General features: G+C 47.3%; 3 protein-coding genes, 2 long non-coding RNA genes and 1 other non-coding gene across 6 annotated transcripts in view; 5 read left to right on the top strand and 1 right to left on the bottom strand.

Moving 5' to 3' along the window:
• Window positions 1–4,529, top strand: part of LOC119444235 (hemicentin-2-like) — a 133,096-nt gene extending 128,567 nt beyond the window's left edge. The window contains exon 11 of the mRNA XM_037708665.2: window positions 4,522–4,529. Coding sequence (XP_037564593.2) covers window positions 4,522–4,529 — 8 coding nt within the window. The remainder of the gene's footprint in view (window positions 1–4,521) is intronic.
• Window positions 4,530–57,943: 53,414 nt separating this feature from the next.
• On the top strand, window positions 57,944–59,533 carry LOC125942328 (uncharacterized). Its single transcript, XR_007465007.1, has 2 exons — window positions 57,944–58,392; window positions 59,400–59,533. It is a non-coding gene; the product is annotated as an uncharacterized LOC125942328 (long non-coding RNA).
• A 9,871-nt stretch (window positions 59,534–69,404) lies between these two features.
• LOC119444229 (hemicentin-2-like) lies at window positions 69,405–180,547 on the top strand. Its single transcript, XM_037708660.2, has 30 exons — window positions 69,405–69,613; window positions 71,367–71,449; window positions 77,510–77,697; window positions 79,970–80,093; window positions 80,814–80,946; window positions 81,582–81,733; window positions 82,249–82,394; window positions 90,447–90,579; window positions 92,389–92,561; window positions 109,389–109,494; window positions 114,097–114,224; window positions 117,099–117,252; window positions 120,577–120,906; window positions 121,451–121,630; window positions 123,141–123,254; window positions 125,423–125,725; window positions 127,479–127,606; window positions 130,930–131,053; window positions 138,698–138,976; window positions 144,606–144,878; window positions 146,487–146,822; window positions 148,140–148,436; window positions 153,761–154,021; window positions 154,462–154,737; window positions 160,081–160,224; window positions 160,995–161,120; window positions 172,000–172,147; window positions 177,369–177,508; window positions 179,726–179,910; window positions 180,323–180,547. Exons 1-30 carry the CDS (start codon window positions 69,411–69,413, stop codon window positions 180,545–180,547), a joined length of 5,592 nt encoding a protein of 1,863 aa, XP_037564588.2. The 5' UTR covers window positions 69,405–69,410.
• Window positions 180,548–182,608: 2,061 nt separating this feature from the next.
• Window positions 182,609–187,291, top strand: LOC119437375 (uncharacterized). The gene is made up of 3 exons (XR_005189345.2): window positions 182,609–182,817; window positions 183,977–184,080; window positions 186,197–187,291. It is a non-coding gene; the product is annotated as an uncharacterized LOC119437375 (long non-coding RNA).
• Window positions 187,292–193,406: 6,115 nt separating this feature from the next.
• Trnac-gca (transfer RNA cysteine (anticodon GCA)) lies at window positions 193,407–193,482 on the bottom strand. Its single transcript has one exon. It is a non-coding gene; the product is annotated as a tRNA-Cys (tRNA).
• A 4,312-nt stretch (window positions 193,483–197,794) lies between these two features.
• LOC125942325 (hemicentin-1-like) lies at window positions 197,795–252,799 on the top strand. The gene is made up of 11 exons (XM_049660482.1): window positions 197,795–198,185; window positions 201,817–202,007; window positions 212,051–212,393; window positions 215,901–216,065; window positions 218,856–219,044; window positions 224,694–224,864; window positions 226,198–226,374; window positions 229,428–229,574; window positions 230,707–230,826; window positions 249,329–249,455; window positions 251,577–252,799. The coding sequence occupies exons 2-11, from the start codon at window positions 201,915–201,917 to the stop codon at window positions 251,944–251,946; spliced, it is 1,902 nt and encodes a 633-aa protein (XP_049516439.1). The 5' UTR covers window positions 197,795–198,185; window positions 201,817–201,914; the 3' UTR covers window positions 251,947–252,799.
• Window positions 252,800–288,358: the final 35,559 nt, after the last annotated feature.

The following is a 288,358-nucleotide window of genomic DNA, read 5'->3' as shown; positions in this document are numbered from 1 at the left end:
AGTGGCGGCCGTAAAGGTATGGGCGAAATTTCTGAATCGACCAGACGATAGCCAGGCACTCTTGCTCTGTAATGGTGTAGTTCCGCTCAGCTGGAGAAAGTGTTCGGCTGGCATATGCGATGACTTGCTCTTTAGAGGCTGCATTACGTTGCAGAAGTACTGCCCCAATACCTTGTGCGCTTGCGTCAGTATGGAGTATGGTGGGGGCTCGATCATCGAAGTGGCGAAGCACTGGTCCGGAAGTAAGATGTTGCTTAAGAGCTTGAAAAGCTGATTCGCATTCGTTAGTCCATGTGAAAGAGGCACCGGTAACCAGTAGCTTGTGTAGAGGAGCTGCTATGGCAGCAAAGTTGCGTATAAATCGACGAAAATATGAAGCCAAGCCGAGGAAACTACGTAGATCTTTCTGCTGCTGGGGCCGAGGAAAGTGGAGAACAGCACTAATCTTTTCGGGGTCTGGCTGGATGCCATCTTTTGAGACGACGTGGCCCAATACTTTTATAGTCTTGCTTGCAAATTTGCATTTTTTTGTATTGATCTGGAGACCAGCATTTGCAAGGCACTTGAGAACTTCGTCTAATCGATGAAGATGTTGGCTGAAGTTAGACGAAAAGATGACAATATCGTCCAGATAACAGAGGCAGGTCTTCCATTTTAGTCCACGAAGTACGTTATCTATCATGCGCTCAAATGTGGCGGGAGCGTTACAAAGACCAAAAGGCATCACGTTAAATTCATAAAGTCCGTCTGGTGTAATGAATGCGGTCTTTTCTTTGTCAGTCTCGTTCATCGGAATTTGCCAATAGCCTGATCGAAGATCAAGGCTGGAGAAATATTCCGCCCCTTGCAGTGTGTCCAAAGCGTCGTCGATTCGAGGTATTGGATATACGTCCTTGCGTGTGATCTTATTGAGCGCTCGATAGTCGACGCAAAAGCGAACGGAGCCATCCTTTTTCTTTACCAGAACCACGGGAGAAGCCCAGGAACTAGATGAAGGTCTAATTATCTTCCGCGCAAGCATGTCAGCAACCTGTTGTTCAATGACCCTCCGTTCGGACGGCGAGACACGATAGGGGCGTCGTCGTATGATAGCGGAACCATCGGTTTCGATGCGGTGTGAAGCCACAGAAGTTTGGCTCAACACAGGGGAACAGCTATCGAAACAGGCTTTGTGCTTCGCTAAGACCGCCAGTAAGGCTTCGGACTGCGCGGCGGTTAGGTCAGAACCAAGAACGGCTGGGGGAGGGAAGGAATCATCCAAACCCGAGGTAGGTGCTGGCGATGAAGAAGGGCAAAGCGTGACTATAGAGATAGGTTGAGTGTCGGCGAGGGTAGCCACAGTCATCCCTTTGGGCAGCATCACAGGATCTGGGGTCGTGTTGCAGGCAGACAGAAGGGCGCGGCCACATGAAAACCGGACGAGACAGGCGGCAATGAGGATTCCACGAGAAGTACAGCGGGAAGAAGGGGCGACTAGAGCGTCTCCGTCGGCGATCTGCCGGGATGTTACGGATACAACGTCTTCGTGACCAGGACGCAGGACGTAGTCTTCATCAATGGCCAAGTTCACGCATGAAGGTGAAGAATCTGTAACAGGTGCAAGCGCTGTATCCGCGATGTGGACAACTTCCTCTCTACATGAAATGACGGCTGAAGCAGAATGTAGGAAGTCCCAACCCAAGATAAGTTCATGGATACACGTTGGAAGCACGATAAACTCAATGTGGTGGCGAATGCCGTCGATGAAAACACGAGCAGTACACTGTCCGTCGGGGTGTATGAATGCATTATTAGCACCACGCAAAATAGGTCCAAGATAAGGCGTTTTCACTTTCCGGAGCCGTGAACACAGATCACTACGAAGAACAGAAACGGCGGCACCGGTATCGATGAGAGCAGACGCGGGAACACCTTCAACAGTTACATAAAGCATGTTGGCCGGGCGAACAGGAGGAATTTTTGAAGACCGATAGGAAGCAGTTTCCCCTCCAAAAACTGCAACAGTTAGTTTTCCGAGTGCTGGTCGGCAAGATGGGAAGTGGGACGAAGCGGCGATGTAGAGCGCCGGTAAGGCGAAGGAGAACGACGTCTGGCCGAACGGGAACTATGAGGCAGATTGGGAGCAACTGGAGGAGACGGTGAACGCTGCTGAGGGAACGAGTACGGACCGGGATAGTAGGAGTCTGGTCGGCGAGTGCGGTCTCTCTCGTGCTCAGCATAGCCTCGTCTTTCATCCTGCTGGCGACGGCGGCAGAAGCGAGATATATGGCCGCGTATACCACAGTAAAAACAAACCGGACGAGGTGGACGCCACTGAGGGGTAGGATGGCGCAGCAAGTGCTCTGGTTCCCATCGAGGCCAAATGGTCATAGGTAACGTCAGGAGGCACGGAGGTCACGGTAGGGGTGGGGAGCGAAGCAACATCCGCGTAGGTAGGTGAGGGGCGCGCTACCGGAGCAAGATGCGTGGTGGGTGTAGTCATCGCTGTCAACTCCTGCTTTACGATCTCGCGCAAGTCGAAGGTGGGGGTTGGGGCACAGGCAGTAGGTGAACGCCTCAGGTCTAATACTTGAAGCTCCTCGCGGATGATGGTGCGGATGAGAGCACGGAGATCTGAAGAATGGGGAACCTGAGGATCGCGACTGTCATGCTGAAGACGAAGAGACTGCATCTCGTCCAGGCGCTGACACGTGGCAGTGATGTCTTGGACAGAAGCCGGATTTTGCACGATGAAGGCGTTGAACGCGACAGACCCAATGCCTTTTAATATGTGTCGCACGCGTTCGGCTTCCGTCATGCTAGGGTTCGCACGGCGGCACAGAGCCAAGACATCCTCTATGTATGAGGTGTACGACTCTTCCGGAAGTTGGAGGCGCGTGCCCAGCTTCTGCTTGGCGACTTCGGCACGGCTAGACGAGGAAGCGAAGACTTGCCGCAGCTTGGCGGTAAACGTGGACCAATCCGAGATGTCGGATTCATGATTGAAATACCACGTCTGTGCAACACCGGTCAAGTAGAATGCGACGTGCCGCAATTTCTGGGTATCGGTCCACTTATTGCAAGAACTCACGCGGTCGTAGTTGTCGATCCAATCGTCGACGTCATCACCGCGGCGTCCCGCAAAGACAGGGGGATCGCGTTGAGGGCACGTCACAGTCCAAGAGGGAACCGCAGGCGGAGTCGTTTGTGCGGTAGGGTTAGAGGCGCCGGAAGAGCCGGGGTTGGAAGTGTCCATCATAGTAGGGGTAACCGGGCGCAGGCGGCGACCGGAACGTAGCTCCAGGGAGGACGGGAACGCGAGAGGACGTCGGGGTCTTGACGTACCTCCACCACTTTATAAGACCGAGACCGACCGAGCTGTCAAGCGCTTTTTATTCCAAAAAGCAAACGCCCCAGCTCATGCGCGAAGAAGTAGAAGAACAGGGAAGGTGATGATGGCTATGTACAAATGAAAAGGACGAAGTACGTTAATAGTGCTTGCAATATATATATATATGTACGCCAAACGGCAAAGCCACCAACGAAACCGAAGTCATCGTCCGGGAAATCTACGCAATGGCGTGGGGGCAAAGGCTGAGACCTAGTGATGGCCGTCCATAAAGTCTCAACTTCACAAGAGAATGTATTTTGCACCGCTGTTGCAGCATTTTTCGTACATTGTGGCCGACGCCTAACCCAACGCGCGTGCCCGGCTGATCGCAATACACTCATTTTGCGGTACATGCACCGTCGCAATGAAGCTGTTTGAATTATCAATTTCACTGAAAAATTATGACAAAAGTCGTCAAACTTGGCAAGCTTGCACTTTCCGGAAGTTTTATTTCTAGAAGTCGGTCAGCCTGGATTTCTTACACTTCACAGCAAGCAAAGGCATTACACGAGTCTCACAATCTGTTAAAAGAGCCATCGCAATGTCATTGTCGTGGGCTCTGATTACTTTTATGATGAGGTCAAAAGGATCCATTACATTCAAAGCAGTCGTCGGAGTCAGTGTGTCTAGCGGGTTATCATTTTCTCCAGATGAGACGTTAGCATCTTGACAACAGCGGCTGCGGCTCGGCCGCTCGGGCGCTATCTTGAAAGCAATCTGCGACGTGCACAAAGTGAGCGCCCGCGTGGGCCTCATCTTCAAAGCGATCTGCGATGTGTGCAATGTGCAACTAGTGCCGGTAGAGTCGTGTGGGCTGTGCTTTTGACGTTTAGTTCGCGTTGAAGTGAGAGACGGCACGGAGGTCAATTCACTTGCTGCTATTGCTGCGCCTTCTCATTCCACGGTGTTGACAGAGAGTTTCTGCGATCGTCGAGCGAGATGTGTTCATGGTTACCTGTGCGCGCGCGACACCGTGCAAGGTAATTTAGTTAGTAAGCGATTGTTTACAAGTTTATATGGCTGATAAAGCTACTATCCTCAGTTTGTATAGCTGTCTACGAATCTGCTATCGCAATCTATGCTTCGTCTTCCGGACACGCAGCACGGAGAAAAAGGCAGTGATTGAGGTGATCCCGTGCTGTCTCGCGCAGGCGCATGATGGCCATGCGTGGCTATGGATTGCAGTGGCTCAAATCGGTACATTGAATTTAATTTCGTTCAAGAAAACCTCGTTCAAGCGGACGTACGATCGTCACAGCTTTGGAAGGGCCTTCTAATTTGACTACTCGGCAGTTCCAATTTCAATTGAGTCCCAGTTTAGTTCTTGACAAGTTTGTTGAAATGGAAATACCGAATAAAACGCCTTCGTTATGAAGGGACTTTTTTGTATTACTTTCTATGGGCAGCTGATGGGGAATCGGAAAATCTTCGTTGTGGCGGAAATTTCGTTGTAGGGGGATTCGACTGTATATTAATATTACCAGCTGTGTTGCAATGGCATTGTTTAGGCTACCACATATGCATTTTACTTGTTCTTGCTTTCCTTGTGAGCACTGCTGCTTGCTGTTGATAAACTGTTGCCACGATTGATGCCTCTCTCTCTCTCTGGGCTGGGCTGTGTGCAGACATCAACATGCTGTTGGAGCTGCAGCTGGCCCAGAAGATGTACTCAGCTGCCTTGATGGTGAGTGGTGTAAAGCACTGCAGATGAAGTTGCATGTGTGTGCAGTGGTAACGCTTTCCTTTATTGTACTGATTTGTGGCACCTTCCAGAAAACAACGAAATTTACCATTTTTGAAAGTTTTTAAGTGTTCTTCACTGCTTTCTACTACAGTTGCCGACTGATAATTCAGACTAGATGGGGACAGTCAAATAGTTGGAAGTCCGAAATAATGGATTCGCCAGAAAATAAGGGACACTATTCTACAAATCACCAAGAAAGGTGGGCCATATTCTCAGATCATCACTTGTGGGGATACCTTCTGTGGTGGACCTCTGGAGGTCTTCCTGCTAGCCGTAGGCCGTGAGAGAACCTTTTCTGGCTGCGAAGAAGATTTCATGGAACTTGGCAGTTGCTCGCATTACATGCAACGGCTCGTGAGACAGAGCAAAGCTCGTGACGATGATGTCTTCACAGTCTTTCACAAGTCGTTCATAATACCCTCCCCACCATGGAGCACCAGGGAAGGTGAACTTCCACTGAATGTTGGAAGGAGAGCAAGAGGCAAGGAAATCGGGGTGTTGTATTGTCGCCCAGAGTTTCAGAAGCTCTTTGAATGATCTAACGAAATTTCAAGCATTGTCACTGTAGATAGTTTGACAAACTCCTCAGCGGAACAAAATCTTTGTAAAACAAATAAAAACTCGAAGTGGACAGCTTTTGTGACGGACCACATAAATAGCGTGATGTACACTCGCTGTTGTGACGGAGCACATACAGTGGAATCTCGTTGATATGATCTTCACAGGAACCGGGAAATAATGTGTATCATCCAAAAATCGTATTATCCAACCAAGTCTTATTTTCGCGAAAAGAAAAAGAAACGGATTATCCGGAAAAACGTATTATGCAGAATCATATCAACGAGACTCTACTGTAAATATCCTGATGTACGCACACATCTGCCGTTCGTTTTCAACATAGGGAGGTCCCGCAAAGTCAACTCCGCTCGCAAAGAATGGAGACGCTTTGACTACTCTGTCTTCGGGCAGCGAAGGCATTTCTTTGTCAAATGCATGCAGTGCTGTCGCTGTCAGATTCCACATATTTGTATGGTTTTTCTTCATAACTTGACGAGGACTGAAGAATCCGAAACTTTTTGCAGACTTATGTTAGGGTGTCACGAACGCCTTCGTGAAGCATGTTCATATGAGCATGTCATGTGTAATAAGTGTGCTCAAGTGCAAGTTAAAGAACCGTTTTAGTTGTATCACAGGGATGTAGGAAAGAAGAGGCGTCCTTTTTTTTTCCTATGCAGTCATCTTCCGCTCTGAAGTGACAGTCCTGTTTCTTGAGGATCGGAAAACTTTCGGCTTCTCTAATTTCTGCCGTTGGAAGTGATCTGCTTAGTCGTATTGAGCCTTTCAGATTGCAATCAATTCCGGATATATGGAACTCGAAGGGAATCGCGATATATTTCAATATATTGTGAGCATTATTCATACGCTTCATATCCTCATCTGTACATACTCATCATCACCATTTTGGGCCTGGTGGTGGGGCTCTCGCTTGGGAGAGAAAAGAGTCTGACGGCCTAAACATTGTCTCACAAGTGGTGGAGTGTGCTGTCCGGTTCCTCGGTCCTCTTGCTCCCGGTCACTCTTCAGCTTCATGTACGCTACAACCCTGGAGCCCCGCTCGGGTCGCCACCTCTTCCAACTGCACTCGACCATGTCCCAAGACCAGCATGCCAGTACTGCGACATCAACCTTGCCTGCTCCGGCGGCAACCCCTTCTTGGTCACCACCCCTCAAAAGGGTCCACCGGTGTTTGCTGGATTTTGTGGTGACGACGTTGAAGACTGGTTGGAGAATACGAGCGCGTGAGTGACTTTAACCACTGGGACAAATAGGCAAAACTGCGGCACATCGCCTTCTATATTACCGGCGTCGCAACAACTTGGTTTTACAACCCTGAGCTCGATTTCGTCAACTGGAGCACGTTTAAGCACCACCTACGCAAGATTTTCGCAAACTCTTCTGTCCGCTCAGATATTGCCAAGAAGAAGCTTGCTGAGCGTGTTCAGCACTCGGGCGAATGATACACTTCGTATATAGAGGACGTCCTCGCCCTCTGCCGCCGTGTGATCACCTCGATGGCGGAAAGTGACCGTGTACGCCACCTGCTCAAGGGTATTGCGACTGTGGCATTCAATGCTCTTGTCGTGCTGAATCCCACTACCGTCACAGACATCATCAGTACGTGTCAGCACCTGGATAAGCTTATTATGATCCGCTTATACCCTGACACGTCTGATTTCAGGGCGTCCAACGATAGCAAGCTACGTGCTCTGATTCGCTCCATCATCCGAGAGGAACTTCACGCCCAAGCTTCGTTAACCCCTCCTGAAGTCCTTATGACGCCTCCTGGTGGCGGCTTACGCCATATCGTGAGGGAAAAAGATAGCTGCCGTGATGTGCCCGCAAACCCCGAGCCCGCACCCCATCCCTATGCCAACTTATGCTCAGGTTGCCTCTCTAGTGCCACCCTTGCAGCAGCCGCCGCAGCAGGCACCTCCAATTAACGGGTCCCTGAATCCCATCACTGCGCGACCACCTCCTCTTGAATCTTAAAGTGCATGGAACCCACCTCGACCTGTTTGCTACTACTGCGGCAACCGTGGCCACATTTCAAGGTTTTGCCAACGCCGTCAGCAAGATGAAGGACGTGGCTATGATGGTTTTGAAAGGGATGAGTTCTCTGGCCCTGTACCACAACGTCAGCATTCATACTACAATTATTATTTTCGACGTTCCCCATCTCCACAGGAATTCAATGCTGCCGGTTCATTGCATTTCCCGCGCCGTCCCTTTCCATCACCGATGCGGTGCTCCTCTTCCCCTCTTCGACCGGCTACTTCGTCCTCCGATCACCGCCCGGAAAACTAACTAGTGCAGCTTCAGGAGGGAAAGCTGCATCCTTTGGACAACTTGAAACTCCTCCGGAGCACCCATTAAATATACTTTTGGCATTTGTTGAAAGTTTACGGAGTAAAGCGTTGGTTGACACGGGTGCATCGCTTTCGGTTATTAGTACTGACTTGTGTTCTCGCTTGCGAAAAGTGAAGACTCCATATAATGGTCCTCCCCTGCGTTGTGGTAATGCAGTTCTTAATCAGCCCTCCGGTGTTTGCACTGCGCGTGTTTTCATTGATGGGGGGGCATCCTTCACCATATTCAATTTGCTGTGCTATCTTCGTGTACCTATGGAATGATTTTGGGATGGGAATTGCTGTCCTCAACGTCAGCTTTAGTATCTTGCCGACAGCGAACTATTCATATGACGGACACTGAATCTTCGTCCGTTGTCGATGCTCACAGCTTGCGCTTTGTCGCGTGTAGCGACTGTTTCATTCCCCCGGGCAGTGAGCATATTCTAACACTGGCCTCCGGCACGATTGTAAATGGTGATGCGTTCCTTGTACCGAGCGGTCGCTTCATATCTGGTGGGCTTAGCATTGCTCCTAGCCTGGTGTGGTTTCAGGATGGTAGAGCATTGATCGCTGTTCGTAACCCTACTTCTTCGCCAGTTGTGCTCTCCCAGGGCACCGCTGTGACTTGCTTAACTGACGGCGAACCTCTTTCGCTGGTACCCCTTCACACCGAATCACCACCTTTTTCTACCACAACTGACGATGATGCTGCGACCACTGCTTTAATGGCCGCAATAAATCTTGATCTGACTGCTACGCAGAAAGAAGACCTTATGGCCCTACTGCAAAAACACAGCGCTTCATTAGACGTTTATTCCAAGCTTCTGGGGTGCACTTCCACCGCAGTGCATCGCATCAAAACCGAAGGCAGTTCGATTCTCCTCCGCTGCCCATATCGCGTGTCTTCTGCAGAACGAAAAATCATTGCGGACAACGTTGATGACATGCTTAAAAAAGACATCATTCTGCCATCGTCCAGTTCTTGGTCGTCTCCTATTGTGTTGGTCCGCAAGAAAGACGGCTCTGTGCTATTTTGTGTCAATTATCGAGCACCTAATAAGATAACGCGCAAAGACATATATCAGATGCCAAGAATCAACGATGCCATTGGCTCCCTCCAGGGCGCTGAATATTTTTCAAGTCTCGACCTTCGATCCGGGTACTGGCAAATACCCATGCACGAAGCGGACAAGGACAAGACAGCCTTTGCAACACCCGATGGACTTTACGAGTTCAACGTAATTCCCTTCTGTTTATGTAATGCTCCTGTAACATTTGAATGTATGATCGACACAGTTTTACGCGGCCTTAAGTGGAAGACCTGTCTGTGGTATTTAGATGACATCGTTAATTTTTCTACAACCTTTCGTCAGCACCTTGAGCGTTTGCACGACGTTTTGACATTGTTGTTCGCGCTTTACGTTAAAGGTATAGAAAGATGACTGGAAAACAGCGAATTAGGTTTTGATTTATCCTACATGCCTAATGGACAAATGGTGCAACATTTGTCCTGGAAGGTGCCTGGACTGATGTACGCAGACGACATTGTGCTACTAGCGGACAATAAAAAAGATTTACAGATACTTGCGAATATCTGTGGGAATGCAGCGACACATCTAGGCCTTAAGTTTAGCACAGAGAAGTCAGGAATCATGATCTTTAATGAAGAGACGAGTAACTTCATGGTGTCAATTCAACAGCAAGTAATACCCATAGTGAAGCAATATAAGTACCTCGGCATACGAAGGAAAGAGTTACTCAAGCAACCACCAAGATAATCTCAAAATAAAGGGGAAGCGGAATGCATCAATAATGAAACACAGAGCACTGTGGGGCCACAATAAGTATGAGGTGGTGCGTGGAATCTGGAAAGGAGTAATGGTGCCAGTGCTAACATTTGCAAATGCCATTATATGCTTAAAATCGAATATCTTGTCGGGTTTGGAAGTTAACAAATATCAGTAGGCCGGTTGGCGTTGGGAGCCCACGGTAATACCACAAATGAGGCAGTGCAAGGGCACATGGGTTGGGCCTCTTTTGAAGTCAGAGAAGCACAGAGCAAAATTAGTTTTGAAAAAAGGCTCAGGAACATGGATGAAAATAAATGGGCGGCTAAAGTACACAAGTATCTCTACATGAAAAGCATGGACACAGAATGGAGGAAGAGGTCAAGGAAGTTGGCAACCAAGTACAGGGTAATCGAAACTGTAAATAGACAACCAGGAGTCATCAGAAAGAAAGTGAGAGAAATAGAGACCGTGAATCGGATGCAAAGAATGGAAACAAAAAGGACAATGGAGATTTACAAGAATGAGAAGAAAGAAATTAGAAGGGAAAATCTGTATGATAACAGAAAGGGCAGTGCCTTGCTATTTGAGGCTTGAGCCGGTTGCCTAAGGACCAAAACATACCAGAGCAAATATTCGGAACTAGATGAGGCAGGTGTATGCTGCAGTAAAGATCAAGAGACCACTCAGCACATCCTAATGGAATGCGACAGGATCCACCCAGCGAGAACCGTAGGTAACATGCAACTCCCAGAAGCACTTGGGTTTAAAGTGGAAGGAAACATCAACAGATCAGCCGTAGAGATAAGCAAGAGACGATTAGAGTACTGGTGGAAAAAAAGCAGGGAAAATATGGATACGACCTGATCTCTTAAAATCAAAGGTAGCGGAACAAGGTAAATTTTTGAAAAAGAAAAAGAATAATGAGAGGTATACAAAAATGCTAGATAAAGGACATGTATAGTATACCTGACGAAATCAAGCAGGCTAGGTGACCATTTGTCGCCGCCCCGTTTCAAAGGGGTGCCAATAAATCTCATTATCTTCATCATCAGCATGCATTTCTAACGCTGGACTCCAACTCAACACAAAGAAATGCCATTTCGCCCGAAAGAACATCGAAGTGTTGGGCCACCTTATCAGTAAAGATGGCGTTCGACCAGATCCCAACAAGGTTGCTGCCGTGATTCGCTTCCCTCACCCTGAAAATCAAAAACAATTAAAAATTTTCTTGGGCCTGGCCTCCTACTTCTGCCGCTTCATGAGTCATTTTGCTGCCATGGCGTCGCCGCTGCACAAGTTGCTAAAGTCAGGCTCACTTCCAAGTTGCTCACTTCTATCCAAGTCGTCTATCCAAGTTGCTCACTTGGATAGACGACTGTGAACATTCTTTTCAAGTCCTCAAGCAAGCCTTGACATCCGACCCCGTCCTCTGTCACTTTGATGAGAACGCACCAACATGTTTGCACACCGACGCTAGTGGCCATGGAATTGGTGCTGTCCTTCTACAGCGTGATATCACTGTACGAGAGAGAGTTGCGCGACTGGCATAGATTAACGGCTGCCGAACAGAATTACTCGATCACAGAGCAGGAATGCCTCGCAGTAGTTTGGGCCATACTAAAATTTCGACCCTATCTATATGGACGCCACTTCACTGTCATAACCGATCATCACACCTTACGCTGGTTGTTGTCACTGAAAAATTTGTCTGGCCACCTTGGTCGCTGGGTTTTGATGTTGTATACAAGTCAGGAAAAAAACATCAAGATGCCGATGCTCTGTCTCGCTGCTCCCTGCCACTATTATCTACCAGCACGTCTCTCCATTCCGCGCCACGTGATGATGAGACTATGTGTCCACTTACATTAGTACCGCTAGCGGTTACTCACATGCCATCTTCTAATCGCGCCACTCAGTTCGCCTTGTGTCGACATACTGATCCCTACTGCAGCAGCATTATCCAACGACTGTGCGGTACTATTTCTGCACCGAATGGCCCAATTACTTCGAGAACTGCAACTATTTAAGCTCGACAACGATGTGCTGCACCGCTACATTTACAACACCGACGGACACCGCTGGGTACCTGTTCTTCCACGTTCACTGTGCACACAAATCCTTGAAGCCTTTCACAACGACCCATCTGATGGCCACTTGGGTTTCCAAAAAACATACCACCGCGATCGGAGCCATTTCTTTTGGCCAGGCATGTCTATCTTTGTGGCCTAATACGTCGTTTCTTGAGTCCAGTGCCAACGGCGGAAACGACTGACTTGGCCTCCTGCTGGCCTTTTACAGCCCATCCCATGTCCCGAGACACGTTTTGCCATCGTTGGGACAGACCTAGTTGGCGTCTGCTCATAACGCCGGCAGGTCATCGATGGATCGTAACGGCTGTTGACCATCTCACACGTTACGCAGAGACTGCTCCTCTACGCTCTAGTTCGGCCTTAGACAGTTGTGGGGAGCACATGCCGCCACCTTCACCCGCGGGCGCTCGCCGTCGCTTGCGCACGTAGCGCACGCGGCGGGAGCCGGGCGGACATGGGAGAGATGCACTTTGCCCTCTCCCAGTTCTCGCTCGCCTCTCGTGACGCGCTTACCCGCACGAGAAGAGGGAAAGTATCCGATGGGCGAGGAGGACATTCCCCTCGCGAAAAGGTAAAAAGGTATAAAAGAGCATGACTGAGAGACCCCCGGGCCTCTCTGACCTCGCTACGCCTGACCTACCCCTACGGATACACCCGCTGCAACCCGTGAGTGACCTCGCGTGCGTGACTTCTACACGCAACAGGGCAAGCCTATTTATTACTTATGATACAGAGCGGACTTCCCTCTGCAAGTGTGTTTTATTGCCCGCAGCAATAAACGTTGAGTTGACTTGCTTGTTGCCTTATTCGCCCGAACCATACGTAGCTGCGATTATACACGCTACGGGTTGGGGAAGACCCCCACATTTGGCCCCACGTTGGGCGCCAGATGTGGGGTCTCACACGTGCTCTTGGGCTTGGGATTGGCGAGCAGCACGCTCGGACGTTTCGCGCGTACGCCGGCCCCCTTTGCGATACCGTCTCGCGACGCTAGGAGCGGTACACCGAAATGGACGAACACAGATCGTTCGAACTTGCCTCCGTTTGCGTGACCGTACACGTGAACGACTAGGCGATGGTGTCATAGCATGGGGCGAACATATTCGCTCGCTATCCGGTCTCGGTGAGTCGGACTTTCTTAGTTTGTCGCGCGCCCATGTGAATGTTCTATGGGTAGAACTTTGGCTAGCGTGCATTAGTGTATAAAAGGCGCAATAAATGCCCTTTTGTTTGTTTGCGCTACTGTGTTGTCGTTCCTTTGACCCAAGAGCACGTGTGAGACCCCACAACGTTGCCGAGTTCTTTCTGGATGCCATTGTGCTACATCATGGTGCACCTCGTGTACTGTTTAGTGATCGCAGCAAGACTTTCATGTCAACAATGATCGAAGAAGTACTTGGAGCTTGTGGCACAGTTTATAAGACGACATCCGCATACCACCCTCAAACATATGGCTAAACAGAGCGATTTCATCGCACGCTAACAGATGTGATATTAATGTATATCAGGCCAGGCCACGACAACTGGGACAGACTTCTACCGTTTGAGACGTTTGCTCACAACATGGCTATTCAGCGAACTGCAGGGTACTAACCTTTCTACCTCGTTTACGGCCGTTCGCCGACATTCACCATCAATGCTGCTTTCTTGACTGCCCCAACTAACTCCTTGGCCAGTATACCCGAACAGTTCATCTCGCGACTTGACGAATGTCGTGACCGCGCTTGCTTCAATGCTGAAGTCAGTCAACTAGACCGCAAGCAACGTTACGACATCTCTCGTCGAGACATCTCCTTTCGTCCTGGAGATGAAGTGCTCTTTTGGACGCCCGTTCGTACACCCGGCTTGTGTGAGAAGTTTTAATCGCGCTTCCTTGGCCCCTACATTATTAATGAACAAACATCCCCAGTGAACTATCGTGTTACTCCCGTCAAGGTTTCTTCAGACCATCGTTGTCGTGGTTCAGAGATCGTCCATGTTTCACGTCTCAAACGATTCGTTCGGCGTTTTCCTCCTGGCTAAGTCGCAGCCTGGCTGGCCGCATGTGCGCGTGGGGAAATTAGTGTGAGCATTATTCATACGCTTCATATTCTCATCTGTACATACTCATCATCACCATTTTGGGCCTGGTGGGGCTCTTTTTTGGGAGAATAAAGAAGAGTCTGATGGCCGAAATGTTGTCTCTCAATATCAATAATTCAAAGTCTAAAATATGACTATCTGAAGTTTATCTGACAGAATAAAGAAGAGTCTGATGGCCGAAATGTTGTCTCTCAATATCAATAATTCAAAGTCTAAAATATGACTATCTGAAGTTTATCTGAGATCTCCGCACATCTCGGTAACTTTCAGCAAGTTTCAGTCACGCGGAAGTGGATGTACTCGACCGGCTGATACGCAAAGCATATAAGCAAGCGCTCGAACTCCCACCCGGAACGGCTACTTTTTGCCTCGAGGAGACAGGGGTGTACAACAACGCACAGGAAACCATAGAGGCCCACCTGGTAAGCCAGAAGGAAAGGGTACTACACGCAATAGTGGGACGCTGCGTCTGGGAACCTCTTGGATATTCCGTACAAAAGACCAGAGCACTGACAAAAATCCCAACAGGAATACAAGAAACCATGCACGTCTCACCGATTCGGAGGAACATGCACCCAAACTTCCTCATCGGATGGCGACAAGCCCAAGCGCAGGCGCTCGCGAGAAAGTATGAAAACTACCCCAATGTCTTGTACGTAGATGTGGCCAGCACTGCAAGAAGCACCGCATTCGTCACCAGCGTAGTCGAAAATCACGGGACCGAAATAAATGCGTTGTCGGTTTCCAGAGCGAGTGCTGCGGAGGCAGAGGACTAGCGATAGCGTTAGCCATCACGACGACACTGCACTGGGATTGCGTCGTAGTTCTGATGGACTCTCAGACGGCATGCCGAAATTATTACCGGGCCAAAATTTCCAGGGCTGCACATCGCATTCTGAATGGAGTGTACCAGCTCCCACCATACATACAAATTGTGTGGACTCTGGGGCTTGAGTCCTTACGCGGCAATTGGCAGGCACATGCCTACGCCCGAGCGCATGCACACCGGGAGCTGCATGAGGGCCGCGCCGAGCAGTTTCATCCCGAACTCACCTACACACACATCCTACAACACTATCGCCTTTCACAAAGAACACTACCGCCACCTCATAATGCTCTGACGCAAGAGGAAGCCGCAATATGGTGAAAAATCCAAACAAACGCATATCCACATTCGAGTCTCTACCACGCCATACACCCTCCGCTGTATTCTTATATATGCCCCCACTGCAATCAATTCGCAACGCTTATGGTATTGGCTTGCAACTATGCTGCCGATCCCAGCATAGTGCAGGATGTAGAAGTGTTAGGTAGGATAAAGTGCAGTGACCATAGGTTAGTGAGGTCTAGGATTTCTCTCAATTTGAAGAGAGAAAGAATAAAATTAGTCAAGAAGAAACAGGCCAACCTAAACGCAGTACGGGTAAAAGCATACCAATTCAGGCTGGTGCTCGGAAACAAATATGCAGAACAGGAAGATGGACAACATAGAGGTAATGAATGAAACCCTAACTAGGGCTGATTTCGGAAGCAGCAATTGAAGTGGGAGGTAAGACACCAAGACAACCAGTAGGTAAGCCCTCCCAAGTAACAAAGGACCTAACAAAGAAACGGCAAAACATGAAGTGTCAACCCCGCAGGGGCACCTTGAGTCATCAAGGTGTTGGTGTGTGGCGTCACCACGGACCCCGAGCCCCCATACCAACGCTGTTATCCGTACCGTTGCTATAGGTTGTAAGGTGAAGGGTTAGAAACCGCAAACGGTGGCGTTCGGGATCTTGGTCAAGCCCAGGCCGGTGGGCTCTTGCCTGGCTATCAGGCTGGAAGCTCCGGGACCCTGCTGAGAGTATGAGGGTGAACCTCAGTCGACATATCGGGAACCCTCAGTCTATACATGACGTATGGCATTTTCAAACCCAAAGAAAAATGATCGGTCTCTGAAAAGAGGCCGCACCGAAGTCCTAAGCAAAGAAAATGTTTTCGAAACCTTTCCAAAGTTCCTAGTTATTCATTCAGATAATGACAAAGAACCCATTACATTGAAATCGGTCTTTAAGATCGCGAAGTCCCTAGAAAGATCAATTGGCAAGGAGTACCAGGCAAAAAATCTCGCGTCTGGTGACCTATTGATCGAAGTCCAAACAAAAGCGCAAAGCGAGGAACTTCAGAAACAAAAAGAAATTGCCGAGCAGAGCGTGACAATCACACCACACCATACTCTTAATTGCGTAGAAGGGGTGATCTCCGAAAAGCAATTGACGAACGAAACAGACGGAGACATCCTAGAAAATCTCCGAAGCCAAGGTGTCAGCGCTGTTCGAAAAATCACCATTCGAAGAGCAAACGAAGAGATAAAAACTAAGTACATAGTGATCACGTTCAACCGCAGCAGTCTACCAGAAAGAGTAAATGTGGCATACATCAGTTGTCCCATGCGAGCATATGTCCCGAATCCGAGAAGATGTTTCAAATGTCAGCGGTACGGGCATGGCTCACAGTCCTGCCGAGGAAAAGTTACGTGTGCAAAATGCGCAGAACATGATCATCCATCTGAGAACTGCGACAAAACAGTCATGAAATGTCCCAACTGTAGCGGTACCCACGCGGCGTACTCGCCATCCTGCGAAACTTTCAAAAAAGAGAAGGAAATAATTCAGCTTAAAGTAAACGAAAATCTAACTTTTCCGGAAGCGCGCCGGAAACATGCACTGTTTTCAGGCGCACGCTATGCGGACGCAGCTCGTCGGGGGGCGGAGCGGCGTCTGGTGTCTACAGGCTGTTAGTACAGCTTCGCTGATCTGGCCTTGCCCCTCGCCCCCCGCGAGCAGCCACCGGCCGCTCAAAAGGCCCCTGCTGTCGAAGCGAGGGCCCCAAAGCCGACCAAGGTGCCCCAAGTGGGTTCTATTGTAGAGTCCACTGTGGCACCTGCTGTCCCTGCGGTACGTGCCCCTACGGACAGTGTACCGCCAAAGAGTGCGGCACCTTCAGGCACCCAGCGTGAACGAGTGCCTTCTGTGTCCAGGCTTTCTGAGGAAGCAATGGACACAACACCCAGTACATCGGGGACCCCTACCCCGAAACACCCTCCTTTGTCCACTGGCAGAGGTAAGGCAGGTCTCCAGCCAGTCGCTGCCCCTGGAAAGGGCACGTGACTAAATATTTCCTACAGTAAAGACAGATTTTCCTTCACCTATCCCCTGTTTCTAACATATCAGAAAGTATTCGGATACTAACAGCTACTCGATAAAATGGCCTTTATTGTTCACTGGAACTGTCGTGGACTAATACGTAACTTAGGTTACGTAAAAGATATTTTAAATCGGTTCTGTCCCCTAGCCGTGTGCATTCAGGAGACAAATTTAGGCCCGAAAAACACGCACTTTTTGAAACAATACAAAGTGGTCCGCCGAGACCGTAACACCACTGGTTGCGTTTCAGGTGGCGTGGCCATTATTATGCACTGTAGCACTACTGTGCAAGAAATCCGGTTAAATACGTGCCTTGAAGCAGTAGCCGTTAGTGTAGTATCATTTAAAACATTAACTATCTGCCCCATATACATCCCTCCTCATACGCAGGTATCAGTTAGAGACTTGGAGGAACTCGTTGAACAACTTCCAGAACCTTTTATATTGGTGCACGATTTTAATGCGCACAGTCCCTTTTGGGGAAGTCCGACAACAGACGGTAGAGGACAAACCATAGAAGATTTTATCCTAACAAATAACATCTGCATTCTTAACACAAATAACCCAACGTACTGCATACAAGCACAGGAAGAATGAGTTGGCTTGATTTAGCTCTGTGTTCTCCTGATCTGTACGTCCACCTCAATTGGGAAGTACATGACAATCCATATGGAAGTGATCATCTCCCATTCCTTATACACCTCACGCAACCAACTCCAACACCTACTAAACCACGGCGGTGGAAACTACACCTAGCAAACTGGACACTCTACACGACACATGCCGCATTAGAAAAAGAATACGACGAAAGCTTTAGCGTAGAGGAAATAAATGAAAGATTTACTGTCTGCCTTCTTCAAGCGGCATCTGTGTCAATACCCCAAACATCAGGTTTGGCATGAGAAAACCGAAAACCGTGGTGGACAGAAGAGTGTCGTACTGCAAAAAAGAAGCAAAATAAGGCTTGGGGCACCTTCAGGAGGTACCCAACATATGCCAACCTAATAAACTTCAAACAAGCCCGAACTCAAGCACGTTACATCCGTAGAAGGGCAGAAAAAACCTCCTGGCAAAACTTTGTATCCTCTATCAATAGCTCGACACCAACTAAAAAAGTCTGAGAGGGTGTACGGAAAATGAACGGCGATTACACAGCCTACACAATCCCTCTGTTTACTCCTCCTGGTATTCAACAACACTTCAAGAGCAGGCGGACATTTTAGGGGAACATTTTTCCCAAGTGTCAAGCTCATCAAACTACAATACGACTTTCCTTTCTTACAAAAGCACAACAGAAAAACAGAAGCTACCTACCAGAGGTGGTACGAAGGAAGAGTATAATAGTCTATTTAGTGCAGACGAACTACGTAACGCACTTGCTACACGCAAGCAAACAGCACCAGGCCTAGATAACATTCATTACGTAATGCTTCAACACTTATCTGAAGACGCAACAACTGCTTTACTCAAGTTCTTTAACAAAGTGTGGGTTACGGGCACAATACCGCAAGCATGGAAGAAGGCTGTAATCATCCCTTTCTTGAAAACAGGAAAACCACATACTCTACCTAATAGCTACCGTCCAATAGCCCTGACAAGCTGTCTGGCCAAGTCATTTGAAAGTGTAGTAAATGTCAGACTAATGTTCACCCTAGAGCACCGTAACCTACTAGATACTAACCAGTGTGGCTTTCGAAAGACACAATCAACATTAGACCATTTAGTCCGGCTAGAAAACACAATACAAGAAGCATTTATACATAAACAACAGTGTCTAGCAGTCTTCTTCGATCTAGAAAAGGCCTATGACACTACCTGCAAGTTCGGAATTCTACGCGACTTGGCGGATATGGGAATAAAAGGTAGAATGTTGAACAGCTTAGCTGACTTTCTCTCAAACCGCACCTTTCAGGTATGCATTGGCACAACCCTCTCGCGCATTTTTATACAAGAAAATGGTGTACCACAGGGTTGCATCCGAAGTACAACCCTCTTTATAGTTAAAATGAATTCAATCGCAAAGATAATACCCAGCTTCGTCGAACATTCTATATACGTGGATGACCTACAAATAGCTTGCCACTCTTCCAACATTAGCACCTGCAAATGGCAGATACAGCTAACTATAACCAGACTGTGTGAATGGGCAGACAAAAATGGGTTCCGATTTTCAAACGAGAAAATGTTGGCTGTGTTGTTCTCACGCAAACGAAGACTCCAGCCAGACCCCAATCTACACCTCAATAAACATGTACTGCCCGTGAAAAAGGAACACAAATTCCTAGGTTTGGTGTTTGATAAATCACTAAGTTTCATCCCCCATATAAACTCATTAAAAACAAAGGCAAATAAGGCACTTAACATACTAAAGATTTTATCTTGAAAACGCTGGGGCTCGGACAGAACGTGCATCCTACACTTATACCGATCGTTAGTGCGTAGCATTCTTGACTATGACTCAGTTGTGTACGGATCAGCAAGGCCGTCATATCTTAGAAAACTAGATCCCATGCATAACCTTGCCCTCCGACTTGCCACAGGTGCGTATAGAACATCTCCAGTTGCTAGCCTATATGTAGAAGCTAATGAACCATCTCTAGATGACAGACGCTCTTTGCTTTTGGTTGCATATTCACTAAAAATCTGCACATTACCTTCACACCCGTGTTTTAACATTATTACGCAGTGTCAAACAAGAACCCTTTATACCAACAGACCCTGTACTATAAGACCGCTTTGCCTTAGATTTGAAAAAAATATGCAGAAAATTAAGTATCCCACAGGAATATTTGCATGTTTTAAAAAGACCCCAAGCACTACCTCCATGGAATAACCTGCGTACCACCTGCGATTTTTCGTTAACAAGCTTCAAGAAGAGCGAAGTACCACGGGAGCACCTGATCCAAGAGTTCTACGCCATCCAAGAAAAATACCGGGACTTCACAGAGTTTTACACCGATGGATCCAAAACACACGAACACGTTGGCTGCGGAGTTATTGGAATAGGGTGGGAAAAAAGCGTACGTCTACCAAGTCATGCCTCAATCTTCACTGCCGAACTTTTCACACTCTACCTAGCGGTAACCAAAACAATAGAAGACAACAACCATAACACAGTTATTTACAGCGATTCTCTGAGCGCACTTCAATCTTTAGCATCCAAAAAACACAGTTTACCAATTATAGGAGACATACTAAAAGCTATAGTAGAAGCAACTAATCATGGGAGACATATAATATTCTGCTGGGTACCAAGCCATGTCGGGATAAGCGGAAATGAAAAGGCAGATAAGTGTGCAGCTATAGCAAAACATAATCCCATCGAACACTTAGAAATACCGTCAACCAACTGGATAGCAGAATTTCGGCGAGCACTGAATCAAAAATGGCAATTAAGGTTGGACGAAAGCATAAATAACAAACTCCATGTCATCAAACCAACACTTGGTGAATGGCAATCTCGTAGACACCAAGAACGCTTCATGGAAGTAGTTTTATGCCGACTTCGAATCAGACATACATACTCACCTGACCCACAACTTCCTTCTACATAAAGAGCAGCAACAACCAACTTGTGAGAACTGTGGAGAATATTAATCCGTAAATAATTTTCTCATCTCTTGTCCGAAACTAGAACGAGAACGGAAGCAGATCTTTCATCACATATATGAAAAAAACATACCTTTTCATCCTGCACTATTAATTGGGGATGAACCTGAAGTTGAACTAAAACATGTCATCACATTTTTAAAAGCTGCACAGATACTACAGAAACTATAAGACACGTGTGCTTTAATACCCCACGTAAATAACATAAACATACTTAATAACATCTGAAGTTTGCGCTAACCGGCACCTTGTGTTTGGTGCAAGATAGCCGCAGTTGCTTTTGTGCCAAAAAACCCGACACACACACACACACACACACACACACACACATATGAAAGTGTCAAACTCTAGAGATCAGATAGAATTCACTGAACTCTCGAAACTGATGAACAAGAAGAAAGTAAGGGATATCCGAAGTTATAACGTGGGAAAGATTGAGGAAGCCGTAAAATATGGACGCAGCATTAAATCAGTAAGAAGAAAGATTGGCATAGGACAAGGGAAGATGTATGCACTGAAAGATAAGCATGGTAATATCATCAGCAATTTCGATGACATGGTAAAAGCAGCGGAAGAATTCTATACTGACCTGTACAGTGCCCAAAACTGCCAAGCTACTTTCATTCGAAATAGTGATGAACGGGATACAGAGGCTCATTTTGTAACTAGCGATGAAGTTAGAAGGGCCTTGAAAGACATGACCAGGGGGAAAGTCACCATTTGACAGACGTGGCGGGAACGGCAATAGCGAAAAATGTCACGCTTTATGCCAGGCCAGGTTACAGTTTGGCTTAGTTCCGCAAGAACTATAGAGACACTCAAATGACCGGCCAAGGGTTCGTCATGAGAACATTGCAACAGTGCGCTTCTCAGACTTTTGGGAATAACCACCTTAAACGGGTACACAGAGTCATCATCGATGGCTATGTATTTCAGCAGGAGCCCATCATGATCCAGCAAATATAAATCCGCGGGGGACCCAGCGACACTCGCTGGTTCCTGCCCCCCTGCGCCCGCCGCACTACCAACAGCGTCTCGGCGTTTCGTCTCCCTGAGACCGTCGCTCACTCTGCGACAAAACGGATCAATTTGCTGGGCCTTCAGAAGCTCTTGCCTGCTGAAAGCGATTTCAATTCTCTCAAAGGGGAGGCTGGTCTCGTCCGCACTCAGGACTGCAGCCATTGGCATCATGGGTTCACTTTTGAGAAGCTCCCCCGCTCGCACGCTTTGCGAGCGCACTGCTTGCCTGGAGAGCAGAATAACAGGTTTGCCCGCTTGCGGACTTGCCTCTCTCTCAGCTCATTTCGCCCCCGACGCTAGCTGGCGCAAAGGCACCAGCAGCAGCTGTCACACCTGGAGAAAAGCTCTGAGTGGACAATGGGGCACGAGATAGCGGCGTCAGCTACCACGTTGGCGCTCGGATGTAGTGCCTCTTCGTGCCATGTCGCTCTATCCCACTGGGGATTGTGAGTCAACCGCATAGCGCAGGGGCTTGCCCCCGAATTCTGCACACGACGCGATTCCGATGCCTCATCTGCACAGGCAGAATTGGATGCCGGCGGGCTAATGAACGGCTTTAGCAATGTGAACTGTCCGTCGCGATAGCTGCCATTCGCAATTTCTGCAATGAGAATCACAGGAACACTGAGCCCTGGGAGATGAACGAAACGCATGCGTCTCGTTCGCTCTCCCCACTTGACAGTCAGCCTGTCCACGCTCAGCTTGGCTCAAGGGCCTCGCTGGCGGGCGGCGGTGGGCAATAGGCGCGCGCGGCGATAATGTCACCTTAAATGCGCTTTGCCTCGGCGGCCAATTCTTCCAGATTTCGGAAGCGGCCGCCGCGCAGGTACGTCGAAAAGGTCGGATGTGCCTGCTTGATCACCCGTTCGACGCGTTCCTCATTCGAGGCCTTGGGCTCGGCGACTAAGAAAAGGTCTTCCATTGCCCGTACGTACTTCTGAAGTGACTCATCAGGAGCCTGTGTACGTAGCCCAAGCTTTCGCCGCATCCTACTCTCGTAGTCAGTGGGTAGGAATTCATGCGGGAATGCCGCGCTGAACTCCTCGAGGGTTGTTGCACGGAGTTCGGAAAGTCGATACCACCTAGCCGCCGTATCAGTGAGTGCAACAGGGACGACGCATCCGAGTACCTCCTGAACGTTCAAACCCAGAGCTCTCTGGTAGCATGCGAGGGAGTAACAGTAATCCCTGGCACTGAGCAGATCACCGTAACCGCTGTAGGTCGGGACTGCCAACCGTACAGCGGGGTGAGTGCATTTCGGAACAGCTGACAGTGTTGTAACTACCCGAGAGAGCGCCTGGATCATTTCAGCGGCGTTATGCAACAGCATCTGCGCCTGCTCTAAAGGGAGCCGTTGGCGCGTTAGCGGCGCAGTCGAGCAAGGATGAGCCGTCGTCCAGCTCGATCAGCGGTGTGGTTTTCACAGGGATACCGGCCGGCGCCCCACCGTCCCCAGAGCAAAAAGGGCTCCTAGCGGGGTGCGCCTGCTGTCGTTCACAGCCGCCACTTGAGGCAGTTATATGTAAATTTCTTAGGCCGCTTGCAGCCAGAGTCGACAGAACAGGTGTGTTCTCAGTCGGTGTGCCACTGGGCGCCACCGAATGTACTCCAAAGGGAGACGGATGAGCGAAATTCGTGGTCGCCGTGTTGTAATTCCCACAGGGGGCTGCAGCATTCCACTGGTTTTGGCTGTTCAATTCAGAAGCAGCCAGTGTCGACAAAACAGGTGCATGATCGATCGGTGTGTCACTGGGCGCCACCGAATGTACTCCAAAGGGAGATGGATGACCGAAATTCGTGGTCGGCGTGTTTTAGTCCCCACAGGGGGCCGCAGCATTCCACTGATTTTGGCTGTTCAATTGAGAAGCAGCCATCGGGCAAAAATTGGAGAGGCCTAAGGCCACGTTTCTGCGCTGTGCTCCGTTAAATCCTGAGGGAGCCGATGATCGGGAGCGCTGCGACATCGCACTGCCTGGCATTCCAAAGGGAGCCGTGGCAATGTGCATGTGTGCACTGTTTGGAGAGGGCTCTGGCCCCGTTTTCAAACAACGCTACTGCTCCAAAGGGTACATAGCGCCTCGCGTTGCCGTCCCCACGGGGGGGTCGTTACCAGTGAGGGTGCAGGAGTGCGCTGCTCAAGGCCCTGTTATTCAAGAACGCGGCGTCTGCTAGCACTAAGAAAGGTCACCATGCCTCGCAGCCATAACGTGGCGGGTCCAATTCACAAAGGCGTGCTGACTCGGCTAAGCACAAAGGCTTAATGAGCCTTTGAATCCGCGTTGGGTACCAGTGTGGGTTCTTGGTGTCCCACAGGAGACCAACCACCGCGAGTTCGAGCTTAGAGAGCCATAGGGCCGCATCAGCCGTCGCCTCCAGCACCGCTACGTGCGAGCTCAGGCCGCAAGGGGCTGCTACCGAGCGAAGCACGCAAAAATGCAGTAATGCCCTGAGGTAACGGGAACCATTTATTGATTCTGTCGGCACCAGCACTGCACAAATGCCCGCGCGGCGGGGAACTAAATGGGTCCCGCACCAAGGGCGAAAATACAGAAAATGGGTGCCTATAGCACGTCACAGCGAGAGCACAGGCTGGGACACGCTGCTAGGAAGTCCCGGCAGCTATGCTACCTGCTCTGGCGATAACCAATGGGTCAACTCGGGAGAGCTCGGGCAATATCCTTCGGCTTGGGCTTTCGGCAAGTGCGGCTCGGTGTGGTACAACCTCGCGTGAGCACTAGGCACCGCTCGTCGGCTTAGCCTCAGGAAAAAGGATCACCACAAAGTACGTGCACCTCGCACTGGCCAAGGCACCGTGCACGAGCTCAAGTCCTAGTCACTAAGGTGCTGGAAGACGACAGGAAAGCCTTTACGTACCGTGTGCTGATCCCGGAGATAAGAGAGCCGCGCTCAGTAACTAGCAGCCAACGCGGCCGCGTAGTGACATCAGCGCCACCCTCACTGCAAACCACCGCGTGTGGAGCGCCACCACTGGAACCGGTTGGGAGCAGGCGGGGTTGGCGAGGGACGGCAGAACAGGTGAAGCCTGCGCAATGGCGCCGGCGCCTCCCTCAATCCTCACATGCTCTATCATTTAGGAAGCACACAATTTCGCATACAGTGCTAAATTGTCTGCTTGCTCTTGCCATGGCATTTGGTGATTATTGCACTGTTGCTCTTAAAATGAATTTCATTTTAAGTATGCCACACAGAACATTGTGCTTGGCACTGGTGTAACTTTAATAGTGATAATCAACCAAGAAGCCCTAATTCTACAGCTGTCAATAATTATGTCTAATACTTTGGTTCCCTTTGCAGCAGCCTATGTTGTGACTGCTGAAGTCAAATTTATAGTTGATGCGCCTGCTTGTTTTTGTTGTCGTGCAGTTACACTTTCTTCTGTGGTGTTTTAAGCATTGTGTAGCCGTGTGATAGCTGAAGTATTGTAGCAGTGTTGAAGCTAGCTTGCACCCACTATTGCAGAGGGCATCGTCACGGTGCAGATTCACCTGCCATCGTTTTGGCCACAGAATCCTGCAGCCTGGTTTACTCACGTGTAGGCCATCTTCACCCTTCAGCGCATTACTTTGCAACAAACGAAGTTCTACCACGCTTTCTCCGCACTCTCAATGGAGGTGGTTGCGGAGCTCTACGACGTTGTGGACGCGCTCCACGAAGCCACCCTCTATGACCACTTTAAAACGACGGTGCTGCACCGCATGTCGGTGTCTGTGCGCAGGCGTCTTCAGCAGCTTCTCAACGAAGAGGAGCTCGGCGACCGGCGGAACTTCTACGTCGCCTGCGGCGGCTTCTCAGTGACAGTAGGTTAGACGCAAACAGCCTGCTGCTGCTAGAACTGTTCTTTCAGCGCCTGCCGCAGCATGGGGTTGTTGCCTTGGCTACCTCACCAGACGACCTGTCCCTCGACAAGCTGGGGGAGCTGGCCGATCGTGTCGTTGATTATTCAGCACGAGGTACTGTGGTGACGGCATCTATCTACCGTTCCGCTGTCACGACTCGAAGACTGGCAGTCTTGCCTTGAACAACTGATTGGTGACCTTGCCGAAACAGTTAATGCCCTACGGCTACCTTCCCACCCTTGTCGACGACACAACACACGAAATCGCCAGTTCACTCCTTTCGTCCACCCGACGCTCGGTTCAGTCACGTTCACATCGATATTGTTGGCCCACTCCCACTATCGAGAGGTGCTCGCTACATCCTCACTTGTATGGACCTAAGTGATTTAGCGTGGAAGCTTGGGCGTGTTTGTGATTCATTGGCAAAAACACAGCGCAAAAAAGACACGGAAACGAGAGAGCGACATGCACACAGCGCTGACTTGCAACAGTTTATTCATGAGGACATGAGGGAAGAAATATATATGGCACTGCCATGCGCAACATGTGAATAATTAACAAAACACTGCAGCATCATTTCGATTGATGATAATGATAGCCACGTGCTAACAATGCATACTGGCAGTTTGTCATTCAAATGTTGTTAAGATATGCGATTTCCCGACATGAAAGTGCATTAGAACGTGAACTGATGCACGAGCTATCAAATTTCCTTATGAAATCTGCCTCAATAATTTCACGTGTCAGCTGCGAATTATGCCTAGCCAGCACTTCGCTTTTGTCAAAATAGGGCTTACACCCGTGATCACGGCAATGAATGCCCAGATGACCCTGTATTGTGTTGTACACGTTATTATGGTGCTCTCTGAGACGATCGTTTATGCACCTGCTGGTCTGTCTCACGTACTTTTTTCCACAGGAGAGAGGCATTGGCGCAGGACACTAACCGATTCCTGTGTTTCACAGTACAATGCCCACGCCTGGTTTGCGAACCAAACCTACAAAGTTTCGATAGTTTCAAGGAATCATATACACCACTGGCGTGGTGTATGATTCCTCTCTCCTGTGGAAAATGGCAAAGCATTTAATGTGCTCGAGGTGCAGACCGAGATGGACCATTTGCACCTTTTTCAAGTTGAATTAAACAAGTAAATTCCGAGGCCCTATCTGGTAGAAGTGAAAATTGCAGGGCAACTTGTGAGCATGCATCTAGATGTTGGTGCCACCGTATCTTTTATCAATGAGCAGATCTACGCTTGACTGCCACTGAAGCCAGGCCTGACAAAATGCCTTCTCGAAGTGAAATGTTAGGGTGGCGCGCTGCTCGAGACGACGGTGAAGACACATGTAAGTGTAGAGTATGAAGGTCAAAAGAAAACTTTGCCAGTGATTTTCGTTCCTGGAATTCAACCATTCCTGCTAGGGCGCGATTCGCTTGCGCAGCTCAAATTGAACTGGAATCACATTTTCAACGTAGAAGCAGAGCAAAGAGTAAAACTCCTGCTGTAGAAGTATCCGGACACGTTCAGTCCACAAGTTGGTTTGATAAAGGGCTATGATGCGCAAATTGTTTTGAAAGAAGAGGCTCGTCCGGTCTTCTTCAAAACTCGTCCTGTTCCCTATGCACTGAAAAATGTTGTCGAGTAGGAATAACTTGTGCTCCAGGAAAGAGGGATATTGCAGCAAGTCATGCAGAGCGACTGGGCCACACCACTTTTTGTCATCCCAAAGCCTGAGCACAAGGAAGGGATACTTTGAGAAAGGGACCCTGTCACATTCCGTTCCAAGGTTCAACGCCAACTACAATGCCGAGGACCCCATCGAGAAGAGGGCGATGAGCTTCCACTGCTACCAGCGACACAAGCAGCTTCGGGCAAAGGCGGAAGCAGAAGGAACTCTCGAATCAAACTGTAACCTAGGCCCGCCAAAGGTCATTCTGGTCAAACTTCCAGTCAAACAAAGAATCGAGCAACGTTGTCACCGTCATCTCAGAAATGGGCCTTGGCAGACCTGTGCCGAGAATCTTGGCTAGAGCAAAGATGGAGAAGATGGCAATGCTCCAGACACTCACGACTGTTCACATGAGGCAGAAGAGGATTCCAGTAATGGAAAAGAGGGGGACAATGAAGGAAGGGACAATGGCGCTACCAGTGAGAAAGTTTGCAGTATCGACAAAGGAAGGAGGCTGCTGATGAGGGAACGGGCAACGTGGAAAGAGGTGAGGAAGGTCCAGACATTTTCGAGTGTGACTCTTCGTGTGAACGTATCACCAAGAGTGGAGAAGACTATGCAGAGTCATCCTCGGTTGAACCACAGAATAACGACTACGGCAGCAATGACATTATCGAAGTGGACAGCCAGACGGGTACAGAAGTTGTAGGGGAAGATGACAAGTTGACCGCCATGGAGGAGTTTCAAGACAGAAAGGCTGATGGAGACGAGGCTAATGGGCCTGAATAGGCATTCACCTCGGCCAACTAGGCATGGACCACGCAGAATCACCCAGGCCCATCCCTCTCCAGAGAAGCACAAGAGAGCGTTCGCAGCCAGATTGTTGGGGTTATAATTAAAAAGAAAAAAAGAAAAAAATGAGCGCAGCTTGCACTAGTGGTGCAAGGCTGGAGAAACAGCAGACCTTGTGATCGACTTAGCTTGTTCAGGCGCTAGTCAGGCACAGTCAATCATTAAGAGGTGCAGATTCTCGCTTGGCTGCACGACGCACCTCAAGATGAGCAGCTTCTTCGGGTGTTCGGATCATCTTTGGTCGTCCCATTGTCAAGACTACATGTACTCGGCACAGAGTTGACGAGAGTTCTGTCGACGTCGCAGCGGCTCCGAGCTTTATCTCCCCGGTGACGTCATGACTAAGCTCCACCTCCGCACGATCATCCAACTGTCAACGCGGCTGGGCAAACCTGTAACTATGCAATAGCAAAGCTTGGCAAAGCGACGATGCAGCCTGGCGAAGTGTTGACATGTCTGGGCGAAGCAAGGCACATGTGGTTGCTAGGCGAAGCGAAGTGACGTCATGGCTAGACGGAGCAGGTGCAGAGCGGCGACGAAGTGAGGCACAGCTGTGCCAAGTGGTTGCTAGGCAAAGCGCGGTGACGTCATCGCCAGGTGCAGTTTCTTGTCTACGCTATACCTCCTGCTTGTCAACAGCTGCAGAAACACCTCCAGCGTCTCGGAAGCACAGCCAGCGTTTCGGAGGCGCTGCCAGTGCCTCGGCGAGAGCTATATATAAGCCCGCACCTTCTGGAAAAAAGCAGTGTGTGTCTGCCTTGCTATATCACATATATGCGGGATCGACTGTATTCACGTCACGGAGCACCCACGCTGTAGTTTGCGCTAGTCTAACCCAGTTGCTGAAGCATTTTATATTTATAACAGGTACTTCGAGAGGCTCTGTGTATGTTGCTTTCACTGTTTCGGCCTTCTCTGGAATGTCTGTGATTGTTGCTTCTTTGTAGTCAAGCTGTGTCGAGGAAATTGGGTCCATAATCTATATTTCGTTCCACCAGTCTTGTGACTTCAGTAGCAGATAGGCTGGGATCCCTCCAGTAGGCAGATCAGGGTTTTCTTTACCTTGACAAAAGCATCAGCATAACAGATCCGAGATATCGAGAATTTCTTGTACTCTATTTGTACAAATGGTTTCCACGTGGACGGGTCCCTCTGTATCCAGCATAGAGTTATCTGATACCAAAATGGACTTCGCTGATCGCGAGGTCACAGTTCTTAGTGAGGAAACGGTGTCACTAGCAGAGCAGACATAAGCTCTAACCTAGCTTGAGTCGGTGGTTTCAGTAGTGCGACGCAGCTCTTCGCAATAAGCAACACAGATTGAACGCCGTCGTCAGCTCCGTGCCTGCTCATGTAGACTGCAGCCCCGTATGCGGACTGGCTTGCATCGGCAAAGGCAAAGACAGCGCCTTCTCGGCACATGTCATAGTCTCTTCGGAGGCTGTGGTTATGCCATGACCATTGCAGAGCCACTTGTGGATGTTCATTGCTGCTTCTCGAAATCTGGAGACTATTTCGTTGTACATTCTGTGATAGCTGTTTCTGTGGTCTCAACGCCAATTAGGAGATTGTCCATATACAGAGAGCCTTGGAGTAACCACTCTGCCTTCGGGTATCGCTCCTTCATTGATCGAAGGGAACACGAGTCATTCTCCATACTTATTGTACTGACAGTGAACAACCAGGTTCTGGTGGAGTCTTAAACCACAGGATACGTAGTGCATCCCTGTCTTTGTCCCATAGCGTTATCTGCAGAAACACCTCAACATCATGGGTACATTATAACGACGAAGGAGCAGGGCCACAACGTCTGTGTTCAGGCCAAGTTGTCAGTCACTCCTTTTTCATGTGATGACGCATCGAATACAATGCGTACTTCACTCGTCCTTTGTGTACCACTGCACACTGAGGCATTTTCTCCCCCGGGGAACGGTTTCAGACCGTACTTTCTCCGTGGAGCCTTCCTCGATGTTTGGTCATAGTGTTCCATGAGTCTGGCATTTGGCATTGAGCTTATCGACCCTTTCCAAAGCCTCTTGCAAGCTGTGCCTTTGTTGTCCAGTAGGTCGTCGTGCAGCTTCCGTGACACCACGACTTCATACCGCACGTCCTTCTTTGGATGGTCTTCTAGAATTGTTCTAATACCATGTCGATGTGGAATGACTCTTCGTCTTCAGTCTTGACCCCAGTGTTTTCAAGCACCCAGAAGCGAGTCGGGGCTTTTGATATTTCTTAAAGGGCCCCTAAACCACCTCAGATATTTTTTGAACATTTCAAGTAAACACGCGCATCGAGTTCAGAATGCAATCACGATCAACGATGCCAAACGCTGCAGCGCTACGCGCCGCGGGCGCGCCACAAAACCAAAAAAACAATGCCGTCCTCCTCCCCTCGCCTTTCCGGAACCCCAGCAGCCGTCATGATGTCAGCAGGGGGAATCTGGTGATGTCAACGGTGGAAACGATGTCCATTGGTCGAACAAGAACCTACGACTTCCGGTTTGTCTGCTAGCAGGTACGCGCGCTCCCTGCTCGTCCTCGCCGTGTTGCTCGCTTGTGCGCGCTTGCGCGTAGGTAATATTACAGCCCGCAACGCAAGTGCCAAATCGCTCGTGTTTCAACACAGTCATGCTTAGCGGTCTCATTAGCTGCGCGAATAGAGTGCGACAGTGTTGGCCTTTCCAGACGTGCGCGCAACACTGGGTCTATAGCGGTACGCTTCGCATAACACGTGCCGGCACCGCAGCAACATCGGGTAGCCGAGAAGTGCCGAGTCCACGTTACCGGCACGCTAACTCGCCGCACGCCGTTTGCCATTCGCGGGCCGCCGTTCGATAGCGGTTTTGCTCACGAGCGGCGAGATTTCCTCGCCGTACGTAGAGAGGATGAGACCGGGACTCATTTGTGCGGCAGCCTCACTGCCGCTGATCGCTCGACGGCGTCGATATCGTCGCTAGGCCTTTTCCGGTTCCCTTCAAAGCTAAAGCGGACGGCGCTTCGAAATGAATTACCGATGCTCATAAGCCACAGTATTTTCTTATCATTGTTATCGCTTTTCGCAATAATTGTACACAAAGAAGAAAAATACGCTGATATTAGCGGCGCCATCGGCTGCGATGCGAGCACAGCCGAGTCGGTCGTCTCCCGTCGGTAGCCGTGCACTCGGCTGCAGCCGATATTTTCGTTGCCGGTGGCGGAGGCGCGCAGCTCCGCAGTCGTCGATTGGCCCGCTGATGGTGCAGCGGGCGGGGCGCCGGCCGAACTGCCGTCTACTTTGGACACCTCTCGCGAGGGAGACAGTAGGCCGGTTCGTCGTCCGTATATGTGCCGCTAGGATGGCTAGCGTGGACATGCCTTAACCGGAAGTAGGCAGTGTTTTGAGAAGCGCGTTGGCGATGACGTATGTCACGTGACATTTCGAGCAGCACTCGGCAAGGAGGGGAGACCAGCCGACGAGGAGAGAAGCGAAGGAAAGAGAGAAACGAGGCAGGGCCGTTTTTCGATCATCAAACGCGCGTAACTCCGCTATTACGGCACCATTTCGAAAAATTCTCGCGGCTACGTGTTCATTGTAGACTCATGCATAACTGCAACACCACAACTAAATTTCGACCTCTGGGTGGTTTAGGGGCCCTTTAAGGCTCAACCGTTGTTCGCAGGACAAGACGCTTGAGCAGTGCATCACGTTGGAAAACTAAGGAAGTGGGCGTTGCACAGACCAACCAAGCTTTGTCTCAACGGCTTTCAACATCTTGACAACAGGCTTAACGTTGCCTGTCACTATGTCCCAGTAGTAATCGGATCCTATTAATAAGGTGGTGCTGTTTCCCTTGAGATTTTGGCTGGATAAAGGCTGAAAGTCGAGGTTCATTCTTTTCATTGTGTCGGGTATTTCAGGGCACGTTATGGCAATTGATTCACTGTATATCGTGTCTAATTGTAATGCCTCAATCTCTATTGGTGTCTCTTTATCTGCTATCAGGTGCAGATGGACATTTTTCATATTGCTTCAAGACTGGGTGCCTCCGAACACACCTACTGTTAAACGTTCTTCCTCCAAAAGTTTGCAGCCATGCCTCTGCGAAGCATATGCAGTAATAAAACTGCGCTGACTTCCGCCTTCTAATGATAGTCGATAACGTCCGGATTTAATCTTTCACTGAATTTAAGTGACAATGTTTAAAGCATGACCATGGATCCTTTCTCATTGGTCTCGGGTCTGTTCGAATATTGAGTTATCGAGCTTCTGTATTTGTGAATGTAGCACTTCTATCAGTCCAAGAAAAACTCCTTTGCAGCCGTGAGTCCCGGTTCATGTAGTGCGCTGTCCGTCTCACTCCTGGTGTTGTTCAATTGCAAGCAGAGGCATTGCCATCGTAGGAGTAGCTGTTCCATAGTGCTAGCTGGAGACCTCGTCACCAAGGTCGCCAAAATCGATGGTCTTCAAAAGTAGTACTCGGCTCCGCACGTCGGTAGAAGCTTGGCATGGTGATGAGAGAGGCCCCGGGTTTTATGTCCCGGACACCATGTGGTGGACCTCTGGGAGGTCTCCCTGCTAGCCATAGGCCGCGACGTACACTTCTGGCAGTGGATAAGATTTAATGGAACTCTGCAGCTGCACGTATGGCATGCAACAAACAGCTCGTGAAATAGAGGCGATCACGTCTGAAGAAGATGAGTACCTTCATTTTGCATGACTGCCGCAATCTAGTTGAGACAGACTTTGTGGCACATTGCCAAGCATGCTATCTTACCTCAGTGTAGAAGCACTGCCGCCCATTCACGCGTCCGGTGCTACTCGCCCATATGCTATTCTTTTTCACGTTTTTTGCACTTATCAGCGGTCAGAGCATCACTCCACTCGCTTTATCAACTGGATCAGCCGGTCATAAATGGTGGATGATAAGAGCAAAATCGAACTCTCAGAACAAATCACACAAATTGCAAATTCAGCCTTTACCCCTTTGTGACTTAGTGGCTTGGCTTGACTTGTTCTGCGGTTTGGGCACGGTCGGTGACTGATAAATCAACTGAGCTTTGCCCGTTTCTGCTTTGAGAGGGCACAGACGACATGGCCGACTACCATGATGGTGACATATCAAAATGAAAATATATCTATTTCTGCTTGACTCGCTGGGCCGAATTAGCACACAGCTGTGCAGCCGGAGTCTGGATTATCGTGTGACACACTGCAAGATGTCCAAAATTTCGGTCGTCGTTATACATTAAGCCTAGGGGGCCAGTGGCAGTGCCACGGAGCTGTCCAAATATAAGTATAAAGTTTAATCAACTTCTACTGCCTACGAGCGATATGTACGTTTTCATTCTTGGGCTCAACCATAGTCCAAAACACACCGGGCACTGTCTGAAGCCCTTCCAAAACTGGGTTGAAATAGGTATGACGTTAAAAATTTGCTGTAGGCCGTGTGGTTTCTCAAGCCGTGCTAAAAATATTGGAGGTCATTGCAGTATGAAGTTAAGAAATTTGCAGGCGCAAGTTGGAATCAGCTAGCGCAAGACAGGGGTAGTTGGAGATCCCAGGGAGAGGCCTTCATCCTGCAGTGGACATAAATATAGGCTGATGATGATTATTATTATTGTATAGTGCTGTTTTAATGCATATCTAATTGTTTTCTATTCACTATAACTTGTTCCCTACTAATTGTATTTCTTGACGCTTTATTTTTTTGTTTGCCCTGTTCTTGCTGTTGTAATACAGTCAAACCTCGATATAACGAACCTCAATTTAACGAAATTTGTGATGTAACGAACTATGTTTATTTCCCCATCATAGTTTTATTGAAATAACGAAACCTCGATATAACGAAATTCTTGATATAACGAAGTATTTAGCTGCATATACAACTTCGTTATATCGAGGTTTGACTACTCTTATGTACCCACTTATGATAGAAGGTCCCCATGGCAGTTTCTCACTCTAGGACCTCCTGATGCTGTATATAATATGTAAGCCCGTTTTTTGTACATGCAATAACAAATAATAAACTTGAACTTGTGTAATTGCTTTGATGGCACATTGTAGAACTAACAATGAGCACTGGAAACGTCATGCGGTTGAAAACATTGTTTAAAATGCTTCTTTTGATAGCTGCAAGAAGCTCTTGATTTCTGCTCGTATTTCAAGCGCAAACTACTACAATAGACTTCCGTTAATTTTACTCTGGTTAATTCAATTCCAAATGGAGGTCGCAGCCGGCGTGCATACATTTCTATGGCGCCAAATGTTATTTTGATGCTGAAATTGTCCTTCATTCAAACTTGGCTGGTCATCACTCATGCGCCCGACCTGAGTGGTGACCGCAGTGGTGACTCCAATCATGGTAGTGTCCGTTTTGTAACTCCATGTAATAAAAAGCCACAATGAAATAAATAAATAAATAGATAATTCGAACTGCGTGCCACCGGGGCCAGCTCCTGAGCTCGTGGAGGTGGTCACTTTCGCAGCTAAGCGACAGGTGGCGCGACATGCTCATCATCATTGATCCACGCCCCAGCGAGAGCTTCTTCAGATTTGAAAGGCTAAGCTTTTGCTGATGCATCATAAGAGATTAAAGGAGCCAAGGACATGTCATGGCCGCCATTTGCTTACGTTTATTTGTCCAAATGGTTAGTTACATCGACAGTGGGCCTCTTCGATTATCCGACAGTCCCGGACAATTTTATTCTTCTGTAAATTTCTTTCTTGTGATCAGGGTCCCCTGTGAGTAATTGACCTAGATAAACATACTCCTTTACAGACTCTAGAGGCTGACTAGCGATACTGAATTCTTGTTCCCTTGCCAGGCTATTGAACATTATCTTTGTCTTCTGCATATTAATCTTCAACCCCACTCTTACACTTTCCCAATTAAGGTCCTCAATCATTTGCTGTAATTCGTCTCCATTGTTGCTGAATAGGACAATGTCATCTGCAAACCGAAGGTTGCTGAGATATTCGCCATTGATCCTCACTCCTAAGCATTCCCAGTCTAAGGGCTTCAATACTTCTTCTAAGCATGCAGTGAATAGCATTGGAGAGATTGTGTTTCCTTGCCTGACCCCTTTCTTGATAGGTAACTTTCTACTTTTCTTGTCCGCTCTGTATATAAAATAATAAAATAGGCTTGCCTTGTCGCGTGGGATAGTCACGCAAACGAGGTCACTCAAGGGTTGCAGCGGGTATGTCCGTAGGGGCAGGTCAGGAGTAAGAGAGCCCTGGGGGTCTCTCGGTCGCGCTGTTTTATACCTTTTTACTGTTTCGTGAGGGGAATGTCCTGCTCGCCTGTCGGATACTTTCCCTCTTCCCGCGCGGGTACGCGCGTCGCGAGAGGCGAGCGAGAACCGGGAGAGGGCAAAGTGCATCTCTCCCGTGTCCACCAAGCTCCCGCTGCGCGCGCACGTGGGAGAAGATGCCCGCCCGGCTCCCGCCGCGTGCGCTACGTGTCCAAGCGACGGCGAGCTCCCGCGGTAGAAGGTGGCGGCGTGTGCTCCCCACACCATTTGAGGGCAGGGAAGCCAGCAGCAATATAGAATTTGAGGAGTGATTGAGAGAAATGGCAGAAAAGCAGTGGGCAAGGAGAGTTTTCAGTTATTTGTACATGAGGAATGTTGACACAAAATGGAGGAAGCTGACCAGAAAATTGGCAATCAAATATTTGTACTGCAGGAGGGGTGCAAATGAGGAAACTGTGGCTAAGAAAAAGGTTAAAGAAACAAAGAGGGGTCTGTGGAAAACAGGGATGCACACGAAACCAGCACTGGGAACATACAGAACTTTCAAGCAAGAAATTGCCAAAGAAAATATCTGTCATAATTCCAGGGGAAGCGCTTTGTTGTTTGAAGCCAGGACGGGAGTATTGCGGACTAAGATGTACCGAGTCAAGTACCAAGGTATAGACATGTTGTGCGGTGCGTGTGGAGAACAGGAAACGGCTGAACACCTCACACTTTTCTGTAAAGGGCTTTACCCTACAGTGCAAAGCAACGGAGCTGATTTTTTCAAAGCATTGGGGTTTAGGGACAGTGAAGGCAAAATAGAGTTTAAGTGGGTAGAAATAACCAAACGGAGGTTATCTGATTGGTGGCTAAAATCAAGACAGGGGTGAAATTTCACCCACCACAAAGTACAAAATATGTTAATTGTCATGGCTAGGTGGCGTATGCCAACGCCCGATTTAAAGGGTTCAGCCTCATGCATCCATCCATCCATCCATCCATCCATCCTCCTCCCCTTAAGAAGGCCCCCGTACGTTGAGGCTGGCACCGAGAATGCGTCGGGCTGGTGGTGATGTAGCCCTCAGCTGGCGGACACTTGATGCTGACTCGGAGGCGGCTGGTCAGCTGCACTACTCGGGCTTGCGAGGCGGGCTTGCGAGGCGGGATCGTTGTCGGTGCACTAAGGTGGCTCTCCATGCCGCGCCCTAGGTGTCGGCTGTGCTGGAGGGGGTGGTCGTCTGCCGGCCTCCGGCTAGCGGTTCGTGCGGCTGCAAGGCCGGCGTAGTGCCGTCAGTGCTGCAAGGGCGTCAGTTGTTCCAGTGCGTACTGCAAGCAATTCGCACGGCCGTATCTCGTCTTGCTCTGCTCCTGGAAATTATTATTAGCAAACTGCATGGAACGGCACTGTGATCAGCAGCCTAGTTGGCCGTATCCGGGAACCCCGTCGACGTCTGTTACGAAGGGAATGTTCGCAAGCATCATCACCAATTCGAGTCGCAGCACAAGATAATCACCGCACAGGCCCTCACAGCAGTCTTTGGTCAAACCGCACCTCACATACCCACGCGTCGAACGTTCACGCCGCATTCCCGTCATGGCCTAGACAACTCCTCGTCCATACTCGGCGCTCCGTGGTCACTAGACGTTCGCTTCCCCGGCAGGAACTACCGAGGTGCCAGCCCGGCGTGGCTGTATGCTCACGCGGTACGCAATGCCACCTGGACTTACGAATGTTCCTCGCAGTCGTCGGGTTACGCAACTAGCAGTCAGATTACTTTCGCCTGCTATGCAAATTGTAGCGCGGCTGTGGGCTCGCCGTTCGGTACTGACTGTTCTCTCTCACCGATCGCGGTTGAGGGAGGGCCTGATCGTCATCCCACTGCTCATCACGCGACACGTAGCTTTTCAAGTCGCATACGTGTACCGGTCTGCCGATCGGCTTTCATTTCTTGTTCTCGAGCCAGTAAACAAGCGAGCAAACCTTCTTTCGCACTTGATACGGCCGGTCCACTTCGGCGCCAGCGAGGCAGCGAACTGTTTGCTAGCATCGCTGAGAACGTGCTGGCGTCAAAGTACCAGATCGCCCACTTCGTAGTGAACGTTCCGATGCGAGCGGTCATACTGCGCCTTCTATTGTCCCCTAGCAGTGCGAAGATTACAGCGTGCTTTATGTAAAGCTTCCGTCATCTTGGCACGTAGATGCGTCGCGTATTCAGCTCGTGCTGACGGCGCGACTGGCATTCCGCTGCGATCCGCGAGAACCCTATCCATCGGATCCGGCAGCTCTCTCCCCAGGTTGAGAGAAAAATGCGCATAGCCAGTCGAGCGGTTAACTGTTGATCGCAGTTTAAACCCGATCTCTGGAAGGTAGGTATCCCAGTCCTTATGCCTATCAGAGAACGTGACAAGCATGTGTTTGATGTTATGATTGACTCGTTCAGTGGGCTTCGACTGAGCATGGTAGGTTGTGGTTTTCTTGTGCTTAATGCCAAGTGTGGCACATGAGTCAACGAACTTCTTTGCAGTGAAGTAGGACGCATTGTCTGTTATCAACTGCTCCGGAAAACCAAACCTGGTGAAAACCTCCATCAACTTATCCATTGTCGCTAGTGCCATCAGTTTTCGTAGCGGGAAAAGGTCTACCCATTTACTGTAGTGATCCGTGACCACCAGCAAGAATTTGTTCCTGCTTGGTGTTGTGGGATACGGTCCCATGACGTTACACGCCGCGATTTGCCAGGGAGTCTGGCTGTCGATGGGCTGCACGAAGCCGGGCAATCGTCCGCCTTGAGGGTTCACGCTTTGGCACACATGACACGAGCGGGCGTAACGAATCACGTCCCGTTTCATGCCAAGCCAGGTAGCGAAGCGACACAGCTTAACATAAGTCTTGGGGCCGTTCGCGTGCCCAGCAATGCACGAGTCATGAAAATAGCGTAGCAGTACTCCTCTCAACGCGCGCGGTATCACCACCTTAAACGCGTCACTTGTGTCGTTCTCGGTGGGAATGTACCTCAGCAGGATGCCGTCGGAATTCAGCAAATAGGAATCCAGCGCGCTCGCAGCATTACCAGCTGTTCCTGAGCGCTCCGCACCGACAGAAATACCAGCTGCCTCCATGTGCATGGCGGCCGCGCCGCCCGGCTCCCAGAGCCCGTCGACACTTTTTGACACAACGGATCCTTCTGCTGAGCCTTGAACAGCTCCTTTTTGCTGAAGACAACTCCTGCGGAACCGACAACATCTACATGGTTCACGCTCTCGCCCAGGATCAATGGTTGTTCCGCGTCCCTTACTCGGGCTATGGCCAGGGTATCTCCCTCGTCTCGGATTGGCGCTCGCGAAAGTGCGTCAGCTGAGGCATTGCTTTTTCCTTTGCGGTAGCGCACGGTGAAGTAGTAATGCTGCAGTAGCAGTGCCCAATGCGCCAGGCGGCCACTCGGCTTGCTCAAGCACCTCAACCAAGTCAGAGCCATGTGGTCAGTCTCAATCGTGAATGCCACTCCGTCGACATAATAGTCGAACTTTCGCAGAGCGAAAACTATCGCGAGACACTCCTTCTCTGTCACGGAGTAGTTCCTTTCTGCCGGCGTCAACGAACAGCTCGCGAACGCAACCGGTCGGAGAATGCCTCCGTGCTCCTGTAGCAAAATGGCACCTAGACTCAGGTCGCTTGCGTCTGTTTGAATCACAAACTCCCTATTCAAGTCGGGGCAGCTGCAACTCAGCCGTGTCAGGAAGCACCTTTGTGAGGCCGCGTAGTGCTTCCTCCTGCTCTTTACCCCAAGTCCAACGCTCATCTTTCCTCAAGAGCTTCGTTAAAGGCGCTTGCACTGCCGCGCAGTCTGGAATGAATTGGCGATAAAAGTTCACCAATCCCAAAGCGTCTCAGTTCGTCGATATCTTTCGGCGACAGGTACCTCAGTATAGCCTCGAGCTTATCCTCACTCGGCAGAATGCGGCCGATGTCCAGCGTGAATCCCAACAGTGCTATTCTGTTCGCAGCTATCTGAGCTTTACTCGGGTTCAGCATGATACCCGTGTACCTCAGCCTGTCTAGAACGTTTAGGACGTCTCTCAAGTGGCGCAAGTGCTCGTCGAATATTTTCAAATAAACCACTATGCATGTCGTCGAGATATGTGAGAGCATGTTGCCACTTCGCCTCTCCTAGAACTCGGTCCATCAACCTCTGATAAGTAGCGGTAGCTCCGACTAAGCCAAAAGACATTCTTTTGAACTGAAAGAGCCCGCGGTGACAAGTGAAAGCCGTTTTCTCTTTGTCAGGCTCGTCCATTTCGACCTGAACATATCCACGACTAGCATCAAGAGTCGTAAAGTACTTCGCCCCGCCTAGGTTAGATACCAGAGAGGAAATGGAGGGTAGAGGGTATGCATCCTTCTTCGTAACCTCGTTCAGCGTGCGGTAGTCTACACAAAGGCGATAAGTATCGTCCTTTTTCAGCACTAGAACTACCGGGAAGCCCCATAGGCTGTTGGACCTTTCCACAACGCCTGTGTCGATGAGTTCGTCTAAGGCGCTGTCAAGTGCTTTCCGCTTAGTCAAGCTTATTTGCCGAGGATTACATTTCCACGGCACAGCGTCACCCGTGTCTATCCTGTGCCTGACTAACGTAGTGCGGCCCGGACGGTCAGTGAAAAGCGCATCGTATTCGTACTACAGCGATGACAGTCGTGCCCTTTCTCTCTCCGGCAGGCTGATGACCTCTGACAAAAGTGGGTGCGCTGCCCCTTGCAACGTCGCTCCACAATGTTGTGCGACCGTCTCTCTAGCCACCATAGTCTCTCTGTTGCTTTCATCGCCTTCACCGATTACTGTTCGCTTGCTTGGCTGTGGCTGGGTGTGGCCCGCTCGTGCCGCGCCCAGAGACTGGCGTGTCTCCGTTGGCACAGGCGCTTTTGCGAAACGCTTCAAAGCACCCGTTCCGTTCTCTCGGTAACCTCCGCTGCCGATGTCTATCAAAATACCCGACTTGGCAAGAAAGTCTCGACCTGAAATAACAGGCACTGACAGACTGGGAAGATGTACGAGGCGTTGTCGCCTGACGCGTCTCTCCCAATGGATAACTAGCCTAGCTGCACTGCTCGATTGTGCTGTGCCGGAAGCAAGGCGGAAAGTGGTGTCTATATCTCTTAAGCACATATTGTTCTCGCGGAGTGGATGCAACACCTTGTCACCAAATAAAGAAGCGCTTGCCCCAGTATCCAATAATGCGGCAAACTTCTTTCGGGCTATCATTAGCTAGATGAACGGCGCCTGCGAGTCCGTGACATCTCCTACGCGACAAGCCAAAGGCGCAAGTAAATCGAAATCACTGGTTGTGTTCGAGATCGCCGCCCGGGACCTAGGTGGATCACCGGCGGCCTTGCCCGTTTCCCGAACCACGTGCTCGACCTCAGCCCGGCGTGCTTGCGCAATCACGGGCAATGTGCCCCAGTCCGCCGCACTGTAGCAACGGCCACCGAAGCCTCTGTGGCGTGGCCGCCCATCGCTCCAATCCGGCGGGCCGTAGCCAATACCAGGAATTAGGGACATTTCGTACAGTTTCCTTTTTTCGCCACCACGTGGCGTATCGACCTTAAAGAATTCGAAATTCCCGCTATGACGTATGCTATGACGCACAACTAAAGAAAGCGCAATAAAAAGAAACACACCCTGAAGCTGTGGCTTCACCTCGGTGCTTGGAAACGAGCGCGCTTGTGTATCAGCGTTATCTCGAAGACGGCCAGCTACTTGCTCTACTGACAATGAATCGACGGTTTTGCTAGACACCTCGCCAGAAAGCTCGTCCGCATTCTGGAGAGATGTCTGGCCGAGATAACGGCTCCCGCGAAGCTTCCGTTGAATATATATTTTTTCCTTGAGCAGACTTTTTATTTGTGCACCACTGTGGCCACGGTCTTGCGTATACGTCAGGGTTCTGTTTCATGGGTTTCCTATAAAACTGGCGTGATCCATTGTTTAAGAGGAAGCTTTAGCTCGGGCCTATCTTCGATGCCGGATTATCAAATACATGTAAAATGCAGGAATGCTTTTATGAGAAAACCGCTGAACCGATTTGAATGAAATGTGTTGCATTTAAGAGGGAAAGTTAAATTGCAGAGACTGCAGCAAATATAATTTTCGTTTAGATAGTGTAATGTTTTCAAAGAATTGCAGGATGTTCGTAAATTTGAAAAAAAAATAGAAGCATGAAGTTTACAAATCCGCAACTCAGCCATTAAAAACAAATATGGCATTTCTATAAACTGCACCCGTTGGAGCATCAAAAGCGAACAATTTTTTTTTGCTTTACCTTAAAACTTACGTGAATTTGTTATAATGTTTGGAAGGGTTTTGCAAATGCAACATTCACAACATAGTGGTATATTTCAGGATGGTGTATGATATATGATTGCTATCCGCTTTCGATGTATTATTAGGTGCAGTTTACAGAATTCCGATATCATTTTTAGCTGCTGAGCTACATAGCTCTATACGCCAAGTTTTCTTTTTCGAAATTTGGCAATTCTTTAAAATTTGACGTAAGAAAAGTAGACAGCCTATAATAAAATATCCCTTTCTGCAATCACTACACTTTAACTTTTTTTTTCTAAATTCAACATAACTCATCAAATTTGGTGCATTGGTTGCTCTGAGAAACTATTTCCGATTTCCCATGTATTTCGATAGGAGCCCCCAAGCTCAATGTTCCCCCTAAGTTCGAGCTTGAATAATATACTTGTTGGCAAGATACGTTTGTAAACGTGTGATCGTGGCCTAATGAGCTAGAGCACTGGCGTACTGAGCTCAACGGCAGAGGATATGTTTGCAAAGCGTCTTGGGAAGGAATAGGAGAAAAGAAAGGGAGAAGGCTGGTATGTTATTCAGAAGCGTGTCTGGTTGGCTAAAAATTACTAAATGCGTTGGTCGTCATACCACCTTCCGTTCCATCAGCATAATTTCTATTTCATTCCGCTAGTATTGTGCTATTATTGTCAATCAATCGAGATTAGAAAACCGGTGTCATGGCATTGTATTCCGTCGCAATTATTTATCGCCATCACTTCAGAATCATCTCATCGTCGTCATGCCGTCGTCCTTATATGCCTTCGTCGTTCTATCGACATCATTCCTACCTGGTAATTCCATCGTCGTCACTGCATGCACCGTCGGCCTGCGGTCCTTGTTCTACCATCGTGAGGTAACATTGGCGAGCGATGGTCATAACAGAGCGGGTCAATCAGGGAGACAATGTATGGCCGCATATAGCCGAATCACTTGAAACATCAGGAGAAACACTACGGGTTCTAAATAAAGGTGTCTTAGCTAACACAATGCGTCGCTTCTTGTTCGCTAGATTGTGTGAATGTTAATCGCATTAACTTCGATAGTCATCTTAACATCGGTTCTGCAGGAATTCCTTCGTCTTCGCGACACTAACGAACTCTTGTCCGCATTGTTCCCAGCCTATTAACACCTCGAATTCCTAGAGGTGATCGTGCTCAGGCATGTGACGGACGACCCGAAGTTTGATGAAGGTAGCGGTATGATTTCGACAGCGGCGCCGCCTATCGACCAGGAGAAACACATTTGGGCGGGTGGGAATAGCGGCGAAAGGCACACTTCGAGAGTTGCTAGACATCACAGATTTGAATCAACCTGACAAAGAGTTAGAAATATATATGCATTGCAGTCGCGCTAAAGAAATTGAAAACTATTGGATTTGTGCGAGACTCGCTGCAAAAACATTCATTAGACTGTCTCAGGTATCCGAGCTATCCTTAACCGGAATCAATGAGATGAGTTTCGATAGAGCTCGTTACATTTTTCAAGAGCGGAAGACGTGCCTAGAGGCAGAGTCGACTGCAATATTTTGTTGCTGCACAAAAATATCTAGATTTTCGGCGTGATCATTTTAACGGAAAAACAAAAATTAAATAAGTTTTCAAGAAGTACTTAGAGTACATTCGATAAAATTGTAGCAAATAAATTCTGAAAAGTTAATTTGCAACTTTTTTGTGTCCTAAGGCACAGGGCAACTTACTACTGGTTTCCATTAATTTTCTTCGTTATATTTTCAAGCGAGTTGAATATTCTGCCGTAGGTTAATTCACAATTAGCCCAACTAATTAAACTGAGACTTTCAAGTGTATATTGTTCTTAGGACAAATGCTTTAAGTCTACGCGGATGCTGCAAAATTTCTCAACGTTCGGGAGGGGAACGTGAAAAACAAAATAGAAATGCAGAGCACTTTATTGCCTCAGTAAATTTTTATTTTGAATGCTATTTCCACTCGTTAAGTGGCTCGACCCTCGTGTTCGCAGCCTTGTATATGTTTTTGTAGCACTAGGTGCGTTGTCTGCGAATTTACGTGAATAAGCAAGCAGATCATACTTTAATCTGGCGGAGAAAAAAAAACAAGGAAAGCCTACGTTGTAGATGCACTGTACTGAAACACAATTAGACATAGTCTAAATTTGCATATATTTCTAAATAAGGATGCCTAAATTGTCGATTGAAAAATTTACATCGTTATAATGAAGCCGAATAAAGCAATAAGAATGGCATGTTCCGCGTCAAAATATGATGAGCGTTAGCCTTGTGGGTCAACAATTTCTGTTTAATGAAAAAAAAAGCTTCTAGTGGCCGTGTATTATCGTATTTCTGAAAGCCAGTAACCAGCGTATCTAAATTTACATTCGCGCCAAAATTATTGTCTCCAGTTCTATCACCGTAGGTACATCCGAATGACTATATGAGATTCAAAAGTGAGATTAAATGGCGGGCGGCGGCGTGTATGGTAGTGTTCACCTATGCCTTCGCTATAGTATGTTGCCGCACACTTTAAAGCACGAGCATGGTGATCAACCCGATGTGCTTTTCTACAACTTCATCCCTAAATGTAAGCCGGGGTTCTGCCACTCCCGGTGGTTGTTGCCAGCCTCATCCCTCCCTATTTTCCTAACTGTCCATTGTATGGTTTGTTTTCATACCAAATATTCACATAATAATCTGTGGGTGTTCGGCTAGTAATGAAATGTTTATTTCTCTCACAGTTAAATTATCAAGTAACCAGAAAGAAGGGATGCAGGGCAAAAACCTGCTATGATGCAGCTTGAAGACCGCCCGGCGGCCGTTGATCACATGACAGTATCTTCACAATAATCGAGAACGCGAGCTAGCTTCGTAAAGGCAAAAGGGCTAATGAGTCGAACAGAACCGGGCCGGCCAAAGAATGGTACTTTCGGGCTCGGGCCAGGCCCGGACCTGAAAAACCGGCCCGTGCAGTGCTCTACTTCAGATAGTCTGATCAGCAGATTCCCATACTGTCACGTAGTAGTGACGCTGAAGTAAACAGTCGTAAAACTGTGTATGACGAAACTGATTCTTTATTGGGCGAACATGTGCCCACAAAAGCAAGCTACACTCGAAGCACAACGAAAGGGGTGAACACAGTCGGCGATCGTCGAAATCTGATCAGCGGCGAAACGCGTCGGCTTTTATACATGAGTCATCGAAGGCCCCAGAATAATCCATGGTACCCGCATCTCTTCCAGAAAGATCTAGATAATTCGCGTCACTCATACAATTAGATTACATGAGCGTCAGTGACAAAAGACAACGGATAGAAGCATCGATAACGTTCGAGAAACTTCCCATACCTACAGGCGCATCCTGTGCCTAGCGATAACGTTTAACATTTTTAGCCGGTGAAAAGCGGTCACCGGTGAAAGATAAACATATTGTATATACGTGTCAATACCCTCCCCTTAAAGAGCATCGTCCCGATGCTACAAACAAGAAAGCGAAAACAAAACCACGCGTACAGAGAAAAAAAAAAACAAACAATAACAAAGTAACAAAGTACCGAAGTTCGTCAGCGGGCGTAGAAAGGGCTAAGACGCACCACGTGGATGACTTCACGGCGTGCCCGGCGCCGCTGTGATTGCGAAATGCCGTCTGGCACGACCTCATAGTCCAGTGTGCCAATACGTTGGATGAACTTATATGGTCCGAAATAGCGACGTAACAGTTGCTCACTAAGTCCTCGTCGGCGTATCGGAGTCCAGACCCAAACACGGTCTCCGGGCTGGTACTCGACGTAGCGTCGTCGAAGATTGTAGTGTCGGCTGTCGGTCCTCTGCTGGTTCTTGGTGCGCAGGCGGGCGAGCTGTCGGCCTTCTTCGGCACGCTGCAAATAGCTGGCAACGTCGAGATTTTCTTCGTCGGTGACGTCCGGTAGCATGGCATCAAGCGTCGTTGCCGGGTTCCTTCCGTAGACCAGGTTGAACGGCGCCACGTGCGTCGTTTCTTGCACGGCCATGTTGTATGCGAAGGTCACGTGCGGAAAGATGGCATCCCACGTCTTGTGTTCGACGTCGACGTACATTGCCAGCATGTCGGCGATGGTCTTATTTAGGCGCTTGGTGAGGCCATTCGTCTGCGGGTGGTAGGCGGTGGTTCGGCGATGGCTTCTGTGGCTGTATCGCAGGATGGCTTGCGTTAGTTCTGCCGTAAAGGCTGTACCTCTGTCGGTGATGAGGACTTCTGCGGCGCCGTGACGCAGGAGGGTGTTCTCGACGAAAAATCGGGCTACCTCGGCGGCACTGCCTTTGGGCAAGGCTTTTGTTTCGGCGTAGCTCGTGAGGTAGTCCGTAGCTACGACGATCCATTTATTCCCGGACGTCGACGTCGGGAAAGGCCCCAGTATGACCATCCCGATCATGTGGAACAGTCGGCGAGGTGGCTCGATCGGCTGTAGAAGTCCGGCTGGCCTTGTCGGCGGTGTTTTGCGTCGCTGACAGTCTCGGCATGTCCTTACGTAATGGGCGACGTCGGCAGAGTGGCTAGGCCAGTAGTATTTTTCTTGGATCCTCGAGAGCGTGCGGGAAAAACTGAGGTGTCCAGCCGTTGGGTCATCATGGAGAGCTTGCAGAACCTCTGGACGCAATGCTGAGGGTACCACGAGGAGGTAGTTGGCTCGAACAGTCGAGAAGTTCGTCTTTAAGAGAATGTCGTTTTGCAAGAAAAACGACGCCAATCCTCGCCTGAACACCTTGGGCACAATGACGGTCTTGCCTTCCAGGCAGTCTACAAGGCTCCTTAGTTCCGGGTCAGCTCGCTGTTGTTGGGTCCCAAGAAAGTGTCGTCATCCTGGTCGTCCTGTGGTGGCGGTTCGACGGAGGCGCGAGACAAGCAGGCAAGGACTGATGGGTCCCGACAAAGTGTCGTCATCCTGGTCGTCCTGTGGCGGCGGTTCAACGGGGGCGCGAGACAAGCAGTCGGCGTCAGAGTGCTTTCGCCCGGACTTGTAAACGACGGTGATGTCGAATGCTTGAAGTCTCAGACTCCATTGTGCGAGGCGACCTGAAGGATCCTTCAAGTTAGCTAGCCAACACAAGGCGTGGTGGTCGCTCACAACTTTGAAGGACCTGCCATAGAGGTAGGGGCGAAACTTTGATGTAGCCCAAATGATGGCGAGGCATTCCTTTTCGGTTGTGGAATAATTTGTTTCCGCCTTCGACAGCGACCGGCTAGCGTAACTTACAACCCTTTCTAGTCCGTCAGTCCTCTGCACAAGCACAGCGCTGAGTCCTACACTGATTGCGTCGGTGTGCACTTCGCTATCGGCTTTTTCGTCGAAATGTGCAAGTATTGGCGGCGATTGCAGGCGTCGCTTCAGTTCTTCAAATGCTTCGACTTGCGGCGTCTCCCACTTGAACTCGACGTCGGCCTTCGTGAGGTACGTCAGTGGCTCAGCGATCCGTGAAAAGTCCTTCACGAAGCGCCTGTAATAGGCGCGCAGTCCAAGAAATCTACGGACTGCCTTCTTGTCGGCGGGCGGAGGAAAGTCAGCGATGGCCGCAGTTTTCTGAGGGTCAGGGGCAAACTCCAGACTTGTTGATGACGTGGCCCAAAAACAAGAGCTCCTCGTATGCGAAGCGGCACTTTTCTGGCTTTAACGTGAGTCCGGAGGTCTTGATACTTGAAGAACTGTTTGAAGGCGCCGGCAGGTGTTCTTCGAAGCTTGAGGCAAACAACTACGTCGCCCAAATAGACGAGGCAAGTCTGCCACTTCAAGCCTGCCAGTACATTATCCATGACGCGTTGGAAAGTCGCAGGTGCCCAGCAAAGACCAAACGACATGACCTTGAACTCGAACAGTCCGTCTGGTGTTATAAAGGCAGTCTTCTCCCGGTCCCTCTCGTCGACTTCGACTTGCCAGTAGCCGGTTTTGAGGTCCATTGACGAAAAGTACTTTGCGTTGTAGAGTCGATCCAAGGCGTCGTCAATACGTGGGAGAGGGTATACGTCCTTCTTCGTGATTTTATTGAGGCGACGATAATCGACGCAGAAACGTAGCGTTCCATCCTTCTTCTTTACTAACACCACGGGGGACGCCCACGGACTCTTAGATGGCTGGATGATGTCGTCGCGTAGCATTTCGTCGACTTGTTGCCTTATGGCCTCGCGTTCGCGCGCCGAAACTCGGTACGGGCTCTGACCGAGTGGGCGGACATATTCGTCGGTTATGATGCGGTGCTTGGCGACAGGGGTTTGTCGAACTTTTGACGACGACGAGAAGCAGTCCTTGTATTGCAGGAGCAGAGCTTTTAGCTATTCTTTCTTATGATTGGGAAGGTTCTGATTGACGTCGAAAGTTGGTTCAGGTACTACAGTCATCGTTGCAGGTGCACTAGAATCCGTGAAGGCGAAAGCACCGCTGGATTGTACTATTTCGTCGATGTAGGCGACCGTGGTGCCGTTGTTAATGTGCTTGTATTCGTGGCTGAAGTTCGTGAGCATCACTCTTGCTTTCCCTTGATGTAACTCAGCTATGCCTCTAGCAACGCAAATTTCACGATCGTGCAGTAAGTGATGATCGCCCTCGATGACACCCTCCATGTCTGTAGGCACTTCGGTACCGACGGAAATCCTTACGCTGGAGCGAGGCGGAACGGTGACTTGTTCTTCTAGCACATTCAAGGCATGGTAACTGGTGTTTGTATCCGGTGGTATCGCGTTGTGCGTTGAAAGCGTTATCGACTTGGACCTTAAGTCGATGACTGCACCGTGTTGGTTTAGAAAGTCCATGCCTAGGATAACATCCCTGGAGCCGTGCTGCAGGATTACGAAGCTCGCCGGGTAAGTGCGGTTGTTTACCGTGACTCGCGCTGTGCAGATTCCAGCCGGCGTTATTAGGTGGCCTCCCGCTGTCCGGATATCGGGTCCTTGCCAGGCCGTTTTCACCTTCTTCAACTTGGCGGCGAACTCGCCACTGCAGACGGAATAGTCGGCTTCAGTGTCGACGAGAGCGGTGACGTTATGACCATCGAATAGCACGTCTAGATCGGTAGACCATCGTCTGGCGTTACGGTTAAGTCGTGGCGTCGGATCACGGCTGCGTCGGCTTGCTCGCTGCTGCTACGTCGCGTTGGTAGGTCTACTTTCGGCGGCGAAGTGTTGTCGTCAAGGCTCTTGCCAGGCGCTATGCTGATACCTCGTCATGATGATTCGCGAATTTAGTTCGTCGGCGGCGGAGTATCTTCAGCATTGCGTCGTACAGCACCCGCACCTCCATCGGTTGCTGCCTTTAGTTTCCCGGGTAAGGGCTAGGAGATCGGCCCCGGGTTGGGCCGGCATACAGCCGGCGATGCGGCGAGATGTAGCGGCCTGGTGACGGCGAGCGTGAGGGTCGTCGTGATTGCCACTGGGCTCTGGCGAGGTAGTCGGCGATGTCACGTGGCCGCTCGCCAAGCTGTGGACGTGGCGCGTTGACGGCGAACCCTTGCAGGCCCACAAAAGCAAGCTACACTCGAAGCACAACGAATAGCGGCGAACACAGACGGCGATCGTCGAAATCTGATCAGCGGCGAAACGCGTCGGCTTTTATACATGAGTCATCGAAGGTCCCAGAATAATCCCTGGTACCCGCGTGTCTTCCAGAAAGTTCTAGATAATTCGCGTTGCTCATACAATCAGATGACATGAGCGTCGGTGACAAGAGACAACGGATAGAAGCATCGATAACGTTCCAGAAACTTCCGATACCTGCAGGCGCGTCCTGTGCCTAGCGATTACGTTTAACATTGTTAGCCGGTGAAAAGCGGTCACCGGTGAAAGATAAACATGTATACGTGGCAATATGATTATGAAATATTGAGTAAAACAATTTAAGACGTAACCTGCTTCCCTGTTCAAGCAAAAGGATCCAGTCAAGTTATTTTTCCTCTTACACTTACAAAGTGGTTGTATATCCCCAGGTCGAACAGTGTCGCGAGGGATTGGACTTTTTCTAGAGCATTAATATGCAAAAAATTTATTGTTGGGCTTTACGTGCCAAAACCACGATCTGATTATGAGGCACGCCGTGGTGGGGAACTCCGGATTACTTTAGTCCACCTGGGGTTCTTTAACCTTCACCCAATGCTGCATTGATATGCACATCAGAAACCGCATTCAACACAGGGCATGCCTACGCCAACATTGGTAAAATTTGTTTTTTACGCTGCTCTTTTACGTTAATACTTATGTGTTTTAAACTTTGTTGCAAGAAGTGAAGGGCATGCCCGGCATTTCTAACTACGGTATTAACATGTTATGACCAAGAGCCATCCTCTGACAGCATAAGACCTAAATATTTCACTGGTGAATTATTTTTTTATTTCAACTGGCCACTTAACAAATACTTATATCTGATTTTGTAACATTTTTGTAGTGAAGCTAATGTCTACATAATTATTTATGTTTAGGGCCGTGCTATTAGTGACAAACTATATTTATACGCGCTTCAAGTCGGCCGCCAATAAAAACAATGACTCATTAGATGCCCTTGCACACAGTACACAATCATCCACAAAAATTGTATCCCGGTTCAATAATATCACACATATTGCTAATAAAAAACCTTGCACTCGGCCGCGCAACGCTTGAAACAGCGAAGCTGTGTGATCGTAGCCCAGCATTTTCCGGAAGTGCGCGCGAACTTTTCATCTCATTACTCATGTAGACGATAATTTCTTTTCGTGCGTCTCGGACTTACGGCCGACACTGCGCGTTGCACAGCGCAGCTTGCAACACCGACACCGCGTTCCAGGAGACCCGCTCCGTGAATGCGGCGCTCTCTCTCACGCTCTCATAGCACGCAAACCTCTTCACCTCGCAGAGCACGGGCGTACAAACGCGCCAGCTGTGGAGGAATACGACGACGCTCGAACGCAATCATATGGTTAGCATAAATGCATGCTCTGGCAGCGTGGCTGTATAGCCTAGTGGTTCCGACGCTCGCTTTGGGACCGGAGGTACGCGGGCTCGAAACCCACCTCGGCAAGAAAGTTTATTTATTTCCTTTTTTTTGTAGTTTCTTGATACGCACCACAAATTACGGCTGGCTTAAACAGCTTCGCTGTTAAAAAAAGAAATTCGGCAGAGACATTTCAAACTGCTTACGTGTGGGTATGCGAAAGCGATATATTCCCTTTGGTGCAGTTTTGTACGGAACGGCATTCCAGGAACTAGTTCCTTTTGGGAGGAACAGAGGTATGCCACCATTCCTTTAAGGCTCGGTGGAACTGTAAAGGTAACTCGTTATTTTTACGAAGGAACGGCAGAGGGAACGGCGTTCCTTCTGTAAACGTTCCATGGCACTAAACAGGCGCACCGACGCACGCACGTATGCAGCACATCATGTAGGGCGCAAAGAACTACCGCTTGTCTGTCACGTGACTATGGTGCATTTTTTTCGCGAGTTCTGCATTTTATTTTTTTTATGACTAGACTTCAAGATTGTCACGTGACGCTCCCTTCTGTAGTTTCTTTCCGCCATGGCGGCCTGTCGGACACTAACATCGAGATGTAACTCTTGCGAGTTCAAACAAGGGTCTTACTAAATTAAGAATATCTATTCTGGACATTTCTTTTTCGACTCATACTGCAATATTGGATCAGCATTCATTAAACGCCTAAGTATTGTTCCTTTCGATGCGGTTTCTTGTGCAACATTCAATTATATCCTCCTGAGACCCCTTGTACAATACATTGCACATTGCCTTCCACTTTTTTTTTCGAAATTCACTCGGAAGTGATACGCAAAATATTCACTCTGGGTGTGAAGACGGTGCATGTGTAACTACTTGTAAGAAGTGGTTTACTCATATTCTTGTCATCCGCTTTCGAGAAATTTGACAATAAATTGGTCTAGCCTCTGTGTCGTCCCACACGGCCGAAAGACTTCGAGGCGTATTTCGAAGTCACCGAGATTTCGTGAAAATACCGGACGCGGCAGCAATATGGCAATGTACTACACGTAGTTCCATCTTCATCTCAGCGTTCAAACAATGAAATGCAGTTTTTACCACAGCTTACATGAGGAGATGATGGAGATAGTCATTTTTTTCACGTACATGGAGGCGGAGCTTTTGGCATCTATCCGTGGTATTATAGCGCCCACCGACGCCGCAACGCGGGGCCCTTTGGTCGGCGCTCTCAGCCGGTGCCTTAGCGCCGGCTGTCAAAGAAGTGAAAAATTAAGAAGCACAGCGCGTGCTCGAGGCGCAAGCTCGGCACGCCCAGTGTCGTTCTAGAAGCTAGCCACGCTGGTCGTCGCAGCCGCCGCTCGGCTCACCACCTTCGCCATTTTGAGTAGGGACGACGGCACGGCTCGTACGGCCGCTGTCACGTCATCCTACAGTGGTGCTACACTATTGAAATTTTAAAAATTGTTTTTCAAGTTCATGACATAACAGTAGGCAATAAAAACTACCGTGAAGAGCGATTATGTCCCGTTGTTGTGTCCGGGTCTCAGGAGGCTATTGGTGCATGCGAGTAACTTTCTATTTGCAGATCTGAAGCGCAGTATCCTGACTGCGCATTTGAAGACCGAAGTGGAAAGCGCCGTATGTGTTGCACTTGTAATAGACGAGCACCAAAGTTGCAGTTAAACATGTCTGGAGTATGTCCGGTGCTGCTTGAAAAAAATTCGTCTAGGAGCGTTTCTTTGGATTCTTTTTATCTCCAGATAATGTGCCGCCGGCAATGTTCAAATTCTTATAATATACTTAGTTTGATGTGAGATTTAAATTGCACACTTTATTTCGTCGCAGGATTATCCGACACCATATTTTAATTTTAAAAAATCAAATGTAACGTTAATGTAACGACACGTTCCAATGTTAGAAATGTAACTGGAACGCGTTCCATTCGCATTAAAGTAACTTGTAACGGGAACTCGTTCCAAGATTGGGAAGGAACGAGGAACGAGCTTTCGTTCCTGTTTTAGAGGAACGTGTACAACGCTGCTTTGGTGAAATGTTTTTTCCGCACGTTCCGCCTCCGTGCAAGTTCACCCCTGCGTTCTAACGGCGCTTCGGCGAGGCCAAATGAAAACGCGCTAAACGTCTGAACGCACTCGCTTGCCCACGAGTTCGATAACTCGAAGGAGCGCTCCGCGGCGTTCAATTGGACATAAATACAAGGGGTCAGGCAAGGAGACACCCGAAAGGCGAAGCATCAATGGCGATAGCAACTTAGTAGAGAGCTATACGGAGTAAGGATAGTAGTTTTATCAGCTGTATAAACTTGGAGATGCAGCAGCACCCGCAACGCGCAGAACTGTTGTCGACGCCGTCGCTGTTTTGTTCGCGTTCGCACCGAACGCGCGCGGCGTTGGTGACTGTTGCCAGGGCCTCTGGGGGCGGCTCGGAGGTTTTCGACGAGGTCAGAACGGGAAACTCGTCGAGCAGCGTCGGAGGTCTTTACCACCTTCTCGCCTTGCAACGCTTTTATATAAATAGACATTTGGTGCCACAGCTAAAGGGTCTAGTTTACAGCGGAGAAGTGGAGAGGGTGTGGAGCTTGGCCTTCTTTTTAGGCCGCGCGGCAGCACAGGCTGTCGCGTGGAGGGCATCTTGCTCCTTAAATCGCTCGTCAATTTGGCGAGCAAATTCGTCTAGACGGATAGTGAGGTTGGAGAATTGTTGGGTGAAGGCTTGGATGGCCGTCTGCACCACGGCCTGAATTTTGGCCTCCACGAGTTGTTCGAATTGTGGGGATAGGGCCGGGGTTGCCGCGGCCGATGTTGGTGTGGCCGAGGAGGTAGTGGGAGTTGCAGCCCTCTTCTTGGCCGGCTGTTCGCGAGTAGGAGGAGAAGGTAGTAGGGGAGGGAGTTTATGAGCGGCCGAGATCATTGTCGCCGGGGTAGGGGTGAGGACCTGCAGGAAGGCATGCAGCTGCGACTGAAGGCGTTGGTTGGTGTTGTGGAGGGAGGCGAGCTGTGCGCGGACATGCAACATTTTCTAGAGGGGGTTGGCGGAGTCCTGGCAGACTACGTCTGCCCAGCTCACCTCACTGGTGTGGCGGCCGGGTTCCTGTGCAGGTGGTTTTGGGGGGACTGGAACTGGGGGTTGCCTGAGTCCGGTCCAGGAGTGGGATCAGGCCATAGGCTTGGTACGGTTGGAGGGCTCTTTCAGGAGATGGCTACGGTTTCAGGCTGTTTCAGATGTAGCACCTATATAGTACAGAGGAGTAGTAGATGTGCTTGGGCACCCAGTCTTGTTCGAAAAGTCTTGTTCGAGGTAGTGGTGTCGGCGTTGTGGGTCGGGAGTGTTGATGAGGACGACGTGTTGGAGGGTGTTGATGATTACGGTGTCTGGCTTGGCCTCTTGGTGTCCGAGGCGGGCTGCTTGCAGAATCCCATCGCGAAGCGCAACGCCGTTCACGGTCCGAAGGTTGAGGCCGCCACGGGGACGGAGGATGATTTTATGATCGTCGATGGGTAGCTTGGGGTGGCGTAGGGCAGAGAGTTGGGGCGGCCGGGGCCGGTGCCTCGCCAGAGCTTGAGGCGTAGATGGCTGCATACATTTCTCGGCAGCGGCGGAATTCGGAGTAGTGGTGGGGCGGGAGTTGCGAGTCGAGCTAGGATGAGTTGGCTAGTATGAGTTTATCCGGTCGTAGGGGACAAAGTCGGGTCTCCTCCGCGCCCCGCAGGCCCTGTTTCGATTCCCGCCCAGATCAAAATTTACCTATTTTTCTTTTCAAAGGGATTAGTTTACTTTGTTTACATGAACCTGCCTGCTAAATTTGTCATCAATTCGAGCATTTTTTACGCGTTTTTACTCTTTGCCGTCGGCCATTTTTGGTAGCGTCATTCGGTCACGCCGCCGACTACAACTACGGGTTTTCGCGTAATGGGGCATATAATGCTTTCGCATTAAAAAAGTGGAAAGGAATCGGCCCCAACATGGAGCCTTGCGGCACACCAGACGTAGCAGCAACATCATCTGAGCAACTCCCATTCAAAACAACTCTTCGACTTATACCTGTGTCACACGGGTACATTTGGAAGGCCTTCCAGTCGACGGCCTTCGAAACGCCACAACTCTATCGACTCGAAGGAGTTGTCGCGCTGCTACACGGCACTTTTGAAAGGCCGTTGAGTGGTTCAGGCGTTTCTCGCAAAATTGTGTGGCACTGCGGATCTTTATTTTCGTTTTCATGTAACCAAATGTTAAAGAACATTAAAACCACTTAAAAACGCTATAATTTATTTTATGTTGCGAAATGGCGGCGATATGACGGAATCCGGCAACACATGGAGTAGAGGGAGAGTGTACTAGACAACATGGAGGAAGGAATGAACACAAGCACGTCGCTGTTGTCGAGAGTATGTGCAGTTCGCACATATGAAGTGGCGAAAATAGTTTATTGAATAATTAATAACACTCATGTATAGTATTTTTAGAGCATTTTGGTTGGATTTGTTCTTTCTAACCGTGAGTACGAGCACACTGTGAACGAGACGGCATGTTCGCGCTGTTTCCGCTTCCGTTGCTCAAAGGCCATCCAGATTTCAATAGAGTTGTAGGGTGCTCCGTTGACTCGATAGACTATTGACTCGGCGGCCTTCGAAACCGCACGTGTAGCAGCTCGAACTTGACCTTTGAGTCAACTGACTATCTGTTGGAAGGTCTTCCAAATGCCCGTGTGACACGGGTATTTCTTACTTAACAACACGGAGTTACAGCCTGTATATTCATAAAAGTATTCACGTGTTCATAGTACCCCTAATCTTACCTGGTCAACCTATTACCGCTAATCTTACCTGGCATATCGACATTAGTAACACTGCGGATCGAACGTTGGGTTATTGGCTCCTGTACACTTATAATGCCACCATCCTCTCTCATGCTTACTATAGAAAACACTAATAGGAACAAAATTTGAGTATACATCCAATGTGTGAAATTCCATTGTATTTATTACCTAATTAGAACTCAAATTTACTCCACTCGTTTTATATGTTCAACTTATGATCGAATAGCTACTCTAACCCCAAATAAAGCTAAAGTTGAATTTGTAACCCGTAAACTGATACAGTCGAACCCGGATATATCGAATCTGAAGGGGATCACAAGAAGTTCGTTATATAGGTAATTCGGTATATAAAATAATAGGCCCTCAGGTAAGCGGTGGCTTACCGGTTAGTGCATCGGATAGCCGCTAACTTACTGCACGCAACATGGGGGAAAAAAGCAAGCACACTTTATTTACCCGCAAAAAAAATGCTGGTTCACTTTCAACTTGATTGAAAAGTCCAAGCTGATTCTTTCTTTACACTTGTAGCGGCCATCTCTTGCGGAAAATAAACTCGTGAATAGGCACTCAACCCACACTACGACGCCTCCAAAATCGGATAGAAGGAATGTTGACGTCCGAGGTAGCATGAGGGCTAGCTGAACAGCCTGACGGGGCTCAACTGACTGCACTATCTCTTCTCCACCTCCAGGTGCCAGAATACCTCAAAGTGTACAAAGGAGTGCACTATGAGGTCTTCTGCGTGGCGCCGCGTTCGATATATCGAATGTGCTGGTGAACGAACGTTCTTTATACGCGTGCACCAGCACGATACATTTGCACGGAATTTTCAAGGGGATTCTACAGCTGTTCGACATACAGAATAATTCGTTGTAAGTTGGCTTGATATATCCGCGTACGACTGTATCTCCCTCACCATATCTATAGCATCGTATTTATCAGCTGTAGAAAATACGTATCAGATTTAGTCACATTAACTTCCTTCAGCTCTTTCTGGCCTCACACAGCCCTTGAATGGTATCGCCTCCCCAAAGAAATCATAAAGAGTACAAATAAACGCAAGTTTCATGCAACATCAACTACCGTACGTTGTGTAATCTGAATTTGTTAATTACTTACTATGTTCCTTTTAAATTCTTTGTAAGGTCAGGTAATATGGTATAATTGTAAAGCTGCCTTCGTCGTGCGCACTGAACTTTTTTTCACGTACCACCAGCTAAAATTACATGATTAGAAAGTTACTTTTTAATCATTGTATTATTTGTTTTTTCTGCTCAACCCACTTCCTTCCGTAATGCCTTCGAGTGCTGACGGCGCAAATAAATAAATTATTAAACTGTAAAAAATATTTCTTGGATGAGAGGTGGTCACCTCCGGCAATGTTTCATCATCATCATCAGACTATATTTACGTCCATGGCAGGACGAAGGCCTCGCCCAGCGATCTCCAATGACCCCTATCCGGCGATGTATAAAATATGCGCATTATTTAAAGCTACATAGTTTAACACTACGTAGCGAAACTCAGTTATTCTTCTGAAATAGCTAGTCAGTTGTTCCTCTTAGCCGCTTATTTTGTCTGTGCATGAAAGTCTCTCGTATTATTTGCTCAGATGACAACCTAATTAACAAGCTTTTGAAACTTATATCGCTTTGGTAAATAAGTTGCTATGTGTTTTTGGACTCACGCGCTAAAATAAAAAAAAACCTACATTGCTTTATAAATGCAGTGAATGAAATTGCTGCGAAAAGACAAAGCCGTGTAATACATTTGAGATCTTCATTACATGCCTATAGCCAGGAAGTCTATGCAACCAAATGATTGTGTATTATTACATTCTCAAACTCCTACGGCATTTCCCCTATGTGGAGAAGCCAGTTTAACTTTTAAATGATTCACAATTCGACTTTGTAATGTTTCGACCATATATTTGATAGATAGAAATGTGCATGACCAATAGGAACATATGTTGGAGGCAAAAATTCTTAGCAAATTTTGCAAAATAATCTGTGTTTACCAACTGAACAGCATATTTCTACCCTGGAACAGATAGGAAATTGAAATGAATCACATGCATAAAAGTTTGCAGTGCGAGTATTACGAAGTACAGTTTCAGTTTTATTTCTTTCAATTTATGATATATGATAGTTGATGTGATGACTTCAATTTCCTGTTTTATGTTTAGGCTACTGACACTGCGCAAACTATATTTTTTGTCATAACACGGAATACAGGCCCAGAGTGCGGCTCATAAACACATCGGGATAATGAGGCGTAATTTGTGGATACATTTCTCGCTATGGGTAATATAGGAGCCCCTTTCTCGCAAATATGTCTTGGTTGAGAGCGCATGTGCTGAAAGTAGACTGATTGTCCGCGCTTTCCGTGCAGCTACCGAAGCGACTGTGACAGTCTTTCGCTGTTTAAAGGTTTAAGCATAGAGAAAGAAATTCAACAAGAGGGGACACTCGGCAAAAACTGGCAACAGTAAACACGTCACCATACGTCACGCTATACTTTTGACACCGAACGTTAGCTGCCGCGAGCATCGAAAAAAAAGAAAGTGAACTTAAGTTAACAGGCATTTATTTATTTTTTTAATTCTTTCCCGCGAAAACTAAAACGTTTTGCGTATAAATGAACTTAAGCTTTGCGACTTATTTTCCTTGCCTTACCTAGCCACAGGTCAGTGACGCGCCAGTTACATGCGTCGTCCGCCAGACACTCCCCCGAAGCCAGCGAGGATGGCTGCGCACGCGTTTGAGCGCTCGTGCGCGGCGACCCGTCTGTCTCCTTCTTTTTTTCTTTTTTAAATGTAACCTGGTTTATTGGGCTCTCGGCGTATTCTTGCGTTCCTTCTGCACTGGGACAAGACACCACTGCACTATTGGACTACGGCAAGGTGAGAAATCTTGTTTCACAGTCTACGACGCAATTAGGCTTACGGCACGGGACCGAGACTTAAGACGCAGTTAGCGAAAAACAGCTCGGCCATCCTGGCGCAGTTAATTTGAGTTAATGAATCGTGCTGAGACATGTTTCCGACGCTTCCTATGGGACTATTGTAACTTATTTCGGTTTTTGAGCCACACTGGCCGCACAGGGCGCCGTGTCGCAGTTAGCGAGAACTCAGCCGTGGTGTGTAGTCTAGTTCATCTTGCTAGGAGAAGTTTGTGCCGCTTTCTCTGACGCCAGACATTACTGAAAAGTAATTTCGTTACTTTCTGGGGTACTTTTGAGGCACGCTGGCCGCACAGCGCGCTGTGACGCAGTTAGCGATAAGCAGCTCGGCCGTGGTGATAAAGTTTGGCGTGTAATGAATCTTAGAGGGACAAGCCTGTGACGTTTTTTGTGGCTCCGCAACAACATATACCTTCTTTCGGTACTCACGCCTGTTGAAAACGCGATGGCCGATTGCCAAGAGTGATAACATGGCGTGTTCTGCTGGCGCCGGCAGAACGCGCGAACGACGAACATATCAGAAACTTGTAATTCGAAAATTACGTCTTCTAAAGGACTGAAAAAAGGCATTGCACCCACGCATTTGTCTTGAGAGCCTGTTGCGTCCGTCTCTATGTATGTAGCGTACCGTCGCGTCGCCCGAGGCCAAGTTTTGGAAACGCGAAGTCGCTCGTGTATTTGTGCTGCCAAAGTGCAGGAAATAATTCCCAAAAATGGGGGAACGCTTGGAAATCAGATGTTTTCATAATGTTTGGGATGAGTCGGGTATTTTCTACGCCATGTATGTAAAAGCGAATTGCTTTTTGTAAGGCCGCCCATTCACCGCTTTCGCACGTTTCGCCTCTACACGCCGTATTCCTATGTCTAAATACCAAAATGACTCATGCTTGTAACATGCTGTTACTTGCTTGCAAATGTAACATGCTTGTAATTTACTTTATTTTTCAGCTGGTGCAGTCCGGTGGAGCTTCATACAGGAACTACTGCCTTATCTGCTGGTGTCACAACGTTGGATGAACGCACAAAAAGCGCGGAACGAGCTTTTATATAGAGCAAAATAAATATTTCCTCAGTGCACAAAAGGTCTTGCGTCTACTTTGTGAAATTGCACGTGGCACAGATTCGATGGGACTTTACGAGATCGTTCGCAATCATTTTTACTAAATAATAAACCGATTCTGCACGAAGAGCAAAAAAAAAGGAAAGGGGGGGGGGCGCAGCCGGCGTGCTAGCTTGCGTTCAAAATACGCGCGCCCAAAACCGAAACCGGAAGTGATGTAAGTGATCGACACCGACCGCTTGGCACGCTGCAGTCAATTCGGCCGCTGGGCCCTATGGGAGTGTCCCCTCTTGTTGAATTCCTTTCTCTATGGTTTAAGCCTTTCGATGCCAAGCGCCTGAAATATACACAAACAACGCGCTTGTCCAGAACCAGAAAGGTCGCAAGCATCATGCGAAGGGAGGGATTACCCTTGTACGGGTTAGTTGCATCCTTGAGCAAAAAAGAAAAACCGGGGAGTGACAAGTCATTTTTAACGACGGGCTGTCGCTCTTGTCGTTATCACAAATGACGACTTGCGGCAACGTACTGCGCTTTGTCGGGAAGCTGTTATGGTTCATTCTTTAGAAAGGGTATTTATTTTTTTCCCGCAACGTAACTTACGTCATCGGGGCAGATTTTAAAACATAAAGGTCTTGGGTCAGGCGGTGGTACCTAGGTGACATGAACGCCCGAGAAAAATGGACTTGTGCAGTCATTTTCTTTTGGAAGCTCTGATAACGTTGTAATTTTAACCACAATAGCACTTCGTACATGGTATTTTTCCTAACAGCTTAACAGAAGGCTAATCAGTCCTCATATTAATAAACTGTTAACTTTTTACCAGAGACACTCTCAGATGACTTGAATATATTTACAATAAAGGGCTCCGTAATTTCCACCATGGCATTACGTAGGTACGTTGGCGCACTTCATGTAATAATCCCAGTCAGCCTACTCACATATAGCGCATTACTAATCACATCTACCATGGCCTCGGCTACATCCCAAGAAGCAATTTCCTACCTATTTTGATTACTTAAGACTCGGTAGGCTTAAGACAGGCCAAAATTCGAATAGGAATGCGTAGTATGGAATTAGTATGGAACCTACAGTGATCTAGAACGTATGCATTACACTCGAGTCTGTTCAGAATTAGACAGTAACATTCATTTACTCTGACTATTCATTTATCATCAGTGTTAATAAACTAAACGCATGCTGTGCCGATCTTTCCCCCCACCTCACCCCAAATTCAGCTGGGCGCAGGCTACCACCCTGCGTCTGCTACAAATACGTACCCTTCACTCGCCCGCCTCCACCTTATATTCCCTGATGTCTACAGTACACCCAACTGCCGGTGCTGTGGCACTCACCCGGCTATGCTTCCGCATGTGCTGTGGGAGTGCCCAGCACTGTACACACACATTAACACCACGACCCCCTCGTCGAGGTTGCGTGAGGCTCTGCGGAGCTCCGCCCTCGACGACCAAACCTGGGCGACCCAGCACGCCCGTGAGGCGGCGGCGAGGCAAGCCCTCGACGTCCCCTCATGGGAGGCTTAGGCCCGGCCATCATAAAGTGCTGGCTCTACAATAAATGTTTATTCCTCCTTCTGAGCTTCTATCGCTAGGTTTGCGCCGTGAAGTCGCCTGAGCTTGCACAAGTTCTACAATTCTACGCTCCAATATCCCATCACCAAGAACTCGGCGCTCGTCATCACGAATAAGCTAAAAAGCAACCTCGCCTTCAGAACGTATAGTCAGCGTCACAAGCTTTCGTACCCCGGAAGGTGAAAAAATATTTATATTTCTACGCCTTAGTCACGCATCGTAGTATTCGGATTTACAGCGTATACTGGTCTAGAGTAAACAAAACAAAAGTTTTGCATAGTTTTACTGGCTGCGGGGTAGCTGCGTTGAAAATGAACTTATTCGCAGAACCTCGGCCCCGTAAACTTTTGGCGGCGACTGTGCGATTGAGCACCTGCATTTTATTTATTCTGCACACAATATTTTTTTAATGAATGGCCTTCCAGCCAACGTCATGCAGTGCTTACACCTGGTTAATTTTCAGGACAGCAGACTCAGACATGACTTATTAAGTAGAAGACCTGAACTATTATGTAGCACGTCATTACTATGACCAATCAGGTGTAATAAATATGTTAACAAATAAAGGATAATAACATATTGCCTATGAAATTTTACTAAAATCTCAGGACTACTTCAAAACTTTGCCTGTTCTTCTTGTGTACGTCCCTATACTTTCTAGCAAACTGAAAGGGAGAAATTCAAGGGTGAAATTGACATCTCTTGTGGCACCATGGCAGAAAAGGGAAGGTGTAGCTTAGTGGGCCCATATGAAAGGATCAGCTGCGATTGTGCTACTCACGCACAAGGAACGACACTTTTGTATTTTTTTACAGGCAGTAAAGTGATAAATGGTGTCCGTGGACGCTGGAGTGATCGTGACAATACCACCGTACCGATATGGGTGATAAACGATACTAATAAGGGAACATTTCTGCAAACCTCACGGTCCTTTCTTATGTTTCTTCAATTGTCCAAACACGTTAAATTTAGCATAGGAGAAAATTCTTACAGAATTACTGAAGAATTGTACCAGTAATTATATCATGGTGCTGTGATCTGATTCAGCAATAGAGTTAGTTAAGAACAGAACAGCAGAATGCCATAGTAACTTTGGTGATTGCAGCCGAAAAAAATGTCTTCTTGCAACGCTTTGTGGGCATAACTCAAAAAGGGTGTGGTCTGCGATTGGAATAGTTCTCTATTTTTACACGACAAACTACATTAACACGCCCCGGTGTCTTTTCGCATTATTTCCAATACTCCTCTGCGTACGTCGTGGTAAAAGGATATGAAGACCTTTAGTATTTCGGGAATTTTGTGAAGGTATATGGGAATGGTTCAAATGATAAGACACGTGCGCTGCATATTGAGGATAGAATGTTTATGTTTCGAGGTATTGGTTTGTACTAAGCAAAAAAGCTTGTGAAATAATTTGGACCGCCTTCATTTGCACCGAAGATCCGGTACGGAAAAATTCTGCTTTGATATAATGCAAATATACTCAGTCAAATAGCTTCTGTATTCCTTTGTAAGAATACTACGTCTGGGGCTGCAGCCAAGTTTTCTACTTCTGCGTCTTTTAATTGCACACACGGGAAGCTATTTATTTTTGTGGTACGTTTCAGGCTGCACAAAAGTCGCATAAACACGCCTTTCCATGACATAGCTGAATAGGCAAAAATATTTCTTAGTAATGTCTTCATAAATGTTTGCCTTAAGAAAGAAATCAACTTGTAAAACACAAAGTTGGGTTTATTGTCTCAAATACATTACACCTAAAGCGCAAAAGAAGTTTGGAAGCACGTTCGCATGTTCACGAAACCAGCCAGCTATTTTTTTTAGGAAGACGTTGGTACAGTAGAAAGAAACGAAACAAGAACCGCAAATAAATGACCTGCGTTTCGGAATATGCCATCTGGCGGAAAACCGCCAAACTAAGCAGCGACAAAGTGATAAAAAAAAATAGCGGCGCCGCTGGCTTCGAACCTGCGAACTGCCAATCGTGGTATCAGTGATCCTAATCGGTGGTCGCGCAGAACGCTCGGCTATCGGTTTGCGTGCTGCCGGAGGCAAAAACTAGGTTTATATACGTACCACAAAATATTCTGCGACCTTGCTATGAAAACTGCGATTTTGGAACGACTTTTTTGCCATTTCAAGAGTTGCTGCTGCAACTAGCTGAAAGCCGAGTCATTGAAGTTGATAAATCCCCAATAATACGTCGATCTATGCAATAGGCTCATCGCAAATTGCTTTTTACTGGCCAAAAAAGCCTCCAAAATTTGGCCTTTTCCATAGACTCCAATACTTCGAACTTCGCCCGAAATTTGGAACGGGTTTTCTGTCGTAAGTAATGGTACCGCTTGCATGAGATGTCGGGCTAAGCTCCTAGAGCCTATTTCCACGGTAATATTTTGAAAGATGGCTTCTATGATTAGTTATTTGGGAAAAACGACGCTCTCTCATAGAAAATGCGCATGTTTTCAGAGGCGGCCGCTAGAGGCGCTGTTCGGCGATGCCCCAGATTCCTGGTATTGCACGGAGCGAACTTCCCCGACGATGTTCGCGCGTCAAATGTAGCGAGACGCGCTTCCGTGTTTTCGCCTCACTGCCTCTCATGCGACGATCCAGCGGCGAACGCCGCCGAGCCGCTATCAATGTGGCCAGCCGTGAAGCAGGAGATAACTGTTTTTTAAATGTAACCCACAGTAAGGTTTAGCATGTTGCGACTCTTAGTAACGTCATAACTTAGTGTTTTATAATTTTTCTTGAGTTATTTCACCTACATTTTGAGCTTGGCTATTGGCAACCTCCGGAAAGCGCAGAAAACAACTTGGCTCTGCCAACATTGTGTCCATGCGGATACAGTGCGTAGTGTCATTAGACAGTTTTAGTTTAACGTAAGCGTAATAGCGGGGTTAAGGGAAATAGCGTTACCGTTCCGCAAACGAACTTTGCAGAGAGGTTTAGTATAGCGTGATAGCGTAGTTTACGTGTGGGACGCTATTTTATGACGCTTTCAATTCCGCATACATAGGGCACCTAAGTAATTCTATGTGTGTGTGCGTCCCGGAAAGTGCGAGAGGCAGCGCAATGGAAGCCAGGAGCGCGTTGTATTTTTACTTCCCATGTCCGCCGATCTGCAGCGAAACAGGCAAGCAGTACAAGCTGTCTACCATAGTCTCCGAAATCTTCCCGTCTTAGAGGCCATATGCCGTCGTCGCGCCTATCTCCCAACTTTACCGACAGGTGGCGCTGGCATCTCAAAGAAAATAGGGTGCCTCGATGCCCAGCGCCGCCGTCCAGGGTGGAGACAACCCCGCTGGCGCCGCCATATTGAGTCACACGAGCTGAGACTCAGCTACGCTTGCGTTCATAAATAGTGTTACTCGCGGCGCACTTCCAAGTGCTTTGCCTTGATGAGGATTGTTTTATCGGTATCGCATCTGCACATCTTTAAAATCAATAGCCGTTAACTCGTCGAAGGTCCAAGACGTAAATGTCTTCGACCTTCGGGAACATGCCCCAAGTTGCCTAATTCAATCACATTTAATATGCCGTGTGTATGTTTGAAATACGCACTATTTTTTGCGCTTCGATGCTTGGTATATAAGGTTTGCGACCCCCTGTGTGTGGAAGTTTTTCTTTTGCGCTGTTGTATTTTGGTTTACACGTCACGCCTCCTTTACCGTAGCCAGCCACTCGCGCACGGCGGTTAGTTTCCCTTGCGTTGCGCATGCTCTTCGCGTTCGTTGCAATTATTTGACGATATCTACGCGCAATTTTGCTTTTTTTGCCCACAAAACTGTGTGCTGACAGGATTAAGCTGGTGTAAAAATAACTGCGATGTGAAATTAAGGTTTAGTTAGTGCTGTAGAGAAACATGTAACGTAACTTGTCTGTGTCAATCTTGCGTAGTACACACAAGAAACCAAACGATGCACAAAATATATTTACTTAGTAATGTCTAGTACAATCAATCATGAAAAAGATATGTACATGAAAAATTATATGTACTGTGTGGCGCCTGAAGGTTATGTTGAAAGACGATATAAAAAAAATTCGCAAGTTAGGCTCGACACACAATTCGGGATAGGGAGAGTTTTTTTTAAATTTATTCATTACATGGGGGGGGGGGTTCAAGTGAGTACATCAACCTTATTACACACAATATAAATCGAAAACAAGAATGCAAACAAAAAAATGCAACCGCGGGTAATATTAATCAAGATATCCAGCCAGAATACATCAGCTACCATCGAATACGTCGCATCAGCCAAACACATCGATGGCGAGTACAGAACATTTTATAAATAACCATTAGAACAGTGACAACTACATTGAAAAAATAAACAACACTGCATACATATCGCGTACAAAAACCGTAAATGAAACTAAGACAGTCAAATACAGATTAGCAATGTTTTCACTTCGAAAATATAGTCCATGATGATGTAGGGCTGTTGACTTTAACAGACGGCGCCCATCCTGTCGATTTCCCTCGTACTGGTCCTCTTCAAAGTGTTTCTAAGTACAAGTAAAACAACAAAAGTGATTATTGATAAGAAAAGTTGCCTTGTAAATACAGAGAATCCATTACAGTGCTTAACAATAAATTTTCGCAGAAGTAATGCTGTATTACCTCGCTTCACACTTTTTGAAGAAATGCACAGGCTACAACGGATACCATGCCAGAAAGCGCCGAAACATTTTGGTCCCATGATGCCCCTTAACTATACTACACCTGGGCATACCGTGCACTGGCATTTAAAGACCGTCACAGTACCCACTACGATCGGGAATGAGCACGAATGACCATCGGCTTACGAGCACCACGCTACAAATATATTCGTCTAAAAAATCAGCTATATAACGTAACAACCTGAGATCCGCAAGATATCTGCTGAGAATAGAGAAAATCACGATACTTCGCTTGCCACGTACACAACAGCCGCTCTCCCCAGAAGAAGCACTGCGTTCTTTAGTCCCAAATAACCAGTAGCGAAAAAAGAAACTGAGGGGGAAAAAAAAAGAAACAAGAGACACACGATGTGAGCTTCCCGTGAAAAAGTAAAATAGGTGGTTTACATGACGATTTGTAGCTAATGTAAGGCTATTTCGTGGCGAAGCATTTTCGTCAGTTCTTAAAATAAGGGTACTACTCGCATAGACTGCGCCGATAAAAACGGCAAAAGCCTATGCGACGCGCGCTCGCAAACCATAGGCTACTCAGCATCGGTGCAGTGCTTAGTTCGTGAGCGAACGTAGGTATGTGAGCGAGGATCAGAGAATACTTTCTTATTTAAATGAAAAACACGATGCGACAGTCTAAACTTTCTTGACACTTACCTCCCAAATGTAGGAGCTATCCGTTGCCTTCCAGTGATACCGCTTTACTTGGGCTTCCCATCTCTTCCTTCGCTCTGGGTCCCGGGGGAAGCGTAAACAACGAAGCCCTTTACGCGTCGATCCGGTGCACTTGGGAACACAACAGCCCGTCCTGTCGACTCGATGCACTTGACAAGCTTGTCATTCATGCGGCTGAACACTGTCCAGCAAGTAGAAGCGTCAGCGAAGCATCCGCGCGCACTGTGTCTCGAACTAAGCACCGGCACCAAGCACTCGCAACAGCTCGCTGTGACTCAAGATGGCGTCACAGCGAGAAAGCGGCCGCGCGGGTGCGGTCAAAGGATGGCACCACCCTGAACGGCGGCGCTGGCATCGAGGCACCCTAAAAGAAAATTTCTCTCGTTAGGCTTAGGCGCGTTCGAAACGAGAAGCGATCTCGAAAATTCCTCAAGATTAGCCATAACACTCTCTCGTCCAAGCGGCATGATACTAAGCAACAGCCGTTTGGGCAGTCATTTGCTACGAACGAAGTGACTTTTACAAAAACATCGCCAAATTCAGTTCGAAGCGGGTGAGCGGGACCGCCGCCATCAATCCCATGATTCAACGGCCGGAAGTGCTGCTTCCTGTGCTTCCTGATTGGATCGGGCTTGTCGCCGCGCGCTGAACGCTTCCGGCGGCGGGCGAAAATAAGTATCTATCCCCTCCAAGTCGGTGGCGCGCGTCTTGATTTTTGACGCCAGCCGCCGAGCGGCCGCCGTCGGACAAAGTTCGCTGCTTGGACGCCGGAAATTTGTTCTGTGAGGGTCTGGCTTTATTCCGTTAGTCGTCCACAAAACATGGGGGCCGATCCTGGCGGTAGTGCAGAAAGGGTCGAAGCGCAATGGCACATAACCCCGGTGAACTAGCGAAGCTGAGCCTGGCTAAGTCTAGCTAAGCATGGTTGGGAATACTTAAGCTTAGTCAGTCATCGATAGCCGATCAATAGCTAATCGATAATCGATCAATAACCAATAAATTACGGAAAATGCTGGGGATGACTTGGTAGTGCTTAGCCTAGCCCAATACGTAGCCAATATGATAGCCAATCGATAGCCAATCAATAGCTAATTATTTAATAATCAATAAATTCCGGAAAATGCTGGGGATGATTTGCTAGTGCTTAGCCTAATCTAAATACGTAGCCAATACATTGCGATACCCAATCGATAGCCAATGAATAGCTAATCGATAATCAATTAATAATAAATAAATTCTGGAAAATGCTGGGGATGATTTGCTAGTGCTTAGCATAGCCCAAAAGTCTGGACTAGCTAGGTGCCCATCAGCTCCGCTGTCTCTTTAGCATTGCGCCTCCAGTCCAAGCTACGCTTCTTTTTTTATAGTATTTTATTTGCTAAGCCGCTTGGCTAACTTTAGCTGGGGCATACTATATAGACTCAAGGGAGAGACAGCAGCAATGCCTCGAAGTCTCATATATTTGGTGTTAAAAAAACTGTCAGCCCTTCCACTGGGGTGGAGATGGAAGACCCGCGAAGCTGTACTATGGTGGGAATTATCTATTTCCAATTATGACTATTAAGATGTGATGGTGTAATTGGTTATTTGAACTATTAAAGAATTAGAAATATATATGATCTGGTGGGTTTCATCTATTTAGTGACCACCGGGACCATGGCCTTGTGGTCGCTACGGTACACCCCGCTTAGGGTGTACGGCAAAGGTTGGCACGTTCCTCGTAAACACGTCACCAACGCCGAGCGCGTGCGGTGCAAGTGCGGGCAAAACGCCGCCGCCGTCGACAACAGTTCTGCGCGTTGTTTGTGTGACCGCACACAACCGTTGTCAAAACGCTGGCGTGAGCAAGCGCGCCAACAGCAGTGAGCGAAGGTTCATGCGGTCTATCGCTTCAACGGAAACTTAGCGGCGAAAGCACAGCGCATACAAAGGTAGGAGCCCTGTTGCAGATCGCTTTCAAGATACGGTGCGCGCGACCGCCCGGCGCCACTCAAAGTACAAGTTGCTCGCAGAGCACAAGCCGCAACCCCTCCCTCCCGCGCTACCTTTTGCGTGGGATTGAATCGCCAGTTCCCCTTGCGCCCGATCGCAAGATACGCATTTGGTGCCGCAGCTAAACGTCGCCTCCCCTCCCTCCCTCCCGTCCTCCCATTTCCTTTCGCGCGACGGAAGAAGTGGCGTTTGCGCTCCGCCGTGCTCTCGCTCCCAGTGAAAGCGCGCGAGGGACGCGCGCTTTCACTCGCACATACAGCATACGGCCAATGAGAGTTTGTTTTATACATCCGGACGCGACCATCGAAGAGTGAGCTTTTAACAGCTTCGCTGTAAAAATAATGTTTAGCAACTTTCGCGTAGGAACAGAATTGAATACCTTTCTCCTACACTTCTTTATCTGGCTCAATTTTGAGTCAAATGGGACTTGTTGATCGCTTCGTTTTTATTGTGGCACAAGGACATTGTTGCTAAGGCGAAACACAGCAGAATATATTGGGGCTATAATTTTGGCTCGACCAACACGAAGACCTGCATTGAAATGGCATAATATTTTCCTACTCACCTGAGAAATGACCTGGTTCTCTCGCTCTCTTTTTTAAAGTTTTACTAGTACAGGGTCAACGATTATATGCTATATTTTTTTGCTATGTTCCCGTTTTTATTTTGATTTATGCAAATTACTGCTCCGCATGAAATCAATCGCTGGAAAGAGTTCACGCTGATAACCAGTCGCTGGATTACATTTCACGCTGTCCTTTCGCTCACTCAACAATTTCGCGTTGTGGAGGAGCTGAAGGTGATATGCTTGTTACCTGCATTTCCAATAGTATAACGAGTCAATGACGTCAGCTGCATTATGACTGCTGACAGAAAGTCGGTTGCAGATCTAACCAAGAATCGTGCTCTCGGGGCAAAAATAAAGGTGACCAATGCTGTCCTGCCACCTGCGCAGTGCACCCAAAGATGGAGCCCGGAGAAGAGAAGGGCCCAGGCAGCGAGCTGGTGCTGGCGGTTCTCAACCGTCCCGCCTGGCTTCGCTGTACCGCGGTGGGCGTGCCTCCACCATCGGTGCGCTGGCTGCGGGCGGGCCGCCTGCTCAGTCCACGAGGGGACCCGTTCGTGCAGCCATCCGCCGACGGACGCCGGCTGCAGCTGCGGCGCGCAAGGTGCTCTGAACGCGTACACCCCACAAACGGACAACGAAAGCACACGCACACAACCGCCGCCGCGGCTTAATAGCCACGGCGTTCATCACCTGAGCGCGAATCCGCAGGTTCGGGTCCCGGCCTCCGCGGGCGCATTTCGCTGAGGGTGCAATGCAAAGGCGCTAGTGACTTCTCTTTGTGCGCAAGTGAAGAAACCCAAAACGCCGAGCGATTAAAATTAATCTACATACCTACACCAATCGATCAAGCACCTAGCCGCGCACGCATACAGACGCGCCACGTGCACACACACATACAGAGAGAGACATACGAGTATCAAAAGCGGTGCCGTATAATGTATGCGCACGCGATAGATAAAAAATGGGCATCGAAACAAGTACTGATACGTGAGATTTTGGAACGGATATTCCCTCTTCAGGAACGGCACACATGAATAAAGCGTTTTCATGCTGCACCGATTAGCTAAACCGGTGGACGCGGTGAACAAACCTTGTGGACGCGGTCTCTATTCCACTAAATTTAATAATGTATTGCCTCAGAATCGTATCCTGCACTTTTCTGCATCGTTAATCCATAATGCTCATAACATAGATCGTTGTCTTACTCGGGAGTCATTCTTTCGCATCCGCTATCACGTCTGTCGTAATTCGGTGAACTGTTATCATACCTAAAGACACTAACGCTGTCTTAGATGACATTTTTGATGAACTTATGAACGAAGTCATCGATATCTTAACTGATCCCTCCGCGTGCATTTTTAACAAAATATTTAAACGTTATAGGCTTCCTAGTGGCAAACCTTCTTAAAAACTGACGTACTTAATGTCCTTAAAAATTCAGTTTAGAGTTTTTTCCTCGTAATTTTAGTTTTCCATCGTGACTTCCACTAATACTGCGCAATTTGCAAATAGGTAGTAGAAAAACTAGTGTCGACAAGGCAGCGTTGTTGGCTCTGCCCGTGTTTCGCGTTTCTTCTAAAGATTTTATTTTATACATCTCAATACTTTTCGTAAAACATCACTCATAAATCACTATCCCCCTTCCCTCCCTTGACAACTCATCCAAATTTGTCTAAATAACCGCGACAGCTTTCAGTCTGACAGTCAAGCTGTCCCTCCTGCATTTCCTAACAAAGCAGTACCACGGGCCTCCTATTCTGCAGCCTCTAAAATTCTTGCTTTTCAACAATTATCCGTCTAGGCGCTTCTACTTCGTCAAACGTGTTCTATACGTTGACGATGTAGCCATCTTCAAATGGTGAAAAAGTAATTTACTCATTACTCAGCTACGTCATGACTTCGAAACTGTTATCGCATGTTGTAAGTAGAAAGTAGGCATATTCCTTCTGAAGCAAAATTTCCGTGGACGCAAGCCTACAAGTACTTATACCTCTGTACTATCTCAAACATCCTTTGTCGTATGAAGTCACGTTCTGTTTTATTAATCGCAACCGAAAAACCACTCTGTTACTGTTCCTATGATGATCTGTCATTGAGCTATTCGTTGCAGAAAGTAATGTCATTTACTGCAGAATCTCTCTCAACGCACTTGCGTTATACACTCTCTGTAGCATGTTTGTCCATAACTACGTAGAATTTAATTATTTTCTTGTAAGTTTATGTATGTGTCGAATTGTTTGCAATAACAAACTCCCAGAAACTCAGATTCATGGCGACAGTCGAGGTGCAATTGAGCACTGCTGTTCGATCCCCTCTCTCCAGGTGGCGTTATTACACTCGTTCGTTATTTGCAGACTGCGTGACGCTGGCAACTACAGTTGCATTGCAACCAACGAGGCTGGGAAACTGGAGAAGAATTTCACAGTCGAAGTCCAAGGTAAGCTAGAATCGGCTTTGTTTTTTCGTCTTCATTCGATACCGTTATTATCTTCGACCTAATTATGATTTGATATGTGACGTCAGGAATCTTGCTCATTGAAAATTCATAATTAGCAGGCACGATTCCACTAGGCAGAATTATAGAGAGTAAATGAGTAAGTGAATCGTAAGTCCTAAAATATGTCGCTAATTCAACAAACGTTAAGTCAATCTAGCGTCTAGCATAAAGCGGCAAGCACTTTGGGCATTTGCATTGAGTCGCTGATTTCAGTTCTATGGCTAGCAGTGCTTTAGAGCACCTGTACAAGCACGTCCAGATGTCATGTCACGTGAACTAAGGCCACTCAAGAAATAGCTCAACTGGCCCGCTATCCATGTTAAAACAAGAAAAAAAGGAAAAAAAAGCAGCTGTGCGGCTCTTTTTGGTGGAATCGATTGAGAGGACACCACTTAAATTTAGGAATGATGAATTTCCGAAAGCTTCGTGGTCGGTATACTGCGGAGATGGCAGGTGAAGTAGAACAACAAGTGTCGTGACAAATGCAAGACACTACCCTATCACGAGCCGCGTAAGAGCTGGAGTCTTTCACGAAAAACTGCGTGCACTTTGCGAGTTTTTTTTTCTTCTTTTTCTTTCTTTCTTTTTTTAAGAAGCCCTGACGCATGGCACGCACCATAACAGTGTCGCTCATTATGCGGCATAGTAAAGATTGCACCACGTAGGAGGAGGAAAGAGGTAAAGAGCACACCACAATGAAGGGGTGGGTGCGTCTTTCCTTGTTCTTATCCTCGTTCCATTTGCTTCTCTTGTCTTTCTCTGTGTCCTCGTCCTCAGAGCTGCAATGGTTTCCATGTTTCAGTACTAGCTTGCCCAACATTTATTCTTCGCGTTATGGGGAGGCATGTGCGTTTGGTCCACTTTATAAAACGCTACGAGTTTTTTAGAATCTGGGGCGCTCCTCATTTATAAGGACGCATATCGTTGTGACGTTACGTTGTGCCGCAGCTTGACAATGGATGCAGAATGGAGCTCCGGTCCCTACTAGTGATGGAAATAAACAGTTCGTAATGCAGATTAGTTCTTAAAATTGAAATAACAACTTTGTGTCCATGATGAATGCACGTTGACACGTAATTAGGAGTCAATAAAAGTGGTAGTTTCAAAATTTTATTAGTGTAATATAATTTGTGATACATACATAAAAAAACACTCGGTGGCGCGGAGACAGGTCTGGAAGACTTACCATATTTCTCATTTGTAAAACGCTAGCTATTCTGGAGTAATTAAATGCAATATGCTTAGCAGAGCGGTTTTGGATGTACTGCAACTGGAAAGCAAGGTATTTCGTCTAGGGATTCCATGTGGATTACGTGTCATGAAGATGAGGCGCGCAAAAGTCCTCTAATGTAGCAGTCTTAATTACATTGGACGATCAAGAAGACGAGGAGTGCGGTTAGCTATATATATACTATGATTGATATGTGTTTGCCAGGTGCCCCATTCGGTGGACATACCGACCAAAGGCCGCATTTGTTCCCCATTGAGTCACAGCATGTGCGTGTACGCGATGTGTTGACTTCAATATTCTAAACACATTCTGGCACGCAGCGGAAAAGACTACATCGACGAAAACACCACTTTGTTAATATTCTAACCCGTTTGGAGAAGCTGGCCAGAATTCTGTTCAGACAATTTTTTTTTTGCATAGTGATGAAATGCCACAGTCCTCGAATTTATTTTTTCAATGTTCTTCGAAGATTTAGTTTGGAACAATTTCACTATCTTAGGAAATCTTGTTGAAGGGTTGGGGTGAAAGCCGGCTTTATTACTGTGCTTCCTGTACCGTGGCCATCTTGCAGCTCATTCGTTCTCATATGCATGCAAATTTCTGTAAACTATGGTTATTTTGCTGCCTTTTCTTTTCGCCACGTTTTGTATCGCTATAGGTGTCCCTCTTTTAGGGGCGAAGCTCCTTAGGGTGTGGGTCTGTCCCTCCTCTGTAGTATGTAGTAGTAGTCGTCGTCGTAGTAGGTAGCCACGTCTACTTTTATGAAAAAAAAGTACGAAAGTTTTGTCCATAGCGCGGAATCGAACCAGGGACCCCTCGCTTCCGAACGCGCGGCGCTAACCACTACGCCACGAAGCGCACATGGACACACGCACCACGATGACAATAAATACCCAACATTAACGAAAGACTGCGCGTTTCGAACGCGTTTGTGCTAGCGGGTTTTGGTCCGTGCAAGAAGCTGGTGTAAGACGCTGTGGCCTCTCCGCCTTACCCCCGTATTCATAAACGCTCCTCGACTTGAACTTGACTTGCCACCGCCTTGGGCAGCGCGTTCGAAACGCGTTGAAGGCGGTGGCAAGTCAAGTTCAAGTCGAGGAGCGTTTATGAATACGGGGGTTATACTCTCTCAGCAGTCATGTGATGGCGTCGGCAAACGCGGTGCACGTTCCGGCATGTGTAAACGGCTGCGTAAGACGCTGTGGCCTGTCTCCCTTACTAGAGAGTACTGCACGTTTCTAACGCATTTGTGCTAGCATCCCCTTAAGCGGGAGATGGTGCAATTATAATGAAGGGCGCTGTTATAAATAGCAATGACGTCACATATGGCGCGTGTCATTGGTGGAAGTCAATCGTTCTATTTAGTGCGGCGAGACTGGGCGAATTACACGGAAAATTCACGGTTTACCGATGATTCCCTCCGGAGCTTCGCCCACTCATCATCATTCACCCCGTGGATTTGCGGTGTTTTTTTCTGTTGGAAGTGCGCGTTCATTTGTACTTTTTTGCCTTCCTTTATGTATCCCACGGGGTTACATTAAGCTTAAGTGCCAACTCACCCAGCTATCTCTCATCACAAACAATTCATTCCAACATGATCTGCCCCTGCTAAAGTTTACGGCACGCTAGCATGGTGGTTCTCAAGATCACTGGTGCGTCTTTCAAATCTTGGTCTCAGTGAGAAATCCAGAACACGGTGATGAGGTCTGATGCAACTCGTACTATCGCACATCTTTGAAGCGTGTCCCCCTACAGTGCATCTCTGCACTAATTGATCGACGTCCTCAGCTGCCTCCGCGGTTGCTTTCGTTGTTCCAGCCTTGTGGATTCGTCAAAGTGTCAGCCTCGATGATAAAACAAAACAATGTCGATGGCTGCGAAGGTTGCTGTCATTAGTGAAGCAGTTGATTACATATCTCAGTAAGCGCCTGAGATGTGGACCCTGTTTTGTGAGGCTAAACCAGCACTACATATTATTTACTATTCGCTTATAAACAAGAGCCAATCGCTTATACTTGCTCATTTACGGCTGTGCCTTGCGACATGGGCACCGTATAACATTTTAGTGGGTTCCAGGACACTGTCATGATGGTGGAATTGAGCTCGCCGACGCGCAGGCTCTCGGCAAATTCATATTACATTTCCATCCCACTAACGAGGAGAGATGCTAACGCTATATCATAGTATATCGTGCGCGTCACAAGCGAAAGCTACTGGTCTCTGCCAGACCACCGTCATCGCCGCCTTAACTTACTTGATCCTGAGCTTCAATTCAGGATAGCGTGCCGCACCCAAAGAAGCCACGCAAGCCTACTACAAAGACTGAGATTTGGTTTGGCCTTCACCCAACACTACTACCACCATCTTATTCGCCATACGGACAGCCTAGACTGTGAGAACTGTGCCATGCCGAACGCTATAAACCATGCGATTTGTCTGCGCCCGCTGGGTTAGTGAGAAAGACAATGTATGGATCATTGGCGCGCATCAACAACCAGCAACTACCTGAAAGCTTTCTTTTAGGTTCACGGCCGGGTCATGAAGGGCATTGTGGCCTTTCTGAGAGACAGTGAGGTGTATATACGACTGCAATAAGTGTTCTAGGTAGTTTTTTTTTCATGCCTCTTCTCTTCGAATCATCATCATCTTCGTTTTCTACTTCGCCTTTTATTCCCTTTCCCCCTGTCCCAACGCTGAACAGCAGGCTAGAACACAGTAGTTCTGACTGAGATCTCAGCTTTTCTCTTATAACAAATCTCTCTCTAGCCGCCGCGGTAGCCCACTGGCTATGGCGTAGGTAGAGGTCGATACCGGCCACGGCGGCCACATTTCTATGGGACGAAATAAAAGAAAACGCCCTTGTACTTAGATTTAGGCACACGTTAAAGAACTCCAGGTGGTCAAAAATGTCACAGTTTCGCCCTAAGGGCGAAGCAATGCAGGCGATAGCAACACAGCAATGTCATACAAAGTAAGGTGAGCGGCTTTGGTAGCAATATGAATTGTAGTAAACATGAGCTCATTAAGTAAGCAGGTGTGCTGCGGCGTAAGTAGACCGACATGAAGAGAGACTCGATCACCACGAGAAGGCGCGTGTGAAACGGTGGTGTTGATGAGAAGCGCTTCCCGTGGGTAGCGCGTGCGAAGGGATACACCTGTAGCGCTGCACTGCCGATCCGATCAGCATTGCATGTGTAGCGTGCGTTGGAAAATGTGTCCCGACTATTACTAACTGAATGAACAAGCGTGGTGTGAGCGCGCACAAGCAAACATGAATAGATCACACTGAATGACTGCAGACGACTGTCAAAACGCTGGCAGCAAGCGCATACGCCGCAGCTGGAGAAGGTACTACGTGCGGTCTATCGCTTCAACGGAAACTGAGCGGCGAATGCAGCGCGCATACAAAGATCAGAGCCGTGTGGAGATAAGAGACGGTGCGGGCGAGCGACGAGCGCGGTTGTTGGCAGAGTAGAAGTGCGCCCCCCCCCCCCGCTTCCTCCGGCGCTGGCTTCCCGCTTCCTTGCGTGCGCGTGGGAGATTGAGTGGAAAGTTCCCCTTCGCCCGGTTGCAAGATAGGCCTTTGGTGCCGGAGCGCAGCGTCGCCCCGCCTCCCTCCGCGTCCCCCGCACGCTTCCGCTCGGGCATACGGCGCGCGGCGAAGATTTTATCTATACGGAACCTCACGGCGACGGCGACGCCGACGGCAGAAATCCTGTTGAAGTGTCCATATAATTGCTATTGCAATAAAATTAATCCAGAGTCCCCCGCTACGTGCCTCCTAATAAGATCGTTGTTTTGGAACGAAAACCACATAATTTACGTATCTTTCTTTCTTAAATCTTTCCATCAGAGCTAACGCATACGGTGATCCCACTTTACAACCCTTACAGTACGTTTGAATGTGGGCTCTTGTGCGCCAGTGGAAGTGAAAGATATGGGCAGACAGTCATACAAGTGGTGTCAGTGAAAGCGGTCCAGGCTAAGACAGCACGGTGAGATGCCTAGGTTGGAGACCAGGCATGGGGTCACTTGGTATCTGCTCCAGTAATACTTTCTCGGTACGTCAGGGTCATTAGAAAGCTGCCGCAGACAAGAGTGCTCATCTGCGAAGGAAAGTGCACCGCCAGGCTCCTTCTGTTATAGCCATGGAAGGTTGGGAGATGGCAACGTAATTTGATAAACAAGCAATTTTTTATATTCGTAGTAGTGGTGGTGGCGTTTTATACAGCGCCTTAATACGTCGTGTACGTTGTGTACAACAATACAAAAGGGCCACAAGAAGCGCCACTTGAATCGATAAACAGTGGCCGAACCAGTCAAGCCTCAGTCCTGTGCCAACGTTTCGATGAGGTGACTTGTCCTCGTCCGGGTAACAAGTACTTCCGATAACAACGTCGAACAGCTGACTCAAGTAGCTGTTCCCGTACGAAACTGTGGCTCGTTCCTTCTTCGCCCGGTGTTGATCAAGCTTTTTGCATGCACGAAGAGAGCACTAAAGTTGTCCCATTGCTGGTTTTGGAGCATTCCATGCTGCTAAAGAAAATATCAAAATGTTACAGCTGGAAACTCGCAACAGCAGCATCGCAAAAGCAGCGCTGGCAGGGTCAAAGTGCATGGTGCGCAACCACTGTAACACGCTTTCCGTTCATACATGCATGTGGGCCGTCAGCCTACGTCAGCTGACGCGAGAGACACGGCTGTCATCTCTGGCGGCGAACTTAGGGCCGCGGGTGCCCCACATGTTAACAATGTCTGCTTCCCCACAGTGCCTCCCCAGATCAGCTCGCTGCCGACGTCCGGCGGCGAGGAATCCGCGCATGACGCATCCGAGAGCGTGCACGTGGTGGCAAACGAGACGCTAACCCTCCAGTGCCAGGTCACGGCACAGCCGGTAGCCACCATAGTATGGATGAAGGAGAGCACACCTCTCAAGGCCGACGGGCTCCGCCGTCAGGTAAGCAAGCGCAATTTAGTCGACCCACATTCCCGTTTGTTTTTTCCCGTTTCCATGTCTCGTACTTTGCATTTTTCTACGGAAGAGTCTCACAAAGGCTTAGAGACCAATATCACAAGAAAGACGCGCTTCTGTTGAGCAAGCCTCAGCAAAACGTTATGCAGACCCAATGCACGTGTTGGAATCAATGCGATGTGAACCATGGCGATGCGTACAGTTGTCTTTATTTTCATCCTATGCAACACCGTAACTATCGGCCATTTACAGAAGCAAAGGTATTGGGAGCTTGGCCTAACAGCTCATCATCCCAGAAAGCCACTCGAGCTGTTCTGGACGAAGTCTGCTTAACCTCCCTGCTTTTCCTACCTCCCTTCTCTTTCTCTCATGCAATGCTTATTTTTATGTACAGCACAGGTTAGAACTAGAACTCATAGAATGTTTACGTTTGTCTTTATGCTGTAAACTGCTCACAAGCTATGCCGCAATGCAAACACCGATTCAGGAGGTGTCACTGTGAGACGTCTACGCAGCGATGTCACGACGGCGATGTCGGATGCTCGCCGAATGAATATTTGTGAGGAAAGGTGTGTGAATGTAGAAGTACGACAAATATCTAAATGCATTTAGAACTGCTATACACTTTGTGTCAGTGTCGCACATATCCATGATGGAGGATTCGTGAAGAATAGGCACAGTTGACCGAGATTTGGATAGCCCAAATATAATAAATTTGAGAAAATCACAGTAACAGTACAATATTATGCACTCCAGCTATTTTGTCCTTTAGCGATATCTATGAGCCTAAATTACGTACGTACATGTCGTATGCACAGTTTTTATGTAGTGATTTTTGGTGAAAGGTGCGCTCACTGACAGTACCTTACCATTAAAATGTTGTGCTATAAAAGTCGGAGCATTCAGTGGTCCATACCCAGTTAACCAAGAATGCGGTAACCCGAATAGAAGAAAATGCAGAAAAATCAAAGCCGGTGAATATCATGCACTATTCCATTCAGAGGGATTCTACTTTAGAGCCAACTATGAACCGGCAATCGGGAGTTTTAGCTTAGCGCTTAGAACGGGGGGAGTGTATACAACGAAAGCGTCGCTTTAAAGTTTATCGCCCCTCACGCTATCTTACGCTCAGCGGACGATGTTAGGAATGCAATGCGAGTGCGAGAGAACGCGGGCAAGTCCATTCAGGAAATTCTCTGTGCGAAAACTTCAGATACATACTTTACATAACACGTGCAACTTTTGCCTCAGAAGAGTATAATTATGTTGCTTTATGAAAGATTAACTGATTTCACAATCTTGAAGTGGGATGTATTAACGCGTGAGCCTTGGTGCCAAGCAGACGTGTGTATTTATGCACAGACCAAAAATCGCCGCTCAGTCTTACAAAGCCTCGCAAGAGGAAGTGTGTACATTCGTAGTCATATGCGAGCCTTTCTTTTTTTTTCTTGAAGTTAACACTTGTTCCCTGAAGGAGCTTTGTAAATGACGCCTACAAAAAAAAAAAGAAAGAAAGCCTTACTTCGATCAAACCCGTTAGTTACTGAAATTTTCCGTCAACTGATCAGTCTGAATAACATTAATTCTAAATAAAACACGTTACGTAACATCTCGTATGTGTATTTAAGACCAAAATAAAGTCATTGTGGGTGTCCTCATTTCTAGAATTTCTTTCTGTAAATGTTACAAAATGATCGACATAGCTGTCACGAAATATAGCTGAAAGTACCTTAAACCGAAATTACTGACAAAAAGATAGAGCTCTTATCTTTAGGTGCCAGGTATGGAGATGCTACTCAGGGCTCCATAGCGGTCGAGGTCACTGTGTGCGTTTCATAGAAGTATATGCCACATTGCACCACACTCTACACAGAATGTGTAAGCGAAAACGTGAACGTTGTTTTTTTATTATTATTTGCTTATCACAGAATATGAGAGATAGATACAAGCTTTAATGATATGCTGGAATCATGAGGGGCCGCCGCGGTGCTGTTTTCTTGTCATATAGAGGGGGAAAGGGAGGGAGAGGCGTCCATTTGAATGCAGCACGTAGGAATTCTTTTCTCTTCTACTGTAGATCTTTCTCTACGAGAACTCAATATGGCTTCGCTTTGTAGCTCTGTTGTATACGTTCATGGGATGCTAAGCTTTCCTTTCAGGTACCAGAAAACACATATATACGTGTTTACACTTCGTGTCTGAGCATAATGAATCTTCACATGCGGAATCCCAATGATCAACCTGTTGCCTCCGCCAGGTTTCGTCAGACTCGGAGACGCTGACAATCGACAACGTTGAAGTATCTGACCGCGGGAAGTACACCTGCGTCGCCACTAACGACGCTGGAACAGACGAGAAAGACTTTCACGTGAGCGTTCTCGGTAAGTTTGGGTACCGGCTTCGGCGTCTCGACGTTCCACTTGACAAGAAAATGCAGCCATCACACGACGTCAAATGATGCGAACAACTGCTGCGCACTCGCTGTTTCCAGTGTAGCCATTTACTTTCTAGGAACACAGAGCACACTCTTGGGCTCCTTGTTGAGTGAGCATATTTGTTAGTTTTTACTCATGGCCGTCTTGCTTTGCGGTTAATTCTCCTGCTGGATCCACAGCTTCCAATCTCTAAGATTGGTGATAGGCAACCTTTTCATTTTCATTTGACTGGCCTTTTAGAACGCCATACGTAGAGGTTTTTCGTTTTGTTTATTTTATTCCAGAATAATTACTGTTCAAGTCTTTCAATTGCAGAATTCCACTGTAGAAAAACATTGAGCCTTTCGCATTGTAAGCTACTTAATACGATTACACTCATCTCGCCGTCCACAATTCAGCGATTGCATTTGGCTTATTAGGAGAAAAAATGTTACTGAATTTCAAAATAATATTTCAGAACAGATATTTAGACTATCTTGATTACCGCATAGCCTTATGTATCAGAGAAAAAAGGTGGGGAGGGGGTGGCATTTAGGTAGATTGACTTAGCGAAGCTTTTTTTTTAGTTCTCCAGAAAACCATGTGTATTTCAACGTAGATCGGCTTAGTTACAGGTTCAAATGTAAGGAGGCACACTTAATGAGATTTTCTTGGTCTCTGTGACAGTGCCGCCAACGATAGCAGGCCCCGCATCTGTGGACGTCGACACTGTGGAGAACCGGCACGTCTCGCTTGAGTGCAGCGTTGAATCTCTGCCGTGGGCCACGGTGTACTGGACTAAAAATAGCCTGCCTTACCTGTGAGTTCATGCCTTCCCGCGTTTATTCAGCGTGAATGGTGCAGTCCTCGGTGCTGTGAGGGTGCGTGTTTTCATGCCGGAATAGAGGCAGTTCAGTCCACCGGCTTGGAACATATTCTATATCACGCAAGCCTACCTCTCCAAAATCTGCTTAAAATTTTATAACCTTTGAAACTCAGCTCGCAGGTGGTACGGCACTCCTGTATGAAGCATCCTATCGTCAAATGAAATTCGCAGCGGTTTTGTTGTGACCAATGAAGAAGTCCGCTTCTGTTCATATGAGCGCGCTATCGCATCAGGAATCGTGTCGCATAAGCGACCATACTCAGCTGAATTTACCGTTACCGTGCAGCTCAAATGGTAGCATAACGTGAAGAAGCCCAACAGTAAATTTTGGTGATCCCCTCTGTAGTCGTCACACGTCCGAAATTCGATGACCGAGACAGCGGCCATAGTTGCAGCGTCGCGTGGATGAAAAGTCGCCAGAACAATGAGATTACGTAAAGTGTACATGCTGCATGTCGCCGACTTGTCCGTTAGCGCTTTTTTTTTCGACTCTCATCACAGTCTGTGTCTGTGCATACGGAAATTAGTGTAAGCGCACGTTACGAGCTTTCACGTGCATTTCTTTTCAGCGTACAAAACGCGGACAGCGAAGTTACCGCGAAATATGGACCTCGGGTGCTCTCGTTTCCAGCGATCCAATCATCGGATCGCGGCACCTACTCCTGCATCGCTGAAAACGAAGCCGGCCTGGCGGAGAAGGCGTTCCGCATTGAGGTTCAAGGTAATTCTCTCTAGGTGTTGCCAAGAAAACGTTAAGAAATAAACTTCTTTTGAATGGCAGCAGAACTCGTGGCACAGCGTCGCTTTAAGGAGTCGTTAAACGTCGGTTAAGTAGTTGAAGCGTTGTAATGGTACACTAAGAAAATTAGTCGATAACTTTATATAGCTGTACGATATATAAGATAGCTAGAAAAAATACCTAGCATAAAGAAAGCTTACAAATGTTGCCAACAAAAATACAATAAAAAAGAACATTGAGATACGCGAGGCTCGCATGCATCAAAGAAACATAAAAACGAAAATGAAGAAATGATTAACGTAGTAAGAAAATGTAAGAAAATTAGGTGGAGTGATGAAATTAGGAAATTCGCAGGCGCAAGTTGGAATCAGCCAGCGCAAGACAGGGGTAATTGGAGAGCGCTGGGAGATGCCTTCGTCCTGCATTGGACATAAAATAGGCTTATGATGATATTGGTGATGATGATAATGATGATATCTTGTGCGCTAAAATTGCAGTGCCTCCGAGGATTCAGGTGCCCGAGGCGACTGTTTCCGTCGTCGAGCATTCGCCCATCAAGCTGCGGTGCATTGCGTCAGGCGAGCCACAGCCATCGGTCGTTTGGATGCGCGACGACATCCCACTGGACAAGAGGGACAGCAAGGTGCGTTCCTGGCGCATGGAGGCTATGAGCGCAACAAGACGGGTGAATATCGGCAACGAACTTGTTTCCCAGCGATGGCTGGTAATAATATTATTAATAATGTATGGCTTCGTGTGGCAGACACATGTGGCAGATAGCATGCTTTTCATATACAATTTTATCATGATCCTGTTTCCTTTGGTAAAAGAAGTCAACAGCAAACAAAACTCTCTTTGCTCGCCACGAGGACTACCCCGAGCCCTTTAGTGTGAGTCTTAGCGGCATCATCGCCGTCATGCGGGTCATCCATCATTACCGTCGTTTTACCGTTGCCGTTGTCGTATCGCTACCATCATTCATGACAGGGTCAAGGTGTCGTATTCATTGGCACCTTCGTCTTCGCGTCATCATCCTGCCATTCATCATTGTTATCGTCGTCGCCGTTGTAGTCGATGTCCTCCAGCCAGCCATCTGTGATAATTTGTTAGTACTTCAGGCTTTCTTTTTAGTGTTCTTCTGTGTTTTCTTTTGTAGTAATGTAACTCACTTTGAAAAGATAAGTGACGTAATGGAAACGTAAAACGTCACAGGCCTGCGCGGCACACGCAGCACAGTCACAGCGTAAGCTAGTTCAGCGGCGCAAGAGTAGCTCTAATTTCGGCACCACGCACAACAGGGTCTTCGCGGCAAAGTGTTTTCGCCTCGATTTAAACGAGAACGATCTGAACTGTCCGCCCGGCGTCGACAGCGAGCTGCGGCTTGTAATGCTCTCTGCCCAGCAGTCTGCTGAGCCTGATGATGCCTGGTTGTAGCCGCGCACGTAGCTCTACGATTCGCTTCTTCAGCAGCGGTTCGTACCTTGCGAGGAGACGTCATAACGTCTACCAAAGAGCTACCCAGAATACGTACCGTACATCTAACATCGGGATAGCGTTGATTGCGCGCCTCGTCTGAATCGCATCTCGTTGTCTGTGCCTGCGCGCGCGGCGGTTGCAGGCACTTTAACTAGATGGCGCCACCATACTGGCGGAGGCTCGGGTCGTCTGCGCCTGCGCGCCTGCGCGCCTGCCGATAGGGCGCGTTTATAGGGAATATTTCTGCTGCCTCATAGCAAGCGCTTGCGTGGCTCCCACGCAGCGGGCCTGGGCTCGATCCCGGCGGCAAGCGGGTACTTTTTTCGCATTTGCAACGATAGCGGTTACGGCCAAACGCCGGCGGCGGCATCATCGCGAACCGAAACGGCTATTGGAACGAGCCCGTAAAAGCTTAGCTGCAAAAAAAATTGTTGTAACACTAGAAGTTCATCATCGGAATGTTCGGAGCCCACATTTAAAAATGCTCTTGCGCTAGAATTCTCCGTAACAGCAAATCCCAGCCAGACCTGATGCTGGTCACGATTAGCAAAGACGGCTGGCCAATGGGAACGATCGCTTAGGAGCGAAAAGCTTGGTGAATTCTGCCCCATGTCTCTAGAAAACACTCGGGAAAAAGTAAACAGTGGGGGTGGAGAAGGTATACGACCTCCTACAAATGCCATTTCGGTAATTAACAGGAAATCACACATAAATTTCGTGATTGAGGCCTTTATGGCTCACTTTTATGCAGCGGAAGGGAAGCACAAAATTCAGTGGCCAAGCTATCTTGTGTGTGATTGTGGGCTAATATTCGAGTCTGTTTGTGAAAGTTAGTGACATACGATATTATTTTGCGCTGAAAGGGTCACGCTTGTGTCGATGCCCCTCTACTTTTTTAACGCCCGGAGTAGATCTAGGAAGAATACTACTTCCTACGCCTTCCCCAACAAAGCAACGTCAAGCTTCAAATTTAATTTCAGTCGCCTAAGCTGTCTTATAGTTTGGGCCACTAGGTTTAGACTCATGGTCGTGATGCCGTGGTGGCATCACGACCATGATAGGTAGATGACCACGACCGGTCGCCGTCATTCCAACTTTGTCATCCGACACTCGCCATGCCATCGTCGTCCTACAGTCTTCACGCATTTGTTATCACACCACCATAGTGATGTCGTCGCGGTCGTTCAATCGTAGTCATTCCAGCTTCCTGATCTGGTACTCGTCATAAAGTCGTCGTCATGCCTTCTACCCCAACCTAGAGGACAAGGCTGTCTAGTAGTGGTGTCTTTCTTCACTAACTGCCAGCATGGATTCAGGAAAATGTTTTCCTTTGAAACGCAGCTATTATCCTGTACTAATGATCTCTTTACACATGACATTGGCTCTGACATAGATTGCATATTCTTGGATTTCGCTAAAGCATTTTATGGGGTGGCGCATGACTTACTTCTTAAATTAAGCAAACTTAACATAGACATCCACGTATTCCACTGGAATAAAGACTTTCTTTCTGACCGCACCCAGTTTGTCACTGCTAACAACTGTTCTTCTACACTTTCTCCTGTCGCATCCAGCGTTCCACAAGCATCTGTGTTGGGCCCCTTGCTCTTTCTCATTTACGTTAACGACCTCCCTGACTGTATCACGTTTTCATCAATAAAGCTTTTTGCCGACGATTTTTGCCGGATGAGACAGAAGGAGGAGGAGGAAGAAACTAAAATAAAGTTTATTCCTCCTCCTCCTCCTCCTGTCTCTGCCGGCGCTCCACAAGAATCTGTTTTGGGACCCTTGCTCTTTCTTATTTACATTACCGACCTCACTGCCTATATCACGTTTTCAACAGTAAAGCTTTTTGCTGACGATTGCGTCCTTTATAAAAAAAAACTAGCCCAACCATCTGATCAGCAGAAACTTCAAGAAGATCCTAACCATTTATCCTCATGCTGCAATAAATGGATGATGCGTCTAAACATCAAGAATGCAAAAGCATGCGAACATCTCGACGGGGCCACACTATTAGCAGCACGTATTTTCTTGGCGGTATCCTACTAGATCCTGTGACCTCTTACAAGTACCTTGGTATTCAGATGAGTTGCGGTCTTTGTTGGCGCACACATGTTGCCTATGTTACTAACAAAGCAAACCGCATGCTGGGTTACTTACGCCGTAATTTTTCCCGATCACCTTCGTCAATAAAACTACATCTATATAAAACCCTTGCCCGCCCTAAATTAGATTACGCATGCTCTATCTGGGACTCCAAAAACACTGCACTTTCAGCAACTATTGAATCCGTCCAGAATCGCGCAACTCGTTTCATTCTATCAAATCACTCTCTGCATGCCAATGTATCACCAATGAAAGCGACACTTTCTTTACCTGAACTATCTTTGCGCCGTAAATGCGTTCTCCTTTCATTGTTCCACAAAATGTATCATTATAATCCGATTCTAAAAGACATTCTTTTTTCCGCTCCCGTCTACGTATCATCGCGTTCAGACCATTACTACAAAGTTGGTGTTCCATCCTGCCAGACTAATACCTACAGCGAATATTTCATTCCGAAGACTAGCCAAAAATAGAACCACCTTCCCGCTTCCGGCCATCGCCACCATCACCGACACCGACAGCTTCAAGACTGCCATTTATGAAGCCTTTTGTTAACATGTTTTCTTTTCTCTTTTTTTACTTCTTATAACTATTTTCTTTTTTCTTTTACTGTGCAAACATTTGTTATTTACCACTGCTTCCTGTAAGGCCCTCGGGTCTTGGAAGTATGCTAAATAATTAAATAAATAAATAGTATTAAATATTATAAAAGAGGACGACGACGGGGGACTAGCGCGTTCAGCGCAAACGGCGCGCTCTTGTTCACGCTCTTATTGACTGATTCCAATGGCCAGTATGGACGCATTGCTACACTTCTCCGGGCAATAAACTCCCCCTTTCCGCCCTTCTACTGCGAAGAATCCTTTGTTTCACAAATAGCTTAGGCCTCTGGGTATGCGTCGTCGGAGTCGTTGCACCGTCGTCAATCCAGCTTTGTTATCCGACTCTCGTCATGCCGTCCTCATCACACCGTTGTCGTCATGCCACTGCGTCACGCTGTCGTAATGGTGCTGACGTCATGCAATCGTTATGCCACCGTCGTCATGACATCGCCGTCATTACGTCGTTGTTTTCATGCGCATTCTCACGGGTGACCTTGGCAAGCGAGTGCCACAGGAAAGTAAGGCGATATCGGAGTATGTGGCATATAGACCCTTTTCACGGCAATCCCGGGGCGCCATAATGTTTGATCACGTGGCGACGCGTTCATTCCTTGCTTCAGCTGCCTCCGTTGACTCGGTGTTCACAATCGCGCCGGTGCAGCTCATAAAAAAGCTCGGTTCCGGCGGATATTGTACACAGTGACTGGGTGGACGACATAAATATTTGACCATAGCTTCAGAGAAGATGTAAGCGCTTTCAGAGCTCATTACACGTGGTTCAAACAGCACAAGCTGCGTTGGTGCTTGTAACTAAAAGCGGGGCCACAAATGTATTCCAAGCTGTCCAAACTTTCCGCTTATGAATTAAATGAGGATCAGTGCGTTTTGCTCTTCGTTCTTTATTTGGCAAATACTTTGAAGTACCAGCTTGTCATGTTTCTGACTCAGTAACATTCCTCGATGCGGTCACTATCGGATTGTTTATTTTCCACGCAATAGCCCACGGGCGTGCTCCGTTGTGATAGACTTGTTCTTGTGCGCATAAGGTTTGGAACGTAGATGTTCTGTACCCTTTAATAGCTTGTAGCAAAGACTTATTATCGCTAGTCACTCGCTTACTGTGAGGACCGTCACTAAACTTTTCAGATTCGAATATTCGTGTCCTGTCGCTGTAGTCGCCGTCATCCATGCTTCGGCGCATTGATTCAAGAGTGCGCCCATTTCGTTATTCTTGATACGTTGGTAATAGAGTGGGCGTAGGTTTGCGCGTTAGTCGGGGTGGATGTGTGTAAATAATGCGCGAGAAAATTACTATGTTAGGAAGCGGCGCAACTTCTTTTGTCACTGTGTTACGAGTGGTACTCACACTTGCTGACGTACGTTCCGGAATCGAAGACCTTTCTTTGGAGGTTATCGATATAGCGCTGACTGAGCAGTAAATTTTTTTATTGTCGAGGAAAGACGTGCATCGCGAAGGTCCGCCAAAGCAGGCAGACCTTATGTAGCAGCGCTCCATAAACGTGGCCACACAAATTCATTCCTTTTACTTTATTTGCCAGTCAGTATTTTTGCAGCTAACTACTGCCCATATCTTCCGTCTACCGTTCTACATTTTGCAGCTTGAATAGAGCGAACACCCAATTGCATTTCCGACAACTGGGCGCACTGCAGCAGCACAGAAGCGATAATGGTTTCGTATTCGTGGGCTTTCGCTGAGGCAGCGCCTCCTCTATTTTTTCAATGCCAGCCAGATGCGGCCGATCCGACTTTTCAGCATCATCTCCGATCGCCCTTTCCTACTCTCCCCCGTCGGCTAGCGTTCGCGCCTGCTTTACGGTCATGGGGAAGAGTACCCTCTGGGTGGCGCCTCACGACGGAAGTCAGAGGAAGTAATTCTGACAGACGCGTGAAGCGCCTACTGCCTCCCCTCCGGAACGGCAGCGGCGCGCACTCAGTGACTCAGATGCACGCGTGACGCAAGCAGTCGTACATGGATGGATGGATGGATGGATGGATGGATGGATGGATGGATGGATGGATGGATGGACGGACGGACGGACGGACGGACGGACGGACGGACGGACGGACGGGCGGGCGGACGGACGGACGGATGGACGGATGGATGGATGGATGGATCATCCCCTTTGAAACGGGGTGGTGGGTTGCACCATCAAGCTCTTGTTATTATTTTGCCTAATGTCCTACCTTTATTTTTGAGAAACACACAAATACAATGAATTCCAGGCATCAACCTTTTTGAACCATTACTGAGAACTCTGTTACGGTGAGTCTCCGTTGTTTGTGGTCTCCCTACTTTTCTGCCACCAAACCTCCAACCGCCTCTTACTAATCTCTACAGCGGACATGTTTACTTTGCCCGTGCTATCCCGGAACCCTAGGACTTCAAGGAGGTCAGAGGATCCTAGACTTTGAGCTGTGTAGATTTCTTCACATTCCAATAAAATAAGTTCCACCTTTTGTCTAGCTTTACCACAGCAAGCACATGAGGCTTCGTCCTTGGTGTACTTCGCTTTATAACTCCGCGTTCTAAGGCATCCTGATCTCGCTTCGAAAAGTAAGGAGCTTCCCTTTGAGTTTTCATAAATTGTTTCTTTCCTGATTTCCTTTTTTCCTTTGAGGTAGTTAGTCATAGCAGGTTCCTGTTCCATTGCAGCCACCCATAACCTTCTCTCAGCCTCCCTCACTTTGCGTTTGACGTTCTTTGTTGCCGTGTTGCTGGCCATACCGGTCGCATACTTGCTGGTAAGCTTCCTAGTTCCTTTTCTCCCCTGTGAGTCAATGTTTTGGCTGTACAAATACCTGAACACTTGCACCCCTTCTACTTTCTTCCATTTTCCTCAGTCGTTCTTCAGAATCAATTTTACTCTGAGCATCCCTTACTTCAAAATTTCTCCATCCCATATCACCCTGCACAGCTTCTTAGTAGTCTTCCCGTGGGCGCCCAACGCGAGGCGTCCCATTGACCTTTGGTTGCCGTCGAGTCCTGATTGTACCCCTGACTTCAAGACTGATGAGGAGGCGCTGGCTGAGGCAACTTACTGATGATGACAGTGATATGTGGCTAATGAACCCTTTGTAACGGGTGGACTCAATATTCGTGTCCTAGCCAAGAGAAAAAAAGAAAAGGAATTCAATGAAGAAAAATGGTAGGTGACCGTAATCTTTGACTTAGGTGTCTCTTAGTGGCTCTCGCACCTCGGCGTTGGTGTTCTGTGCTTTGGTGTGCGGTAATAGTGCTTTCTAATTAATTCTAATTATTGCAGACAGTAGCTCAACTTGTAGCTAAACGTATGCTCTGATATCAGATCTATAATGAAACTCATGAATTTTGTACGGTACTATTGTTTTTCTATATTTTTCTGATTAATTTTGAATTTCGTCCCCGGTCATCTGAGGAGGTGAACCGGAAGTGCTGCGCAAGAAACAAGAGTGCCACTCGATGCTCGTGCCACTAAAAAAACACATATATTCAAGAGCTACACTACACCCGACACATGTTCGCGGCTGTTTTCTGGCGCTCCACCACAGTCCCAGGCGAGCTTTAGTAGTGGCTACGTCTCCGAAGCAGCGCCCACCCTCCGCGTCGAGAAATCCTAGGGCCTGCAGCTTAGTGAGGCCCTCTTTTAGAGTGGCAGACAACGGCGCGCCGCCGAAAGCACCACCTCGTTCCTCTAGAGCAAACTGCTCCCCGAAAAGGGTCTCTTGCCGAAGCAAGAAAGGTATCCTACTCAACACTGCACGTGTTAAATAAACGTGATGTCAGGGATGTGGTCTATCGCTACACAGCTCGATTGCTGTTCACATTACCGTCGACAATAATCGTGAGACGAGTGCTGCCGTAATATTTCTTGCTCCTTTTTTTTCCTTTCCCGCTTCCCTCCTACGAGGACCTTTCTGTCCATCATCCCCTTCCCTACGCTGAGTCACATGTAAGTGCCTCCGCATACACAGGCAGAATTATCTGCATATAAATAAAGAGCTTTCACTCTCTCTCTCTCGATTGACTAAAGCGTCACTGCACACAGATTCAACGTGTGCGTTATATCGGCGTGAGTTCTTTTTTTTTTCTTGATTATTATCCAATCTGTCCTTGAGATTGTCGTGTCAGTTACGTGCACCTGCCATATAACCCTGTAATGAAAGCCGAATCGCCCTTCCAAGCAAAGACGTTTTTTTATCTTCCAAGAAAAAAAATCCTCTATATCAAATGATTGTAGTAGGTAAAAATTGAGGGTGGTTTCTTGTGCACCAATCTTTCTATATGCAAGCTCTCCACAAGGATTTATATTACGTACAATCTACTATTTTCCAAGCTTCATAATAAGCAAATCTTTCCTAAATATATGTACCTAACAGCTCTAAAGTCAACAGTGTACAAATGTCTTCCTTTTCTGCCTCAGTTTTTTTTTTGTTTTTATTCGAGCTCTGACTTTGGGCTAACTTTTTTGTGCGCAATGTTTTGTGTGCGCAATGTTATTGTTGCGCAGGATGTAGCCTTCGCGGAGAACGGCCAGATTCTGCAGATTCCGAACGCGACCCTCGCTCATTCGGGAAGGTACAGCTGCGTGGCCAGAAACGCAGCCGGCATGGCCGAAGAACAACTGATGCTCACGGTTCTCGGTGAGTTGACTAAATTTTCGATCCCCTTTCTTCTCCTCTGAGCACAACGGTTAGACGGCCTGCTTTTACTATAAATTATAGGTAACAAAATCAAATTTCAAAACAAACCGTAAAACTTGATGCTCAGAGGTGATGAGTTGCTCAAGATCAATGATAGCCGGTAATAAATCATTTGGTGTAGAGATAAATAAAAAATAAGTTTTCTAATGATGAAAATATTAGCAAAGTAACTCACTCCCTGCATTACTGAATTTATCAGTCTCCATGTTCGGCGTACACATCATTCTTTGTTGTACCCCGCTTTGGTTACGCTCCTGTCCTTATAGGTGCCCTGAAACACTTTTTGAACAGAATAAGGAAACATCGCCGATGTGTTAACGTGACTTCTTTGAACATGTGAGCCAAATAATGTTGAACTTCATGCAGCAGAGAATTTACAATCTCGTGTCAAGAGCATTGAGATATCGCTTGCTCTCGTTTTCGCAATGTCATCACGCAGCGTCATCGCAAGCAGCTGGACTCACAACTGCTGATGGCTAATTTCGTGATCGTAAGAACATTCTCAGTAATACAATTATTGTTCATTTTAGTTAAATAAATGAAAAATATATATGTGGGCATAAGACGAATAATTGTAACAGATGGTAGCAAACGTTCACGTTCCTTGAAAAGGTGGCCAAATCTGTAATGTTATTTAATTTAATGCTGCACATTATTCAGCTCTAGAAATACTGTTCGTGTGTTACAATCACAAAAATAGGTGTATATGAGTCAGGTCATACCAAGCAGATAGAAACATATTAGTTTATTCGTAAAAAAATTGTCTATATCAGAGAAGTCATTTACTGCACTAAGCGAAGAAGAATTCAGCAGGAGTTCTAAGCGCCAGTGAAGGCCACCTATAAGAGCTTCCACCATTGAGGTAGACAAATTTTATTTTAAAAGAAAGGCTCAGAGGTCGAACTTCCAAGAGAAGTGTGCAAGTCTGCAACCCTGCCATGTTCAGGTGATTCAGACAGGATGCTGACTGTGGAACGGAGGTAACGCACGTACATGTTTTCATCCCTTTGGACTCTGTAGTTACCGCCAAATTTAAATGCTCAAAGATTCGTGGCCTGTCCGTGCTGATTTCGTCAAAAATGTTATTGGTTACATGTATTTGGTTACTGAAAAAAGTAATTGAATTACAGCGAGCGTTATCGAGAAAACAAAGTAATTGGTAAATTACAGCAATAATAAAGAACGTATTTGATTACAAGTAATTAATTACATGTAATTCGTTACGTAAACATCTGACGTAGACAAAGCAAAATCAACAAAGATTCGAAACGAGTTTGCCCTTTAATGTCATATTTATAAATTTGTCTAAACGCTTGCATCCTCAATGGCAAGTTCATTCCTCTTCGTCTAATCATGCTTTTGCACGCCGTATGCGGCGAAAATAAAAAATGATGCTGTAAACCGATCTTCACACAACCTTTATAGAGAGCCCCAAATTATTTACGATTTGATTGAATGTTTAAGAAAGAAGTGTCGCAACAGTGCTCCTCAACAGAGAAGTGGAGAGGGCACATCTTCAATATTCCTTAGCATACTTTTTCATGTAGCGATCGTGCGTGGAGTACTTTTTTTCACGCGCGTCTGTGGTCTTGGTTATAAGTCTGGCCCCTCGGACGTACCATTTTCTGCGCCCCTGAGATGTGGACCGCTGTCAACGCCACACTCGGCGTATACAGCCTCTGTCGGGGGGAGATTCGGAAGAAGAAACGCACACAAAAGTTCTTGCACATGTTTGTCACACGATCGCAGCGCCACCACGCATCGCGAAGCTGCCTTCCCCCGCACCCGTGGTGCTCGGTCGGCCGGCTCGCCTCGAGTGCCGCGTGGAGCAGGGAAATCCCCGATCGACCGTCGAGTGGACCAAGGACGGTGAGCTGCTGGACGAGCGCCAGCCGCTGCTGCAGATCGCCGACGGCGGAGAGGTGCGCGCTAACCGCATTACGCAGGGATCGTCCCTATATACGAGTCATTCTATCACTGTTTTACCATTTCCGTTGCTCCTACGTTGCACATAGTGAAATAGGCGGTCGTCGTCGAGCTGTTGTTGCAATATTAAGTTTGCTCTGCGATTACTTTTGCAGTTGTGTCGGAGTGGGGGCTACACCCAAGCAGGGCGGCCAAAGATAATTTGCAAGTGTATCATGATATGGTACACGATACTCGGGCAACAGTATTTGAGATGCAGACACAAGGTACTACCGGAGTTGTTGTCCCGGTACGATACTTTCCAGTTGTATCTTAAGATGTACTTCGATACATTCGCAAATTTCTTAGTATAGATCTATATAATGTAGCAGCAAACGTATGAACAAGGGCTAAGTCCGTGCGCAATGTACAGCTTACTTAGCTTATTCATATGTCGCTGAATTCTCATCATGTAACGTAGTCCAATCAACTGCTGAGTACAATCAACCTCTGTATATGGCGTTCGTAGATTATGAAAAAGCATTTGATTCAGTAGAGATACCAGCAGTCACAGAGGCATTGCGTAATCAAGGAGTACACGAGACATACGTGAATATCTTGGCAAATATCTACAAGGATTGCACAGCCACACTGGCAGTCCACAAGAAAGGTAGAAAGATATATATCAAGAAAGGGGTCAGGCAAGGAGACACAATCTCTCCAATGCTATTCACTGCATGCTTAGAAGAAGTATTCAAGCTCTTAGACTGGGAAGGCTTAGAAGTGAGGATCAACGACGAATACCTCACCAACCTTCGATTTGCAGATGACATTGTCCTATTCAGGAACAATGGGGATGAATTACAGCTAATGATTGAGGACCTTAACCGAGAAAGTGTAAGAGTGGGCTTTAAGATAAATATATAAATATGCAGAAGACAAACATAATGTTCAATAGCCTGGCAAGAGAACAAGAATTCAGGATCGCCAGTCAGCCTCTAGAGTCTGTAAAGGAGTATGTTTATCTAGATCAATTACTCACAAGGGACCCCGATCATGAGAAAGAAATTTACAGAAGAATAAAATTGGGTTGGAGTGCATACCGCAGACATTGCCAAATCCTGAGCGGGAGCTTACCATTGTCGTTGAAAAAAAAATTTACAATCATTGCATTCTACCAGTGCTAACATATCGGGCAGAAACTTGGAGGTTAAGAAAGAAGCTCGAGAACATGTTAAGGAGCGCACAAAGAGCGATGGAACGAAAAATTAGGAGACGTTAGGAGACAGGAAGAGAGCGGTGTGGATCAGAGAACAAACGGGGATAGCTGATATTCTAGTTGACATTAGGAGAGAAAAATGGAGCTGCGCAGGCCATGTAATGCGTAGGATCGATAACCGGTGGACCATTAGAGTTACAGAATTGATACCAAGAGAAGGGAAGCGCAGTCGCAGACGGCAGAAAACTGGGTGGGATGATGAAGTTAGGAAATTTGTAGGCGCAAGTTGGAATCAACTAGCGCAAGACAGGGGTAATTGGAGATCACAGGAAGAAGGCTTCGTCCTGAAGTGGACATAAAATATGGGCTGATGATGATGATGAACGTAGTAAAAAATGATTTTGGGGCACTGTGAGCAACAATCACGTACACAGAATAGCCACCTTATGCACAAGCGTCCCCGAAGGAGCGCCATCCACGCTTTGGTTAATTCACAACAGTCAAACTTACATCCACAATATTTTTCAAATCGCTGATGTGTGAAAGCCACTAGACGCAAGGCAATCCCGTTCTTGCATTCCTCAGACTTCGTAACAAAGCACCACGCGAGAGAAACTTCGCTAACGATCGACATTATACCGGTATCAGGATTTGCGTGGAAGATACCGCATGCATTGGCGAACGGAGCACAGTACGGGGGCCACGAACAAGTTTCAGGGCAGCGACGCAACTAAAAACGAAAAAAAACCCATAGCCATTCCACTCCTGTTAAGGTGGTTGGTCAGCGAAGCTGTAGATATGTTGCGCCTGATGTTGGCCTAAAGACCAATCCCATGATATGAAACCATTACGCACATTGCTCTTCAGTGTGATATATTACACAAACCTACGTTGAATGCAGTTGCAAAACCTTTATTTTATTTATTACCTTGTGATGACTGCTATAACTGCTTTGTGGTCGCTATGATATAAACTGTTGTTTTCCGTTATAATTTGAGAAATGTTTTTGGCCAAAGTAAAATGGATGCAAGACCCGTTTGCGGTAGTTGGTTGACTCGGATCGTTGAAGTAACTGAGGCCAAATTTTTCCACGAAGTGGGAAAGTTTCCGGTTTTGCAATGTCTAGATAAATTCCCGGACAACGACCAGCGGCGAGGGATTGGCCGCAACGTACGCCTCGTCATCAATCACACGGCTTGACGGCTTTTTTATTCGTGCGTCTCGTATTGAAACGAAAGCTGTGCTGTATGTTCGCTTCACGCATTTGCCTTACTCAGGTATGAGCCATTGCTGCGGGCCCTGCATTGCCGCCGGGATCGGCCAACCTGGTTGGATTTTTTCTCGTACACACTAAGAAAAAAAAAGAGTATCCCTTACTCTTTTCGCGGAGTCTGGGTTCGCCACATATATGACACACTTTGGGGGAGACACCCGAACTCTCTTTTGCCAGAGAGTCCAAAGACTATCTGTAATGTATACAAGGCGGTTACTTAACTCCTCACGCAATAGTCATGCACACTCTTTTCTAGTAGTCTCCTGGACCCTTTCAAGAGGGTTGCAAGACTACCGCTGAGGGAGTCTGTTAACTCTTCTAGATGAGTCAGACGACTGAAGATAAAGGGTCACATGACTACTGTTGAGGGAGTCTGTTAACTATTCTAGATGAGTCAGACGAGTCAAGATAAAGGGTCACATGACTACTGCTGAAGGAGTCGGGTAACTATTCTTGACGAGTCTGACGACTCCATTAGTGTGTGTCGCGTTACACATGGTGCACGACTCTTGCAAATAGAGTAAACTAACTAATCCATTTAAGTCATTTGACTCTTGGCTGGCAGTGTCGAGCCGCTTTTCAAAATGAGTCAAAAAGTTTTGCTGACAGAGCAAAGTTACTATTGTGAAAAAACAACATAGAATAATAATGAATCCATAGCTAATCTGCTAAGAAGCATGTGGCAGGTTAGCAACAAAAACTGAATATTTCAAGACTTTGTTATTGTCTTCTGAAAGTGTCAAATGTATCAGTCATCAGAGAATCACCGTGTACACAAGACAGTTCTCTTTACTATTAAACTGGAATCAATGGCCAACCAAGCAAAACAGTTTTAAAGAAACACCCAATATGCACCTTGCAGCTGCATGTGTATGACATGCAATGTCACTCTGAGCCATAATGGCACCCCAAAATAGTATCTCACTCCAGAAAAAGTTCAATTCACCCCAACACAAGTCATTAAGTTATAATATGTCAATAGGTTCTTAAGCTAAACCTATTTCACTGTTCTCACATGCGTATTTTTATTTAGAACTTAATTTAACCTCCTATGCAAATAAAGTACACATAAATATAACGAAGGGCTACACTGGTGCAAAAAAGGAGAACCAGATAATGAAGTGCAATAAGAACAATATTCCAACTTAGATTACATAATCTATGCATTACAAATTGCAGACAGTAACTGGTTGGCAATCGATAATCCAATTTAACAGTAAAAACAGCTGTCTTACTGTATGGTACTCTTGTTGGCACTTTTCCCACACAACTCATGTATGTTTCTTAGCTTGAGTTGAAAATTGATCTGAAAAACACCATATTAAAAAGTTGTGCATCAATTTTATTCTTTCATACAATCTGCAACAGTGCATAAAAACTTAATAACTGACAATATTAGAGAAACCATACAGCAACATTTCAGCTAAACATTTTATTTACGTTGACATAAACACATTTTTTAAGACTATGTTTTTAAGACACCAACAATTTCACTGATTGCAATAAGCACTAATACAAGATTTGCCATAAAGCAAACACGCTGGTAGCTGCATTTTGTTACGACAAAGCTAGCGCATGAATGACGAGGACAAGGAAGGAAGCAGACCAGGTGTTAACTAAATTGTACCCAGCTACACACATGCAGCTGTAACAATACAATACACATGGTGCATGAAGAGCCAAAAGACACACACAGAAAGTAGAGACATGAGGAAGGCTCCTTCTACTCATCACAAGTCACCCTGTAAGAGCAGATTAGGTACCGGCTGTAATCTACCATCAGTAAATGCATGAAGTTACATCAGGTGCCACCCTTTGCATGTCACTCATATAAAGTTCTTGTGAGTTTTTCTTGTTCTGATTTTTAACTTAGCAAGCATGACTGAGTTTCGTAAAGCCTACCTATGGCTTGGCACATACAGAGAAAATGGGTTTCCATGAACACTGGAGGTCACAGAAGGTTGACTGAAACATAACACTAATTTTTAATTCTTTTGTCTGTGTAATTACCTAGTACAGTAGTCTTTTGTACAGTGAAAACATCCACACAATGCACAGTAGGCAGCCAAGTGTGAATATCTGTTTTTGATTTCTACCTTTCTCTGGTGTCCCCTTAATGTAACATTGGTGCAAAGGCTAGTCTACTCAACATAAGCGTTCCCACACAATAGGAGCAGCTGATAAGCCCCATTGATGGTGCGTGAAATAAAACATTTTCTGTGCTGAACTTTCCACTGCCGCTCCTATCTAGAGTGACTTTTTGCTTTGTTGTGTACTCTAGCAAATAGGCTACCCAGTTCATTTGATGCCAAAAGCAACTCTCACACTATAGGGGGATGTCACATTTTTTTGAATTGTATACAAACTTTTGAATATACGGCTTGGTATCTTTATCTTTTCGTCGACCTTTAACTTTAGCCACTTTGCTACTTTTTGCATGCGCAGACAGGCCATTACACCAATGCTAAGCTAAGAAAACACCAGAGCAAGGTAGAAAGAAAGAACAGATATTCATAATTTGGGTGCCCACTGTGCAATGGGTGAATATGTTTCAATGTACGACAGAACGACTTGCTAGATAAACATAACATCAAACATAAGAAAATTAAACGTGAAGCCTGCGATATTAGTAACTGGGAAAGTTATGTGTAAATTAACTTTCATGAATCGCAGTGATGAGGAAACAGTTTTTAGAATATGCGTCGAGGCAACCTACATCACTCATGCTCACAAAGGAAACAAAATAAAAACAAGCAAGATCACAAGAACTTCTCACTTGCAACATACAAATAAGACACCTCACATAACTGATTTATGTATTTACTTAGGATAAATTACATCTGGCAAATAATCTGCTCTTAAAAGGTGACACTCAACGAGTAAAAGCCTTGGGTGGCCATTACTTTTTATCTGTGGTGTTCAGCTCTTCTGAGCACATACACATTGTATGGTACAGCTGCTTGGATGTAGCAAGGCACAGTTGTGAGTAAACGCCAATACTATTATGGTCCTACACTACTATTGTTATAATTTTTAATAACAAATAGCCTATCTGGTCTATCAACAGTATTTTAAACAAGACATACTGACAGATTTCACTGTACATTGCTAAGGAGGCGAGTACATCATTTCAGATTTCAAAAAAAAACAGTTGTGGGGCAAAACAAATGTTGAAGACAAAAAAATCTACGAATGAATAGTATCTGTATAATTAAATACAATGTACTTGCTCTTTCTGCAATGAATTTCTCGATTACCAAGACTCACAGGCTGAAAAAATAACTGGCAAGTATTTACAAAACTGACAGAGATTACAAGTGCGTGATAATTGCCAATGTCTTCTTAAACAAGATCACAATAATTAAAGTAGAATAACTTCAGCAAATAAACAACTTCAGCAGAATGCTGACATTGCACTATTGAGGCTAGTCAGTGCTGAATGTATAGCTAGTTGGTAAGAGAACTCAGACTGGCAGCCCTGAAATATTTGTTACCATACTTGGTGGAGCATGCTTTGCTATTTCAGATATTACTTAGCCACAAAGCCTTTTGTAAGCCCTGTAGCACGATTCTGTGTGAAACAGAAATCTATTCTCTCATTGCTTTTGGGGATGTGTTTCTCAGAACCGGTGCTAGTCTACTTCTTACAAAGCAAAAATTCTTGAGTACTGCAATTCTAATGCCTGTCACTGCTATAAATTTTTGTTAGCAAAAATTGCCACGCTGTCTTGAAGCAGTTATGTTCAATAATTAGACGCAGTCACCACTGAAACACTCAGTACGAAACAAAGATATGGACTCAACATGTAAATGTCGAACAAAGTGATATTCTTATCTGCCTTTCAGGGAACTTTTTTCCCCTTGTTAGGGCACATTCACAAAATATTTAGTATTGTACTTCTGGAGAATGCAGGACAACTCAGTGCTTAACAGCAGCCCATGGGAAGACAACCCAGAGGCAAGTCCTCTTGTCTAAGCGACTCTGGGCTGTCTTTCCAGTTATGTTATAGGTGAATATAGCAAGGTACACGTTTTGTTTTTTAAATCTTGTGTTAAAGGGAGATGCTACTCTAAATGATTTTAATTTTTTTTGTACTAGAGGTTTGAAAATTAAGCCAATTAGAGTTCTTCAAGCCGATTTCGTATATGTTATTTTTGTTTAGCTGCTACATTTATTCAGTTATGTCTTAAACAATGGCACAATATGTAGCGATATTTGCGGGCACTTTCTTCTGTATTAAATTTGCATAAAAGCATTGTGCTGTAGCTAATTTAGCTCGTTGTAGGTGCAAAGTGCCGATATCTACCCAAATAACATGTAAACTTAGTGGGACTAGGCAAGTAAAGCTCAGTACACTTCAATTTTTTCACAGTCCCATGAGAATAACCTCGTGCACTTACAATTGTGCGATACTAACTAAATTTGGCATACATACTCTTCAAGATATGTACAATGCTAATATCTACTTGAAATTACAATGTAATGCATAGAATGGATCACCAGTGGACCATTAGAGTTACAGAATGGATACCAAGAGAAGGGAAGCGCAGTCGAGGACGGCCAAAAACTAGGTGGGGCGATGAAGTTAGAAAATTTGCAGGCGCAAGTTGGAATCAGCTAGCACAAGACAGGGGTAATTGGAGATCACATGGAGAGGCCTTCATCCTGCAGTGGACATAAATATAGGCTGATGACGATGAATTTTTTTGCATAGTTTCAGTAATTTTACATGCTGTTTGGGTAGATATCAGAACATTGCGGTCTACAATGAGCTGGATAAGATACAACACGATGATTCTTGTGAAACTGTTATATACAATAAAGCGCCCGCAGATACTTTGCCACTGTGTAGGACATAACTAAAAAAATATAGCGGCTACACAAAAACCACTGACATACCTAAAATCTAGCAAAACTCTATGCAACAAGTTTTTTTTTTCAAATCTCTCGCAGAAATAATTTTAACAATTTATTTCGAGGAGCATTTACCCTTAATATGTGGCTGCCAATGTATTCAGCCGAAGTGTCAGGCAATGCCTTCAGGCACACCGTAGGGAGTTTTAGAAATGCACACCAAAGCGTCTGCCTACAAAGCCCCATACCCTACTTGAATTCCTTTGTTCTTTCTTGCATTCTGTTCTATGCAACCATTCGGATCCCTTAACATTGAGTGTGCAAAACCTGAAACACCCCATTAATACATAGAATTTTTAGCCTGTAAAGGTATGGTGTGGAAATGAGTGCCATCAACTGTGTTGACAATAAACAAATATTTGTTCTCACATTAATGAAGCCAGTCATAAAATATATCACAAATTTCGAAATGAATGCAGAAAGAACCTTGCTAATTGTCAAATTGGTGCCATGAACAAGATACTTTCATATTTATGATTCTTAGTTTAATTCACTTCTCTCTAGTGCAGGGACTCTGGCCTAGAATCCTCAATGTAGTAGACTAACCCAGGCCTGGAAGGCAATAATTAAATCTGAAATAAAGGCATACATCCCGCTACCCCCTGTCGTTGCTCAGAAGAAGTGTGTATCTCATCAGAAGAAGTGTGTATCTATGGGCATATAGTCTGTACAATAATTTTTACATGAGCGTACATGTACCATTACTCTTGCATTCATAACATCTGAAAATTAGGAAATATATGTGTCATTCAAAGCACTGCTGTAAACCTTCATGTTCGAGAAATGCAATACTCATAAGGTTTAACACACCCAATGTCTGCATGAAACCTACAATACCGTTGGCATTCTTAAGTGTGGCAAGCCCATTTGCCACGCTGACGAATGCCAAGGGTATCATGGGTTTCATGCTTAAAACATCCCCCAGTGCCACTGGTATCATTGCAGTGAAAGGAAGTCACATCACTTATGGTGGGCAGCCAAGTTTCCATACTTTAATACTGTTTTCTTTTTCACCCCCCCCCCCGCTCCTATGTTCTTTCCTTTTTTTTCAAAAATAATAGGTGCTTGAAATAAGTGCCGTATGTTCCTCTTGAATTTATGTTGCCATAGAGCCCTAGTTAAGTAAAATGTTTTAACATTCTACAGCGCTGCAAATTAATAAATGAACAAAACATGACGTAAGTCAGCATTTTAGCCTTATGCATTACAAAAGTTAAGAACCTATCAATTACATACACAAGTACAAAAGAACTACGAGAAACTGGGCATAAATACAGATATAATAGGAGATGATGCTAACAATTCCAAGAGAAAGGAAATATTAAAAATTGGGTACCAAACACACATAAATTATAAGAGGAGTATTTGCTAGGAGTCTTAAGGAGCAAATAGAATGTCAAGCCCAGCGAACACTTCACGCCAATATTTGCTCATGGTTCGATAAGTGGTCACAGCTGGCGATGCTGTTTGGATAGATTGCAGCCGAGGTACAGCTGCGAAATAGGTGAAACATGTAGAGGGTCACCAAGTGTTGAATGCTGGAGCAAAACAGGTTGCCTTGATCCCTGGCATCATCTGACATCAACGCATGGAGTCTGGTTATGCGTCCTTTCCAAGAGGCCTGGCTCAAGTGTGTGGCACAGCTTGGGTAGAATTTCGCAGAAACCTGAGAAACAGAAACCCCCATCTATAAGCACCATATTATTCTTCACCATAGGACAAATCTGAAGCTTACCATCTATGATGGTAAGCTAATAATGAAAGCAGACACAGGTCACCAGACTGAAGGTAAATAAACGTGCAAAAAGTATAAATAAATTTGAGGAACTACTTATAGGATGGAATGCTTGTCATTTTGTCTTGCGTGTATCAATAATTGAACCTTAACGTAACGTCAAGGGTACGTTACTTGGCCCTCCACACTAGCGTAAGTTCTATGCGAGTCTAGTTCTAAGGCACCAAAAGGCATAGCCAAGATACCGGTTCCTTCAATATGAGACGAGAACAAATTTTTCTCAGGAGAATGAAGAGGACTTGCACCTAAAATTGTATCCCTTGAGCATTGGACATTGTCCAGTTTATTATGGGCCGTTGAAATGGCCAAAATGGCCCATATTTTATTTTCAGAGAAATGGCCTTCTAGCAAAAGCTGTCAACTAACTTGATCCAAGTGCTCAGGACATGTGCTGAGTACATAAAATGGTTTCAGAATTATATATCTCATGGAGAAGTGCACAAAGATGAGGATGAACTTACAGAAAACTCAGTTTTGGCATATATTTATCCGCAGGTTTAACAATGTGGCGGTCCTAGGAAAAATATGCCAAATACCAGATCTGAGAGCACATTGTAATACTTTCAAATTGGCAAAGCTTTACCAACATAGTTTTTGTGTTAAGCAAGAAAAAAATTGCATAAGTGGTCCCCACTAGCATCAAAATGTGCATTGTGGTTCGTCTAATCCACATTGCCTTTTGGTGGCTAAAACAAATTGCGTGGGCTTGAAAATTGCTGCACCAATAGTGGGGCGTCTAAACTACTTGCAAATTAATTCATTGCCAAGTGGCTACAAGCTGCTTCAGTCAAGATGACGGTGCTGGATTACATGTATTTACCTGCATCTTAGAGCACTGCACGGGCTCGGGCTTACCCGAAAGCCCGGGCCCGGCCCGGCCCGTGGGCCGGGCCGGCTAGAGGAGTTTTTGCACGGGCTCGGGCCGGGCTCGGGCACGGCGTGTGCTTTTTGACCCGGGCCCGGGCCGGGCTTTCTGTGAGTTATTCTCGGGCTTCTCAACTCTGAAAAACATGTATTTTTCGGTCTCGGGCCGGGTTCGGGCCGGTTTCGAGTCGGGCTCGGGCCGGGCTCGGGCTTAAGGTAAAGGGGTGGCGGGCCGGGCCGGGCGGGTAACGTAGATTATTTCCAGGCCCGGGCCGGGCCCGGGTCTCGCCATAAAAGTTTTGATCGGGCTCGGGCGGGCCACCCAATGTGAAAACGGGCCCGGGCCGGGCCCGGGCCGCAAAAATCGGCCCGTGCAGTGCTCTACTGCATCTTGCTGCTTGCCGTCGGCCTGCTTGGCATCATCACTAAGGCTGCCAACTCTCTAGTGGACGCAGTCGGGACAGGGTGGTGGCAGAAGGCAGGAGCCGCCAAGTTGCACCTGCAACAAATTTGCACAAATGTTTGAAGTTCTACCATGTCATAATTTACAAAAATGCAGCAGTTGTTTTTGTAACATGGTTACCAATACAAATAAATGTAAACAGTTAGGTCCTACAACACAACTAGAACCCCGACAAAAAGAAAGCAGCAGTTATGTATATGAAAATGCCAGCAAAGACAAAAAGAGTGCGCAAGCCGAATCTGTGCTCACGCCATGAAGTGATGTGCCTGTCAACTGCAAGCCGGCCATCTTAAAATGTCATTGTATATTTTTAACCTGCATTAATCCAAGTTGGTCTCTTGACATAAGTAAATTATCAAGCTACTTCAATTAACGATTTTCTATGGTCATTAATGCAATAAAGTGCAAGCTGCAAATGAAGCTGGCCAACCGGGTAGTGAAGAATAATATTGCGCTTCTCTAAATTTTATTCGTGTTTTTCAGCCTGTGTCTTGGCTCTAGCATTAGAATACAGAAAAACTTTCACATTCTTGACATTTCATCCTGCTAATTTTCATTCCATAATGCATAATACTTCAGCATGAGCAATAATGGTTCCTTTTAACGGTAATAGTGGTAGAACAAGGAATGTCGCTCGAGCCAACGCGTCAACAAGAGGACTTGTCTCCTACTCCTTCTCAAAACATTGGCTCCAGCAATGCTTCTTGTTCTATGGCTCTTCATCATTTGAAGTTTCCGTCTTCCTGTGTGTGTACATATGTCTTTTCAGTGTTTCGTTGATGCAATTGGACTAACATAGAATTGGTAAACGTACCTGACGAGAAATTTTCGCTTGTTGGTAGATAATGACAGAGTAACTGCGCAACATTGAGACATCGACAAAGGAGGCTTGTGTGTCTTGTCTCCTCTAGCCATGTCTCGCTCTTGAGCGATTACTCTATCTCTATGTAAACGTATTACCATTTGCACAATAATACTAAAATGAATAAGACAGGAATGAGGACAGAAAAATAACAACATATAGCATCATACTGCTAATGAGAAATTCCAAAGTGCCTGTGCGATTTCTCACCCATAACATGCTGGATAAGATGGCTACTTCCTGTGGCTGTTGCCGCTTCTTCAATACCTAAAATAAAATACATTTCAAAATTACAAAAATATGCACAAAACAGCAGTAGAGTAGGAGATAACACAGCATTCTTTCTACAAGAAGGTAAACTAATCTCTGATACATGACAGATGATTTTTAAAAAAATTAAGTTAGTAAATTTATACACCACACCTCATTATATTTTATTCAATGCTGTCAGAGTAAAATAATACCAAGAATTCCACTTTTACAATAAAATATCCTACAGCGATTAAGCCAACAACAGCTGTACTTGAAATTTTTACACATACATTACAATAGCCAAGACAGGTTTAACTTGGGTGGATTCATATGCAGCTCACTGGGAGGTAAAACTTTGCAATGAACTCATTTCTGCTTGCCAAATATACAAATACAAATGTACTAACATAAAAATACAAATGAAAGGACCCTTTTAACATAAAACACACGACACAAAATAGACAATCTAGTAATAATATTACAAATTCACCACAGAACACACCTCGCTTTTGAAACACTAGTAGGTTTCACTATATAAAGGTTGCAGCAAATTCATGCTTTTAAATAGTAACAGTGAAAATAAAGATTACTTGAGAAATAATACATTATACATCGGTTTAGGTTGTTAGCTAATGTGTTTCTGACCTGCAGCCAAAAAGACATCAAATTTATTTTGTTTCAACGCCTATACAGCATTGTAGTGAGTTTATTATTATCGGTAACCTCAAGCGCTAGCGAATGTTCAAGATACACAAGCTGTCTTCAACGTTTTCGACTTGTCTTCGGCAGCGAATGTCACATTGGTGCTACTATTTTTTTCTACACTTCAAGCTATGCAGTACTTGTTATTCTGCGGATTTTTCAATGCGACAGGCTGCTCATTACTACGATCGATAAAAACGGTGTTTCTCCTAGCAGTACAGCTTTGTTATAATATCCGATGCTCTCATGAAGCCTCCGGCTGCCACTATTATTTTCGCATGCATCCGCGCGCATGTCTGTAACTGCCAAGAGAAACGCCGCGCAAAATGTAACCAAACCGGAAGGGCCGAGCACGCGCCGTTTGTAAACTCGAACAAAAGCTGATATACTCACCTGAGACGTTAAGAGAAAAATGACACAGTCCCTCCATGCTGGCAGGCTTTCATATGCATCTGGCCGTCTCTGGGCGTTACTATCTGCACATCACAATGAAAGACAACGCAGTGCAGACCGCAACACTTCGGTTGCTTGCCATGGTCCGGGGTGCTGCACTTGTTCGATGTCGGCAAAGACGAAATCGGCGACACGCTGCTGCTGGCCGTCCTTGTCGTCGCAATCACGTAGCACGGAAAGAAGCTCCGACTGTAACTTGCGGTAACGTTCGGATGCAGTCACCCCATAACGCAGTGCTTTCAGAGCCATTCAACGACAGCGTGCTCGCACACGAGCTGCTCGCACATAATGCAACACAACTACAAAATGGCGACCGGCTTTTGATGGCTTCGGCTAGAGTCACTCTATTTCGGCTTTGGATCACTTTGGGGCCGCACAGCACATGAACTAGTTTCGGTTTTCCTTCCTCGCGTTGAAAAAAAATTGTTTTGCTCACTGATAATTTTGCTTCACGTAAATAATGTTCACGAATGAAAGAGCCATGAATTTAAACGACGTAGAACTATTCCCGTTTATTGGTGATAACGATTATATGGACACAACCGGTGAAATTTATCTGTTGGCGTTGCCGTGAGCTTACGTATGAAGTCCAAGTGCGATAACATGCTATCCCGCGCCGTTGACTGCGCGCGTGAGAGCAAGTGTTCGAGGGTGAGCCGCGATGGATAGTGGCTTGATGGGCGCGCAATGAAACGTGATAACACGCGCGAAAGCCGGGGCAAGGGAGGCGTTGGTTTAGCGCGCGTCTCCTCTTGCCGTTGCTCTGAAACCGGTATTGCGCCACACTCGCCCTGTTAAAGGTAATCTCCGATGAGTGCAAAAGCGGGGTGAGCCGAGGTAGCGTAAAGTTTCGGAGACGCGTTGAAGGAAAGAGGCAGCAGAAGCGTTCGGTCCCCTTTCTTTGCGCTCATCACGCCATCGCTGTGACAGCAAGCGTTCGCAATCAATTGAGTGAGATCTGTTTATGTTAGCACGTGCGCGTGTGACCTCATGCTTGCTAATGTAATTAGTAAACGAATTTTTACTGCAATTTACACAGCCGATGAAACTACGACCCTTGCTTCGTGCAGTTGCGTAATACATTGCTATAGCTCTCAAAGTTTCATCTTTCGGGGAAACTGCGACTTTTTGTTATTATATTTCTAAGGGGGCTCAAAAGCTGTGTAGTGTACGCTGATGTTTCTTTCTGGTCGCGGAACGCAACGAACCGCGGTAGCGCAGTGGCTGTGGCATTGTGCTTCTGAACTCGAGGTCACGGGCATGATTACAACCGCGGCGGCCGCATTCCAATGGGGGCAGAATGCAAAACCGCTCGTGCACCGTGAATTCCGGGCACGTTAAACAACCCGAGCTGCTGAAAATTAAACTGCAGTTTCCCATTACCGTGTATCTCATAATAAGATCTCGGTTTTGGCACATAAACCCTCAAAATAAAATTTTACGTCACAGAACTACATTTACAATCGGCACTGTTGAGTGCATCCACGGAACTTGTTAACTCGTTGATGTGCTCTGTTTAGTCGCCAATGTTTTTTTGAGATTTACTAATGGTCATAATCCAGTGTGACAAATCCTGGTATTCCTTAAAACAGAAAACCAGCTATCCTTTAAACATGCGAGCTGTCAACAGACATGGTCAAGGGAAATCCAATTTTCAGAACATGGGACGAGAACAAGTCGAGGTTTTGACGGAAGCCCGTCTGGTCGGGAGGCATCATGAAGAAGGGTAAAAAAGGACACCGACCACTGAAAGAATGCAAGACGTTTCAGATCCCCTGACGGGAGCCTTGTTCACAATCTGTTGTTCATATTGTGAACAAGGCTCCCGTCAGGGGAGCCGAAACGTCTTTTCTTGCATTCTTTCAATGGTCGGTGTCCTTTTTTTACCCTTCTTCATGGGACGAAAGAGTGAGACATTGCATTACAACCAGGGCATAAACCCTGAGGGTCTGCCTAAACCAGAAGCATGCATAAAGCCAGAAGAAATTATCTGGTATTTCTTTCCTGCATTAAAATATTTCGTCAATTGCTACACACAAAGAAGTCGCGATCTTTCACGACGACTCTTCGCAAGCCATTGGGAGTCAATTGACTCATGCACAAAGGTTGACTCTTATTTTGTGACTCTACTCACGCAAAAGGGGGTCTTAGCCCAGAAAAAGAGTCACGTTGCTGTGACTCACTTTTGACCCTTTTTTTTCTTAGAGTGTAGGACGCAAAATTTTTCCGAGATCCTAGCCATGCACCCGCAACACAATTTAGGCAGACGCAGGGCCCGGGCGGCCGCACTTCTCAGATCCGTCGCTGGCGATCCACGATTGGTAGCGTTCGTCGACGCCGCCCAATACGGTTAATCCCACCGATTCGTGGTGGCCGTGGTAGATCACAGGGGCAACCTCCTTAACGCCGCGTTGGTGCGGGGCTCGTCTCCGGCACTGGCGGAGCAGGTCGCGGTGGCCCTCGCCCTCCAGGACGGGAGCAGACCGCAGACATACGGATTCCCGGGTGGCGGTGAGGGCCTTCGACACGGGTTCGGTCTCGAGGGAGGCGGCCTCCCTGCTTTGCGGCAGGCGCGTCTCCCCCCTCGTCATCACTTGATTCCCGGCCCACATGAGGCCTCAGGTCTCCACCGTCGTTCCCAACGTCAACGAGCTGGCACGCGCCCGCGCGCGCGAACTCACCCACCGCACCGGGAAAACGCCGCTCGAGGGCGCGGACGCGGGGTTCCACAAGGACTCGCTCCACACGTTTAACGAGATTTCAAAGCACTATCAGCTCGACAGGAGGGTCTGTCCCCCGCCCCACGCCAAGCTCTCCAGGCCTCAGTCTTCCACTCTTCGCATTCTGCAGACCGGGTCCTATCCCAGTCTAGCCAGGTTCAGCAGGTAAGCGGACTCGTTCGAGCCCGATTGTCCGGATTGCGGCGATCCCTTCTGCACTTTAGAACACATGCTCTGGCGGTGTCCCTCGTTACGGGGCCACGATAATCTCACTGCGGAAGAAGAGTGGGTGGAGGCGCTCAAGAGCTCCGACCTCATCGCTCAGCTACGGGCCCTCCAGAGGGCCCGCGACGCGGCGGTCAGGCACGGCCTGCCCGTCCCAACGTGGGAGCAGCCCGCGGCGGCTCCTCCCCCGTAAGGGGGTCTCGGAGTCGCTCCTCAGGACCTAAAATAAAGTTCATTGCCTGCCTGCCTGCCTGCCTAGCCATAGACAGCTTCGCTGTAAAAATCGAGAAAACAAGATGTCGGCTGTGAGCAGATGTTCGCGCGCTTGTTTTTGTCGAGGCCACGCCGCGCCACCATGTGACTCTGCTCTACATGTGACTTCTCATCGCCTGCCCTCGCTGGAGGGCCCTGCGGAATAAGAAAAAAAATGTCGCTGCCTTTAATTTTGTTCAAGTGGTTTAGTGGTAGCAGTATCAGCTCGAAAAGCGGAGTTCAGCCAACATTTATAGTTTCGCACTGTGATATTGCGATAGCAGTATCTTGTAGCTTAAAATACACGATACATTCATGTATCAGAAATGCAGATACTAATACACGTCTTGCCAGACGTATCATGATACAGATACAAGATACCCAATGAGTATCTAAGATAGTTTAAAAGATACATGTATATTCGATACTGCCCAGCACTGCAAGCAAGCCGCCCACCTGACAAGCATCTGTGGATCTATGGTCCGCACCACAAATCCTTGTTAGATTTTATCGGACGTAACCAACTATTCATGCATATATAAACGCACCAAACGTTTCATTCCGCAGGGCAAACTTCCGATTAAAAACAAAGTGTGCGTTCAGAGGAGCGGGGTGAGTGGAGCGGGGAGGGGAGTGCAGCGGGTGTATGGGAGAGGGTGGGAGTGTTTTCAGAAGTGTATTTATATTGACTGTGGTGGTCAGTGCAGTACCGACATGGGTGATCGTACCTCGTTTAAGTTTCGGTGTAAGGCTATAAAATTGAGCACCTGTGACAACGGGGGGAGGATGCATGGTCTTCCATTTTTTTTTATAGTTGCGCCTTTTCTTTTCGCTCCGCAACCGTTGCAGGTGGTGCACGTTGTACGCGCCACGGAGGACACGGAAGGCGCTTATGCCTGCCGCGCCACGAACGCTGCCGGGTCTGACGAGCACACGCTCTTCCTCAGCGTGCTCGGTGAGCAGCGTCCATCCAACCGAACAACTCGCTACAGGATTGCTCCTAACGTGCTACCTTCAAATTATTTTCTAAACTTCGCCAAATAGAACATTTCAGTCTGTGTCTAGATGGTCAAATAATAGTTGTACGGCTTAAAAATATCGGTGCAACGAGACCATTTCATTACCTGAGTAATTTTAACGACGTTATCATAAAGGTTCAAAATATGGGTGGTTCTTAAGGTTCTCAATGAAATAGGACACATTTATTATTATTATTATTATTTTTATTATTATTATTATTAATATTATTATTATTATTATTATCTTTTTTTACGTTTCACTTTCAAGCAGAGCTTTCGAAACCATTTCCATGCTGCCGTAATGTTTCTATTAACGCACTATTGAATGAGCTTTCCTGTTCATCCGTGCAGTTAGTAACGGCCTCGTGGCATCATTACAGTGGCCATATGCCTTCTGCACTATCTACAAGCCTACAGTGTGCAGGATTTTTGTGATGAATATTGTTTTTTCTAACATGGCAGGCGTAACTAACCCAGTAATATCACAATATTTTATAGAGCCATCACTGACATTGTGTCATATTGCTGTCGCATGAGCGATAAGTTGTACATGTAGAGGGCGGCACTGGATGCTGGCGCGTGGAGTGCTCATTTAAGCATACACTAAAATGGCTAATGGGTGACTAAATGGGTAGGGTGACTTATGCAGTGGTGTTCGAGTGAATGAAACATTCTTGGGAAGTGTCGGGATATCCACATATCATTGCTGGCTTTTCTAAGACCAGCCTGTAACACACCTTCGAACATTTGCCGTGAAATAACACAAGTACAGCGAGGAATGCAACGACGAGTCTTCCATCGATCCGGCAACGAACTTTCATTTTTCTTCTGTGATGGGCTGCGTGATATTTCATCAATTGTGACGCAGACGAAATGGCAACGATAGCGGTTATTTCAAAAAGCAGCATTCACGAAGCTGCCGCTAAATGATGAGCACACTTCTGTTGAAAACTTGTTAATTTTTTCTCGTTATGAAGCTAGTCACGGGGACGTGCATGAGCACGTAATTTTACTAGAACAGCGGTTATAATCAAGTAAACTAACCAGTCATGTTCTTTCGTAACAGTTTGGCACAAGCAGGACGTTACGTAGGAGACAGAAAAAGGCATCCGACCTGGGAGACCAAACTACGCACCCTACGTCATCAAACCGAGCATTCTACCTGCTATAAGGCGCAAGCGAAGAGATAACACCTGTACTGGGTGCTGTCAAATGCCATTCGTTCTCCGCCGTGTTCGTCTCGTGCACCGCACTGCACGTTGATAGACACGTGAAGGTTAATATAGGTAGGGTGACTTACGCAGTGGTGTTCGAGTGAGGAGGGATGGATGATTGGATGCTGTAAGCATCCCCTGTGAAACTGGGTGAGGAGTTCTTCTTATTTTGCCTAATGTTCTACCTTTCCTTCTTGAAAAAAACAGAAAGAAAGACAGAAAACACACACACACACGAAGAATTCCCAGCATCAAACTTTCTGAACCACTACAGGAAACTAATTTTGTTCTTGTACGCCTCCGTTGTTTGCGCTCTCCCTGCTTTTCTGCCACCAAACCTCCAATCACCTCTTACTAATCTCTATTGCGAACATGTTTACTTTCCGACTGCTATCCCTGAATCCAAGGGCTTCAAGGACGCCAGAGGAGCCTAAATTGATAGCTGGATAGGTATCTTCACATTCTAATAAATTATGTGCCACCGTTTCTTTAGCTTTACCGCAGCAAGAACATGCTGCTTCTTCCCTGGTGTACCTTGCTTTACAACTACGCGTTCTAAGGCATCCTGATCTCGCCTCTAAAAGTAAGGAGCATCCCTATGAGTTATCATAAATTGTTTCTTTCCTTATTTTGTTTTTTCCCTCTTAGACAGTTACTCATAGCAGGCTTCTTTTTCATTACCACCACCCATGAGATTGTCTCAGCCTCTCTGACTTTGCGTTTGAGAGAGAGAGTAAACTTTATAGAAAAGAGCACACGAGCGAAGGTGGCTCTTCCACTGTGCAGTGTGGGGTCCCCTCAGTCCAGGAGTCCAGCGGCGTTAGCGGCCCTTCTCGCTCGGTTGATCAGGTTGAGCTGGTCCGTCGAGTCGGAGCTGGACAGCGCTGCCTCCCATTGCCGTGTGGTGGGGTGTGTTATGGGTGTGAGCTGGGGTGTTCTTGCGCAAGCCCATGTCATGTGGTAAAGCGTTGCACATTGACCGCAGTGTGGGCATTTATAGGAATACATCGCAGGGTGTATGGTGTGCTAGAGACTAAAATGTGGATATGTGTTTGTTTGTAGTTTTCGCCATATTACGGCTTCCTCTCGTGTCAGGGCATTATGACGTTCTTTGTTGCCATGTTGCTTACTATACTGGTTGCATACTTGCTGGGAAGCTTCCTAGTTATTTTCCTCCACTGTGAGTCAATGTTATTCCTATAAATACCTGAACGCTCTCGCAACCCATTTACTTTCTTTCATATTCTTCAGTCGGTCTTCAAAATCATTTTCACTCTTAGCTTCCATCACTTCAAAATTTGTCCAGCCCATATCAACCTGCACGGCTTCATTTATAGTCTTGCCGGGTGCGCTCAACCAAAGGCGGTCCACTGACCTTTGGTTGCCATAGAGTCCTGATTGTAGCCCTGACTTCAAGCAAACAACCACATTTTCAAATGTAAGTCCTGGATCCATTACACCTTCCCACATACCCTGGAGCACTTGGTATCTATTGTAACCCCATAGCACTCTGTGTTTAATTATGTTTGCATTTCTCTTCCCCTTTGCTGTTCTCGTTTTTTCCTGTGTTTCCAAACGTGATGCCTGCGACTTCAGCGCTCATCAGCATTTGTTTCCCCTTGTTTTCTGCCAGATTCGCAACTTGGCGAATCAAACGCGTAAACGAAAATATCAGGGAAGAGTGATTGAGAATTTATTTATTTATTTATTTATTTATTTATTTATTTATTTATTTATTTCAGTTCAACGTGCATCGCGACATCTCTCGCAATCAAACAAACGATTAAACTGCAGAAACATCTTCTTTCTGAACAAGTTGAATTCAAAGGCCGGATCGCGACAGGCGGCGCTTCTTTGACCAATCAGACAACGTTTCTTTATCACGACTTTATCGTAATGAACGAAAACGATGAACACCCATAACCCTGTGTCGCCAATACACTTGTCGAGTTTATTCACAAAATTCTCTCAAGACATTAACGTTTTCTCGTGGTTTTCAGCTCATACGTGTGCAGCTTTAGTGAGTCCAATAACATTTGAGATCTGCAGGCGGTACTGTCCTTGTCAAGCAAATAATTTCTGCAGAAATCCGGCCACCAACCCACTTTGTGGTTCTGACCGCGGTGGAAGGTACAAAATATATACAAAGCATTAGGGCGAATATAAATTGAAACAAAGCAAACCTAAATACATATCTAAGTATATTTTCAAAGTAGAAGATAGTCAACATAGATGTGCACTTAATAATGGTAGCAATTTAAATATAACCCTTAAAAATTGAATTGCCGAGAGGAATTTATATATGGCACGCAATTCTTTTTAGCTTGATACACGTGGTTGCTCTAATCCATGGGAGTATATTTAGGATGACGATTGCTGAAATGCAGCAGGGCCTAAAAGAAGCAGGAGGAAATGGCATTCATTAGTCTCAAAACAACCCACGCCTCCTTTGTGGCCCACCACATTATTCGTGTGTTGCGCAAAAGCGGCAGCAATAATTTTTCGAGGAACACTCCTCCCATCTGCTGTTTTGGATTGTAACTTTGACAGAAGTAATATAGTTTTGCGAGTGGGGAAGGCGGTGTTTATTCGACGGATAGGCGGCGTGCCCTAATGTATACAGCCTTAGGGGCCTAGGTTAATGCAACCTGTATGTCGTGGTGTCAATAATGCGTGTATTTGTGCTTTCCGCATAAATGAAACTCCCTGTTTACAATTAAGGGAGATTGTCTAAGAGTCGGCTGTCGCAGGCAAAATGCATTATTGGAATATACCGTCAAACATAAATAAATTAAAGCAAAAAAGAAAAGAAAATAACGAGCGTGACTGAGGAGTCACAAGCGTATTAATTCGTACGTTTGAGTGTAAAGCAAGAAAGCTTCGTTCACATGAACTCGGCGTGAGCGGGTCGTGAGCCGGTAGTTGTGCTGGCCCTACCGCGTTTACATGAATTTTGCCAAGCGGGTTGGCCTTGTCAACTTACCAGCGGATTGACAACACTCGCATCGGTTGGTGCGACCCGTTATCTTTTACATGAGCCCGACGACCAGACCTCGACCCGACTAGACCAGACTTCTTTGGATTCGCATGTACATTTCCTGCGGCAATGCACGCAATCCTGTAAGTACGACCAAGCATGTCTGCCCCGCAATAAAACGGCACATGGATTTTCAAGCGGAGGCGAAGCTGACGCAGAGTAATCTGCAGAACCCTTCACTCTTCTGATCCTCGTCTCTTCCTTTCTCCTACGTGAGGGGAAGGGAGCAAGTCGGTAAACACCTCATCGTAAGCGTTTAGCACACACGGCGTGTCGTATCAACGCAGTGCCGCCGCGCCTAGTGGCCGACAAGAAGCAGCGCGTCTGGCGCCTGTCCCAGGGAAGCGACGTTCAGATGGAGTGCTTCGTGTTCGGGCGCCCAACTCCTCGCATCATCTGGTACAAGGACAACCAGGTAGGTAGGGGGGGGGGGGCATTGTCTTCTTTCATTGGTATTTTACTGTGTGTGTGGGAAGCTGGTCTGTGTGGTCTACACACACACACACACACACACACACACACACACACACACACACACACACATGCACATGCACACACACACACACACACACACACACACACACACACGCACGCACGCACGCACGCACGCACACACACACACACACACACACACACACACACACACACACACACACACACACACACACTATAAACAGGGTGTCCCAGCTATCATGCAGCACGATTTTTAAAAAAATAGAGGAACGGCGTTACGCAAAGCAAACCTAGTGAGTATTGTTTCCAGTACAGTGGAGTAGCCGCCAGTATTTTTTTCGTTACTGAGATTTAATTAAATATTTGTAATTAATAATCTAACTCGAGAAGTACTGTCCTAATTATCAAAGTGTCAATGAGTAAGTTGTAGAGCAACATGAAAAACTCCCGATGCAGCTTTCTGTTTCTCTGTACGTGCTACATAAAAGTGTTTTTCCGAGCATGAAAGAAGCCCGCGAATACACGCAAAGTGCTTCGAGCGGCCAGTCGTGCGGCAATTCTGCGTGTATTCGCGGGCTGCTTTCATGCTCAGAAAAACACTTTTATGTAGCACGCATTGAGCAACAGAAAGCTGTATCGGGAGTTTTTCATGTTGCTGTACTACTTTCTCATTGACGCTTTGATAATTAGGACAGTACTCGAATTCAAAGGAAATTAAGTAAGGAACGTAAGGAAAGTAAGTAAAGTAAGTAAGTCATTAAGTAAGGAAATCTATAGCATTTTTTTAACTGAGTTAGGCAAAACTGTCTTCGAGGTTTGGCAGCACTGTGGGACAGTAAACTGAGCACAGAACGAAGACGGAAAGAACACAATCCACAAAGAACACTGTGAGCTCTTTCTGCATAAATGTGTGCATAAATGTGTGCAAAATTCACTCTGTGTGCTGTTTGCCATCAGTTAATTTGTGTCCTACAAACCTTTTTTATTTCGAAACGAGTCACCAATCGGCACTTTCGTATAAGGGATACACTTCTGCTTTTGTTCAATTGAAATCGATACTGTTTTTTTAAAGGTAAGTGTTGCTAGATTTTTTCACACTGCACTAATGGTCGATGATTGAGCGTGAACGCAAAGCGAGAGCACAGATAGAGAAAAGTTTTCTGCTCAGTGATTTCATCGATTGGCAATATACCCATTTTTGCAAACTGTTTCATACCTTCCCTTTGTGCATTTTATGTCACTGAATTGTAACTGACTGGCCTTTGTTTATTCTTGCTCAGTCGCTGTAAACATAGCTCGCTTTTGTTATCCTGTCAGACTCTATGTTGCTCAACTAGACGGCATGGATATACCTCTGTTCCCTCAATGCAACATTCTTTTCAGAGCGCCTCTATCCATTGTTTGTTTTTTGTATTTGTTTTTTCTTAGCCTACTAGTGCACACATACGTACTGAAACGGAAAGATGAAATGACGAAAGACAGTTGTAGTGCTATTTGAACAAAAGTTTATTACAAAATAGGCATAACACTCAAAAGCAGGCTAGCAAATACTCACAAGAGTAGAATGAAAAGGACCTCATAAACGCTGATTTGACTGTTTTGCTTTTTGTTTTACTTGTGTCCGTGTCTGCGTGCCTGCCTTTTAGTACCAGAATCCTTGCCAACTTGTCCAACTTTCAGTCGTTCTAATGATGCACACACACACACACACATTTAGAGAGAGAATCTGCGCAAAGCAGCAACCGCATAGTCATCTTCGTTGTCTGCAGCAGAGTTTTTCTTAAGGCTTTGTAGCGGTTCACAATAACGGTTGAAATAACGGTTCACAACTACACACCTCGGCGTGCGGAATAAAATGTCCTGTTGCGCATATTCTAACATTGTTACAGTATTCTCTATGTCTGTCGTTCTTGAAGACAATGTCTTCCTTGCTGACTACATGCGGGTTTTTCATATCTGTGATATGGCTATCTTAACCTCTTACAAAAGCAGGTATTTTAGTTACTTTCGAATCTCGCAGCGATTAACAAAAGTTATCACAATGAAAGTCTCAAATAAAGAATAAGCGCTAATTAGTCGCAGAGTCGGTAAAGTTTAACGGTACGGGCGTAATTAGAGCCAATATTAGAGCCAAATTAACCACATTGCATCACAGACTGCATGATCTCCCTCCGGGATCGGCCCACCAAGCCTCTTGGTAAAAAAAAAACGCGTTGCAACCGAAGTCGGCCCGAAAGAAGACAATTCGAAATACACCCTTGCAATTTTTAATATCGCGTGAGCGTCGACGGCTCGGTATGTCAGATGTCAGCGGCCTTGTAGCGGTAAGGAGCACTTTTGAAGGAAATATAGGCGCAGAATACATTGAAACTGGAAGGCGCCGACCCCCCCCCCCCCCCCCTCACCGCTACAATGTCGCTGACACGCCGCGCAGTCGACGCTTGCATGATATTATTAAAAGATGGCAAGGGTGTACGTGCGCGTAAAAAAAGAAATAGAAACGAATGAAAAAAACGCGGCTTGAGTAAAAGAAATGGAGGATCCGCAAAAAAATGTATGATCTCATAATGCTACGAAAACAGTAATGCAAATAATACAAAATAAATCACTCAAATAATGCAAGATTGCATCATCTTTAATGCCCCCAATTTCAGTAGATATAGATGGATATACCCTGTACGGCGACCTTGCTTTCTTTCACGTCGACTTTGGTCGACACGCTTTCCTGTGTTTTTCTTTCTGTGTTTAGCATTATTTCGATGTAGTGCAGAGTGCGCACGAAGCTTTTGCTCCCGATCCAAAGCACCCCTGCTTTTTAATTCGCACATTTTTGCAGGAAGTGACGGAGAAGCCGGGCCGCGTGAGCCTGCTGCAGGATGGCCAGACTCTGTACGTGACGCGGGTCTCGAGGCACGAGGCTGGCCGCTACGCATGTGCGGCAGAGAACGTCGCCGGAAACGTCACCGCACAGTTCGAGGTGCACGTCCACAGTGAGAGAGCCCTTCTCTGATATGCGCGCAATCCTGCACGAGGGTCCAGGCCCGAGGCCCACCCACATGCTCTGCCACCGCTGAAAAACGGCACTTGTTTGGTCACTTGTTTTGTCGAACGGCACTTCTCGATGTCATTCCAAGATCTATATAGACCTTTCTATCGAGGGCTCTCCGGGCCCCTCCAAAATACCTTCTGGTGTGCTGTGAACCGGCGCCAGACCCTGCTCAACATGACTGCAGAAGCGACAGCAAGTTCGCTTTTTATGCTGAAGTGCAGCCGCCTAGAGAGGAGGTGCTGTCTCCCTTCGAGAGACACTGAATTGTTGAACCTTTCCCGAGACACCCGTGCTAATAGCTTAACGGGCGATGTGGCTTTGAAAATAACTTCCTTATTTCTTCATGTTTTTTGACGAAAATTGGCGCACATGTTTAGAATGTCTCCCTGGTGTTTCCATAAAAGTTTCAGATACCTTGAGCACATTTTATTGAGCACATTTTCTCCCTCGAGCTTTCTGGAGGTCCGGGAGAGCTTGAAAAACGCCATGGAAGGCTCGTTGAATATTGACTGCACATCTAAATGCGTGCTAAAGGTCGTGACAGTCTTGCTTTTTATTTTTTTTACAACACAAATTTTTGGGAGTGAAATTTTTTAGGTTAAAAACCTTCACATCAAGCAAACTTTCGGGGTGAACGAATAGCAACATCATAAATTTATAAAAAATCAAGATAAAAGTGAGGCAAGCCTGCACTCGGTCGCGCAAAGCTTAGGCACAGCGATGCTTACTGGCTGCTACTGCTAGGTATGAACTTGGTTGCTGCTAGGTCTTAACTTGGTTTAACTTAACTACGCATGTAGGAAGATATTCTCGAGCGATCATTTTCAGAGGTACCTTCCCTTTCGCGACATTTCGCGTGACTAGTGCTGGACGCGTGGGCGCCTACGAGCGACAGCGCTCCTGGCATGCCACAAACGCAGGCAGGCTAGCCAAGTTTGGTACAGTACCAAGAACGCTGTCGCTTGCCGACGCCGAACGCGTTGGCTAGATTTCGTGTGACTAGCGCTGGACGCGTCGGCGCCGATACGAGCGATGGCGTTCCTGGCATGTCACAAACGCAGGCAAGCTAACCAAGGTTGGTACAGTGCCAAGAACGCTGCTGCTTGCCGACGCCGAACACGTTGGAGGCTAGCCGCTGGGTATCAATCGGCCAGCTTCGCTGTCTCTTGAGCTTTGCGCGGCCTAGTGCAAGCTTTCGCCCTTTTTTTTCCTGGCTCAGCGCGCCGCGGAGAGAAGAGAGGCAGGGGTCGGGAAAGCAGGGAGCTGGCGAGGAAGCGGTCTCCTCCTCCTCCGGGTTGCCATGGCTACCACGGCTACGCACCACAAATTACGGCTGGCTTAAACAGCGTCGCTGTTAAAAGCGAGGTTGTCATGACTTGCACTGTAGCCCAAGGAACGTGACAAACAAAAACAGTCAAAATACGCTAAACGGTAACAAAGACATCAGCTCCACAACCTGAGCAGAAAGGCAAAAAAACTGTTTTGAGAAAATCGCTCTCAAAGTTTCACCTTCTCTTTAGTTCTTTAAAAGGCACCAACCAAATTTGTAGTCTTTGTTGCGTTTTGTGAAGTGAGGCTTCTTGGTCATGTGGCCTCTGGCTTGGTGTGCCTTCATCCCCCACCCCTTTCTTTGTAGGGAATTTTTTGCTGCTGCTCTACAAAGAGCGTGGTGCCTGGGTTTCAAACCAAGTAAGGTGCTGAACTCTGTTAGGGCATGAATATAGTTACAGTGTTGTACCTGCAAACTGCATCATTGATAGCAGTCTCCAGTGCAATCAGTGAGGCATTTTTATGTTTTGGTAGAATCGACGATTTTACTGAATGAACGCTCTCAGCAGCCTTCACAGTCAAATTCTCTTGACAATGGCTGTGGCACTTAGGATGAGATAGCTACTCATAGATATGCCACTGCTAGGTGCTTTCCAGCTTGTACTTTTGTATGATGCCTCACCTATGCAGCCAGGTGTCTCTGCCAGCCCAAAGGGCCTAGTGAACAGAGCTCATGATGAGGTTCTCTTTATGAAGGGGTTGTATGATAGATATTGTTACAATATATCGTGACAATATGATATTAGAATCGATGCGCCATGTACTTGGTCGCGGGTCCGATGTGCGTAATGGCTTTCCGTGGGTACGAAAAGTCGATGCTCAATGTGCTTAGTCGTGCAGTCCGAGGTGCCGACGAGCGAAATGCCTAGCCGCGGGCTCGAAGAGTCGACGATCGATGTGCTTAGTCACGCAGTCGGAGGCGCCGATGCACGAAATGTTTAGGCGAGGGTCCGAGAAGTCCGCGCGCGATGTGCTTGATCGCCGAGTCGGAGACGGCTACGCGCGAAATGCTTAGCCGCCGGTCCGAGGATCGCGTGCGCGAAGTCCACGTCGCCGATGCTCGGAATGCTTAGTCGAGGGTCTGGGACGTCCACAAACGGAAGCATCTGTGACAATACTGTGGTGTCCGCGTAGCACCCGTTTTGACACTCGTAGAGATTACGGAAAGGGGAGACTGGAGACTGTCCAGAGCTCACGAGGTGCAAAGAGCCTAGCAGACGACGCAAGCGCCGGACCAATGGCGAACCGCGCTTGTGTCACGTGGCGGGCGGGGTCAATCGGAGATTCCGGCACGACCTTCAATCATTTGCTTTTTGTGTGCTTGTTTCTGTATGGAGAAGCCAGCTGAAGCGGCCGACTTGAAGACGGAGAAATGCTGTTTCCGACGAGACCAAGATGGCGGTCCTCGGTTGTCTGTAGATATCGTGACTTGAAAAACGCTGATTTTTCGTGATTGCCGCGAAATGTTTCGCCACCTTGACAGATAGAATACATTTTTAGAGCACTTCTGTGTGGTTTTCAGTGATGATATTTCAGAATCAGATAGAAAAAGAGTTATAGAAACTGAAAATGTGATTTAAAAAATTTATTTCTTTGGTCATTTTTGCGATGCGAAAGCCGCGTCCCCCCTTAGATGCTGAGGCCGAACAATTGCCATACGAGCATGCTGGCTTTTTGTCGCCGTTGTGGATTCCTCCTATACTCGCAAAACACGAAGCTGCAAGTGTGTACGCACCTTCACTGTAGCATTCTTCTTTCTGCTCGTGTACTTTCATTTAGGTGTGTGTTAAATAATCCCGCGCGGGCAAAACTACTTCGGAGCCCTGTCCTTCGGCGTCCCTCAAAGCGTTGAGACTTGAAGCCTTGTTAAATTAGTTTCTTTTTTTACACCACTGTGTTGGCACGCAGCTTGCAGTGACAGCCTCGCTCTCTGCAGGTCCCCCCGAGATTGAAGGAGACTCGGCTGAGACCGAGTCGTTGAGCGCCCAACTGGGAGTGTCGCTGGAGTTGACCTGCGTTTCCACGGGAGATCCTGAGCCAGTGGTCGCTTGGGTCCGTGAGGGTGTCGCGTCACAGCAGCTTTTCTTGACAGCCCCGTCTTCCGGTGTTCCCACTGCCTCAGATCCCTTGATCAGGGTCCACGGTCATGGACCGCGCACCACGCTCGAATTTAAGCGCGTGCGAGCCTCAGACGCCGGCAATTACACGTGCGTTGCCACCAGTTCAGCAGGAGTTGCGCAGAAGCGCTTCCTCATCGACGTGTCCGGTAAGTGACCGACATTATGTTCTACGCGATAAGTAAATTACATAGCACATATTTTGCATTTCTATGAGCGCAAAGAGCTGGAAGCTAGTTTGTTTCCTATATTTGCACTTCAAGGCTATTCCAGATGACCGTGACTGGGGAATAGCGTTTCCGGCATCTTAAAAATGAAAGCAACATTTTTGCGAGGAAAGTAAACTACAAATGTCCCTTCACCTAGAAAATTGATGGGAATAAACATGCCAGTACGTGCAATACCAACGCCATCCATAGCAGTGAGCAGCGTTGGAGTGTATGGTATAAAATTTAATTTTCATATTCACACCAGCTGTAAGTAGGCTCTCCGTTTAATGCTTTTAAGCATGCCAACGAAATATGAGATCAGTGGAGTACACTTCCTGATACTCTGTCATTGTCTGCGGTCTATTGCTGTTCGTTTTGTTAAGAAGTTCACGTGCTCGCTCATGTTTAGGTGTTTCTACCTGGAAGCTGTGGTATGCGTATATACGTCGATTCATTCGTTCATTCATTTTCGGCTTCGTTACAGTGCCAGCATCCATAACGAAGCCCAGCGAAAAAGGCCGCGAACTGAGCGTCGCCCTAGGAGAGAGTACGACGCTCGAGTGCCGAGTCACCGGTTCCCCTGAGCCCTCGCTTCGCTGGATGAAAGATGGCGCACCGCTCTTCGCCAACGATCTCCAAGAGTCGCGCTTTACTTTCCTCTCAGGTAAGGCGATGGACTGTGGATGCCACCCAAGGGACCGACCCGAGTCTTGAAGCCGAATAGCTTTGATCGAGGGTATCGACGAATTCGAAACATATACCTTCGTATACGTTTTTGTAGTGTGCTATTAGAACAAATTCAAAAGCGAATAATTCTAAAACGACTGGTTTGCGTCATTTCGCTTCCAGGTTCGCCGACATTCGTAACACTGGCTTGATGTATTCTACAAAGTGCACATTTAGACCAACACTGCGCTTAGGAACCGGCTGCATGGAGCGATGAAGCGTCGCACTTCCGTGTAATTACGCGTAGGAGGCGTAATGACCAGCTTTTTTTGTGCACATTTCGATTTTTGCTAACGACACGTTAGTAGGTCACATTCACACGACCAGCACTAAAGCTTTTTCCGGTCACCTGTCTCATCTGGACTGTGCGCAGGTTCTGTTTCTTTTGTGAAGCACTAATTAGGCTAACCTGAAAGCTGTTGGTCTTAGTTGCGATAACTTTGTCCGTTTGGACTTTGGTATAGAGAACTTCTCAGTACAAGAACTGGTCAATTGCAACGATGACATCATTTTTGAACACTACACTGAAGCCATTTTCTGATTATTATTCTTGACGCCTTCTTATAGTCCATGCATGTGTGCCTCAATTTCACTGTTTTGTTTCGAGATAAGATGCTGGGGGTTATCATAGCAACAGAAAAACTCAAACGCATCTGTATGTGATCTCGCACCTGTAAATTGAAGGACCGTCTCTGGCACTTTTGTGTAGGGTCATATTTGTGATAAAGCTGTGTCAGAATAACTTTCCCGGTGATAACAAAGTGGCAGAACAGTGTTCGCTCAAGCGTCTGTTTCGAGCTCTGGCAAGTGCCAAAATTCTGCGGTCCATTGTGTCGAAGTCATCGTTCGGCTGCTAGTCCTCTGATAGGAGGACATCGCAATAACCATGGAGGAGTGAATATTCCGGTCAAGCAGCCTTAAGAAATACGTGTAGCCCCAGTGTGGTGTTGAATTCAGCGGTGACTTTAACAGACCCGACATCTTTATGTTTAGAAATACCATTACATACGCACATGGAAATTCATGCCGTTCACGGTGTTTCTGCCGAGGAAATAGGTCCTGTCAAGTGTGTCTGCCAGAGGTCAATAAACTTTGCCAAGTGTTTGCGTTCACGGCAAGCTGCCTGCTCCTAGATACTGGACATCCCTCGGTAACGCAGGGTTTGGCTGTCTTCACTACGAGCGAGCTGGTCGGCTTGCACCGATACTGCTATACCTTGTTTTACCTGCAACGATGCGAAGCTTATCTGATTGCTTAATAATGCTGAAAATATAGTTATTTGTAGTATTTCGAAGCTGGTGTACACCGATGATTTCATCTTGCTGAATAAATGTGAAGCAAAGCATCGCGCTTATCATGTTGCACGCTCTTTAAAGCGTATTTCCAGGTGATACATTGTAAGCTTGTGTGTCTAATATGGCATGATGAACATTTTCTTGTGGTTCAAGGCGGACAAAGTTTACTGGTACAAGTTGCTACGGCTTCCGACGCTGGCGTCTACGAGTGTGAAGCGTCTAATCCTGGAGGCAGCGACGAGCTTCAATATGTTCTGTCTGTCATTGGTAAGCATGGGCATGCACACATGTATAATAAATTTGATTACTACCTTCGGATCTGGTTCTGGCATTGGCACATCTCGTTTACATGAGTATTTAGCGTTACAAATTTATGTGTGTCCTTATGTGTGAAACAAAGTGAGCAGTCAGAGACGTGTTGGACCTGCTGTATATACATATAATATCTAAATTTCAGCCATTATATTTTCTATTACATACAGCTTGACGTCTGGTTCCTGCCACATGTCCTTTAGTTCGTCCTTAGAATGGATGCCCATGTATGACATATGACTCTGCAGGATGCGCAACCCATGATACACTTCAAGAAGAAGAAAAAGAAATTCCTATAAATGGTGTAATACCGCGTCGTCTTTCATTGTCCCGCGTTCACATTGAAGCACTAAAATTACTCCTATACGTTGATGCTCTTGAATAGATATGCTGTACACCTAAGCCTTCATCCAATCGTATTGGTTAAAGGTTGTGCTTGTAACAGGCCGATGTTCACTGCACTAAAATGAAAGTAGACGGGTACAGTACATGTATCTTTCGGAGCAACCTGCCAGCTAACCATTCCAAACTTTGCGGAAAGGCTTATTTTATTTTTGGATTGTTCCCGCTAGACGCGTTGCATTGGGTAATTCACGAAAGTTTACTTGCTGCAATTTTTTTTGCTTACTTGTCAAGATCACACCTCTCTGAACAAAATTTCAAGGTACAAAACTCACGAAGGAGCCCGATTTTCTTATCCGTCACTTGAGCTCAGGAATTGAAGGGCTCAGTGAATAGACAGTAGGCGCTGATTAGATTAAATTTTGCAAGGGGACTAATTGGAGAGATTCAATCCATCTGTTTTCTGCTACTCCATTTCACTTCTATGTGAGCTAAGAAGCTATGAGTGTTGAAAATTGCTTCAATAAAATGTTTATCGACATGGAAAGGATTTAAACAGGAATAAATAGTGAAGGCTGTGTGTCACACTTCAAGACACGAGGTTGTGAAAAACAAGTTCAAATCCATCCGCACTATCATTTCTATAGGTTGAACGATACAAAGAAGTTTCGCACAATTTACCACGTCCTCCTTGTAGTATCTGAACAAGGCCATAGTCCGAGAAGTGGCCCTAAAGAAAGCGCATTATTCCGCATTGCCCTCACCTGGCTCTATTTGCGTCGCAGGCTCGGTCGGCGTTTTATCAGTACCAGCGCCCCGGTCGGCGCGAACGCTCAGTGTGCTTAACGATAGGAGCACGCAAAGGAGGTGCATGCAATTCAGACACCGTCGAGTTCCGCCATACTGTCGAATTCGCCGTCTTGTCCGCTATGATCGGCCCACACAGGGTACAGCCGTACGCGCTTCCATCGCGGGAACGCTGATCTGTGTGCGTGCATAGCGTCTTGGAAGCATGCACACATGTAATGCGCGAGCCAGCCGCATACACGACGCAGCCGCCCAGTGTAAACCATTTATACGTGCAAACTACGTAACATTCATACTTGATTGTTTCTCGGACTAAATGTACGCTTGATTCCGAAAGGTACGGAAAGCTCTATCCGTTGCGGTAGCAACTGTGTGCTGTGCTATTACCAGTTGTCTGCTGCAACCTTCGATATGCTTAGTAGAATGGTTCAATTACTTATTATTGAGCGTATTTATGAAAGAAAATCTTCATTAAACATCGTAAGGTTCGTTGCAAAGTACCTGAAACAATAGTCCTATATCAGTTCAATTTCTGTCGCACGCGGAGCCTTTGAGCCTCTCTTGTTATTCGATCATCTGGCTTTCAGCGATTCTGAACAAAAAAGGAAATACATGAAAGTAACTTCTTTACAAGACAGCTGATTCAATGTTCCTCAACGCGCGAAACGTCATCGTAATGAAAAGCGTTGTCTTTAGGTATACATAGTTGAGAAATGGTTAGCTCTGTAATTCATTTTGAAGTGACGCCCAGGGGAAAGATACTAACGTCTATACAGGATACATTGCTGGGGACGGAAGAGTTGCCTTCAAGTGCAGGCGTGCAGTGTTTCTAAATTTCCCTGCCCGTACATAGTAATTCTAGGCGTATACTGTACGGCGCGAAAACAGGCGTCTGGCGTTCAGTCGAGGTGTCCTTCTCCAGACAATCAAGAACGCTCAACGCGCCACTCATTTCTTCCTTTTGCTGCGGCCAGAGCCACCGGACTTCGGTGCCAAGACGGGTACCACCGACGTGCTGATGGCGAGACAGGGCGACGACGTGGTCGTCCGCTGTCCGTTCCTCACCAAGGACGGGCAGCAGCGTTCGGCGGTGTCCACCACCTGGCGCCTGGATGGCCGCTCCCTGGCGCCGGACAGGCTTCCCGCAAACCTGGCTCTGGCTGCGTCAGACGAGCTACGGGTGAGCCACGTCCAGCCCGAGGACGCTGGCTACTACACGTGCACGGCCACCAACGCGGCGGGGGAAGCCAGCTTCACCACTTTCCTGGACGTCCTGGGTGAGCGAGGCTTTGCAGTGTGTATATATATATATATATATATATATATATATATATAATATACGGTGTGTTTGTATGAAGAATTTACGCAATATCTAAAAATAGCTGTTCTGAAATAAAAGGATGGTTCCTTTGGAGACGGCCGTCCATGGTAGCGACCACGCGGTGACAGGTGATACGTGAAAATTAGTCACTCATTAACAAAAATCACGTCACTCAGCAGCGGGCAGCCATCACGCTGCGACGCGCTGGCTACCCGTAATACTAGTACACTGTACCCCTAAGCAGAACGTCGCTGACGTTCTGCGAAAAAGGGCAAGTAAGCAGAACGTTGCCTTGAGGGGCGCGGGTTTACGCTCGCTGCAGCCTCCCCGTTTTGGTTTCGGGCTCTCTGATAGCCGAAATTTGTCGTGCCACAATTCTGCGGGTAATCGCATTTTTGCAAATCCAAAAGTTAATATGGCTTGTACGGAAAGCTCGCGTCAATTTCCCGATTACGATAGCCCTACTGCCATTAAACTTTTAAAATATAATTAAAGGATTTTTGTTATTTGTGACTCATTACCTGATATTACCCGTCACCCTGTGGTCGCCACCACTGCGGGCCTGTCTCCAAAGGCCGTTCTTTTGCACGAAAGCGGAACGGCATAGACAACGTCATGAATGCATGTTACATAATGTTTGCGAGGTTGATTAGAAGATGCGTTCGTCTTCTTGTTCTCCTAATAAACCTGTTTGCATAGCTTCTAGACGCTGAGGGCACTTTCGTGCAAAAGAATGTACTTTGATCAAACTGGCAGATGCATCAATGAAAGACTAAAGGAGCATCAGTATAACGTCACTAGAGTAATCTCGGCCCTTTCGGGCATTAATTGCCTAGATTCGGGCTGCAATCCCGTGCTTGAAAGTTATTCTATTTTGTATAGGACTCATGGCAGGAAAACAAGGGAGATTGTGGAGGCCTATGAAATTGAAAAATTAGAAACAAGGTGCGTAAGCAAGCCTTCAGTGTCGCTATTTGAAGAAGAGATATGATTCTCCTCGGTTTATCGCTGTAAATATTGCAGCGTGTTTTAATCATGTCTTAAACACGTGCCCGGTTCTTCGATGTGCACCACTGAACGTCCTTTTCTGTCGGTTTTGTTCCCCTGGTTCGGTATATATTTATTGGTTCGTGCGAAAATAAACATCTAGAGTTGAAAGTAGCGCTGTCTCCGTGTGTCTGTTTTATTCTGCGCCCTCGTTCAGTCGCGCTTGCACATTCTATCACGAAAGTTGCTGTTGCATGTTTAGTCTACAAATCTGCTGAAGCAAAGATGGCAGAGGCGCCTTTCCTGGTCAAATATTCGCGCCATCACCCAGCCCCAGCCATCCAGCAAGGCAGATTGATGCCCGATTATTATTATTATTATTATTATTATTATTATTATTATTATTATTATTATTATTATTATTATAAACATCGCTAGTGGCGATGCGATTATGTCCCTATATTGAAACTTTCGAGGAAGTTTCGTGATCAGAAGAGAAGTATTGAAAGACCCTCGTATTAGTTTTGTCTGTAATGTAGCATACAAGTATTATGAGCTAACATTGTTCCCTATTATTGGCGAGGAGATTCATTATTGCACAGTTTGACTGTGTAATGGCTTATTCGTGGTAAGGCTGTTACAGGAGTCACAGTGACGCAAGGAAATGCTCCGGGATAGCGTCGAATCAGCTGTCGACCTTAACCGCTTCTTCCGATTTTCAGTGCCGCCTTATTTTGAGGAGCCAGACGCCGAGGAGATCTACGTCGTTGAAAGCGGCAGCGTGACGCTGGAGTGTTTTCCCCGCGGAATTCCCGAACCAGTCCTCTCCTGGTCGCTGTACGAGAACAAGGCGAGTGCCGGGCTCACCATACGCTGGTGTCTCCTGACTAGCTAAAATACGACTCCATCACTGCGTTTGCGCGCATTTCTGTGCGCGATTCCACAACTGTGAAAACCTTTCAATTGCGTAGCTTGCTCAATCGTTCGTGGGAGTTGCAACCAGTGCTTAAAGTCAGGGTGGCCCCGGTTGGTGTCCCCTCCCTCCATTTTTTAAGGAGGGGCTCGCCCCCCTTTCGGCAGGTCAACTGTGGCACTGCGGCACCCATTGGACAAGTGCTGGAGGTGATTTTATTACCAGTAGTGCCTTGTGCGAGGCAATTCTAACTCTCCATTTTTTCGATTGATGTTTTAATCGCAATTAATAGGTTGATGTGGCATGAGCAAATACACGAAAGCAGGTATTGTCGTACTGCTCCACGCATTTCCCCGAGGCACTGCACGTGACGGTCACCACCCTTGTTTGACCAAGATTCTTGGAACAGCATAGTGTTTCATGAGCCACCTAAGCGCGAAGCTTCGTGCTCGTGGATTAGTGTAGGTTCGCCATGGTTTCTTTAGCTAGGTTATCAGTTCGTTTGCATTCGTTTAGTTGTGCATTGTGAGTGCTGTGCTGTACCAAAGACGCATGCATTTGTTCCACTCCTGTAGGCAAGTAGGTGTGAAACCATAAAATGCATTGTACTGTCCGAGGTGGTCAATGAAGCAAGTCAGCTTACCTGTGTTTTGTGTTGCAGCGAGACTTATCTGCTTTAAGTTCACATATCTTTAACCCTTTACCTCTTGAGTATTTTTGAAAAATCATTTCCAAAATTCCAATTTTTTTCTAAGTGTTTGATTGAATCGACACATTAAATAAAAGCCCGAAATCCGCTCAGAATAATAAATTTATTGACAGAATACCCATAAATGTTTGTTTAATTCTAGAGAAAGTTGACTTACTACACCGCTTGAAGTTGGATTTTTCAGCGTGGATAAAGTGAACAAAGTGAAGGTGAATATATATATATATATATATATATATTGTGAGCGCTAACTGTGCAGTTAATCATCGTCTTCATGTGTATATACCCATCCTCATAATCATCATCATTTTGTCGGGGTGGTGTTCGTGGGCTGTCTCGCGCTGTGTGTCAATATAAGAGTTCTGCCTTCGTCCCGGGCGTCGTCTCACAAGTGGTGGAGCTTGCGTTGATATCCCCGTCCTCTTGCTCTACCGGTCACCCCTGGAGCTCCGCTCTGGTCGACGGTTGTGCTCGCCAACACCAGTCATGGCACAAACCAACGCATCCACTGCTGCTACCACCTCAGCTCCTCCTGCTGGGCCAATTTGGTCCGTCACCGCACCGCAACGCGACCCTCAGGTTTTTTTCTGGCCTTCGCATCGAAGACGTGGAAGCCTCGCTTGACCAGTACGACAGGGTGAGCGCTTGCAACCATTGGGACGAGTCAAACAAGCTCCGCAACGTTGCCTTCTACCTCAGGCAGGTCGCGCAAACTTGGTTTTTCAACCATGAGCGCGACTTCCCTGATTGGCCGGCATTTACTGCGCAGCTGCGACAGATATTTGGCACATCTGCTGGGCGCTCCGAAGTAGCGTAAAAGAACCTCGCTACCCGCATACAGGGAGCCGAGGAGTCCTATACCTCTTACATTGAAGACGTTCTGGCTCTCTGCCGTCGCGCTCAGAGTGACATGCCCGAAGGGGAACGTATCCGCCATATCCTGAAGGGCATCAACTCCGTTGCCTTTAACACTCTTGTAGTCCAGAGCCCCACTTCGGTTACTGAGATCATCTCGACATGCCAACGCCTTGTCACGATCTGCGCCTTTCGTCTTCCACGCGCCTCTTGCGACGCTCACCTTACCGACAACGAAGAGTTGCGAGCGCTCATCGGCATCATTGTGCGAGAGGAGCTTCACGGCCATGGCCCAGCCAACACCGCCATTGCGCCTCTGCGCGCTCCTCCGCCCAATTTGCGCGAGATCATCAAAGAAGAACCGGCATCCATGCCGAGTGTCACACATGCCCGGTCTCCTGCGCCTGTTTGTGCACCTACTTACGCCGAGATTGCTTCGCGGCCTGCGGTCCCAGTTCCATCTGCACCTGCCACCGTTGTCTGCGACCCGTCGTGTCATTTCGTTCCGCCCAGGCGACGAAGTGCTCCTGTGGACACCTGTTCGAGTGCCAGGGCTTTGTGAAAAATTTCTTCACAGGTATCACGGCCCATATACCATGCTTGAAAGAACATCTGCCGTGAACTATCGCGTAGCTCCTGTTACCTCGGTTACTGACCGCCGTTGCCGCAGCACTGAAATTGTTCACGTCTCTCGCCTGAAGCCGTATCTTCGGCGTTCCGACCATTTCTGACTCGCTGCCTTACCGGCCGCTTTCGTGGGGGGGGGGGGGGGGGAGTTAGTGTGAGCGCTAACTGTGCAGTTAATCATCGTCTTCATGTGTATATACCCATCCTCATAATCATCATAATTTTGTCGGGTTGGTGTTAGTGGGCTGTCTCGCGCTGTGTGTCAATATAAGAGCTCTGCCTTCGTCCCGGGCATCGTCTCACAATATATATATATATATATATATATATATATATATATATATATATATAATGACTGGATGGTTCAATTGCATAAGCGTATTTAGAAAGATGAGAAGCACAACTTCGTGGATAGCCGCGAGGTTGTGCTTCTAATCTTTTTCTATACTTATATATGAGCGTGCGTGAGTGTGCGCGCATTATACTGGTCGCCGCCCTAATTGGACCCCCCTTCCACTGAAGGGAAACTTTAAGCCCTGGTCGTAGCCAAACATATGTAAACGTGCTCACTGTAGAATCAGGATGCTGCGCAATGTGCCACTCGGAGAGGAGCCCACAAGAGGTCCCCAGGAGCATGGTATATGGTATTGAACAAGTTGGTTCGTAAAACACGCAGCCTTCTTTAAAGCGCGCTTGTGTCGTCGTCTTTCATGTGTTCTTTGTTAAAGCGCATGTCGCAAATTGCAGAGGCCTCAAGTCGGGGGAGTGAACATGGACAAAACATTAAAAAAAATATTATTATTGTTATTATTTTCTGTTAATCATGTTGTTCACCCGACACGGGGTAGGAAGCTGTCTTTTCCATTTCTCACCCTTTTCTAAGCAGAAATTTTCCGTGTTTAAAACGTTCAAGGCATGCCACTGCAGTCGATTTACAACATTACAGAAACGCTGCTTTTCACATGGGTATTGAAGCTTGTGAAAAGCCGCCGCTGTTAGAGATGATAGCGACAATCTAGTGTGGTGCATGGCGCTCCTTATAGGCGAGCCTAACACTTGCTTCCTGCAGCTCCCCGGTGAAGGTTCTTTCTTCAAGCTGCCGAATGCGAGCGCAGAGGACGCGGGCCATTACGTGTGTCAGGCATCCAATGACGCCGGAGTGGCCGAGAAGGACTTCATCCTAGTTGTCCTCGGTACGTTACTTTCATTTCTACGACAGTATACACATGCTAAAAGCCTGCTGCACTGATTCTTATGCAAAAATAGAAGAAAAATATAATAAAGAGAAAGGAGAAAAAGGATTTCCTGGTTCTAAGGGGCAACGACGCGAAGACCTAGCGCGATGACCCTCTCCCCGTAACACAATTGATTTGATACGGGACCAGATTCACAGAGCATATCATTCTTAAGAACGGTTTGTCATTGGCCTGTAGCCTTCAACAGCGTTACGTTCATTCACGTGATTGGCTACAGCCACTTCTTACGAACTGCTCCTTAGAATAGCTCTATATTGTTCAAATTGATGAAAGGGAAATGCTGAATCTTCCTCCACCTGGCAGATTTCCGTGGAACTTATTCGCGATATTCAGCGTACAAATTTTTTTCTAATTCTGTCCAATTTTTTTTGGCTTCCCATAACAAGTTTGCGTGCAGAAATAGTGCGCACAAGTTCATATGCTTTCTAATTACCTTGCAAGCTCACCCTGCTGGAGTTTGAAGTTGGCTTTTTCTGCGCCAATAAAGCGAACGTGAAAATGAATATACAGGATGTCCAAACTATAATGCACCATGATTTAAAAATATGCAAATGCCACATGGCTGGACAAGAACCAAGGTAACGTTGTTTGCCGTCGCTTCGATATACTCAGATTATTTTTTGCATTCCGCCTAACTGGATAAATATATTAAATTAATCAACTTCTCAAATATTATAATTAGTATAAAAGTGTCAATGAAAAAATTACAGAGCAACATGAAAAACTCCCGATACAGTTTTCTGTTGCTCAATACGTGCTTCATAAAAGTGTTTTTCCTAGCGCGAAAGAAGCCCGCGAATACACGCAAAGTGACTCGAGTAGCCAGTCGCGCTGTAGTTTTGCGTGTATTCACGGGTATTCTCATTCGACATACACATTCGCCACATTCTCACATTATTGCTTAATTCGGATCAGTAGTTCAAGGGCGCTATAACATAATATGACTCCAAACTGTTTTGATTCCAAACTATGGACGTCAAATTTACGTAACCACCGACGCAAGCATCGGGCGGTGACCCGCAGCGTTGTCTGAACAACCCAATCAAACACTCTCCTCGTTTATAGGAGGTCACCTTTCTTCGCTTTCAAAACGAATAACATTGTCTACACTCAGCGGTTTTTCTTATCTAATTGGCTGACAAGAGGCGAGGAGCACGCTCTAGTGGAGAGGGTTTTAATGGGGCCGAGCCAGCACAGTGAAAATAGATGACCGCATGAAGAGGGTGGTGCCGACTTCTCCGATTGGTCCGCTTCGCCTTACTTGTGGCTGGTCGAAAATCGCGGCGGCGTGCAACGGAAGGATAACAATGCCGCTAAAACGGATCCTCAGCAAGTAAGAGTTGGCAGAGCGATGTCGTATGCATGCCGAAAGGGCTCGATAACGTTTTACTGCCACGCAAAAAGGTTTATCATGCGCAAATAAATACATGGTCACCGGCAGGTGCGAGTAGAGAGGGCCTGAGTGATCGGCGGGCAGCCATTTTCTATTCCTTTCGGAACGGGGCAGTCTGTAGCTATTCGGAAAATTTTTCAGTTTTGTTCGGCATATTAATGCATTTTTTCGCCTATACGTCACTTTGACGTGGTGAGTAATTTTCGCGGTACTGTGAGGTCGCGTGACAGACAGGTGAAGTGGGCGCAGCCAGAAAACATTTGACCAATAGCAGTGGGCTAATGGTGAAAAGGCGTCGAATCAAGAATGATTATTTTTCTTTTGTGCGGTTTAATCATGCATAATCAGTGTGTACATGTTATATCATATGGGGAGCTGTCGTGGTTGTCGTGACGTCGCGTGACAGACAGGCGAAGTTGGGGGTGGCCCGAAAATGTTTTCACCAATCGTGGAGGCTGATTGCAGATATTGTAATCAAAACAGTTTGGAATCATTTTACGTTATAGCGCCCCAAGTATGGGTGATTCGTAACACGAGTCTTCTTCGGCTGTTTACGTTTTTAGTAAAATAGCAATTATATGGACGCTCCAAGCGCATTTCTGCCGTTGTCGTCGCCGTGAGGTTCTGTATAAAGTGCACGGGCGATAAAATCGTCGCCGTACGCTGTATGTGCGAGTGAAAACATGCGACGGTGAGCCGGTAATCGTGGCTCGCGCACGCAAGGGCTGGAAGCGGGAAGAAAGTGCGCAGTCTTCCAGTCGTGCACAACGCTCCGGAGGGAGGGTAGAAATGTGAAGGGACCTTTACTGCGGCCGCGCGCTACCTCCGGGCCGAAAGGCTCCGGGGAGGGTTGGCAGGTGGAGGGGCCGCGCGCGGTCGCCGGGCCAAAAGGCTTTGGCGCGGGAGCGTGGTGCGCGTTTGGCGCCGCGAGCGCCCGCCCGCGCGGCTGTGTCTTGAAAGCCAAGGAGGGCAGATTTCGCCCACACAGGGAGGGCAGAATCTGCCCTACCGGTGTTTTCGCGGCAATGATCGCGTTGATGCGAGCACCGGCACGAAGCTCAATTCGCTCGCAGCTACTGGCGCGCTGACTCCAGCGATCTGACATCGAGTTTCCGCGCTCATCGAGTGAGATGCATTCATGTTTGCTTGTGCGCGCTTGACACCATGCTTATTAATTTAGCTACTGTGCCTGTGTTTACAAGTTTATACGGCCGATAAAACTACCATCCTTACTAGAAGAGAAACTTGGGCGAGTTGGTCGGAATTCATCTTTAGCAAAAAATAAAAGTGCTGGGTCGTACAGCGCCTGTGTCGTGTTCTTCTTTGTGTCCTTGTCTACCCAGCGCTATTATTTTTTCCTACTATCCTTACTCTGTATAGCTGTCCACTAATTTGCTATCGCAATCAATGCTTCGCCTTTCGGGCGAAACTGCAACTTGTTTAACATGTGATGTGTTCAGCACAGTTCATCTACAGCGTAGACAACGCACTTCTTTTTGTACCAAGGTGACACAGCGAGCCTGCGTAGTGCCAGAAAGAACAAATACAAGGCAGTGAATAGACGTGGGCCACGCCATTTAACATGCCAAACCTTCGTTAAAACTGCATTGAGAGATTAATTTTCTCGGTGTTCTCTTTTAGTTACCGTGTGCACTTCACCGACATTGCAAGATTTGGCGTCGTCCGTGTTGGTTTCAAGCATTTATCTAAGAACACGTGAGACTGAATTCAATTACGTTGGACTGACATATTCTAGAAACACAGTCTCTTATTCAACTCACTTGAACAACGAGTGAAACTAAATAGAAACCAGTAGCGACACTAGCTGCGCTATGCCTTGGAACTCAACATAATTTGTGAACGTATATGACAGAATTTATCTGCTGCTACCTTAATGAATTATTTCATTTCTCCAAGAAAGAATGCAAAATTTGTATTATTTTTGTTCTTGCATTAAAATGACCACAGGTAAGGCAACACAAGGCGGTACATTATTCATTGTCGTCCAGTCTTAATACATTCGCGCAAAAGCTAAATTGTAAAATGTTTAAACTGCGTGAAGACGGGATTCGCCCAGAAACATAGTAGCACACACACTGCGCTTTGTGTGTGCGTCTTTGTTTCTGTTCCCGTCTCGTCTTCTTCGCACAGTTTAAAAATTTTGCAGAATGTATGAACCGACTAGCCCAACAACATGCCTTGCTACACTAAATTGTACAAAGAATCTGCTTCAAGCAAGTCTTCTCTTCAAGACTGCAACCAAATGCACCAAAATGTCTTGGACTGCTTCCACACGTGGCGGTTATACGAATACTTTAGGCAACTCAAGACAGTGTACGGATTTTTTTTTTCTCTGAGCCTACTATAATTCAAGCAGATGTTCCATCTGATCAGTGTCATCGCAGTGCAAATGTCTGTCTCACTCCGTACTGTCTGGCAAATACCTGTATAGCGCCATTGTTTGTTCCCTTATGTGTTTTATTTGGTGCCCATGACACCACGATAAATATGTCTAACTCGTCGTCATTTGGTTACGATTCTGTGATGTCTCGCAATTCTTGAAATTATTTCTTCGCCGTCACTCCCCGCCCGTCCAATACACTTCTTCCTTGTTGTTCTGCAGTGCGCTGTCACTCGTCTTGCTACTTGTACTAGAACATAGGGTGGCCCACCTCTCATCTGAGAACAAAACTGACCCCAAGGAATCCGAGGTCATGATAACCTGCAAACTACGTTGACCAGAGTTTTCCAGTGTCGCGAAGACAGAAAAAAGTGGAACGTAGGTGGACGCAGGTAGCCACTGGTACCTTTTTGCAAGAGAGCGAGGCGCGGCGCTAACGCATAACCAGCGGAGTGTACCGCTGCTGTTTTGTGACTTGCTTGCCCGTGCTTTCTCATAGGCCGTTAAGCCCCACTGACAAAAAACTCTGTAAGCGTGGCCATTTTTATAGTCGACAGTTTTGCGAAATTACAAATACCATAACCGGGCCTATTACGGTCCGACTGAAGCCCAAGCCCGACCCGAACCCGAATATCCTAGGCCAGAGACACCGTCAAGGCCGTTGCTTACCCGGTTCGAGCCCGGCCTGAGAGTTGGGCCGGTTCCATGATTTTGGGTAAACCCGAGCCCGTGCAGTGCTCTAGCTACGAGATGAAAGCTAAGTGGCCGTATGTACTGGCTGTCTCAAGTAAATTTAGCAGAGCGCTTTATGCGAACTTTAATCACTGACTGTTCCTGGCATTGTTTACGCTAGTCATGACTTCCTTTTTTTAGTGCGTTTAGCATTCTGCTTAAAGCATTTTTAATATGTCTGTCTGGCTGTCTGTCTGTCTGTCTGTCTGTCTGTCTGTCTGTCTGTCTGTCTGTCTATCTATCTATCTATCTATCTATCTATCTATCGTCTTAGCCGATCCAGTGGCCAAAGTTGTCTAGCAGCTTGGGCCGCTAGATAGGTGCTATAGTAGCTGTGAGGACGTCGTGCTCAATCTATCGTCGTCATTCCAGGTTCGTCATCTGATTCTCTTCATGCCGTCGTCGTCCCACCTTTTACACAGACCCAGTGGACCACGTTGCCTAATAGCTTGGGCCACTAGGTGCTCATGGTTGTGATGCCGTCGTGGTCGTTGCATCGTCGTCATACAGTCGTCATGCATTCTTTCTCGAGCTGTCGTCTTGAGGCGGTCGTGTTCAATCCATTGTCGTCACTCCTGCTTCATCACCTGAGTTTTGTCATACCGCCGTCGTCATGCTTTTCACGCCGACCAAGTGAACCAAATTGTATAATAGACGGGGTCACTAGTTGCGTGATCGTGATTCTGACGCCGCCGGTACATTGACCACAATGACCCAACTTCGTCATTCCGTCGACGTCGCACTTGTCTTCGTTATAAGTCGTCATGTATTCGTTGTCATACCATCGTCGTGATGCCCTCGTGGTCATTCCGTTGTTGTCATTCTAGCTTCGTCGTCTGACTTCCTAAATGCCATCGTTGTCACGCCTTTCACACCGACCCAGTGAACCAAGCTATCTAATAGCTTGGGTCACTATCTGTGTGCTTCTATCTGTGTGCTTGTGGTTGTGAGGCCATCGTGTTCGTCAATTCTTCGTCATTCACGTTTCATCATCCGACCGTTTTCATTACGTCGACGTCACACTATCATCATCTTAAAGTCGTCATGCATTCGTTTTCATACCGTCGTAGTGATGGTGTCGTGGTTGTTCCATCGTCATCACTCCAGCTTCGTCTTCCGATACTCGTTATGCCGTTGTCCTCACACCATCGTCGATACAGTTGTCGTAACTCCATTGGCATCATACGCTCGTATAGTCATCCCATTGTCATCATACCGTTGTCATGCCATCCTCGTAATTGCGTCTCCACCCGCCATGGTTGCTTAGTGGCTATGGTGTTGGGCTGCTACGCATGAAGTCGCGGGATCGAATCCCGGCCACGGCGGCTGCATTTCGCCCCCATCGAAATGCCAAAACACCCGTGTACTTAGATTTAAGTGCCCATTAAAGAACCCCATGTGGTTTAATTTCCGGAGTCCCCCACTACGGCGTGCCTCATAATCAGATCGTGGTTTTGGCACGTAAAACCCCATAATATATTTTTTTAATTGCGTCTCCGTCATAGAGTCGTTGGTATGCATTGATTGTCGTACTGTCGTCGTCACTGTGTCGTCGTCACAGAGTTGTCTTCATGACGTCATGCTCATGGCCGACCTTGTCAAGCGAATATGTCATAGCAACGGGACCCGATGCCTCAGAACAGTGTATGCGCATCTACCCGTGGCAACACAAGTATCAAAATGACCACGACATATTCTAAAACGCGTTTTCAGCAACAAGTTGTCTTGCTACTATGCTTGAAGGCGAATCGCACTACCGTCGACAGTCATCGAGACATGGCTCCTATCGTAATTTAAAAACAATTTGCGAGCTGTTATGTTAGAAGACAGGACACTCACTCTCAAGGTTGCTTTAAAGGTTGTTATCAATTTCTCCACATCTACCACAACTTTTGCATGAACGCCTTATCGATGAGGCAAGTTAATAAAAGTTTGCTAATTAAAGCCAAATGTACTCATGATTAGCACGTACAACGCCCATGAACATACAATGATTGCCATTCTTGCAAAGTCGTACATTTTTTTTCATTCTTGTGGACATTAGGTTCACATTTAGTTTCTTTTTCTTTTAATCGAGCAGAATTTTGCAGACCTCCTCCAGAATGATAGCGCCATTTATCTTCTGCAGCTGTAATACTTGTAGAAGCACAACGTGCAAATTACAACTTAAGAAGATTTAATTCATCAATACATTTTTCATTGATCACGTTAGTGTACATGTAAGTGTGAACGTGCAGCTTCACTGAGTGCTCAAGGCATGTCGATCAGTATCCGTGTTCAGCATCTGTCTCAAAGAATCCCTCTGAAACATCTGCGCCGAAATATACTGGCGTTCCGCGAATGGAAATATTCTCCTAAAAACGTTCCTTGGGAAGTACTAAGACAAACCTACAATGAGCTCCAATATATTTCGTAGCACACGTCTCAAAGCTTCTCCGCACAACTATCAGCAATCAAAGTACACATCCCTTGACGCATTAATCGGCTTCAGTATCAAAACTATAGCAGTGCATTTAGTTAAAACAATACTCATACTTCGTGAATTGACTAACTGCTCTTTCCGAACTGTCACGCAGTTACTGTCTGTGTCCCAGAGAAACACGGCTGAAAGAGGCAAAATTATTCTGCCTGCTAAATAAATGTTCGGTTCAAAAGAAAAATAATAAAAACACCGGATGGCTTTTTGAAGAAGGCGCACGGGCCACAACCGGTTGTATCAGATACTTCCTTTCATTTTTCTTAAAACTAATAAAACCTTATGAGAAACTATGAGTCGCAACAGAGTTTACTTTTTTCCTACTCAACCGATAAGAAGACTGCACAGTTTCTGCAAGTGTCTGACAGCGATGCTGTAGATATTAATCAGTGTTTTGCTCTCCCACATTACGCAATTGGAGTGCAAGAACGTATTTTCCAAGCCACAATAATTCCGACGGGCTTGAAAGTCCACTGCATCGCTTTCACGATAAGGGAAATACAGTACATTCAGAAGATTACTGCTTCCAACATTACAGTTAACAGCACTTAGCAGAAATGAACCCCACCTGTACCGCAGTGCGCCCTGGTTTCAACCTTACGGAGTTGCGCACTGACATCAGTGTTTTGGAAGGCGAAGAGGTGCAGCTGCCGTGCCCGGCGACCGGCCTTCCCGAGCCCCGACGCATCTGGTACCGAGAAGGACGGCGCCGCGTCTACCCGGGCCCCTCGATGCAACTCTCGAGCGACGGCACGCTGACCATCACTCCTGCACGGCTTCACGACGCGGGGAGCTTCACCTGCGTGGCACTCAGCGAAGCGGGAACCGCAGAAATCAACGTCACGCTCACTGTCTACGGTGAGTTTAGGAAGTAGCTCGAGAGGCTGATTCAATTCAGGAGCGCTGCCGTTACTGATCATTTGCCTGCAAACACATTCAGGCAGTTACTTCTGGCATTTCAAAGGTTCCTTTCTTTTCCTTTGTGCACCTTTTTTTTCTCCTCCTTGAGAGCTCGTAGCAGTTCCATGGGTCGCCTGACGAAACGCAGTCGGAGCAAAAGAGGTCCAAAATTAAAATGAGGCAGTGTGAAGACCACGTAGTACAAGTAGCATGCCTGATCTCGGAACACTAGCTTTCAAAAAAGGCACAGAGAGTACGCCGTACTGCTATAATTAGGATGCACTAGAAATCAGCAACTCAAGTGCACTAACCCATCTGTTCGCGAGATTAAGAATGGTCACGGATCTACATGGACCCGCCTAGATCGCTTTACTTGGCAGGGCGTACAATATAGACTGTGGACGCACCTCTGCTATATATCAAGGAAAACAGTGAGTTAGTTTGACTTTGGCATTCGGTGCACTGTACCTAGATCCGCGGCTGTCGGCTGCACCACAAATATGTGCGCACGTGATTCGCATTGGCAGACATGGTCCAAATTTACAAAGCTTGTTTGTAGGTGCTGTTTGCCATTGGCATGAGGACTTTCGCTAGTAATATGTGTGGCATCAGGATTGGCTGGAATGAGCTCTTACAAAGAGATTTAGCATGTGAAAATTTTTTCGTATACAGGCCCATGGTTCTGGGCGTGGTGTCCTCGCATAACTTCTCTTACGTAGTGCCGTCCATGATGTATCTCTGGCAATCACGTGGTTATCATGCCGATCTCCATCAAGTTGCTGCGGATACACGGGCGCTGGTCAGTGAGGAAGCGCTTTTACGTATAGAGAAGTTTTGAGAATACGTGTCCTGAGGCCGTGTGATTTGTCGTCAAGTTGAAAGCTATTTTTATTAGTTATATGATTCATAGCCGCCGTTTAATGGTGTACCGAATCATGGGAAGCATGCCTTTATTGTCGTCTGCCGCCTGCATGTCGAGCATGCCCTTCGCATTGGCCAGGTGCCGTACTGCTACAGAAGCTTCCACTATTTTCGAACTTGGCCCGGACAGCAGCAGCTGCGGCGCAGAACAAGTTTCTGAGGCTTTTGCGGCTAGAATCGCTGATTGTTCGCAGCACGGGAAACAGGTTTCAGAATGGAAGCAGTGTGTTGATCAATGTCTTGATAACAACTTAAGGGTACAAGAAAACATGCATTCACATACTCAAGAAACGACACCTTCTTTGCGTGTTTATGTAATTGTATGCATGCAATGCGTGCGCCCTGAAGTTACCAAAATGAATTACGAACTATCCCAGCTCAAGGCATGTTCTTCTTGGTTCTTCTATGTAGATCACTGAGCGGTGCGAAAAGGTGTCAGCGCTGGCGGAGGCAGTGATAGGACAGGAAGAGAACGGCTTGCAGGTGCTGCATAACGAGTGACCCCGTCACGTGTAAAAGCACACCGAGGGGTCGGTTTCACAGCACGCCACTCATTGAAAATGAACTGCGGACTTCGAAAGTTTCACCTTCGCAATATGTTAGCGCGTTATCATGCCGCCGAACGTTCCAGAGGGCAGTAAGTCGCATTTTAAGTGGGTGCAAATATAGCCCGATGCAAAGCTACCTGAAGCCCTGAGCACTGGCTACATCTACTCAGTAACCTTACCGCTAACCAAGCGATGTTGAAAGTAATGATAAAAATAAAAAAGATGTACCTAGCTACTTGTTATGATGCAGTCTCATAAGGCAGAGCGAAAGAGCCGAAGCACTTAAAGCGTCTCTCACCAGGTTTGGTCACTGCAAGCGATCGAACACGCTCTGTGCGTTAGTCACGAAGTGATGATCGTGTCTGCGAAATATTACACCTATACATACGCCGCTAAGATAGCTGAACACAGAAGCGGGAGCCCTCGCGCCATTGTTCTCAGAGTAGCAATAGTGTCCTCACCAGAATCACGACCTCACTGGTCACGCCTCTCACATCATAGGTAATTCTCGCCAACAGGGAGACGAGGTTTCCCGTAAAACGTAGACGGCGCAAAACTGCCACCGAAACTGTGCGAAACCTTTGATCGACTGGTTCATTGATTTTACCGTCCCAAAGCAACACGGGCTATATGACAAACGCCGTATAAAGGGCTCATTATTATTTTCGTCCACCTTGGTTTCTTAAGCGTACACCAAAAGTTCGATACAAGCACGTGATTGAAGCCGCAATGTAGCCGCCATGACAGGGAATCAAACCACGACTTCGTTCTGAGCAGCAGAACGCCAAGCCCATCGTGGCGGATCAGTAACCACCGTTGAAGTCCCTTTGCAGGGTATGGCAGGGCGGCGTGTTTCTTTTGGCGCCGAAGCCCAGCGCTCGACCGCTGGCGCCGCCATGCGGCGCTCGCGCGTACCATGTTTCTAGCCGCCGCCGTTGGAACGGAGAACACGCTGGGCTGGTCGTGACTAGGTACAACTGTGGCTGCTGTTAAGGGGTCGATGGTATTCCTAAATAAACGCATCACTGTTTTGATGATCCAAATCTAATCTCACTATCAGGGAGGGAGCAGTCTACCTGACTGGAGCAGTATTTATTATTTGGGATGTTGCTACGCTGCTCTTCGCAACACCCTAACGGCCGCCGCTTCGTGTCGGCGCGCGACACCGCGGCTTCCGCCGCGGCACCGGGGCTCTACCGACCGCACAGCCGAACAGAGAGGGAAAAAACAGAGTGTAGGGGTACCAAGAAACGAAATAAAGTTTCTATCTAAGACGGGATTCGAAACCCGCGTATCCCCGGTCTCTAAGCGAGCGTCGTAACCACTAAACCATATAGCCACACTTCCAGAGCATGCATTCATGCGAACCATATGATTGCGTTCGAGCGCCCTCGGCGAAGGAAACCACCTAGAAATATGGTACGCGCGAGTGGCGCATGGCGGCGCCAGCGGTTGAGCTCTGATCTTGGGCGCGAATAGAAACACACGGCAGGGCGCCTGCGTTTTTTTACACCGTTAGCCCGTTAAGGTAATTCATTGGCTCCAGTTTTGTCGTCTGCAGGTATGGTGACGTTTGTCGTCGTCGTGTTTACTGGCAAAATTTACCAAAAATTTTAGAAAAGACTGATTGTCCCTTAAATTTTCTATCCCGTTAACACACACACGAAACTTCTTTGTTATGAAAACTATGCCAGAGATTACCACCACTAACTTATCGCATACTTAGATTGTGATGTTTCGGCAGCTACGTGTGTCTGCTTCATGGGTAACCTTTAATACTCTTATTTACAAAGTGACGTTTCTGGACCGTCACGAAACGTTCAGCTTCGAACATTCGAGTGTGTCGATGTAGTCAATGTCACTCATGCATCGGCGCAGTGATTCAAATGTGCGGCCATTCATTTATTCTTGATACATTGACAATATAGTGGGCGTAATTTTGCGTGTGAGTAGCGTTGCATGCATGTAGATAACATGCGTGAAACTTACTATGCCAGCAAGTGGCAATACTCCCTTTTTGTAACGAGCGGTACTCACTCTTAATTGCCCACGTTACGGGGTTCAATCCTTTCTTTGGAGATTAGCGATACAGCGCTGGTCGATTAACGGATTCTTTTATCCTCTAGGAAAGCCGTGTATCACGAAGGACCGGCTACACAGGCAGTCCGTATGTAGCAGGACAGATTTATTCTATTCTTTAATATGCCAGTCACTATTTCTGCAGTGAACTACCGCACAAGTCTTCCCTCTATCGATACACACTTTACAGAATGAATGGAGCACATTGCGTTAGTTAACACCCAGTTGCATTTCTGACAGCTGATGGTACCGTAGCAAGGCAGAAGCAGTAATGGTTTCGTATTCGTGCTCTTTCGATGAAGCAATGTGCTGCGCGCTGCCGAAAGCGCCATCTAGTTCCTCTAGAGCAAACTGCTGCGAGGAAAGGGTCAATAAAAGACAGTCCACTAAGGTGCCCCTAGAGTGTGACACTTCACACAAAGAGTTGCAGAATTGCCTGAGCCTCGCGAAGCCCGCCTTTGTTACTTGTGTTAAATCAACAAAGACGTGTGTGTCAGAAGAAAATTTGTTTTGGCGTTTCGAGGAAAAGAAGAATGTCACGGGATGCCAAACCTTGGCTGCTGGGCGTCTTACTTTGTGTCGTTATTGCTATCTCTGTTAGCCGATGGACAAGCACCTTCCTTAACCTCAACGTTAAAGTAATAAGCCGTAAGTTAGTAAGTAAAGTATTTCTGCAGTGAACATTTCCTGGAAGTCTTTGCAACTTTCACGCTATAAGTATTGCAGGGTTCGTACACCCCCTTGAAATCACTGAAAACTCTTGAATTTGGAAAAAGAGATTTAAGAGTCCTTAAAGCTCCTGGAAAATAAATGTGCTCCCTGAATTCCTTGAAAACAGTGCTTTGCGGCGACTTTTGGACATTCATGAGAGAGAGAAGAAAGGCAGGGAGGTTAAACAGAGTCATCTGCCGTGGTTGCTTAGTGGCTATGGTGTTGGGCTGCTAAGCACGAGGTCATGGGATCGAATCCGAGCCACGGCGGCAGCATTTCGATGGGGACGCAATGCGAAAACACCCGTGTACATAGATTTAGATGCACGTTAAAGAACCCAGGTGGTCCAAATTATTTCGGCGTCACTCATACGGAGTGCCACATAATCAGATCGTGGTTTTTTACATATAACACCTTATGAATTTTTTAACTAGAGGCGAATTTCCTGTTTGCTACCCTGCACTGGGGGGGGATATGGGGGTTTGAAAGAGGACAAAAGAAGAGCTAAAGTAATAAGCTCTGCATAGGGACACTTCAATCGGGAAACAATCCTGATACTTCGTCTTTTGACAGTGTCATTAAACGATTGCAATGTGGCGTGTCTACAGCCACCACCAACAGGCTTGTTTAAATCACCGTTGCCATCGTGGAGATAGACAAAATCACATCAAGCCACCAAGCTGTGCCACCATTTTGTCGTTTTGCTGGTTGGTTTACACCGTAGCCATCATGGCTCCATTTTCGGGCCCTGGGTTCTGGAAATGCCTGGCAGAAAGTAAGTTTCAGCCATGTGGCTTTAACACGACAACTATTTTTGGCTAAAGTCTGACACTACTAGCCATGATTCCAGAAAGTGATTTACATGATTAAAATGACTAAGTTAACTTAGAAAATCTACCTGAAGGGCTTGAAGCCTGTGTCCAACTCAGCCGCTGCTTAGCTGCAAGAAATTGCAACTGAGAGAAAGAGCTTTCAGTATTTCTCAGTGTGTATCTACGAATAAACTGCTTCCCCCTCCTTGAATTTAGGCCTTTGGCATCCTCGAAATCCGTGAATTGTCTTTGAATTTTGCGTCACATGTTGTGTAGTAACCCTGGTATTGCCTTAAGTTTAAGACTTGCGAACATTATTGTTTATTCTATCTTGACTATGGGTCTAGACAGAAGATAAAAAATGGTGTGTCGTTCTACATAAAATGGTCAACAACCTGGTAGAATTCCCGTCCCAATATAGTGCTCCGTCGTATTTTTAAGCCTTCGCTAAAGTTAGCTGGGATGCCTTGTGCAGACTCCATAACAGCTATCTTTCGTGACCACTTTTTCTTTCAGTCCCTCCAAGCATCCGGCCCACAGCCGATCCCGGTCCAGTGGTGGTGGTAAGCGGTCACCCAGCCAGGCTAGTGTGCGAGGCGAGCGGTGTGCCAGCGCCCACGGTGTCATGGTTCAAGACGGATGCCCACGGGCTCGCTAGGCTCCGCGTCGGAACTGGACCGTTCCTGGACTTCACCGGTGGCGTCTCGTCCGAGCACGAGGGCTGCTACGTGTGCCTCGCTGAAAATGAGGCCGGCAGCCAGGAACGATCAGTTGTTCTCAATGTCATAGGTAAATGTTGCGTGATGTGGTTAACCAGTTCGCTTTTGGCCCAACCACAAGCTTCTGCGTGCACCCGAGCGTATCACTACAGCACAATGGCAATGTTTTAATGTGTGCAGAAATGACGTGAGCTGAGGGCCTAGCATCATTCAGATTTTCATGAATACATTGCGATTGGTTCAACCGTTTTAGAGCGCAGCTCTTAGGCACCCCTTCCTGCGGCAAGCGTCGGTTCTGCCCCGCGTAACTGAGCGAATGAGCGCAGCGAAAGATGAAAGCGAACACGGAGCGCAGCGAGAGATGAACGACGGCGATAGCGAAGAGAGCGCGAGGAGGAATGCGGAGGAGGAGGGTTTGGCGAAAGCGTGAGTAGAAAAACACAGTGCCGCGCAAGACGGCTGTGCAGCGACGATGACTATGAGATGCCGCCAGAGTTGCGCGCGTCGTTTGTATGAAAACAAAGTGCTGCATTAGGGAAGGTCTGTCGGCGGTGGATGCTGCGAATCGCGCACACGCGTCACCCGCGCGCTGCCTCTCGCGATCTCCCAAATAGTGAGGCAGTAGCGCCACACTTCGCTCCATTTACAACGTGGCACATGAGACAGATTGTCCGCGCCAGCCAATATACCGTTAAAATAAAAATAGAGCTGCGCTCATATTTCGCATTAGGGAGCATCGTAATCATCGGTGAATTTTTTATATAGCACTATCGTTAGGTAAGTTCCGACATGGCAGTTACGGTGCATGTTCAGGCAGATCTTCCTGCATGGGGTATCACAATGTGCCGGCAGACATCTTGATATACACCAGTATCTGCGGTCATTTAAAGGAATTAACAAGTCGTTGTTTTTATGCCTCCTTATTTTTATTTATTTGTTTATATTTTGCAGCAGCCGTAAACGACATTGCAAATGACACCCATTGAAGGTCACCGACTAATCAGGTTCTTCGTGCCTTCTTCGGCACGCTCGACGCCGGCAGCCCAAGATCGAAAAGCTGTGCTGGCACCCGAGAACGTCGGACACCTTCCAAAACAGAATGCATTCTCAGTTGATGCATTCTGGCCAAAACGTTTTCGAAATTTGTATAATCTATAGAAATTCGTATTAGCCATCTAGTATTATAAAAAGAAAACTAGGGTATTACGTGCCAAAACCACGATCTCATTATGAGGACGCCGGATTAAGTTTGACCATCTGGGGTTCTGTATCGTGCACCCAATGCTCGGTACAAAAGCCGCTTTGCATTCCGCCCTCTTCGATCGGAATACAGCCGCCGCGGCTAGTGTGGAATCCGACCTCGAGCTCAGCAGCCCAACGCCATAGCCATTGGGCTACCACGGAGGGTTAGTGTTATTGAGATTGGAGAGTATAACGCAGCTTCGGAGTTTTGTACCCGTGATTATTTTATGTTTTTGTTGTTGTTGTTCTTGATGTCTTGACGTTTTTTCTTCTTTTTTATCGTGTTTTTACTATCCTCTCCACTTTGCGACCAGCGGGCATTGTGCCCTTTCCGAGGACAGTCGCCAGCCCATCTCTGATTATTTTGTTTATATTTGTTTGGCTTCTCGTCATAACAGTCTATAATAATTCATTCGCGGCCCACGATTCTCCGCAGCGCCACCGACCGTGGAGCGTACCGATCCCGTTGGGGTCACCGTACAGGTGGTGGCCGGCCACAACGCGTCGCTGAGCTGCTCGGCGTCAGGCAGCCCGCGGCCGGAGATCAAGTGGCTAAGGAACGGCGCCCCAGTACCGAATGTTCCAGCAGAAGGTGCGCTTCGTACTCCCTACCCCGAGGCTGACCGCACGCCCAGGGTGTTTGCGTCCGGAGAAGGCGGAGGGAGCACGCTCACCATAGTCGCAGTGGAAGTGGGCGACGCAGGACCATATCTGTGCGCGGCGACAAACAAGGGCGGCACGGCGGTCGTCGAGTACCACGTGGACGTGGTCGGTCAGTAATCGAAGCCGGAGGGGAGGCTTCTTACGAAACTACCGCGAGAACTACGAAAGGGAATTCCTCTCTGCAGCGAGATTGTTGACGCAGGAAATAACTAAATACCATACTCTTCGTTACAATATGCTCTCCAAGCAGATGGGTCTGACTTGTTTTAGTATTAGGGATGTTTGAATAGCAAAATTTTTGGATAGAATCAAATACGACGAGTATTCCAGGAAAACGACTACGGAATATCAAATCGAATATCGAATATTTCTAATCTTTTAAACTTGCGCGAAGTCCATGTTGCAAAAAAAATGTCAGGCTATATGCGTTATTTGACACGTGCATATAATACTATTAGCAACTCGACGTCCGGAAAGCTGACGAGGTGGCGAATGAGGGAATAAAAACTGTTTTCAGTTATACAAGGGCATCATTTGTCATCGTTCAAAAAGAGAAGTGCAAAACTGTATATATATATATATATATATATATATGGCACGCCAAATGGTTTTAAAGCGACGAAGGCAGGTGAAACTGGTGAAATAATAAACCAAAAATACATTTCTATATAGGTTGCCTGCATTCTTATTGAATGACCATAAATTATTAAGCATCTACCGCGTGCAATCCTTCGGGATCGCCTCTGCGCAATAATCGCAGCTGAATCATTCAAAACAGTCCCTTGTTTCGTCTCTATGGACACTCCAGTACGTGTTGTTAAACCTTCTTACATTCCAAAGCAACGAATTTTCGTCCATTTCGAATAGCGAATTCTCGTATCAAAGTCCAGTCGAATAGCAGGGAATACTTGTCTCGCTTCGAAATGTCGAATATTCGCACACCCCGAACAAGTTCGTTTAAAGGGTACAAATAACAGCGTGACTTATACTCTCAGCACATCCGCACTGCGTCTGTGGATGCTGTACAGCCCCGGCGGAGTGTTGTCTTTTCTTCCACTTTCGTTTCCCCCCTCCCTTTTTTTTCCTCATTAGCAATGTTACGCTTATCGCGAATGTAACCTCCATTCATAATTCATTGTGTGTTTCAAAACAGTAAAAAAGAAACCATTATATTCCCATAGCATTCTTTCACTTTACTGTATGTTGACTTTATTTGGTTGTTACTTAATACTGAGCCCCTCGGTGAAACTGATTTTCTTCGCTGATTGCAAATACCTTTATTGCGGTGTAGTAGGATACTGCGTCATGATTCGCAGCAAGTTGCACAGTGGGCAGTACCTTAAGGACAGAAGCGGAACTCAGCGTCTGCACCCTGTGTAGCGACTCGTTCCTTCGCCCCTACACCTCCTCCTTTCTCACTGTACAGTGCCTCCGTACGTCGTGAACGGCACTTCCGAGGCAGCCAGAGACGAGGACGTTCCCGCTCACAAAGTGGTGCTCGCCCAACACCCTTTCTCTCTGACCTGCGACGCCCACGGTGTCCCGCTTCCTACCTTCACGTGGAACCGCGACGGGCTTCCGCTACCTCGAGAATCGCTCACGTCAGTGCGGGGCAACTGGCTGCACGTCAGCTCAGCGCAGCCGCACCACGCGGGACACTACCTCTGCGAAGCCAGCAACGTCGGTGGTGTAGTGCGGATCGCGTATAACGTTACCGTCTGGGGTACGTATGAGAGGATCGTTAATAATTCAGTGCGCCTAGCCTAACAAGAACTGTCGTGTCTATAGCCGGTCATAAATGCCGACATATCAGAAACGTGCCTCGACAACAAAGTGACCAATTATGAGCGCTTGTCCCATCGCGGGCGTGTTTCCTTTCGTTACCTTCTTGCGTCATAGTTCACCAACGTCAGAAGACCGAGGTACACCTAGTATTTTAACGTGAGAGAATTCCCATGACGCTTGTAGCGCCATGTACTTTTTTTTTCGCTCCTTGCGTCACGGTTCACTAACGTCAGAAAACCGAGATATACATGAATCTGGGACATTCGTTAGTTCGCATGCTGCACCACTACGTGTCGGTCAAGTGTACTTCTTTTTCACCTTGGTAATAGCCATACCGTGCCTTCGATCTCTATTGCCTGAGGATTGGTTTCTTCATTGTTTCGTAATTTCCCCGTTGAAACACATTTCACTTTGTTAATTCTCAGGTCAATCCTGTTTATAACCTTCACTGCATTGTATGAATAATTAGCGCTCCTATCGCAAGGCAGGTACCAAAAGTCAAGAAAAAGATGTTTATTTAATCTGGACACCCGCTCACACCTCCACCTCGCCAGGAGACAGCAATAATAATAAGACGGCGCAGGACGTGGCTCGAGGGCTTACGGCCGGCACCTTAGCGTGTCCTGAGAACGAGGATGGAGAGGAGTGGGAATGGAAGGATCGTATGACCAGATTTAATGACATCACACAACACTACAAATTACAAAGGTGCATTTTCCCACCACCTCACCAAAAGCTCAGCAAAAAGCAGTCTGTCGAATGGCGGCAATTACAGACCAGAACTTATCCGAACCCGGCGATCTCACATCTCATTTACCCAGACATGTGCAAGACAGATAAATGCAAAAACTGTGGTTCTAGAGCCAATCTGGAACATATGCTATGGGAATGTCGAGGCATAACAAACAATAATGGGGATGCAGCCTCTCGCGATCGCCCCTGCGTGCGCTGCGAGACTGTGATGCTCAGCTCTGCCCTTGACGATCAACTTTGGGCTGTCCAGCGGGCCGAGGAAGCCGCCAGGGCTCAAGAGCTCCTGGCCGTCACCTAGGCGGGACCATTTGCCCGTCCCACAAACGCAGGGCCTTTAAATAAAGTTATTTTACTGACTGACTATCGCAAGTTTGTGCATCGGTTGGACCTTGGGTTCATTTTTTCACGGAATATAACTATATTTCAGAGTAAAGTAGTATCTCACAAAGGATTCTACACATAAACGAGATAAGCGCTGTCTCGGGACAACGCCTGTCCCGTGTTTGTTTAATATTTTTATTTACAATACATCTATTTACAATACTCCTGCTGGAGGGGTTTTACACGAGGGGTGGGCGGGTACACAAATTAATAGAAGCTCAATGCCACTGCGATACGCACTGAATTGAGTTACAAAAGCTGCAAGGAAAAAACTCTACAACTGGTAAATCTGCACTTACATAGGTTAAAAAGAAAAAAAGAGAAATTGCAAAACTTATCTAATATAACAATCGAAAAATATTGAATGTAATGTATACAAAAAGTGGCAGCAACAAATTTTTAGGTACGACACACGGTAAGTAAAAGGCATACAACTAGATAAACACAGTAAGAAGTCGGCAGAAACATGGTAAAGAGAATGCTACAGAGACTACGAGCAGATAATGTAATCAGGCAAGTGATTCAATGTAAGACCTAAAACACGCAGAATCAGCATGAACAATGACGGTGACTGGAAGATTATTCCAATAGATGGCAGTTTGAGTAAAGAATGAATGTAGAATTCATGGCACCATAGACTCCTTTATCTCCTTTAGTGTTTCAGTCCTGGTGTTGTGGCGGATCAATTTGCATTTCTACGTGCCGTGAATGACTGCGTGGTCGCTGATGTTATCGAAGTAAGTAAACGGGGACAAACTGTCAGGTTCTGATGTTAGCACAAGGTCAAGAATGTTAGAAGACTGCGCTGTTCACCTCGTTGCCGCGCTGATTAGTTACGATAGGTCCAATTATAGTGTCACACGCCCCGTACACCCCGTGAATGAGGCGCCAACGCCGCGCCAAATTCCAAAGCCGACTTATCAGCTTCCGAAAATAACCCCACGAAAGCAAAGATAATTAATAAGGGGCCCTTTGGTGCGCCAGTGAACGCCGGCTGTGGTCCAAAGACCAAGTCAGAGCCTAGAGTTGTCAAAACACAACCAAACATATTCTTCAAATAAGGCAGTTACATACACACACGCTCACTTCGGCTAGGCACATCACAATGTAATTCTGATGGGTATTAAAAAAACTCTTGAAAATAATTAACGATGAGCACTAAGATTTCAACACGTACAGTACAGAATGAATAGGAACACAAACTGCCCACTCGAATTCACCCATGCTGATCTTGAGCCGGACAATCTCGGCGTAGCTCGAGGCAAATCTCGAAGGAGGAACTTCTTCCAGGAATGCAGACGCTCGAGGAACTCATCGACTAGCTTGCCGATGAATCTCCTTCTTCCACAGACGGTCAGTCTTCACGTCACATCTCTTCACCGGCGCGGTCTGAACCCCATGCTGATTCTCGCACGGCGCTTTTATCGCCTTCGCCCGCGCTTCTCCAACTTTCTCACGGGGTCGTGTTCCCATAGCATGAACAAAGAATCTTCTAGACATTTGTCGCGTTTTCGGCCGCCGCGGCGGAAACGTCTTCGAGGAGGGTGGTGACTCATCCGTTGGCGCACGCTCGGGCTGTCGCCCTCCATCTATCGCTCGGTTCGCTGTGTGTCGGTGTCTGAGAGGGTGTTTCGGCGCCCGCTTTCTCTCTCTTCTCTCTCGATACCGTAGCCTTCGCGTATCTTGTCAAATCTTGTAGTCTCCGTTGATCGCGTCGGCTGTCTGTGGCGTGTGCGCTCTCTAACTTCGTCGAAGCCTGGATGGGGCCGACTTGCTCCGTTGCTGGCACGGCGCGCGCATTCATTATGCGCACTTTTGTGACAGTAAGGCACGTGTTTACAAAGTCAATTTCTTGATTTTGTTCTTATATTGTGAAAGCTAGGTCAGAACAGGTCATGGATGGAAAGTTATTATCGCCAAAGATAGTGATAACAGCCTTGGGATACAGAGAAGTTACGTTGTGTAATGCATCATGACACAGTGATGTAAGAGTACTGTAAATGTCTCAGGGACGGCAGCAAGCACCGATTATTAGGGGTCGGCTCACGGCCTTGCAGAAAACGAAAAGGATTTCTAAAGGGGAAGGAACAATTACACGGACGCACTGCCGGGATTGGTGAGCACCTGTAAGAACACCGCCCCATTGTTTGTTCACCCAGTCATGTCGAAATAGATCACTCAGGAAGAATAGAATTAAGCTCCTGGACACCAATAGACCTCTTCTGGGGTACGTCACACCACGGCGGCGACGTCACAGTGTGACGTCACCGGCGCACGTGCAGTGACCCTGGTTGGCAAAACAAAGCCACCACTGGGTTTCTGTGTGGTGCAGTCTCACAGCGCTTAGTGTAGGTGGTCGCCACGTGCACGCGTGTTTTCTTGTTTTTTTCTCCTTTTTTTCACGCGAAGCTCCACAATTCGTTTGTCAGCCAGATTAGCAGTATTGTGTTTTGGACAATATCAGTGTGTGTTAAACTGCGAGTGAGCCACGCAGTGAACTGTGATGGATTGTGCGATTTAGAATATCAGCTTTCCATGGAAGTGTGCCATGTTTGTTGAGGTACAGTGTGCGGCGAAATACAGCGACGGGGGGGGGGGGGGGATTTGGTAGCAGCAAAGGAAGGCAGCAGAAGCCGCAAAGTTACCGCGCAACGGATTATGTACTTATGCACGCTTTTTCTTTGCACATTCTCATGACCATGACATAATATATAAAATTAAATGGTACATAAATTAAGTGGTTAAGATCCCTAAGCTGCACAGCAGCTTAGGGGGAACACTGCAAGGAAAGGCTCCGGATTATTTTGACCACATGGGGTATCTTACCGTGCTCTTAAAGCAGGGTAACAAATGTTTCTGCATTCCTCCCTCATCTGAATTTAGGCGTCGCCACTTGGTATACGGCTCGAGTGAGCCACTGTGATGGGTATGGCTGATAGTTGCAGACGAAGTTCATCTTGTATATCGTTTAAAGCTACAGTGTAAATGGGGCGCAAATGAGTACCATCACGACAATGCAATACACATTTTTGTTTTAAGACCAGTGATTTTAGCGAACTCTCATTCTGGCACCGTGAAAATGTGCGTCATCTGTGATAAAATGTTCGCTTTCGAAGTGTGATAAATTTTTGTCTCTGCTTGATCTAAGGAAGAGGCACCCTCTTACGAAAGCACTACATGCTGAATTAAGGAAACCATGCGCACGGCAACATCGCTACGTTTCCTGTGTGGATAAAACGAGGACGATTATACTTTCGAAGCAGAGTTCGTAAATTCTGTCACTTCAAAAAATAGCACTATGCTGGAATTACGATCGCAGTAGTTGATTACAAGCAGCGCTGTTATGCAGAGAAAACAGGTCGCACGAACGTTTTTTTGCCAACCAGCGCCCGCTTCGGAGATGTGGCAGATGGGAGGGGCTGCCGCAGTGACGTCACGCTGTTTTCAAACAGGTAAAGGTCTATAGATGAACTTGGCTAGGTTTCAGTAAGTATTTAGTAAGGCACGAGTCCTTTCAGTAAGTAACGAGGTTAGATAAGGACGACTCGGTGAGACTGCCTAGAGCATCGTTTTTGGGTGAAACAACTTCTGATGATAGTAAAATGAAACAACAGATCAGTTTGTTGGTTAAGCTCGAGGGCAGAGTGCAAATTCTACCAGAAAATATACTGGAGAATGGCGCCACAGTAGCCTAGTGGCAGAGCTCACGTCAGTCGGACACATCGGACACGTGCATGCGGAAGGTGTGGGTTCGGCGGCCATTTGCGGCAAGTTACCTTCTCATTGAGTTTCATTTTCCTTGTCCTTAGTTTTTTTTCTACGTTTAAACTTAAAGAAAAAAGTTAATTTTCTCGTGTTTCCATGAATTTATTTTCGATTGGCTTCATGTTGTTGTAATTAACAAAAAATCAAGAGGCCCCCGGTTTTCCTTATTCTTGTTGCATAAATAAAGAAGAACAAATCACGTGATTTATCATTGGGACAAGTCGGTGCATTCGAAATTGAACTTGACATCTGTGTCCATTTTGCGAATTAAACTTGCGTTACTCGGTGAACATTTAATCATGCCAAGACTACAGACATACCATCTCATCAGCATGCCTGTATTCCATGTGTTCCTTCATGCAGAGGCGCCTAAGATATCTGGCACCCAGACTCCAGTTCGTCTGTCCGCGGTCCTGGGTGAAGCGGCCACCCTTGAATGTCCGGCCGTGGGAACGCCGGCTCCGGTGTTGTCCTGGACCAAAGACGGACACCCCTTGGAGGCCTTCAACTCCAGCGAATCACTGACGCTGGACGTGACTCGAGAGGAAGACGCCGGTATTTACGCCTGCACAGCGGTCAACAGTGCAGGAGTGGCGACGCGGGAGATTTCGCTCACCGTACTTGGTAAGGGACTGATGAGCTGGACACGTGGTGGTAGTTTAGTGGCTGTGGCGTCGTGCTGCTGAGCAGGAGGTCGAGTGTTCGATCAGGGGGCGAAATGCAAAAACGATCGTGTGCTTATATTTAGCTGCATGTTAAAGAACACAGAGTGGTCAAAATGAATCCTGAGTCTCCCACTACGGCGTGCCTCATAACCAGATCGTCATTTTGGCACGTAAAGCCCCCCATTTCTTTAAAGTTTGATTTGATATTCAACGCACTCAGCCGGTATACAGTAACGATTCCTTTCGCGTCTATTCTCTTATACTCAACTGCTCACGGCACTGCTCTGGTGTTCACTTAGGCGGTGTGCTTCTCTGATCACTGACGATCCACGAAGAGGCAAAGATTTGGATTAGAATTGTTGGATGATCCCGGCCCTTGTGTTTTAAACATCGGTCCAGTGGCGCCCAGGATACGCATCCGCGGGGGCAGCAGCGACGGCTTGGTCGAGGTGGTGGCCGGGAGACCAGCGCTGCTTGAGTGCATCGCGGACGGCTTCCCTCGGCCCCGAGTCTCTTGGTCGGGACCGCCGTTCGTGGATTTGGTGGCCTCCTCGGGCCACGAACACGGCACCTTGAGGATTGCAAGGATTGGGAAAGAGCACGCCGGCAATTACAATTGCACGGCGACGAATGAGGCCGGCTCTGACACCTTGTCCGTGACGCTCACTGTACTCAGTACGTCTGTTTATCTATTTATTTATTTATTTATTTATTTATTTATTTATTTATTTATTTATTTATTTATTTATTTATTTATTTATTCGTGCCCGTTTGCAAGCGAGTGCGTACATGTCATCATCATTGCGTTGAATCACTGCAGCTGAGGTCTGCCCTATTCCGGAGCACACATCTTGTAGCCCCAAATCGGCAAATGCATTGCACGAGCTGGCGCCCAATACCTCATGGCAAAGCAACAGCCCAAAATATTGGCGTCGAGTGTCTGGTTGATGCCCCTTGCACACGAATGTGATATGCACCCTCTCGACCACGCCTTTATATAGAAGTACGAACTGAAACCCTGAGGTAGGAAATGAATCGATCGTGTGTAGACCCTATGCACGGCGATCTCACAGGCGCCCCCATGTTTGATCACGTGGTGACGTGTCCATTGCTTGCCTCAGCTGCCTCCGTGTTTACAATACGGATGTGCACGACGCTGATGCAGATCAACAAACTTCTGTTTCGGTGGATATCGTAGGTGGTGACTAGGCGGACAACACAAAGCTTTGGCTACAGCGTCAGAGGATTCATTACGCCTTGCCCAAACAGCGCGAGCAGCATATACGGTGCTTGTACTAAAAGCGGGCTATACAAACAGCGTATTTCAAGCCGTCCAACTTTCCGCTTATGAATTGAATCAGTATCAGTTTATTTTGCGCTTCGTTATTTATTTGACTAACCCTTTGAACTAGCGGCTTTTCACATGTTTTTGACTCGGTAATCTTTCTCGGTGCGGTCATTATCTCATTGTTTATCTTCTGCCCAATCGCTCACAGGTGTGCTCGGTTGCAATAGATGTGCTCTTCCTGGTAGAACGCCCGCCCTGGCTGCGGGAGGCTGTGGGTTCGATTCCCACCGCCGCCGGGCACCCACTGGTTCAAAAGGGTACAAGCGTACCCCGGCCTGGCGTTCGGCTTCCTTTAGGGGTGATACGCTTGGAAAAGGAGCCTGCGGCCTGAATTCCCGTCGAAACCAACGTGAGCACGGAAAAAAGTGGTGTCTGGGCCGCTCCCATGGCGGTCATTTCCCATGTGGCGCCCCAACCACCTATTGAGGTGGGGGCACCTTCGGGTTGAGGTCAAACACGCCTTTCCAAGCGTTCAGGTCCCATAATGGCCGAGCACCAGGCCCGGAGCGCGCTTGTACCTATTTTACCGGTAGGTACCCGGCGGCCGCACTTGCCTCCCACAGCCGCGGCGGATGCTCGTCTACAAGGCCGTCTGTGGTTGGACAAGAGGCGCCCATATACAACAGCTGAAATCTCTATTGGGCCCTCTTTCGAGATGTGGACCCCCACGACAGCCGAGCACCAGGCCAGGGGACATCTCTACCCATGAGAAAAACCAGTGGGTTCCCGGCGGCACCGGGGTTTGAACTCGGTACCTACCGCATACGAGGCGGATGCTCTACCGCTAGGCCATCGCTGTGGTAATGGGACAAGTTAATGGGACACGGCCTTGTAGACGAGCATCCGCCGCGGCTGTGGGAGGCAAGTGCGGCCGCCGGGTACCTACCGGTAAAATAGGTACAAGCGCGCTCCCGGCCTGGTGCTCGGCCATTATGGGACCTGAACGCTTGGAAAGGGGTGTTTGACCTCAACCCGAAGGTGCCCCCACCTCAATAGGTGCTTGGGGCGCCACATGGGAAATGACCGCCATGGGAGCGGCCCAGACACCATTTTTTTTCGTGTTCACGTTGGTTTCGACGGGAATTCAGGGCGCAGGCTCCTTTCCCAAGCGTATCACCCCTGAAGGAAGCCGAACGCCAGGCCGGGGTACACTTGTACCCTTTGGAACCAGTGGGTGCCCGGCGGCGGTGGGAATCGAACCCACAGCCTCCCGCAGCCGAGGCGGGCGTTCTACCACTAGGCCACGGCTAATCTTTCTCGGTGCGGTCATTATCTCGTTGTTTATCTTCTGCCCAATCGCTCACAGGTGTGCTCGGTTGCAATAGATGTGCTCTTCCTGCGCACAAAGGACCGCAACGTTGATGTTCTTTACTTTGTACTAGCTTTTAGCACAGACGTATTATTGTTAGTAACTCGCTTACTCTGCGGACCGTCACCAAACGTACAGCTTGGAACAATCCTGTGCTATTGGTGTAGTCCGCCACCCATGCTTCCTCGCACTAATTCAAGAGTGGGCCCATCCGCATATTCTCGATACGTTGGCGATATAGTGGGCGTACGTTTGCGTGTGAGTTGGAGTGGATGTGTGTAGATAACGTGTGGAATACTTTCTATGCCAGGAAGTGGTGATACTCCCTTTGTCACTGTGTAACGAGCTGCACTCACTCTTGCCGGCGTTCCGGGGCGGAAGTCCTTTCTTTGGTGCTTAGTGATATGACACTGGTGTATGAGTGAATTTTCTTATCCTCGAAGAAAGCCGTGCATCGCGAAGGACTGGCAACATAGGCAGTCTTTATTTAGCAGCGGCCGCACAGATTCATCCCGTTCCTTAATATGCTAGTCACTGTTTTTCCAGCCACCTACCACACACGTCTTCCGTCTGTCGTTCCACATTTTGCAGAATGAATGGAGCACAGTGCATTTGCCAGCACAGTTGACAAGTTGCTCCCACTTTTCCGTATCGGGCGTGTCTGTTCCTAGCCTTTTTCGTGGGTCGATTCCGAAGTCAGTGCAGATTAAAACTGTGGGCCGGTCTCAGGGGCATGTGCAGCCGGCGGGGGTATGTACAGTCGGGCGGCCGCGCGCGTCCGCCGGTACTGCTGTATCTTGAAAGCCATCGGCGACGGGGCACAGTCCGCCGTGCGCCGTGTTTTGGCGGCTTAGTTCGCGTTTATGTGAGCCGCAGCATGAAGGTCAATTCACTCACTGCTACCGCCACGCTCCCTCTCATAGTGTTTTGACAGCCAGTTCCCGCGGTCATCGAATGAGATGTGTTCATGTTCACTTGCGCGCGCGTGACACCAGGCTAGTTAATGTCAAGAGAACCGCAGCGGCGGACGCGCTTTCGCGCGCTCCCTTCATTGCGTCATTCTGCCAGCGCCCGCGCGAGGAATGCTGTAATCCGTGGCCGGCGCTGCTCACCTTGGTGGGCAAGAAATAGGAACGGGGCTATTCACGCGCCAGCAACGTTGGAACGCGCCCGACGGTGCCAGACACGCCGGTTGGGTCGTGTCATTTGAGCATAGACGCCGGTTGTTCGCCACCGCGACGCGCACGCGTTACGTCGGAGTAAATTTGCGGCTTGAGGGGAGCGTTTGCCGTCTTGGTTGACTGCCCAACTTCCAGGCAGCCGCACTCTCACCGGTGTTTCATCTCCCGCAACTGCACTATAAGCAATACGCTTATACATAGATTGCTATGAGAAAATAACAGGAGTCTGAAATGACCGTATTATTTCCGCTTCTGCACTATGAGCGGTTACGCTAGAAGTGGTCTATATTATATATATTGTGAGGGTAGCGGGCCGACGCCAGGCGGCATAGTCGCAGGCACGGGACGGTAGCCAACCGTGTTGAGTAGCAGGACGCGACGGTAGGCAACCGTGTGTGGCGCGCAGGGAGAAGACGGATGGTGTGTGTGCGCGGTTGGCATGGCGGGAGTACGCGACGACGAATTGAGTGAGTGAAGTGGTGGGCGGAACAGCCGCGTGCGGTGCGGCTGAACTGAACAGAGACTCTGTGCGTGTATGCGTGCACCGAGGATTTCCCGAAATACCGTACTTGACACTATATATATATATATATATATATATATATATATATATATGTGTGTGTGTGTGTGTGTGTGTTTGTGTGTCTACAGTGAAGTCTGGTTGATACGATCTTCACGGGAACCAGAAAATAAAGCGTATCATCCAAAAATCTTATTATGCAGAATCGTATGAACAAGATTCCACTTTATATATATATATATATATATATATATATATATATAGAGAGAGAGAGAGAGAGAGAGAGAGCTATTGATAGTGGTCTGCTGCGGACCACTGTCAGTGGCACTTCGGTCCTCGAAGATGCAGCACGTGTGTCGAGTGAGCTCGTGAACACATTGCAATGTGGTGAACGTTGTTTCAATCATTGATCCGGGGCCGCAATTAAAAACGGTGCTACGAAATGCTACGGCATTTCTCTCGCATTTACCGCTAAATTGCCACTGCATTTTTTTGCTTCCCACTCTTTCTCACAGTCAACCGTCTCAGCTCGCCATGATATAGATTTTATGTTGTTTTCTTATATACGCTATCCTTCTTTCTTTCAGGAGATACTTTTTCTTTTTGCCTGTGCCATGGAAAACGCGACTGAGCGTTTGTGTGGGTGATTCTACTGCCGTTAAGGCTGTGACCTGCATACACATAATTTTTGCTCTTAGGCAAATGTATGCCCAACAGAGGGCATAGTTATGCATATTTTCTATACTAGGCCTCGATAATGTAAAGCTATATCAGACTGATTCTATTCCATTTCTACAGTCAGTGCTCCACGATTGGTCAAAACTTTTTCGGGCTACCCCCGCATCACCTCTGTTTCGCGACGTCAGGAAAATGGCGGAACCTCCCCATCTGATATGAAGTGTGCACACTGATTATGCATGATAGACCGAACAAAAGAAAAATAAGTGCTCGTATATAGGCTGGTGCATCCAAAAAAAGAAACGAAAGAACTGGCGGATGCTCAGGGAAAGACGTACACGCGCCTACTCAATTGAGGACTGCCGATAGAGCACCGCGCAGAACGTTCCGGTGTGTCAAATAGAGCGCCGCCTGCTCGTATTATCTGCCCAATGATTATTTACCGGTGTCGCCGGAACCTAGGAAGTCCCGAGTTTCACCGAACTTCGGTTTTCCTACATAGCGCCCCCATGGTTTCGCCGCAAATCTAGTTCGTATACGAGTCAAGTGATCTTCGCAAGGGGAGCAGATTGAGGAGATGCTTCGTATAACATCGATTCCCGAAGTTCGAAAGACTTGTAGGTTACTTATATTTTTATTTATTTATTTTTGCAATAGTTTGTGGCGCGGTCTTATTGCGTTGTTGTATTACAACATAAACACACTGACATTAATGCAAATAAACAAAACGGCAATTTTTGCTGCTAACTTGCTTGCAAACTTGTCTGCTGCCTTCGGCGGAAGCTACCTTCGTAAATGGGTGTGTCTGTGATATTGCACTGCCCACACTGGTGTCGTCATCAATAACAGCAACACGCATAAGCCATCCGGGAACCGGTTTTATAGGTTTCCATGGCTAATGCTTACCAAACAACACAAAGTCCAGAGCTGCGTCTGCTTTCACGAGTGCCTGAATACGGGGGCTTTTCTTCCCTCTACGCAGGCGCCCCGTCGGTAGTGAAGAGCGCGGACGCCATTGTTGTTGTGGCTGGCCAGCCGGCCATCTTGTGGTGCAACAACACTGGCGACCCCGAGCCCCAGGTCACGTGGCACAAGGGCGACCAGAAGCTGGAAGACAATGACCAAGGTGTGTGTCGGGTCAAACCAAGTCAGTGGATCTTTCCGCGCGGCCAAATCGAACGCGGCAGCGGGCGAACAGTGAGGCACGCAGGGCTGTGTGATTGGTCGGCAAGTGAGGCAATGTGATTTCTATGTGCAGTCTCATGACTGTCGCAGAAACGAAGCATAATGCATAATATGGAGGCCGTATGTCAATGACGCATTTAATTCGAGCGCATCTTCTTCTATCCTTTCAATATCGTAAGACGAAATTCGAGTGTTTCGTTTGAATGTGGCGCCCTTTGCCTGCCATTTGCGGGCTCAAGTATCTGCAGACGTTACTAGAGTGCAGCAGCGGCCCTCTCGTGCCGCCTTCCCACTTCTCACCTACATTTCTTTTCACTATAACAACGCTAACATTGAGCAGTGATTTTGTCGGGAAACATCACAACTGTTCTTTGCACTCACAGAAAAAAAAGATGACGTGCTGTAGTTTGGTAAGAGGGCACTTTGAACCTGTTTGCGTTGAGCTGCCGCGGACTGTTAAGAATTTGTAGCACTTCACTACCACCCAGTAGTGTTCCATGCACTTCATATTGTGTGCCACTGAAAGTAAAAAGAAATTACTTCAAGAGCAATTATTGTTCCTTACCGAAATACTCCTAAGTCAGAAAAAATTGCGTGCCCATCGAGTCGGCACGAAGCTAGGTGGAATCTGCCAGCGCAAGCTGCTCGAAAGACAGGACGGGGTCTCAACAAACCTTGCTGCTTTCTATCTGGCACTTTTTTCTTTTTCAGCGTTCGAAATCTTGCCTGGTGCCCTGTACATCTACAGCGCCAACGTGACTGACAGTGGCCGCTACGTGTGCACTGTCCAGAATCACGCCGGATCAAGCCAGGCAGTGAGGAACCTCGACGTTTTGGGTTGGCACATTTTCACAGAAACATACAACTACCAGCATCGTAAAAGGCAGCTTATGTGTCACTTTATTGCAAATAAGTTGTTATTGAGTGATTTTTTGCGATATGTGAAGCTACCATAAGAGAATAACTATTGCAATTAGGTCACAATGACGATCTGTATTTCATTTACTATATGTTTCGCAATCGGTTTCATCCGGACCTGCATTTTTTCAAGTATATCTTCAGTTTATTACACCTCTTTCTGTGATTCGTGTGTAGCCTTTATTGTTTTCGTATTTACTTTTCAGCTCTGGCCTAATCGTACTCTTTGTTCGCGTAGTGGGCTCGTGTGATGTCGCATCAAGGTGAAATTTTTATCGGCCTCTTCAATATCTTTCGTTCAGTTTCGTTTCAGTTGAGTTTTAGCTTGTATCTGTCACCATCATAATTTTGGCATTATAGTAGTTTCGGGTGAGAATAATGCAGTCTACACATTTCTGAAGTTACTAAAGTTGGTTACGTCTTCAAGACGCACAACCCCAAGAATGTGGTACCATGGCATTAAAAATTAACCTACGATTACGATACTCCCTAATGCGAATTTTGAGCACAGCTGTTTAGGTGTTTTGAATTCGCGATGTATTGTTACGGTGGCTAGATGGGTAGGCGTGCTGTCCGCCGGGCCTGAAGAGTAGTTGAGCGCTTCTTCGCATCATGACGACAATATTGGCGCTGCGGTCAGAGGTTTGGCGCAGGCGGAGCGCGACGTCTGCTGCTGCGGCCCAATTACATTGCAACTGCGGCATATTTACCATCGTATTTACACTGAAAACCATCTTCACAGTGGCGTCATAGATAGTTACAAATTTCTGAACGCAGGAGATGTCTGTCACTTGCAAAGGTAACGTACTTGCCTTTTCCGTCACTTGTTTGTTTCCCCGTTTGAGGTCCAAGAATAGAACAACTATTAACGCTGCTTAGTTCGGTAAACAAGTTACACTTGAGTATAGGAGGAGAAGCACAAGTTCTGCATGGACGAAATAGCTCTTCCTCGGTGAAAGGCGAAAGTTTGCTCTGCAGAACAGATATGCTATGTAGGGGCTGTATGCCAATGGCAACTCGTACAGGCTATAATGGGCATGAAAAATAATAGTTTGGCCTCGTGATGACTGTATACGCGTATATTTGAATGCACTAATTATTTAGGTAATTATTCGGTCGCACACGTAAACCAACAACACCCAGCTTTTTTTCTGCAATTATAGCTTTGAATGAAACACTGCACTGTATCACAGCGCTCACAATACATGTAGCGTATAGCGTGAGTGATTTTTTATTCTATTTGAGTACGCTCAAGAGCCAATTTAAGTTCTTGGTCGTCACAAGGAAGTGAAAGCGAGCAATATATTAGCTTGATGATGCTGTTCATAATTTCGATTTTATGCTGCTCACAACCAATGAATGACTCCTGCACGCTTGAGCGGGCGAAAGGGGGGGGGGGAAATGTCGCAGTTTCGCCCGAAAGGCGAAGCATCAATTGCAATAGCAAATTAGTAGATAGTTATAAGGGGTAGGGATAGTAGTTTTATCGGCTGCATAAACTTGATACATTCGCTTACTAACTGAATTAACAAGTGTAGTGTCAGCGCTCTCAAGCAAAGATGAATCGATAACACTCGATGACCGCAGACAACCACTGTCGCAACGTGGGTGTAGGGAAGCGCGGCCGCCGCAGCGACCGAAGGTTCGTGCGGTCTATCGCTTCAACGGCAACTGAGCGGCGTAAGCACAGCGCATACAAATGTCAGAGCCGTGTGGAGATCGCTTTCAAGATACGGTGCGCGCGACAACATCGACAGCCGGCACAGGCGCCAAGTACAAGAACGCATTTGTTGGCAGAGTAGAAGCCGCACCCCCCCCCCCTCTCTCTCTCCCTCCCGCGCTGCCTTCCCACTTTGCTCCTTTCGCGTGGGAGATTGCGTCGCCAGTTACCCTTGCGCCCGTTTGCAAGATACGCATTTGGTGCCGCAGCACAGCGTCGCCCCCCCTCCCTCCCTCCTATACCCCCACGGGCTTTCGCGCGACGGAAGTTGCGTTTGCTCTCCCCTGTGCATTCGCTCTCCGTGAAGGCACGCGTACCCGGCGCGCTTTCACTCGCACATAGGGCGCCCGGCGACAGTTTTATCGCCCTTGGACTTTATACGGAACCTCACCAATGTTACGAGATTACCTCTTTCAGTTTGCAAACTCCGGCACCATGGATGTCGCCCTTCGCTGTACCGCCGAGCGGGGGCGCGCTCGTCGCCGTTTGACGGGTTTGACGGAAGTAACGGAGGTGTCGGCGGTGTCTACGGCTTCTTGGCTGCCACGCTGGCGAAGTCACCGCAGGTGTGGTCTTGTGCCGGGTGTTTTTTGTTGCCTTCAACAAATCTAGTAACATGGCGTTCAAGCTTGTTGCGTAGTGATCGCAATCCCTGTGAGTCCCAGCGAGATCTATCGACGCAGCTCGTGCGGCGTGTGCTCCCGCTGCAACTTGTGACAAGAATGCACATTTTCTGCCGAGATTTTAACCATCGATTAGAAAGCAAAGGTGGCTGTAGCAAACAAAAAGGCGTGTCTTTTGTAACTTTGGCTTTTGAACTCTGATTCCCAATTGATGTTGCATTGTTCAAAAAGTTGACAGTCACTTTAGCATACGCCAAAGAGAATGAATGCGAAAGCGTGCGCGCTCACGAGAAATTCATTATATTACTTGACATTCTCATTCGAATGCGTTGTGAGTTTAAAAAATCTAATTAAATTCTGGTGTTTTATGTTCCAAAACCAGGATGAGGCACGCCGTAGTCGGGGACTCGGGGTTAATTTTGACCACATTTAACGTGCAATTACTTCCTATTACTTGTTCTTTCCCACCAAAGGTCATGGGTACTAGTACCTAATTAATTGTGCCTTAATGAACTTATCCCTAATTAAACCAAAGGTCGTGGGTTCGAGTGTCTTAATTCACTATACCTTGATTAAATGCGCCTTATTAACTTCGCCTTAATTAACACCAATGGTTGAGGATTCGACTCCCACCAACGGTCATGTGTCCGCGTGTCATGATTAACTATATCTTAATTACCTGTCTTAATTAACTTTGCCTTAAGTAACACCAAATGTCGTGGGTTCGAGTGCCTTAATGAACTCTATGTTAATTAAGGTAGCGTTAACTAAGGGACTCGAAACCATGACCTTTGTTGGTGGCACCATGAATTTAAGTGCTATAACACCAGACGTCGGATTTTTCGGCCCATTAGCCATCTACGGTTTTCGCCTTAATAAATTGTTTTCAATTTGACTTATGTTGTTCTCGTCGTCTTTCGCGTTTTATAGTCTTAAAAACGGCGAGCTTTCACTGAAGTATTTCGGTATCTTGCCTTTAAAAAACGTGTATCCTGGCATTGAGTGTTCTCGAACAAACGAGTGGTTCTAGGCTTTAGGTTTAAATATTTTCGGCGGCATCAGATACTTATGTTCCGTGACCCACCATAAACACGTAATCTTATATAGAACTCAATTAAAAAGAACAGGAACCCGATTAATCTTCACAGCTGAATGGATAAGAGTCCCGCATAGCATTAGCTAGATTGAGGCGTCTCAGTCACATCTCTGCCGCGTGGAATCGCTCTAGTGGCTGAAACGATACTCTAGTTGCTCAATCGAAATAACGTTTGCTCACAACCTCGGAAATAACTCGCCTTACACATAATTAACTGCATAAATTGCGTTTAACGCAGCGCGCACGCTCCGTAACAATGATGCGGCCAATGGCGTCGGAAGCGCCACCTCGCGAGTGGGAGCCGAATGGGGCCACATTTTGTCGCTGCATCCCGGCGGAGTTTGCAAACTGACAAAGTAATCTACTAACGGTGGAACCTAACGGCGACGGTCACGACGATGGGGAGGCCGACGGCAGAAATCCGCTTGAAGTGTCCATATAATTGCTATCGCAATAACATGCCAGTGGCAGGGCATCTGCCAGTAGTTTTCTTGTAAACCGCGGCTGCTGCGCTTCAAGCTGAATTTTTCGCACACAAAATAATTTTGTCGGCCGTCGTTGAGCAGGTTCATCTCTTCACTTGTCTGCAAATACTAATTGTTCATCTGTAGAACATGCGACATTTTCATTCGCACCCTTGTCGCTTGAAGCATGTGTAAGTTGGCTCGCTGTCTCTTCAGGATTATTAGAACCGCCGACATCCAGTCGGTGCCTTGATTGTTCTTTTTCTAGGAATTTTCTTCTGTATGTAAGCCGCAGGGTCGGCTAGCATCGAAGGAACAGTGTCACTTATTAGCCGCACATACGCCATCGGAATCTGCACAATCTTTGTGCCGGTCATACGCTCGATGACATGCTCCTTGAAGTGGCGCTGGCACATGACTAATGCGGTTGAAACATTTTGTCAGCACGGCGAAGAGCAAGCTCACGTCTCGGAAAGTTCTGGTCACAGTGCATCGAAACCAATGATATTTTCTACCTTGGCTGGCATGTTTGTAGCCGGACTTACAATTCAGCGCAAAGCAAATTGCGCCTTCCGGCTTCTTTTCTTCTTCGCAGGAACACTTTCACTCTGTCCCAGAGTCTCACGAGCTTGGTATTCACGTACATCAACCGCCGTCTTCACTTCGCTCATAAAACGTTTAAGGAAATTAAAGGAACTCTGAGAACTATCGTGACTGCGAGCGCAGCGCTCCGTGCCGTTAGCGTGTCAACAGACGATATAATTGACCGCTTTTGAAAATTACTCATTGCAACAAGAAACATCGTACTGTTATGTGCTCTCTCAACCTAATTTATTTATTTATTTATTTATTTATTTATTTATTTATTAATACTGTCAACCCTCATAGAGGGTCATAACAGAGAGGACAATACAATTACATGCATGAAATATGGACAATGTCAGTGTATACAAAGTTTCTTAACACTTGTCAATTCACAGTGAATAAGATGGTCACTTGAATACTGTTCAGCACACTTATGTGATTTATCAAAATACGTACAATGAACATCAAGTCGCACATATCACTTGGCACTTCAAACTAAATTGATAACTCCCGTAAATACGCCTCAGCAGCATTTTCAAAGTCGGTGACATCTTTTAGGCTAACAATAGCGTTTGGAAATTGGTTCCACAATTCTATCGCATCCGGGAAAAATTAGTATCGAAATGTATCATTGTTAGTTTGGTAGGGCTTTATGACGTAGTCGTGGTTAGTTCGCGGGGTTTTTTTTTTTGCCTGGGGCATGTAGATATTTGAGCTTATCAATCTTAAGTTGATCCTGCATTATTTGATAAAGTACCTTCAGCCTAAATTTCTTTCACGTAGCTCAAGAAGATCCAAGTTGCAACGCTGTAACATCAGCGTGACCGACTCCTTCCTTCGGCACGTCGAACAAATAAAACGTGCCGCCACTCTCTGTATCCTTTCTAACTTCCTCTTAAGCGTCACTTGATGGGGGCTCCAAACAACGGCTAGTATTCTAGTATCGTCCCAATGAAGGTGGTGTATGCAATAAGTTTTACATTACGCGATGCATGTTCTAGTTCTTTTCTCAGAAAGTATAACTTTTCATAGGCTGTCATGCAGACGTTATCTATGTGTTGGTTCCATGTCAAATTTCGTGTTATTGTTACCCCTAAATACTTGAACTGGTGCGCATTCTCCAACAAGTGTCCTGCAATGCTGTAAGAAAAGGAATGGATAGTTTTCTTTTTACTGATGTGTGTATATGTAGATTTGGGATAATTAATTTCCATTTTCCATTTCCTACACCAATCATCTAAATTCTGCAAACATTTCTGAATTTTAAGCTGGTCATCTAGTTTAGTAATTGTGGTGTAAATTAAGCAGTCGTCTGCGAAGAGCTTAACCTGAACACCCTCTTCGGCCACGCTACTGATGTCATTGATATAAAGGAGAAACAGTAGTGGTCCCAATACTGAGCCTTGGAGCACTCCTGAGAGTACAGCTAATGAATCTGATACATAGTCATCCAGTTTAACTACCTGCGTACGGTTTGTTAAATATGCTTCAATCCATTTTATTACAAATTCATTTATTCCTGCATTATGTAATTTGAAGATTAATTGGACATGAGGCACATTATCAAAACCTTTCGCAAAATCCACGCAAACCACATCAACCTGTTTTCTTATATCTACTGCACCTGCAAAGTCTTGAATTGTTTCTATTAACTGTGTAACAGTTGATAACCCGGTCCTGAAGCCATGTTGATAAGGACATAGTAAGTTGTTTTGATCTAGAAACCCGAGTATGTGTTTTGCTATTATATGTTCGAAGACTTTGCAAGTAACTGAAGTAAGTGACACTGGACGGTAATTTGTTGCCTGTCTTCGGTTACCTCCTTTAAATACAGCTATCACGAACGCGGTGCGCCAGTTTAAGCATTTTTTCAGGTTTTACTGTGAAAACCAATTATTTTAAATATAACAGGAACGCAATAACACGCTCTCCGTAGCAGACGACGCGCGCTTCGCGACAAGGCTCCGACCGCAGCGCCACTCCGGCTGTCATGATGCGGAGAAGCACTGAACTCCGCCGGTCGGCACACCTACCCATCCAGCCACCGTAGTATTGTGGCAAAGAATTTCATTCTGACCGACAGGGTCCTCTCGGCGGCGGCGCTGAGCCTCTGCTCGAGCAGCTCGTTTAGCACCAGCGGCAGACTAAGCATTTCCACCGGCTGCGTCACTCGTTGGTCAGAAAGAAAGCGTGAACACTATAGTCGGGTACAACTTAAGAAGACAGGAGAGGCCCCGCCCATATGACCGAAGCGCAGCAGCCGATTTCCTCCGCGACTAAATAAATAGTCCCGCTGACGCGACTCGCCCCGGCTTGACGCGCGGGCTGCATGCTCTCCGTCGGCGGGGACACCGGCCGTCCGGCTCATGACGCAAGTCTTTAGTGCGCGCCCATTGGTGGAGACTCGTATGCATCCGCCTTTGAGGGGGCAAATGCCGCTGGCTTCTAAAGTTGTACCCGACTATAGAACGGTTGACTCGCTTGGAGCACATTCTCTAGCGGCGGTGGCGCAGGCGAAGTAGCGCCTGCGCAGTGGGTCCGAAGCCCACGCCAGTGCTCTGTTACCATATATGGTGTCGGTGGACACGTTCGCCGCATGCCTGGTCGCCGCGGCGAAGTACGTCTCGCGTGGCACTCCGGTTTCCTCCTCCCCCTTTCGCCATACTCTGCTTCCTCCTCATGCTTCCGCTGCACCCTCCTTCTCCGCTTTCCTCCTCGCGCCCTCTCCGCCCTCGCCATCTTTCATGCCCCGTTGCGCACCGCGTTCGCTCGGTAACGCCGAGAGACGCAGACGCTCGACGCAGCAACGGGCGCCTGAGGGCTGCGCTCTAAAAAAGAATAACATGAATAATGAAGGGAGTGATTGGCTTTTCTCTGTAAAATGTAGTGTTCCGATAGCGTTGAAAACAGCTAGGGCCCATATCAACAACGTAGTTCGTGTGCCGCCGTGGAATGTGAGAGTAGGCGCCACTCAGCCGACATCTATGTTATTAGTGATGCAAATGGCAATCAATGAAAAACAGTTCTTGCGACCCAAATATTGGTGAATTGCGCCCCAGAGCCGTTCTTTCTTAAATGCCAATATTGTAAAGGCTTTTGTGACCATATTTAGAAGAAACTACCGCATTTACTGCATTGCGGCTTGCTCTGTAGCTTTAGGACATATTTATTTCCTAGACGCAGGAAAATAACTTCGAATTTTTACTGTTTGGATAATTTGTTCTTGAAGATTGCCAGATATCGCAAGCTTCTTTTGTAAACAGCCCAGCAACTACACGCTCAAGGAAGCTAAATTTTGCATTCCACCGCCACTTTAAGCTTAGGTTAAATTGAACATTCTCCTACCTAAATTACTTCCACTTCACTTCTGAGTGATATGTATCATTACAGAGTACCGCTTTCGTGAAGGCACTCCTGTGTTTTACGTGACGTTTGACGTGGGGCATGTTTGTAGCAACCTCAAAAATATTTTATTTTTTTCTTTCTTGAAATGCTTGCCGCTAATAATAACTTATGCATGAAATTCAAGCGGGTGATTCAATCCTTTTAATGAAAAACGTAGCATGACTGACTTCACAATACTCAAATATTTAGATACTCTATAATTATAATGACTCGTCATAAAATGCACAATGAGTCATTCTACCACCTTGACTTGCTTTCAGTGGAGGCTCAAGCACCCTTGCATAAAATTTTGTATGTTTCAAACATGTCTCAAACACTCGTTTTGCCCCCGTGTTTTATTTATGCCGTTGCTGTATTGCACGGTTTCACAGTTTTAGTATTGTAACAAGATATTGAGCTGATGGCATAGTTTTACAAACTGTTTATTTCTCACCGTTGCGTAAGTTGGTTGAATCATGCACACATATAATTGGTGTCGTCCGGTGTGATAATTCGTCGTGTTTTTCTATGTATCTATTTTTTAACTGTATACTTGTCAGGATGGGTCTAAGCCCACTCGTCTCAAGGCCAACTCGTCACCTCTTATTCCCTTTACCCCTTTCTCCAGCACAAGGTAGCCAGCCGGTACTTACACTGGCTAACATCCCTGTCCGTCCCTCTCTTTTTTTCTCCGTTCCGTCGTAGTTAAACTTGCCGGGAAGGCCAACTTATCGTAGGGCATGTCGTACGAGGATTTCTCGTACCAACAGACAGTTCGTCAAACGGAAAACTGGACTTCACTGAGTTTATCAAGTGTGACAAGCAATTTGGTTAGCCTGCCACACACCAGAACGGCCCACACATGGGTCCGCTCCACGCTTGCGGCGCCTAGCCATGAACATGAACTTCAGTATAACGTGCAAATGGAAATTTTACAATAAAACAAATTCGCAGCAAGGACGGGCCATTCTTCATTGGCTGGGGCCGCTAAAGCGGCACCTACCTAACCCTCTGCCTGCGCTGCGCACCGGGTCGCTCCGCTCCTCTTGGCAGGAACCATCCGTGTGAGACGTGCTGCTGAAGCATAGTAAAAAGGAACACGTACTGCAAAAGTCAAAGAGGGAAATGATATAATCATGCAGCAATATTTCAAAGAAAAAGTTACAATGACGTTTTACTTGGTGAACGCGGGTGATGCGCAAGCGTATGGGTGCTATAGCACACACGGAACTGTCGGTCCTCGGTGCGCCTAGACGCCTACACTCTGTCCGCATCCGAGATCGCTTTCAAGATGGGCTGGTCGCGCCATACGCAGCAACACCAGGAGTAGAATGTCGCCCCCCCCCCCGCCCCCCAGTGCCTTGCGTGCGACATAAGACGGCGCGCTTGCTCCTCGTTTTCTTGTCTCGCGCGCGAGAGATTGCGCCGCCATCGTCGGCTCACCATCGCACGCTTTCATTCGCATATGCGGCGTACGGCGCCCGGGCACGATGTTATCAAGAGGCGAACCCGGTATGTCCTTAGCACACACACAACCCGCAGCAACTGCCTGAGGAGGTCAAACCAGCGTAATTCGGCCCACCATCCTCCTCCGCGGCGTATCGCCTCCTTTCTTCTTGCCCGCTTCGCTCAACGCCACCTAAACTTTGCTCTGGGTGGCGTTGATTTGCCGCGCGCTCTGCGCGCTCCTTTGTCCTTTCCCCGGCGCGCCATTCTCTTCTCCGCCTGCAGGTGCATTCCTCCTGCGGCGCTCGCTTCCCTCGCGGTGACAAACATAATTTGGCTGATTTGATAGGTGGGGCATGTACACTTGCGAGTGAAAGTACTCCAATTACATCAGTTCTCGTCCCTTCACGATTTGTGGTGCGTGCGCTCAACTTTATATGTGCCCCACCCTTCCTGCATAGACAAGAGTAGGAAACAACAAAGAAGAAAGAAAGTAGCTCCCATTTCTAACACCAGATCCCCATACCCGCTCCCAATGCCGCTATACGCTCAGCGCTTTCGTTCGCAAGGTCGCGATGAAACGAAATCCATGTGGCGAAAAGGCATCCTCCGCGAGAATTCCTATCTCGTGAAGGCATCGAACCAGATTTCTCGATCGATGGCATTGAGAGCAGCTTCCCTATGACAATCTTTTTCGTTGACTAGTGGGATCGTGAAAAGTGGGCTCGTTCCCTGTCAGGATCACTGGATTATCAACAGTCTCTTCTTCGGTACACTACACTCGTGCACCACACGAAGCGCCCGTTCGTCTCGCGGGCGTCGGTTCAACTCTTCGGCCCGGCGCGCGTCTCAGCTCTCGTTCCTCTCTCTCGGACGCGGGGTGTAACCTGAGACATGTATGCAGGCGCCAGAGCTGCTCCGACTGCGTGGTTGTGCGGCGCGTTTCCTGGAGATCCTCTATTTTCTCTCTTATGCTGTTCTTGCGGCCTGGGCCGCGATTTTCTAGCGATTCCTTCTCCGATGATGTTCCTTTTCGCACTTTTCGCGCATTGTCAGTGGTCAGAGCGACGCCCAATCCGCGTTATCAAAGCGATCAGCCGGCCGTGAACGGTGGATGATAAGAGTGGCATAGAATCGAGCGGAAGGCATCGCTACAAAATCGCGGCCCCGGCCACTGTCAACAACATAATCGTCTGTTGTATGCTTGAAGCTATAGGAAAACTGATTGCATCATCTTGTAATGTGCTTCCGGTATACTCTTGGTGATGGAGACAGCTGAGCTAGTGTTTGCTGTTTCTTTTTTTGTGCCATCCAGGTGGTGCTATGCGAGTGTGATAAAGCTTTTCCATGTGCTGAAACCGAAGAAAAGCTAAACAACCCTGCAATTAAAATTATACAGATTATGCACGCTGTACAATCATGATGGTATACTTTTGTCCAAAGGCACAGCAATCAGAATTTAAAAATGCTGTTCTTTCAGATCCTCCAGTGATCACGATATTCTATCCGGAGCAAAAGGTAGTGGTCGTTGGCGATGAAATTTCGCTCATCTGTCAAGCGGAAGGGCACCCCAAGCCAGCGATTTACTGGGAGCACAACGACGTTCTCATCAGTGATCGAAATACCAGGTGAGCGGAGAAGTTGATGTCTATAAGTACCTCCTACTTAGACCCTGCCTGATTTTCTTTCCGTGCTCTGCTTTGGTTTAGTCATGCTAAACGCTTAACGCTTAGTAGTGTGCAAAACGCTTAGTAATGTGCCTGTGAACGGCCAGTTTTCGATGTCAATGACGGAGAAGATACCTGCACCCGTATCGATGAACGAACGTGCGACACCTTTATCGCTTGGGTAATCAAAAAGCAGAATTATACTTTCTCGTGGTCGTGTGGACTTGAATATTCTGGCTGGGATCATTGAGAACAAACTCTTTAATAAAAAAATCGGGCAGCACTCACCTACGATTACTATCCAACCTTGCGAACAGCCGACACGCGTCATGCATGAGGAGTGCCGGGCTCCCCTCTCGCGCTTCCCTCGGGACCCGCTGTGCGTTGTGACGGCGCCGCCGTCACAATCCGCGCATGCCCAGTGGCACATGCGCACAGCGACCCGCGTTGTCGCCAAAGAGATCCACCGAAGAGCGGCACGTACCCACTGTGTCACACGCCCACTGTCACATATTCCCGGATCGGCCCAAGTTTTTTGGTGGCATAGCTATAGAGAGCCGGAAGGAAAACTGGTCTGACAGTTCCAAGAATGCTGTTCACATTCGAAACAATGCCACTGCCCGCTGTGTCTCCGCTCTCCGAAACACGCAGTGCGCGAGTGAGGTGAAGTCATCGCTTGCCCCGACTACACCGGCCGCGCCCTGCAGCTGGAGTCCGCTCAAGTGCTATTGCTCTGCTAACGGGCATGTGACGCTAATTCAAAAATAAAAGTTCCTTGATTCTCCCTAAAATGTTAATTTCCTTTATCTAAGTACTGATATCGTCAATAGCGAACCACTTCTCACTGCTAGGACAGTCATCGCGTCTTTAGCCGAAGTATACACACTGCAAGTGATATTTTCAAGCTATTCGTAGCGTAGCCTCCCTCGGAGGTTATGACTGCGATGTTACGCCATTAGAATGGCTCTTACCTTCGTCGCCTTTTTTAGGAAGGTTACTCGAGAGACCGTAGAATTAAAAAGAAAATTATGTCCAAACAGTGTTTTAATTTATTTATACCCTACTAACAGTAAGCCATATACATCACCATGTCCATGGATTAAATATATCAAACTGCAGGACACGACCCCCGAATGAGTCATGAGCCCTTTTCTGGGGTTCACGGTAGAGCACTGCACGGGCTCGGGCTTACTCGAAAGCCCGAGCCCGGCCTGGCCCGTGGGCCGGGCCGGGCCGGGTAGAGCAGTTTTTTCACGGGCTCGGGCCGGGCTCGGGCACGGCGTGTGCTTTTTGACCCGGGCCCGAGCTGGGCTCGGGCTTTCTGGTGGTGTGCATGTAACGTGCAGCGAGTTATTCTCGGGCGTCTCAACTCTGAAAAACATGTATTTTTTGGTCTCGAGCCGGGTTCGTGCCGGTTTCGAGTCGGGCTGGTGCCAGGCTCGGGCCTAAGGTAACGGGTTGGCGGGCCGGGCGGGTAACGTACATTATTTCCGGGCCCGGGCCGGGCCCGGGTCTCGCCATAAAAATTTGATCGGGCTCGGGTGGGCAGCCCTACGTAAAAACAGCCCAACGAAAAAATCGGCCCGTGCAGTGCTCTAGGTCATGGAGAGTCCAACGATGTGTATACACTCTGCTTGCCGGAACAGAGATGAATTTTCAGTCTGGGTGCCCATGCTCTTTCTGAACTATTTTCTTTAGGAGTGATATAAGCAAATAACTCGCCCCTGAAATTATGTTTATTACGCAGAGAGCAATATGAGTTTTCGCCACAAGACGGACGGCGAAATGGCTAGACAAACGGCGATATAAACCTTCGGCCGCCACAAAGAAAACTTTACCGAACACTGAATATCACCACCACAGCCAGTTTTGACTCACCGAAAGGGTAGTATTGGGGTTCAGCAGTCATAGTTGTATCAAGAAAGGTAATACATTCTTTTCGTTAAAATACACGATTAAATAAATCCTTGTTAGTAAACATTAACAAGTATTTTGGTAGCTCTCTGCTTTGCTGTGTTGTACACGTTCCTCTAAAACAGGAAGGAAAGCTCGTTCCTCGTTCCTTCCCAATCTTGGAACGAGTTCCTGTTACAAGTTCCTTTATTTTGAAAGGAACACGTTCCAGTTTCACTTCGAACATTGGCACGTGTCGTTACATTAAGGTTACATTTGATTTTTTTAATTAAAATATTGTGCCGGATAATCCTGAGGCGAAATAAAGTGAGAAATTTAGAACTCACATCGAACTACGTATATTATATGAATTTGCACATTGCCAGCCGCAGATTATCTGGAGATACAAAGAATCCAAAGAAATGCTCCTAATGAATTTTTTTCAGTGAGTACCGGACATACTCCACCATGTGTAACTGCAACTTTGGTGCTCGTATATTACAAGTGCAACACATATGGCACTTTCCACTTCCGTCTTCAAATGCGCAATCAGGATACTGCAGATGTGCGAATAGAAAGTTACTCACACGCACCAATATAATTAAATTTCTTGCACAAGAAACCGCATCGAAAGGAACAATACATAGACGTTTAAAGAATTCACATTCAATGTTGCAGTATGAGTGGAGAAAAAATGCCCAAAATACATATTTTCAACTTAGCAAAGCCCCGTGTTTGAACTTAGCAAGAGTTGAATCTCGATGTTGATGTCCGACAGACGAATCCGTTTTTCCGTCAGCACTTATTCGTTGGCAATGTTGAAGAGCTGTTACACCGAAGAGCTTGAGGGTACTGCTGTGTTGTATTTAAGGTAACGTTGGTTCAGTCGCTCGAAGTTCTTAATATGCGACAGCGGGTAGGTCAACTGGTACCAGCAGGTACCGCGGCAGCTCGTCCTGTGCCTCGGCTGGAAGGGTTTGGTTCTCGAACGAGAATAATTCTTCGGTCGCGGACGAGGTGGCAACATCTTCGCTGGTTGGTTTGGTTACCGCAGCCAGCTCTGTTTTTATTTTGATCGTCGCCTAGTCTCGCATAGAACTGTCTGGGATCCACGATAGCTTAAATTTTGGGATTAAGCAACTGGCGACAACGAGCTCGCGCTTTCTTTTAAGAAAAAAACTCACGAAAAAAATGCGCCGTAATCACGTGACAGGCAAGCGGTCATCGTCATCATCATCAACCTATATGTATGTCTATTGCAGGACGAAGGCCTCTCCCTGTGATGTTCAATTGCCCCTGCCTTGCGCTAGCTGATTCCAACTTGCACCTGCAAACTTCCTGACTTCATCACCCTACCTAGTTTTCTGCAGTCCTTGACTGCGCTTCAGAAGAAGCGCAGTTCAGAAGAAGCGCAGACTGCAGCAGAAGACAAAGATAATGTTAAGTAGCCTGGCAAGGGAGCAAGAATTCAGGATCGCCAGTAAGCCTCTAGAGTCGGTAAAGTTTATCTAGGTCAGTCAATTGCTCACAGGGGACCCTGATCATGAGAAAGATATTTACAGAAGAATAAAATTGGTTTGGAGAGCATACGGCAGACATTGCCACATCCTGAGTGGGAGCTTACCACTATCGTTGAAAAGAAAGGTACCCGCCGTGGTTGCTCAGTGGCTATGGTGTTGGGCTGCTGAGCACGAGGTCACGGGATCGAATCCCGGCCACGGCGGCCGCATTTCGGTAGGCCCGAAATGCGAAAATACCCGTGTACTTAGATTTAGGTGCACGTGAAGGAACCCCCCCCCCCCCCCAGGTGGTTCAAACTTCCGGAGTCCCCCACTACGGCGTGCCTCATAATCAGAACGGGTTCTAGCACGTAAAACCCTCTTATTTAATTTTAATTAAAAGAAAAGTGCACAATCATTGCGTTCTACCAGTACTAACATATGGGGCGGAAATTTGGAGGTTAACAAAGAAGCTCGAGAACAAGTTAAGGACCGCACAAGGAGCGATGGAACGAAAAATGTTAGGCCTAACGTTAAGAGACAGGAAGAAAAAGCGGTGTGGCTCAGAGAACAAACGGGGATAGTCGATATTCTAGTTGACATTAAGCGGAAAAAGTGGAGCTGGCAGGCCATGTAATGCGTAGGAAGGATAACCGGTGGACCATTAGAGTTACAGAATGGATATCAATAGAAGGGAGGCAAGCGGTAGTTCTTTGCAATTAACGCGGTCGCCCGTCGGCACTGGATGATGTGCTGCGTACGTGCGTGCGCCTGTTTAGTGCCGTGGAACGTTTACAAAAGGAACGTTGTTCCCTCTGCCGTTCCTTCGTAAACATAACGAGTTACCGTTACAGTTCCGCCAACCCTTAATGGAACGGTGGCGTTCCTCTGTTGCTCCCAAAAGGAACTAGTTCCAGGAACGCCGTTCCGTACGACACGGCTGCTGTGGTTAATGTCCTTTAAATAAGTTAAAGTGTAAATGTATCTCCGTCATTGAAACAAGTAAATTTAGCTGAAACATAGCTGTGTGTGGGGAGAGGAGGGGGGGGGAGGGCGGAGTCATAGTGGGTGTGGCATTACTAAAGGGGGTCACGTATTGGAAAAGTTCGACAAACACTGTTCTCGGCGTTACTGCGGCTGAAATATACACTGTTCTCGGCATTACTGCTGAAATAAAGGAGAGCCAAAAAGAAACGAAAGGGAGGAGCATCATCGCGCAGTGCGGTCAAACCGATGTGCGCTCCTGTCAATGGTGACGACTGGATGGCGCGCACTGTACCTTCCGTTAGACACTCCGCTGTTCGCGTTTCATTTGACGCCGATAGTACCTAAGCCTATTCATCACAAGCGGAATTGAGCTTCATCGGCATTGGGTAAGGTACGAACAGCGCTAATGACAAAGGCTTTAAGCGTGTGTGTTGCAATTGTGATGACACGATACAATGTTACCCTGCTCATTAGGCTGTCTTAGTAAATTCGCGTAACATAGCAACCGTCTTAGGTAAAAGTTCACGTCTCCCTACGAGAAAAGTGAGCATTGCTCGCTAGCATTTCGACTATATGCGCGCTTGCCTTCTCTGCGCTACACGTCACGCATCCGGGGCATCGCCTGTGCATGCCTTGGTTGAGTGGCTTCTCAGTTGAGCCATTCTTTTCTGCATTTTAGTGCTCAAAAGCGCGCTTCGTATCCTCATAAGGATATGTTGTTTTACGCAAGTGAATAGGCTACGACTGCGTGCCGTGTTCTACGTGGCCAACAGTAAGCGCATGCGAAGCCTGTCGATTTGCAGCCTTGACCAGCGGTACATCTTCGTGGCGGGTGGAGAGCTGAAGATACCAGTGGCCGAGAGCAGGGACGCCGGCGCGTACCGGTGCAAGGCCGAGAACCAGGCGGGCTGGGACACCCGCACAGCTACGGTCACCGTGCACGGTGAGTAGCAGGCATCACGTGGAGTGGTCGAGATGTAGGCAGCAGCCTTCCTCGCGTTCACAACAGCGCAGGGCGATCTATGAAGAGGAGCAAGGAGCGTCGGCATGTAGGGATCATGTTACGCTCGATGCTTATGTGCGGTGTCCCTTGGAGAGCGCCACAGTTGCTTAAATCATGGGAACTCACGCGATGAAGGGAACTTGCAGGCGGGCATACTTGGGCACACGTCGGGGTTATTTTCAATTTCCGTAGTCATCGAGCACCTGGGCATGATGGGCAACGTCGTAGCGTCAACATTTTCCCTTCAATGCAGTGACATTGCTGCAACATTACGTTACTGAAAATTGATGGTGCCAGTAAAAAGTAATCGATCGAAAATACGGCACCAGCTGCAGACTTTAGGCAGCTTGAAAACGGCCTAATGGCCGCTGATATTTACTGCCTTGTTTGTGGTTCTTCCTTTATATGTAATTGCCCAATGCTAACCTTCCAACAGATTAATCTCCAGTCCCGAGTGCACTTCAAATTTTCCCGTATACTTCAGAGTTATTCCTTGCCAAACAATTCTCGCATTATTATTTGTACCTCCATAGCGCTCCCTATTTCATTACGACCTCGTTTCCCTTGCCTTTCGCACTGACTGCCCGTTCGTGTATTTTTTATGTACTTTATGTAGGGACAGTAGGCGATGCCATAGTTATTTCGACGGAATACTTTATGTTTCGTTAAAAAATATTGGTCTGAGTGATTCTTTTCCGGCTGTAACCCGGTGACCGCGGCATTAAAGTCAGGCAATCTTTTAAAGTCTGGTGGTCAGTTGGCGCAAATGAACCTCAGTGAAAACTGCCTCTTCTACCTCCTTCGTGCATGGAAGGAAGTAGAGTCTGACCCCTTGGTGTGACACAAATGGAGCCAGCGGAACGCATGAACGCATGAAAAGAAGGGCGCATAGTCCCCTACGTCGTCTACTTTGCGTCTTTTGTAAATTTTTGTGACGGTACTTCATTCCGAACAAAGCATACAGAGCATTTTACTTTTTAATTTATTATGACAGATTAATTTTTGGGTATGCATATGGTTACCATAACTCTTTCTGATTTGTTCTCGTTTAATGCGGAGGGAACATTGAAATAATAACAAGCTACCTTCATTGCTCTTGCCGCTGCAACCCATGCGGTTATACAGGACAAACTTGCACACGCAAATAGCTCAAAGTTAAGTCGCACACCTTGTCGCAGTTTCTGTGAACTTGGGAGGTTTTAATAAGCACTTGTTTGTAGCCTGGTATAGTTTTTAGTATCCGAGTTCTATGGGAACATGACAATAACTTCTATCTTTTTTTCGACAGTAAAATGTCCTAACAGAAGTATCAGATCGCCATATACTTCAGTTTGTATATGCATTTAAACAATAAATACAGACTCTCATATAGAGCCATACGAATGCGAATGAAGCTAACACATATGCTGCATTGCTAACCGTGTCCAATGCCGCAGAACACGCAAGCTTGCACTGGTTACTTCAAGAACATTTGTAAACGCACTCCAATATTTTTCTGTGGCAGCAGCTGTGCGTATGCATGCACAAAATTCTGTACCTTACAGCTTCCACGTCTGTTAGTTGAACTTTTATCATGATGATGATACTGAACACTAGAACCAGGTTACCATCCCAGAGAATAAATGCGAGTGTGAGATACTTCACAGGAAGAATGGGGCGGGTGTGAGGAGCAGGAAAGCTGTGTATACAGAGCACTTTTTTTCGTCATCATGCATACTTTCTGTCTCCCGCGCCATTGTTGGCTCCGTGAATTCTGCTGCTAAGGCGCATCTTGGCTACATGCATTTTCTTTGCTATGATCTTTCGCTATCTAAATCGCGTACTCATGGAGGCTATTTCGCTGCCTCCGGTTTCATTTTAGAGGCGAGGTCCTTAAGGAACGGAGTGCACGATGCGGAAAGTCTACGCTCTCTCGCTTTTTGATTCTTATTTCCTAAACTTGTCACACAGGGGCGTATCCACAGCCTCTAGGGGAGATCGGGGTGGGGGTTTACTGTATGCTCAAATCTTTCAGCACTTAAGTAGCAGCAAGTCTCGAGGGAGGGAGGATGCTCCCCAATCATTCTCTGGTTGCTCTGGTTATGTCGCACCAGTTCCGCTAGTTGTGTCGCGTGAGTCAGCAAACGCCAACGATGTTCCTCTCCGTCAAATGCGCAGTTCCCCCACACATTGACGACGGCGCCGACGAGGTGAGCGTCCAGAGAGGCGGCACCGCAGTGCTTCCTTGCAAAGCTCAAGGTCACCCAACTCCACTGGTCGCGTGGTCGAGAGAGGGTGAACCCGTGGACTCGCCCAGGGCTCGCCACGAATCTAACGGAGACCTCGTCATCGCAGCCGCTGAGGTGGAGTAGCACTTTGGTGTTCCTAAAATGTGCACCGTGCCTTTTACAAGGAAACTAGCAGTTCTTACTGCTCCTACGGCCAATTTTCTCTTTATTTTTGCAAACTAGTTGCTATCCCTCCCTTTTAGGTACGACGTCCTCTCTCATACCGATTGTGGAACTCATGCGCGTACGCCAATAACCTGACAACCACCCTGTTGCTTGCAGCGTACTATTACGCCTCGTGCATAAAGAACGCGGTGAATTCATACAGTGTGAGCGTTTGTTCCTGAGAGGAAGATTGTTCTTCTGAAGGGTACATTATTTTGTCTTCGACAACTAATCATGTGTGACTGTGGTTATGGGCTCCGTAAATATCTGTTTGTGGGCAACTAGCGCATGCCCGGTGATGCGCTCGCCGTGGTTCTCGCAGCCGGAAGACAGCGGCAGCTACTTGTGTTCGGCGGAAAACGCGGCCGGCGTGAAGCTGCGGCTGATCTCCTTCGAGGTCCTCGTACCGCCAAGCATCAGCACGCTGCCCCGGGACCAAGAGCTGGCCGCGGGCGAGGCGCTCAGGCTGGGATGCCGTGCTAACGGCTCGCCCGCTCCCCGCATCACCTGGACGCACAACGAACAGCCCGTACCGGAAGGCAGGTGACCCTTCCCTGTAATGTCTCGTCCAATCGATTGGAAGGATAGGGTGCACTCACTGCAGCCGGTGCCCCCCAGTGCCGGTGCCAGATCCTGCATCAAATAACGATGATGGCCCTTAGAGCCTCGAAATCATGGAATTCACCCCTGTGAACCACGAACCTCCCTTCAACGTCTATAATTGATCCAAACGTCAACGTCTTGAGGTGACGTACATATTACGTCTCGAGTACGTACCTTTTTTATAAGGAAATGCATGGATGTCTATAAGATGTACTATCTACATGAATGTTAGACTACCAGATAACGTACTATGGATGTACATAGGATATCATTCAGGCACCATAAAATAATTGGTACACATAGCACTTGAACCATACCTCCTGCGTTTCGAAGGCGTGCAGAATGTATGTATGAATGTATGTATGTATGCACTTACGTGGTGTGTACTGTTATTATTATTGGGTTTATTATTATTATTATTATTATTATTATTATTATTATTATTATTATTATTATTATTTAACTCACCCGAAGTTAGGGATATGACATTACCGATAGATGTACCCCGACATTAGGAAGTGCTATGAATGCCTGAGATGTTTGAGTAATTAAGAACTACATTGAAATCTCGGGCAGCAAAAAAAAATATGGAGGTCGCTTAAGCTTCGCCGTTAAGAGTGGAACGCGATAGAGTTATCGGGCCCCGTTAGCATCGCATTTTTCTTTACGACTAGGCTTCACTGCAACACAGAATGCAGAATGTTGGAAATCCAGCTTAAAAGACCAAACTTACACCAATCCCCTTAAAGTGGGCTTCACTTTTAAACAGAAATGGATTGCTGGGAAGACGTTTTTACAGGGGCAATATAAGTCGTCTTATATTAAAATGTGAAGGCCCTGGGACCTTTTTAATTATTTTATTAATTGTTTGCTATTTCCCCGACGCGCACGCGTGTCCGATACGCATTAGGCAGGCTAAGTCCCAATTTGACCTTGTCGAGGATGCGAGCGACATCAGAATAGAATTTTCGCAAGTAAACTACCCGAGCGCACCACTGTTGGTATGGTAGAAATGCTGGAAAAGGGGTTTGTGTTTGCGTTTCCTCGTAACAGAATTGTTTTCTCGTACATTCAAATTACAATCCGATGCCACCATGGCTGTAGGCTGTGGTTTTTCTGACGGATTTTACTGTGAGAAATGCAATTTTTTGTTCACTAACACCTTGCGCCACACGGAGGGCCTGCGCGGTCGGGTGGTTCGGGATCATTTTCTCCGCCACGGACGCCGACGCCTACGCCGCATTTTCTGCGACACGGGGCCCTTAACGCTGTCGTGTTAATAAATATCATTGACCTTCAAGGCTTATCTAAAATCCACTCCACAATGTAAGTATATTCCCCGTGCAGCCTCGTAATATTGCACACGACATTGTCTAAATCTCAATTATATAATTGCTGTGCTATTTTATTTTATTATTTTAATATCTCATGCACTATTTTAATATGATTGTGTTGGTTATTTTGTTGCTTTTGTATTGTTTAAATAATCTCAAGAAGTGACAGTTCCCTGAAATATAAACAATATTACATATTTGCAATCTTTTTGTTTCGACGCCCTATAAATCATTGCGTCCAAAGTTCGCCTTTATCTCTTGCCTACCCCAATTCGATAATTTTTGGTTGGTGCACGTGTAGGTATAGCAATCGGTATTAGTATTGTGCTAATTGCTTGTTTCTAAGAAATAACTTTTTCTAGCAAATGAACGTAAAATTTCAAATTTCGCGCCTACATCCTGAAAATTGTCCTTAACAAAATGGCGCCTACAGTTATCAACGGCCTTTTGTTTGTACTTTAAAGATAAAACCTTGTGAACGTTGCGTTTTTGTATAATTATTGTTACATGTTATAACATTTAATATTATAAAATAATAACGTAAATATAGTAGTAATTTTAAAGAAGAATTGGCAAGAAGCAGTTTGGCGCAACGTCTCGGGTTTTCATTCTGCCTGCTTTGGCGGCGTAGTTGCGTTGCGATTGCATCATTCTTCTCGGAGCCGGAGTGAACTTGAAGTCGCGTGTTTGCATGAGTTTTTTGAAGTGCTGTTGGGGCTGGGGCTGCGTGATCGTCACTGGCGTCCTCCAGAGTGCCCACCGATCAGAAAGTCGTACGAACCGCAAGCTTTGAACGTCTGTTTATCGCACCATCGAAAGCGGCGGTACAGAAGGCGCGATGTGAGCTCCGGTGGGAACAGCAGCCCTTTGTCTCGTAACGGTAAGTAAACTTTTGTTAGCGTAGCCAGCATGCTTTTGTGTATTGATTATGAACAGTATGTTGAGAGATGTCAATGGCAGAGCACGCCGCGAGGTTGCCGAATTGTTTGAAGCGCTTGGCCAGCCAGTCGAGGCAGGCGACAGCTCAGTAAGCGTTCGCGACGGGCTAGCAGTAGCGTGCCCAAAAGTGAACCGCAAGTGAGCTACTCCGAAAGCGAGTATCCTAGCTTCAATGCAGTAAGTGCAACGCCTGTTAGCAGTATCGCGGCTACAGGCCATTGTTCAGGGCTGGTATTTTGTGCGATGCCTTTCCTATGCTAATGCCTCTTCGCGCTTTTCGCGCTTGGTCAGTGGTCAGAGCGACGGTCCGCTCACGTTATCCACGGTATCAGCCGTCGTGAGTGGTGGATGATAAGACTAGTAAATAAAGCATAAGGCATCGCTACAAAATACCGGCCCAGATTGGACAGTAAGCAGCTCAGATTGTTCAGATCGTAATGCGGCGGTTTTCGGTGACTCGTGTCTATCCGAAGCCAGTGAGGATTCAGAAGAACGGTTGTCCGATGTATTTAACGCTGACGTGCAGGAAACCGCAGAACGGGCAGGAAGCCAAAGCACTAGCAGCTAAAATTTCGCAGCTTCGCTTTCAAAGTGGGCTCTCCCATGTAACATTACCCACAGGTCCCTGATAACATTACCCACCGCTTCTCCGACTTCTAAGAGCACAGGGGTGTTTCCGGAATCTTCCAAAAGATGCTAGAACATTTCTAAAGACCCCCCGTGGGGCTGTCGAGGTATGTGTAGCCTTAAACTAGCTTAAATTTCGTTGATAAATTTAAAGGAAGTTAGAGCACGCTTCCACTTCAAATTTACCTGCTACGTGTTTTGCATCTGCTGTTTGATAATGACAAGAGCATATGTAGGTGGAACGTGGTTGGAGTGGCAGCATGCGTATTTTGCACATTGTATACATCAGAGCATTTGGAGCACCGCCAAAATTTTTTGTGATCTTTTTATTGCCTGAGTTGTTGAGGTGATAAGATAGTTTTGCTTCGAGGAAGTTCGAGATGTAGTAATTTGCTTACTGTGTCAATAAATAAATATGTGTGATTTGGAATGCTTTTTTTTTCATATAATGACAAAATCTTTATTTAACATAGGTGCCGTCCAGACTGGCCATGAGACCAGCGAGTTTGCTGTAGAAACAGCCATTTGGGAGTGGCTGCGTCACGCTTCTGCCAGGCACAGAACTGCCATTGCCAAGGTAATGCGTCTTCATATGTTTCGCAATGGTTTAAACATAATTCAAATTTGAAACCAGCTATGAAAGGCACTCCTAGGATACGAAAGCAGATTGGAAAAAAACAAGCCTTTCTGCATGTTCACTGCAGCAGCAATGGGGTATTTTTTTCTAACTGAGCAACATAGCATGAGTGAGGCTCACACTCGAGCTCTCCTGTATTGAAGAGGAAGCAACTGTCATACAATGAGGTAGGCAGGTAGGTGGTAAACTTCATTGATTTAATTGGGTAACAGTAATTTTTTCTAGTTACAACAAAATAACTGTGTGAGCTTCTTAGCAAAACAGACACTTATTATCATTTACACAAGGCACTGTCGAGTGTAGCCGTGCATTTGAAGCACCTATTTACTATATTCTTTCACCGTAAACTTGAAGCATAGGGAAAAATTTAAAGGGGGCTAAGTATCGTGCATTAAGCTGGGGAATGGACGAGTTTAGTGTGATGACATAGAAAGATCGCTTCACTATATATGCCAAGGTACGTTATATTTCAGTTTGGGAAGATGACTATAGAAGATTACGTGAAGTGATAAGTTGAAATATTACCAAGCTGTACGGTGTGGATTCATTTAGAGCAACAATGATGCTAAAGATCATTAGGATAAATATTTGTCTAGCAGTGAACTGAGAGGTACGAGATTTCTGGCTTTGTATTTTCTGCTTTAGATGGAGGTTGTGGACATTTAAACCCTAAAAAAAGAACTCGTAAGCATCGTGGTGTCCTAAATAATACACTGCATAGGTTTTGTGTCAACCAGCCTACCAGAAACCGAGACTGGTTCTAGATAACCTGTATAGTGCATTATTCAGGGTGGTCTGTGGTCCAAGTCACCAAGTGCTCCAGTACTGTGTTAGGTGTTCCGCCGCTGTGCCGAGTGCTCTCCGTTTCTTCAGTATACCAAGTGCCCCTTTGCGTCTCCATTTTACCAAGTACTCCCAAATTGTGAAATGCTTGACCACGTCTGCAATGTGCCATATTAATTTTCAGTGTCCTACGAAATGCATGGGCATTCTAGTTAACTTTGCTTCAGTGCATAAAACAGCATTTTCCTTTAAAAGTTCACTGGAACGCCCATGCATTTCGTAGGACACTTTGAAAATTAATATCTCAAGACTGGTTCAGTCCTGAGAATTCGCTCCAAGTGCTTACGCCTTGCGAACTCAGCGGCTGTAATTTGTAGATTGAAAGATGTGCTGTAAAACAATTAAAAGGTTTATTAGAATAATTGTTAATTATTCACTTAGGCGTATTTCTTGCGAAAGTAATGGCCGCCTCATCGAGTAGGTTAGATCAAGGGTTATAATTGGGCTATTTGACACAGGCAATTTAAAAAAATGTTGTGCAGCTAAATTAAACACTCGGTATATGTAAGTACTGATACGACACCACTGACTTGATAGCGGATTTTGAACAAAAAGAAACTACTCTGGCAAGCCACAGACCACCCTGAATAATGCAGTATATATGTTTTCTAGAACCAGTTTTGGTTTTTGGGAGGCTGGTTGATACAAAAGCTATGCAGTATATTATTTAGAACACTATGATACTTACGAGTTCTTCTTTTAGGGTTATGTCTGCAACCTCCATTTAAAGCAAAAAATATAAAGCCAGAAATCTCGTACTTGTAAGTTCACTGCTAGACAAATATTTATCCTAATGATCTTTAGCATCATTGTACTCTAAATGAATCCACACCGTACACCTTGCTAATATTTAAACTTATCACTTCACGTAATCTTCAGCGGTCATCTTGGCAAACTGAAATATAACGTACCTTGGCATATACACTGAAGCGATCTTTCTATGCCATCACACTAAACTCCTCTATTCCACAGCTTACTGCACGATCCTTAGCTCCCTTAAAATTTTTCCCTACGCTTCAAGTTTACGTACAAAGAATATAGTAGAAAATTTACTGAGTGCAAATCTTAGCCTAAAGTATCGATATTTTTAACACATACGTAATATCTAAAAATGGTATATGATTTTTTTCTCACCAAAGCCTGTGTTAAAAGTTATTAGCTCTCGGCATTTTATGTTAAACTCTTTGACCTTGCGCGACCATGCTTTCTGCAGGACTGTGCCACTGAACAGCCCGGATATGTGTGACATGGTTCCCTCGGCCTGTTGTACCTTTACCTATCACCCGCGGCATCTAGCTGCCAGTGTGATCTTGCTTTCTTCAGCGCTGTGCCACTGAACAGCCCGGACACGTCTGACATGGTCTCCTAGGCCTGCTGTACTTTCACCCATCACCCGTGGCGTCTAGATCCAGTGTGCCGAGTTGTCCAATACTGCCAAGTGCTTTATGATGTCACCAATGTGCCAAATGCTCTAGTACTGTTATGTGCTCCGCCACTCTGCCATGCCCTCTCCACATCTCCAGTATATAAAGTGTCCCATGGCGTCTGCATTTGCGAACTGCATTACCAAGTCTCCAAGTGCTCCAGTACTGTGTTATATGCTCCGCTGCTGTGCCGAGTGCTCTCCGTTTATGCAGTATACCGAGTGCCCATTGCGTCTCCGCATTTTACCAAGTGCTCCGATATTGTCAAATGCTTGACCACGTCTGGAATGTGCCATGTGCTCCACTGCTGTGCCAAGTGTATACTTTGTAAATGATATACATGTCTTCAGTTCATCCAATACCTCTATTGCATAACTTATCCATACAGTTGGTCTTCACATAGACTTCTATGTCATTATGTACACATATTGTAGAGTTGTGTTACTGTTTCTGTAGAGTAGATGTCAACATGTTTTTTTTTTCTTCATAGAAGGCTACAGCGCGGATCCAACAAAGACAAGGAACACAGACACAGTGCTGACTTTCAAGAAGAATCAGCTTTCTGAAAGTCAGTGCTGTGTCTCTTCTTTGTGTGCCTCTCCTGTCTTCGTCGGTTTCGTGCCATGGCCTTCTACGATGTTCAACCAACAAGCCCAACTGGTTACTCTGCTCAAATGTATTTTCTACCACTGTTGGCACCTTTGTGCTGTTTCCTATATCAAGTGCCCAGCTTGCTGCTGCCATTGATGTCATCATTGCCAAAACAGCTTTCATAAATAACAGCATAAATTTGGACAGCACAATATTATTTTTAAATTTTCATTTCATTCTTATAAAGAAGATTGTACTTATTTGTTTATTTCTACTCACATTCAACAGATATCACAAGGACCATGGATTGCGTTTGTTTTACTCCCAGAAGATGTGTGCATCACTCCTGGAAGTTTGTAGTTTGTGTATTTCTAGTCAGGTTTTGTGGATTTTGCTTCGACCAACTTTCTAGTCACATTTCGCAGATTTTACTTGCACATCTATTGATTTTATTGTTTTACTTGCACATCATTTGTCTGCATTTTGACAAGGTCACAAATATATCTGAGAAAATATTGAGCTTTATGCTGCCAGATGTAAGAGTTGCGTGTTCAAAGAAACTCTTGTTAAAGTTCACGCTATTCCTCGCTTCGACATTTCAGGTCTTTCTGTTCATCTCAGTATTTTTTTATGCAATATTGTCTTAGCAGCGTTTTGTGTATGGTATAACAAGGATTCCTCAGCGAGTGCTTGTGGTATACTTTGCAAGGGCATGATTTAGGGATTTATTGCTCTGGTTTAGTTCTATATTTTCTAAGCAACAATATCCTAAGATTCAGTATGATATAGGTTTCATTTTTGCTGTTCAACATAGCTTTCATTTTGTTAAACATATCCTGAGTAAAAGCTTGAGATACATTTTTGAGGATATATACGTGAGTTTATTTTAGTTGTATTTTTCTATGAAAGATTACTTTATTATGTGTAATGTTTGTTCTAAAATAAAGTTTTGCTGTGGAACCAATGTTTGAAGGCTGGTATCATTTTTCTATCAGGTGAAAAAGACACTACACGATTGCCGCACATGCTGGGGAATATATAAAATTACATCTTGGGCACGTATTTATAACGTATTTCAGCTCAAAACTAATATCCAAATAATGTAACAAATGTCCAGCAATTACATCCATATAACATCTTTTCGACGTAAAAAAAGAGGACTTTTGGCAGTACCACCTACGTAGATTTTACGTAAACTAGATCTATTTGAACCTCTAATAGAGGTATTGAATGTCCAACTGAAATATCTAATGGACATCCAGGCAATGTTTATGGTTTATAGGGACAATAACTTTGATTATCAGGACTTCTAGGAAAACACCTTGAGGCAGATACGGTAAACAGGGGCCCACACTCGGAGATACCGCAAGACAAGTCGCGTGGTAGAGGCATCCGGAAGCGTAAAAACACATTGCCTGTGTAAGCTCAGTAAGCGTCGTGAACGTTGCTGCAGTGCAGCTCCGTGCACCAATTTCACAGATTCACGCAAATCGACGACTCCATTTCATTTTGATTTATTTTATTTCATTTCGGTTATTTACTCTCCGGGTTAATAGAATTACAGAGAGGCTTGCGTAAAATATGGCGTAATTACATCACGTGAGTGGAAATAGCAAGCTTGAAATTGTCATCGATGATGGAGACGAGATCGGTGGGAAGGTGGTTCTAGTCCGTAGTTGTGATTGGTGCAAAAGAATGAAAAAACACATTAGTACGACTATTAGTCACACCAACTTTGAAGCGGTGGTCGTTGCGTGAAGAAATATAAGACGGTGCTGTAAAGAACGAGTTGCATAGAACGGTGTTGGAATGGTATTGTTATGAGGCACTCTGAGATGCCTTGCGGGAGAGCTTGGTTCGAGTGCTGAAGTTGAAGAGCGGGAGCTCTAAGACATAGTTGTCCACAACAGTCACGAGTGCATGCGGCACAGCAATATTTCGGGTCAAGAGCACGTCAACTAGTGGAGATAGCATGTAGTCGCCGTCTGAAGCTGGTGATGTCGTCGTCAAGGCAACACACGTGCCGATTGTGCTGACAACCTAACATAATCGACAGTGCATAAGTGGTGTGGCGGTGAAGCTGTTACATCAGCACGTTGAGGATGCTCAAGTATAACGACACCGGTTGCACAGTCAATGAGAGCGGCATGGGCCGACGAGAAATCGAGTCTGAGAATGACGTAATGACAGTAAACAATACAGATATATATGGCGACCGGCGATTGTGATGCGAGGTGTGCACATTTCGATAACTGCGCTACTTCTTCCATCAGCGACGCGAATAATACCAGTAGCGGGGGGGGGGGGGGGTAAGTACTTTCTTGAGGCGGCGACGAAGTTATTCATCGCGGATATTTGTGCCCCAGTATCGACGAGTGCGGGAACAGTTAGGCTGTCAACGTCGATCAAGTTTCGTCGTGTCCGCAATTCTAGGAGAGGATTTCCGGTGGAAGTCTGAGATGCAGCGTCACCTCTAAGAGCTGCAGCCCTTATTTTCCCTGTCGAAAGTTGAGCGGCGATGTCGGACGTCGTCGTAGAGGCGAAGGAGACGACGGACGACGCGCTGGCGGCGAACGGGACTAGTGACCTCGTGGCGACCGGAAGCGCCTGTGCGGTGTAGGGGTGGCATCGATGTTGTACGGCTCAAAAGGCTGGTAGCGGCGGTAGATGTCTCTATTGTATGGCTGAGTGGGCTGAAAACGGCGGTAGTTGTCGGTTCGGCTAGCAGTGTTATTCCGGGTTATAACGGCAACACCCAGCGGTTGTTGCCAGTATGACAGTACGTGAGTGTGTTTTATGCAAAAGATACAGTCGAGCAGATTTACGTCGAAGTGAAAGATAAGGCAAATGAAGAAATTACTTCATTGATGTGACACTTGCAGTACGGCAATAGTTATGTAAAATAAAACGAGCAGAACGGATTTGGATGGCTTCGATGCAGAGGGATAAAGACTGAACACGTGGCTCCCGAGGGAGGGGGCATATTCGAATTTGGAACGAAGCAGTGTTTTATACAAAATTAGTTTTAGATTAGTAGGGGCGAGGGCGATAGAGTTATCATAACTGACTATCTGTTCAATATGGGTTTTCCATGAAAGGTTCTCGTAGATGTAAACGCCAAGGTATTTGGGGTTGTTGACTAGAGAAAAGGGAGTGTTATTAGGGAAATAATTACATGGTACAGGATGATTCATATGGCGGGTAATTCTCATGACCTTACATTTTTAAAGTTAGGTTAATTAACCAAGTATTACACCATGTAGAAACAATGTCAAGGTTATATTAAAGGGTAACGTGGTCTCCAGAAGTTAGAATTTCACGCTAAATCACACAATCATCGGCAAATAATTTCATAGAGGAGGATATACTATTGCAGGGTGAATCGCTAATGTACACAAGAAAATATTAGCGTAGCTTGCACTGGAGGCGCAATGCTAAAGAGACAGCGGAGCTGATGGGCACCAAACAAGCCCTGGCTTTTGGGCTAGGCTAAGCGCTACCAAGTCGACCCTAACATTTTCCGGAATTTATTGATCGATTGGCTATGAATCGGCTATCGATTGGCTATCGCAAGGTATTGGCCACGTATTTGGGCTAAGCTAAGCACTACGAAGTCATGCCCAGCGTTTCCCGGAATCTATTGATTATTTGTCAATTATCTATTAGCTATTGATTGGCCATCGATAGGCCATCGCAAGGTATTGGTCACGTATTTGGGCTAGGCTAAGCACTACCAAGTGAGCCCCAGCATTTCCCGCAATTTATTCATTACTGATCCATTATTGATTAGCTATTGATTGGCTATCGAATGGCTATCGCAAAGTATCGGCCACGTATTTGGGCTAGGCTAAGCATTACCATGTCATCCCCAGCATTTTGCAGAATTTTCCGGATTAGCTATTGATTGGCTATCGATTGGTTATCGATGACTGAGTAAGCTTAAGTAGTCCCAAGCATGCTTATCTAGACTTAGCCAGGCTCAGCTTCGCTAGTTCACAGCTGTATGTGCCATTGCGCTCGGACCCTTTCTGCACTACCGCTAGGATCGGTCCACATTTTTGGATTCAGCAGACACATTACGCCCGGCTTAAACAACTCCGCAGTTAAAAGTAGTGCACCGAGAAGAGGTCCTAGAGGGACACCCGATGTTACAAGAGAGGGGGCATAGTTATGACCGTTAGCTGTTAAAAACTGTACACGGTTAGACAAGAACACTCAGTACATTTCAAATCATTGGTATCTAGGTTCGGTGCACTTAGTTTTAGAAGTAAGAGTTGATGGCAAACAGAATCGAATGCTTTAGCAAAGTCAACGAAGTTGCAATCTATGAAGGAAGAACAGTCCATAGCAGAAAATAGCTCATGAGTAAAGGAGATGAGCTGGGTTTCGCAAGAATATTTTACCTAAAGGGGTGTTGATGTACACTGGGGAAAAAATTGGACTCAAGAAAATCAACAATGGGACAGTAACTTACATGCTACATAGGTTTACAGTGTATACATGTTAGTGAAATTGGTCTGTAATTATTATGAGAATATACGTTAGCAGTTTTGTGAAAGGGACCACCTTCCCAACCTTCCAATCACCAGACAGTGCGCTGGACTCAAATGACTGCGAAAACAGCATGGACAGTAGAATGGATGATTACACCTTTGTATTTCCCAAGGCCTTAAGGATAATCGCATTTTCAGCAGGAGAAGGAAGTTTGATGTTGTGAATTAACTGACTCATACCAACAAAATCAACATCAATTGAATCCATAGAGGAAAAACAATGATCGGGAATATTCGGAAGCGTGGTGCTTACATCGGGAACAAAACAAGATTAAAAAACAGAATTTAGCACGGAAGAGCACTTTTCCCTTGGAATTGCTACGTCATTATCTCTCGTTAGTTCAATTATACCTTTAGTGTCACTATTGTTGACCTGCCAGAATTTACTCGGTTTGGTTGTCAACGTAGAAGGAAGCTTAGTTTGAAAAACATGTACGCGTATGATTGACAACGGACAACGCATGCGTATTATCGTTTGCAGCTAGATATGATACGCTGCTCAACGGGCTGGTGCACTAGATAGTCTAGCTTTTCGGTACAAGTGTTTTTTTTACTTAATAGTCGATTTAGGGTACGCGTGAACTACGGTGATTGCTTGTTCCGGATTTTGCGTAGTGACATTAATTAATTAGTAAGTTCGGTTGCCTTGGATATTAAATAACCACCAGTTCTCATGCACAGATCTATTAAAAAATCCCGAAACAAAGGCATCAAGAAAAACATCAAGTTGCGTATTTATGGAACGTTAGTCGCCCCTGTCGTAGTCTCTAATTAACTTAAACTCTTTACTATTACGAGACGACGAGCTAGATAAAAAGAAAGTTTTAACGGAATGGTCGCTCGAGCCAGGTAGAAATATTACCTTTCGAACCAAGCTTGGGTGAGTGGTAACAAGTCCAGGATAGTCGCACTTGAAAACGTAGTGTGCGTTGGGCGTTTAATAAGCTGAGTGAGGTTAAAATCTGAGCATGCATTAACAAAAGTTCCGCATTCGAAGGAAAATTAGTTAATTGCTGGTTTCAGTTTATCCCAAAAATATTACAAAAATTGAAATCACCAGCTAGGAATGTGGGTGCTGTAGGGTACCTTATATGCAATTTATGTAGTACGTCGTATAGATATACAGAAAGACCTGAAGGTGAATTAGGAGGACAGTAACAGGCACAGAAAATAAAATCAGAGTGTTTAAGACGCATGCGTACGCATACCACTTCGAGAGGTGACATAACGGGAATAATGAACGAAGTTTGTTCATGATTGACCGCAATCAAAACACCACCGCCAGTACGTGTTCCGCGGTCATATCTGTAAAAGGTGTACTCTTTTTCACCTTTTAAAAGCTGGATTTTTTAATGTTTGCAAAAAGCCAAGTTTCTGTTAAAATGATCACATCAGCTGAGCACAAGTCAGCTATCGATGACAATGCGTCACGCTTGTCATCGATAGCTAACGAAAGAAAATCCCTTGATAAGTTCGTGCATTCACTCCTTTTTTTTTCGCTACGCGGGTCGAGAGTGTTAGTGCTCTGCAGGCGTTCCATTCTGTAAGTGGCGCAAGAAGAAGCATAGGTCTTTTTGTTAATCAACACTTGGTCGCGACGTAGTGTGAAGCTTTTGAAAAATCAAGTAACTTTTTTTCTTTTTCCTCGCGTTGCTTTGTAAAAAGTCTACACCAAGTGACACGCTGTCGCTCAAAGTTACGACTTTTGACGTATGACGTAATAGTTCAGCAGACATCCGCTAGGTGGAGATAAGTAATTAAAGGAAAACTGAGACATCCACCTAAATGTAGCAATTTGCTACAATAGAAACCCAACCGGGTTCCTCGAAAGAAAGCCTCGCAGTTGAGGAAAAATTGGTCCTGGTCCGGGACTCGAACCCGGGACCACCGCCTTTGCGGGGCAGCCGCTCTGCCATCTGAGCTAACCAGGCGGCTAGCAGATGGCAGGGCGAAGTCGAATTTGTCGACAACTCGAAGCAAAGGCAAGTGTATGACGTAATAGTTGAGCGGAAATCCGATAGGTGGAGATAAGTAATTAAAGGAAAACTGAGACATCCACCCAAATGTAGCAATTTGCTACAATGGAAACCCAACAAGGTTCCTCGAAAGAAAGCCTCGCAGTTGAGGAAATATTTCGAGGAACCCGGTTGGGTTTCCATTCTAGCAAATTGCTACATTTGGGTGGATGTCTCAGTTTTCCTTTAATTACTTATCTCCACCTAGCGGATTTCCGCTGAACTATTACGTCATACACTTGCCTTTGCTTCGAGTTGTCGACAAATTCGACTTCGCCCTGCCATCTGCTAGCCGCCTGGTTAGCTCAGATGGTAGAGCGGCTGCCCCGGAAAGGCGGTGGTCCCGGGTTCGAGTCCCGGACCAGGACGAATTTTTCGTCAACTGCGAGGCTTTCTTTCGAGAAACCCGGTTGTGTTTCCATTGTAGTACATTGCTACATTTGGGTGGATGTCTCAGTTTTCCTTCAATGACTTTTGACGTAACAGTTCAGCGGAAACCCGCTAGGTGGAGAGAGGTAATTAAAGGGAAAATGAAACATCCACCCAATCGTAGCAACTGCTACAAAGGAAACCCATCTAGCCCTGCCTTCTGCTAGCCACCTGGTTAGCTTATATGGTAAAGCGGCTGCCCTGGAAAGGCGGGGGTCCCGGGTTCGAGTCCCGGACCAGGTCAAATTTTTCTTTAACTGCAAGGATTTTCTTTCGAGGAACCCGTATGGGTTTCCTTTGCAGCAATGGCTACGATTGGGTGGATGTCTCATTTTCCCTTTAGTTATGATTTTTGTGACAATATTTTTGTTTCAATTTCAATAAAGTAATCCACGCAATAATTGGTGTGCATTTGTTCGGTCGATTAGACCCTAAGCAATGAGCTCGCGATATACCCTTATCAGGCAGACGCCTGCTTAAGTCCTTCGACAGAATTTCGCGTACTATTTCTTCGGCACTCGCCCATGTTTCTCTCGCGCAATTCCTAATGCCGTGAAAGATAAGGTTGTCCCTTCATGTTCGATCCTCTTCATCGTCTAAACGTGTTTGCAGTGCCGCATTTTCACTTCTAGCTGCTACTTCAGTTCTAAATGTTAAGTCGTCTAGGTTCGAATCGTCAAGGCTGTTTTTGAGAGAATCGAGAATCGACTTAGCTGAGATGTCAAATCTGAAACTGGCAGCTAGCTGCTTTTGGTTTTCCTTGACTTCATCAATGAATTTTGTAAGGTCGCCATAACGAGAATCAAAGTGAACTGTCAGTTTCACTTAGCTGCTTAACTTTAACTGGGCTGTTCGCAACATTTATCATCCTGAGGTCCAGGGTTGACCTCGCCTTCTCCACAGAGTACAAGCATTTTTAAAACAACAACGCATTCAGAAATGATCGACGATAAGACGTGTGGACATGGGAATAGCAGCAACGTGTTCCGTTTTTGGGGCATTACGACTGTCCACAATAAATCGACCGCGTGTTCCCTATTCCTGTGCATTTTATTCACACATTATTGCGAAGTGGACAAACGTTTTCTTATTCTGAGTCTAACCTTCGGCGCGCAAGATGTTTCTGCCGCAATATAAGTGAACTCGATCCTCCGCCAAGCACCGGTATTAGGGGCAAGCCATTGGCTTCCGTCTACGATGATTCGAGTGCGAATATACATGCTGTTCTATTTCAATATTTTTTTCTGGCTACAGAGTTGCAATCGGCACTGTTGGAAGTATCCGTGAAAATGTTTGAATGAAGTCAAATTTTAAAAAATCACTGTCACATTAAGGCGAGAGGAAAGCAGGTCGCGTGTTTGATTCTCTGCCGCGGCGCAACCCTATTCTGGTGCAGACTGAGTGAAAAAAAAACGATGTAGGCGCACGTCCAGCAACATATGCGGTCAACATCAAGCCGTACCTGCGTGCTCCACTGTTGTCTCCCTTAAAGCCAGTGACAGGTCAAGAAGGCCGGAGAAGATCCTTGCGAGAAAAAGCGTCGCTTCTAGACTGTCAGTGTGTTTGCCCTCGCACAAGCATGATATGAAGAGGGGACAGCTTCAGTGGACAGCGTGCATATGAGTGCGTTTGCGTCTCAAAACTGGATTGCAGGCAATGCGGAAAGCACGGAGTAAAATTAAAAGAGCGCATAAGGACACGGACAATACTGAACACCACAAGCGCTCAGAAACATGAATAAGGGCCCGCTGTATTAGAAAAATAGTTTAACAAGGATAACCAGGGCTTCACAAAAGATAGCTTGGTGGCTTACAAAATGGCGCCAAATTCATGCAGAACTACGACTTGGCTTCTCCCCCAAGGGAAGGCCGGAGCACAGAAGACATGAGAATCCTAGAGCCTGCATCCTAGGCTCCTGGAGCCTGCATGCACTTGGTATAGTAGCCTTTTTCTAACGAGCTGTTCGCTTCAGCTATCACAGATTTATCTCATACAAGCATCTGCATATTCCACTCAAAAGCGGCAAATCTTTGACCATCGCTATCTCTACAGCCTCTTCTCCAAGTTATCCCTGCCTTTGCCCTAACCGAATGTACCAGCTCTTTGGCAGATTTCTCATTTTGGTTGTGCTGAATTCGGTATACTTCCCTTCGCAAGACGCATTTCATTTCTCGCATTACTTTTGCTGCCTTTCACCCAAACAAAGGTAATTGAGGCACCCGTTGATTGCAACCGAAACATTGTGGCCCGTTTCTCCCTGTTTCTTCTTAGGTATCCTTCTTCGTCCATGTATGCGATCATTCAAAGGACTTATAATAGGGTCCACACAGCCCAAGTGAAGCTAAAATGCGAAGGGTCAGCACCAATACCTAACACCCTCGGACAGTTTGTTCTTCCTAATACAGCTAGGAAGTTAGCCCGTGAAGCGTTGCACCTCAGAAAACTCAGTTTTATACTTTATGCTGCAGCGCACATGGGTCTTGACCGGTAATGGCTAAGAAAAAAAAAAACTGACCGCCAATCCACCCTGTGAAGGTGGTTGGAAAGCGAAGCTTTTTACGCCACCCTCACGGTGACTGCGGCGCACTTGATATTTCACACACTACAACGTAACTTTAACCACGGCCTTTATTATTGTTTACTTCACAACAATGTTCACTACTGCTTTATGATCGGTGTGATATACACTACTAGACTACCCCATAGTGGGGTAGTCTAGAAAATGAACCGAAGCAGTTACTAGGCTGGAAGGGTTTCGAATGACGTCAACCCTCTTTCAAGCAGCTGCATAAGCTTTGCAACAGCTGCAATCTAATCTTACGGACCGCGCCGAGCCTGTTTCCGTTGTTTGCCCGCAGCCCTTATCATCCATCATGTTGGCTCATCACATTGAAGCTTGTTTTAACACGAAAGTGTTTTATGCCGGGGCCCACCAAGACTTCACTGACGTATTTCCGTCACGGAAATACGTCATAGAACATAATACAAAGAAAGAAACCAAAAGAAAAAGTTCCACAAACATGCAAAATTTGGAAATCGAACTCACGACCTCTCGGTCCGCGACGATAGATCGCCGAGCGTTTAACCCATTGCGCCACAAACGCATTTGCAGAGAGCTACACAGACGCGCCTTATATATCTAACACTCCTCCGTGTACCCGCGCTCTTGCTCGGGGCGGTGCCGCCGCCTACGAGCAGAAAAGAGAAGTACTGCATTATGACACTAACGCGCACCGACAGTGAACGCTTCGGTGGTCTCAGCACTACGACGCCTCGATGCCAGCATTCGAAGGGACGCTGGCATCGAGAAGCACTACCAACGCCACCTAGGTGGCGTTCACCGTACTCAGCAAAGCGGAGCGTGGCCTCCGCATTTAGCTCTGAAAATGTTTCTGAAGTTGATCGCGGAGGCTGCAATTACGACGCGCTGTACGCGCTGATTTGACTCGGTGACGATTCAGTTACGTGCTTTGTCTTGCGCGTTGTATTAGTGTGTCAGTTACGTGCTTCGTCTTTCGCGTTGTGCTAGCGTGTGCAGCGTAGTGCAGCTTCCATATGCACGACGGTTGCTCATGGTCATCGACGTTGGTAGTCGTGATGGAGGAGACGTGCCACCAGGCGTCAGCGTGGGTGCATCAACGCCTAAGGGCGCTTTAGCCACAAAACACCAATAGACATTATATATCAATGTGCAATAAACATTACACTACTTCTGTGAAGACACGTTTCACTTTCGTGTTCTATACCGATTCCTATATAAGAGGGATCAACCACATTTTTTTTTGTGGTTTTTCTTGCGAAAACGAGTGCTTAGTTGTACGCTGAATGCCTGAATTCAAGTAAGCTATACTGCTATACCTGCAATTGTTAGCGGTTCGTCGGGATCGTTTTTTGCTTACAACGAGGGACACGACAGAACCTTTGGCTGGTAGAGGTACAAAGCTTCGCTTTAAAAAAATAAAACAGGAGATTATAAGTGCGCGTCCGCTGTTCCACTACCACGTCGCAGTAAGTCTATGATATTGTAGTATTTCCGCTTCACTGTGCAGAAACGTATGCTACCGGAGCGGAGGACGGCGTGAGTGAGCTGGTTCTGAACAACGTTGTCCCACGTGACCAGGGCTCGTACACCTGTGTGGCCGAGAACGGTGCCGGGCAGCATAAGGCCACAGCAAACGTTGTGATCGGAGGTGAGTGAGCAGTCACTGTTGTGTCACGGATAGCGACTGTGCTCTCGGCTGCGCTTGACGAGCACAATGACCTGATACCACGGTTCTGCGTACTGCGTTTACATGAATCACTTTTTATTGTGACAGCATTTACATGGACACTTCAACCGGATTTCTGCCGTCGTCGTTACCGCCGCCGTGAGGTTCCGTATAGACTCCGCGGGCGATAAAATTGTCGCCGCGCGCCGTATGCGCGAGTGAAAGCGCGCGGGGGACGCGCGCTATCACGGAGAGCGAACGCACAGCGCAAAGCAAACGCGACCGTCGCACGAAAGGCCGTGGGGGTATGGGAGGGAGGGAGGGAGGCGGGCCGCGCTATGCTAAGGGACCAAATGCGTATCTTGCAACCGGGTGCAAGGGGAACTGGCAACGCAATCTCCCACGCGAAAGCAATAAAGCTGGAATGCAGCGCGGGAGGGAGGGGGGGGGCTGCTTCTGCTCTGCCAACAACTATGCTTGTACTGGCTGTGGTGGCGCTCGCCCGCACCGTCTCTCATCTCCACACGGCTCTGACCTTTTTATGGCTGTGCATTCGCCGCTCAGTTTCCGTTGAAGCGATAGACCGCATGAACCTTCGCCCGCTGCGGCGGCTGCGCTTGCTGCCAGCGTTTTGACAGTCGTTGTCTGCGATCATTCAGTGTAATCTATTCATGTTTGCTTGTGCGCGATGACACCACGCTTGTCAATTCAGTTAGAAAGCGAATGTGGCCAAGTTTATGCAGCCGATAAAACTACCATCCCTACTCCGAATAGCTCTCTGCTAATGTGGTATCGCAATTGATGCTTCGCCTTTCGGGCGAAACTGCGACATTTTTTTTGTTTGCAAATGTCACATTATTTTCTTTTTGTAGGGCAAGCACTTAAGCTAAGAGCCACCTATGAATTCTCGACACAATGCATGAAGTACGAAATGTACGGAAACTAAGCCAAGAAAGCTTAACATGTTAACTTCCCCGCTTCTGTGACTGATGTTCAAATAGAAAGAAAGCGCCGTCAGAATAACTTCACACTGACAGCGTTATGCACCGGCTACTTTGCCAGACGTTTAGCATCCTTTTGTAGGATTCTGTTGTGGCATAGAAATATGTCTTGTATGCCAGTGGGATGCTAATTTGCCACCAGCGATTCAAAACATCTCACCTGTGCCTAAGCCGCAGCATCGCTGGAAAAACATTGCCTCGCCAGAAATCTTTTCATTGCTTAAGAAATCGGAAAGCCGGTTTTAGTTATCAGACAAGGACGTGCTAGCGCGGTGCCTTAGAAGCGGTTTTCTTAGCTCAATGAGGAACGCTGGCCTCCCTGATACAACCTCCCACAGAATGCGAAGTTCCTGGCCTTAAATTTTAATGCGTAAGCATTCTTTGGCGAGTATCACAGCAAAATCTGTCCGTAACAACACGAAAAGTGTCCCACTCTTTATCTGTAAAATAAACGCATAATTATCAAAGTTAAGACATTTAGTCGTTATTATAGGGTAAATGTAGATGATTGGTAGCTTTAGAACTTCTAAGAAAGGAATTCAATATGAAAAAACATTTACGCAGAAACTCCTCTGCGAGTAGTCTAAGCATGCGTAAGCATCGTGCCACTTGTTCATTTCTATGCAGCCCGGTGTCATTATCAATGTTATGAAACTTAATTCGATCATTACAAATGACAGCGCTGCGGCGAATCGAACTGCTGCCGACGGGGTTGCAAGGTGAATGGATGACGCAAGCAAACTACTGCAGGTGGTGGCGCCAGGTGCGCTGATCACGCTCCGATCATTATAAGCCGTTATCGCTCTTTAGCGCCTTATCCATCCGCGTCGAACCATTATGAGCGGTGATAAACTGCACTCCAGCGGCGGCGGCGGCGACTGCGTCTGGTGCGGCCGCGAGGGCCGTATCTTGAAAGTGATCTGCGATGGCGACAGAGAGCGCCGACAGCTGACAGCCTCGTGTGCGCTGTCTTCTCGCCACTGAGTTCGCGTTGAAGAGAGACGCGCGGGCCCCAATCTCGAAAGTGATCTGCGATGGGGGCTCAGTTCAGCGAGTGCTGACAGCTTCGTGTGCTCTGTGTAGCTCGTGTTGAAGCGAAACGTAGCATGGAGGTGAATTCGCTCACTGCTGAGGGCGCTATCTCAAAGCGATCATCTTACGGAACGGACGGACGGACGGATGGACGGACGGACGGATGGACGGATGGACGATTTTTCTCGTTGGGTAAGCATAGAAATGCTTACGCATTTTAAAAAATAATAAAAAGGATAACCATTCTCGTCATGCCGCCTTGAAAGCTTACTTTCCCGCATCACTGGTGTGCGAGCAAAGCAGCCTGCTTTGGGATTGCGGAGTACAAAAAAATGATAGAATCGCTGAATGGTAGATGTGATAATAGTATAATAGTAGATGATTGGTAGCCTTTAAAAAAGAAAAGAAATGTGTGACGTCGCCGTCGCCACGCCAAGGTCGTAACAAAAAAGGACAATAAAAAATAGAAAATAAAAAAACTGTGATGTGAAAAAAAAAACTGTTGTGACGGTGTTTCCGCTTCGTTGACATGGTTTATCTGTAAAATAAGTACATAATTGGTCAGGTTAACACATGTAATGGTTATAATAGTGTAATAGATGAGTACTAGCGATGGGCACACATGCATAGCAGCATAAGCTATAACTAAATAAGTAAGGAAAAACGAAGTAGCAGCCAAGCCAAAGAATGCTTACGCATAGTAGACAATTCTCAGAACTTCTGTAGCATTTTTTAATCTTTATTTGCTTACCAACAAGGTGATGCCGGCTGAAATCCACTGATACTTGTACGACATGTTAGAATCAGTTGTAATGAGCGATGATATGGTCAGGCGATGGTGCGGGCGATTCGGCACAGGCCTATTCAATGTGCACGATGAATACTGTACTGACTGGCCGTCTCTCGTTATGGTACACGTGATAGAATGTGTGAGAGAAGCAGCTGACAAAAAATTGACACTTCATAATTTCTAAGCTCTCCTTCCATGTTTTCGGATACCAGCCGCTGCTTGCTGCATGAGAACAACATTATATTCGCCTGGTCAACATTGCGTTAGCGATGCTGCGGCTCATGTGGAGGTGACGTCCTGGATTCAGTAACTAGCGGCAGATTAGCATTATACTGGCATTCAAGAATTGGCCCTGTGCTACGACTAATTCATACAAAAGGAAAGTTCACGCCTAGTATAATGGCTGATGCATTACTATATCTGAATTTTATTTCGTATGCTCGTGCCTCGCGTTAAAATAAATCGGTACTTACATTCTACGCTGCCCTCGTACAAAATGCCGAATCTTTTTCGCCGTTGGTCTCGATCACTTGCTTTTGTTTTGTATAATAACAATTATTGTACCTAAGCATTCTGTAATTAGACCCTGGGCAACTTTGAAAGCTGATCCTGCATCCTTGTCCTACTCTTTCCAGTAAGTGGCATCACAGCACTTTGAGATGCCCCCACCTCCTCCCTTTTTTTCCGCCTTCTATCTGTGCATATAGTGGTAGGTCTTACATTTCCGGGTGCTATTTTCTAAACCATTCACACCTTCATAGCGTTCACACTTGTGCTGTGGCCCGCGCAGTCAGTCCTGTGATAGCGGAGGCCCCGTCGTACACCGAAGTGGCCGCAGGCGATGAGCTGTGGCTACACTGTGCCGCCAATGGAGAACCTGCACCAAAGATGTTCTGGCTCAGGGACGGACATCAGGTCGACAACGGAGGTGGTCGTATTCAGCATTGGCACAATGGCTCTCTGCACGTCAAGCCGGTCGAGGTACCCCGCAACCCTAGTGATTGTCATGTCATGTAAGATCGCATTTATGATCGCGAAGACAGACGGAGCCGTATCAAAGCGTTTTGTCAAACTCTGGAAACCGCTTCGCGTCAGATAACTGGATAGGTGGATATTATGAGCATCTTTGAAGCGGATGGAGGCGAATGCCACTAAGCGCTTTATTTCTGCCTTTCTTCTGCTCTTATTATGGTCACTCCAAGGCTCTTTAAGGCCCATAGTTCTTATTAACAAGCCATCAGTCCTGGCATAAATTGATTGTAGTAGATGCTATTTTCTGAGTTCCCTGCTTTAGCACCTCCAACACTGGACCTGTTTTTAGTATTCTACACCACAGATTCATTAACCTGTCCCTTATTATTCTTAACGCTCGTGGCATTGCGCTGGGTTGCGACGTCCTCGTAGACCTCTGGATGAATAGTGCTATATTCTACAATATACGCACTGTTTTTATCCCACGCTACCTGTCTACAGTTGGTCATCGGCAAATGTTATCCTCATCATCGACAAACACTTTGTTCTCAAACATCCTTATCTGGCTTTGAATGCTACTGCACTGCCTGAATTATCCTAAAGCTTTCCTGTCTTGATTTTATTCTTCGCTGTTTGATATCTTTCCATCGCTGACTTCTCCATCACGCATATTCATTATGCTGTTCAATGTTAAGTAACTTTACGGTTGTAAAGGTAATCGAGGTTCATGCTTATGTAACTTTACGATCAATCAGGTAATCGAAAAATCTGTGGAGTACAATAAACCTCCCTCTATAGTTTTTATAGATTATGAAAACGCATTTGATTCAGTAGAGATACTAGCAGTCATAAAGACATTTCGTAATCAAGGAGTACAGGAGGCATACGTGAATAACTTGGGAAATATCTACAAAGATGCCACAGCTACATTGGTTCTCCACAAGAAAAGTACAAAGTTACCTATCAAGAAAGGAGTCAGGCAAGGAGACACAATCTCTCCAATGCTATTCACTGCATGCTTAGAAGTATTCAAGCTCTTATACTCGGAAGGCTTAGGAGTGAGGATCAACGGCGAACGTCTTGGCAACCTTCGGTTTGCAGATGATTTTGTACTATCAGCAACAATGGGGACGAATTGCAACGAATGATTCAGGACCTTAACCGAGAAATTGTAAGAGTGGGGGTGAATATTAATATATAGAAGACAAACGTAATGTTCAATCGCCTGGCCAGGAAACAAGAATTCAGGACCGCTGTCAGCCTCTAGAGTCTGTATAAGAGTACGTTTATCTTGGTCAATTACTCACAGGGGCTCATCAGAAGAAAATCATGAGAAGAAAATTTACAGAAGAATAAAAATTGGATGAAGTGCACACGGCAGGCATCGCCAAATCCTGACTGGGTGCTTACCAGTGTCGTTGAAAAGAATAGTGTACAATCATTGCATTCTACTGGTGCCAACGTATGGGGCCAAAATTTGTAGGTTAACAAAGAAGCTCGCGAAGAAGTTAACGACCGCACAAAGAGCGGTGGAACGAAAAATGTTAGGCCTAACGTTAAAAGACAGAAAGAGAGCGGTATGGATCAGAGACCAAACGGGGATAGCCGTTATTCCAATTGACATTAAAAGAAAAAATGGAGCTGGGCAGGCCACCTAATGCGTAGGACCTATAACCGATGGACCATTATAATTACAGAATGGATACCAAGAGAATGGAAGCGCAGTCAATGAGGGCAGAAAACTAGGTGGGGTGATGAAGTTGGGAAATTTGCAGGTGCAAGTTGGAATCAGCTACCGCTAGACAGGGGTAATTAGAGATCGCACGGAGAGGCCTACGTCCTGCAGTGGTCGTAAATATAGGCTGATGATGATTACGGTGATGGGCGCCTAAGTTTAACCTCACAAATAATCCATTTGCATACTGCATTTGCATGATGGCGGCACTCGAGTACGGCGCATCGACTTGTTCTCGAAATTATTGATATTATAGTCCTAATTCCAAAATGATGTAAAAATGTCTAGCCTTCGCAGTGTACAAAACGCTTCCGCATCTCTTTTTGTGGCTTTTGCTTCGAAATAGGTCTGCAAAGGGGAGCTAGCCCTAACCTTAATTCCTTATCAAAATAAAAGCCGGCAGATCCCACGCCCTGTTGGAATCGATGTTATGCGAAGCAGTGTGCGGGGACCCTACCAAGTTAACGAAACGACCATGAGAGCACGAAGGCGTAGGTGGCTCTTTCATGACCTACATGACACGCATGTTATAACATTCACGTCATGAGTTCCCAGGAGTCCCTTTGGCTACACCTAAGAGACCTTAAGGTGAAAGCCTTAGTCATGCTCATGACTATGGCTTCGACTATCAACCTTAGCCTTTTCCTTCACTTAGTACCACATCTGAACCCATTCCATTGCTTTTTGAATGTTGATCTTTTTTCGCTGAGTCATTCTTATTTTTGCTGAGTCATGTTCATGACTATGACTTCTAGCACAATCCTTCACTGTTTCCTTAACTTAGTGCCCACGTCCGAACCCATTTCAGTGGTTTTTGAGTCTTAATCTTCTTCTCGCTAAGTCATTGCCATTTTTTCTGAGTCATGCTCATAACTATGACTTCTACCACCATCGCTTAGTGTTTCCTTCACTTAGTACACACGTCCGAACCCATTTCAGTGGTTTTTGAGTGTTAATCTTTTTTCGCGGAGTCATTGTCATTTATGCTGAGTCATGCTCATAACTATGACTTCTACCAACATTCTTTAGTGTGTCCTTCACATAGTACCCACGTCCGAACCCATTTCAGTGGTTTTTGAGTGTTAATCTTTTCCACTGGGTCATTGTCATGACCTACATGATACGCATGTCATGACATTTATGTCATGACCTATCCCTTATGTTTTTCATACACTCCTGTCATACTATTGTTACGACGCGCGACAAACGGTGTTTATTGAACAGGCCTCAGGGCGAGCCTCCGACGAGCAAGAAGAGTTCTCTTCTTCGTCTTCTCCGCTAACACTCCTCCTCTTCTACTAATGCGGCTACATTTACTGTAATATTCCTCCCCTCCTAGACGAAGCCCGCCGGGCAAGTCAGCTAAGTTCTCGGTGTGAAGGGCTTGAGACGAGCGACATGCACAACCTCAGTCTTGGCGGAGCGCCGTCCAGTTGCGGTGAGACGCGCCAGTCGATAATTCACTTCACTGAGTTGGTCAACAATAACGTACGGGCCAGTATAGTTGGCAAGAAGTTTCTGACACAGGCCACGTTTGCGCACCGGACACCATAGCCAGACTAGATCCCCTGGAGAATAGGTGACATCCCGATGGTGCCTGTCGTACCGTGCTTTTGACCGCTCTTGCGAAGCCAGAGTACGTACGCGGGCCAAGCGTCGAGCTTCTTCAGCGAGACACAGAGTCTCGGCGATGGTGAGATCGTCGTGGTTGGAGAAAGAAAATATGGTGTCCAGTGTGTGACGCGGCGGACGAGCGTAGAGTAGGAAAAACGGGCTGTAGCCAGTAGTCTCGTGCTTTGCTGTGTTAAAAGCGTATGTAATGAATGGCAAAATGTCGTCCCAGTTTTTATGGTCCGATGCGACGTACATGGACAACATGTTCACCAGTGTGCGGTTGGTACGCTCGGTCAGCCCATTTGTTTGCGGGTGATACGGTGTCGAGTGGCGAAAGCTGGAAGCGCATAATCGAAGAAGCTCTTCCACGACATCTGCAGTAAACTGGCGGCCGCGGTCACTGATGATTACTCGAGGAGGGCCGTGACGGAGAATGATCGAATGCAGGAGGAAAAAGGAAACTTGGCTGGCGGTGGCAGATGGCAAAGCAGCTGTCTCGCAGTACCGGGTCAGATGGTCGGCACATACGATGATCCAACGGTTCCCTTTCGATGAGCGGGGAAAGGGACCCATGAGATCAATTCCAACTTGCTCGAAAGGAGAGCTCGGAGGCGTCACTGGTTGTAGGAGGCCGGCTGGCGTCGTAGTTAGGTGTTTGTGGGCCTGACACTGAGCGCAACTGGCCACATACATTTCAGTCGACCGACGCATTCGGGGCCAGTAAAACCGTTCTTGGGCACGATGAAATGTACGCGCTGCTCCGAGATGTCCGGAGGTAGGATCGTCGTGCATAACCTGCAGAATAGAGGTGCGTAGCTTCTCCGGAACTACAAGAAGGAAGCGGGCACCAGTGGTTGCGAAATTCCTCTTGTAGAGGAGGCCATCACGAACACAAAATCCACGGCTTGTTGTGGAGTCATGCTCGTTGAAAAGTGGCTCTAAGCTGAAGTCTTCTCGCTGCTCCTTCTCGAAGGTCTCTTTATCAGGGAATGCAGGTGCCAAAGAAGCAATCAAGTGATCAAAGTTATCGGCATCACAAAGAGTGGTGTTTAGCGGCATTCGCGAAAGGCAGTCAGCATCAGCGTGTCGCCGACCACTCTTATATGAAACTGTGAAGTTGTACTCCTGAAGACGTAGAGCCCAGCGCGCGAGTCGACCGGAGGGATCACGAAGATTGACAAGCCAACACAACGAATGATGATCTGCGACGATTGTGAATGGGCGTCCATACACGTACGAGCGAAAACGTTGCACAGCAAAAATGACCGCTAGGCATTCCTGCTCCGTAACGGTGTAATTGCGTTCAGGCTTACTTAACGTACGACTCGCATAAGCAATGACATGCTCGTTCCGGCCGCATCGCTGAACGAGGACTCCCCCGACCCCCACGCCACTCGCATCGGTGTGGATCTCTGTTGGTGCAGCTGGGTCGAAATGCCGAAGGATGGGACCCGTCGTCAGTAAGAACTTCAGTTGACGAAAAGATGCGTCACACTCGTGAGTCCACTCAAAAACGGCGTCCTTATGCAGAAGACAAGTCAGGGGATAGGCGACATCGGCAAAAGCAGGTATAAATCGGCGGAAATAAGAGCAGAGGCCTAGGAAACTACGAAGCTCTTTAACAGACCGAGGAGGCTTAAACGCTTCAACAGCTGCTGTCTTTTGTGGATCAGGCCTGATACCATCCTTGTCTACAAGATGGCCAAGCACCAATGTCTGCCGCTCACCGAAGTGACATTTGTTAGAATTGAGTACTAGGCCGGCGTTTTCGATGCAGTCTAAGACGACTTCCAGGCGCCTGTTGTGCTCTTCAAAAGTGCTTCCAAAGATGACAACGTCGTCTAGGTAACACATGCAAATATGCCATTTGAGGCCTCGAAGAATTGTGTCCATAAATCTTTCGAAACTCAAAAAGGCCATCCGGGGTTATAAAGGCCGTTTTTTCTTTATCCGCCGGGTGCATTGGGATTTGCCAGTAACCCGATCGCAAATCTACAGAAGAAAAGTAGGATGCTGAATGAAGGCAATCCAATGCGTCATCAATCCTTGGAAGAGGGTAAACGTCTTTCTTGGTAATGGAATTGAGACGGCGGTAGTCCACACAAAATCTCCAAGTATCATCTTTCTTTTTCACCAGTATAACTGGAGCAGCCCACGGACTAGATGACTCCTGAATTACTCCTTTCTGTAGCATTTCGTGAACCTGTTCGTCCATAATCTGGCGCTCTGACGGTGACACTTTATAGGGTTTCTGTCGAACAGGCTGCGCCGACCCCGTGTTAATTCTGTGCTTGGTTCGAGACGCAGGAATGGACGGCGCGTTATCGCCCTGGGCGAAGTCGAAGATGCTTAAGTGTTTAGTCAGGACGTTCACTAATGTACGGCGCTCGTCCATGCTGATCGACTTGCTGATCATTGGCAGAATCTTCGAGTCCTCCGAGCAGATGTCAACTCGTGTATGTGGAGCATCTGTGAGCACGGCGACGGGCGTCGATCTGTGCTCTTTGAAGGAAGCAAGCTTCATGCCAGCAGGTACCACTGCGTTTTCGCCTGAAGGGTTGACAACCCATAATTTGGAGCGCCGCTGAGCAACAGACACAAGACAATGTGGCAGAAAAATGTTCTTCTTCGTGCACGGTAAATACGCCGGCTCTACTGTGGCGTCGAAGGCCCGATGAGTGGTAGTAGCGCAGCCCACCGGCACACACACAGCTGACAAAGCAGGCACGAGAGTGTCCTCACAGGCATGAAATGCGCCATCCTCGTTTGGAGCATCCTGCATGAGCTCGTAAGAAATGTCACCACTCACAAACATCTCCCCTGTTCGGCAATCAACGGTGGCACCGCACATCTGCAGAAAATCAATACCTAATATAACATCATGTGAGGAACGGGGGAGGATTGTAAATTCAGTCGTGAAAACTCTACCACCCAATGACACTTGTGCAGTGCAAAAACCAACAGGCCGCAACGAATCCCCGCTCACGCCACAAAATGTTGCCACTTGGTTCCATTGAAATACCACTTTGCGTCCTAATAACCTTTGGAAAGCGAGACTCATCACAGAGACAACAGCACCGGTGTCCACTAACGCCAATGTAGACACACCATCAACGAGGACTTTCACTTTGTTCTTCAACATAAACACAGGTGGAGGCATATCTTTCAGCAGCGAATCTCCAGCGACCTCACCTCCATTGGCCGCGCTCTCTAGTTTTCCGGCGGTGGTGATCTTGCGCGACGCCGTGGTGAAGGAGACCGGTGCAATCGAGGAACAGGAGGTGGCGTCACGCTACGATCAGAGGCAGGTGAGCGGTTCCGTAAGCTTCCTTGCCAAAAGTTGCTGCTAGAAGGCGATTGCGCCATAGAAGGCCATTGGGCGTTGGGGGCTGGGGCAGCAAGTTGATCGTACGGATACCTTTGGCGTTGAGGACAAAAACGGGATATATGGCCAAGGACGCCGCAGACGTAGCATGTCGGAAGCGGACGGCTTCTGCGGTAGTCTTCAGAGCTGTCAGACACGTCTGCACGCCTAGGACGAATGACTGGGTCGTAACGCGGAGCATTGCCAGTGGTGGGGCGTCCCGAGGAACGTGCGTAACGAGGGTGAGGTTCAAATCGGGTATCCGAAGAGTAGTGGCCTCTCGATGCCGGTGCGTGTCGGTACTCTGACACATTCGCGACGCTGACAGACGGTTGCCATCCATTCAAAGGTGGTGAAGTCGCCGGGGCTTGCGAAAAGGAGGCATCAGAGACATCAGGCAGGCGACGTGTCGTCTCGGTGTGCCTGTCTAGCTCTTCGCGGACGATCTGTCGTATGGTCGACGCCAAGTCAAATGAAGAGCTCATATCGATGCTGGCCACAGTGGTAACATTGGCCAATCGGCCAAACTTTGGCGTTATTCGGCGCATCTTCAGCGCCTCGAACGTACGGCAGTGCTTCATGACATCAGACACTGAAGCGAGACTGTCCTTGCCGATCAGAAAATTGTAGACATCCTCTGCTATGCCCTTGAGCAGGTGCCCGACCTTGTCTTCCTCGGTACCTACCAAGTTAACGAAAAAAACATGAGAGTACCAAGACGTAGGCGGCTGTTTCATGACCTATATGACGTGCATGTAATGACATTCATGTCATGACATATCATTTATGTTCGTCATATACTCTTGTCATAGTATGCAAATTTTGGTACATACCAAGTTAACGAAACGACCATGAGAGCACAAAGACGTAGGCGGCTAGATAGATAGATAGATAGATGGATAGATAGATAGATATATAGATAGATAGAGAGATACTGTCATAGTAGCAAATGTTCACCAAGAAATGCTTCGCATTTAAACCCGATCAAAATACGATAGTAAAACTTCAGTTTATTATTCTTGTTTCTGAGGTTTTACGTCCCAAAACCAGTTCTGATTATGAGGCACGCCGTAGTGGAGGGCTCCGGATTAATTTTGACCACCTGGGGTTCTTTAACGTGCACTACAACGCAAGCACACGGGCGTTTTTGCATTTCACCTCCATCGAGATACGGCCGCCGCGGCCGGGATTCGATCCCGCGATCTCGTGCTCAGCAGCGCAACGCCATAGCTGACTGGGCCACCGCGGCGGGTACTTCAGTTTCACGAGGCAACTAGTGGGAGATTTGAGAACTAGGAGAGCACGAGAGGATCGCTTCTAAGTTATAGTGCCCGTATTATTGGAGCTCATGACACAATCCAGAATTCTCGCCTCGTCTGGTTAAGGAAGCCTGCCTTCAATGACCCACTGACGTGCATAAGCTATGTCGAGCAAAAAATGCGATGAACATAAGCGCAGGGTGTAAATAACGGAAACGTGCAGGATGTGCAGTCAGCGCCTAACCTACGATAGACGATAAAAATGAATATGCGAAAAGTTCCGAAATCTTTCGAATTGAGGCTGCTGATCAGTCGTTTGCCTCGTGATCGATTACGCGCCATGCTTGACAAACCGACCGTGCTTGAGGCGTCACATCAAGGAATGGAACCCCCCCCCCCCCTCAGAGGCACGCTCTACACTTTGAAGGCAATTCGCAGTCCTTGCCTACTTCAGACACTCCGAGTCTGTCTGTCTAGCCTCTTATGCTGACCTAGTGACTAAAATTTCTTACTAACTTGGGTCACTGGGTACATGTTCGTGGTCATGATGCTGTCGTGGTCGTTTCGTCGTCGTCATATTCCAGCTTCGTCATTTGACAGTCATCATGCTGTCGTCGTACCATTGTCATCACATAAGGAAGTGATGAAGATGGGCATCCAGCTGTCGTCATGCAGTCGCTGTTGCACCGCCTTCATCATACACAATCGACCTGGTTCCTTCTCAGTGTATCGGACGTAATTATGCTCTCATTCAATCTTGATTGTGTCTTTGTTGTCATGCCCCATCGTCGTCGTTGCGTAGTCATCATACAGTCGTCCTCATACCATTGTCGTGATGCTGTCGTGGTCGTTCTGTTGCCGTCACTCCCCCTTCGTCATACGATTCTCGTCACACCGTCGTTTTCACCCCGTGTTCGTCATACACTCGTCCTCCCATTATCATCATGCCGCCATGTCACGCTGTCATCGTTGTGCCATCGATACCATTCAAGAATCGTCATCCCATTGTCACCATACCGCCTTCATCGTCCCATCGACGTCATTACTTCGTCGTCGGCCATGACCATGGCGGCATGATAAAGACGTAATGGCGATAGAACGCGCCCTTCGTCGCCACGTCGTCATCATATAGTCGTATTCATGTCTTTATGGTCATGGCCGACCCTGGCAAGCTAATGTCAATCAAAATCGTCCAATCACGGATACAGCGTATGTCGCATTTAACTAAATAATAATAATAACTTTATTTGCCATCATACATATTAGATGGGAGGACGGAGGGAAAAAAGCAGCTCACATGCAGCTTGACCAGCCCACAGCCCCTGATTTGTTTATTTTGGCAAAAGCAGCATATCAACACATAAAAGTATACAAAAAATTGTCACAGTAAATGAAATGTAACAAACAGGGTGATGACGGTGTTTTGAACAAAAACACGTTCTATTGACATACAAACCACGGAACCGCATGAAATCACAGCGAAATGAAGTATGCAAAATTACGCATTGTACATAATGCGGAAATTTCGATAAGAACAAGAAAATAAATCAAAGCCATTTAATTCGTAGGCATTCAAAAGACAGGGTAACGTGTAAGATAAACGCTGTTGTCCGGTATTAAGAGGAGGAGTATGAACTAACCAGCTTTCTGCATATCTAGTTGGGTAGCATGGTAATTTATTTTCCAAATTTGCAATAATTTGTAGACTACTGAGGTTTTCTCTTATCTCTGTTTTGAACTTCACGCTCAATCTGTATTTATACGAGTTGTGTATACTGATTACTGTGGCACTGATAAAAAGTTGAGCGGTGTGGGATCGGTATGGTGCATTATAAACATGACGAATGCAGTTTTTCTCATCAAGGAAGGGAAATATGAGAATCAGCACTGCAGATTGTAAATAAAGGTGTCTTTAGCAACACGCTACGTTCCTACATTGCTTGAATGCTAATTACATTAACCTCAACAGTCATCTTGAGTTGGGCTCTGCCAGAATGTATCCCCCTTTCAAACCGAGTCAACGTGCTCCAGCTTAAAGTGCGTGTTTAACAAAGCGCGTCCCTCTCTGGCATTATCGCAGGCCGGCGACGCTGGGGAATATCATTGCTTGGCGAGCAACAAGTTTGGCATGGCCCAGGCCAACCTCACCCTGTCTGTCCTCACGCCACCTTCGTTCGACGAGCCACCCGCCGATGTCGTTGCAATTGAGAACGAAGCTGCGACGCTTAAGTGCGCCGCCAGTGGACTGCCAGCGCCCACGTATGCCTGGTTCAGGGTAGGGCAGGACGCCGTCCAAACAAGCGCCTCGCCCAATGGAACACTGCACATTTTGCGGGCACAGGGCTCTGACGAAGGCCTCTACCGGTGCCAGGCGAGCAACGCGCTTGGCACGGCCACAGCTCAAGCTCGCCTCATCCTTCAAGGTAACCGCGAACCAGTGAACAGGAGCATCGCGTGTCTTTTGTGGGTCTGTAGACGATAAACTAATTTCCTTAACTATTCCCTGCGCTTTATGCGCTCTTTAAACCACGTTAACATCTGCTCGCAGAAGGGACAGCGGCAATACGTGCGCTTCATGCCCACGTGTCAATATCAGGGCTTTCTTGCGCCACCATAGGAAGGTTAGCTCAACTCAGAGGCTCAATTATATTTCGGGTGTATGAGCCACGTATGAGGTTTTCTTTACACGTATACCGTTAAATATTTCACTGTTCTGAAAAACTCGAAACCCCACACCATGCCTTGTCGAAAGTTGTTTTTGTGAAGTGAAGATGCCTCGTATAACGCCAGCATCTTGCCGTCAGCACAACCACTGTTAAGAACATGTCCGCGCAACTACTTTAGCTGGCTACCACTTATTTTCACAGCACGCCAAAAAGGCAGCCATTACACTGGCTTTTTGTTTTTAAGCCTGTTTTGTTAACTGTTAATGTGCATTCTACCTCACCACTTGTGCGCACCGCGTTTTTGTTTTTCATCGTGAAATGCAAAACGCTTCCTAAGTGCAGCAAACAAGCTAGTCACTGTGAGTGATAGCGTGTTAGCATGGTTGCCATGCTGCATCAAACGTCTCTACATTTATTGCAGTAACAGTGAAAACATCGCATTTAAGCACAAATATGTCTTGGCATGGTGGCGTGCAAGACAGTGGTGCGAAATGTCTAAATTATGTGAAGGGCCAAAATATTGTGGTATCCTTTATTTAAGAAAATTATGGCCGCCACCTTACGCGAAGCTACCAACGTCACACTTAAAAGCCTATAGTAATAGCCACCAGAAAATCAGTGTTATTACGTACTGCGTCTAGCAACTGCCATGTTACAGCAATTTTCGTTTTTCCTTTGCAGCAGATAATCAAAGTAATACAGTGCCTCAATTCAATTGCGCGGCAAATTATTTCTTCATAGTGTGATCGGAACCACACGTTGGGTGTGCTCCAATTCTGGCCAGCATCGTAAGCAGTCTACGTAAACAGCTAACGATACAACTAAGACAACTTCAAGCCCATGTCATGGAACGTTTCTGAAACCGTCTGGGAGACGATGGAAAGGATGATGATTTATCGGTATCCCCTGTGAAACGGGGCCGTGACAAATAGTCCCCTAGACTGCTTCAGTTAATCATGTTTGCTATACATGCTTTTCATTCTAGCATTTTTGTATACATTGCCTCAATGGTTTTTTTCCTTAAAAATCTACCTTGTACCGCAACGTATGCATGTAACGGATCCGGTCGCCATCAATCTCTTCCCTGCTCTTTTCCCACCAATACTCTAAACGCCTCCTGCTTATCTCGACTGCTGACCAGTACATGCTTCCGTCCACTTTAAATCCAAGCGCTTCTGGAAGGCGTGCATTAACCACGGGACACACTGGGTCGCATTCAATTACAATGTGCTGAGTGGTCTCCAGATTTGTGCTGCAGCATACGTACACAATTCATTTTGTTGTGAGTATTTTCTCGTGTATGTTCTTGTCCTTATAATACGCGACCAGCTCGACCCTCAAAAAGCACGGCCCTTCGTGTTATCGCACAGAATTTCCCTTCTAATTTCTTTCTTCTCCTTCTTTACATCTCTCTGGTCCTTTTTGTTGCCATTCTTTGTACCCAATTCAGTGTTTATGTTTCTCTTACTTTTTTATTATTCTTGGTTGTCTTTCACACTTTCAATTGCCCTGTACTTGGTTCGCCACTTGACCACTTCCTCCAATCTGTGTTCACGCGTTTCAGGTACGGGTGCACTTAAGCCTTCCAATCCCGGCCACGGCCGCCACATTTCGATGAGGGCGAAATGCGGAAACACCCGTGTACTTGGATTTAGGTGCACGTTAAAGAACCCCAGGTGGTCCAAATCATTCTGGAGTCTCCTACTACGGCACGCCATATAATTAGATTGTGGTTTTGCACGTAAAACACCTTAATTTATTTTTTTTGCTGTCTTTGCAAAGCTAGCTTCTTTGACGTCTTCGTCAGAACTGGAACGAGACTTAAGATTACCGCTGTCCGCTTAGCCGTCTACGGCGTGTGTTGAAACATAGCCAATAAAGGGACAGCTCGGGGACCTCATGCACCACAAAATAGTATTGTCCCTTCACCGCAGAGCGATGGCCATGCATTTATACGAGTAAGATCAAGTGTATCTCGCGATATGATATGCGTGCTTAAGAGACCCTCTTTTTTTGACTGACTGATTTGCACACCACTTCACGTTTAATGGCATCATAAATATTGCGGAAGCACCAACACATCGCTACTAACAGTCTGGCTGAGATCATTTAGTTCGTTTAGACGGACGCAGAATGCTTTTTCTAGTGGGCTTTAAGCACAAAGCGGCAGCAAAATTGATATGATGGTGGCGAATGAAAGGTGCGATGATAACATATCGCGCGCTAGACTAGTGCGGCCACTGATCTTATTAAAGCGCTAAGACTACATTGCAAGGCCAAATGCTTCTGTACATTGTCGAAAAATGAATCGCAGCATTTAGGTACGTGCCAGAACCTCGGAACAGTCTTCAGAGAATGTGCACGCACTGCGCGCTAATGTAAACACCTAGTGGCTAGCAGATGATGCAACGCGCCATCCACACTGTGTGTAGTTGAGCCAGTGTCCACCTAAAGGCGACTCCGCTCGATCTCGCCGCCGCCAATACCTGCAGGCATTTCACTGGCACTCCTTAACATTGCAGATCCATTGCCGCTGCTAATATTCTACTAACTAATAATAATAATTTCAGGATAATAATATTAATGCGAAAGCATTATATGCGCCATTACGCGAAAATCCATTCCTGTAACCGAAAAATCCTACCAAAAATGGCTGATGCGGCAAAGAGTAAAAACACGTCATAAAATGCTCCGATTGACGTCGCTTATGTTAGGGAGGTTCCCGTAAACAAAATTTCGCAAGAAAATTTGGTGCATTTCGGTCTGGGTGGGGATCGAACCCAGACCTCCGGTGTGTGAGACGAGCACGCTTCCCCGACGCCACGGCAGTTTTTTTTTCTTTCATGGTTCCATGGTTCTGTCTGACTAAAGGTGTGTCTAGTGCGCGCGTCATTGCACACGTCACGTCGCAGCCATCTGGCTGATAAAAGGTGTGGCCTAGTGTGTGCGTCATGGGGCTCGTGACGGCGCAGCCACTGGGGAAGAAGTGGTGCTATGTGATGAATGTATAAAATGAGCGCGCTCATGACATGCCGAGGTCTACGAACACTATAATCCTTTCGCATTCCCACATGTAAACAGTATTAAGTGTCTCTGCTAAATATTTTTCAACATTATTACACCTGCATCACTTGTGTATACTTACTAATGTATCTGTATAACCTCGATATGTACCCACTTTTATGTAATACCCCTTCTATTAGAGGTCTTACGGTTATAAAATTAAACAAATTTAATTTTTAACTTAAGCGCTTATGCGCGCAGTGGACGGCAAATGGTCTGAGTGGTCGGAGTGGGGCGAGTGCAACTGCAACGGCCTCCGGAACCGGACTCGACGCTGCGACTCCCCGCCACCGCGCAACGGCGGAGACGACTGCGTCGGAGAAGCGCTCGAGACACTGGCGTGCGAGAAGGCTACGTGTCTACCGGGTTCGTCTCATGTTCCTTTGTGTTCACATTCGACTTGACGCGGCCCAAGTTCATGCCTTGCTTTTTTTTTACCGTTACATGCTGCCCTACAAGTTTAGAGCTGACATGATTGCATGAGCGATCGGAATAACTTACTTTATGAGCCTACTTCACAAGTAACGTACTTCATGAGTAAGATGAGCGAAACACCGCGGTTCCGAATTGCACTCGCCGACACGCGCACTTACCGCTAAAGACTTAGAGCACCCTGAACGCTGCTGTGTAGCCGAGCGTATGACAAAATGAGTATATCAATATACCAGTTATTATCGTTAGAAAGCTAATGTTTCCACCGTGGAGACAAGAGTGCTCATGTAGAGTTGATGGATGTCGGCCTGAATTTCATGAGGGCGTGTTTAGAAGAAACGCTATTACCAGACACTGCCTATAGGACAGATACCTCTGTATGGGGCGGTGTTGGCCTGAATTTCATTGTGACAGAGTTACACAAAGCATTGAATTCCGCGTCGTGCTGTGAGGAACACACAATCAATTCAGAAGACCACTTCCTATTCAAGAGTGATTTGCGTCTGAGCTCCCTTTGTTACTGTAGAGCAGATGAAGGTACTCTTTTTCTTTCAAAAGTAAACGTCTTTCAGCATAACAAAAATAAACCCATAATTCCCAAGCTTATTATAGTGCTGTTATAGCCCCGAATATGTAGCTGAACGTTCAATATTCGTCACACTAGCCTACTCTCCATGCAGCAGTTTTCGCTCACCGTATGAACACCTCATGCTTCGTAAATACTGAATTTCTTAAATATTTAGCTTCGTAAATACTGTTTAACTTCCGTGAACAAATCTGATGCGGCAAGAACGGGACCACTACTCGTGGCGGGTTATGCGATATTGATTTCATGTTCTGATGTGCTTCTGCAGCAGGTCGTCATCATCGTTTATATTTTTTTCCTTAAGGGCACCTGTCGGGGTATTTATTACATACGAGGTAGGGTTGCAGTAGACAATGAAGAGAACAAAAGCTTGGTTACTTATTTCTCGTAAAAGCTCAGGCTGTATATTCCTTTGAGAACCTAACTAAAAAGCCCACTGAGTACAACGCAAAAGCAAATCAGTACGAAAAGTCCCAATACGGGCTTTGTTTGTTTCAACTATACAGAAGTTTTAAAAATCACCTGTGGCAGGTAGCATAATCGTAGTCATTCAACTGAATTACTCGAAGTGGTAGACATTACTTGTACGAAAAATCAAAATACATGATCGACTATATAAAAAATTGACTAATGACCGTTTTCGATATTTACTTTATGGCATATACCGCAATTTACGAATTGTAGCACGGTGAGTTCGCAAGGTGTGCATCCTCTTGGAACAAATTTTCACGGTGACACCACTGTCGAGATATTTATTGCCATAGTGCATGACGAAATACATGTACTTTTCATGTAATTTTGCGCTTCAATGCATAAAATGGTATTTTGTTATAAAAGTAAGGGGTACAACAGAGCATCTTTACCGCTATTTCATGGCGCATATATCTCGAAACCCGCACCCATCCTCAGAATTCGCTATAATTGGATATGCTTGCAAACTCGCCGGTTGCAATTCCTAAATTGCAATAATTGTCGTAAATCATTATTGAAAAATTTATTTAGTGATACTTGTTATTCAGTCCATTATGTATTTTGATTTGCTGTGCAAGTAATTTCCGTCTCTTTGAGGAGTCCAGTTCAAGGACTAGAGAGAGAGAGAGAGCAAGCAAGAGAGGAAAGGCAGGGAGGTTAACCAGAAGTCATTTTCCGGTTTGCTACCCTACACTGGGGTGGGGGATAAAGGGGTTGGAGACAGTGCAAAGAGAGAGAGAGAGCGAAAAAAAACAAAAAAAACACATGCATTGGTAACAAAGGAGGCGTTCCAGTCACAGACGTTCACACAGGCGTGGACTTCAGGAACCGCAGGAGCGCTTGCACGGCCTTCTGATGCGATGTTGAGTCGCGTCGATGTTGCAGAATTGTTTGTTCCGATAACGGCTGGTCATCCAACTGGTTCAGCACGACTGAGAGTGATTGTCTCTGCACACTGTATTGTGGGCACTGACAAAGAACATGAATCGTTTCCGCGTCTCCATTCAAGGACTAGAATTCTGCTATATGCCATAGGCGATAGTTAAAACTTTTGTTTAGTCTAAAAAAACACCCGGTATAAATCATTAATCGCAAAAATGCACAGTATAAGGTGACGTTTATAAGTTAGATTATGAGAAGTTCCGTAATCAGCTATTTAAACTTTAGGAGATGCGTTCGTTGACAATTCTGTCTGGTAAACTGATCCACTCTGGGAGGGCGCTGGGTAAAAAATATTGGTTAAAAGAAGACTTTAAACCACACAAGCGCTGGAGGCCGCAAGAGTTTAAAATGCTACGAGATGTGGTGGAATAAAAAGTTTCCATGTAGATGTAGGAAGTTGTAGTAAAGCAAGTGGAAAAGGCCGAGCTCAGCCATTTCCCGGCGTAATACGAGTGATTCGAGTCTTGGACATGACTTAATCATATTACCACTTTTTTGAGGGCTGTGCCCTGAAGCAATGACTCTGGCCGGGCGATTTTGTATTGATTCTAAAGATAGACGCTCCTTTTGTATTGTCAGCAAGTGTGGCACGGTGTCCTCAATTTTTCTATGCAGAAGAACTTGTGTTTCCCTCCAATCTATCTGTAATTCTTGAACGCGTGGCACAGCTATGCGTGAAATGCCGAAAGCTCGTTATATGGAGATGCGTCGAAACTTGTTTGCAGTGGAGGAGCCGGACGAGGCCCTGTGGGGCCCCTGGGGTCCGTGCAGTACGTCTTGCGGACCAGGACTCAAGGAAAGACTGTGCGTCTCTGCCGCTTCCGGCCAGCCCTGGCACGGACCGGCCAACTCGTCGTCATCCTGCGAAGGGCGGATGCGTGACGTGGTTGCCTGCTTCGAGAGTTCCTGTCCTGGTAAAAAAAATGCACCCACTGCGGGGCACGCGCGTCATCTTCCAGAGTAAACAGCTTTCGTGACAAGGCAGTATCATTTCCTCGGATGCGGTCACGTGTACTATTGCGGTACGAGCACACTCTTAGCACGATGGTCATGTTTTTGTTCGTGAGGCTCTTGAGGAATATTTAGGGGCTGTTCGCTCTTTCTTTCCATAGAGTTGCCTACATTATTTAATAGAAGGAACTCTGGCTATGTGATCGTTCAGTCATCACGGGAATTCATTCAGTGCACGGATTTGTCCGCAAGAATCATGCAACAAATACAGCAGCAGCTTAATTCGATAGTGACCCGCATCGCGGATATAGAAACAAGAATAGCGGCGTGGGGACCACAATCCAGTGGGGGTGGTCCCATCAAAACTACAGGCAAGCCCTACATCAAACCCCCGGTACTAACATACATAATATGTATACAGGATCTGGCAATGGAATTGTAGGGGATACCGCAGAAAAAGATTCAATCTACAGGAGCATCTGATTAACAAAGAAAGCCCAGATATCATAATGATACAAGAAACACACGGAATAGCAAAATTATCAGGCTACAAACCATTTAGTGGTGCCGAAGGAGAGACGAAGGCCATAACCACTCTTGTAAAGCGAAACCTTACGGTCGTGCAACACGATACGGAAATAAAGGATATTGACAATATCTTAATAGAGATTATACCCACACGGAAATTAGCAGATAGCCTTTTTATCCTCAACGTTTACAGTAACCCGCGGTGTAAAAACACAAATTCCGAACACTATTTCGTAAAACGCTCGCCATAGCGGGTAATCGTGCGGTGGTAATCGGAGGAGATTTTAATGCTCAACACGTGGCATGGGGCTATAAATTCGAGAGTCCCAAAGGCAGAAACCTCTGGCTAGACGCGCAACAGGAGGGCCTAACCCTCGTAACCGATCCTTCAACTCCTACCAGGAGAGGCAACAGTGTTTGCGTCGACACTACGCCAGACCTTACTTTCACAAAAAACATAAGCGACACGCAGTGGATAAATACACAGCAAGATCTGGGTAGCGACCACAGTATAATAGAAATAACAGTGAGGGCAGGACCGCGCAAACACAAAGGCAAGAAGCTCAAAATTGTCGACTGGGATAAATTCCGGAACATTAGAAAGAATACCAGCGTGGAAATTAAAAACATCGCAGATTGGACTGAACAGTTAACGAAAGACGTAACCGCGGCTACACAAATAGTTCCACCAGAAGCACACTTAGAAGTCATAGACAGTAGGCTCCTGCACATGTGGGAGGCTAAGGAAGGGTTGCAAAGGAGACGGAGGAGTCAGAGACACAACCGGGCAATCAGAAGGAGGATAGCCAGATTAAACAGAGACATAGAGCAGCATGCACGACAGCTATGTAAGCAGCAATGGGAGGAGACATGTAGTAACATGGACAATCAATTAGGGCTAGCAAAGACATGGAACCTTCTCAGGTACCTGCTACACCCAGAGGAAACTAAGGCGGTATGCAAGCAAAATATTAACAAGGTAATTCATGCCTATGGAGGTTCAGACAAAGACTTTCTACAGGAGATTAAAGAGAAATATATCCCCCAGGCTAGACCGGTTATACACCCAGACTACACAGGAGTAGCAAACAACGAACTTGACAGGGAAATTGGTGAAGCAGAAGTAAGGGCAGCCTCGCAAAAACTTAATACTAAATCAGCACCCGGACCAGACGGAATCACAAATAAGATACTCAGGAACCTAGATGATGAGTCTATAACAAAATTGACAGAATATATCAATGAATGCTGGAAAACCGGCAAAATACCACAACAATGGAAGACGGCACACGTCATCTTAATACCTAAACCAGGCAGGCGCTTACAGCTGGAGAATCTGAGACCTATATCTCTCACATCTTGCGTTGGAAAGCTGATGGAGCATGCAGTCCTAGCGAGACTAACTAACTATCTCGAGGACAGGGACCTATTTCCCTCCACGATGCTGGGTTTCAGAGGGAATCTTTCCATGCAGGATGCGATGCTCCAGCTTAAACACCAAATCATAGACAACCCAGGCAGATTCACTAGAGCCATCTTCGGCTTAGACTTAAAGAAAGCATTTGACAGTGTAACACATCAGACAATACTCAGCAGCCTTGAAGAGCTAGGATTAGGAAGGATACCATACAATTATGTTCGAGACTTCCCAACCGGCAGAAAGGCAAAGATCACCGTGGGAGACCTCGTCTCGGAAGAGATTGAGATTGGTAGCGCCGGCACACCACAGGGGTCAGTGATATCACCGTTGCTGTTTAATCTGGCATTATTCGGATTACCAGCGAAACTAGAAGAAATTGAGGGCCTTAACCACACTATATGTGCCGATGACATTACCTTATGGGTAAAGGAGGGTAATGATGGGCAGATAGAACAGACAGTCCAAAGTGCGATTGAAACAGTCGAACAATACCTAGAGGGAACCGGATTGGTTTGCTCGGCGGAAAAATCGGAATTATTATTGTACCGGCCAACTCGCAGGGGCCGTAAACCAAACAGCTACAGGGGGGCAGACAATGTAGAAACGGACATGGAATTGAAGACTGCCGATGATAAACCCATATCTAAGGTTGATAAAGTCAGAGTTTTGGGACTGCTCATTGAAGCAAAAAGCAACAATGGAGAAACCATTAGGAAGTTGGAAGGGACAGTATCTCAAGTTATGAGGTTGATCAAAAGGATAGCCAATAGACACAGTGGAATGAAGGAAGGAAACATGATCAGACTGGTACAGGCGTTCGTTATCAGCAGCATCGTATACGTCGTACTCTACCTTAGATTGTACGCTGCAGAAAAGATTAAATTAGAATGCCTCATTAGGAAAATTTATAAACAAGCCGTAGGACTACCAATCAGCACTAGTACCAACAGGCTATTAGAATTAGGCCTGCACAACACAATAGATGAGCTCATAGAGGCGCAGCGGATAGCGCAGTACGAACGCCTTTCCAAGACCAAGACAGGAAGACACATACTAGAAAAACTATGTATTGAGTACCATACTCAAAACAGAACCAAAGTGGACATCCCGAATTGTGTCAGGGATACGATAACCGTTCCCCCATTACCAAAGAACATGCATCCCGTGTACCATAAAGGCAGAAGAGAAAGCAGAGCAATGGTCATACAAAAGAAATTTGGGAATAGTAAAGACGCAGTATTTGTAGACGCTGCTAGATACAAGCACAGGCGCGGCTTTACAGCCGTAGTAATTCATCATGAAAAGAAGTGCAAAACATGCGTTATGGCAAGCACAGTAAACATCGAGACTGCGGAGGAGATACCTATTGCGTTAGCACTATCACAGACCGAAGCGGACGTAATAGTCAGTGACTCTCAGGCGGCAGTACGAAATTTCTCTAATGGCCGAATCTCTCCTGAAGCACTACGAATCCTAATGGCAGGTACCAAAAGTCAAGAAAAAGATGTTTATTTAATATGGACACCTGCTCACACCTCCACCTCACCAGGAGACAGCAATGATAATAAGACGGCGCATGACGTGGCTCGGGGGCTTACGGACCGAGTCACGGCCGATAATACGGCCGGCACCTTAGCGTCTCCTGAGAACGAGGATGGAGAGGAGTGGGAATGGAAGGATCGTATGACCACATTTAATGACATCACACAACACTAAAAATTGCAAAGGTGCATTTTCCCACCACCTCACCAAAAGCTCAGCAAAAAGCAGTCTGTCGAATGGCGGCAATTACAGACCAGAACTTATCCGAACCCGGCGATCTCACATCTCATTTACCCAGACATGTGCAAGACAGATAAATGCAAAAACTGTGGTTCTAGAGCCAATCTGGAACATATGCTATGGGAATGTCGAGGCATAACAAACAATAATGGGGATGCAGCCTCTCTCGATCGCCTCCACGTGCGCTGGGAGACTGTGTTGCTCAGCTCTGCCCTTGACGATCAACTTTGGGCTGTCCAGCGGGCCGAGGAAGCCGCCAGGGCTCAAGAGCTCCTGGCCGTCACCTAGGCGGGACCATTTGCCCGTCCCACAAACGCAGGGCCTTTAAATAAAGTTATTTGACTGACTGACGGATTTGTCCGATCTTCGTGCTTGTGTCTTCAGGCATTCTTGTTGCTTCTTTTATTACGCTTTATCTGCCTTCGCTGCCCTAAATTTGAGAGCAATCTATACTTCTCGACGTGCAGAAGACGATGCGAACACACACGATTGCTTCTAGCTGCAGCGATTCGGCCTGGCGAGGTGGCCGCATCGAAACACGCCATGTGTCTCAACGCGTTGGCTTGCCCGTGGGAAATTCATAAGGGCGTTCTATACCGCTTGTCGGTGCAGGCGTCCGTGGCGTAAGGGTTTAGATATCGGGATTCCGTGCTAAAGGTCCTGTGTTCGAATCCTGTCGTTGGACAATTTTAATCATATTTCTTTAGTTATTTGTTACAGAGTGCTATGTAATTTGTACCACCTGGAGCTCTTTAACCTGCACCCAAATCTAAGTACACCGGTGTTTTTGCACTTCGCCCCCATCGAAATCCGGCCACCGTGGCCGGGATTCGATTGACTTTATACAAATTCACGAAGCCGTTTGAAGCCAGAAGGACGAAGTTTAGGCAAGTCCGTGTACTAGCCATCATTCCCATGCTGGCTGAGCCACCCTGCTTGCAGCTCCTCTGTCGACACTCGCGCCACATTTCTCTGTATAGTATGAAACTATGAATTGTATGAAACTCTATTCTATATTTAAGGCGCTTGCGATTTGGGATGCTTATGGAGAAGTAATGGCTATAGTATTTAGAGGACAGGGCGTTACGTCTGCGATCTTTATTGTTAAGTAGGGGCTGATTTCACGCTCATATCCTGAGCACGCGAGCGCAGCGCTCGCGTAGAAGTTGCTGCAAACATCGCTTGAGGCATGCTTCGACGCACACTGCTGGCTAAAATGCATAACAGACACACAGATAACTATATATATATGCACTGAAATTTTTGTATCGCACGTCAAAGTGATATGATGAGTGCTGTAGTGTAACAAGCTCCGTATATTACTTTTGAACATATCTGGTAATTTGACGCGCACCGAAGCCATAGTACACATGGTCCTCCACACAATTTAGGCCCTCCGGACTAACGCAACGACTCGTTAACAAGAACTCTTTTTTCGAGGCTGACTCCTGTGCAGCCGTAAGTTAGCATTTTCAATCTTGATATCGTTTGGCCTGGTGAGTCCTTTTCACTTTCTGTGCCCGGTTATATTAAGCATGAATTCATATCGCTTGCATTACTTAGAAATTACAGCAAGCCAGCAGGGATTCGCTTGATGTCATGCTTAACCTGTTTAGGTATACAGCGAAAGTGATCCTTTTTTTACATTGCTGTTTCTTCTTTCGCCTCTTTTCGTTAATTTTAGTGGCGCGATCATGCACTTTCATTCGGTGTTTATTCTCCAAGTTTGTGCAAGGTAATCCGCTAATTCCCCACGAATCGCACCAAAACACGCGCCCATTTTTTTGTCATTTGCTTGACCACTGCGTTCTCTGTATGAAAACTCTCGCTGGCGACCCTTCAGGTAAGGGGAAGTGACGTCTCCTCCTCCCGCTGTTCCCAGTGCATGGCGGCTGGGGTCCCTGGTCTGAGTGGTCGTCCTGCTCGGCGTCCTGTGGCGGGGGCACCCGAACGCGAAGGCGCAGCTGTGACTCCCCCGCGCCCGCCTGGGGAGGTCGCCAGTGTCAGGGGGAGCCCGAGCAAGAAGACTTCTGCCACCCGGAAGCCTGTCCCGGTTAGCGCCCCAGGGTTTAAACGACACACACTTGCGATTTTTTTTTGCATTTAGGTAGTAGTAATAGTAACGATGGGACTTTTGATGTCGAATTATTTGCTCACCCGTGAAGGACGTGCAGGGGTGAAGGTTTCCAGGTTAATATGGTTAAGCATAGACCAAAATCACAGCAAGAAAGCGTCCATGGGTCGAAATTGATACCTCGCATTTAGCAGAAGAACGACATAGTCATCATTGCCATAGATGTCATTGTTTCTGAAAACTTGATATGAAAAAAACGACCGCCCACTAATACTAATTCGTGTATTCTTCTTGGAGGAATCACTCAAGCCGCTACCCCTCAAAGCAGTGCGACCCTTATTCGAACCGGCGACTAACCCAGCCCCGGAGGCTTCTCAGTCATGTCGTATCATTATATGAACGGCACATCAAAGGAAAAAAAAGATCGCAGAAGGTTGTGCAAAGTGCACGAAAAGGACTGGGTTTCTTTCGTGCACTGTTACAATTGATGCAGAGTTAATATTCATGAGAGATTGGCACATTTCATAGATAAAACTGCACGCTCGGTAAGATGGATGCTCTAACGGTTCAGGTGCACTATGGGAACTGCACCATACCAGAGGCCGTATTCTGAAACGATACACTTCGTGGATAGTATCGTCTCCGTGACAATATCGCCGTCAGGCGCGCGCTGATTGGTTGGTTGAGCAAAATTGTATGACGTCGTGCTCAACCCGCCAATCAGTTCATCAAATTTTGCTAAAATAGCCAATCAGCGTGTGCCGTTTGCCAAAGCGATAGTATCGCCGAAGTGGATCATTTCAGAATACGGCCCCAGGGTCCCACACACGTAAGCTGCGTGGTCCTCCTGGGTGCTGACATCTCATGTCCGTGCATGCTATGACAGTTCGCCTCTTACCCTGGACACGTCACAGTGGGGCATCAGAGTAGATATATATGCCGCGCATGCGTATGGGTTTCCCACGTGAACTTGAGATCTTAGGCGTATTCCGTCGCCGCTTATATGCTTCTCAGGTTACCTCATAGACAGCTAAGAGCGAAAAGTACTTGAAAGGCATTTTATCGCAGGCAGAATGGTACAAGAGGGAGACACAGACACCAGTTTACAGGGTCTTGCTGTGCCCAGAGGGTTCCACGGGATTTGCATGGCGCAGGCTCCCACCGTAGGACAGCTCACCCCTAAAGAAAACCCAATGGGTTTCGTACATTGTTTGCTTGATGCAACTTGAGTGACCACTTATCAGAGACTTCTGGTTCCCCCTTCTCAGCACGGCGAGCGAACGTATCGCATTTTCCTGATGTGCCTGTGCAGTGCACGGTGGCTGGTCCGAGTGGTCCCCATGGGGCGAGTGTTCGGCCACTTGCGGTAGGCGGCGCCACCGTCGCCGGTTCCGCACTTGCGACAACCCGCGCCCTGCGGATGGGGGACGTGGCTGCCTAGGTAGTGATCACGAGACGCGCCGCTGCCCGTACAAACCGTGTCCGCAAGGTGAGCCCATGACCCAAGTACAACATCCTGAGCCTTGCCGCCCAATCGATCGAAAATAAGTCAGCCACCTAGCCCATTTATTAAGGCGAAAGCCTTATGTGTCTCATCGTTCAATCGACCTTCAATGTCCTTGAGCGAAAACCGAGTCGCTGACGCGAAATCGTACACGATGCCGACTCGGTGTAGTAAGTTACTTACTACACCGACCCGGCATCGTGTCTTACCTATATGCAAACGCTCACGCAACAATTCTGATGGTGCGCGAGTCAAGCAAGCAACGCTCACGCAACAATTTTGATGGAGCGCGGGTCACCGCCGTCATCGTGTTAATTAAGATAGAGGTTATTCAGGCACTCGAATTCACGACCTTTGGTGAGTGTCAAACCCTCGAGCTTATGTGGTAGTTGAACCCACCACCTTTGGCGTTAAGGCGAAGTTAATTAAGGCGCAGTTTATTAATATAGAGGTAATTAAGCCACTCGAACCCACAACCCTCTGGTGGGAGTCGAACCCACGGCCTTTGGTGTTAATTAGGGCAATGTTACTTAAGACACACTAAATTAAGGTAGCATCGATTAAGGGACTCGAACCCACGACCTCTGGTCGAAACAAACAAGTAATAAGTAACAGCGCATGCGAATGACAATACGTAATTTAATTAATGTATCCTGAGTGCGCAGGCTGTCGCCTTCACCCTCTTTGACAGATGCTATTGTGACTATATATTAGGTACCGAAGACTCTCTAAGCTCCCGAGTCCTGCGCTGCTCGAAAAATGAACCGCGAGGCATAGATTCAAGTACGCTCTCGCCTACAATTACTGGCGACGCATGACTTTTCATTGGTCACGGTGAGAACTGGGGGTACACTCGATTGCGGTGCCCCAGAGCTGCCGATAATATGAATACATATGGCATGTTCTCTAGACGTGACATGTAACGGCCTACACGAGTAGCGTTCATACTACGGGGAACCAGCGCTGGCCAGGAGGCACTACGCAGCTGAAACATTCTGGCCCCATCCTATAAGGAGGTCACGAAAATGGTAAGGCATTTTGGATGAAAACAGACGCGCTCCTGCATGTATTGACGTTTACTTTAGCTCTATGCGTCCAGTCAAGCTCTGGCCATAACCACGCACGTTCGAGAAGTGCATGCGGTGATTAGGTTCTAGCACGCTGGTTCCCGGTCAGGCCAGAATACGGACACATGTACCTCAATATGAGCGTTGAAATTGATGACGTGAAATCACGGCATGTCCTGTTGGAAACTGTTTCCGCCACTTGCTACAGGCTGTGTGTTACGGTGCTGGTGTTGGCACGCGAAGTTTCAGAGCAGGTTGCCCATTGACCCTTAATTACTGAGTAATGTTGTCGCCGTTGAGTTTATGTTTATAATATGTGGCTGTGATGCCTACAGCATTAACTTTCCAGTATCAACAGAAGTGATACCAGACGTGTGAATGGCGATAAGATATCGCGGCAACTAAGCAGTTGTTCTTGTTAATTTTCTTTTTTTTAATCACAAAGTATTTTTTTCTTATCAGAACTAATCTTTCACTCGTTGACGATCATTTGAGCAGCACCCTCACGGGATTGCATTCATGCCTGCTGGCTGGAGCCACGTTTTCATCGTAAATGAAGAGCAATATCTCACGGTCGTGTTCTTGTCGTCGTTATTGTGTTTGTTTAGACATTTTTTTTTCTCGGGTACGAGGGTTTACTGAGCTTCACCATTGAGAAGGAATTCTAATTTTTCAGGAATTTACCGTGTTTTCTGTAGACCGCTGTCTACCGACCAGTGATATCCTTAATGTTACACATTCGGGCGCAAACTCGACAATAATAAGCTCAGCTGAAAAGTAATTTCATAGTTCGTAAGATACCGTAAAACAGTGACTAATAGAAGTCCAAGTCTGGATTGGCTGGTGTTTATTTATAGAACAGCTTACATAATTTCATCTTCTTCATACTTTATATAGTTAGTAAACGAAGTACCTTCCCGGCACTTCCTTTTAATCAACGCACGTCGTCCTCGTCAACACCGGAACAGTTGAAGGGTTAACCTAAATCATCAATACGTTATGTTTTGGTATACATTTTGGTTTCAAAACGATGGTTGTTCCAACTTTAAAGTGAGTTTTTTTATAGGTCGTCTAATAAGATTTTGTATATGTAATGCATGGTTCTTTGTTGGCCAGTTGAACCTTCATCAAACCTTAGTCCCTGTAAACATAAAACCGCTGTAAATCCTTTATTTCCGCACACATATTACAGTACAGATTAAGGACAGCCTGGAAAATATATAACAGGTGTTTTTTAGGGTTAACAGAATTTTTTTATCCCCTGTGGAGCGCATAGCATAAATCTAAACATTGGGCTAAATGACTTAAAGAGGCAGGTAATGCTTACACCAGAAATAAAAATGTATTATTGTCTTACGAACAAATTTAAAAAAATGAACTTTTTAACTAATTACTTTCGCGCACGTATATTACAATGCATGAATTGAAGCCAGTACTTGAACAAGGTAGATTCGATTAGAACAAATGTTGAAACTAGCACCAGTTCTGAGATAAGTGTTGTCAAACTTGCGTTCTGTTCTTCCACTTACTGTTTTAACAAAGCTGCGGCCGTGGAGGTCATTTCTGTGGACGTTGTTCGTACTTAGGGACCAAAGTCGCAAACCTTTTTTGTTCGAAAGCGTTCTTGCCACTGACTGGCTGCCTTCCTCAATAATATGTAGGTTATCAGGATTGGTTGGCATTTGTTGTTACAAACAGTGATAGCCTAACAGCTTTTTTTATGTGTGATTGTGCTCAGAGGACTTTAGGCTGTTCGAGATGAACATCGATCAAACCAGTGAACTGAGGTTGACGCCACTCAGTTACTTCTGCAATGTAAATTCCATAATGGCCGATTCTTCGCCATGTGCAATAATTTGCGCGTGTGCATGTGTGTGTTGGGGGGGGGGGGGTGAAAAACGCCACTCTTGATACGGAGTGCACTTTTGTTCTACATTAGAAACGCCATGTTTACATAAACCCTTCGCGTAGCATCTGCTCGTACATCCACTAACCGTCCTTGGACCAGCCCTTTGATCGCCGGAAGAATCCAAGAACTGCGCTCGGCCCCTTTATCAGCCTTCGTCAAGGACTGGACCTGTCCCGAAGGCTACCTAGCAATAGACGGCGTATGCGTGGGTGAGTGGCTCAAGTTTTTGCATTACGCAAAAGCTTCCACCAGCACGTGTCTTTCTTCCTTATGGATGAGCTTAAGTACTTGCAGAATATGAGGTGAACTTTCGTTCCAGTAAAGTACACAGATAAAAGTAAACACTGTGCACGTCAGTGAGAGACCTGTCGGTGGTTCCCATGCTGCAAAGTCCCCGCTGAGCGGATGTGTGTATAAGACCGATATGCTTTGTGAAAAGGATGAGTGCAAAAACTACATACCGTCACCGGCTTTCTGTTTGAAGTCGTGTTTGTCCTCTAGGCGCACCTCATACACGTCCTCGTCAGCTTGTCAATAGTCGCTGTAAGGTTTGGTTTTGGCGACGACATCGAAAAAGTGCTGGGATGCTGACGATGTCTTTCCCTATCACATCTATACCCTTTTTGTGCGGCTGGGTCGCTATATCGCCAAATTTCCTGGCTTCTAAATGGCACGAAATTGTGACCGACAATCAGTGCCAGTGAGACGGCCCTCTGTTCTGTGCAATACAAGAATCAATCACAAATAACACCTATACACCTATGTCGGTCCATGGGTATTTCTAAAGCACACAGACTGGTCTTTTAGTGAAACAGCACATGATATTCAACGGCTTCTTTGATTTTGTAATCTTTCTCATATTTGGGCTGCCCCATTTTCGGGCAACTGAGCATGGGCCTATTCTTTGCCAGTCTTCCAAAATGGGTATGTGCCACTATGACACAAGGGATATAGAGTCCTCAAATGTGTTTAGATATGTGTCGTACTTCTCAGCGCATGCACCTGTAATCAGAATTCTTTGCTCGGCAAGCGCCAAAAGCTGCCTTAGTCCTCCTCACATCGCTGCGAGGACGTCTTAATTTGTGCTTGCATTTCATACAGTTTGTCAACGATGTAGTGCGTAAACGTAAAAGTTTCATTAGAATAAAGTTGTGAACTTTGTAGCTGGTTAAAACGTAAGCATTTCATGAGCTTGCACACACATGCATACGATGAATGTAAACACAACTGCACGCATCCCATTTGGTTGTGTAGCATTTAATTAACGGCTCCACTAAAGTTTCGCTTCCCATAGATTTCATGGTCTGCGCTGAATGTTGATAATTTTTTCTGGTCTTTCAGATGAAGACGAATGCACAAACTATAATCAATGCCAACACGAATGTAATAACAGGCCAGGCAGTTACGAGTGCGTCTGCCCGGTCGGCTACAAACTAGAAGAGGACGGCTACACGTGCCACGGTAAGCACAGCTAAGGGCACGCGTGCTACCTAACGATCTGCAGGTTTCTAAAGATGACCAGTGTGGCGCATGGTAAGCGCGCAGCCTTATCAATTATTTCGCTGTGCAACGTTGTACAGGATTCACAATAAGTTCCTCGATGTTCTTAAAAAGCGTTAGAGATATGCTTCCTTTGGGAGATAAACAAGTGTGGGAAAGTTACACTAGGCAATCCCGTCCAGACAATAGTGAAAAAGAGTCGACATCTCGATCAATTGTAAAATGAATATACAGAAAGCACCAAGAGGACATGTTCAAGGCTTTGAATAAAAGCCTTAAATTTTGTTAGGCTCCTAAAAATCATGGTTTTGTTGTCTGCGAAGCTTAGCTAAATTTGTTTAGACATCTGGCCGCAAAGTTGGTGCGAAACAGGTTCATGCAAATATTACTAGTGGGAAATGTGGCGATAGTGTCTAAGGGAGCTGCAAGACCCAGGGCCATTCAGCCAATATGGGAATGATGGGTAGCACATGCAGGGATGGAAGTGCTGCGCCAATTGCGCCATCTTGCGCCAAACCATCGAGCTGCGCCAACCTACGCCAAGACAATAATTTCAAGTGAAGTTGCCAAATTTACCAAGATGTTGCCTGTTCAGTGACAACCACAAAGCCATAGACATGCGTTAGCTAGCGCTTAGCCCTGCAATCCAAGCTTAATCAATCCGTTTCAGCGTCGGCGTCGTTGGAGTGTGGGTGTGTTTGGAGGCATAATTGTAACTAGGCCACAAGGATATTGAAACCGTTGTATGCTATGCAATGCATTATGAGTGTTTTATGAAAGTGTTACGCGTTTGCGCACACGCGGACCAGCTAAGGATGATTTGAACTGGCGCTCATTTCATGCTGCAGTCGGGGAGGAAAGCAGCGCTGAATGAATAAGGTCGTGCAGTTTGTTCAGCGTGTATCTCATCAGTTTCGTTATGTATTTTAGCACTTGATTTTGCACCCTATTGATACATCGGCATCGATTAATGGGCGAACGCCTTGCGTGTGACGTTCTAAATCTATTTCGCACGTGCGTCACGTCAGCACGCAAGCCAATGATGTAAAGGTTCATGTCAAGTCAATCTTTGCAGCCAAATTGTGGTCCTAATTAAACTTTCTGCAAAACCACGAACCTCCGAAATGGCGTTCGCGATAGTGATGTTCACCACGCGACTTGTGCAGATCGAGTCAAAAAATTTATTAAACCATCGTTAGCCGCGCGAAATATCGGTTGCTGTTTTACACTGCCTTTATGGCGCCATTGGCGGAGCCGCTAATAAGCCCGAATAGTGAACCTTATTCAAAATATTGGTCGACGACACCGGAAAGGCAGTGAACATTTTTATCCCTTTATTGTTTCAAAAAAAAAAACATCCTAAAACTTTTTTCTAGGCAACCGATGTGAAATACTGGCAAACGTGCAATGACCAGTACGTCACTTCACATTTGTTCTGCGGTATTCTGCAGTATTAACTGAAGGTCGCCAAGAATTAAAAATTACCTGAGGCCACTATGCGAACGGCGTTCACTGTAGCTTGATGGGTGTTGTTCATGCTGGCCAGTGTGACTATTTCTCGTTCATTGTGCACGAATACGTTTAATTAGCTAAATTTATAAAATTAGATAATCGATGAGATGTCAATAAAAACATTGTGGATGACGTTGATAAACGACTGATAACAGCATTTAGAACAACCTAGGATTCGTCAAGACTGTTTTATTGCGATACCAATTATATAGACACTCAAAAAGGATTTCTGCCGTCGGCGCCGTCGTCGCCGTGAGGTTCCGTATGACGTCAACGGCGGTGAAATCGTCGCAGCGCGCCGGACCATAGCCTCCTATATACTTCATGCCTGCCCATCGGCGCCGAGAACGCAGGAAAGCGGTCGTCGCGCCTAGTGCCGTCACTCACCACTAGTTGGCGGTGCTACCCCAGAATAGAAATACAGGACGCTCTACGGCGGCGCGCGCTGTAGCATAACTATATATCAGGCTATTTTTTATTACCGGTGCCGATTCTATTGTTTTACAACATCTGTGGGCGTTTAACACCGACACAGAAGCGTACAGGCCGCCGCGCATTGCTTCTTCCAAAAGAAAAGAACGATAAAAGGAAAACCACAGCTCTTATCTGTACTAGTATGAAGCTATTTTCCTTCTGCTTAACATTACACATGTTTTGTATGTCAGTGTGCAAAAAAAATAATGTCGGCTCTAATAACTGCACAATAAAAACTTTTATTGCCATCATTTGGATTTAAAGTTTGTGGAGCTTTCGTGACAGGGGCTTCTGTGAAAAAACTTTTGCGATGTCGTTCTTGTCCGTTATCTTCAGCGCAAAATTAGTGAATAGAGGGCGGAAGAACTTTGTCACCATGATCTCAAACAGCTTTTCGTGATGCTCAGGCACTGAACAATTACATAGTTCACGCTTTCGCAGAACTTAAACAGAATTCACGGCAGTCTCCCTCAGCGGCAGCGTAAAATTTCTTAGCTTAGCGAGCACTACTTCAACCTATTTGTGCAAAGAGTTCAGCAGAACTACGAGTTCGTCTGACCAATACAGCAGACGGCTTCTGTCTTCAAGCCTAATCAGAGAATCTGATGGCGCCGAGGAATTGGGCTTTGTCAACAAACTGAGGCATTCTTTGCAAGACACCCACTCATTAACAGCTTAACGGCTCTCGATAGGTATCCGCCAACCATCGCTAGTGCTGCACATTCTGGCGAACGAAACGTTTCTTTGCGCCTTGTATTGTGGTTGAACAGCGCTGCTGTCGCCTCTTTGGGAAATTTTTTGGATGGTTCTGGCGTAGTACTTACGCTCAGTTGCCGGCGTAGCGACGAGCATATGCTATCTTCCGTGTCCATCACGTTGCTGTTTGTCGATGTTGACGCAATGCCTGTCTTCAGAGACTTCTGTTCCGCACAAAACTGCCCGTGAGTGTGTGTCTGATCGTTGCTTCCAGCCAGTGGGGCACCGACGGGGGGGGGGGGGGGGATTCGGGGGTTGTAACCCCCCCCTGAGGCCGACCTCACCCCCCTTTTGTTAGGCCCCTTTTCTTTCCTTGCGCATTCGAGTACTGCAACGAAAATGTAAGACGCGCAATCGTCTGCACACTCGCAAAAAGCGCATTTTTTGACAATTTCCCGTGAAGACATCGAAATTAGTGCTGTTTAGATGGTATTGGCAAACTGTCAACCCCCCCCCCCCCCTGGCCGAGATCCTGGGTGCGCTACTGCTTCCAGCTGACCTCCTCAACGACCCAAAAAATATTCTTCGGCGTCAGACGAGAGCTTTCTAGTCAGAACAATTCAAAGTGCGCATCTCTCTCAGCAAGTATGTGACGCATTCCACGTTTGACACATTCAAACTTGGAGCCACTTCTCTGGAAGTTCTTCATCGCTCGGACTTTCATGAAATGAGATGCCCGGGACGTTTCTCTTACTGTACGAGTTGCATCTATATAGGTCCACAACAATACGCCATACTACTGGGTATCAACTCGAAAACCACTTAAAGTAGTACAACTCACTCGGGACCACAATGTCTTCTTTTCGACCAGAAGGCTCTCATTTACGCTGCTGATAGACGTCCTCAATGTGGCACCGACAGTGTCACAGCCACAGTCCTTTAATACCCTGCCGCAGCTCATCGCGTCAATCGAAGGCAGAATGCATTTTTTTCCCCAGCCGTGGACTGCTGCAGGAAGGTGGTGATCGCTCAGCAAGCCAGCGAACTGTCGGCAAGCGAAGCAAAAATGGGTATTGTCTCGATTTGACACTGATGGAGACGCGCACACGCAATTTTTCCCGCCTTTAACCATGCACGGCGGCTAGCGAACTATTCTGGGGTAGCAGCGCCCCTAGCGGGCGACCTGCGAGGAGGTCAGGAGAGGAGGTTGAACGGCGCTCCCGGAGTGATTGCGCGGGCACAGAAAGTATATAGGAGGCTATGGCCGGACGCTGTATGTGCGAGTGAAAGGGCGCGAGGGACGCGCGCATTCACGGGGAGTGAACGTACGGCGGAGAAAAAACGCGCGTTCTGCGCCGTACTCCCTGAAGGGCTGCAGAATTAAGCGTCCCTTTCCTCCTTTACCATCACCATGTGTATAGAGCAAACTCGACTTTTTCCGTCGCGCGTCGTCGTGGGGGGACGGAAGGGAGGGAGGGAGGGGGGGGGGCGATGTTTAGCTGCGGCACCAAATGCGTATTTATATAAAAGCATTGCGAGGCGAAAAGCTGGTAAAGAATTCCGACGCTGCTCGACGAGTTTCCCTCTCTGATCTCGTCGAAAACCTCCGAGCCGCCCCCAGAGGCCCAGGCAATAGTCACCAACACCGCGCGCGTTCGGTGCGAACGCGGGCAAAACGACGACGACGTGGACAACAGTTCTGCGCATTGCTGGTGCTGCTGCATGTCCAAGATTATACAGCTGTTAAAACTACTATCCTTACTATCGCAATTGATGCTTCGGCTTTCGGGTGAAATGGCGACATTTTTTAACGAGAAGGAAACCCCGTGAAATAAATTAAAAAAAAAACGCAGTTACCGTGACAGCGCTTCTGCGCACCAAATATTGCATTAATCTTTACGCAGACCTCGTCAAATAGGGGCACTGGGAACGGGCGGTGGAGTAGTGAATTCTGCAACACACAAAGGCTAGACGTATCCTTCAGTATTGGTGCTTTCTGGGGTTTTTTTCTCTGGGGTTTCAAGTTCCAAACCCATGATATGATTATGAGGCACACCATAGTAGGGGACTGCGGAATAATTTCGACCAACTGGGTTGTTTAACGTGCACCCAATGCACGGTGCACGGGCTTTTTTGATTCTGGCCCCCAGCGTAATGTGACCGCCACGGCCGGGATTTGATACCGCGTCCTCGGGCTTAGCAGTTTCAAAGTTTATTGCTTCAGAGTGGTCACATGTTTTCATAGATATAAGACAAAAGGAGGTCCCATTGTCAAAGACTATTGGGACCTCCGGTCAAGGTTAGGTGGTGAGAGTAATTTTTATATGGCAACAAAATAAAGCAATATTATGAGATTACCGTTCAACGCCACAGCCGCTACGCCACTACAGCGGGTCCCTAAACTTTTTCCGACACATTCGTGGTCTGGTGCCCTCCTCGGTGGGCTTAAAGCGAAGCTTTCTTTGTCTACTATCCCGAATTTCATGTCCTTGTCTCGCCAAAAAAGGACAAGCAAACGAGCTTATAAGTACAGAATTAACGCACAAAATAGTGCCAGTGAGCCCGGTTGTGTTCGTCATACAAAACCAGATAAAACATGTACATGTTATGTGGACCCATAAGACCTATCAATAGATAAACATCTAATTTGCAACGGCTTCTTTAATTTTGTAAATTTCCTATCTTTTATCTAGCCCATTCTTCGTGTGCTGGGTATTTGTCAGCGTATCCTTCATATATGCAGCAGAATTTGGACAAAGTAATGCCAGCGAACGCACAACTGTTCTCTGTAATAAAGCACTAAATGACGACGTAAAACCATGCACATCTAATGTCGGCTCATAGGTATCTCTGCAGCACACAGACCTCTTATTGGAAAAGCGCATGATATTCAGCGACTTCTTTGATTTATTTTATAAATTTATGATAGATCGGCTACCTATTTTTGGCCACTGTGACACAAGGGGTGGCAAAGTTCTAAATCTATTCACATACATATATTTTCTCGACAAAAATTATACATCGCCTTAGTTGCTAATCATCGATGCGTCGACGTCTCACGCTGCGCATACGCATGATTTGCAGTTTGCATTTTGACATTCCTTGTCAATGGTGTAATGCATTAACATAAACATCGCATTAGATTAAATTTGTCACCAGTAAGGTGCATGAAAATAAACAAAATTTTAATCATCGCTTTTAGTTGTATAGATCTTTCTTCCTCTTTTATACTTTTCAATTCATGTGCCTCTGCCAATTTACTTTTATGTTGTAGCAGTTCTAATTGTTTATCTTTACCTGCAACATGGTACTTCGACCCTTCTGACAGCGCTTGTTTTTCATCAATGCTATAGAATTGGCCGTCTTATAATACCAAAAACGTTCTTTTGTCGCTGCAGTTCTCGTAATCTCAAAAGTTGATTTGCAAAGGATAATGTAGGCCTGCTAAATGGTGGCAATGGCCGCATGTTTCAGGATATGTAGACGCAGAATTGACGCCCTTAATCTCGCTTGGCCTCATTTTACGAGTCCATTGGCGCATTTGAGTGCAAGTGTCTTCTCGCGCTATATACAGGGTGTTTCAGCGAACACTTTCAAAAATTCTTCAAGGTTGCCTGTGGCATATAGCACAATTCTAGTTAATGACGTGGTCTACTCGAAGAGGCGGACATTACTTGCACAAGAAATTGAAATGCATAATCGACTAATTAACAAAAATTACTAATTAGGTATTTAACTAATTACCTGATGGCCCATATTGCAATTTACAAATTGTAGCCGTGGAGTTCGCAAGGCGGATCCACTTAGATCGAATTCTAGGGATCACACCAGTTTTGAGATATTAATTCCCGAACATTGCGGAGAAATGTATTGGCGTTCCAGTTAGTTGCTTAATAAAACGTCGCTTTGTTTATTCAAGCACAAAATTAACTGGAACGCCAATGCATTTCTCCGCAAAGTTCGGGAATTATTATTCTTAAAACTTCTTCGAAAAACTTCTTAAAAAGCATCACAAAGTACAAACAGCCTCCAGCTTGACACCATAAGAAAGTTGAATACTGACAGATGTAATGTCTGTGGCGCCGTGAAGTAAAACACATTTTCCAATAGAAGCAAATATCAATAAAATGACTAAATAAATAAACAAATGTACAAGCAGACTGACATGACACTCAACAAGAACAGTAAAAAATGCTTTCTTTATTAGGCAACCAGTGACCGTAATCATGGCACGAGTCACATGAGCCCACGGCAGACACTGATATACGGGGTCGTCATTTAGAGAATATTTAGAGATCGGCTGTTGCAGATAACATAATTCTAGTCCTTGAATTGGATTCAGAGAGGTAGGCGTTAGTTGCACGAGAAATCTAGAGACAGAGAGAGAGAGGTTTATTTGAAGAAAGGCAGAGAGGTCGGCTTGAGCGTCAGTTTGCTCTGGCCTGCTACTCTACACTGCGGAAGGAGGGGGGATAAAAAGAGCGATGAATGATGATAATAAGATAAGGAGGTGCGTATATACATGTCCATCACGTTGAGGTCATACTAGAGTCGTGCATAGTCCAGTGGCTTGAAGGAAGGCTATAGTCGCTTCGATGACCACAGCTGTGCTGTTGGCGTCAGGCCAAGGACCTAATACAATCTCGTCAGATATTGGTCTTTTAGTCACTCGTTCAATAGTCGAAATGAGGCTCTGCCTTGCTGGCGCGTACGCTCGGCATGAGCAAAATATGTGCTCAAGTGTTTCTGTCACTTGGCAGTGATCGCATTTGGCACCAGTGTCACTGCAGCCAATGATATGGGTATAACGCCTCATGAGTACAACACCAAGACGAATCCGGTGTAACATACTTGTTATGCTCCTCTTCAGTTTATGAGGCATGTGGAACTTCATTTCTGTGTCCCATTTGTGCAGTCGCCTATGTCGTCGATCTGTATTGGTCCAGTGCTCAAGTGTAGAGTTCCGGATGAAACACAATTTGTCACGTACGGGTTTGTACCGCTGTGGACAAAATGACGTTGGTTGGTGAAGAAGAGGCTGAAGTGTCTCGGAGCTCAGTAGAAGGTGTTACCCTGGCCACAGAGCTAGAACCTTCTAACTGTATATTGTCACGTAGTAGTGACTGAAGTAAACAGTCGTAAAACTGTGTATGACGAAACTGATTCTTTATTGGGCGAACCTGTGCCCACAAAAGCAAGCTACACTCAAAGCACAACGAAAGCGGCGAACACAGTCGGCGGTCGTCGAAAATCTGAGCAGCGGCGAAACGCGTCAGCTTTTATACCTTAGTCATCGAAGGTTCCAGATTAATCCCTGACGCCCGCGGGTCTTCCAGAAAGTTCTAGACAATTCGCGTCGGTCACACAATCAGATAACATAAGTGTCGGTGAAAACAGGCAACGGAAAGAAGCATCGATAACGTTCTAGAAACTTCCGATACAGGCACGTCCTGCACCGAGCGATAATGTTTAACATTTGTTAGCCGGTGGAAAGCGGCCTCCGATGAAAGATAAACATGTATACGTGTCAATACCCTCCCCTTAAAAAGCATCGTCCCGATGCTACAAACACGAAAGCGAAAACAAAACCACGCGTACAGAAAGGGAGAAAAATAACAAAGCAACAAAGGACCTAAGTTCGGCAGCGGGCGTGCTGGCGGCGTCGGCGGTGGACGACGGAACGGCGGCGTTACGGGGCCCTGGCGTGAGCGCGGAGGGGGGCCTTGACGATGGGCGACGGCGGTGTAGGTCATCGCTTCCGGCTTGGGTTGCGGCGATTCGGGAAGTCCTAGCGATTGCTGGATTTCCTCCCGCACAATATCGGCGATGGAAGCAACTTGAGGCTGCGACGACGGTAGCAGCTTCTGCAGCTCTTCGCGTACTATGGCCCTGATGGTGTCTCGTAGGTCGTGGGAGAGTCCTTGGACTTCGGCGTACTGTGGTGTCGAACGGCGATTGTATTGCCGGTTGCGTATGTCCAGTGCTTTCTCGATCGTCGTAGCCTCCGAGAGAAAGTCTTGCACTGTCGTTGGTGGATTCCGCACCAGTCCGGCGAATAGCTCCTGCTTAACTCCCCACATGAGCAAGCCAACTTTCTTGTCTTCTGGCATAGCGGGGTCGGCGTGCCGGAATAATCGAGTCATTTCTTCAGTGTCCATACCGATGCTCTCATTCGGGAGCTGTACACGGTTTTCCAGCAAGGCTGCAGCTCTTTCTTTACGGACGACGCTAGTGAAGGTGTCCAGGAATGCGGCTCGGAAGAGGTCCCAGGTTGTTAGTGCACGCTCCCTATTTTCGAACCAGGTTCTCGCGCCGTCTTCAAGCGAGAAGTAAACATGGCGCAGCTTGTCGTCGCAGTCCCACTTGTTGAACGTAGCGACCCGGTCGTATGCCTCTAGCCAGCTTTCGGGGTCTTCACATGGCAAACCGCGGAAAGTCGGCGGCTCCCTGGGTTGTTGCATCATGATTCCAGATGTTGGCGCAGGGGCTGTCATGGTAGCTGCTGCCGCGGTCGTGACTCTTGTCCTCTTGGTCTTCAAGGGAAGAAGTCCGTACTCCGGGGGTTGGTTTTGTAGCCTGAGGCTAGCTCGATGCTCCGGGACAACGTTGGTACTCTCTTCGGGGTGCGGGCTTGGATCATGGCTTTTCGGGGGCGTCCGCTGCATGGACACAAAAGCACCTCCACCAGATGTGACGTAGTAGTGACGCTGAAGTAAACAGTCGTAAAACTGTGTATGACGAAACTGATTCTTTATTGGGCGAACCTGTGCCCACAAAAGCAAGCTACACTCAAAGCACAACGAAAGCGGCGAACACAGTCGGCGGTGGTCGAAAATCTGATCAGGGGCGAAACGCGTCGGCTTTTATACCTGAGTCATCGAAGGTTCCAGATTAATCCCTGACGCCCGCGGGTCTTCCCGAAAGTTCTAGACAATTCGCGTCGGTCACACAAGAAGATAACATAAGTGTCGGTGAAAACAGGCAACGGAAAGAAGCATCGATAACGTTCTAGAAACTTCCGATACAGGCGCGTCCTGCGCTGAGCGATAACGTTTACCATTTGTTAGCCGGTGGAAAGCGGCCACCGGTGAAAGATAAACATGTATGCGTGTCAATATATTGTAAATACATACATTTTCTCACCGTAACATATTGGTGGAAGTGCGAGGTAATCTCGCCACAAGCCGGCCCTGGATCTTCGCAGCGGGCGTCACATCGGTTCCGTTGTTACGGCTACTGACACTGCCACCGACGCTGACGCTGCCTCCGCCGCTCAGACACCAGCGGAAGTGGTACTAAACCAGCTACGTCACCCGGGGATCTCCACTGGCAAAGTCGACGTCGAAGACTGGCTGACCTCGTATGAGCGCATCGGTAAGCACAACAAGTGGAACGCCACATTTTTGCTGGCCAACGTGATCTTTTACTTGGGAGGAACCGCGAAGGTATGGTTCGAGACGCATGAAACCGAAATTACAAAGCTGGGACTCCTGCAAGGAAAACCTACGCGACCTTTTCGGGAGACCTGTGGGACGTCAAATGAAAACCAAGCAAGAGCAGCGTCTCGTGTCCAGGCACCAACCGAATCGTACGTCGCGTATATTCAAGATGTTCTGGCTCTCTGCTGTAAAGCGGACGCGGACATGCTGGATGCAGATAGGGTTGGACACATCTTCAAGGGCATCGCGGACCATGCGTTCAACCTCCTGCTTTGCAGGAGCTGCTCAACGGTTAAATCCATCATAAAGGAATGCGGGAATTTTGAGCAAGCGAAGAGCAAAGGCATCGTAGAACGCCTCGACCGCCTTCCGAATACGGCTGCCACTTGCTCCTGCAACGACCCTCCGCCATCACATCCGCCTGCCACGCCGAAATTGACACAGGTCATCCGTCGCGAACTTGAGGCTATGGCTCCAAGTTCTCACTGTCCCCATACGCACGACAACATGACCATCTCGCTCATTCAAGCTGTTGTCCGCCAAGAAATTGCAAACATTGACATCCAGTCTGCCGTCCGCCCACGTCCCTCCTCTACCGCTCCCGTCATTGTCTCTGCTGCACGTCGCCAGTTGTTCCCGAATTCATATCAGAACCCCTCTGAGTGGCGAAAACCGGATGACAGGCCAATTTGCTTTGCTTGCTCCCCGGTCTGTCACATCTCCCGCCACTGCCGTAGTAGCCACTGGTACTCCTCGCCTCGACCATATGCTAATCGCCGCTTCGACCGAGACCCTCGGTCTCTGTCGCCCCTTTCTGAACCATACCATGCCGGCCTTCCCTCTCGGGGAAACACTACTTGCCGCTCGCCCTCGCCACAACGCCGTCAGTCCCGTTCGCCTACACCTCGACGTCCCTCGTCCCTGTCCTACGCGGGCCGCTTCTCGGAAAACTAAGCAATGCAGCCCACGGAGGTGAGGCTGCGTTGACGACTCGGACTGCAAAAGCTATGCTGACCAAAGCTGCTCGACCGAACCTTGTTGAAATTTTTGTTGATGATGTACCCGTTCAAGCCCTCATCGATACTGGCGCTCAGGTGTCGGTTATGCGATCAGATCTTCGTAGCCGTCTCCGTAAAGTCCTGACACCTGCCGAGTCGCCTGCCGTCCGAGTGGCTAATGGCAGTACAACAGCCATGAAGGGAATGTGGGCCGCCCGTGTTACCATTGCCGGCCGTCCAGTGTTAGTCCTGTTAACTTTACTGGCCGAGTGTCCCCACAAAGTGATTCTTGCAATCGACTTCCTGACTGCCCATTCAGCACTTATTGACTGTGCAACCGGCACCCTTCGCCTTGAACTGCCCATTACTTTGCCGACCCGACCAACGACCATATGTCCCGACTTCGTTCTGCTGAATTTGTTCGACTGCAACCTCATGCTGCGACCTACGTCCTCATGTCGCCTTCTCCTCCACTTCGCGATGGTCCCTACGTGGTGTCCCCACTTTACGACATTCTCCTGGCACGTCAATTAGCACTACCCAGCTGAATTGTAACTCTTGTCAACAATCGAGCGTGGCTTCCCCTTCTGAACTGTGGTTCGTGTCTGCAAGTGCTTCCTGAGGGTGTATCTCTCGCTGTGCTGTCCCCTTTGGAAGACTGTAGAGTAGCTGCTCTCACGCCCGAACCACGATCCTATACTGCTGCAACTTCTGACCCTCCTACTTCACGCAACGACAAGTTTACGCCAATGATAGCGACTGACCTACGACCTGCTTACGCCGAGGCCCTTCGCCGCATTCTGATGTCCTATGAAGACATCTTTGATTTTGGAAAACGCCCGCTAGGTCCCACCCGTGTCGTCACCCATCCCATCCACACTGGTGACGCTCCTCCTATATACCGGAGGCCCTACCGTGTGTCAGCGGCTGAACGCCAGGTGATCCAAACCGAGGTGGCAAAATGCTCTCCAATTATCCAACCTTCCTGCAGTCCGTGGGCGTCAGCTGTTGTTTTGGTGAAAAAGAAGGACAATACCTGGAAATTTTGTATCGATTACCGTCACCTGAACAAGATTACCAAAAAGGACGTGTATCCGTTCCGCGTATTGATGACGCGCTGGACTGCTTACACGGTGGCAGTTATTTTTCATCGATTGATATGCGCTCTGGCTACTGGTAAATCGCAGTGGATGAACGAGATCGTGAAAAGACCACCTTCGTGACCCCAGATGGTCTATACCAATTTAAAGTGATGCCTTTCGGACTGTGTAATGCCCCTGCTACCTTCGAGCGCATGATGGACTCTCTTCTGCGTGGATTCAAATGGACCACAAGTCTCTGCTACCTTGATGACGTCATAGTTTTTTCACCGACGTTTGAGAGCCACCTCCACCGACTCTCAGCTATCCTTGGTGTTTTTCGACGTGCCGGCCTACAACTCAATTCTTGAAAATGCCATTTCGGCCGCCGCCAAATACTAGTACTTGGTCACTTGGCTGACGCTTCTGGCGTCCAGCCTGATCCTGACAAAGTTCGTGCCGTTGGTGAGTTTCCACTTCCGCGTTCTTCTACCGATGTCCGTAGTTTTCTAGGTCTGTGTTACTATTTTCGGCGATTTATCCAGAGCTTTGCTGAAATCTCTCGTGCTCTCACAGACCTCATGAAAAAGGACACCACTTTTCGTTGAGCACCCGACCAGGCTGAAGCATTTTCAACGCTTATCAGTCGCCTTACCAATCCATTCGTGTTGGGTTATTTTGATCCGCATGCCTGCACAGAATTTCGCACTGATGCAAGCGGCCATGGCATTAGCGCTATCTTGTCCAAACGACAGCGGGACAGCAATCGCGTGATCGCGTATGCTAGCCGTCTTCTTTCAGCACTATAGCGAAACTACTCCGTAACAGAACGTGAATGCTTGGCCCTTGTTTGGTCCATTGCTAAGTTCCGCCCTTACCTGTTCGGTCGACATTTAACCGTCGTGACAGATCATCATGGATTATGTTGGCTATCCTCACTCAGAGACCCGACAGGCCGTCTTGGCCGCTGGGCTTTACGCCTGCAAGAGTACACGTTTTCCGTGTCCTATAAATATGTTCCGGCTACATAAGGACGCCGAATGCCTCTCCCGCTACCCTGTCGATCCACCCGATAGCACCGAAACCGATACAGATACCTGCGTTTTGTCGATCTCCGACTTCTCACGCATCGCCGACGAGCAGCGTCGTGACCCATATTCGCGATCCATCATCGAACACCTTACCTCGGAGCAACAGGACGCTTCTCTCCGCATGTTTGTTCTCCGGAACGGGACCTTATACCGACGAAATATGAATGAACATGGTGCTGAACAGCTTCTCGTCGTTCCTAAGCACTTGCGCTCGACAATTCTCTCGCAGTTACACGATGCGCACACCGCTGGTCATTTGGGTGTCTCCCGTACATACGATCGTGTGCGCAGACAATTTTTCTGGCCTGGGCTATATCACTCTGTTCGAAGCTACGTCGCTACCTGCGAACTTTGCCAACGCCGCAAGAAGCCTCCATTGTCTCTCGCTGGGCACCTTCAGCCTATAGATGGTCCGAAGTGTATGATCATGATCGCCACATGGGTGGAAAGGCCTACAAAAGTGGCCGCCGAAGGTGATGCCCAAGAAACCGACTTGTCCATATTGAGACAAAGTGGGGCACCAAGTGTGAGCCACATATTAGCGGCCCCCGAAAAAAAAAGAAACGTGCAGGCTAGAAAGAAGTTTACGCTAAAATGCTGAGTAGTCGATGTCGCTGTGTTGGCTGCGGCAGCAGATGCCTGCGTCAGCCGAATGCTTCGCAATGCAAGTTGCTTATCTTCAACGATGACTGTCGGTGCAAACAGGTGGGAAATGCTGCCCAATCTGTTTGCGCTTCTTGTTGTCGCTTGTTACCAGACCGCCATGTGCAACAATGGCAAACACTGTGCCTGTAGTCGGACTGCTGAATGCGCCTAAGCGACCCGTGTACGTCATTCCTCACAGTTACCATGTGGATCTTAGCCAATCCATGGTGTATTGTCTGAACCTTATGTGGTGATTGAACGCAGAATCGCATTTTTCGGTTATCTCGCTTGTTTATGGTCGCTTTGGTACGTTTCTTGGATGTGGCGGCCTGGTCATTTGCATTGGGAAGCAGTCTTTCGAGGTAAGCGCCGACTCCTGCAGTCCGCGCACCGACATAGACTCCCAATTTACACGAACCGTGATTGGTGCTCCCCGTTCGGACCTTTCCTGCTGCAGCCGAGGGCAAATTGTGCTTGTGGGCTTCCTGAGCCACGATTTGGCATACGTGCTTACGTGGTCGGAAGTGCATCAACCTAATAGCCACCTGGGTGGAAAGGCCCGCAAAAGTGGCTGCCGAAGGTGATGCCCACGAAACCGACTTGTTCACCTTGAGAGAAAATGGGGCACCGAGTGTCAGTGACACATTAGCGGCCCCGATAGACAAAAATAAACGTGCAGGTTGGAAAGGAGGTAATGCTAAAACACACGGTAGTCCATGATGCTGTGTTGGGTGCGGCAGCAGATGCCTGCGTCACCCGATTGCTTCGGTATGCAAGTAGCTAACCTTCAACGGTAACTGTCGATGCAAACAGCTGGGACACTATCTGCTTGCGCTGCTCGTTGTCGCCCGTTACCGGACCGCTATGTGCGATGACGAAAGTGAGCAGTTTACGAGCTCGCGTTTATTGTTTCAGCGTATCTCAACCTGCAAGTTTTATAGCTGCTCTTGTACCAGAAGGTGCACTGTGTCGTCTCCTAATAAAGTCGCATGTCCTGTTCACTCACTTGTGGCTTGTTTGTATGGGCGTCAGTAGGAGGCTCTTTGGTCTTCTGGCAATTATAACGCACCAGCTAAGCGGCAGCCAAGGCACTGAGGCATGCCGCAAAGCCAGCAGGGTGGGCGTGGCGCGTACCAGCGTACGCGACCGGTAAAAAGCGGCCATATTAAATTTCGCGCTAAAAAATAGATTTCCGCTTCCTGTTTGAGCAGCGCCATCTGTCGGGTCCCCCAGTGAGTTCCATGCGCTGCCGCTTCTTATTTTCGTACCACTGTGGATGGTACAGTTTCGCTTCTCTAAAGTTGGTTCTTTATTCTATGCCTCCACCATATTGTGTCGGAGCTGTTGAAGCGGCTGCACGTGTGCGTACATTAGTCGGTGCGGCGCGGTCGTGTTTTCCTGGTGTTAGTAATTTCCACAGTGATGCGCTCGTGTTCGCTAAGTTGAGATTTCAGGCTCGCCACGTGAGATGAAAGATGCGTGACAGCTTTATCGCTAAAAATACTCCGTGATACGCGTTTGCTCGGCACTTTTGTGCACCAGCTCAACAGAAAAATGACACCCACGTCTATTTCCCCGCGACCCAAAACGCAGCAAAATGTCGACAAGAACATTGTTCATCTAAGGCATGAATCATGATGCTTAAATTTTGTCTGTTCGTGTTAAACGGTCTTCAGTAAATTTTCAGATGCACTAAGCGTTTGCCGTCTAATTCATTTAACCAAGGTGATGACAAGCTTGCTCAAACTCACTGTGTCATTTTCAACAATCCCATGCACTCAGCATCCGAATGTTAGGAAAATGTTCTTGGGGAATTTTGTCTCGTTGCCGCTGAGCATTTATACTTGCACTGATTGTACAAGCCACACGTAACGAGGGAGACGGAATATGGAAGTAAAACCGCCGCAGGTGTAAACTTGAACTGATCTGTTTTCATGTTTATAATAAGTATATAAACTTGAGCTCTGCTTTGTCAGTGCTCTCTAGTTTGTGTCCATGGTCTCCTGTGGCTTCAGGCATGCTGAAAGTGTCGGTGTGCTGCCTTGAACTGCATTTCGGTTTTCGAGTTGCCTTGATCCGGTTTTATTCAAGTGACAGCTCTACGGGGTGACCATTCTAAGTTTTCCGGAATTTTTAAAAATTGCCTGAGGCCGATAGAATACTTCTTGTCCTTTAGCTGGATAATTCGAAGAGGTGGACAATAATAGCATAAAAAATCAAAACACGTACTCGGAAATGAACTAAAATTCGCTAATTACCTTCATAAGTAATTACTTTACGTTACATATTGCAATTTACGAATCGTAGCCGGTGATATTGCAAGACCTATCCACTTGAAATGAATATCCAGTATGGCACCTGTTCCCGAGATATTTCCCAATGTGTGGGACGAAATACATGGGCGTTCCAGTTGCCTTCGTGTTTCAATTCATATAAGATATCATAAGAAGCCAACAAACAATGACACCAAGGACAACATAGGGGAAATAACTTGTGCTTACTAAATGAAATAAAGAAAATGGTAAATTAACAGAAATTAAAATGGATGAAAAAGCAACTGTCCGCAGGGGGGGAACGAACCCACGTCTTCTCATTACGCGTGCGATGCTCGCACTATTGAGCTACCGCAGAGCTGTTTCCCCACCCACTTTCTGAGGTATTTATGTTTTTTACAACCATAACTCACCCTGGGAGTGTTAGCCAGTGCCACCACTCACAAACCTAGGGGCGGATGTGGAACATCCTTTCAGCCGCAGACGTCACGAGCACGTGATCTTTTTGGGTGAAAAATTTTTCACCCAAAAAGATCACGTGCTCGTGACGCCTGCGGCAGAAAGGATGTTCCACATCCGCCCCTAGGTTTGCGACTGGTTCTGGTTCTGGATCTTGCGCCTCTGTGCACCTTGCGTCATCATAGTCTCGGTTGAGTCTATGATGAGCATATGAACATCACAAATGCACGGTCCCCAGGACACTCGGGTAGAGCTTTTTAGGAAACCTGACGACGAATTCCAGTCGATGAGTAGACCTTCCAACTTTACCAGTTATGAACCCTGATGGACACATCGTGGAGATGATGAAGCGCCAGCTGGAAGAAGCTTTCAAACCATTTCCGTCTTATTAAAAGCATGGTACAACTGTCCTACAAATACGGCGCAATTTATTAGAGTGCACTTGTCACGTATACTTGTGGAATTCATTACAACATGCGATGGAACTATTTTGCGTGCCCAATCTTGTTGCGCGAAGTGCTGGGTAGCCGTAACGTTTGGCCTGATCGCATTAAGCAGCGCTATCCGTAACATGAAATTTTTTTCTAAAGATCTATTCAGACTTCGAAACATAAACAGAAGGTTTGTCCCTATAGACTTAGTCCAAAGCTCCCAGGCCAACACGACAGCGGTTGAACATACTCCGCCACTTCGCAGGCACGCATCAGCGCTCACAGGCTCCTAGGATGTAAAAAAAGAGAAAAAAAAAACAAGAAGGCTCCTGGCTGTGGAGCCCCACTGATACCAACATCGTTGTCTCGGTTTATTCGATGCCTTCTTTGCGATACTTGTTATGCTAATTGCAGCGTCGTCGATAAAGCACACTTGTGCGCCCGATTTCCTTATCAGCCACCAGCAAGAAGCGATGTGCTCGGCCGCAGCGGGTGTCGCTGCTCACGTGCTTTTCACTTACTTAAAGCTCAAGTGCAGAACAATAAACCGTTCAGTATTCTTGTCGCTACTGTGTTGCGTCACTTCACAAATATATTTGGCGAAACTCAGGGCTGCCACAACACGTTTCTGACGACGCGTGCAGAATGCAGCGTTTTTCTGTTCTTTTTCAAATATTTATAATTTCATTTTTTCATTATGCATGAAGGGAGGTCTCCGCAAAAGTGAAAGGTAATTCACTTGGCTGAGGTCCAGGCCCCTTTATGGTGAACAGCGAGTTTAATAGTGAACACTGATGGAACTGCGGGAGAATGCTCACGCCAGCATCCTGTGCGATACTGCGTTTTAATGCGAAAGCATTATATGCCCCATTACGCGAAAATCCTGCGACGGCAGCGTGACCGAGCGATGGTAGCAAAAATGGGCGATGGCGCGAAGAGTACAAACACGTCAAAAAATGCTCGGATTGACGTCAAATTTCTGAGGGAGGTTGCTGTAAGCAAAGTAAATTAATGGCATTGAAAAAAAAATCGTACATTTCGGTCTGGGTGAGAATCGAACCCGGGCCACCGGGGAGCAAGCCGAGCACGCTTTCCCAACACAACAGTGACTCCACGGTTCTAGCTGACTAAAGGTGTGCCTAGTACGTGCGTCATTGCACACGTCACGCTGCAGCCATCTGGCTGACTAAAGGTGCGGCCTAATGCGAGGGTCATGGGGCACGGGATGCAGGAGGAAGTGGCGCCAAAGGGACTATAATGCTTTCACATTCCCACAAAGCAGTCTTAAGTGTCTTGACCGGATCTTTTCCTCATTTAGTTACTAGTTGTCAGTAAATTTATTTTTTAATCTGCCATTCCTTCGCAGATGTGGACGAGTGCCGGGAATCTCGACCGTACTGCGGCCTCGACCACGCCTGCTTCAACACGCGCGGAGCATTCGAGTGCGTGCATGTCCCTTGCCCGGCCGGCTACGAGCGGGACGCGCTGGAGAAGTGAGCACCTCGGTTACTGCATGCCTTCGACTGAACGACGATTTTAACTGCTGTCGCAGAGCGCTCGCAGCGGAAACCCGTTTTGTGCATTCCTGTCCGGGTTCTCCACTTTGGTGCAACGTGTGCTTGTGCGCATGCGGCACACCTGACATGCCACGTGGCAGTGTCAACAGTGGAAAGTTCATCCACGTTCGTGGGGCCTGCAGGCAACTTTCGTACGATCGGAAGACGCGATGACGTATCGATATGGAAGATTCCTAGGAACCGAGTAGATACTGACCATACTCTAAAGAGAGAAGAGTAAAATACTAAGCCCAGTCGATAATTATCATTGAAATAGCCTTGATATATTATTGGTTTATTATAGCATTGGAAATGTTGGCTACAATTACATCACGTCGCTAGCTTATTATACACAACGTGAAATTCTTGTACGAACGAAGGATTGTGATAGATGAAACGATACAATGCTACATGAAACGCGTACTACATAAAAGTAGTAAAAGCAGCGCAAAAATGGCGGCAGCACAAGACAGAGAAGTAAACAGTACAGGCGCTGAACTACAAACTAACAACCAATTGTTAGTTCAGCGCTGTCCTGTATACTTCTCTGTCTTGTGTTGCCGCTATTTTTGTGCTGCTTTTACTATGAAGATCAACCAAATTGCCCAGTTTTACATTCTAATAAATAAAAGGTTTTTCCAAGCCTGAAAGAAGCCCGCGACAGCCGGCGAAAACTGCCGCGCGACTAATCGCGTGGCACTTCGTGTTTCGTTGGCTTTCTTTGCGGCTTTGAACTTTTATGTAGCACGTATTGAGCAATAGAGAGCTGGATTAGGAATTTTTCAGAATGGTCTGCAATTTTCTCATTCACATTTTTGCTCTGAATGTATCATTAAAGAAGTTGATTAATTAAGAATAAGTAATTATTAATTAGGCGTAAACAAGTTCGTCTGACTTGCTCCAAGCGACGGCAAACAACATTACATTCGTTCTGTCTAGGTACTTAGCACTTACCTATTTTTAAATTTTCGCACATGCATGTTACGTGGGCTACATGGTATATACAGGGTGTCCCAACTGTCATGCATAAGATTGAAAAATATGCAAATGCTATGTAGCTAGGCAGGACCAAGGTTATATTGTTGGCCTTAACTTGGAGATACTCAGACTATTTTTGCATTCTGCCTAATCACATAATTAGTCGTAATTAATCAACGTTTCAAATATTAAAATTCAATGAAAAGTGTCATTGAGAAAATTGCAGAGCAACATAAAAAACTTCCCATACAGCTTTCTGTTGCTCACTTCGTGCTGCATAATAGTGTTTTACGAGCGTGAAAGAAGCCCGCGAATACACGCAAAATTGCCTAGCGACTGACCTCTCGAGGCTCTCGTGATTCTGTCGGAATCGTCCACATTTGCGTGGGTAAAGTTAGTCATAAATCCGGATTTCGTAAAAGGAAGAGTTTGGTTAAGACTAAACGCAAAATTGGGCTCTTTTGGAATAAGGTTTATTCACAAGCTGCAATCTAAACACATGCGAACGGAAAAATTGTTTTTCTCGGCAACCACTGCACCAATTTTGAAAAGGTTTTTTTGCACGTAAAACTCTACTGACCGTATGGACACACACAGAAACACGTACATGCAGGCACACACCGTACCGTACTTTACACGCGTTGCCATATGAGTAGGAGTGGTAATAAAACTGCTCATGAACTCTTGGAGGCACGCTATTTCAAAAAGAAAGGCACCGCGTGTGTGAGTGATACCTCAGTCATGTTGTATGCTACTGAGATGCACTTGTTTGAAACGCATATGTAACGGCAGAGATAACGCTTGAATGTCACGTCACATCTCTCGTGTGGAGCGTACGCAGGAATTGCACCTTTCCTCATCTTCCGTTTCAATAAATCAGTTGGTAGTTGGTGCTCTGCGTGTCTCTCCCTTGCGCGTGTCCTTTCAGAGCCCTAAAATCACGTTCTGCAAATCGCATCACTGGTCGTTCTTGCACGCACACGTGCTATATTATTAAAGTTGGCTGGTTCCGCATCTTTTCCTTTTTGAGTAACTACCGCTTCCAATAACTCACTCGTTTGTATTGACTCTGTCACGCAGCTCCTGCAGGCTGCGCTGTTCCCGCCGAGAGGACTGCGGCAGTGACAGGACGGACGTGGTGACGTATGCGTCGGTGGCGCTGCCGCGCGACGTCCTCTCTGGCGCCCCAGTGGCGCGACTGGTGGCCAGGGACCACGATGGGGCCGCGCTGCGCCACACTGCCTTCTCGTCTCTCAGTGGTGACGCGCAGCCGTTCGACGTGAGCGCCGCCGACAGCGGAGTCGGCCTCGTATTCGCCACTCGTGACCTGCAGCCTCGGACGAGCTATCGCGTCACCCTGCACGCCGTTTCCCGAGACGAGGCCAACAGAACAGTGTTGTTCACCACGCGGTTCTTCCTTTATGTCACGACGGGTGCCTACCCGTTCTGACCGGGCGTGGGACGCCCGGACGGATTCACTCATTCACTGCGAACTCCCGCAACATATTTGCCATTGCTGTATAAATTACATGTCAGCGTGGTTTGTGCGGCTCCACGCCACGGCAAAAAGAAGAGATTCTCAAACGCGCCCAGCGTACACAACTGAGTGTGCCGTCTGCGAGGTCAGCATAAGACAAGCTCTTCGAGTTTCGCAAATTAAATGCTAAGCCAATTATTAAAGCACAGTGCATGCATGCTACTGCACTTGTCGCATTGCACAATGACCTCGAGTCTGGCGCAGCACTGTTGAGCTGAGCGTATTGTAAATGCGTGTTCAAAAAGTTCGAAGTGAATGGCATTAGTTTCAACATCTGCTGAGACACATTTTTTTGAAAGACTCTGCGTTGTTTTTAAGAGGCAAGTAATAAAAACCACAATATCAAACGGACACACATTTCCAGGATTAGGGGAGCTTTTTGATCCCGAGAGAGACTAGTTGTTTGCAGATTTTTGGGCTGCCTAGACTAGCCATAATGGATCACGGAGGCTAATTTATGTGACAGTCACGACACACCACAGCCGGGTCAAAGCAAAGACGTTTTAGTAGCGAAAAGAAGATGGAGTGAATAAACCTAATTTGATGAGTTTTGCTCTTTTCTTTCCTGCGGTGACATTCTTTTTCTCAACCGTTGAAAACAAATAGAACTTTAGTGATGAGCGTTGTTTAGCCACAACAGTGACATCAGGGAAAGATTAATTTTTTATCCATAAGCCAAACCAAGTGTTCCCTTTGCGCCACAGGACTCGTCGGAGCCACGCTGCTATATACTGTAGGACAGAAAGCAAAATAAATTAGCAGACAATAATAAAAACTGTCTTTTGTTTCAACTTGTTTATAAGGCTTGTAACAAGTGCTGCCATATCTATAATTACTACTAGCGGCTTCAATGCACGGAAGGTTCTGCAGAGCCATGCATGAGCGATGGTTCCAAATCGAAAGAACATTCGCTACCGCTAAGACTGCGTGTTCTTTAGTCGCGTGAAAAAACATTTAATGCAATTAAATTCGGGGGTTTTAAATGTCAAGGCCACAATCTGAATATAAGGTACGCCATAATGGGGGACTCTGGTTTAATTTCGATCAAACTAGGTTCTTATAGCGCATCTAAATGCAAGCAAACGAGCTTTTTAATGCATTAGCATTCTTAGGGCATTCCATGCGCTTTCTGAGGGCCAACTATCTATCTATACATGTCTTTATCTTACTGTTTTCCCACCTGCCTCGGTCACTGGGTAGTCAGTGGTAAAATGGGTAGCGCAACGGCTGCTGTGCGATGTAACAGGGCGTGAAACCAACCGTCGGACCAACTTGGACCGTGAGTATGTGGCAATGTGTACATACGTGCCGGTATTCAACGAACCTCTTTCACGCCCACATGGGTCACTGTAGATGCAGGACTGATGTAGATTGACTGCTCCTACATGATGTCTGTGCTGCAAGCCGCACGAGGTCCGCATATTGAGATTGGCGACTAACGCACATCATTCCCTATGGGGTAGCACTGCAGTAAACTGCCGTGGCAGAGATTTGACCGACTTCACGTGTAATCAGGGACTCAGTGTGCTCAATGACAGGTCACCTACATTCATTCGTGGAACTTCTTACAGCAGCTGCCTTGACCTTACCTTTCTGTCCAGAAGTCTTCTGTCATCTGCAAGTTGGTCCACGGATGTAGAAAGTCATGGAATTGACCACCTCCCAACATACGTTCAATTTAGCTGGTTCCGCCACTCAGCCTCACCGATGTACACAACAAACAGACTGGGCTTTATTCAACGCATCTATCCAAACCAGATGTCAGTGCACGACTACACGATCCGAGGTTGAGGACATCATTGCTACTTCTCTGCGTGACACAACGAGACAAGTTAAACTAGCGATGCGGAGATCAGCGATCGATTCACAATACGAGGCCCTTCGTGCAATCCGCTGCCGCGCAGAACGACGATACAGAAGCACGAAGTCTCCGTCAGACCTTTCAGCCAATCGCCGAGCGCAACGACACTTTCTTAGGCATCTCGACAAGCTTGACAGGCAGCGGTGGCGGACATTCTGCGGCTCTCTGGACCCAATACATCCGTTATCTAAGACCTGGCGGGTAGTACGAAGTCTGCAGACGAGTCCACAACAAAGCTACTCATTCCGTGACGTGGCTCTACATCAAGGCCGGAGGGAATTGGAGGTGCCCAATGACTACTGTAAACTTGCCCTGGCCACCTCTAATACCGAAATTGAAGCTCTTACCGCCATTGCGTCCCCGTCACCTGATGAGCGTCTCGAGCTGCCTTTTACGACGCAAGAACTTGACGCTGCAATTTCTGTCTCCCGACGCTCATCGGCTCCAGGTCCAGACGGAATCACGTACGCTGCACTCCGTCATCTTGGCACAGAAGCACGACATATCCTGTTGTCCCACTATAACATACCGTGGGAGTCAGGAAATGTTCCATCTAATTGGAAATGCAGCCGCATTATTGCATTTCTCAAACCGGGGAAGTGCCCTAATGAACTTTCCTCCTACAGGCCTATCGCCTTAGCCAGCTGCGTCGGCAAAGTAATAGAACGGATGGTACTATCAAGATTAGAGTGGCTCTTCAAAAGCACTAACTGATTTCCCAAATTTATGCATGGGTTTAGAAGAGGCAGATCTGCCAATGACGGTGTGGTCAAGTTGATCTCCAATGTTGAACAGGAAAGAAGTCGACGCAGATTAGTACGGGCAGTTTTCCTAAACATTAACGGCGCCTATGTCAATGTTCTGCATTCCGCGATCCTTGGTGCGATAGAAAATTTAGGCATCGGTGGCTGACTATATGCTTGGATCGTTAGTTATCTGAGTGGCTGTACCGTGGTATATGTCGACAATCGATGGAGACACCGATCAATATAATATTCACCGTGGTGTTCCCAAAGGCGGAGTTCTCAGTCCCACTCTCTTCAATGTGACATTGATTGGACTTGCGTCTGAGTATCCCAACACAGTAAAGATTAGCGCATATGCGGAATACATTTGCATATGGGCATCTGGTGCCACGCGTCCGCAGCTGCGTGCGCGTCTGCAAAGTGCAGTGACAATCACAGCCAAGTACTTACGACGCCAAGGCCTCACATTTTCCATTGGAAATGTGCAGTGCTTGCATTCACCCGCAAACAAATAACTAAATACCCGATAATCGTTAATGGCATGGCGATACCTTACGTAACACTCCACAAGTTCCTTGGCGTAATCATAGACCGTGAACTATCCTGGTCAAGGCACGTCACTGCATTGAAGTCAAAACTGAAGAGTTTTGTACTTGTGCTACGGGTTGTGGCAGGAGCAAAATGGGGCCCGTCGGAATCGTCTCTTTCTTCAATTGTACCAAGCCCTGTTCGTAGGTTATATAAGATACAGCATACCGGTGCTCTCAAACATGAGACCTAGCTGTGTGCGGACGCTAGAGAGCATCCAAGCTCAAGGATTGCGCAGTGCTTGGGGCTACCACGCTGCACCTCAACCAATGGAACCATCACGGAAGCTCGGGCTTGTCCCATGAATCTGTATATGCTCTGCGAACCTCTTCGAGTGTACCTACACTTGTTCACCCGACATAGGCAACATCCCCTATCAGCACTCTGTGACACACACCAAAACTGCAGTTTTTAAAGAGCTATATCTCGTCATGAGAACATTCTGCCATTAAGATTCTCTTCCCCATGCATTCCTAAAGCACCTCCGTGGGTCCTGCCTAAACCGCTTGTTATACTTCAAATCCCTGGAATTACGAGGAAGTCCTGTGTTTCATCCATTGGCCTGAAGCAACTTACCCTGTCGCACATTTTTGCAGTATACGGTGGTACTTCGCACGTGTATACCGATGTACCTGTTACCCCATGTGCCTCCACCGCAGCCTTTTCCCGCAAATGACCATCGCTCGATGGTTTAAATTAGACCACAAGTCCACTTCAACTGCCGCAGAACTTGTTGCTATCCGCGAGGCAATACGATTCCTTGCAGGAGAGCCTCCTCGCACATGGGCTTTATCTTGAGACGCAAACCCGCTCTTCAAGCCATTGAGTGCGCTATGACGCAAGGCCCTTATTATATTTTAGCTCTCGAAATCGCACAGCTTCTCGACATTGCGACAAAAAGCGGCCACCATGTCACCTTTCAGTGGATACCTGCACATTGTAGCGTGATAGGATATGAACAAGCAGACGCTGAAGCTAAAATAGCTGTAAATAATGCACCTGTAATAAGTAAGCATTGCGTTCTTACGAACAGACACGAATGCCCTGCTTCGGTGCGTTAAGCGCAACTCTACACTTGAGCACAGGACCAATCCAGGTCGACGACACAGGCGACTGCACAAATGGGACCCAGAAATGAAGTTCCGCATGACTCATCAACTGAAGAGGAGTATAAGAGTATGATACACCCGATTCGTCTTGGTGTTGCACTGACGAGGCGTTATACCCTTATAATCGGCTGCAGTGACACTGGTCCCAACTGCGATCTCTGCCAAGCGCCAGAAACACTTGAGCATATAATTTGCTCATGCCCAGCGTACGCGCGAGAACGGCAGAGCCTTATTTGTAGTACTGAACGAGTTACTAAAAGACCAATATCTGACGAGATTGTATTATCTTCTTGACCTGACGTCAACAGCGCAGCTGTGGTCATCGGAGTGACTATAGCCTTCCTTCAAGCCACTGGACTCGACGCACTACTCTAGAATGACCCCAACGTGATGGACATGTATATACACACCTCTTTTTCTTATGATCACCATTCATCGCTCTTTTTCTCCCCCCCCCCTTCCCCAGTGTTGAGTAGCATGCCAGAGCAAACTATCGATCAGGCCGACCTCTCTGCCTTTCCTCAAAAAAACCTCTCTCTAAACTCTGTGACGCCGACTGCGAGCACTGGGTATGTGCCACTAGGTCTTTGCTGGTCGTCAGTGAGCCTCTTTGATGCCAACTAGGGTACTGGGTCAGTAGGTGTGTGCCGCTCTTCAATGACGTCTCTGACGCCAACTTGGGTAGTTAGATATTTGCCATCGGGAATGCGGCGCTCTACAATGATGAAAATGATCTCTCAAATTTCTCTGATGCTGAGCGGAATCGAACCCACGTCACAAAGGTTCTTCAAGGACAGCAACCCGACGCTTAGCAGGCTGCGCTACAAATGCAGTGATTATGCCCCGCTTTTCAATCAATACCTTTCACGTCAACGCTTTAGCGAGCTGCGTCATGAATGCGTTGGGTGTGTGCCGCTATAAATGATTCGAAGCACCCAGACAAGCGTGTTATTAAAGGATCCATTCCGCCCGGGATTCATGGTCGAGGCTTGCCTAATTGTGCTAGAGCGTAATTGCTCAAGTTAAGGGTATATAAGCAGGGTGCGATGAGCCTGGTCGCATCCAGGAGCACAGCCACTCCGACACAGGCAATGATCAAGGGTTGTACACTGCAAGCCAAGTAGGCTGGTGTCCGAGCGTTTATACCGGCAAGGACGTGTAGACAGTTCACCGTGTGCTTCCTGTGATTCCTGCGAGACACTTGAACACCTCATATTAGAGTGCCCTGCTTTCCTTTCGCAGCGCACGTCGCTACTAAAGGACTATAGCCTACTTGGCCTGCAGTGTACAACCCGTGATCATTGCCTGTATACGAGTGACTGGGCTTCTCGATGCGACCAGGATCATCGCACCCTGCTTACTTTTCTACTATAAACTGGCTTGGCTTGCCGTTTGTGGAGCCTTTTCAAGGGATGACATATTTTGTACTATTTTTTTACATCCTTTTGTAATTCGTGCCACCTGCGTGGGTTTTTTTTTCTGTTCCTGCGTGTATGTTCTGTTCCTATACTTGCTCACACTATGCCTTGATTTACTTTCGTCTTTGAGGCCTGTCATCTTGCTGTTTCATTTTTTTTTCTTTATTTTCCTTGTCCGTATCTTATTAAAATTCCTTTTCTATCCCCTCCTTCGTAGAGGGTAGACATGCTTTGTACCGCTCTCGGTGGCGGTTGCCCACCTGCTCCTTCCCTATTTCCATCTCTATTTGTGTATGTATGTTTTCATATCAAGTAATAATAATAATGATAATCATCAATGAACATCTCGCCAACTTGGGTCACTGAGTATGTGCCACTGGTTGGGCGGCAAGCGAGGCAACAATTCTCAGCGTTCGCAGGCACCGCCGCGCCACGCGCGGACTCCTTGGCAGCACCACTAGATAGCGCGGCGTTTCCAGAAAGCAGCGCGAGAGAGCAGCTCGGTTGCCGCATGACGCGTTTCTAAGCGTTCGCACGCACCGGCGTGACATGCATTTCGGAGGCCATGCCCAGCCTTCGCGGCAGCGGCAGCAGCGGCGCTAGTAGGCGCCGAGTGCTCTCAAGGAAGCGCGAAACAGGAGCCCCATTACAGTGCACGCCTCACACAACTCGTCTCGACGCTGGAAATAGCTTGTGTCGCTGTATTGATTAGACGCTATATTGATTAGAATTACCGTCGACAATCATCGTAAGATGGGTACCGTCGAACTTTTGCATTTCGACAGCACCGAAGGGGCGGCCTCCGCGGCCTGGATCGAACCCACGAGCGTGACAGCCCAACGCCAGAGCCAGCAAGCTACCACGGGTGGTTTGAAACACTTCCGCTGCTGTCTTCACTGCATATATTGCGATTTATGAATTGTATCCGGTGAATTTGCAAATCGTATTCAATTAGAACTAATAGTAATGATAACGACAAGTTTCGGGTAATGAGTTCCCAAAATGATTGACGACATACATGGGTGTTCCCGTTTTTTTTACTTTAGATGCATAAACATGCATTTTGTTCAAAAGTTAAATGAAACAACAGATGCATGGTTACCATAAGTTCGATGGCGGCTGAACTCGGAACTGGTGCTATAGTTTCAAAATTCCAAGATGGGTGTACCTCGAGAACTAATTCGTAAATTTCTTTTCATTTCTTTTCACCTTTTGTTTACATCAGGATGATGCGGGATGGCCCAGGCAAAAAGCGACAAATTCGCTTGAAGACAACCTGAGCCCCCCTTGTACATGACATATCGCAAGTGGAAACGCTCAAATATTTCTAGACAACAACAACAGTAGAAATGGGTACTGAACTATGATAAGCATACAAAAGAAGTTGTAAAATTCATTCTTACAGCACTGATCCTACAGACTTCATCAATAGGTCACTGCATATACCATATCAAATAACCTTAAAGATATAAACATATATATATATATATATATATATATATATATATGTGTGTGTGTGTGTGTGTGTGTGTGTGTGTGTGTTTATATCTTTAAGGTTATTTGATATGGTATATGCAGTAGAGCACTGCACGGGCCGATTTTTGCGGCCCGGGCCCGGCCCGGGCCCGTTTTTACATTGGGCGGCCCGCCCGAGCCCGATCAAAACTTTTATGGCGAGACCCGGGCCCGGCCCGGGCCCGGAAATAATCGACGTTACCCGCCCAGCCCGGCCCGCCACCCCTTTACCTTAAGCCCGAGCCCGGCCCGAGCCCGGCTCGAAACCAGCCTGCGAACCCGGCCCGAGACCGAAAAATACATGTTTTTCAGAGTTGAGAAGCCCGAGTATAACTCGCAGAAAGCCCGAGCCCGGCCCGGGCCCGCGTCAAAAAACCTGAGCCCGGCCCGGGCCCGGGTCAAAAAGCACACGCCGTGCCCGAGCCCGGCCCGAGCCCGTGAAAAGACTGCTCTACCCGGCCCGGCCCGGGCTTTCGGGTAAGCCCGAGCCCGTGCAGTGCTCTAACATGCAGTGACCTATTGATGAAGTCTGTAGGATATATATATATATATATATATATATATATATATATATCCACACATACACGCATATATACGCACATATACCCTCACATATATATATATATATATATATATATAATGTTACGGGAAGGAAGAAACGTACTGGTTGTACAGACGGGTTTTAATGGCTACGCAGAGAAGCGAAAACCCAGAATCATCTTTGTCGTCTCCCAGGGCACCAATCATGTCCTCTTCTTTCCACCTTACGCACTGTGACATTACCCCCGTCAGAAGAAGCACCTTACTGGTGCGACTCACTGGTTCCAGAAAGGAACGGTTTGAGGCGGCTGACGTGGACGACGTCAGATAGAGGTGAAGGCACGGTAGCATCCAGAGGAGACACTTCATATGTGACAGGCGTCACCTGGCGGAGGATGCGATAAGGGCCGTAGTATCGCGAAAGGAGTGTCTCCGAAAGACCGACACGTCGAGATGGAGACCAACCATGGGCACCATGGGCACCAACCATGTCCTCTTCTTTCCACCTTACGCACTGTGACAATATATTAAAATGGAGCACTTAAAGCTGCGGAGATCTTTCATGGTACTTGGTTTGGGAAACACGGAAACGGCTGTAAGTTTGGCAGGGTCGGGGAGAATACCGTCCTTCGAAACAACATGACCTAGAATCGTAAGCTTTCGAGCGGCGAAGTGGCATTTCTTCAAGTTCAGTTGCAGTCCTGCAGCTGAGAGGCAAGCGAGAACTTGTTCGAGGCGAGTTAGATGGGACGCAAAATCGGAGGAAAAGACCACAATGTCGTCTAAATAACAAAGGCAAATATGCCACTTGAGGCCTCGAAGGATGGTGTCCATCATGCGCTCTAAAGTAGCAGGCGCGTTGCCGAGGCCGAAGGGCATGACTGTGAACTCATACAGGCCATCGGGCGTCACAAAAGCCGTTTTTTCGAGATCGGCCTCCGCCATCGGCACCTGCCAGTATCCCGAGCGCAGATCTAAGGACGAGAAGAATTCTGCTCCCTGTAGGCAGTCCAGGGCATCGTCGATGCGTGGTAGAGGGTACGCATCATTGCGGGTTATTCGATTAAGACGGCGGTAATCCACGCAGAACCTGATGGATCCGTCCTTTTTATTTACCAGCACAACTGGAGAGGCCCAGGGACTGCTGGAGGGCTGGATTATTCCACGTTTCAGCATATCGTCTACCTGCTCATCGATGACACGGCGTTCTGCAGTCGACACACGATATGGGCGCTGGCGCAATGGTGCTTGTTGACCGGTATCGATCCGATGAACAACTGCTGATGTTCGACCTAACGAAGACTGGTTGTGGTCGAAGGAGGCTCGAAAACGCTGCAGGAGTTGCACAATCAAGTTGTGCTGCGCAGGTGTGAGGGCGGAATCGATGGCATTTAATAATATGTCGACAGGATCGTCGGTGCCAGCGGCAGGAGCGATGGCACAAATCGGTAGTGATGCCTTATCGCCAAGCATTGTATCCTCGAAAAGGCAGTCAAAAGTCTCGAAGCTTCCCAGACACTCGCCACGTAGTAGAAGTGACGGACATTCAGATACATTGTACACGTAGATAGCCGCAGAACCATTGCAGAAGTTGATGACAGCCCACGGGAGGAGGAAGTTTCGGCGCCGAGCAGGAGCTGCAGATGGCGAAAACAACGCAGGTGAGTTGGCGGAGGCAGGCGAAAACACCGGTACCGGAACGACGGACAAAGGGGCGATGTGGACGTCAGCCGCGGCAAACACTTTAGGGGGAGCGTGGTCGTCGAGGTCAGGGCACGGCGTCGACAATGTGAGTTCTGCACGCGCGCAGTCCACGAGGGCTTGATGAGTAGACAGAAAATCCCATCCTAGGATTACGTCGTAGGATGATCGGGGCAGGACGACAAACTTAACGGCACACATAACATTTTGAATAATTACACGGGCTGTGCACTGAGCGGTAGGCTTGACGTGATGCGAGGTCGCCGTACGCAGGGAAACATCGGTAAGCGGGGTGGTCACTTTTCTCAGATCGCGGCACAATTTTTCGCTAATTACAGAAACAACAGCTCCTGTGTCGACAAGTGCACGTACGGCGATACCTTCTATCAATAAATCAATTTCGTTAGGCGGGTAAAAATGAGGTCTTGGAGAGTTCGACGACGGCGCAGTTCTTGCCTCGGGAACTGCGGCTGTTAGTTTTCCTCTCGTGCGGGGCTAGGTCGGCGAAGCATCGGGGAGATCGATCTGCGACGGGGAGAAGATGACCGGCGTGAGTCATACGGGCGGCGTGTAGAAAACGGGTCGGCGACAGGAGAAGGAACTCGTGGTGAGTGCTGAGCACCTTGATAGGCTGGCGAAGCCACACCATGTTGAGAGCGGAAGCTGCGACGGTGACAGTGGCGGGCTATATGGCCCGCAAGACCACATGCGAAGCATATGGGCCGGTTCTCAATGGTACGCCACGGATTCACAACAGATGGTCCGGTGGGCGGAGAAGGATGGGGCACCGGGCGTGAGGGTGGCGGTGACGTGTAGAAGGACCCGGTGGCACGGTAGGCGCCAAAAAGAGATGGGGCCTGTGGTCTGGCAAGAGCGGCAGCGTAAGTTAATGGCGTAGGGACAGGCAACGCCGGAGGGCAGTTGGTAGTGCCTGGGCGACTTGCGTCTCAATGAAATGACGAAGAGGTGGGTCTAAAGATGACGGCGCTGGCTCAGGTGTGTGGGCGACAAGGGAAAGTTGACGTGCAACTTCCTCGCGGATGAACTGCTTTATGTGTGGCAGCAAAACGGTGTGATCGGCAGTGGCGTCGCTGGCAAGGGTGGAAATGTCTGCTGTATCTTGAGCAGCACGGCGCGTCAACCCACGCTGCTTTCGCAGCTCGTCGTAAGTCTGGCAGAGTTGTATCACGTCGGCTACCGTCTGAGGGTTCCTAGCGACAAGCATCTGAAATGCGTCGTCGTCGACTGCTTTCATGAGTTGCTTTATTTTTTCTCTTTCAGTGAGAGATGGGTCGACGCGCTTGCACAGGGAGAGAACATCTTCGATGTAGCTTGTAAACGTCTCCTCCCTGCGTTGGACTCGACTGCGCAAGCGCTGTTCCGCGCGAAGTCGGCGCACGGCGGGATGACCGAAGACTTCCGCGACGGCTGCCGTGAAGGTCGACCAGTTCGTGACTTCGGTTTCATGGTTTTTGAACCAGAGGCCGGCTACATTAGTGATGTAAAAGTTAACGTTCGTGAGCTTGGCGCGGTCATCCCATTTGTTACTCGAGCTCACTCGTTCGTACTCGGCGATCCAATCCTCGACGTCCTGGTCGTCGGTGCCGCTAAATACAGGTGGGTCGCGTTGTCGGGGCACGCCAGCACAGTGGATTGTCGTTGGCACGGGAGCAGCTTGCGATGGGCCAGGATCAGTCATGGTGAAAGCTGATGGTAGCGCACAGCTGCGAAGTTCCAGGATGAACAGTACCCCTCACCTCCACCACTTAAAATGGGGGTGTTGGTCTTCAAGCAGGCCTCGATGTGGCGTTACAGAAGGCTATCCGAAAGGCAGGTCTGGTTACCGGCGAGCGCGAGCTAGAGCGCCAACAACAACCACACTCATCGTCGTCTTCTTTTCCCAGACATCGAAGCGCGGTCAATCGCCTTCAATACAATATATATATATATATATATATATATATATATTACATAGACATACCTATATACTATATACTGGGCACTGGAGTTTGAAAATCACAGAACTAAAATATGGCGTTTAATATCTGGTATAGTGCAATTTTCCACAACAACATTGTCAGCTCTTAGTGTGTTCAGAAGTCGTGGCTAAGTATAGATGATCATTTGTCTACCAATTTCCGTCCGACAAAATGGTATACACCAAAATTCTTGGTTTCTTAAAGTGTAACTGCCTATGTTAGCTTTTAGGTTAGCAAGATCTATTAAGGTGTGCCGTTTCTGATGCAGAGATTTTTTGTACTTGACAACTAAGTTCCAATAGTACAGTTTAAACGCTGGTACGATGTTAAAGTGTATGAACAGTTTTCTGTATGAGCATGATAATCTACATTTGCAGTGTGACGAATTGCTTTTTTCTGTAACAGAATATATCTTGCGAACGTTCCTATCTGTAGAGTTGCCCCAAACCAAAAAACAATAATTTATGTAAGACAAAAAGAGTGTGTTATAAATAATTAGCTTGATTGGTTCAGGTAGAGTGTAACGAAATCTGGCAGGTGCGCCGACACATTTCGTTACTTACGACTTAACATAATCAAAGTGAGAATCTCAGATCATGTTGTTGTGAAAAATAACACCAAGAATTTTTATAGTGTCAACAAACTCGACAGCCGAACAACCAAGGTACAGGTTCAAACTTGTTGCGACTTGATTTTGACGGGTATGGAAGATAACAGCTTTTGTTTTCGCTGAATTTATCGTTAATGAATTTGACTCGCTCCAAGTGTGTAATTTTCGCAGCGTTTCATTAACTCCAGGCATCAAAATCTTTAGGTCTGTGCTCGTAAAGAAGAGACTAGTGTCATCGGCATAGATCACGTAAGTGGGCATGTCGCTGATTGAGGTAATATCATTGATATATAAAATGAATAAAAGTGGCCCCAAAATACTACCTTGTGGAACACCTGTGGTTATTTTAATAAGGGAAGACACCGCTTTTCGTATGGTTACACACTGGAAACGGTCTTCTAAGTAGGACCTAAAGAGATGCAGAGGGGTACTGCAAATGTCATATAGTTCAAGTTTTTTTAGAAGTGTTTTGTGATTTATTCGATCAAAAGCCTTTGAGAGGTCAATGTATTTGCCAAGGCACACTTTTCCAAGCTCAAGGGCATTATTAATAGTTTCTTTTTGCGTCAGAAGAGCGGTTTCAGTAGACCTGCCTTGAATAAAACCATGTTGTGACGGGCTGATCAACTTAAATGACGCGCAGAAGCGAATTAATCTTCTGTGCATAATTTTTTCCAGAGCTTTCGAGAAGATAGGCAAAACGGAAATTTGTCTGTAGTTAGACAATTCATTCTTATTGCCCTTTTATGTAAAATAATGACTTTATAAATCTGCATAAGCTTGGGGAAACACCCCGTTGATAACACAAGTTTATATATATGTGCAAGCAGAGAAGCTATTATGTTAAGCACATACTTTACTGGTCCAATTTGTAAGTTATCAACGTCACGTGCCCTGCCATTTTGTGAGGTGTAAATGTATCAGTGAGGTGTAAATGTCCCGTATTTCAATTTCATCTGTTGGCCTTAAATATATACTGTGGCTGTTTCTGTTAATGTTGTACGCTGCGCAGCCGTCGCTTTGGCCAGTGCTAACGGCATCCTTAAAAAAATGATTAAACTTTTCAGCAAGCTCTAAACCTTTTATACGATGACCGTTAATTATGATATCATCAACAACCGTCGGTGATTTCGTACGGTTTAGTAATTTGTTTAACTGTTTCCAAGCATTTCCTGATTTATCATAGCATTCTTGTTGAAATACCGCGTGTAAATACCTACTTTTCTCGCTCCTGAGAAAAGACGTTAACTTATTGCGGTACTGCTTAAAATTTTCTAGGTCCGTGATTGACTTTGTCTTAACACATTTTTTGAATAATTTTGTTTTTCGCTTTATTCTTTTCAGACATTCACGAGTTATCCATGGCTTGCGGCCTTTGCCACGTTTTATTATCCAGGAAATTTCGGTGAAGCACTCGTGATAAATATGTTTGAATGTGCAGATAAATGCCTCATAAGCCTTATCGGCTGTTTCGGCACGCGTTACTTCGTCCCATGTTTCAATTTTAAGTCGTAAAAAAAGGCATCCAGGGTGTGCGACGTGATATTCTGAATTGTTACTATCGAATCTGGTTCTGGGTGAGTTGGTGTGTCTGTTCCTTGAACGAGTAAATTAATGGGAAAATGGTCCCTGATACCGGACTGCAACACTCCCGATAAAGTACCGTCAGTATTTAGACGCGTAATAAAGACATCAATGAGCGATTCTGTACGGGCAGTAACACAAGTAGCGGAATATGTTAAAACGGTATGACCATTTGATTCCACAGTCACAAAAGCGTTGCCTGATCAGCAGAACGTTTTAATAAGTCGATGTTAATATCACCTCCGATGATCACCTTGTATTTGTTTTCATTTGTAAAAATCAACAGCCTATCAACATAGTCAATAAAGAGAGCTATATGACCATCAGGTGGGCCATACATTACGCAGTAAACGTGACTGTTCGACAATAAGCATAGGCACTCGAAATCTTTAGTTGTGACAGAAAACTCAGGAATAATCTGGAATTTCTGTTCATGTTTCGCCAAAATGACCAGGCCACCACCCTGCCTACTCGCTCTGTTTATCAAGAAGCTGCCTACTCGCTCTGTTTAGGTAGCCATCAAGCTGATATATCTCCGTGCTTGACCTATACCATGTTTCAGTAAGCATGATTAAATCAAATTTAAAGGCAAATGAATCAAAAACCACTGACAACTCATCTTCTTTGAGACTGGCTGAACGAATGTTTAAATGGAAGCAGTTAAAATGATATTTTGGTGGCTATTATATAAGTTATTGGTGGTTATTTGGGTTGGGACTTTCTCGCTACTAACCATGCCGTTGTTGACTGTGCGCGTGCCGAACTTTAGTTGTCGCCGATGTGTGCCGCCGCTTCTGACAAGCCACCTTCTCGAGTGGTCGTCGCTGCGGACACTGACATCCCTCCTTTGTCTTCTGTTTTTGTGCCACTTTCTTGCGACTCTGCTTCCGATTCCATCGCCCTGTTTGCGCCCTCCGAAGCCTTCACCTCTCGCAAGAACTTCCTCCTCCCTTTTGCAGTTCTCACGGTCGAAAACTCTTGCAGCGCCATTTACGTCACGAATCGATTGTCTTCCACAGCCACGTTACACCGTGGTGAATGTATAGGCCGGCTTGAGGATATTGGTTCCGCCTACTCTACTCAACTGCCTGACGACACGATAGCCCTTCTCGTCGACAGCATTACTCCCGCTACCTCCGCCGATTCGTCCTCCTTAGAGGCATTCCTCCCGTCAATTGATTCCACACTACCGCCTGCACAGCGTACCCAACTCTTGGAGCTGCTCGCCCGCATTCGGACGTCGTTCGATCATAAGCAGTCTTCCTTGGGCCGCACATCCGCCATCGTTCACCGCATTGACATTGACACTGGCACCCATGCACCCCTGCGCCAGCGTCCATACCGAGTTTCTCATGGTTAGCGCCGTGTCATTGATGAACAAGTCAACGACATGCTTCATCGTGGCGTCATACAGCCCTCACACAGCCCTTGGGCTTCCCCAGTTGTGCTGGTAAAGAAAAAGGATGGTAGCATTAGATTTTGCGTTGATTATAGGCGCCTTAACAAGATCACACGAAAAGATGTTTATCCGCTGCCCAGAATCGACGACGCCCTCGACTGCTTGCAAGGAGCAGAGTTCTTCTCCTCTTTAGACCTTCGATCTGGGCACTGGCAGGTCCCTATGAATGAACCTGACCGTCCCAAGACTGCGTTTGTAACCCCAGATGGTTTATATGAGTTTAACGTGATGCCATTCGGCCTTTGTAATGCGCCTGCCACCTTCGAACGTCTCATGGACAACATTCTTAGAGGCCTCAAATGGCACACGTGTCTGTGCTACCTGGACGATGTCGTAGTCTTTTCGAAGGACTTTGCCTCCCATTTGAGTCGCCTCGCAAGCGTGCTCACTTGCCTTTCAGACGCTGGATTGCAGCTTAATTTGAAGAAGTGCCACTTTGCCGCCCGCCGACTTACCATCTTAGGCCATGTTGTCAGCAAGGACGGTGTCCTTCCCGACCCTGGAAAGCTTCGCGCCGTCGCCGAGTTCCCCAGGCCGTCTACGTTGAAATAACTCCGTAGCTTTATCAGCCTGTGCTCGTACTTTCGCCGATTCGTGCGTAATTTCGCGTCCATAATCGCCCCCTTAACGCAGCTGCTTGCCGACAGCCAAGGCATCTCGGCATGGTCTACAGCTTGCGAAGACGCGTTCGCCACATTACGCCGTCTTTTGATATCCCCACCTATCTTACGCCACTTTGACAAAGACGCTCCCACAGAAATCCACACGGACGCTAGTGGAGCAGGCCTCGGCGCTATTCTTGTTCAGCGTAAGTCTGGCTTCGAAGAGTACGTCGTCTCTTACGCCAGCCGCACTCTCACCAAAGCGGAAACGAACTATTCAGTCACCGAAAAAGAATGCCTTGCAATCGTTTGGGCAATCACCAAATTTCGACCTTACATATATGGCCGTCCCTTTGACGTCGTGACTGATCACCATGCCCTGTGCTGGTTGTCGTCGTTAAAGGACCACTCTGGTCGTCTAGCTCGTTGGGCGCTTCGTCTACAGGACTATGACATCCGTGTTGTCTATCGGTCCGGCCGTAAGTATTCGGATGCCGACGCTCTTTCGCGCTCGCCACTGCCCGATGAGGATGGTGCTGTGTCTGTCTCCAGCTACGATTCTTGGTCTCTTACATACACCGACATGCCAGCTGAGCAACGCCGCGATCCTTGGATAGCCTCTCTTCTGGAGTATTTATCTCAGCTGTCACCACACACCACCGACCGCTCGCTTCGGCGCGCTGCTCGTCACTTTGCCATCCGTGATGGGCTTCTTTACCACCGCAACTACCTGTCTGACGGCCGTAAATGGTTGCTAGTGATTCCTCGCCATTTACATTCCGACATATGTGCGTCTTTTCATGCGGATCCGCAATGCGCCCATGCCGGTGTACTAAAGACGTATGCACGCCTCCGGCTACGATACTACTGGCGCGGAATATACCGCTTCGTTCGCCAGTACGTCCACTCGTGCTCCAAGTGCCAACGCCGCAAGAGCCCACCTAACAAGATTACAGGGCCGCTCCAACCATTGCCTTGTCCCTACCGGCCTTTCGACCGTATCGGCATTGATTTGTACGGCCCTCTACCGTACACCCCAGATGGAAACCGCAGGGTTATCGTCGCCGTGGACCATCTCACGCGCTACGCCGAAACTTCAGCGCTTCCGGCGGCCTCAGCACGTGAAGTCGGCTTGTTCATCCTTCGCAACCTTGTTTTTCGACATGGTGCGCCTCGCGAGCTACTGAGTGACCGTGGTCGTTCATTCCTCTCCGAAGCTGTAGAAGCCCTCCTCCGGGAATGCAACATTGTCCATAGAACAACAAGCGCATATCATCCGCAAACGAATGGTATGACTGAACGCTTTAATCGTACTCTCGGCGACATGCTCGCCATGTACGTTTCCGCTAACCACACTAACTGGGACCGCATCCTTCCCTTTGTTACGTATGCTTACAATAGCGCCACTCAGTCTACCACGGGATTCTCTCCCTTCTTTCTTCTTTATGGTAGCGAACCTTCCTCGTTTATGGACACGATTCTTTTGTATCGCCCCGACGCTTCAGAATCTACTCCTCTATCCGAAGCCGCCACTTATGCCGAAGAATGTCGTCAGATTGCCCGCTCACTTACCGCGCAAGATCAGGCCAGCCAGAAACATAGTCGTGACGCAGGCTTGTGTTTTACATCATATTCACTTGGAACGCTGGTATGGCTCCGCGTTCCCTCCTCTACTCCCGGCCTTTCAACAAAGTTCAGCTCAAAGTACGCCGCCCTTACCGGGTTCTCCGACAGACATCCCCGGTCAACTACGTCATTGAGCCTATTCACCCATCTACGGACCAACGGCGTCGCGGACGCGAAACTGTTCATATCGATAAACTGAAGCCGCACTACGACCCACCAGTGCTACCTGTTCCATAGGTCTCCAGGATGACTCCTTTTTCGCCGGGGAGTGATTGTAGTGAGAAATACGGGCACCAGCAGAAGACGAAGAATAAGACGTTTGTTGTTGGTGCTCGGGCTCGCTCCGTTTGGCCGTTGCCTGTTTCGGCGCATTCATAAAAACGCCGAGCGTATCTACCATTAAACGCGTACTATCAGTTATTTACATGCCTTACATGGCCTTAAAGGCCCGGAGGCATTACATAAGGGAGGGCTTCAATCCTTGCCACAATGTCGGGACAAATAAAGAGAACAACAAAAAAAAGCCAGAAACAATTTTGACAAAAAGGAAACATTGTGTTGGATTAAGGGTGGGGTATCATCGGTAATTAAGCAGTGCGGTTATTTAACACTTCGCGGAATGATTTACGGTCAGTGCATGAGACGGGTGTTTGCTGATAGGCATTCGAATGGGTTATTGCGTCAGGGAAGAGTAAAGTGTTCATGGCAGGTGATCGGGTGATAATGCACTAAGCGGGAAGATGTACGTGAGGGTGGATTTAACGGGGAATGCCTGGTGTGTGGATGGTAAAAAAGGTGTGAAGCAAGCAGAGACGAGAGATTATCCGGAGGGAGGCAAGCGATGGTAGTTGAAGTGTACTTGTTAGTGCGGTTATGCTGGTGTCGCGAGAGTATTCGGAGGTTATAAACCGAGCAGCGCGATTTTGTATTGTTTCTATGTCACAGGTAAGATACATATGATTTGGAAAGGTGCCAGATAGATGGCGTTTATTATGCTGTGGACGTACGAATGTTAGATATGCAAGCTTTTTTTATTTGAGGTGATGCGGTTTTCAGGTTACGTTTTACATATCCGAAGGTACGTGAAGCATTTTAACAGATGGTGTCAGTATGCGCTGAACATTATAGTTTCGATATCATGTGAACGCCGAGGTAATTGTAAGACGGGGCACAATTGATGCGAGCAGAATTCATTGTGTAGGTGTGTCTGGTTAAGCTGCGGTTGCGGGTGAATGACAGAGATTTGCACTTGGTATGATTAAGCAGCATGAACCCTTTCTCGCACCATACTGCGATGAAATCGAGGTCCTTGTGAAGCGCGGTGATGTCATTCGAGCCTTTGATAGGGGAATATATGACACAGTCATCCGCGAGAAGACGTAATTTATTCTTATTGTAAGTACGTAAATCATTGATGTAGATGAAGAAAAGTAGAGGCATAAACTGTGGCGCACTTGTGGCACAGGCGATTTTAAATTAATTAAATTATGGGGTTTTACATGCCAAAACAACGATCTCATTATGAGGAACACCGTAGTGGGGGACTCCGGAAAATTTGGACCAGCTGGGGTTCCTTAACGTGCACCTAAATCTAGGCACACGGGTGTTTTCGCATTTCGCCCCCATCGAACTACGGCCGCCATGGCCGGGATCACTCGATATTACGATGCTAAGGGATGAATTATAGTTATTTGCAGAGGTAAACTGTGTGCGCCCCTTTTAAGAAGTGCACAAGCCAGGAGAGCAAGCTACGTGGGACATGGTACATTATGTGCCCTGAATTTATTAATTAAAATTCAATTCGTGAATCTGTTTAAGTGTTCAAGTATTATTTTTGATTCTTTATGCAAGGTCCGCCTTTTTGAGTAAGTAAGCTTAGTGCGTAAACATCATGACATTTGTGCAGTACTCATGAAACACGAAACAACAGTAAAGGAAGAGAACAGGGCACGCTGTGCACGTGATTGCCCAGACCCGCGAAAAAATGCGCAATTGTTTGTAATCAAAAGATAAACAAGCTCCTCAGGACGAAAGGTCAGGCAGGCCAAAAAGGTGCGCCGTCATCCCCTGCGCTCATTAGCTCACACACGGCCTAAAAATATACCATAGCGATTCGGCGTGGACGCTGTTTTTTTTTCGCGCCCAATAAACTCGCGGTTTTCTGCCCAAGGACAAACAACAGGTTCAGTGTTAAGGGGGTGACGTAGAACGTGGTGTGAAACACGTGTCGAAATTGGCGATATGTAAGGTAGGCATTGTTTACTAAATTTCACTATTTAGCGGTGAAACATACATAGCACAAAGCGGAAGGTGTCTACTTTTGCTTTGACAGTGAACGCTGGTGTTCTTTGAGTCTAACTCCCTTGGCGCTCATTGCAATGAATGTGGCGCCATTTTGTGAAGACACATTGGTGTCTTCGCGCCACCGACAGTAACTTGCGCGCTAACTGATTGAGGCCTTCCATCATAGAAGGAAAAAGGATGGTGGCGTTAGCCAGCCGTCCATTGCCATTAATGACAATGAATATATGTGTTTTATCCAGCAGTTGCTTCTCGTTCTTGGTTTCGGTTTTCATTTCCATTGCCATCTCACGCCATCAATCACGTGTAAATAGCGCCATAGTTTGAATAAAAGTGGGGTGCTGCCAAGGATGTGCAGCACTATCGGAGAAGTTTTCCTGAGTGGACGCGCCTGCTGTTTGGTGCAATGACGAGACTTACGCCCCCTCTGGCTTTCCTACAAACGCCTGGGCAGCCAATTATTCCGTGGCACTCGTGGAAAAGCCTTTTCGGCATTTATTTGGAAGCGTCGGGCTCACGTGAATTTTCGTCGAAACGGCGTAAGGCTATTCTGCTGCACTCTCTTGGCGTGGAAGGGCACCGTCAGTACAGAAACGCACCTGTTCTGCCTACGCCTGAGAAGCAGAAACCGCCAACAGAGGCGGCGACGTCCTTGCTGGAGGACCCGTTCAAGACAGCACTTACTATATGCGACGGGCTCTTTCTGCCCACTACAAATGTGCTCGTCGAGCGTCACCGGTTCAAAAAGCGTCTGCAGCAACCCGGTGAGCCCACTGAACTTTACATTGCTTGTTTACGAGAGCTGGCGCAGAAATGCGAATGGAAAGGATCCTCTGGCATCGCTGTCCGCGACCAACTGGTTATTGGTATCGCATCGGACAGGCTTCGTGAACGCCTACTTTCCGAAGGCGCAAAGCTGACTCTTGACAACGCAGTTAAAATAACAGAGATTACGAAGCAACCTTAAAAAGTCTTCGAGAGTTCAGCGAAGCGGAGCAGGTAAAGTACGAGTACGTACGAAATTCAGGCGAATGCTCGGTCAAGTCATAGAGAAAGAAATTCAACAAGAGGGGACACTTGGCGAAAACTGGTAACAGGAAACACGTCACGCTAATATTGACGCCGTCCGATCGCTGCCGCGAGCGTCGAAAAAAAAGTGAAATTAAGGTAACATTGTTTTATTTTTTAATTCTTTGCCGCGAAAAGTAAAAAGCTTTGCGTACAAATCAACTTATACTTTGCGACTTATTTTTCTTGCGTTACCTAACGACAGGCCAATGACGCGCCAGATGGATGAGTCATGCGCCAGACGCGCCACCAAAGCGAGCGAGGATGGCTGCGCGTGTCAGCGCTCGCCTATCTCCTTTTTTTTAATGTTGTCTGGTTTCTTGTGCTCCCTGCGTATTATTGCATTCCTTCTGCACTTGGACATGTCACCACTGCACTATTGGACTACGGCAAGGTGATAAATTGTGTTTCACAGTCTCCGACGCAATTTGGCTTAAGGCACAGGACCGACACTATGACGCAGTTGGCGAAAAACAGCTCGGCCGTCCTGGTGCTGTTAATTTTAGTTAATGAATCATGTTGGGACATGTTTCCGACGCTTCCTAGGGGATTGTTGTAACTTATTTCGGTACTTTAGAGGCACACTGGCCGCACAGAGCGCTTTGATGTAGTTAGCCAGAACCAACTTAGCCGTGGTGCGCAGTGTAGTGCATCTTACTAGAAGTTTGTGCCGCTTTCTCGGACGCCAGACATTACCGTGCATAGGTCGGCGCACTCACTCACACTCACTCGCACTCATTTCAAAGGCGTGAGTGCGAGTGCGAGTGAGTGCCAGTGAGTGTGAGTGTAGGAGAGTGCGAGTGAGTGCCAGTGAGTGTGAGTGGAAGTCAGTGCGAGTGAGAGTGAGTGCCAGTGAGTGTGAGTGCAGGTGAGTGCGAGTGTGAGTGAGTACCAGTGAGTGTGAGTGCAGGTGAGTGCGAGTGCGAGTGAGTTCCAGTGAGTGTGAGTGCAGGTGAGTGCGAGTGCGACTGAGTGCCTACGAGTGCGAGTGAGTGCCAGTGAGTGTGAGTGGAAGTGAGTGCGAGTACGAGTGAGTGCCAGTGAGGTAGTGAGTGCCAGTGAGGTAGTGAGTGCCAGTGAGTGCGAGTGCCAGTGAGTGTGAGTGTAGGTGAGTGCGAGTGTGAGTACCAGTGAGTGTGAGTGCAGGTGAGTGCGAGTGAGTGCCAATGAGTGTGAGTGCAGGTGAGTGCGAGTGCGAGTGAGTGCCAGTGAGTGTGAGTGCGAGTGAGTGCCAGTGAGTGTGAGTGCGAGTGAGTGCCAGTGAGTGTGAGTGAAGGTGAGTGTGAGTGCGAGTGAGTGCCAGTGAGTGTGAGTGGAGGTGAGTGTGAGTGCGAGTGAGTGCCAGTGAGTGAGAGTGGAAGTGAGTGCGAGTGCGAGTGAGTGCCAGTGACTGTGAGTGGAAGTGAGTGCGAGTGAGTGCCAGTGAGTGCGAGTGAGTGCCGGTGAGCGTGAGTGTGAGTGCAGGTGAGTGCCAGTGAGTGTGAGTGAGTACCAGTGAGTTTGAGTGGAGGTGAGAGCCAGTGAGTGGAGGTGAGTGCCACTGAGTGTGAGTGGAGGTGAGAGCCAATGAGTGTGAGTGAAAATGAGTGTGAACGTGGTGAGTGCCTGTGAGTGTGAGTGGAGATGAGTGTGAACGTGACTGAGTGCTGTGTGAGTGCAGCTGAGTGTGAACGTGACTGAGTGCTGTGAGTGTGAACGTGGTGAGTGCTTCTGGGCGTATAGAGGTGAGTGTGAATTTGAGTGTGAGTGCAGGTGAGTGTGAACATGAGTGTGAGTGCAGGTGAGTGTGAACATGAGTGAGTGCTTGTGAGTGGAAGTGAGTGTGAACGTGGTGAGTGCTTGAACGATAAGCAGAGGTGACATCGGTTCACCTTGCTTGCGGAAAAATGGAGGCGCGTTGTGTGTACAAGCTCACTCGCGGTGATGACTTATCGCGCTAGCAGATTGTGCACACCAAGATAGAAACCACTCACTAAGGTTATAATATTCCAAGGTCCTGGCATGAGTGAGACAATGTATAATGAAACGAGCGGATATATTATATTGCGATTGCAATTATATGGGCACTCCAAGCGAACTTCTGCCGGGGTCGTGGACGTCGTTGTGAGGTTCCGTATAAAGTCCAAACAGTAAAATCGTCGCAGCGTGCCGGCGGTACGCTGCGTATGCGAGTGCAAGCTTGTGAGGGTCAGCCGACACTTGCTGCTCAATCTCGCGCGCGAGGGAAAATGGGAGGTGGAAGCGCGCTGCTTCTGTCGCGCGTCAGGCACTGGGGGGAAGGGGAGGGGGGGTAGGGTCGTCTTGCTCCGGCGGTGGCCGCGTGGGTGTCGTATCTCGAAAGCGATCTGCGACGTGGAAAAAGTGCGCGCCCGCGCGGGCCTCCTCTTCAAAGCGATTTGCGACGTGAACTATGTTAAACTAGAGCCGGTAACTTCGTATGCGCTGTGTTTTCGACATTTAGTTCGCTTTGAAGCGAGAGGCGGCACGAAGGTCAATTCGCTCGCGGCTATAGCTGCGCCTCCTTACTCTAGCGTTCTGACAGCGAGTTTCCACGGTCATCGAGCGAGATGCGTTCATGTTTACCTGTTCGCGCGTGACACTGTGCTTGTCTATTTAGTTAGTAGGTGAATGTTTACAAGTTTATACGGCCCATTAAACTACTATCCTTGCTTCGTATAGCTCTCTACTAAATGGCTATCGCAATCGAAGCTTCGCCTGTCGAGCGAAACTGCGACATTTTCTTTAATACGCCAGGGAATATGTATGGGCAGGAGCGCTGATGGCCGACATATGCAAATCATGACCGGCAAATTTTGCCATGACTTCCACTGAGTGAAGACCCTTAATACCGTGTGATTTGCTACACCTTCGCTGGTCATGCGCCTTCAGAGGGTGGAATGGCTCCTCATTTTCTTCCTGCTTCCCTCTTAAACGTACACGTACAGACTCCTTATATAAACAGGCAGAGCGGAAGAGGGACTAGCCAAGTTAGCACAGAGTAACAGACACGCACGCTAGCATACATGGAGAAAAAGCAAAGATGCAATGATAGATACCGCTTTATTCTGCCCTTTTGTGTTTGTTTCGGCGTTAAGTGGTTGACTAAGTATACGGACAGTCAATCTCTCCCTCTATTTCCCGCTCTCTTGGCTCAATCCGACCGAAAGGGAGCTTAGCGAGCATGGGCGGCAAGCATGCACACGTCTAATGTCAATGACAGAAAGCTGGACAGAGAGAGGTTGGGGCTGACGTCAATGTCACCATGAATAAATTGAAACGAAAGCTTTGGTCGTGCTAGTTTTGTTCTACTTTGCAGTGTTAATAGACCCGCTCTCTTTAATAATTCAGTCAATGAATCCGTTAACTTCTATTTATTAAAACAGAACCTTATTGCCTTCCTCTGCACCCCTTCCATTCTTGCAATGAGCTCTTTTGTGTACCGAAACCAAACAATATTGGCGTGCTCCAGCACTGTTCGAAGAAGCATTTTGTAAGCCAACAAATTTTATCTGGGGGCGCAAGACGAAGGTGTCTTCTCAGAAAGAAGAGTCGCTTTAGTACATGTACATTGATTTCCACTTGAGGTTATTTTGTTAACATGGCTTTCCCATCGGAGAACGTATGTTAAAGTGTCACCTAAATATTTACGCTGAAATGCACGAGTGAGAGGTGTGTGATTAATAATGTAGGTAAACTCAGATGTCTGTTTCTTTCTTACTGTTAGCGTTACAGATATTTGGGCATTTAGAGTCATCTGCCACTCCTGACACCAAGAAAAGGCAGAATTTTGTATATGGTGATTATCACTGTGATTAATTTCGCGGTACGAAATACAATAATCAGCGAATAGATGGATGTTACCACGTAATCAGGAAGGCAAATCTATTATGTATATTAAAAATAAAACTGCGTCCAAAACACTGCCTTGGCGCACTCCCGATGCAACAAGTGCTAAATTGGAAGCTTGGTTGTGAATATACACGAATTGTGAGCGGTATAGTTCGGCACAGTGGCTCATGAGTGCACTCACTCACACTCGCACTCATTTCAAAGGAGTGCGAGTAAGTGCCAGTGAGTGTGAGTGGAGGTGAGTGCGAGTGAGTGCCAGTGAATGTGAGTGGAAGTCAGTGCGAGTGAGTGCCAGTGAATGTGAGTGCAGGTGAGTGCGAGTGCGAGTGAGTGTCAGTGAGTGTTAGTGCAGGTGAGTGCGAGTGCAAGTTAGTGCCAGTGAATGTGAGTGGAAGTGACTGCGAGTGCGAGTGAGTGCCAGTGAGTGTGAGTGCAGGTGACTGCGAGCGCGAGTGAGTGCCAGTGAATGTGAGTGCAGGTGAGTGCGAGTGAGTGCCATTCAGTGTGAGTGCGAGTGCGAGTGAATGACAGTGAGTGTGAGTGCAGGTGAGTGCGAGTGAGTGCCAGTGAGTGTGAGTGGAGGTGAGTGCGAGTGCGGGTGAGTGCCAGTAAGTGTGAGTGGAGACGAGTGCGAGTGCGAGTGAGTACCAGTGAGTGTGAGTGCAGGTGAGTGCCAGTGAGCGTGAGTGGAGGTGAGTGCGAGTGCGAGTGAGTGTCTGTGAGTGTGAGCGGAGGTGAGTGCGAGTGCGATGAGTGCCAGTGAGTGTGAGTGGAGGTGAGTGCGTGTGAATACCAGTGAGTTTTGAGTGCAGGTGAGTGCGAGTGCGAGTGAGCGCCAGTGAGTGTGAGTGCAGGTCAGTGCGAGTGAGTGCCAGTGAGTGTGAGTGGAGGTGAGTGCGAGTGCGAGTGAGTGCCAGTGAGTGTGAGTGGAAGTGAGTGCGAGTGCGAGTGAGTGCTGTGAGTGTGAGTGGAGGTGAGTGTGAACGTGACTGAGTGCGGGGCCTGGAAAAAATTATGGTGAGTGAGTGTGAGTGAGTATCCTCCCACACTGCCGACCTATGCTGAAAAGTAATTTTGTAACTTTTGGGGGTACTTTTGAGGCACGCTGGACGCGCAGGGTGCCGTGACTCAGTTAGCGATAAGCAGCTCGGCCGTGATGACAAATTTAGTTTGGCGTGTAATGAATCTTAGTGGGACAAGTTTGTGACGTTTTCTGTGGCGATCCGCAGGGCGTTCAAGACCGCCCTGGGGGTACCCCAGTACACGCCAACTCACAGGCTCCTCGAGCTGGGCGTACACAACACGCTCGAGGAGGTCGCCGAGGCGCAGAGAATAGAGCAGCTGGAGAGGCTGTCGGGCACCAAAACGGGAAGATGAATCCTCGACCTGCTCGGGATTCGATATCATGAGGCGCGGGGACTGAAGGAGACACTGCTACCGGAGGTCAGGGACGCCATACAGACGGAAAACATGCCGAAGAACATGCACCCGGTGCATGACGTGCAAAGACGTAAACGACGGGCGGTAGCAATCCTCGAGGAGCACGGAAGACGAGAAGGCGTCCTGTTTGTCGATGCAGCCAGGTACCCGCGGCCCGCCGGTAACGTTGATGGCGACGAGGGACGACGACCACCATCGCCACTACAACGAAATGTGCGAGACGAACCGGGGATGCCAACACCACCATCTCTACTACTACTACGACAAAAACGGCAGCAGCAACAGCAGCAACATCAACGACACGGCCGGCCGACGGCGGCGGAGCCCGCCTTCTCTATGGCGGTCGTAGATACGAAGGGAAGGATCCGAGTCACGGCATCAGCTAGGCTGCCGTCGGCCGAAGCAGCGGAGGAGATGGCCATAGCCCTCGCGGTACTCCACGGAGGTACGGAGGATAGCCTGATCATAAGCGACTCCAAATCAGCGATCCGGAACTACACCAAAGGTTGGGTGTCCGCGGATGTGGCGCGCATGCTCAACGCCAGAGCCGGAGACTTCGTGTCCGGCAGGATTACGATCAAGTCCCTCAAATGGTTCCCCGCGCACGTCGGGGAGCTTGGTACTAAAGAAGACAACAGCCGCAACAACAACAATACTAACGGCCGAAAACACACCGGCATCCCGCCCAACCACAACGAGCGTGCCCATCTCATCGCGAGGCAACTTACCCGCCGCGACGCGATCACCCAGAGGGCAGCCGCCGTTGTTGTGCGGGACCCCAGCGGAGGAATTATCAACACAACTCAAATCGCGGCGGACAGAGCTGGGGGCCACGGGGACGCCGAGGATATCGAGGAGTTTCCGGCCTCCTACCGAGAGGTTCTTGCACACTATAGGCAAGAACGTATGACATATCCACAACCCCAAGGCGGCTGGACAGGTCCCAGGCAGTCGACCTGAGGCGGTTGCAGACGGGCACTTTCACCAACCCCTATCACCTGCACCGCCTGTGGCCCGCGCTGCACCCATCGCCCGGCTGCCCGTGGTGCGAGCACGAACGGGCTGATATGGCCCATATACTTTGGGAATGTCAACGCCCTGAAGAAGAAGGAACAAGAGGAAGGGGGAAGATAACAGCAGGACCTTCTGAAGCGGGGCGCCTCGCTGAGAGATGGCAAGCCGCCCTCCTCAGCGAGGCACCCGAGGACCAGGAGTGGGCCGTCCAGCGGGCCAGGGCCCTTACCGAGGATCTCGAAAGATTTTTCTCCGGCGATGAACCCCTGGCAGCCTAGCCCCGGGCACCAACAGCCTTAACCGCTGGACAAATAAAGTTTATTCCTATCCTATCCTGTGGCCCCGCAACAACATATACCTTCTTTTGGTACTCACGCTTCTCGAAAACGCAATTGCCAAGAGTGATTATATGGGAGTCTGTTGCTGGCGCCGGCAGCACGCGCAAAAGATAACGCCGAGGAACATAACAGAAACTTGTAATTCGCAAATAACGTCCTCTATAAGACTGAAAACAGGCTTTGCACCCACGCATTGGTCTTTAGCGCGAGTAGAAGGCATTCAGCGGGCATCTAGCTTGTTCCGGCTGGGAGCCTCTGTTGCGTCTATCTGTGTAAGTAGCTAGCGTACTATCGCGTCGCCTGAGGTCAAGCTTTGGAAACGCGAAGTCGCCTGTGTATTTGTGATATTAAAGTGCAGGAAATAATGCCCTGGGAATGGGGGAATCCTTGGCAATGTTATTATATTTTATGGTACTGTTTGGGATGAGTCAGATATTTGCTACGCCATGTATGTAAAAGCGAATTGCTTTTGTTTGTTATGCCGCCCATTCACCGCTTTCACACGTTTCGCCTCTACTCACAGTATTCCTATGTCCAAATACCAACATGACACATGCTTGTAATTTACTTTTTTTCAGCTGATACCGTCCGGTGGAGCTTCGTACGGGAACTACTGCTTACCTGGGGCCACAGCGTTGGATGAATGCACAAAAATGCTGGACCGAGTATTTATATACAGCAAAATAAACATTTCCTCATTCGACAAGGCGTCTTGCGTCTACTTTGTGAAATTGCACGTGGCACGGATTCGATGGGGCTTGTCAAGATCGTTCGCAATTTTCGCCAAATATTAAACCCCTGGGTTTATTAAATAATAAAGCGCTGGGCTCTATGAAAGTGTCCACTCTTGTTGACTTCCTTTCTCTATGGTCAAGTCGCGTGACTGTCGTCGCAATGAGTACACGCCCCCGACGCAGAAGTGCCGTCAGATGTAGCCGGTGTCTGTGAGGGATACAGACCAGCGTCGTTCCTACCGCTGTGGGTCTACTCGGGGGGCATGTGGGAAACGTTCCACTTCGGCGATAGTCACTTTCGGTAAATCAACCGGCTGCTTACCATTCACGTCAGCATGCACTACCAACACGCGCACTCGAACGCTTTGCAACACACGAGCGAGCGCACCGTGCGAGTGCACAGCGGCTCGGGTGTGTTATTTACGAACGTATCGGCCGCAGTACGGCGCAAGCGCGTTCGTTTATTCAATATATGTCGGGAGCACCCAATGGCACCGTGACGTAAAAATGACCTGCACCGGAACTACTAGATGGCGTGATTTATTTTTCGGTTTTGCTCAACCAGCCAATCGGCGCGCGTATAAAGGCGAAAGGCGAACTACCTCCGAAGTGGAACGTTTCAGAATACGTCCCCAGCATTTGGCCAATTCGCGAAACTGCGAGGCCAAACATAAGCAATGCTCAAGGTGCAGAAAAGAAGGCCACTTTCAGGTAATTAGTCGCAATCCTGAATTCGAATAAAGCTTGAGGGAAGCGCAAAAGGAGGCCGAACAACGCTAGACGCTGCTACAGGTTGAGACCGGCGCTTCAGCCCGCAGCATTTACATTGAAATGCAAGTTGAAGGTGTTGCTGTGAAGTTTCTAGTAGACACGGCATCATCGGTATCCAGAATAACAGAGGACGCCTACATGAAGCATTTTCAAAGTACGAGGGCGTTGTCACCCCCTGCCATTGATTTCCTTGATTACTCTAACAGCAAGATCCCGGTGAAGGGCTGATTTCCTGCAAACATTGTTTACAAGAAGCACACTATCTCCATTCCCTTGTACGTTGTACAGCAAAGAACCGCAGTACTTGGACTGGACGCCATCAGCAGCCTGGACTTGCACATACAGGGGGCTGCGTTGCAATGCGTGCAAACCAAAAGTTCCGCATCCGATCTTCTGCCTGCAGAACTTCGCGAGGAATTCATACGCTTGTTCTCGGACCAGACGGGACTTGTAAAAGGTTTTTCTCATCATATTGTCACGTATACATGTCTATCTTTCACCGGTGGCCGCTTTACCGAGAAAGACGGACATTTGGCGCGCCCCCGACCACCACCCGCTCTGCTATCACTGCGGGGAAGCTGGTCATGTCTACCGCCGATGCCCATACCGCGAGATGGGCCTACGAGGGTTCGCCGTCAACGCGCCACGTCCACAACTTGGGGAGCGGCCACGTGACATCGCCGACTACCTCGCCGGAGCCCAGTGGCAACCACGACGACCCTCACGCTCGCCGTCACCAGGACGCTACTTGTCACCGCAGCGCCGACCATACACTGGCCCAGCCAGGGGCCGGTCCGTGAGCCCCTATCCGGGAAACTAAAAGCAGCAACCGATGGAGGAGCGGTTGCTGTACGACGCAATGCCGAAGATCCTCCGCCGCCATCGAAGAATATTCGCGAATCATCACGACGAGATATCAGCACGCCGCCTGGCAAGAGCCTTGACGACAACACTTCGCCGCCGAAAGAAGACCTGCCGACGCGACATAGCAGCAGCGGAGCAAGCCGACGCAGCCGTGATCCGACGCCACGACTTAACCGCAACGCCAGACGACGGTCTACCGACTTAGACGTGCTAATCGATGGTCATAACGTCACCGCTCTCGTCGACACTGGAGCCGACTATTCCGTCTTCAGTGGCCCGTTCGCCGCCAAATTGAAGAAGGTGAAAACAGCCCGGCAAGGACCCGATATCCTGACAGCGGGAGGCCACCTAATAACGCCGACTGGAATCTGCACAGCACGAGTCACGGTAAACAACCGCACTTACCCGGCGAGCTTCGTAATCCTGCAGCACTGCTCCAGGGATGTCATCCTAGGCATGGACTTTCTAAATCAACACGGTGCAGTCATCGACTTAAGGTCCAAGTCGATAACGCTTTCAACGCACAACGCGATACCACCGGATACAAGCATAAGTTACCATGCCTTGAATGTGCTTGAAGAACAAGTCACCGTTCCGCCTCGCTCCAGCGTAATGATTTCCGTCGGTACCGAAGTGCCTGCAGACATGGAGGGCGTCATCGAGGGCGATCTTCACTTACTGCTCGACCGTGAAATTTGCGTCGCTAGAGGCATAGCTGAGCTACGTGCAGGGAAAGCAAGGGTGTTGCTCACGAACTTCAGCTCCGAATACAAGCACATTAACAAAGGCACCACGGTCGCCTACATCGACGAAATAGTACAAGCCAGCAGTGTTTTCGCCTTCACGGATTCCAGTGCACATGCAATGACGACTATAGTACCTGAGCCAACATTCGACGTCAATCAGAACCTTCCCAGACATAAGAAAGAACAACTAAAAGCTCTGCTCCTGCAATACAAGGACTGCTTCTCGTCGTCGTCAAAAGTTCGACAAACCCCTGTCGCCAAGCACCGCATCATAACCGACGAAAATGTCCGCCCACTCCGTCTGAGCCCGTACCGAGTTTCGGCGCGCGAACGCGAGGCCATAAGGCAACAAGTCGACGAAATGCTACGCAACGACATCATCCAGCCGTCCAAGAGTCCGTGGGCGTCCCCCGTGGTGTTAGTGAAGAAGAAGGATGGAACCCTACGTTTCTGCGTCGATTATCGTCGCCTCAACAAGATCACGAAGAAGGAAGTATACCCCCTCCCACGGATTGACGACGCCTTGGATCGACTCTACAACGCAAAGTATTTTTCGTCGATGGACCTCAAAACCGGCTACTGGCATATCGAAGTCGACGAGAGGGACCGGGAGAAGACTGCCTTTATAACACCAGACGGACTGTTCGAGTTCAAGGTCATGCCGTTTGGTCTTTGCTCGGCACCTGCGACTTTCCAACGCGTCATGGATACAGTACTGGCAGGCTTGACGTGGCAGACTTGCCTCGTCTATTTGGACGACATCGTCGTGTTTGATTCAAACTTCGAAGAACATCTGCGGCGCCTTGAAACAGTTCTTCAAGCAATCAAAACCTCCGGACTCACGTTAAAGCCAGAAAAGTGCCGCTTCGCATATGAGCAGCTCTTGTTTTTGGGGCACGTCATCAACAAGTCTGGAGTGCGCCCCGACCCTCAGAAAACTGCGGTCATCTCCAACTTTTCTCCGCCTGCTGACAAGAAGGCAGTGCGTAGATTTCTTGGACTGTGCGCCTATTACAGGCGCTTCGTCAAGAATTTTTCACGGATCGCTGAGCCACTGACGTATCTCACGAAGGCCGACGTCGAGTTCAAGTGGGAGACGCCGCAAGTCGAAGCATTTGAAGAACTGAAGCGACGCCTGCAATCGCCGCCAATACTTGCGCATTTCGACAAAAACGCCGATACCGAAGTCCACACCGACGCAAGCAGCGTAGGACTCGGCGCCGTGCTTATGCAGAGGACTGACGGACTAGAAAGGGTTGTAAGTTACGCTAGCCGGTCGCTATCGAAGGCGGAAGCAAATTATTCCACAACAAAAAAGGAGTGCCTCGCCATCATCTGGGCTACATCAAAGTTTCGCCCCTACCTTTATGGCAGGCCCTTTAAAGTTGTGAGTGACCACCACGCCTTGTGTTGGCTAGCTAACTTGAAGGATCCTTCAGGTCGCCTCGCACGATGGAGTCTGAGACTTCAAGCATTCGACATCACCGTCGTTTACAAGTACGGACGAAAGCACTCTGACGCCGACTGCTTGTCTCGCGCCCCCGTCGAACCGCCGCCACAGGACGACCAGGATGACCACACTTTCTTGGGACCCATCAGTGCCGACGAATTCGCCGAACAACAGCGAGCCGACCCGGAACTAAGGAACCTTGTAGACTACCTGGAAGGCAAGACCGTCATTGTGCCCAAGGTGTTCAGGCGAGGATTGGCGTCGTTTTTCTTGCAAAACGACATTCTCCTAAAGAAGAACTTCTCGCCTCTCCGAGACAACTACCTCCTCGTGGTACCCTCAGCATTGCGCCCAGAGGTTCTGCAAGCTCTCCATGACGACCCAACGGCTGAACACCTCGGTTTTTCCCGCACGCTCGCAAGGATACAAGAAAAATACTACTGGCCTCGCCTGTCTGCCGACGTCGCCCATTACGTAAGGACATGCCGAGACTGTCAGCGACGCAAAACACCGCCGACAAGGCCAGCCGGACTTCTACAGCCGATCGAGCCACCTCGCCGACCGTTCCAGCAGATCGGGATGGACTTACTGGGGCCTTTTCCGACGTCGACGTCCGGGAATAAATGGATCGTCGTAGCTACGGACTACCTCACCCGTTACGCCGAAACAAAAGCCTTGCCCAAAGCCAGTGCCGCCGAGGTAGCCCGATTCTTCCTTGAGAACATCCTCCTGCACCGCGGTGCCCCAGAAGTCCTCATCATCGACAGAGGTACGGCCTTCACGGCTGAACTAACTCAAGCCATCTTGCGGTACAGCCAGACGAGCCATCGCCGGACCACCGCCTACCACCCGCAGACGAATGGCCTCACTGAGCGCCTAAATAAGACCATCGCCGACATGCTGGCAATGTACGTCGACGTCGAACACAAGACGTGGCATGCCATCCTTCTGTACGTGACCTTCGCATACAACACGGCCATGCAAGCAACGACGCACATGGCGCCGTTCAACCTGGTCTACGGAAGGAAACCGGCAACGACGCTTGACGCCATGCTACCGGATGTCTCCGACGAAGAAAATCACGACGTTGCCACCTATTTGCAGCGTGCCGAAGAAGGTCGACAGCTCGGCCGCCTGCGCATCAAGAACCAGCAGAGAACCGACAGCCGACACTACAATCTTCGACGAAGCTACGTCGAGTACCAGCCCGGAGACCGTGTTTGGGTCTGGACTCCGATACGCCGACGAGGACTTAGCGAGAAACTCTTACGTCGCTATATCGGACCATATAAGATCATCCGACGTATTGGCGCACTGGACTATGAGGTCGTGCCGGACGGTATTTCGCAATCACAGCGGCGCCGCGCACGACCTGAAGTCATCCACGTGGTGCGTCTTAAGCCTTTCTACGCCCGCTGAGGAACTTAGGTCCTTTGTTGCTTTGTTATTTTTGTCCCCTTCTGTACGCGTGGTTTTCTTTTCGCTTTCGTGTTTGTAGCATCGGGACGATGCTTTTTAAGGGGAGGGTATTGTCACGTATACATGTTTATCTTTCACCGGTGGCCGCTTTCCACCGTCTAACAAATGTTAAACGTTATCGCTCGGCGCAGGACGCGCCTTTATCGGAAGTTTCTAGAACGTTATCGATGCTTCTTTTCGTTGCCTGTTTTCACCGACGCTTATGTTATCTGATTGTGTGACCGACGCGAATTGTCTAGAACTTTCTGGAAGACACGTGGGCATCAGGGATTAATCTGGAACTTTCGATGACTCAGGTATAAAAGCCGACGCGTCTCGCCGCTGATCAGATTTTCGACGATCGCCGACTGTGTTCGCCGCTATCGTTGTGCTTTGAGCGTAGCTTGCTTTTGTGGGCACAGGTTCGCCCAATAAACAACCAGTTTCGTCAAACACCGTTTTACGACTGTTTACTTCAGCGTCACTACTACGTGACAATATCAACCGCAAACTGGATGCGATTCCAGTAGCCGCTAAGCTGCGTCGACTTCCTCTTGCACTTCGGGAACTGGTATCCGCGGAAATACGGCGGCTCGAGCAGGCAGGTATAATCGAGAAACTGGATGCATAGAGAAAGGAATTCAACAAAAGCGGACACTCCCATAGCGTCCAGCAGCCGAATAGGTGACCCGTAAAACGAGAAATCGCAGGGAATTGTGGGGCGCGCCGTCTGCTAGCAGCTTCCGGTTCGGCGGACGACGCGGCGGCATCGGCGGCATGCCTGGCGCACGTGTTTTTCTGCGCGGTTTCAACTGTCGTGCGAAGCTTTCCCTCCGCTTTGTCGACCAGCAATGTTGTACCATTCATGCAGCTGATTTCTAGGTTTCAGTTCACTCTGGGCGCGACGATGACGAGCCAAGAAAGGCAAGGATAAGCTTTTATTCATAAAGGAACTCTGGCTTTCCTTTCGACGCCTTTTTGTTTCTGCCAGGTTTAACTCTAAGACATTTGCCTTTGCTTGGACGCACCGTCACTGACTGCGCTTCCTGCGGGTAAGTCAGACAGGTGAAAAAGTTATCGTTATCCGATAATTTATCAAGCCTATACATGCATTACTTAGAAGATCGGGTGTTGAGGCGATGGCTACCGCGGTGCGTGCTGTTCTCTGATCGTAGCTAGAAACCGATATCGTCGGTACAACGGCGCAGCTAGCGCTGAAAATGAAAACTGCGCGCTGTCAACGGCATTTCTCGGTTGAAACTTTAGGTTCATTTGAAGTGGTACGTAGTTAGACGTTCTCGCTTTTTTTTGTCAACAATGGCCGTATCGCCGTCATATTACGGCTGCGCATTATCTCTATCAATGCAGAAGGAGCTGAGGAGGGTTATGTATTATGTATGTATCTCGCTGTGTCCCGCTTAAATTCGCGCCGTAAAACTTCGTTTCATAATACCTCTATATGCGCATGCGAGTACTGACATAGTTCTGGTTGCCTGAGTCAATGTTAGAAAAAGAAATATCTTGGGGAATCATTCCTTGTCGGCTCTTACACAGCTAATCGCCGCCTGATAAGTGGCACTGTATGTTCATTTCCTTTTTGTTCACGGATGGTCTCTGCCTTGTTACAGTTTTGGAAGCGGCACCCATTCCTCTGATGCTTGTGCACAGCTGACTCAGCAAGGGTTGCTGCAAGGCAGTAGTTACATGTGTTCACCTTCAACGCTTGAATTTGAGCAGCCAGCGGCTGAACAGCCGACGATGGTTTTGCTAGGCACCTGCAACCGGGTAATCTTCGAGTGGGACAAAGCAGGACTGCAAGCGCAAGTGGCTCAGTCAGCTAAGTCGTTGCGCTACTGAGCACGAGCTCGCGGGATCGAATCCCGGCCGCGGGAGCCGCATTTCGTTGGAGGCGAAATGCGAAAACGCCCGTGTGCTTGCGTTGTAGTGCATGTTAAAGATCCACAGGTGGTCAAAATTAATCTGAAGCCCTCCACTATGGCGTGCCTCATAATCAGAACTGGTTTTAGCAATTAAAACTCCAGAAAGAAGAACAGATTGAAAGCGCATCAATGGAATTTAACGGCGAAGCGGTGGCGGCGGCTGCGCTCACTCGAACCGGAAGCAGCTAGCAGATGGCGCATCCCACAATTCCTCGCTATTTTACGGGTCACCTATTGACTGCAGCGCGCCAAGCTGTCAGTATCAATCACTTCGGTTTTGGGCGCGCGCATTTTGAATGCTAGCTAGCACGCCGACTGCGTTTTTTTTTTGCTCAACCGCGCACGGTCTTCGTGCGTAATCAGTTTATTATTTAGTAAAAATGCTTGCGAACGACCTTGTCAAGTCCCATCGAATCTGTGCCACGTGCAATTTCACAAAGTAGACGCAAGACCCCTTGTGAAATGAGGAAATATTTATTTTGCTCTATATAAAAAGCTCGTTCCGCCCTTTTTGTGCGTTCATCCAACGTTGTGACCCCAGGTAAGCAGTAGTTGCCGTATGAAGCTCCACCGGACGGCATCAGCTGTTAAAAATGTAAATTACAAGCATGTTAGACTTACAAGCATTTAACAGCATGTTACAAGCATGTCATTTTGATATTTAGACATAGGAATACTTCGTGTAGAGGCGAAACGTGCGAAAGCGGTGAATGGGCGGCATTACAAACAAAAGCAATTCGCTTTTACATACATGGCGTAGAAAATACCCGACTCATCCCAAACAATACCATAAAATATGAAAAGATCTGATTTCCAAGTATTACCCCATTCCCGGGCATTATTTCCTGCACTTTAATAGCACAAATACACGGGCTACTTCGCGTTTCCAAAACTTGATCTGAGGCGACGCGATAGTACGCTAGGTACTTACACAGATGGACGCAACAGAGGCTCTAGCCGGAACATTCTAGACGCCCGCAGAATGTCTTCTACTCGCGGTCAAGACAAATGCGT

Source organism: Dermacentor silvarum, chromosome 1, assembly GCF_013339745.2.
Source record: "Dermacentor silvarum isolate Dsil-2018 chromosome 1, BIME_Dsil_1.4, whole genome shotgun sequence".
NCBI classification, from domain to species: domain Eukaryota; kingdom Metazoa; phylum Arthropoda; class Arachnida; order Ixodida; family Ixodidae; genus Dermacentor; species Dermacentor silvarum.
Note: the sequence above shows the minus strand (reverse complement) of the source record. Positions and strands in the feature narration are given on the sequence as shown.

What these genes read in the sequence shown, in the direction of transcription:
- LOC119444229 (XM_037708660.2), top strand. Translation starts at nt 69,411, where the DNA reads ATGGAGCCCGGAGAAGAGAAGGGCCCAGGCAGCGAGCTGGTGCTGGCG. An exon ending in GCTCTTCCTCAGCGTGCTCG is followed by an intron (nt 109,495 to 114,096) that starts GTGAGCAGCGTC and finishes GTATCAACGCAG; the next exon opens with TGCCGCCGCGCCTAGTGGCC. An exon ending in CGTGACGCTCACTGTACTCA is followed by an intron (nt 154,738 to 160,080) that starts GTACGTCTGTTT and finishes CCCTCTACGCAG; the next exon opens with GCGCCCCGTCGGTAGTGAAG.
- LOC125942325 (XM_049660482.1), top strand. Translation starts at nt 201,915, where the DNA reads ATGTTCTGGCTCAGGGACGGACATCAGGTCGACAACGGAGGTGGTCGT. An exon ending in AATAGACGGCGTATGCGTGG is followed by an intron (nt 229,575 to 230,706) that starts GTGAGTGGCTCA and finishes CTGGTCTTTCAG; the next exon opens with ATGAAGACGAATGCACAAAC. An exon ending in GAGCGGGACGCGCTGGAGAA is followed by an intron (nt 249,456 to 251,576) that starts GTGAGCACCTCG and finishes TCTGTCACGCAG; the next exon opens with CTCCTGCAGGCTGCGCTGTT.